The sequence below is a fragment of the Oenanthe melanoleuca genome, chromosome 4, assembly GCF_029582105.1.
Source record: "Oenanthe melanoleuca isolate GR-GAL-2019-014 chromosome 4, OMel1.0, whole genome shotgun sequence".
Classification (NCBI taxonomy): Eukaryota; Metazoa; Chordata; class Aves; order Passeriformes; family Muscicapidae; genus Oenanthe; species Oenanthe melanoleuca.
In genome coordinates, this window is record NC_079337.1 from 3,458,715 (window position 1) to 3,747,072 (window position 288,358).

Sequence of the window (288,358 nt, forward strand, 5' to 3'; positions counted from 1 at the left end):
AGTTCAGGCACGCTGCTGTTCCATGTCTTCTCATAAATGGGTGACAATTCCATCCTTGTAGCAGACTCCAGCCTGCAATCTACACTTGGTGTCAAGATTAGACACAAATCTGAAATCACAATGTTCACAAAACATTCCACCTTTCAAAGTAAGTTCAGGCATTCTGGGAAAACCAGAAGTCTCTCTGCTATGGCAGAAACACAACTGAAGGCAGCACCTGACTCAAAAAGGGAATTAATGAAATTGTTTTTAATAAAACTTATAAAGTGTGTATATATAAACAAAATTTGTTTCATAATCTCTTCATCATGGCTGTTACCCCTGTTGCTGCCATTAGTAGCACATAACGTAATTTCTGTTCCATTATTACACATTTCCTAGTTTCCATTTCTAAACTGTAGTGATCTCACCGCCTCGGCTCGGTCCTGTTTCTGGTCCCCCACCCGACCCCGCTGCTGGGCGGAGCTGCGGGCTCGGGTCCGGCCCCCTCTGGGTCACTGTGGGGCTCACGGAGACCCAGCGCTGCGTGTGGGGGCTCGGAACTGAGACCGAGTCCCGCAGCTTCGGGCTCAGCGACCCTCGGCTGTGCTTTGGGCGCTCAGAGCCCGACTCCCGTGATGAGTTTTTGGCTTCACCAAGAGAGGCGGAGCGCAGCGTTCGGGGGGCTTGAGTAAAGCCCAGATCGCGGCCTCGCTGCTCGAACCGGGCTCAGTGGGCCCAGCGTCAGCCGCAGCCGCTCAGCTCCAGGGCCTTTGGCACAGCCCGGTCCCGGGCTCGCTCGGAACCGGCGACTCGGAGCTGCGTTTGGGGCGGGCGGCGGAGCCCCGGTGCCGTCGGTGTTTGGGGGCTCCGAGCAGAGCCCGAACCCGCGTTTGGGGCCACGGGCAGAGCCCGGCCCGGTCCGGCTCAGCGCGGGACCCCGGCAGCGGCAGAGCCCCGGGACCGCGGCCGGAGCGGGAGAGGCGGCTCCGCTCGGGACCGGCCGGTACCGGGAGAGGCGGCTCCGCTCGGGACCGCGGCCGGTACCGGGAGAGGCGGCTCCGCTCGGGACCGCGGCCGGTACCGGGAGAGGCGGCTCCGCTCGGGACCGGGGCCGGTACCGGGAGAGGCGGCACCGCTCGGGACCGGCCGGTACCGGGAGAGGCGGCTCCGCTCGGGACCGGCAGGACCCGGCGCGAATCCCCGACCCAACCCCGCCGAGAGCGCCCCCCTCGGGCCGGGGCCCGACAGCGCAGAGCGAGGGTCCGGGACAGCGGGACGGGAACGGGCGGGATGGGACAGGGGCGGGACAGGGGCGGCAAAAGAGCCGGACAGGGGCAGGGCCGGCCCGGCCCAGGTGCTGGGGATGGGACAAAGGCGGGACAGGAGCGGGACAGAGGCGGGACAAGGGCAGGACAGAGGCGGGACAAGGGCGGGACAAAGGCGGGACAAGGGCGGGACAAAGGCGGGACAGGAGCGGGACAGGATCGGGACAGAGGTGGGACAAGGGCGGGACAAAGGCGGGACAGGAGCGGGACAGAGGCGGGACAAGGGCGGGCCCGGCCCAGGTGCTCGGGACGGGCCAGGGGCGGTTCCAGCGCGGGGCGGGCCCGGCCCAGGTGCGCGCCATGGGCGGGGCCGGGCAGGTGCGCGGGGCCCCAGGGCGGCTGCGCGGGGCGGGGCCGAGGCCATTTAAGCCCCGGAAGTGGCGCCCGCCGCCATTTGCTCCCCGGCGCTCGGTGCGGGCGGCAGCGGCCGCTCCGGGCTCCCCGGCGGGGCCCAGGTGAGCTCTGCCCCTCTGTCCCTCCTTCTGCTGCCTCCTGCCCCGCACCCCGCTCGCCCTGCGCTCCTCAACACCCCGTCCTGTCCTCTCCTCGCCCCCTGCACACCTGCCCCCCACTCTGCCCCTCCTTGTTCCCGCTCCTGCCCCTCACCCGCTCCCTCTGCCCTCCTGACTCTCTCCTTCCCTCCCTTCACTGCTCCCTTCTGTTTTCTCCCTGCACACTCTCCACTCTTTCCTTCTTCCTCCTCCTTACCCATCTTCTGCCCCATCCTACGCCCCAGCCCTCCTTCCCTCTCCTTCCTTCTCTCTCCTTCCCCCGGGCACCCAGCCCGGCCCCCCCCAATTCCCTCTCTGCTTTTCCCACCTACACACCCCGACCCCGCTTCTGTTCCTCTTTATCCTTCTCCAGCCTCTCTCCCCTCCTGGCCCGGCCTTCTGACCTCCCTCTGCCTCCCTCTATTACTCCCTGTTCCCCCCTTCCCTCTGTCCTCTCCTGACCTCCCCTCTATTCTCTCCCCATTCCCCCCATTCTCTCTCTGTCTCTCTCTGTCCCCACCTGACCTCCCATCTCGCTTCCCTCCCCTCTCCCTATTCTCTCATTCCCTCTGTCCCTCTCTTCGCACCCCTCTCACTCCCCTCTACTCTCTCTGTTTCCCCCATTCCCTCTCTCCCCTCCTGACCTCCCTCTTGCTCCCCTCTGGTCTCTCTATTCCTCCGTTCCCTCTGTCCCTCTCTCTCCTCTTGATCTCCCTCTGCCTCCCTCTCCTCTCCCTGTTCCCTCATTCCCTCTCTGTCCCTCTTTCCCCTCTCACTCCCCTCTATTCTCTCTCTGTCCCCCGTTCCCTCTGTGTCCCTGTCTCCCCTCATTCCCGCCCCGCGGGTTCGGGGTGCCGGATAATAAAGCCCATCGGGCCGGAGCCGGCGCCCCTCCCTTGAGTCCCCCAAAGGGGCCGGAGCCGCTCTGCGGCTCCCCCCAGCAGATTCCAACACTGCCCCACACTGCCGGGGTTCCGGCTCTCCCTGCATCACACCGGGCCGGGGGAGGGAGGGAGGGAGGGATGGAGGGAGGGAGGGATGGAGGGGGGTCGGGGGGCCCCCTCGTGAGGAGGGGTCCGGACGGGCTCCCTCCTCGGGACGGGGCCCGGGGGGAGGGAGGGAGGGAGGGAGGGAGGGAGGGGCCCCCTCCGGAGGGGGGGGTCCCTGGGAGGGGCGGGGGCCCCTCCGGAGGGGGGGTCCGGGGTGGGAGGGGCTGGGGGGGGGGTCAATCCCCCCTTGGCTCCTCCCATCCCGGCCCCTCCCCCGGACGGGTCACCCCGGCCCCTCCCGGGGACCCCCCCGCTCCGGACAGGGGCCCGTGGGGGGGGGGGGGGGGTGGGTGGGGGAACAGCGGAGGGGTCACGTCGCTCTGAGCCGCGATTACACACTTATCGCACTCGAACGCGCTCCCCCCTCTTCCCGACCCCCCCCCCCCCCCCCCACGGGCCCCTGTCCGGAGCGGGGGGTCCCCGGGAGGGGCCGGGGTGACCCGTCCGGGGGAGGGGCCGGGATGGGAGGAGCCAAGGGGGGATTGACCCCCCCCCAGCCCCTCCCACCCCGGACCCCCCCTCCGGAGGGGCCCCCGCCCCTCCCAGGGACCCCCCCCTCCGGAGGGGGCCCCTCCCTCCCTCCCTCCCTCCCTCCCCCCGGGCCCCGTCCCGAGGAGGGAGCCCGTCCGGACCCCTCCTCACGAGGGGGCCCCCCCGACCCCCCTCCATCCCTCCCTCCCTCCCTCCCTCCATCCCCCTTCCCTCCCCCGGCCCGGTGTGATGCAGGGAGAGCCGGAACCCCGGCAGTGTGGGGCAGTGTTGGAATCTGCTGGGGGGAGCCGCAGAGCGGCTCCGGCCCCTTTGGGGGACTCAAGGGAGGGGCGCCGGCTCCGGCCCGATGGGCTTTATTATCCGGCACCCCGAACCCGCGGGGCGGGAATGAGGGGAGACAGGGACACGGAGGGAACGGGGGACAGAGAGAGAGTAGAGGGGAGCGAGAGATGGTTGGGAGAACAGAGAGAGTAGAGGGGAGTGAGAGGGGAAAGAGGGACAGAGAGGGAATGGGGAGAGAATAGAGGGGAGCGAGACGGGAGGTCGAGAGGGGAGAGAGGGGAGAGAGGGAATGGAGAAACAGAGAGACTAGAGGGAGGCAGAGGGAGGTCAGAAGGCCGGGCCAGGAGGGGAGAGAGGCTGGAGAAGGATAAAGAGGAACAGAAGCGGGGTCGGGGTGTGCACAGAGAGAGTAGAGGGGAGGTCAGGAGGGGAGAAAAGGACACAGAGGGAATGGGGGAACAGAAAGAGCAGAGGGGAGCAACAGGGGAGGTCAGGACATTAGAGACACTGGAGGGAAAAGGATAAAGAGGAACAGAAGCGGGGTCGGGGTGTGTAGGTGGGAAAAGCAGAGAGGGAATTGGGGGGGGCCGGGCTGGGTGCCCGGGGGAAGGAGAGGGAAGGAAGGATAGGGAAGGAGGGCTGGGGCGTAGGATGGGGCAGAAGATGGGTAAGGAGGAGGAAGAAGGAAAGAGTGGAGAGTGTGCAGGGAGAAAACAGAAGGGAGCAGTGAAGGGAGGGAAGGAGAGAGTCAGGAGGGCAGAGGGAGCGGGTGAGGGGCAGGAGCGGGAACAAGGAGGGGCAGAGTGGGGGGCAGGTGTGCAGGGGGCGAGGAGAGGACAGGACGGGGTGTTGAGGAGCGCAGGGCGAGCGGGGTGCGGGGCAGGAGGCAGCAGAAGGAGGGACAGAGGGGCAGAGCTCACCTGGGCCCCGCCGGGGAGCCCGGAGCGGCCGCTGCCGCCCGCACCGAGCGCCGGGGAGCAAATGGCGGCGGGCGCCACTTCCGGGGCTTAAATGGCCTCGGCCCCGCCCCGCGCAGCCGCCCTGGGGCCCCGCGCACCTGCCCGGCCCCGCCCATGGCGCGCACCTGGGCCGGGCCCGCCCCGCGCTGGAACCGCCCCTGGCCCGTCCCGAGCACCTGGGCCGGGCCCGCCCTTGTCCCGCCTCTGTCCCGCTCCTGTCCCGCCTTTGTCCCGCCCTTGTCCCACCTCTGTCCCGCTCCTGTCCCGCCTCTGTCCCGCCTTTGTCCCGCCCTTGTCCCGCCTCTGTCCCATCCCCAGCACCTGAGCGGGTCCCGCTCCTGCCCCGAGCGGGGCCGCTCCTGGTTGCGGCGGGTCCCGGGGCTCTCTCGTGTCCCGTCCCGGTGTCACTCTCCTATCCCGGTGTCACTCTCCTATCCCGGTGTCCCCCTCCCTATCCCCGTGCCGCGGGCAGGAGGAGCGGGCGGGCAGCGGGAACCAGCGGCCCCGGTCCCGCGTTCCCGTCCCGCTGCGGCTCGGCCCCAGCACTGCATCGGCACCGGTCCCAGCCCCGGGTGTCCCGGCCCAGCCCCGGTCCCAGCCCCGGGTGTCCCGGCCCAGCCCCGGGATCAGCCCCGGCCGCAGCTCGGCTCCCTGCTCAGCCCCCGGGGCGGCGCTTTGGCCGCCGCTCTCAGCGCGGGGCCGAGCCCGGACAGCGCTGGGCCGGAGCTCCGCGTTCCCAGCACTCGCACGCGGCATTCGGGGTCTGCCCCTGGGCCCCAAAATGCGGGATTTGGGCTCTGTGCTCGAGGCCTGGGCGAGCCTCGTTCTGCACTCCCAAAACGCAGCACTGAAGTCTCTGTTTCACAGCCCTAGCCCAGTGGGACTGGGTCCCAGTGCCAAAAATGCAGGAATTTGATCTCTCCACACCTTCATTCCCACCAAAAAAACCCCACAGAACTTAAGACTCCGATTCTGAGACCAGAAAAATGCCCAATTTATTAGTCTCAGTTCACAGGATCGTGGAATTGGCTGTGGACATCCCCAGAGACGGTGACAGGGAATGGACCTATCACACATTTGAGTCTGTTGTGAGAACTGCTTCAGACTAGCAAAAAAATCACACGTGGGATAATAAGGTAGGAAGTGTCCCCTGAACTGAAGCCATAAAATGTAGCTTAAATGCATTATCTTATTATCCTAACAATGTAACATAGTATTATCAAAATATTTAAAGATTGGTGGAACAATTTAGACAGCTCATCCAGACAATGCTTCGCCGTGTGCAAGGTAAGAACTGTAAGATTTCCTTAGAAAGATGCTGAGCTGAGCAGAGGTGGAAGGAGAGGAGGAACAGCCTGGTTTCCATGCTGATTTCCAGGCAGGGATAAGGCCAGGCCTGCAGCCATGGAGCCTGTTGGAATCCCTGGCAGCGGCACAGCTGCTCCCACTGCACAGCGCCATCCCCTGACTGATACACTGGCACTGGAAGCCTTGGGATCACAGCCTGGATACTCAGCTGGAGCCTTGCTGTGGCTCAGCTGTGCCAGGCTTTGACTGTCCAGCAGCTCTGGGAGCTACTTCCAGGCTGGACCCTTCCCTCAGTCCATAATAAAATCCAGCTGAGCGCCTGCCCTGAGCCCTGTAGATTTTTCAGGATCTCCAGAGAGTACATGGCAGGGGGGAGTGAGGGTAGAGCCTTGTGAATGGAAATATAAAGTGAAATTGGAATTGAGGCATTTTGGGAACATTGCTGAGCTGAATGGCAGCTCAAAGAACCCTCACTAAGTGACTGATAAAAGCTCCAAAACAGCTTCATTTTAGGCTTGGCTGCACAGAGAAGTGTGTGCTAATAAACTGAATCATCAGAAATAAATGGTTTCCATGCTCATTTCTTCAGAATTAATACCTGTGACCACGGTTCCATTACATTCACCAAAGCTTGTGCTCTGATGTTGCACAGGACAAGGTTTGAGGAGCTCTATTCTCTTTGTAGAATTGGGCTATTTGCTTTTCTACAGGGAAAGTTTTTCTCTCCCAGAACAGCAGTTATCCACAGCGATGGGTTTTAATTAGGGACAACTTCATGTACAGTGCTCAGTATTGAAGCTGCAGGCGAAAAATTCTGAGAGGACACTGAGGAATCCAGGCACATAATGCCATCAGCTGAAATACTGAAGGACATTGCTGAACTCCCTTATAATTAACTAAAATTTATTGACCTTGACCTTTGTTGACCAAGGACAGTTATGAGCACCTTTTTGTCAGAATTTCATAGAATATTAAACAAGAGATATATTTTAAATTATTTTTTGTAAAACTAGAACAAACAAAAATAAATATACTAAGGTTTTACAATAATTCTATCAGAAAGGAAAAATGTGAATTCCTTTCCTCTCTCCTGTTATGGAATTAAAATACTTAAGTATTATCTTCAGATTAAAACTTGCTATTTCTGTTTCAGACTGGAAATATATTAGTGATCCAAATAGGATTGTGCTTTTCCCAGCTATGTATTTCACTCTAATAAAAATTTTCTTTCTTTACAAACCCTTATCTCCTTCTCACTTCCACATGCTGTGGAAAAGGACATTCACTGAGCACATGCCAAGGTCTAACTCCAAGGCTTCTCTTCGGGAGAAGCAGGTAACACAAAGTTTACTGTGCCACCTTCAGAGGCACGCAATGCCCTGCTACATCCTCACTTAAATACTGATTTTTAAATGTCAGAAGCAGCCTCTTTTTCTTGGAGTTCTGCTCCCTTTTATTTTCTGTTACAAAACTATTTTCCTGTTGGAAAAAACTGGGATGATCCTTTACAAGAGAATGTACCTTTTTTTTTTTTTTTTTTTTTTTTTTTAATCTGCTACTTTACCTAACTAGAGTATTTGAGAGGGGATTTCTTTCAGTAATTTATTCCCTTGAGAGAAATTTACAGCAACTAAACTAATTAGGCATGAATCTGTATGAATTAACAAGTCAACATGAAAATGCTGATAAGCTTCCAAGTGCCTGCACCTACTTAACTAGGTTTTGTTTTATATTTATCTCTCAGCCTGTATGAAAGTCTCCCATGTGACAGGAGCACTTCATTTCCTTGCCAGCTCGATGCCACCTCACCTTGCACAGCTCCTGTCTCTCTTAGGAGGGGAGAGGTTGCCCCAGTCTGTGCCCCAACAAACCAAGACAAAAAGGATGTGGACTGAGAACTGTCAAATAATGGCTGTGTGACTGCTTCCAATCCAGCTCTGCCTAAAACATTCCAACACCTGGAACACTCCTGATGATGGGGTTTATGTAACACAGCTCAGCTCAGCACAGCCTGTGGAGGGCTCCAAACACAGCTACACTGACAGAGCTGAGGCTGTGATTGCAGGGAAGGGGAGGGAACAGCTCAGGGTGAGGTGTGGAGCAGCAGGAAACCTTTATCATGAGGCACAGAATCCCAAATGGAATGCAGCCTGGAGCAGCGGGGCTGTGCTCTCCCAGCCTCACACCCCAGAGAGGGGCACAATGAACACGGGGTGTGGTGAGCTCCAGACCCGGCAGCCGGTTCTCCCTCACCTCATTCCCTCTCCATCTGCAGGACACAGTTCTCTGTATCAACAAGTAAAACTGGAACTCTAACTCAGAAATCTCAACTCTGCTACTTCACTTATTTAGAGTTTTACAGACAAACAGAAGCATCACTTTGCTGAGTACCTCTAAATATCTCTTTCATAAAGATATGTAAAACAAAATCAGGAAATGCAGCAGCAAAATAAAATAAAAATGAATGGTTTTGCTAGTTATTTTCCTTTCAACTGCAATAAAAAGCTCACAAAGGTGTTCCTGAGGATATCAAAACTGTGGATTTCTTACCTAAAAGATGTGCAGAGTCATGAATTAGGTGCCTTCCTCCTTTTCAAAGTCCTTCTTGATACTTGGATTCTTGGACAGGTTTCCAGTTAACTTTAAATATAACTCCTTACCTGTGTTCACCTCTTTTTGCCAGCTATTAGCTGGTCCCACTGTATACAACCTTAAATCCCAAAGGGTAAGATTTTACTCTGTGAGTATAATTTCTTTAGGGAAAAATTTTATCTCCTTTTTTGTACCTTCTTGTCATGTTCTCAGAACAACACCTAAATACCAATCATTCTGATAAGTGAATGACCTGTTTTTCCAGCCTGTGATTCTCAGCCTTGCCAGGAGAGATGGTGGCTCACAACCACTGGCTCTCACCAGGGACCATTGCTTGCAAAACAGTGACATACTAAGGGCTGAGCAAAAATTTACACAATAAAGCTTAATTTAACATCTTCCCTTCTTAAAATCTATGTTATCTGGAAACAGCTGGTTTAAAGATTAATATCAGTTCTAGAGGAAAAAGAGATCTCTTGATATTTTTGAAAGAGGAATCTTATTATTATTCTTATTATTTCTTAGCCAGGCTCTTTTAAATTGTAGTTTACACTGGCTGTTTGCTAGAGATTTAGGGTTCAGAGACAATTTGGCAATTAAAGCCTGACACATTTTCTACCTATCCAAAGTTCAGACTTCATGAATTAGAAAAAACCTTTGCACTTAGAAAAATAGTTGTTGAGAGGGCCTGATGGCTGCAAGTTACCACCAGCTTCAGCCCCCCTCAAACCCTCCCATACTAAAAGGGAAATATTTATAATAATGGAATGCTTCCATAAAAGCTTTTTTTCCCTACTGCAAAATAGCCATCCTATAGATCATACAAAAATATCAGAATTATTACAGATCAGAAAAATCCCCTTTTGAAGCTTTTGAAGTTTGTGCATTTTCACAATTGCTTCCTTTCCCAGTTGTTGCCCATCTATAGTTCACAGCTATAAAAATAAAGTATCTTGTAAAAACGGGGCACATACCCGGTGATGCTGCCTCGGGCACAGCTCCAGGAGAAGAGGAGGCGGTGGATGAGGAATGCTGGTGTGGGACACATCCCGAGGGAGTCTGTGCGGGCTATTATTTATTGGTCCTTGGCACCTTCACCCCTTGTGTCTATCCAGAGCATTTCATCAGTTTTCCAGTCACGTTTCAGGGGCAAACACAAATAAACAAGATAAGAAAACTGCCAGGTCGGTGGGATTTCGGGATCAGTCCTCGGCCGGGGCTCCCGCCTTCCCCTCACGCACATTGGGTGTGTTCAACTGCTGGTGATTCGTGCGGACACCATGGAGCCGATTCACATTTAATGACTTCTTCCAGGGCAGTTTTACCACTTTTCGAGCTATAAACTCAATTATCCATGTTTTTTCTCCACACTTCTGAGGAAATGTCCGCTCTGGAGCCGGGACCGTGACACTGACCGCAGCAGACGAGGCCGAGCTAAAGCGGCGATGCTGAGGCGGGGCCGGACGGGCTCACTTGCGATTTAAACTTCAGCCAGGGATTTCACACAATCCTGGGATTTCACACAATCCTGGGATTCCCCAGACCCACAGCAGTGAGGGTTTCAGGGGGGCAGAGCTGCAGGGACGGCAGATCCTGCCGGCGGATCCCATTCCCACACGGACACCGGGAGGCGCTTCGGGCCTCGAGGCTGAGGGGCTCCGACCCGGCTGAGGGTTCGGCTCTGACCCGGCTGAGGGTTCGGCTCCGACCCGGCTGAGGGTTTGGCTCCGACCCGGCTGAGGGTTCGGCTCTGATTGGCTCTTTCCAGCCACACCAGCTCCCACTCAGAATCCAAGCTTTCCGCAACCAGCACTGAAATATAATGATTGTTTGGAAAATCCCTCCAAGTTTTAGGTGGCAAATACGGGATTATGAGCAGTGTCACAGATCCACCTCCACACACACCGTCCTCAGTGCCACCCATCAGGCCTCAGAGCTGCCCAAGCCCTCAAACAGCAGAACCAGCTCTTTTTGTGTCCCTGAAAGGAGTTTAAGTCAGATCAGAGCTGTCTGTATGGGCAATCTTAGCCAGTAAAGTCTGACGTCTGTGTTGTCAATGAGCAACTGACCACGTGCCCTGTTACAGAGTAAAACATCACGTCATTTTCTTAGTCCCTGGGATTTGGACCATACAGAAATGGTGACCACAGGTGAAAAGCTTCTAATTGCAGTCAGTTAATTTCTCACTTGTAACACTTCCAGAGGAAGGGGAGGATAAGGCTCAGAATCATCGAGCTGATGATGAGTATTTCACTTAGTAAAAGTAAATGAAGCTTTAATTTGAGCATGCTCTCCTGGAAGATAAAAAGCCAGATGAGTTTCTTCCTTTCCAGTTTTTTAAATGTATGCCTTCAGTCTGATTTGGGGTGCCTGTCTCGATCTTGTCATGTCTTGCCATTCTGGAAGAGGCTTAGAGTCCTTGGATTATCTCACACCCTGTGAATTCAGTGAAGGATTCACCACCTGAACTCAGACAAGGCACTCCAGCTGTCTCAGCATTTGGCTCCAGAGGGAATTCAGGAATGGTCAGTGTAGATCATGGTGTGTAAATCAGCCATCAGAGAAGCCTGTGCACTGACAGTGCTGGTTACAGGGGCTGGCTGCAGTGCTGGGTGTGCTGTGCAGGCTGGCAGTCAATGCTCTCAGGGGGTTGAGCTTCTTCCCCAGCACACTTTTGTTGTGTGTGCTCTTAGGTGCTGAACACTTTGTTCAGAGGAGTGGAATTCAGGCTCCAAACCAATCAGCAGTTTTCAGATGATCATGGAAGTTAAGTGGCATTAAGTAATGGAATTAATTTTAGAATATTCAGCTGGTTTTCTACACCCTGCTAAAGTTCTAATATCCAGAAGCTCTCAAAAAGGATACATGAACATTTCAAGTCTATTACATTGAAAATAGCTCCTAAATCCTGTGGCTTTATAAAGGTACATTGTATCTGAAAGTGACTGAAAGATACAAATAATCTCAAAGTGACAGATAAATCAACCTACTCTTTCTGTATATAGGAGAAAAGGTGTTTTCTCCTTGCAAAATGACTGCTTTAACAGAAATGGCAAGTGTACCGGGCTTAACCTCAACTTAATGTGGAAGAGAGCTGTACTAATCCTCTTCATAACAGGGTCATTCTCACGAGCTGAGAAGGAAGCAGTGGGCAAGTTCTGTGAAATCGAAAGTAATTTTGAATATAATTACTGCAGCAATGAAAAAGGAGAAAAAGAAAGGCCTAATTACCATACATTTGAGTTAAATACAATAGTCCTGCAGTTTATGGTGAAGTTTATGGCATTGTACTTGCAGTATGTCTGTGATGCTTGTCACTGTCATGACTGCTGTCAGGGGCTGCTTTCCCCACCGTGATGCCTTACTGCAGCTAACATGCCCAGTCAGACCAGAGCTCTGCCAGTACCAACAGCTTTGGCTTACCTAAGCTTGGTTCTGAACAGCCCCTCTTTGGGACACTTTGCTTCACTTGGATTCTGTCTTCTCACCACAGCCATGGGTGATGACAACAGCAGAAACACGGAAAATGCTGAGGCCATGTAAGGTTGCTTGAGAGTCACAGTAGGAGCAGGTGACCTACAGTGTACTCACTGCTGGATGCCATGGCCATAAAACCTTGGAAAACTTGGGATATATGAAAGAATAAACACACACACACATTATATTTAATAATTGCTTATTTCTTTACACAAATGTTGCTGGTGTCATTTTACAAATGAAATGGCAACAAATACTTTTTACAGGGTAATGTCTACAGCTAAAAAGTGCTTGTCTTGGCAGCTGAACTCAGGCTGAGGACCCTTCTGTAATATAGCCACTTATTTCAAGAGCTCTTGGTCAATGACAAGAATAGGACTGTATAGATAAGCTGTCAAACCAAAAAATTATGCATTTTGACTCCTAAATAATTAACGTAAGTAGCAACACTAACATGTTTAAAGGCACTTTTTTCTTTACTGAGGCTTAACCTTACTTTCGAGTGTTTTCTGCTTTCTTTGAAATACTAATTTTTTAATAACAGCTTTTCAAGTTTGGCAAATTCAAACCTCACATTCAGAGGCATTGGTCCTAAAGAGACAAAGAGATAGATGAAGTATCTGAGGTAAACAGCTGTTCCAAAGGCTCTGGCTTTCCAAATTCTACCTTCAATATTGGTATTAGGAAAGGCTTATTTTTCAAAGCAGTGACCACTGATTAAATCGGTCACTGATTTAACAGAGAACTGGTATTAAACAAGAGGCTTTATAGCACCACAAATAACCTTTGGTTAATGTGTCAACTGTCTCACAGTTGATCTGCCACATAAATTTTGAGGGACAGGTTTTTCTGAGTTGTGTTGGGAATATTCCAGTTCGCAAATGCATTAAATACAGCCTAACCTGTGCAATTTTGAAAATGTAATTAAATAGTATGCTAAGCTAATTGCTGCCCCCAAGTGGACAAAATCGTACCATAATAGTGTGACACCATCTGCCAAAGGGGGCAAAAGGATTGTTTGATTCCTGTACTTCCTGCGATCCTGTGAGTTGTTGTTACACTTACTCAAGTCCAGTTACAAAACTGAGGCATTTCTGTCTCCTGGATAACCCTGGCTGTGGAAGGCTCCACAGAGCTCTGCTTCTGTAGATAGTAATATTTGCCCCTTCCAGGATAAAGGGATTTAGTGAATAGAGATTTGCTTCACAGGAAGGACTTTGAAATCCTTCAAACTGAACTACATGTTTGCTGCCAATCTGATTCAATTCCATGTCCTCACTTAGAAAAAGAAGTGTTTTGTCTTTTTTCCTCCTCTGTACAGATTCTGATCATCTTTCCCAGCTCTGGTACAACTTGTGACTAGCAAAAGGAATAATTGAGAGTTTTCTAAATTGTCTTTTAAGAAATGTATATCATATATGCTCTTAAGCATTGGCAATTCTGAAATCTGGCAATTCAGGTAGAGAAAGATTCAGGACTCCCAGAAGATTAATACCTGAGTGCAAAACTTCCTATTCTACAGCTTAAGAAGTAAGCAAAATACTCAGGGAGAGGTGGGATCAAATGAAACTGTACAAAAGAGCACAGAAAAGGGTCAGTAAAGCACAGCAGAAGGCCTGGGTCTGGTGGAGCTGTGAGCCAGCCTTCAGGCACCTAAAACTGTCCCTCCTGCAAAGGCAAAAAGGAACTGAGCATTTTACTTGAGTTGCCTTAACTGAGCAGCTGGCTGATCTCTTTGTGAATGCATATGAGGAAATCCACGTACGAGGCTCCTCCATAAATACTCTTGTCTTCTACTAAGAACTGGCGGAAAAGCATCTCTGGCTGCTCCCGTTGCTTCACTACCATCAGCTGGAAAAATAAGAGATACAGACAGTTTTAGGATGCTGTCAGAATAGATGGCAGCACAATTTTCCTATGTCTCTTAGTGGATGCTCTTGAGGTGGGGGAAGACACCAAAACTAATAAATCTCCACATTGCACAAGCTGGAGAGATGAATGTGAATTGAGAAGAGCAGAATAAAATGGTTATCTTTTAAACTTGACTACCTTTGAAAATCAGTTTTGATTGTGAATTAAACACATTTGAGATGCCTGTGCCTACAAATCATGCTGGAACTCACCCATGTGCAGGTAGACTCCTGATACCTAAAAAACCTGTTACAGCCACTGGAAAGTTTTGGCAAAGCCTGGAGTGTTTCTTTGAACAAGTAAGAGGAATTAGTTGAGACAGAAAGCAGTTACCTTCATAGTGTGGGGCTTTTGGCTCTGGATTTGCTCCAGGATATGCTTTAGCTTCTTAGAAAATGGATTGTCCAGGTCAGGCAGGGATGTCTATCAGAAGGAAAGCAGATTGTTAATAGTCCAGTCACACCTCTAACCAAGACTAGCTACTCATAGTAACATTATAAGTTACTGTAGATCTCATACTAAACAAGGAAAATCCATCTCTTTTACTACAGGGTCTCATCTCAAGGACTTATTTTTCAGTTTAAAATAACCATTATATGAAAATGCATCATGAAGAAAATTTAACCACTGCAAAGTGTCTTGTTGTATTTTTAGTAATACACAGTTGAAAGGACTTAAATATCTGCAATGAAGGTTAAGAAGATTTAAAAAGTTGTGAAAGCTTCTGTCCTCTTAGTGCTCAGTGCCAAAGTGTTATGTAACTTAAAGCAATTCTAGTGTCTAAATACCTTCTGCTGGTCACCTGTTTTTGCTTCTTAAAAGACCTCATTTGTTTCTCTGCTTAGCATCTGGTCTTACTAAACCCTCAGTTGCTAGTCTGCATCTACTCACGGTCTCAGTGCTGATGTGTGCAAAGGATGGCACATTGAACAGCCCCTGGATGAGCTCTGGGGACACACTGGCTCCCAGCCACAGGAACATGCTCAGCCCGTTGGCCAGCAGGAAGGCCCCTCCCTCGGAGAGGCGCTCCTCGGAGCAGCGGACAGCAGCTGGGACAGCATCACTCTTCAGATCCAGGCTATGCTGTGGGGCAAAAGACACAAGAGCTGCGGAATTGAAAAGTAACTACTGAAAGGCTTGGTGTATCTTAGTGGTTCCTTTCCAGGTAAGAGAGGTTAGAAATCCAAGTGAAAAATGCACTGCTGACTCACAATTGGCAGCAGCAGGGGGTAGAAGAAGAGCTGTGTGTCGGCCACCCCCATGGCCATGACCAGCTGGCGGTGGAAAGCTCTCTCATCAGTCGGGATTTCGGGCCTGCCCACCAGCACGCAGCTCTTCAACAGGCAGTTCATGTACACAGGCAGCACCTTCATCGTGTCTGGCAGTATCAGCTGAAAGAACAACGTATTTTGTAAGAATCCAACACAAATTACTTGCTCTGTAAGCTGTAGTCTCTGTCTTGGCTGCTGTCATCTCCCTGTAACCCTGTTAATTTTTATGGTACTTGCTGGAGAATTAAGGAGAGAAATAACAGTCCACAGTAAGTGGTTCTGGTTTTGTTTGACATATTTGGTCCTTAGCAACAATGAACAATTCACTGCCCAGGCTTGTGGTTACTGGCAGCACCTCTGGGCTGGAGAAGCCTGAGTCTTTCTTTGAGTTGAATCACTAAAATGTGACTGAATAAATTAAATGGAAACAAATCAGTCACTCTGCTTAGTCAAAAACTAGAATACTACAACCATCTATAACAACAAAACAATTAAAAATGAAAGCTTTGTGAGTTAGTGTGTAATTCCAGCAGGAAGAAAAGGGCTGGCTGAGCTCCTCTGTGTGAGTATAGGTGCCAGTTTCCTCAATGGCATTGCCTTTTGCTCCCAAACAACAGTTTCTGTGTGCTCTAAGTGCCACCACTCGATCCCACCTGTCACTAATTGTATTTGAAAGAAAAGGACAAGTCTGTCCTGAAATTTTGCTTTTTGGCTCTGCTGATGTTGCAGGGTGGTTGTGCACTTGTGGCAAAGCCCGGGTGGGTAGGAGTGGGTGTGGGTTTTACCTGACTGACAGCTGCTGGACTGGCACAGTTCTTCTTATAGCAGGCCAGCATGTGAGCAGTCTGATTCATCAGGATGTCCCTGACTGTCTTCAGGGGCTGGCTCAGAATGGCTTTAAAAGCTGCAAGCACAGAATAGAAGTGTGTGTTAAAAAGACACCCTCTCAAAGTATCTTTGTCTACTGCTAGTTTCTGATTTTACAGACCTGAGGGCTGAGGCTGCTTTTCAGTCTCTTCTACAGACATCCAAAAACCCCACCAAACCCCCAGCACTGTGGTAGGATGTCCACTGCCACTTACTGTGCCTGTCCAGTTCTGTGCATTACCGACACACAAGTATTACTTTGACGGCAATTTGTCTAAAATAGGTAATTTTATGTCTTTTCAATTTTGTAATACTTCAGGAATTGCTCAGGTGTGGAGTAGCAAGTTAGAAAAAATTATTTCCCACTAGGTAATCACTTCAGCCCCCTTTCCTTCCCTTACATCCATGCCAAAGTAAAAAAGGAAACAGAAGTGATCTGTTGCAACTGTACCTGACTTAGCAAAGAAGTTGATAAGTGCATCAGTCTCACAAGTCCTGTAGACATCAGCTAACTGGGAGCTGCAGTTCAAACCTATGTTGTGGATGCGGATTCGCCTCTGCCCGCTCATCGATGTGTACAGGACAGCACACTGCAACAGAGGCACCATTTCATTTACAGTGAAATGGAAATAAACAAACAGCTGATGAGGTCTCAGTGTTTAGAAAGGATTTGGGTACCCCTGAATAGAACATGCAGCGCAGATCTAGGGGAACACACTTTTTACTAGTGGTGTTACAGCACAAGAGTCTGTGCAAGTTGTGCCTTGTTCCTATCTTTTCTACACCATCACCTCTCTGCTCTGGCTGTAGAAGGTCTTGCTCACCATTTTATGGTATACATGAATTAGGGTTTTTTACCTGAATTAAGGCCCCAGTGTCTTCATTCAGTTTGTCATCATGTTTGAACTCCACTGTCACTGCTTTGTCACAGTCAACTGCTGCCATCTCCACATCTGTGGTGTTGTTCATGTAAATGGCTCCAAAGAAGTCTGTAGCCCTGAAGCCTGCAGCCAGATTAAAATAGATTTTTTCATTTAAAAATGGCAAATTAAGTTGACATCACCTACTGAAGCAGGAGCCATTTTCCCTCAAGGCTTTACAGCCTCAGGGGTCCCAACAACTGTCCTTGCCAATGGCTTTTGTGAGAGCTGGAGAAAGGGAAAAGCTGTGACTTGGACACCCTGAGTTTCTGCACTGCTGGCTTGGCCTCTTTGGGTGTGTCCCTTTCTCTAATACTTGCATTTGAGCTAAGAATGAATGAAAGCTGGATAGACACAGGAATGTCAGAGTATGAAAATGAAGACACGGGTCAGTGTCCAGCAGCAACATGCTTTTATACAACTTCCTTGCAGTCCATGTGCAGAGTGAGCAGAAGCCTTTCCCAGACTTGAAAATCAATTATTAAGGAGGCATATACAGGAAATATGTGTGTGTATATATACACATATATATATGTAACAACACGTACACACAAAGCCATGGATTTTATCAGTCTACTCAACTAGTTTTCAAGAGGTACATAATGAAATTAAGCCAACCTGACCTTACAAGTGATTTGCATGGCACTACATTATTTAAAATTCATTCCTGTTGGTCCTATTACCTGTACTTGTCCGAACCCTCATTGTTGCATCAAATCCCATCTTTTTTTGGATATCCTTCCTGAGGTCACTTAAGAACTGGGGGCTGTCAGTATTGGGCTGCAAACACAAAGCACAAGGTTCAGAAGTTCAGCATCCAAAGGCAGCAGAACTGCAGTGACCCAACTTCCCCACCCAGGATCCCCACTGCCCCCCAGCACATCTGCTCACATCTCTTGAGTCCTTTAAAAAGGATTTCAAATAGATTGCTATTATCAGAATCAGGTATATGCAAGTGTTCACCACTCATCACCAGGTCTGGACATTACCTGGAATGCACTTAACATTTCAGGTAAATTTTAAAGATGCCAACCAGTTTATTACTACTTCAAGATCCAACTTTGAGTCATTGTTAAGTTTGAAATTTATGCCCTAGAATTAAGAACCAGGTTTTCCAGACTTGCTCTGCTTTTAAGTTAAATGTCCAAGCACACACTGAAATTAGATGAAAAATAACAGCAATCGCCCTATTACTATCTGAAAAGCAGGAAACTGGCAGCACTTACTTGGAAATTGTTGTACTTGTATAGTGTTCCACCAGTGTACATTGTGACAAGGCCCATGGAGGCTACATCCATGTACTGATTTGGGAAGAGGAACAAATTCACACAGCAGCCATTGGACACACAATCCTTGGCTAAGGCCTCATAATTTCCCTGTGGCTGGAAGAGGGTCTGCACAGGAAAAAAAATACAAGTACCATCATATTAGATATTAATCACAACTCAAAGGGTCAGATAAAGACAAGAGGATGAAGTGGAAGTTTGAGGTGAGGTATGGCTATCACCAAAAACATGCTTCCCCTGTCCATGGATACAGTGAACATGGAAAGTCTTAGCTCAGAGCAGCAAATACCTTTTCCTTATCTGTGTTGAGCAGTTTTTTGTCATCTCTGTTTTTCAGCTTCCCTGGTGCTTCTGCAGTTGGCAGAGAAGAGTGGAAGATGAACAACTTCCCAGCACACTCTGCAGCCTGTTCCAAAGACACACATTGGTACAGTTACCACTGCTGGGTTAACGAGCCCATACTCACACTCTGGGGGTTCAGACAACAGTGGGCACTTTGTGCAAGCTCCTCAGAGCCAGGAATTCATTCCCAGGCTCAGCACCTGATGGAATAAGCCCCCAGACAAACTCTCCTCTCAGGGAGCAGCAATCCAGCACACAGGTTTGCTGGCCAAGGCATTTTGACTGCACTTTCTCCTGAGGCAAAAGGAGGAGTTCCTCTCTTGGAGACTTCCCAATTGGACACAGGCATTATGCAGCAGGCATCAAAATACAAATACTTAAATTGGATCAGATTAAAAGGAAATGCAGTTGAACAGAAAAATTCAGTTCAGGCACGCTGCTGTTCCATGTCTTCTCATAAATGGGTGACAATTCCATCCCTGTAGCAGACTCCAGCCTGCAATCTACACTTGGTGTCAAGATTAGACACAAATCTGAAATCACAATGTTCACAAAACATTCCACCTTTCAAAGTAAGTTCAGGCATTCTGGGAAAACCAGAAGTCTCTCTGCTATGGCAGAAACACAACTGAAGGCAGCACCTGACTCAAAAAGGCTGAAATTTCACCCCTGATATTTCAAGAACAGTTATTTCAATCACCAATGCCAGTTTCTTCAATTCCTTTGAAGAAGCCTTCTGCTAAAGAACAAAAAACTTCCCAAATACTTGTTTGTCCTGATATGCATCAGGGATTAGATACTGGCTTGACAAAATTTCTAAAATTTCTAAAATATATGTATATGCAATCCATTTATTCTTTTTAGACAAGAACTAATTTGTTGAGTGAAGTTATTTGCAGATTAATAATCCAGAGTGAAAACCTTACAAATTATAACTTAAAAATAGTGAACTAAGTAAGTTTAATTAAGAGCTGCTTTCTTTTATAGCCATCATCAAAGGAAATTTACAATTATGGCCCTTAAATTTGTTTTGCTGAAGTCAAGTATTATGAAAAAGCATTCAGATGAGCTTCGCACTCATACCTGCTGGTAGTATGAATAAATAACAAGAAAGCAGGTATTAAATCAATATATAAAGAACAGATTTGAGAAATGTTCATTTTTGTTTTGAGAAATTCATGTACTCAAAGTTCATGATTTATTCACACAATGCTCACAGATAAATCAACCTTTTTTAAAGCCCCACTGGCTGTGCATTTAACTGGCAATGCTCCATGGGAATGTCAGCACTTCAGGGGATGTCCTGGACATACAGGAAGCAACTGGGCAGCACCTTGGCCTGTGGATTCCCTGCCAGCTGTATCCAAACCAGGAGAATTTGTCAGTTAAACAGAAACTCTCCAGCCATGGCCTGATTCGGTTACAGTTACAAATATTCTGTTTTGTACAACAAGTTTTGCAGAAGCAAGAGAATAACCAGAGCAAAGTCTGATGTTATCATTATTATTATCATTATGCTGACTTTTCTACCCTTCACATATGCACAGGCTGGCTATGTGTGAAAACACAAGAGTATCAATTTGTTTTGCTGTGGTAACTAACCATTTCTTTATTTCTCTTAAATGCTGAAAAGAAACTGACTCCTGCTCCTCATCTTCTCCTAAACATCCCTCCTACATGGAATAGACTCTGGGGACTGGTTTCCCTCAATAAAAGCATCTGGGAACAGATGTTATTCTTGTCAGTTCTTATTCTGACTACAGCAATTGGAAGGTACTGTTAGAATAACAGAACATTAGGGCTGGAAACAATCAACGATCTTTTTCCTCCTAATTCCCCATTGTGATGGGACTGGCTTTTAGCAAACCCAATTTCAAGCTGCTTCTCTGACAGAGAGGAATGTTCTAACCTTTAGTGCCTCCATGCCAGCCTGGATAACAGGAGCGAAGATGGTCTCACTCTCATTAGTGTCTGCAAACAACTCTGGAATCTGGTCCAACAAGCTACGAAAGAGAAAGGATCAGTCTCTCACCTGGTCAGTGTAAGGTAATCCCAAACACACCTTGTAACATACCAAGTCTTCACAAAGGAAGATGTTTAGCATGAAAATTTATAGTGCAAAAAAAAAAAAAAAAAAACAAATTACGCTTGCTCAATTTCTTTGGATCTCATACCACAATAAAAGAAAAGATGCATTTTTTAATTCTAAGAGGTGCATTGCTTCAAAGCTTGTACCCTAAAGGAATATGTAATAAATAAAAAATAGCTAACCATTAAGTAGTTCTGATGCTGTAAAGGACTTCAGAGTCCTAAGATCATATCCAGGTGCACATGATGTGCATTGCAAGAGGGAAAACACAATGTAGCTCAGAGCCTGACCCCCCTCCCAGTTGTGAGGCAGCACAGCTGAAAGGTGGTTTACACCTGGCCTACAGAATCTTCCCAGGTTGGCACTGGAAGGCTGCGGCTATTGCTTTTTCTTTGCCTCAGAGGAGGAAACACAGGGCTTGAAGCATCTGCTGGCTTCTGAAGTATTTCAATAGATACCCGTACTGCCCAAAACCTAACTGACTAAAAGGCAGAATGCACATCATAAGCATTCACATCTTACTCTCATGAAGTATAATTGTACTTTACTTGGTAACAACTGATCTGGATTCCTGAAAGTCAACAAGGAAACCATCCAGCAAAGGAACAAAAACTTCTGCCACATCCGTGACCACCATCATCTGAGGCTGAGCTAAGCTGCTTTTTACATTGAAGAAGTGAAGGACCTTGTTATAAGTGACAAAACCAACTCGAATTGCTGAGGATTCTTCTTGCTCTTCCCTGTAAGAAAAACAAAACCCAACTGGTTATAATAAACCTTGCAATGAAAGCATTCCTTTGACATGCAAGGCTGGTCTCTGATCATTATCTGTACTGGGAACAACAAAGCAAACAACAACCAAGCAGATGTAATGGCCTCAATCTCTGCCTTAGGTCAAATTCAAACACCCTGATAAAAATCAACTGCTCTATTGTTTACTTAAAAAAAAATAAAATTATCAAGTTACATCAACCCTATCAATGGTGCATCACATTCAAACAGTCAAAAATCCCAAAGATAAAGAATAAGCCACGTTGACATCATAACATGGGAAAGAGAGAATAGCACAATTAGTTATGGAGCTTGATGAGGACAAAGTTCCATTCAATTTTTATACATACAGCACTTTGTTACTTCAAAGAGAGGCATCCACAGTCCCAAAAAGATGTTACAGACCAGGTGGTTTAGACTTTTATTGCAGATATTGCTCTTACCAGTGTCAGTCTGCACTGCCCCACTTCAACCAGGTTCTATCATTGTTTTAAAGACTACCTTTAAGCAGACAATTGTTTCTGTAGTTTACACTCTACTTAGTTATTTTTGAAGACTCACAATGAGAAACCTGACACATAAGCACAGAAATACATTCAAACACTTTTTGGTTTTTATTTTTAATTATGTACCTAAAATCATAATTGCACAACTCATTACTCTGATTTTCTGAACTCTTAAGCACATTTCTACAAAAACATTTCTCAGTATTTCTCAAAACACAGACAGGGTTCTTGTTTAGAAAACACATTTGAAAACATCTGCTCTGAAACTTCAGCGATTCTTATTCTGTATCCCAAGTCCTTCTTCTCAACGATACAGGCTCAGGGTAAATTCCCTGCAGAGGGTTTTTCCCTCTTGTGGGAACAGCAGAATATTTCTGCAGGTGTCTTTGTCCAGCAACAAAAAATGAATACACAGTGACTTCTGTATCTAAGCAAAATTTTCACCACAGGTTTTGGTGGAATGCCTTACATTTGTCTTCTTTTAAATTAGTATTGTTTAAGCCAACAGACAAATTGAGGAAACCGAAGGGCCTGACTTTCTTCATTTTTTTAATTGCTTCTTTCAGTGGACATGAAAACTTTGGCCCAATTATTTCACAATAGATCGCTCAGACTGCTGGTGAGAAGGAGGAATAAGTCTCTTTTGTGATATAGATACACTTGCTTTCATTCCTCCTCTGCTTACCCTATTCAAGCTTCCAAACTGCCAAATGCTTTTTCTTACTCCACTCATGCCTCTTATTTTCTTCAGAGTCATCACAAATCCTGATGGAAAACTCAGATATGTTCAGGATAATATCAAACACTTGTGTCTCTGGTGCAATCTTAAGGGAAAAGCTACTAGAGAGATGGCCTTACATGGGCATCTGATAAACTAAACCCCCACCCCTGGACTGGAATTTCCTTCTGGCACAGGCCACAAGAAAAAAGATTTTTAACATATCCCAGATTGTCCCAAGGATGTCATCTCCCACCCTTCCTCATACTGCTCTCCATTTCTCAAGTTTGTTCTCCCTCTGCAAGCATTGTTATTTAGAAAGCATTTTCTTTTTGGATGTTCTTTTTTTAATGTATCTTTATATGTGGACAAAAAGCATCAGTCTTTCACTGCTCTCATTTCCCTACATGCCTGTGTTATTTAAAGACTGGTGAAAACTACACTACTACATTAAAACCTACACTAAAATAATACACTATCAATAATATTTACCACAGTAGCAGTATCACCACTGCTGTGAGTTTCATGCTGACAAAGCACACATGCTGTATTTCATAAAATGGTTGTTGCCTACAAGATCTGTTCTCTCACATACAAACCAGGACAGAGAAGTCTCACAGTGCAGCAAGAAAATTATAAAGTTTTGCTAATTAACACTAACAGCTAAAGATACAAGCCACCAGCACCATGGCTTTAGAGAGAGTGGCTACTCCTGGTTTGGGTATTTCCCTGTTTAACTCAATGAGAAAAGCAGGACTGCAGAGAACACAACTGCAGCAAGAGAAGTGGAAGCTACAAGCTGTGACTGAGCCAATAGCACCACTAGAGTTCACTGCAAGAAAGGAAAACAATGCAAGCTCCATGTGCAGTAGCAATGGAAGATTCTTTCTGTTCATACATTAAGCCCAGACATCTAAGTGTAAGAATTGCCAGCAGTGCTAAAAATTAACATTTGGTCACTATCACTCAAAAAACTCCTGTACTGGAAATTCTGACATTTTCCATAGCCTGGTTTTGCCTTTCAACATGCAAAGCAGCATGAGAAATGCAGTGTAGTGAGTTAAGCCAAGCATACTAGTGCCTCTTTACCTTGGAAGTTTATCTAGCAGAGTCTTCAGTTCATCACATATGAGTTTCACTAGGCCACTCTTTATGTTTCTGTATGATACATCAATCATGAAGATGAAAGCTGGTGGATTAGGAGGCTTCTTGTCCTACACAGAAAAAAAACCAAAACAAAACAATCACTGACAGGGAAAATTAGCATCCTATTATGAGGAAAAAAATTAGAGGTGGTAAGATAAAGCAATGCAAATACAGTGTTCAGTTATTTGAAAAATGCTGTGAATCATAAATAGTAACTATTGCAGAGGGCTGGCACCTATTGGGTAAAGTCCAGCCCTGGAATAGCACATTATCACTGGAAAACAGCATCCTAATGGAATAAAATATCTAAAGGGTAACAGTTCATTAGATAAGATGAAGCACAAGCTCTTCTGCTTCTGTTTAAACAAATTCGCATTTTGGCATTTTTCTATACCCCTGCTTTCCTTTGGGAGTTCCTCTCATTCACAGGGTTAAGTGGCACACAAATCGTGCATACACTACTGATAAAGGTTTCTGTAAGTAAGAAAGAGGAAAACTTGTTTAAAAAAAAAAAGTAGTAATGCCAAGAGATGTATCTAGGAAATTAAAACAAAATGAACAAAGCGAGAGTAAACATCACACTCCCTGAAATTAGTTTTCTTAATTCCCATTAAATGATTAGTAGTCATTATTTGGTGTCAAATTCAGGACAGCTTTTTCATTACAGTTTCACTTCCCTCATATTGAGTTCTGACCTCTTAAACAAATTATACTTGTTAAACTAAACCATAGAAAAATTCCAGTTAAGAAAAATTCATCCAATCCTTGAATTATGACTTATCCTTAGTCCCTGGCAAACTTTTAAGCAAACTGAACATTATACCCTTGATCTCACTCATTTGACTCAGGCAAAACCAGGCAGTGTTTTTCAAAGCTGTTCTGTTTACTGTACTTGGATGCCTGTTTCAGAAACTGCACCAAAAACTGCTTCTGAACTCTTGTATCAGATCAGCATTTAGAAAGAATCTCTGCTCAAGTTCTGACAAATATATGGCAGAAACGAGGACTTCTGCTCTCACCACATCCGCTTAGCAGGAGTGCAATAATGCAAACCAGCTGGGATTTGTTAACATTCTTTGTAGCTGTTCATCCTTGTCATTTGATAAGCACAAAAGGAAATGACTTCTCAGTTCTGGTCTTGAGCTGGATTTATAAAAGAAGAGAACCTCTGCAACTTAGAGTTAAATGAAAAGTGAATTACAAAATAATGCCACGTTTAATGACTTAGCATATCCAGTGCAGAGTGCTATTTTGTAAGAGATTTATTTTTTGTAACATTGCAGTAAGTCTGAGGATGCATCTTTATAGCAAGCAGACAGACCAGACTGGATGACTAGTCAAGGAAACTCCCTGATTTAAGTTAAATGGCAGAAGTTGAGGCTTCAGAATTTGATGGAGCTTCACTGGATGTACACCGAGTGTCCCACACTCTATTTCTGCAACATCTCACCACAGTTTTGTCCTGCTTTGGGGTTTAACCCAGATTTCAATCAAATCTTATAGCATTTCTCAGAGATCTCACTGGATTTTGGAGCAGTGCTCTAGTGAGCAAGTAGAAATGAACCTTTTCATTTTCCTCATACCAGCAATAATTTGATGGTCTGAAGGAGATGTTGCTAGCTACCTGAGCATTTTGTAGTACCCAGTTGCCTTTTCTAACCTTATCATGGCCTCAGCTCCACCCACAGGAAGAAAATTCTGCCTGATTCCAGCAAGAACAGAAAAATATGTCTTTGCTGCGGTCAGATGAAGTCACACTTGCAGTTTTGTAAAATGAGCTGAAGTTTGAAAAGATTAAGTCATTTAAGACATTCTGCAGCACAAAAGAACAACACACCTATCTCTATTTCCTAGAATGGTCCTGGAAACTGATTTGCAGCTTACAAGTGCATTTACCCTGAGGAGCTTGTTTGTTTTGCCATAACACAGTACATGGGCTGGCACATGGCAGTACTCACTCGGCAATAATCCAAAGTAGCCATGTATTCATAGGATCCCAGGGACAGCTCAGGCCTCTCATAGTGGTCTATCCGTCGGCCCATGTGGTCCAGGTGTTGAAAGAAGAACGGGGGGACTACAAGCCAACACAAGAACAGGAAAAAACATTTATAACTGGACAAAGAGAGGAACAACACTATAGATCCACTCAACAGATGTGATATACTCTAAAGCACTGAGAAATCAGGTGGGTTTGCACCAACAATTTACACAGAGCCAGCCTTATGGTTCCTCAATGAACAAATATTCAGAATGCTTATTTTTCACATTTTTGCCTGTAAAAGTGTACGTGTAAGTGAGGGGAATATCAACCTATCAACCTAGGAATATCAACCTAGTTTCTCAGCCATATCAAAGGCCTTATCAAAGATCTTGTATTTGTAAGTGCTTTCTGACTAAGTCACTGTAGTAATACCAGCATGTTTTAAAATGATACTGCAACTTAAATGTCTTTCTTAAAGTGCTCCTGGTGCATCTAAATTTCCCTTTATGAGAGTTCAAATTGTTAACAAACCATGAAATTTATTATCTGCTATGCCTGCACAAACATTAGAGCTGCAGGCAGCAAAGCAGTTGCACTGAGTCTGACAAGGTTCATGTTTCAGAGTTGAAAAGATGACTGTATTAGGGAAAGCACCATACCCCTGTGATCCAGCTGAGGAAATCCAGCTTGATACAAATGTCTAGAAAGGCTAGTTCTGGCAAAGATTTGGGATTTCGCCAAGAGCACAAGAACAGTTATGAGTCACATGCAGCACACTTGAACAAATATGGCATGGTATCTTCTGTGAAAACCAGCACTTGTCACAGTAAGATTAATAGCTTTTTGAACCATTGCACCCACAGTCAAAGCACAGGATGAAGCTAACATGGGTCTAAATATCTGCTCCTTTGTATATTTGCATTTCTTAAAGAAATGTTTTCTTTCAGCACAAAAACTGCTTTCAATTAACAACATAAGCAGTTCTGTATCCTATGCTGTCACAAAAATTTTAAAATTAAGTTTTAATTTAAGATCACACCAAACTGGACTTCATGAGTCAGCATTACTTTTTGTATATTTTTTTAACTGTACTGAACAAATGTTTTCCTTTACTATTCTTAGCAATTATTATTTTTTTTAAATTTGTGAAATAAACCTAGTTACTGCATCTCCCTGAACTATTTTTATTGAATCGGCAAGTGAAGAAAAATAACTTTAGGGATACAGTTTCTTCTTAGTCTTACAGATTTGATACAAATATCACTTACCATCATTTATACAGTTACAAAATGCACACTGGTACCTCCTGCCACCTTCAATGAACTGCATGAAAGGACACATGTAAGCTTTGCAGCGGTTGCAGCGGATGGGGCCGGTCTCGCCATGGTTTACGAGATAAAGAGGTGTCTGCAGAGGAAGGGGTACAGAGAGAGAGCAATATAAGCATGAAACAAGGAGAGCTGCAAAGAGTTAATGCAGACTAAACTTGTTAGAGACCACCTGATTAATAAGAGATTGTTTATTGTTCAGCACTCACACAAAAAGAGATTCCCAGAGATCCCCTCAGAGGCTAAATTCACAAGTTCAGGGTTGTATTCTGATGTTTATCAGAAAAAAGAATAAGGATTAAGACCAAAAATCCCACAACGTTTTGCAAGCATTGGAAGTTTAGGGCTCCAGGCTGATTTTCTCCAGCAAAGGGTAATTTTTACAGCTCACTATGAAAAATCTGCTGGAGTCAGGACTTTTGGCTTCTCTGTCAGATGGAGCTTTTCCTGAAGGAATCTACTGCTGCTTGTCAGTTGCAAAAGGCTATTTGCTGAGAAAACCCTTAATATTTTGTCCTAAATGCTGCCTCCCATGCTGCCTTGTTACATGCCACGCTCCAGTTTGAATGATGTCAGGGTCACCAGCTAGAGGGGGAGATTTAGGAGAAATACTAATATTTATTGAAGGAAAGTACATACAGCAAACAAGTACAGTACCTCAAGCACTTGTCCGTTTAATTACACTGACCACGCTTGCTTACAGCCCCTGCCAAAACCCATGGCTAAGGGAAGACATTTTCCAGATGCCTCTTTCCATAAAAAATGCAGCTATTCAAAGATTCCTGTTATTATTCTTAGAGTTAGAAAAGTCATACTTGAAACCACTATAGAAATGGAAGTTTGCTCAACTATTTGTGAAACACTAATTTTAAATTATTTTTTTCTTACTCCATCCCCAGCTAAAAATCTCAAAAGGTGGGAATAAGCATTGTCCAGAGTTTGGACACAGCAGATCCCTACAAGAAGAAAAATGCTGACAAAGCCTTTCAATGCTAACACATCACACTAACATTTTTAAAAATAATTATTCTGTCTCTTCTTAAGGAATGGGTGTATTTCATCTATTATACACTATTTTTTACTGCTGCATAAGGATGCATTTTGCCAAGGATTTTCTACATACAAGTAGATTTTTACTACGTGGGTTTTAAGTGCTCCCTCCTGCTCCACTGAGATTTTCTTTTACTTTGTGTTCTTTCCTCTACACAAATTGAGTTTAACCCAAATTAACCAATAATGCCAGCTGGCAAATATCAAGGTCATTTTTCAGACATGAAAGTCTTGGCCATGAAACTTGCTCATCAGCCACAATGGCTTAATAAGGTTTAAAAGTTCCGGGCTTTGTTCATTACTTGGCAATTTTCTGATTATCATTCTGCTGTATTATTTTAATGAGACCTGGATCTGGTTTGCAGTTAATATTATCATAACATCTGACCTGGTAGGGGAAAAAACTAAGACTAAACCAATTCCTGATGTGCTTATACACATTAATTCAGTAACTTTCAACCTTGCCTGGAAACATTTAATATTTAATACCCAAGAAAAATTAGTCCCCAAAATGGTCACATTTTGATATATCAAAATTAAGATTTTTACATAAAAGGCATAAACAAGAACAATTAAAAAACAAATGCCATGAAGTTCAGAGCCTAAGTATTTACATTCTTAAATACATGTAATAAATCACCTTCTTGAAGGCAAAAAATTAAGTGCAAAAATATATATAAAGCAAGAAATAAGCTAACTAAAAATGTACATGACAGAATTAAGAAGCTTGTCTAACAGAGCTGCTTTAAAAATTTTTCATTATTTGTCCCCTTACCAATTTATTATTTGGAATTTTTGGAAAATAAATGGAATTACAACTCAGAACATTAGTTTAATAATTAAAATATTTAATGAAAAAGCTATCTGAGTGATAAATGCAGAAGAACTCCAACCAAAAACATCCAAAATCCACTTCTTGATGACAACAACACATCTTTTCTAGTGAAAGGTTCTTGTAAAAGAAATTTCACCTCCAAAAAGCTGCAATCTTTCAATGTATTGCACTGTAGAACCAGATATCCCACCACCCCATCAAGAGAAAGGAATTTCTATTTCTGTATGTAAACTACTATTGCATTTCCAAACATAAAAATAATTTCTGTCAGGGTAAGAAAAAGTAGATCTCTTTCGGAATGTACAAAGGTACGCATCTGTGCATGCAAAAAGTCCTGAGTTTAATTTAAACACAAAAGCAAAACAAAGAAAAGAAAAAAAAAAAAAAAAAAAAAAAAAAAAAGGAAAGTCTTTGGTGTGCTCCACTCTCTGTAGATGTCACTGTACACCACAAGAAAAAGCAGAGATCTCTTCATGTTCCTATCGAAATCAGTGGCAAACTCTCATAGCAGCAGGGGAATGGGGTAAAATTTAAAAAGAGTTTTTAATTTTAGAGGGTTTTGCATTGTTTTTAAGTAAATGCAATACTCCTGTTTCTTTTGCCTTTCCACTGACCAAGTATAAGCCTTCTTTCTCTCTTGTCTCAGAAAGACTCAGTTTTACTGGGAGGCACATCATTGTAATTTTAGGTTAAAGCAAAGGAGGATTGGGCAGGAGATGGAAAATACTGCAAGGGACCTGCACAAACTTTAATTTCTCTGGAACCTTGAGGCCCCACTCAAGTGCAAGCCCTGAGAGTTGATCTGATAAACCACAACTTAACCCCAAATACAGCTGCAATAAGAGGAGTTTTATTTTGGAAATATTTCAGCAAGACCATCTCTCAGGAGTCAGAAAAATATCACAAAGCAACAGACAGACATTGGTGGCACAGCTCCAAGAGAAAACACATCCATAAAAATTTCTAGAGGGATTGTAACCTGCACTTTAAAGTTTGAGAAAGCTGAATTTCTATTGCTTGCTATAAAAATGAAGTTCTGACATGCTCCTGAGGGTGATGCCTGCAAACTATCACCATATTCATATTGCAGAATCTGGACCACAGCTGTAAACTGCAAGTGCAGGAGTAAGGACTGTGCTAAAGCTCCAGATCATCATGGCACATCTCTGGGAAAGCACTGGAAAGAGAAGAATCCTAAGTGAGAGATCCTCTGGAGAACAAGAGAGGCACATACAGATACTGAAGAAAATGAGCCATTTCTCAGACAAAATAAACAGATCAGCACCTCTATCACACCCTTAGAGTGTATGCAGTGCTTCTAGAGTTGTTACTGACAGCTACATTGATGCAAATCTAGTCATGAAAATATTCCTATGAAAATTTCAAGATATGCTATAAAACATAATTTTCTAATGAAGGCTTCATCCAAGCTGGCACCACTGCCCCAGGAAAATGTTGTGTTTAATTAGTACAGTAAAAAGATGACAAAAAGCTCCACTGGATAATCAAAGAGAATTCTGAAATACAACACTGATGTTTTTGGAAAAAACTAGGTCATGAACCAAAGTGTCTCTGTTTCCTAGCACTGTTGAAGGAGTTTGTTTTCTTTTTTTCTATCATCATAGATTGCTCTTGAGAAAGATTAACCAGTCTACAAATAATCCCTTGGTTTTCAGTTGCTTTACTGAGTCACATTAAAACGTCAAGAAAGCATTTCCCTTTGTGATGTTCCCACTGCCTTTTATCAGAAGCCATTCCCTCTGAAGGCAGGAGTTACTTTGCCTATTCTTGGTTTTCAGATGTTGGATGTGCTCAGCCTCCTCAGTTGATGACTCAGGCCAATTTGGACTATCTCCTCTGCAAGGTTCACAGCAGGTTCAACTATTTTCCACACCGTGCTTCATTCCCATTGATTTCCTTGTTTGCTTGCAAGGCTGCAGCAAGACTAAAGCATCAGCCATGTGATGCAGGGCCTCCTGGCTCTAGCCTGGTTTTCACAGATCACATAAAAATGCCAAAAGCATGTTCAAACCTCCTGGTTCAAAGCCCCTCCAGGCCCAGGCTGCACATTCCCCTGCATACACAGCACTGCCAAACACACCATGGCATGGTAGCTGAATTTCAAGTGGACATTGCATGTGGGATATGATCCAGTGTGTAGGAAAAAAAACCCAGAAAACTATTTATCAGCTTCTGCGTATCATACCTCAGCCTACCCCTGAAATCCTTACTCAGTATTCCCTTTTTAAGAGGAATATTGAAATTAACTGAACAGAGTTTGGCAGCATGAAGAGTGTAAATACAGACTACATTCTGTTCAACATGAGAAAAAGGATTTGTAAAAGTTTGAGGATGGGGGAGAAAATACATGCAATAATATGAAAATGTTGATATAGAAAAATACCAAAATTAGTTAGCTTACTTCTTTAGAGCTTCTGTATCATGCAGGTGAGAGAAGAGGGAAAAAAGGAAAGAAGTTCATTATCCATGCTCGAGAGATGTACCCTGAGTTGTGCTGGCCATGATCCCAAGCAAGTCCCGAGCATTAGCAGAGCAGAGCTCTGCAGGGCTGACACCTTTGGATGCAGGGACAGGCTGGATCTGGAGGCAAGGCCAGCAGCCTGGATTAAGTGATGATAGAAGCAGGAGTGTGAAATTGGCTAATCAAGAAATGGTGCTGCACAACACACTCGCACAATGTTAGCACTTGAAACCCATCAGGTCTCAGCACAGTGCCCCCTCTACCCAGCAGGAGTGGGAGCTGCTGCAGAGGCACAAACCCAAGGGAAGAACAAGGGCCAGACAAACTGCCCTAGGACAGCACTGTTACTGCTGTTAGCACCCCCGAGGGTGACAAGCACTGTTAAATCACAAGCCAGGGCTGAGGGTCAGGGCTGGACCAATCCACAGCTCCACTTTCCGCTTATCAGTACTACAGGTGGTCCAGCACTGCAGTCCTGGTCTCAGACTCTTAGGCAAGACTGCTACACTAGCTGTAAAACCACTGAAAAGTAAGACAGACAAGGTTGAAAAAGCTTCTCTACAGAAATGGGAAGTAGTAATTACAAGGCATCAACTTTACTGGTCATAAGATTTTCACATTAAAATTAAAGTTTGATTTTCAGTGATATGATTGTTGGCTTATTTTACAAAATCAAACAGAACTCTTAAAGACACTTCAGTCAGGTATGATTTCTGTTTTTCTGCAAATCACTGATTTGCGTTCTAAAGGATCTTCAAAAGCACAGACTGAATTTGGGCATGAAATACTGATTTCTGGCCCAGTCTCTTACTGTATGGTGCTGTAGGTTTATCCTCTCATAATTTTTTAAAGATTTGTAAATAAATTATAAACCAAACACCACAGTTTAAAACACAGGCACAGCCTGTAAAATACAAAGATAATGGGTTACTTGGCACATCAATTCTGTTTTAAAAAGTCCAAGACCATTTAATGCAAACAAAGCTGTGACCATTTCTATATCCTTAGGACAGGCAATAAAGGAACACTTCAAACAGTGATCATGGAACATGCAGCTCTAGGTTTAGAGAACAATTATTTCAGTTTATACAGGAATCTAAGCATGCTATAGTGACCTCTGAAGCAACACTCTCCTAAATGAAATTCTGTACCAGAACATCATCAGTGTTATTCACATCTCAGCAACAACAAAACCAAAACCCCACATTGGATTTCAGATCCATTTTGACCTGCTGGGCTATCAGCAACTTTAGGGACCAACTAGATGTTGGGAATTTTTCTCTTTTATACAAACACATATATAGGTAGATAGACAGATGTGTGTCCATATACATAATGTATTTTATCAGCATATGAGAGAAAAGCAATAAAGCAATTGCTGACCTGAGATCATACATGAAAATCTAATGAGTGGAAGGTTTCCTTCCTTCTCAAAACTAGAGCTGTTTCTCTTTCATTAGAAGACATTACTTTTTAAACTGACTACTCATATTTGCATTCCTGAGAACTATCACAACAGGAACTGTCTGGTTCCTGCTTTTGCACAGCCAAATATACTAAAGAAAAAAACTTTAATTAGAGGAAAAAAAGCATAGAGATGTTTAGGAGTATTTTAATTAGAGATGGAAAGAATAGTTCTGCTTATTTTTCTTTCCTGGACAATATTTATTTATTTATTATGAACATATGTCTAAGGCTACTTAATTTATTTCCACTGGAATCAGTAAGAACTGGGCATAGTTAAAGCATTATGCTGCATTCCCAAGCCAACTAGAGCTAGCCAATTGCCACAGGAGAACTTAGAAAGCTCAGGGAGAATTTTTGCCATGTGAACAAAAAGCAGCACTGAACGGCTTCACCTCTGTAGCAAGGACATTTGGGAATGAGTTTAATACCCTTTGTAGAAAAGTCCAGTCCTTTCTAGGATGGTAGTTTTGAAGGTCAATAGTAAAACTAACTGTTACTTCACAAATACCACATCAGGTCAGAATGTTCCCACTCTGAGCATCTCTTCCATGAACACTTTTGCTACTATAATAGCTGGGATGCTTCAAGCACACTCCAGAACCTTCAAACATTAATATTTGTATGTGACTTACAACCACCTTCCTCTCTTTTATCAGCACAGCTGAGTGTCACAACTGTGTGGACCTGAGATATGGCAGTGTGCTGCTTTGGGCTGGGGTACAGCTAGTTTTCCTCACAGTGCTTGAAATGGAGCGTGCTTTGGACATGTGCTGAACACAAGGATGTAACAGAGAGATGTTTCTGTTCTTGCTGAGCAGGGCTCACCCAGGGCCAAGGCCTTTCCTGCTCTCCGCATTGCCATGCTGTGAGGAGCCTGAGAGGAGACACAGCCAGGAGAGCTGACCCCAGCTGACCAAAGGGGTATTCCAGACCTATGGCCTCAGGGTCAGTATATACAATGGGGGTAAGAGCAGGGAACGGGGACACCTGGAATGATGTTTGTCTTCCCAAGGCACCATTACTGTGATGGGGCCCTGCTCTCCTGGGGATGGCTGAACACCTGGCTGCCCATGGGAGGTGTGATCTAATTCCTTGTTTTGCTTTGCTGGTGTGTGTGGCTTTTGCTTTCCCTATTAATCTTTGTCTCAAGCCATGAGTTTTCCAGCTTTCACCCTTCCCACTCTCCCCAGTCCCACTGGTGGGGGAGTGGGAGAGCAGCTGGCTGGGTTAAACCATGACACGAGGAAAGCAATCCTGTGAAGGACACAGACCTGCTCTACTGAGACGATCTGTGCCTCTACTAAGCAAGCACACAATTTCTATGCAGTAACACACTTTACCTGGTGGCATCCAAAATACAACATTGCATACTATGCATAGATAAATAAGATATGTGTAAACTCAAAATGCAACAAAAACTTCAGTTTAAAAAGCAAAATACAAACCCTTCTTCTGAAACTTGCTCAACACCAGTATGTTCTGACTCTGAAATTGTCAAGTGACAGATCAATAGCCCAAGTAATTTTTAACTTGAGTGTCATTTTGGTGGCAAAACAAATTATCAGTATTATTGGCCAGCTAATTAAATGGATATAACTATTACTTTTTATTTCTCTTTTATATGTACTGCTGCTTAGTTAAATTTTTCTTCTGCCATTACAATTCTGAAGGACAGTCACAGTCTATGACTTATAAGAAACTAATTGCAACTTCCTTATAAAGACTTCTTCAATGCCTTAATTTCAAATTTGTATAAGATCTTATGTGCTTACAATATAAGATTATATACATGTCACATTTCCAAGTGACTGTCCTCAACTCTATCAGAATTGCATCCTTACCATAACAACAGTGGTGGAGGGACCAAATACTGAAGTATTTTAAAGGATATAATTTAGGACTATTTTTCAACGTACACTAAGCACCAAAAGACAGAAGAAAGTAAATGAGAAAATTTGCTTCAATTAGAAGAAGCTCTGCTGCAAAAGCCATTACTAAACCTGCCTCTGAATGCTCATTCTAGTTACAAAGCGCAGTTACAGGCTGACAAAAAACGTTCTCCTTGATGATGAAGTCTTGGGAAGCAATCCAATTCCAAATGATTTACTACCAAGTGCAGACTAGCACAGGGCACACTCCATCAATAAAGCCTCATCTAATGCAGGATTAATTCACCTCTAAATTAGGCATTGTGAAACCAAGCTTATAGGCACTGACCTACAGAGTGATATAATACTTTCTGGGTGAAGCACCTGCAGATGCTTCAGAGTTCTGGGCTCTCCACACCACAAATGGACAAGTCTGGCACCTCAGAGGAGCTTAGCAATTCCCCCAGGCATTAACCTGCCAATAGTTAGCTGAAAAAAATTAAAATAAAACAACTTTGACAGAGCAACAATGATTGCCCTGCTCCAAGCTGACTCATAACTATGAGCCCAAAGTCTCAGTTCTCTCCCAAATGAGAGCACTAACAAGGATGTATTGGAAATGGTTTAATTTTAAAACCTGGAAAATGTGTGTTTAGGCTCACACCAGCATGATATACAGCAACATGTATTAAGGTACATCACACATGCTAGGCTTCTACTCCCATCACGTTTTAGAACAAACACAACAACCCAGTAACATCGACAAAATCATTCCCTGCTGGATCTCGGACAATCCAGACACTAGAACACCAAAATAATCCATACAGACAGCAGGACAGATGTGTCAACAGCAGCTCTTTCAGAATCCTTTCTTCAAACAATTCCCTTAAAACTATTATCTTACTAGTATTATGGACAATTTCACTGTCTAACTCTGCTCTTGTGGAGGGATATCATGACAGAGAGATGTCCTGATTTCTGTCAAGTCAGCCACTATGCAGATAAGCATGACCTAGTTGATATAATGTAACCCTTTTGAAGGAAGAAGTTTCAACAGAATCCCTCATTAAAAGCTCTTAAAGTAGCCAAGCTCCCGTGCGCTATGCAGTAACAGCCTCCTGTGAATAAGTAACCAAATAAAAACCAGAAATCAAAGGGTAAACTCCAAATGATGGCTTTTACAGTGGGTAGGTGTTATCAGCAAGCACTTCTGTTCTTCAGAGCCAGCTTATTAATACATTCCTAACACAAAGGAGCCCTCAGCAGGATGTTCATTTGGAATAATTTCATCTTGCAGACTAAGCATTCCTCGCTCTCCTCAAACCAAAGTTCTGCACAAGCACATAACTGCTAATGAATGTGTGTGTCCATCCAAACATGTGCTTCAAACTACAGCCACAGCCTGCCCTGCTCACAAGCTGTAAAATCAAGAACACGATGTGGGGCCCATGGAGTCCAAAGTAGATGTGAGGAGCATGAGGACTTCCCTAAAACAAAAAACATCACTGATAACATTGAATTAGTTATTCACGTCCCTCGATTTTTAGCTGCTGCCAGCCTTACAACTCCATCTAGGAATTCATACTATCATCCCTATAAAAATCATGGCTTTCCAAACAGCTCAGCCTCATCAAATTTCACTATTCTGCAAAAGCAAAATGGCTTTTAGCTCATGAACCAGCACTTCTGAGATGCAATCCCATTCTCTTAACTAGTTAATTAACTGAGGAGAAAATCAAAGCGAAGTATTAGATTCTCACCAATAAATATTTCTAAGTGCCAATAAATTTAAGTAAATGGGAAAGAATATGGCAGAGAACAATGATACAAAATGACTAAGGAGCAAAGAAGGCAGCAATTTAGTTATTTAAATATCTACAGCTAGAGATAATTATTTTGAATTGTTTATATTGGATTTTACAACATGAAATACTCTTTTAACTAACTTTTGATAGCAAGTAATATTAATGCTAAATCAGGATCACATGATTTATTCAGGCTCTGGAAACATTCATCCATCTCCAAAACAAATTCATATAGGGCCTGGTCTAGGATGATAACTGTGAGAGCTGGTTTATTTTTATAGACTGTTGCTAAAGCACTGGTGGACTAAAAATAAGTTCTGTCAAACAATGATACTGTACTCTCAATCTACAACAAACAAATACTTTCCATAGATCATCCAAATCAGGAGAGTGAAAATGAACTGTTATTTTTGAGAAATAATAAATATGGACTTGGAAAGATAAGACTGTGAATTTTTAGTGCTTTTAAGACACTGACAGAGGAGGGAAGGCATGAATGTTTTAACAGTCTTTGTTCCCAATGATAAATAGTGCACAGGCAATGTTCACTAGTTTATGATTTTCTAGATTAGCTGCAGGTTTTTTGTAGCCACCTCTAAAAGACTGAGTGCCCTCCATGGATTTTCCCCCACTAACTTTCAGCTTGAGGGCTTTTCTGAATAAATCCCTTTCACTTGCCCTTCTAAGTCCCAGTGCCAAGTGCTGCTACCTCACCTGTTCTTGGGGTATCAAAAACAACCATCTTTACCCAGTGGTCTCCACTTATGCCTTAAATTCACTCTCATGTGTTATTTAGCATTTCTGAAGTAAAGCCTCATTTGTGACCCTTTCCTCAGTGTGACTAGTTACTACCTCAATTTTAATTATGGCTTCTCTACAACGCTTTCATTGTGCAGCTCTCCCAGGTTACATTTTTCATTTTTATTCTCTCACTGCAGGGGCAAACCCTGTTTGTTTGGGGGTTCTTGAAACACATTACACTTATTCGAAGACATGCATGAGACCCTTTCATTTACCATCCTTACATCTACCAACATCATGACTTCATTTTTTGTTCTTATTTTCTCCTACAGAGATAATTTGTATCCTATTATTTAATAGAAATGGAGATATCTGGCATATACCTCTTCAAAAGACATCCCTGTTCAATTTTTTGAAATTTTTTTGTTCCTGACTATTTTTTCTCAGATCTGAGCTAAAATATTAAAAAAAAAAAAAAAAAAAAATCACTTTGCATGTTAATATTCCCACTTCACTTTTGGAGGCAGGACACCAATCTCTCTGTGTAGACATTTGACTTGGCCAAAAAGAACTCATAGTGACTAATGAACTGAAATCTGACTTTCCTACTTTCTGAAATCCCAAATTTTCTTTTCCCCTTTGAAAAACTTTCCAACTGGAAGCGTGAGAATACTGTCAAGTCACCAGATCTAAACCTTTTAGTTCAAAGCTCCCAGAATCTTTTATCTCCATCTCCTCTTGTATCCTTAGTCCAAGGAAGCAAAACCCCAAAAACTCAATTGCCAGCTGAGTTACTGTCTCCATGAAGGCAATTGACAGTTTATTTTCTAAAAAAAAATTAAAAAAAAAAATATTCTATTATATTTACAAGTCATCCACCCAAAGGGTGACAGTGTTCAATTAAGAAAGAGAGTAAGGTCTGTACAATTGGGCTCTCCCTTTCATACACACCCCTAATTCTGCCACTGCCAGAAGACTTAGCTATTTCTCTTGTTTCTTAACTAAATTTTTGCTGCAGTTACTGTGTACAACATGCTGTTTATCAAGAAACAAATCAATTAAGACAGATTTTGACTTTGTAACCCAATAGCACGTGATGAACGTCACCTTTAGACACTGTTAAAAGGTACTCTCTCCAAAATAGGTGGATATTCTGAAACAAAGAACTTTGTGTGCCTTGCAGTCACCAGTTTCAGGCAGAACATACCATACTAGGAAGTTCAGAAACACGAATAAGCCCCTGACTATATTTTACCCCTACAAAAAGCCTAGTGCTTTCAAATTAAGTGGCTTTTCAAAATTAAAGTAGTTATAAATCCCATATGGAAGACCATTTTTATTAGGCTATCTTAAGAATAAGATCTTATTTTGGCAGCAGCAGTGAAGACAAAGGGCACAGGCAAGCCACGGAAAAACTGCCTCAGCAAAACTGTCCAGCTCTTCCCACTCTAACACTATCTCCTTAGTCCTTACAATTTTACCAAGCTGTAATTGTTCTGACTAAAATTTTCCACACTGGGCTTTTGCCAACTTTGAGAGACATTTTTCAGGCTCCTCCAAAATAGAGGTTAGGGAAAAACACACTGCTCTTTACAGATTAATGAGCCCCACTGACCTTTCCAACAGCTCAAGAGCACTAACACTTCACAATGGGTGGGTCACCGAGCACATCTTCTTGCCAACCCCAGGAAAACCCCCCTGAACTTGGCCAAGCACAAATGTTTGGACATACTGCAAATTTATGTATGCAGAAGAGATTTGGATTTTAGCAACTCATTGATCAACCTGTCCAAACACCATACAGAAGACAAGGAAGCCACGTGTGGGAAACATAATGGACTAGAGGCAGACTCTGGGTGCAAGATGAACAAATGAAGAGCCAGCATGAAACTGGATTTTATAAGTGCCACCTGGGCACTGGGATCAAGGGTGGTAAAGAGCAGAGGTTGGCTGATAAACTGAAGCGGGGGAAAAGCAACAGCAGGAGTTTCATCAAGGAGAAAATGCAGGAGGGGCAACAAGCCAAGTGTTAACATTTCCCTCAAGAACTGGAATGAAACCTGAAGTTGCTGTCTAGCAGACAAATGGTGAGACCTCGTATCTGCAGAGCCATCAGTAATACATCCTATTTCCCTTTGGACCACAGAGAAGATAACTACAATCTACCCTGCTAAAATAATACTCTCAATTCAAACTACAGAGGTCTGCTGGATTGGAAGTTATCCATCCTGATAAAGAGTAACATCTGCTTTTTTCCAACATACATTAAAAAAAAAAAAAAACTACTAAAAATTTATAAGCAATAAAACAAAGTTAAAGAAAAATCAGACTGCAAAGCCAAGCACTGAATGTCTTGGCAATTTTAATTAGGCTTTCCTGTGTAGGCAGTTTATGAGGAGTTTTTGAAGACACAATCACATAGTACAACTTTGATGAAATCCCTGTTTTTTTCCTGTGACACAGCACTCTGGAGTAAATCAATGTAGGACATGAAAAGGAAATGCATTTTGTAGATCTCTCAGGATTTAGAAGCTGAAGAATTGAGTAGCAATGGAGGACACAGCAGATGAAGACCAAGCAAGATAATCCCACAGATGATATAGCTCAATGCTGCACTTGAAAAATGGATTTATCCCTACCACTGACAGAATCCTCTGGGAGTGCCAGGAAACCTGGGTAATTGTTTTAAGACCAGAGAATACTGCAGAAAAAATTTGCAGAACTAGGGATAGGTTGTGAATATGGAGGGTCATTAGAGATGGTTATGTGAGAAAAGGTTAGTGCCTTCAAATGACTGCTAAAAATGGTTGGTTACATTTGTCTTCTTTCTATGGCTCAGCTCATCCAAATAGAAAACCCAGTTATCTTCTTGTTCAGTTGTGAAATTAAATTATTAAATTACTTTGTAAAGATCTCAATTGAAAAATGTCCTTCTTCAAATCTAACTCTCCACATCTTAAAATTAACTTAATACTTTTTTGTGGTCATACCTTTGCCTAAAACTATGGAGTTCCAGCAGAGAGAGTAACTGACAAAGCTGGCATCTGGGGAAACAGCAGGAATCCTGGGGAATCACTCCTGCACCCTTTCCAAACCAAAACTTCTGTCCTAAGTTAGACCATGACCCAAGCCCACCTCAGTCTTCTGCCACTTCTTTAGTGGTACCAACTGACAGTGAGACAAACCCCCTCCCCAGAAGAACAGCCGTGCAGCAATGTGGAGGCAGAGCAGGCAGGTGTGCCCTACCTCGTTGGGCGGCACAGCAGCGAAGGGCTGGATGACAGCTGCCAGGGGGATGCGCGCCTGCCTGGCCATGTCCGAGCTCACCGGGAAGCAGTAGGTCGTGCAGCGGATGTACCGCGGGCTGGCGTGGCCTGCAGGGCACAGCAGAGCAGTGAAAGGCTGCCAGGAGGAACCTGCCCACCCCACACAGCAGCTCAGTAGAGATTACTTTAAAACATCCCATGTCTAGGATCTTAGAAGAAAATATGGATGATATCCCAGTGGACATGTCAACACTGTACAAAAAGCTTTAGAGGCAGACTGATCTACTTTAAGACCCATCTAATGAGCTACCTCTGATTCTGAAAACCTATACTGCAAAATACAGGGTGGAAAGTCACCGCCACACTTCCAAGAGGACACTCAGCTCTGGTGCCTCAAAGAGAAATTACTGTGCTGCAGACAAGAGCACTAAAAGGAATTCAGAAACCAGCTTCCTGATGCTCCCATTGTAACCAGCTAACTGCAGTTTCCTGAAAGGAATTTCTTGGATCATCAGAACAGATCTATCCCATTCTTAGATAATGCGAAAAAAATCTTGGTGTGTACACTTTATACAGTTTATCTTAGCATTGATAAATTACTGTTGGGCTGAATAACACTATCAGTTTAACCTGTATTAAAATACTGAGCCTGCTGTCAAGAGCAGCATCTGGAAGACTGTACTTCCAGGCTCCAGGCAGAAGCAAAGGCAGATAAATTTTTCCTTTGGCCAGTGTACATCAACTAGATAGCTTGTACGCTACCCCAAAAACTTGAATAGAAATTCCTATCTTGTTCCTAAGGCAACAAAGAGTGCTAGTCTAGTTTTACTGTTTCTTCTAGTGTCCACCTTTTAAATTTCCAGAATAATCCAAAAAGCATTTTCAACTTGAAATATAACACCCTTAAAAAATTTAAACTAAAAAGGAAAGTTGTCTCAACTACCCATATTCTTTGAAAGGTCAGGAAGAGTAGAGAAGGTGTTAAGCCAAGGTGTAAGAATTCAACTCCCACGTCCCTCCTCCTCGCTTTTTTCCCCAATCAAAGAAGTTTGCAATTTCATGTCCAATTTAGAGCAAATACCATCATTTTCAGATGAGAAATTTGAGCATTTAGTCTTTGTTTTATTTAATTATCTTAGATTTCCCCTAGAAATACTCCCAAAGCAGTAACAAGGGTGGTTACCTTGGTCCTGGATCACACAGTTGGTGGTGACGAGGGGAGGAACCTGTCCTCTTGTGTTTGTGGCATAGACCTGCCCTCCCCTGGCAGCCTTATCATTTTCAATTACTTGAATCTGAGAATAAGAAACAAGAACAGTATGAGGAAGGTAAGTCATGCATTCAGCTACAATCATGAACAGCCTAAGATCTACACTAAATAAGATTGTGGTTGAAGTCTAATTTATAAGAATTTACAATATAATGCCATGATATATTCATGCAGCTGACTTTGCTATCCAAATTCCTTTCCCATACGCTGCTCCCTGTTACTTCTGCATGATCCCTCACTCAGGTTTAAGTCTGACACTTTTCAGGATAAAACTTAAGTTATATAAAGCTGTATTTTGTTCCACACCAGAAACTGAATCACTGATACCATCATTCCTCCTCTTTCCTCAGCAACCTGGTTTAGAGTGCAGCCAAACAGCTGTGGCAGGCAAGAGGAACGAGACAGGGATTTCTGAAACTGGCTTTGCCACTGCTGCTGGTACCTCATGGAATTGTGTCTTTACACTGCACATGAACTTCTAATAATAGCTAGGGAACTTCAGAAGCCTCTGTCAGAAAGCAAACAGAGAAGAAAAACTAAATTAGTTGCATGGAGTCCACTGATCAATGTCCAAGAGGTATTTCCTAACACACTGAAAACAGTCTGGAGCCTATAACTTTTTGTACTGCAATTTAAATATACAAGACATTCCTCAGAGAGCTTGTTAGATCTTCTGCTTGATGATTTTTCCCTGCCTCCTTGGCTTGTATACTTATAGCTTATAACTCTTGCATTAGAAGGAAAAAGGTTTTGCTCTTAAAAGGTCCACTGGCTGAAGAAAGCAAACCACTCTGAGACTTAGCTCTGCAAAGGATCAATGTGCCACAGGATTCTGCAACTAACTGACTTAAATATATCATTGTTCTTGAACATAATTTTTGACAAAGTCCAGATGCGAGTTTTCATAGATGTTGTCAGGGTACATATCAACATCTAACATATGTAAGAGAAACATAAATCAGCAAAATTATTACAGATAAGAAGTAAATTTATCTGGCAACACTACTATAATTTTATAAAGTAAATATAACAACAGAAATAAACATGGTCATACTTATTCCTCATTCTGAATTAGCTTTTTGTCCTTTACAGACGTTGACCCAGATCACATTTCATTTAAACACTCGTTCTGATCCTCTCTGTAAGGCTTAGACAAAACTTTTAACCTATTTTAACATGGCTGTTGTAGTCAAGGCTGTTTATGCTGTGTGCATAATTGAAACAAGACATCAGCCCATGTTTCCATGCCAGACCTCCTTCTCGCCCTGCCTTTTTTTTTTTAAATTAGACAAGATCATTTTATCCCGCTAATGTAAAAAGCATTGCACTGAAACACTAGGAATGATTGACTTAAGGGCATTTGTTATTTATACAGACACTTGATTCACTTTTCAGTTAAAAATTGCCTTTAACGAGGCAACTGCAGTTGGTACATTAACCCCTAAGGGATTATCAACAAGTGTTTTTCCAAAGTTATGCATCAAATTAGTCACTGGGTAAAAAAAAAAAAAAAATTTCTAGAAGGACAAAAGAATATCCCAATTTAAAGAAGCAAGACAGTGTCATACTAGACAGTGTGAGGCTTTTGCAAAAATGTTTTTCCTGTACAGCAAACCTGCCTCAGCAAGAAGTGTAAGATTCCTTCACCCAGACTAGCCTGCTGTGTGGTGGTGAAAATATTTTTTTAAAGTAGAAAGTTCTAGGTTGAAGCTGCTTCAAGAATTCTGGCTCTCTGAGGAGCTTTTGACCTGTCCAGATGATTGCCAGAACCACTCTAAGTGTGGGCACCAGAACAATTTCTCCATGAGTTTGGCACACTATTGCTTTTTATTCCATCAGCTGTTTCCAGTAAAGAAGTTAAATGCTGTGTGTGCCTGACCAGCCCTTTCTTTGCATACCAATTAGACTACACTATTTCAGAAAGATAGATGCAACCATAACATTGTTTTCTCTAGCACCATCCTAGGAAGAGACCCTGTCCCATCTGTGCATATTCAACAGCTGAGCCTCCTCAGCCTGCATGAAGCTTAAGCATCAGGCATATTCCAGGATACTGAAATCTTTACAAAGCTGCAGCAACTGGAAGGATGGCTCAGACAAATAATTCTGGTTGCCTGGGAACTCTTGAAATCAAAAGGTGAAGTAGCTTCTGAGCGTGTGACTTCTCAGTGTTGCCAGGACTGCACTTCAGAGTTCATGTACCTGTATTATGTACAAATCCTACTTCTGGTATCTGTTACTAAGTTCAAGCCTTCAAACTTGTCAGGTGAAAAGGAAAGGTGATAAGCTGCAGTGAACACAAGTTCTTCTGTACTGGTCACTGTCTCATTAAGAATCCTGTTGAGAATTCCTAGTGAACTATTCCTATAAAGTACTTGGGACATACTCATGTATGAGTGTCCCATGTTAGATAAAGTTATAAAACATCTTCAGTACTCAAACTAATTTCATGCACTAACTGATCCAAAACTGACAGCACAGAGTACAAAATTGCATTAATTAGAAACTGCAAGAACTAGAACATATGTTGAAAACCAAACCATGTAAGTGCCCACATATGTTATGAAAAACCTCACCAGCTAAAACAAACACAATGTTAGCATTGTCATTCCTTTATCTCAAATGCAGCAGAAAGTTCCATTTATAAAAAGTTAGAGCCACATTACTTACTGGGCTTGGAATAGAGTCAGGATCAAGCTTCTTCTGTGGTGGGCCTGAGAGCTGTGCTGGGCCACCAGGAAAAGCACCAGGATAGGACAGTTGAGATGCTGCCATCTGAGGACCATAGTTTGCTGCAGAGTTACAAATGACAGCTCATTTAAAGTATCTAAGTTCCATTATCAATGCAATGCAACTTCTGCCACGCCATTAATTCTTACTCAGCTAAGCGCAACTCCTCCTTCCCCTCTGTTTTCAGCAACTAAAAGAAATGGATTTCCATGGCTCAGTTTGGCTTTAGTTTGTGTTTTTAAAAAGTAAGAACACCAGATGTGACAACTTTGGCTCCAAAGTTTTCAGGTTTATGTCAAATAGGACTGTTAGTAGAGATTACCACAGCTGCTCACACCAGGCCATTACCTCAGTGAGAATCTCTTCACTAACATCAGTCAATGCAAACTGATATCATTAGCTGGCCTTTTGTATTCTGTTACAATCCATTATTGCTATAGAAAAGCATTTTTAAAGCTGCTTACGACAGTAGTCCAAGACAGAATGCAGCCTATACCTTCACAGAGTGTAAGAAAAACTCTTCCCCATAATATGTTGTGCCTTCATCAATTACTAACCACTAATTCTGTTTCTGATCCAAATTAATCTCCTTTTTCTTGTTGCAGTCTCAACAGATTGCTACACTTGTGAGCAAAAGCAGAGCCTGTCTCAAATATACTGACTGACAGTACACATCCTTCCCCACTACAGAAAGAGAATTCATATTTCATTTTTCCCAGCCAGCTGAAGATTCAGCCATGAATGGACACAGTTCCAGCAGTGATTGTGCCTGCACACTTTGTTTTCCACCACAGAACACCCTTCCCTACCTTGCTGTGGATGATATCCTGGCCCTGGAGGCTGTCCTGGAAGGTGCTGCAAGTTAGGATTTGGAGGGGCAGGTCCAGGCATTCCACCCTGCCTGGCCATAGGAGGCAGTGCAGGCTGAGCACCAAGGCCATTAACACTATTTGCTGGTGGAGGAGGCAGCTGTGGTGCAGGAGGCAAACCTATCTGCTGCTGGGCTGGGGGCAGCAGTCGTGGGCCCTGGAAAGCCGCCGGGTGCCCGGGAGACACGCAGGAGCTCGGAGCAGCGCCAGGACCTGAGCGAGAAATGATGTCAGGTGAGTGAGAAACGATAACCTACCAAACCTGTGTCAAAGGTGCTCTGCCTCTGCCCAAACATTCCATAGCATACAGGCAATACTGGATCCCACACTGACAGCGCTGCCTTATGGGACTCTGTGTCTGTTCACATGACAAGTCATGGTTTAAGTCTCAGCTGATTCAGTCACTTTATTTCTTCTGGCTCTATCTGCAGTAAAACCCTGCAGCTGGGGTAGATGAGCAAAGACAGAGAGAAGCCATAGTTTGACAATTCTTCACCAGAACACACATAGATCACTTTGCTTACAAAATACTACTTCATTTCAGAATGTGAAACAACATGCTTTTGCTCAATAATCCATTTCTCTTATGTGGCATGTTTCTGTTGGTCTGCTGTTTGTATTCCACCGTGACAGGTTTGATGGAAAATAAATCCACTTGATACTAAAAGATGAAACATGTGGGAATTACTCTACACACTGGCAAGGAATTGTTTGTTGTTTATATAATCCAGATTCCAATTAGAATTAAGAGGACCCTGGAAATAGAGGTTTTTTGAGACTTAAAATCTGTAAACACTTATTACTTTACAAAACTTATATTTGTTTGTCGGATTTTCCCCCAAAGAAAAGGTAATTTTAAAGAGAGTTACAAGAATAACCAATATTAGGTTTGAAGCTAAAGAAGCCATGTGTTCATATAGAAGCACTGAAAGACATCCTCTGTCACGTATGTTAACCGAAAAAAGTCTTTACATGCAAAATACAAGCCTCCCAGCACATGAGAACATTGCATTTTACCTGTTTTAAAACTGTTTCTATAATATAGGTTGCATAGTTTGAATACATATCAGCTTTTGTGGCTAGAAGTAATTTACATGGAAGCATCACACAACCATATCTTTATGGCCTACATTTGAGACGGTATAACATCAAAATAAATGCAGATAAATGTAGATTAAAACCCAAAAATGTTTAGACATAAAAAGAAAATAGTCTTGTAACAAGAGAAACTGTAAAAAGCTGAGAAAAATTAAACCCTGTGTCCATCTTATTGCTCATGCCTTGGCTATTACTGACATGTTCATCAAGTAATTTGAGAAATGACTGATGGTATAACCGAATTTCATGGAAGCTTTGTCAAACATCAATTCAGATTAAACTCAATACTACTGATTTAAGGAACTGTATGAGATAAAAAAATTTTAAGGACTTAAACCAATGATGGTGGTCAAAAGTCTCATTTTCTGTTTATACAGAAGTTCAATAAGTTTCTAATTATCATAGTTCTAATGCTTTAACTGAGGAAAAAGTCAATCAGATAAAGCCCATTACCATAGCTATTTATCTGCATGCTGTTGAGCTGGTCAGCAAGTTGTGCTGTAGAGGAAGCAGGTGCAGTATTTGGGAAAGCTGCTTGGGACTGAGGACTGTAGGGAGGATAGGAAGGTCCTGTGTTACTTGGAGGTGGAGGGCCTTGAAACCTGAAGGAAAAAATCAGTGCAGTTATGCAAAACAAACTACATCAAACAATCATAACTCTCAAAGATGTCATACCTCCTCAAGGTGAAACAATTAATTAGGACAAAATCCTAATGGAGTATGCCCACATTCTGCTCAGGAAATGTACACTTGTGTTAAAACACACAAAAGACAGAGAGATTGCACACTTGTTTAATAACAGGCAGTCCATGTTCATTTGCACAAATGTTAGAAACAAAGCAGAGTGAGTATGCCATGGCAAAGTGAGAGCAGTAATAACTGTAAGCCTGAAGACTAAGAAAGAAAAGCTTCTTAACATATCACAGCACTCCATCCTCTTTCCAAGCTTATAAAGGAAGATTCCCTACCAGGGATGGGTGAAGAAGATTAGGACAAAAATCTGTGAAGAGAAGAAAACGAAGTGAGAATCTGCTGAGTTCTCTGTAGTAGAGGAAAAAAGATGATGTGGGTAGAGAAAACCTTCATGATTATCTGATATGGAAAGCATGAACGCAAGAAAAATAGCTAAAGGAAAGAAAGCAGTAACACACACGGCTTACAAAGGTATTTTCTACCAGACTATCTCACTCTAGTAAAACAAGATCTCCAAGCTATGTCCCAGAGACAATCAATATGAATTTTCCTATGACATCTTGTAAAACTGAGGATGGTCTCAGCTATTTGAGGAGAAGTAGCATTCACTTTACTTGAAATTTTCATCTGTTTTCCTCCTGGCCTAGAACAGCAGCTCTGAGCAATTTTGGGAAAAAAAAAAAAACAAGATCAGGTAAAGAATGGGAGATCTGCAGCTGTCAGGGCAATGACTGGAAGCTACAGAAGAGAATCAGTATTTTGCTACGTCATGTCAACCTGATTCTATTCACCTTGTTTTTTCATCTTCAGGCCACTCCTACCTACCCATGAGTACATCATCGTGAACAACTGATGACCACCTCTTTTTGAGTTCTCCTTCCCACAGTAAAGGCTTCCCTATTTTGACATTAAATAACTACACAAAAACTAAGAAGCATGGAAGCAGATTAAGATTTCAACCAACTTCAAGAAGAATGTTGCTAGATGGTGTCAATTTTACTAAAACTGAAGGAGCTATGGATACACAAACTAATTTTCCACTTTTGGGGAGATGTGGAAAATAACTAATTGGCAGAATTAAATAAAAGAGCTGCATATTGACTCACTTTACCTGCAACACAAATACTGTGTAGTAAAAGCTTGGCTATCCCCTCACACAATCTTTTTTCAAAGATTTCTTTCTACAGCTTTCACCTGTCCCTGTTTTCTCCCCTTCCCATTCCTGTGTCCTTCACAGAGAGATCAAACAGCTCAGATGTCAGGTATTGATCCATTCCAGTCACCTGTGTGGTTGCTGTCCTGGTGTACCAGACCCATTCTGGAAACTGGTCTGGCTGAATTGCTGTGCACCAGGTGGTGGAGGCCCAACAGGAGCCGGAGATCCAAAAGGCACAGTTGATTTTGACACACCTGCAAAAGATTAAACACTTTAATGTAAAACCCTGTAAGAAAGAAGGAGGACAAGAAATGCAGTTGTGCAGCTCTGCTCTAACATTAAGAGTAACATTAAGCTTTGGATCACCCTCCTTAAGCAGAGGGATTGGATCACAGGTCCCTTCCAATCTCAGTGATTCTGTTGAAAAGCACAGATTTCTGGTCAGTTATAAGAGCAGATATGAAAAACTAAAAGAAAATAAAAAGGAAACAAATAGCAGTTCATAACTTTCCAGCAAAGAACCCAAGAGGAACAGTAAGAAAAAGCAATGAACAAACAGACACTTCAATTGCCAGTTTGGGGCAGTGATAATCCTCGGTCACCCAGTTACATTTCAAGGTAGAAACAAGAGGTCCCTTGGATTTCAGAGACCAAGGTAAGAATGAAAACTTAAAACAACCTTTCAAAATAAAAGCAAAAAGAGCTTCCACATGTACAACCTGCTCTCCTGTGCTGAAAATGGTTCTTAACTCAGATCTAGTATAGTGACCATGAAGAAACTGTGATTTATGTAAACAGCAGTATTGAATGAACAGCATTTCAAACTGTACTTCTTGAACTACTTTCTCTTTACAATACTCTAACATAAAAAAATGATCTGGTATGGAAACCAGTGTTTTCCCCAAGTGTTCCAGTAAGTCAATTACCAGAAGCATTTCTATCAGAATTCTGACTACATTCAGCATTTGATTAGAGTAACACAGCTCCTGCTGCCTTCAATAAGAGGTTTTAGAGAAACTGGGTAAAACTTTTTTGCTGTTTTCTGCTGCAGCATAAAACTCACACAAGAGATGCAAAATACCATAACAGAAAAGCACACTCTGAAAATAAATTTTAAGACAAAATAATACCTGGTTGAGGTGATGAATATGAGGAATTAGGATCCCCATAATGCCCATAATGAACTGAAGAACTGGGTGGCCCAAAACCTCCTATTCCTGGCTGTGGCTGGGAATATGGAGGAGCTGCAACATAACCTTGTTGACTCATGATGGCAATTTTCTCATTCCAAGTATTGTGTCCTCTTCAGGAATCTGCAAAAAGGAAAATGACACCTGCTACTATTCATCACTCTTTGTGCATTTTAAAAGGGTGTGAATTGTATTCCCCCAAAAAAATATAAAAGACACATTTGAAGGCAAAAGATGACCTGAAATCAGGGGCAAATATTGGTTTTTCTTGACAGCTTAGTTTCTTCAGCATTACCACATGCTGCATTTAAATGGGATTCACCACTCCCAAGCCCACGGACAGAACTGTAGCAATGGATGTGTAGATGGAAAAAACTCTCAAAGCAGTCCCAAACTATTCTTTTTACTGGGGAGAGCCTTGACTTCAACTACGTGTGGAAAGTACACTGTGAATCTTGCTCCCCAAACACCAGCCATCCCAAAGAACACAGAACACACAGAAAAAGCAGCAAAGGCACAGTGACCAGAGCAGAAAACTCCTCCTGGCAAATCCTTCTCCTATTCTAGCATACCTTATTTTAGAGGAAGTGTGGAATATGACACCAGTTTTCCACCAAACTTTTCACAAACCTTCTGCATCAACCCCACTCCAAGCAAGTGATGGAAGTACAGGATAGAGAGAGCTCCTAATTCTGATTGTCTCCAGCATTACTGGCACAGGCCTGAGCAGACTTTTTTACTCCAGATCTCCACAGCCTGCCAAAACTGAGCACAAGATATTTCACAAGGGAGAATTGAGGCAGTATGGCCTCAACAGCACTGTATGCTGTCCTTGCTGTTATCAGGCATCTTCCCTAAGTTTCACATCTTGATCCTGTTGTTGTTAAATAAATTAAACAGCAAACCCCAGAATCTGATAGAAAGCAATTCTGAATTTTTTCTAATGATGAGAGCATTCACAAGATATGTAATTTCTTCCTTTCAGATTTTGTTCAACAGGACAGAGTAACATTTTAGAAAACTTTCAGGAAAGAGTATCCTGATAACTGCTATCATTTTTAGAAGCAGAAAATCTGAAGAATCCTGCATTGCCGAACCATATGATTGTATTTCACCAGACTAGTTTTCAGATATAGTGCCCTTGCCACCAAGGGATCTCAAAAGTTATTGAAGTCCATAAATTAGCATTTCAGGTGTTAAATGTTCCTTTGAAATAGCTTTCCAACCACCTGTACTTCAAATTCTTTAGCTCAAGCCATGGAGTCATCTTTATACATGGAAACTGGATGAAAAATAAAACACAAATTATGCTCCAGAAACACACACAAAGGCACCTTGAAATCACAGCCCCAAGAACACACAGATAGATTTATGCTGCACTGGCTCACGTCAGTAGAGAAAAGTTCTCTCTATCAGAAAGCCCATTCCTAGGCTTCCCAAATTAAACAGGTATTTCTGAAGAAAAAACCGCAACATGACCTTACTGATCACCCACATCAGACAAGAAATCACTCTGACCTGTGTACCGGGCCTGGCCCTCCCCACACAACACAGCACAAGATTTCTGAGTTGCAGCAGTTAACTGCTTCCGGGAGTAAATCCTATGGAGTTTTCTCCTATTTATTAGTTAACAAGGTAAACACAGGGAGAAGAAAGAAGAATGTTTAATCAGAGGCTTGGTGCTGCCAGCTGTACCTTCTTCCCTCCCCCACCTCCATCAGAAAAGACGTGGCAATGAGAGCTTTAGTTGTTCCAAAAGACACTAAATTAGCATTAAGTTACCTACACAAGCACAGACATAGATATATATATTATATCTATAGAAAAGAAGATATTTTCACTTAAGAGGCAGCTGCAACAACAAACACCTTAAGCTGCAAGAGCATTCAGAGGAAATTACTTCCTCCACAGCTTACTCACACACACACACACAAAAAAAAATCTTGCCACGTCAAACTTCCCACAGGCAGTATAAACACACAGAGGTTGTGCTGAAGTGAGAGAGGAGCTCTAACCACAATCAGAATAATACAAGTTTTTCAAACACAGTTCCAGATTCTATTTAGCACCAAGGATATTTAATCTCTTCTTAGAATAGATATATATACATATATACCAACTATCACAAATTAGTGTTTTAAGGCTGTGCGAACAAACATGAGCATTTCAGAAATTATACCGCGAGGAAAGGTGTGAACGCACCACCACACCATGAAAAGAGTTTATACAGAAGGTCACGAAAACTTTTTTCTCTCTGTCTCAGCACCAGTTCACCTGATAGCCCACAACCTGAGGAACAACACCAGGGAGAGCTGGAGGACTTAATTGACCTCTATCAGGGAATAAGCTGTCACCTTCTTCAGAGCATCGCTGCACCTATGCAACGCTCCGGCGTCTCCGTGAAGGTGTAAAAGTTAACCATGCGCAAGCAGAATTAGGACAACAGAAACAAAAGCAGGCTGGAGTCCTTGGCTCCCTGAAGGAGGAGTATTAACTTTGCATTTGTTCGGAGACGCCGCGCTCCCCCGCACGTCACCCGGGCAGAGGTGCTGTCCCTCCCCGTGGCTCGCTGCGGTGACAATCTGGCCACCAGTCCCGGGGTGTGCGACACCTTTATCTCCACTCGCGGAACGCGATACATCACATATTTCATGCTGCTTTTTCGCCAACACATTGCGAACCTTTAAGCCACGAAAGCAAAACCTACATTTTTCCCCGTTGGCTGCCAAACCTGCAGAGCTTTCCTACGTTTTTTTAATGCATCTCTAACTTCCATCCCCATCGCCTGCGAGTCTTAAGCCGCCGCAACGCAACAGGTCGGGCCCCGCGCCCGGAGCCCCCGCCCGCCCCGCGGCGGTACCTGAGGCTGTGAGGGCCGGGCGCTGTGAGGGCGGCCGGAGCCGCGCCGTCCCCGCGCCGTCCCCGCGCCGTCCACGCGCCGTCCCCGCGCCGTCCACGCGCCGTCCCCGCGCCGTCCCTCAGCCGCGGCCGCCCGTTGGGACCGTTACCTGGGGCCGCGCGCCCGCCGCCTCACGCGCCCGAGTGCCACGTCTGAGGCGGCCCCGCGCGGGCCGCGCCTGCGCAGTGCGGGCGGCGGGGCCGCGCCCGCGGCCGGGCCGTGCCCTGCCGGGCGGGGGCGAAGGGCGGCCCGGGGCGCTCGGCCCGAGACAGCGCTGCCCGCTCCGAACGCCGAGCAGTCGTGCAAGAGGGATGCTCTTTATATTCCTCGTTATGTGCTTGAAAAACAGAATCACGGAATGAATTCGGGTGGAAGAGACCTGTGAGGTCATGGAGTCCAACCTATGACCGAGCACCACCACGTCAACTAAACCATGGCCCTCAGTGCCACGTCCAGGCTTTCCTGAAACGCCTCCCGCGACCGAGACTCCACCGCCTTCCCGGACGGCCCATTCCAATGTCTAATTATGCATTCCGTGAGAAATCCTTCCTGGTGTCCAACCTAAACCTCCCCTGGAGCAGCTTAAAGCTCTGTCCTCTCATCCTGTCGCCAGCTGCCCGGTAGAAGATGTGTATATGTATATTTACAACTAAACATATATTTATCTTACACATATATCTCTTACATATCTGTATGCAAAATTATGCCACCCGAATATCGACAGTGAAATATGATGCTGGTACTTTACCTGTTTGCACACTCCGGTTTTAATTACTGTTCAAGTGCATTTAAAAATGCTGCCTTGGTTACAGGATAGGTAATGTTTTTCTAATTAACAAAGTAGAAACATGGGAGTAACATGAGAGAGATTGGAAGTAACATGAGGAAGATGTATTTGTAAAGTTGCTTTCCTTTGCGATCACAAATAAACATTAATTGTGTTAAAGTAAAAAGAAAGGAAACTGGCAGATGAAAAAAAGTAATCAAAGAATCACAGAATATCCTGAACTGGAAGGGACCCACAAGGATCATCAGAATCCAACTCCTGGCCCTGCACAGGACAGCCCCACAAATCACACCACAACAAGCTGTGTAAGCCACATGCATCTGGAATTCAGGCCCCAGAGGCTTTCTTATCCTAGTTCTACAACCTTCATAAGCCTTCTGAATATACTAAACTGTATTACCTAGAGCTATACCTCAGTAATGGCTGTGACCTCAAAACAAACTGTCCAAAGCATTCATTACGGTACAAAAGAATTCTGAAAAAAACCTCCAGTGCCTTTGAAACAGATGTCAAATAGAAGATACACAGTGGCATCCTTTACATGAAAGACTGACTAGAAACCGCAACAAGCAAAGCAGGCAAGAACAAGGCTTGACCTGTTTTATTCTTGCTAACCAGAGCTGGATTCGCCACTAAATAATATCAGCTGGTTTTCTACCAGTGTTATCAGAGCCAATACTCTTGGATATGTCAGAGAAAGTCTAAAACCTTTCAAATCTCTCCCAGCTGTGTAATCAGAATGGAAAATTTCGTCCCTGAGGTGACAAGCATCAGTTAAACTGGATGTGGTTTTGGCTGCAGGGTATCAGTGACTCTTTCATAAGCAGGATGCAAACCAATGCCTTTCATCATTGCTGAGCTGCAGTTCCACCACTCACCCCTATCTCTTTTCCTGGTTATACAGACACACTAAAGTTATGCAAAACTCTTCTGAAATATCACGCTGCTGAGGAAAATAACATGTTTAAGTTTGGACATTCCCTATTTTGCCAGGGAGTCAGGCAGCCACTGTCCCACCAGTCCTGCTGTGTCTCGCTCCGAGCTATTAACAGCAAGCAGCTGTGGATAACTCAGCACTGAGGAACCATGCACTCACTCAGCCACTGAATACTCACTATCAGATTTCTCCTCCCCGAAATCAGCTCCAGTGGAACCGAAACATGAGATCAGCAGAAGATAACAAGGAGAAGCCATGGCAATGGCAGTTCTTCCCTTAATTGTGGCCCACTCTGGAAATGGATCAAGATGTCTCTATTTTTCGAGGATGCTCATGTTGTCCTTTAGCCTGGAACACTGAGACAAAAGGCATGCACCATGTCACAGTCTGGATGTTTGGAAGCTACAAGTAGGATTTATCTACTGTTTTCACCTATAACATTAAAAGTAAGTTAAGGTTTTCAATTTCAGAAACGTGGAAACATCATTAAAGATTTAAGTGTGTTATTGGTCTGGAATGTAATTTCACGAAAATGAGAATGCAGGATTACTAAACTATTGTAAGTAATTTTATTAAATCATTTTAATTAAACCATAAAATCTGAGAATCAGACTGGTTTGTTCTCCATTATTATCAGCAATGATGACCTTGCAGATTAAATTACCTTTCTTAACAGAATCAATTAGGTTGGAAAAATTTATCCTGTAGTGGTACCTATGCAATGCTGCTGAAAATGTATGTGATTTCATACATTTCAGACCTAATTTGGAGTAGCATACAGGCTCTATAGAAGGCTAGCTCAAATCTTTCAGAGACCATTATTAAATTTGTTTTTTAGTTATTAACATTTTTGAAATAATTTGAGATTGGACTGGTTCCAGAAATTACTACTGTAGGTCTATAAAAGCCCCTGCTGAACAAACCATGTAGATCTCCTGTCTCCATCTCATAGAACATCCCATTAAGACAATGTTTGTGTGATTCCAGGAAACCTAAATCCTATCCTAATCTTTTCAGTTACTGGATGTCCTTAAAATACAGCCTTGCTATGAGATGCCAGGAAGAACCAGAACAAACCTTTCTGTAGGGGAAGATGTGGGCAATATTTGGCATGTTTTTTAAAGAAAAGACTGTTTCATCCAAGGAATAGTTCATAAAACTCCAAGGATTATACATTTTAAAAGGTGCTTCTTTTTGTTGAAACTCTTTTTCTTTTATTTCATTTGTATGTCCTTCAGACAAAGCTACAGGTTTGCTTTTGCACATCAGGAGGGTCCCAAGAGCTAAAAAAGATTACTTTGTTTTCTTGTTTTGCTTACATATATTCAACTAAAATTTTCTTTAATGTTTTCCCCACTTTATATTTAAGGTCTATGAAAAACAGCTTGCAGCTTAGTGCAAGTGCTTTACAATAAAAATGGAAATTATGTTTAAGAATACTTTTTGATTAAAATGAAAGCAAGGACTTTGCTTTTTTTTCTTTATAAAAGAAATCAATCTTTGAAGGAATTATGTTCTCAAAAACTCGTGTGTCAAATTAGAAAATGCTATATGAAGAAAAGGAAAAAATGTAATATCTCAGGAATCAGAAGTGTTGTGACTCAGCTACATTTCTAATATAAAAAGCTAAGTACAGTAGAAACTTGAAAGAGGCTACATCAGAAGTGAATACTGATATTTTCATTAAACAGTCTCAAAGGCAATTAGAAAATATTGTTGGAGTGCACCCTTTAAGCAGTGCCCTATAGGGAATGAAAATGAGAACAGCCAAGGGTTTTCAGAATACCAGATTGATGTAGGTGTTGTTATTCAGGGAAAACAATACAGGAATGTTAAAATCCTGGGCATACAGTCATTGCTGTATATTTTAAGTAGCCCATGTTAATAGATAATGTAAATTCCTATTGCGACTGTCCACTATCACCCATTTTAACTCAAGCATGGGACCACAAGAAAGGAAGAATTCATTCCTTACTGGTTTGTTGGGGTTTTTTTCACTAAGGTAACTCAGGCTGTGGATCAGAGCACCCAGAACCACAGTGGGTCCTGGCCAGTGGAGGAAGCCATTAGGGATTGCTGAGCACAGATCATGCCAGTGAATCTCCCTTTTTCCTTCTGCTGAGTGCTCCAGAGAGATGGTACAGCTGTGCTACCCCTCAGGCTGCTTCCAGCATAAAGACATCCTGGCACCTCATGCTCATTAAAGTTTCCAAAGTATTTTTAGATGAGAAGAAATGTAAATCCAATTCCAATTCATAAACTTGAACTGTTTATCTGAATTCATCTGCAAATTCATTTAGACTGATTATACATTCTATTCCCTGCTGTGAACTGGGATGTTTTGTTGGTTGCTGGTAAGCTTTAGAACAGCTGCACTGTTTCACCCTGGAAATGGCTGAATTTTGGATGGGAGGACTGGGAATGCTTCACTTCTTCCCTGCCCCAACCCTTTAAAGCATAACTGGCAACTGGTAAGTCCACACTGACAGCCCTTGTTGTCTCCATGCTCCCTAACTCCCTCGGAGGACAAAAATCAACCACCACAGAGGGCATTCACTGCCTACCTCAGAGACTGATGGTAGAGTTTGCTGGCATATCTGCAAAGAAAAAATCCTATTCAGGCACGAAAAACAATATGCAAGTGACAGAGTACTTAATGGTATTACTTGCTTAGGAGAGACTCTGGGTCTTGAGAACGGGGCACTTGCCTTGATCCTGATCTCCTGTTAAGTTGGTCCCTCTTAGCTAAAACTACTTTCTTTCCCTGAAACTCAGAAAACAGAAATTTTTATAAAACACTTTATGGTCCACATGTGGTAAGTTCTATACAAGCCACACATTACAAAAACAAATGTGCTTTATAAAAATGACTGTGGCTGTTTTCTTTCAAAAAATACTCCCTGGCTAGGTCAAGCCTCTGGATTTCCCAATATCTGCAAACTGTGAGACTCCTCTGCTTACTCTCACTGACTGTTGCTATTTTGGTTTTCTAATGAAATCAACATTCTGGCAACTCGATCTGGAACATTCACAGGAGATAGATGTGGTGTTCTGAGAAAACTGCTGTGATGTTTCAGTTGGGGAATTCCAATTATTTTTTTAATTCATTTACTACTGTCTAAGATGCATGAGAGTGAGAGATTGCACTACCTGTTCTTAACAAAAAAAAAAATAAAAAAACCAGACTTGATTATCCTGCTGTAATTGCTACATAATGAACTGTAACATAAAAACAAAGATGAGGTCTTAGTATAACCTGATTAATAATGTATCACTTAAAAAGCACTGTGAATAAACATTAGGCCACCAGTCTGAAAGAACAGCCTGAAAGAAAGTTAAACCATCCTTTCTGTGTTTGCTTGCTGAATGTATGGAATTTTTCAAACATTGATAATTTCACTTTTACATTCAAAAGCATCTTAAGCAGCTTTTTTTACATTGGCTTTGTTTCCTGCTTGTGTTTAAAATGTCTGATATGTTAGTGGAATCTTGCTACAGAACAGTACTCAAACTTTTTAGCAATAAAATAGAATAGCTAAGCGAGTTCTTCATAACAAACTCGTGATTTAATTGAGTTACTTAAGATGCAAAAACTTCTATGTGTGTTCTTACTTTGACTGTGCTTCTGCTTTACTCCATTAATGTCAAAGTAAAAAATTACCTGAGCACAGAAAAATTTACATAACAGGTAAGAATTTCTATTTTTTGTAAAAATATCAGTCAATTACAAAGTATTTTTCAAAATACAGTGTTCATGCTATTGGATACTTTAAGTATAAAACAATTGATGCCTTCCCTATAATCAACAAAAATAAACATCAGAATTAAGTTTTTTAAAAAATCCATCATGTTATTTTTACACCACAGAAGCAACAGAGGGATGAGAGATGCAGCTGGCATTAAAATTAAGGGTAGGAGCAAAATTCAGCACAGCACTTGGTGTCACAGCATGCATGGTAAATATGCACTGTGGAGGCACATAAACCACTTGTTCAGCATTTGCAGACATGGGCAGTTGTCTGACAGATCCATGTCAAGGCCAGCTCCAGAGTACGTGAGCACCAAAAGCAGAGGCCTGTGCCAGAGGCAGAAGGAGCTGAGAAGTCTGGAAACTGGTTCCTGGCAAGAAGATGCAGCACAGCAGGCAAGGCTGCAGGATCAGCAGGGGTTAAACATCAAGGTGTTTTTGGAGGGCAGATTTTTCCAATAGAATCTGCTCCACTTGGAAAGGAATTAGTTATCAAGGAGTTGGAATTCTTGTTCCTATTGCCAGGAATGAAGATAGCTGGATTGCTTTTTAATCTATTGCAGTTATTTGGATGGGGGTAAGATTTCATGAGGGAAGGTCCTGGTAGTGTCACCTCTACTCCTCTGGTAAAGCCTAAGCAGAACCATTCAGAGGCAGAGGGAGCAGTGCTGGCTGCCTCCTGCAGGCTGCACTTGATGCCAAGGCAGATTTTTATGCCCTGTCCTTATGCCAGATGCTGTAGTTGGAACCACCAACATCAGACCCACAGGGCAGACACTGGGCAAAACACTTCACTGCAGTTGTGAGTGTTAGAAACTGCTTCACAAACCTTACATCTTATTTTGTAATCCAGAGGAAAGAGGGAAGGAAAGGATACTCCAGGAGGACTCAAACTATCAAACTACAAGCAGACAATTTGAAAAGCTTTCATATTTCTCAAGGATTCACTGTATATCTAGCAGCTATTTCTCCCATTTTCCTGGCCTAGACCAAAAAATGAGAATTTACAAGTGTAAAAACAGAACCCAAACTTCCCAAGACTCATACTGCATATATATTCTCCTTTTCTTGTTTTCACTATGGAAAAATTCATTCTTAGGAACCTTCCAACTAACAAACAATACCTGCTTTAAACTGCAATGCAAAAATAGTTTATTTTTATACTGGACTGCAGCCATGCATGTAATGGAACTCTTTCAAAGCAACCAGCCAAGGGGAGCTAATCACCTCTGCACTTGCTAACAGGAAACAAAATTTAAAAGATGAAATCTGATGCAGGTGAGTATTCATCAGACTAATTTTAAATCTTTGTGTTCAATCCTAAATTCCACATTAAACCATAATTTCAAAATTTAGTAAATTAATTGGGCCTAATCCATAACCCAGCTATGATTAAAATATATTTTCCAAGTGAATATGATGTGGTTACTCTTGATTAATTCCACTGTTGTACATCCGAGGAGAGTTTTGCATGGTGCATTTCTTTAGCCCAACAAGCTGGCATGAAATGTTCTTCCAATAGGAAGAGGGGAGATCATAAAATCCAACTGTTTTAGATGAACAGATGGATAAAAGGTGCTGTGTTACTTAACTGCCACCTTTCAAAGACAATTCAAAGAGCAGGATGAAGCACTAGGGCAGAGGTGAGCAAAGTGGAACACCTGCTTGCATTACTTACATGTGTGTTCCATTCAAGGCTCTTCCAAGCTTTGGCAAAGAAGATCAATTTTGATTCCCACAGGCTTTGTTAGGAAGAATGTGATGCAGCATCTCCCTGCCAAAACCAGAAAGAAAATGACACATAAATAGTTTTCTTTTTAGTTTAGAGGCTTTTATCAGAATTTTTCCAACTACTGAAGCCAAAACTGTAGTCATCCCATCTCCTGAGAGTAAAAATGAAAAGGAAATAAACACCTTAGAGTCTTTCCAAGTCCCAAGAGTAAATTAGTTCTTGCTTGCTAAAACACAGGGATAAGTAAAACCAGCAGTGGAATGACACCTGGATACATGAATTCTAGTCCAAAACCCTACTTCTAGATTAATAAGAAGCAGTAATTCCAGTGTCACAATTTTTTTTCCATTTTCACAAACCTTGCAGTGAACGTTTTCTCACAACAAAATCTCGTAGCTATTTTGTGTATTCATTTTTGGACACAATCTGAAATCCTCGTCTTTTCAAAAAAGAAAACTTCCTCAAAAGATTTTTGTCCAAGGAGTCCAGGGAAAAAAAAAAATTACTTCTCTTTAGGAAAGTATTTCCTGATTATGTGAGACTGGCTATGGTAGGAACAGGAAGGACAAACACCAAAGAAACATGAGAGGTCTCTTCCCCAAATTCTTGCCTCTTTGAGTTATCCATACGTTTTTATGTCTTGTATTTAATGGTGCAGGTCTTTAGCTGCAGAGGGCCTGTGATATGTACATGTTTGAGAGCTGCTCATTAATCTGTCTTCTAACATGTTGGATTGTAGTTACATTCCATACACAAATTTCTATTTATTCTTGTATAATTCAGCGATGCTCAATGCTAAAAACATCATTTCTATGTTTTGGAGGAAAGTGGCTTCTTTTGCCAATTTATTTGGGCTTTTTTCCTCATAATAGATACAAACTCCCGATCTAGGATGACACCCAGTAACCTAAAAGCTGAGAAATACCCTCCTGTACATTTCTTTGCTTCTTCAACCATGCTTCATTCGCCAGTCTTCAAGCTGCAGAAAAAAATAAGAAAGCAGGACTAGTTCTAAAATTCCAACCCATCATACAGTACCTTGCCTCATAATTCACATAAGGTATTAAAATTAAGATCTTTTACCTTTAATGGTGAGGAACTGCTCATACCTCCTGTGTGTGAGCAGAGTTTTCCTGTCTAGCTTTATAGGTAGCTAAGAATTATTATGACCTGTATATTTAATTTTTTTTCACTAAGAACTTGGTATTACTGGTTTTGGTACCTTTGCCACTCAATGTCTGTACTTCCAGTGAGCAAACCCTCAAACTTATCTGGCAGTGCACTGCAAGGTTCCTCATGCAATCAAAACATCTGGATTTTGTTAATTTGTCTTGTAGGACAAGAGAATTTTGCTGGGAAAAGATGAAGAGAATCAGCTTTAATGGATGTTAGCTGGAGCCATGAATTTGAACCTTCCATCAATATATTTAATTCACATTGTCATTTTATACCTCTTTTGAAAATTAAATCCTTTCCATGTGTCTCTGTTCCTTGTGGCTTCTTAAGTCAGGAGAAAAAAAACTTAAGGGTAGCAATTAAGCAGAAATATATTTTTCTACTTCTGTAAGGTTTGTGGAAAATTATGTTTAGAACAGCCTTCAAAATTTGTTTTTGCCTTATGTAACTACTGAATTGGAGGACTAAGAAATAAGGCATATTATTAGGCAAGGATTTGGGAAAATAACATGTGCTGAGATGCTTGACATTGCCCAGTTTGCAGAAACTACTTTTAAAAAATCATTTGAAGGCATATATTGGAGAGCTCACCTTCCCTTCATTTGGAAGAGACTGTGTACCATGATTTCTTTAGTGGCATGGCTGTGATTTTATAGTTTTTTCATTAAACTAGCTATATATTCACAAGTGAGAGATTTTCTCCATGTAACTAACAAAAGAAAACAAAAATAAGCAGCCCAAACCAAAACCAAATTAACAAACAAAACCCCAAAACAAACAAACAAACAAACCAACCAAAGACCAAGAACCCACCAAACAAAAAGCACTGGCTTGTTTTTTTTCCTTCCCCCCACCCCACTGATTCTCCCACTTGGCTGAAATCACATTCTACAATAAATTGAGTAGTTTATTAAATTATTTACAGATGATACAGTTAAATCTAGAAAGCTGTTAAAGTAGGTATTATTGGGGAACTAGCTTGTGTTGATTTTAATGTGGAAAAAAATCAGATATGAAAAGAAAATGAAATGCAGAAAAAGGAGGAAGTTAGACCATCTGGGTACTTACAGCAGTAAAATGTGCCCATAAATTAGAGATCATGATATCCCCTTTCCCTCTGTCTCTTCCTCATTACTAAGGAATGGGTGGAAATATTTGCATTTTTAAAGAATCCACAGACCTAGGACACTGCTGTAGGAAACTGTAGGTGAAATGAAAGCTTTGCTTTTATTGCTGGATGAAAAGACAAACATATGTCTTATTTATTCTTCCATTTGAAGAATGTCTTCTGAACTCAGCTGCAGAAATACTTCATTATTAGATTTTAGATAAATCCACTTGTAGTAAAACTGTTCAAAACTGTAGTAAAAATGTATCATACATTATTGCAAAGAGAAAATATATGGCCAAGTGGCAGCAGATGAGGCAAAGAAAACTAAGAAGTGGTCACCAAGACCACACAGAGCTTTAAAGGAATTCAAAGCTGAAATTGCTGCCCATTACTGAGATTAGAGAGTGCCATTTTTTAACTGAAGTGTTCCAAGAGAGACTCAGAAAACAAGAAGCCTGTCAGCCTGATATCTATCCAAAACAGAGGTGGAAGCTGTAATATGGAACAGTGGACATCTGGATAAATATGACTTATCTGGGAAGAGTTAAAAAGTTTTTCATAAAAGGAAGTCCTGTCTCACAAACATAAGGCAGTTCTTTGAGGGGATCAAAAAACACGTGGATAAGGGTGATCTGATTGATCTTGGATTTACAAAAGGCTTTCAACAAATTCCTTCACCAAAGGCTTTTAAGAAAACTAAGCAGCCATACCATAACATGGCTTAGAAGTATAAGGTGATACACATTGGGGAAAAAAACATTAATTCACATATAAAACTATGTGCTTTGAACTAAGCAGCATCAGACAAGTTTTTAAGACTTTGAAAGAAAATTCCAGGAACACATTAACTCTGCAGTGTCTGCAAAAGCAAATCAGGTGTTAGCAGTGTTGGGGTTAGCAACTAGAGAACAAAATGGATATCATCATGTTGTTGCATAAATCCCAACTTTGCTTCCTCAAGGCTGTGTGGTGTTGCAGACACTCATTTCAAATAGGACTTAGAACTGTAGAGGACGTCGAGAATGAAAATGAGGAGAATGAAAGGTGTGAGATGGCTTCTCTGTAAAGGAAGATTAATTATTCTGCTCTCTGTTTAAGAAACAGTGGACATGCAAAAGGTCTGTAAAATAACTGCCTGGGAAGTGTGCCTGGGGATTGCATTGTCAAGTTTCCCTTGATCCATGAGCCAGGGGACAACAAATCAAATCAATCTGTAGGATCCAGATTCAAGGCAGAGAAAGTGACTCTTTATGTCACTATTTAGTTAGGGATGACTTCCTGCACTAAGCTAAAGATAATAAAAGTCATGTGGGCTCAAGAGGGAACAACCTGCAAAAGTTCATGGAAGAGAAATTCCTGTTACAAAGTACAGAGCTGCCACATCCAGCTGAGGAAGTCTTTGGGTGGAGGCTGCCTGGGGAAAGAAATGCACCATTTTCCATGTTCCATTTTCTATCCATTATTAGAAACAACATTTCAAGATAGATGGTCTCACTTTGGCTGTTCTGCAAGTATTCCTACCTTATCACAGCTCAGCCAGGCTATTGTGCTGGGTTTTTTGACTGGCAGGTCTTGAAGGGAGATGAGCAAGGGAAGGATTGACCTGGAAATCTTTTAATACAGACTTCATCATACAAGATCAGATTGAAGCCAAAGCTTTCCCCCTATTTGGGCACAGATAGGTGTTGAGTGAGTTCCACCATTTGTCATTTTTCCAGCTTATAGGATTGTTTGTTACCTAAAGGTTTTATCATTTGATGCCTAAAACTGGATCTTTAGGTTTTAGTGAAAAATGGAGATGGTGGCAGTGGTTAAATGGCTGTAGTTGCCATTAGCTTGAAATTCTTTGGTGTATTTTGAAAATAATTTCAGAATTGATGCAATTTATTTAAGATCTAGAAATTACAGAGACCAAAAAGTCATAAACTCGATTACGGACTCCACTTTTATTTTGATGTCCAGTATCTGACCAGCATTTAGAAATCCCAAAGGATGCAAGAGTGTGCAAAAGGATAAGAGTTATATTAAAAAGCAAAACATGATGCAGCATAAGCATTTAAGAAATTCATATAAAGCAACTGGGAATTGTTAGGGCCTATGGAATGTTCTTTGTGAGATTAAGACATAGGAAGCTTTGGGTCCCCCCATCATGGGAATAATTTAGTTACAGACTTCAAATTATTTCCTTACTGCAGAGCAAACAAGAAATTATACCTTAGAGGAAAGCAGCAATTTGTTTGAAATTGTTGTTATAGAAGTCCCTCAACATGCTGACAAGACAAAAGTTATTTCTCCTATTTTTTTTTCCTGTCAGGAGCACAGCTCTTGTCAGTTCAAGCAAAGTATCACTTTAAATGTGAATATGGTTAAAATATGTCCAAAGCTTTGTAATACACCAAAATCAAACAGATCCTGATGTTCTGACTGGTCATTTTTTCAGCTGAGCTATCACTAATCAAGGTTGTTCTGTTCTAATATATTACAATTTATAGTTGCATGGTCAGAAGTGGCAGAAACATCTGTATCTAGTACAAATTCCTATCACATAGGCGACCATCCAAATGCAGGGATGATTCTCTCTACTTTGATTTCTCCAATAAGTATGTGAAGAAGTTCAGAAAGAGAGATCAGATTTGATTATTGCTTTTCACCAAATGGTAAGAGACTAATACAAGCTCAAAATACACTAACAGTAATTAAGCATTTCATCACAAATTTGTAACATTTGAAGGACTAATAATTATGTGATAAATTTTGCAAAAACAGATGTCTAATTTTTGTATTTAACAGTGTCATAGAGCATTTGTTGCAGCTATATGCTGAAGAACTGTATTGCCATAAAATCTATAAAAACTTGCACCATTAGGTAAAAAGGAGATAATTTTGTCTAAAGCAAGATTCTGTCTAGGGAAAGACTAAAAATCTGTCTGCTGCAGCAACGTATGAAAACAGCAGAAGATAATAAGAAGTTAGCCACCTTGAACTATTTCAAAATATGTGTCTGCACTCAAAGGTTGTCTAGCAAAGTCCCTTTAAAGGCCATCCACTTTCCTATGGCTTCTCTGGTGGTGTTTACCTTAAGAATTTAATTATATGGCAACCTGTGCTTGTTTTGCTTCTCCAGAGCTGTTAACTTGTAGTCAATAAAGCAAGCACTCTTCCTCCTCCTAAATCCTGTTATTGAGTGACATTTTCCTCTGTTTGATTAGGGATCTTCTCTCCGCCCAGGCTTTGTGTTACCTTAGTGTCCCAGAGGACTAATGAAGGACTCAAGCTCCTAAAAGTCTGTCTACTTCTTCCAGCCAGAATATTTCAGTTTAACAGAAGATCCTGTCTCTATCATGATATTTTGCCTTTGAAGCATCACTCCAGGGGTCCTAAATTGACAGATGGACTGGATAGGTTTAAATCCTCAGTGGTTACCTTCTACTTAGATGCAAAGTCACGTGATTTAAATGATGAGTGTTTCCTGTAGCCCCAAATCTCTGACAGCTTAGAACCAACCAAGTGGAAATTCTTCAGAGAGGGATGTCAGTGAATTTATACTGTGAGAATCTGATGTCCCAGTACCCTGGGTCTCAAAGCAAAAAGTGTTTCTTTCAGAAACTTGTCCAGACATTATAGATTGCTCACCTGCTGAACACTCTCCTTTAAAACCAGCTTAGTTCAAAATGCAAGGTGATTTAAACCAGGTTACCAGACTTTGGGCTGAGGTGAGGAGATAATGCTGTCATTTGCTAACACCCAGCCAGAGGAATATTCATCCTGTGCTGAAGAACAGTCACCTCTTAAACCACCCCAATGAATTTATGAATTTATTTTAATGGCACAATGCTAACCATCCATTCATAGCATCTGTAGAGAGATCTAATACTTCATTTCACTAACCCTCTTCCCCACTCTGGTAGGAAAGGCAGCAGTCTGCATAAGAACAGGAATTATTAGGATCCAATGGTAATTCAGGTCAAAATCATAGCATACTTTAAACTATACTGAGGTCAGAGAGAACTAGAAAAAGAAGCAATTCCATGACAGGGAAATTATAAGGCTTTTCTCTCTCTCTCTGTTTTTTTTTTTTCTTACATGCCTGCAGTGCTGCAGAAAGTGCATGCAGAGTAGAGATGAAAATCCTAAAGCCAGCTCAGTCTAAGCGAATCAGTTATTCAGAAGATGCATGTGGTGTTTCACTTGAGATTCTGCTTGGAGTAAAAAATGCAAGAAATGAGTAAATTAGAGTTTAAAATGTCTGGTACCATTTACTAAAGTAAACTTATTTCCCAAATTGTCACAGGGAAATGTACACTTCTTTTTGCTGCTGTTTTGATTTAGCTGGCAGGAGAGTCATGTTTAAAGGCAGCTTTCTCTGCCTCACGGCTGAGCCTCTCTGTGTGCACTCCTTCAAGTTCCAAGTTCACTTACTTGGCTTTGAAGGTGGGCCGAGCATCGGAATCTGACGAAAGAGTGGGCTGTGCCCTCGGTGCGAGGGAGCTCTTCCATTCCCCTCAATGACCACATTTGCTCGTGCAGTACACAGCAGCAGCAACAGTGTGGTGCTCTGGGTCTCCAGCTCTGCCCGGCAGACGAATCTCCAGCTCTCTGCACATCTGCAAGCCAAGTCTTTCATGTTCTGCCGTGTGTGAATGCTGCCCAACTGCACCAGGAAAATGGGCACAGGGGATTATCTCTGCATTGCAATGAGCGGAGGGGCGCCGTGGGGCTTCAGGCTGCAAGGGGGCAAGGAGCAGAAGCAGCCTTTGCAAATCGCCAAGGTAGGAGCATGACAGAAAGATGCTGGAATTTTGTGGACAAGGATGACAGGACCACTTTGTTTAAATCCATCCTGCTTCCAGGAAAATGGTTGGTGTGGATCTTGTTGTGATGCTTGTTTGAATTTGCTAACGTGTTTGCAGAGATTCTACAGGTGCTGATTCTGTCCATTTCAATAGAAAGGGATTATTACTTTTTGGTAACTTGCAAGTGTTGCAAAAGTTTTGGTAGACGCTGAATGTTTTCACTTGTGACATGATGCGTGCCTTTCAGCTCCTGTTTGCTTTGCTCTCTGGCTTTGAGTGCACCCGGCACATCGCAAAACTCAATCTCATATTAGGAAATGCTGCTTCAGTCATCTATTTATGATAGTTTTTCTACTCTGGTCATAGAATAAATACAGCTTTATTATGAGAAAATGTTCTTACTATTTTGGGAATCCTGGAAAGCATTACACTGACTTATCTCTAGTTTTGGAAAGTTATCCAGTCTTAGAAGCAGCTTTAATAGAGGCCAAACGTTCCCTCTTGTATTTCATGACCAATGCTGAAAATTACTGGACACTGTGTAAATTATCTGCATGTATAGAAGGAGGGCAAGACAGACAGTGGAAATTGATAATAAATTAAAAATAGGAACTAGTAGTCCCAACTTGCAGAAATTTCAAAAGTAGTTACTTTCAAAAGTAGTTTTGTTAAAAATCAGTGCTCACTCCAGTGTAGCAATGAAGATTTGTCACGGTTATTAAGGCTTATGTAACTGTATGCAGCTGCATTCTGTTCCCTTAGACAAGAGGGACAAGTTTTGTCCAGAGCTCTGACCTCAGCAAAATACCCCTGGCTGAAACAGTATGGGGACTGATCATCATCCCATGAGCTCTGCCTAGTTAAACTGAGCGAGAGAGTTTAAAAAGTATCTTGTCTCCTTCCAGTATCTTGGTAATGCAGTACACTGAGTATGTTGGTTTTATTTTGATATAGTATTTTAGATCAGTAGTTTAGTATTTAAATTTTAACTTTCTCAGGCTGTCAATACATTTGTTTATCAGTTAACTTTAATTTACTGTATCATTTAACTTTTTCACAAACAGCAGAAACAATAAATCTACCTCATTTTTTAGAAGAATATCCTTTTAGCTCCTCTGTTAAGAAAAGAACATCTTTCATTATTCTTTTCAGTTATTTCCAGCCTATCATATTAACCATATCCAGTAACAGAACTGTGATTTATTGAGGTCTGAATAATTTTTGTCATTCTTGTCAAGTTTTTTGTTCATTTTTCATTTTGCAAAACTTGAACATGTTCACTTTTTTTCCTACTGATGGGCAACTATTGCTGTGCAAGTAAAGCCCCTGATAACAGATGGCAGTGGACTCCTGCCATCTAGTGAAAACTTGTAGCTAGAACTTAAAAAATGGTGGGCAACGGTAAAAGGCAAGTGGCCTTGATTACATAAAATCAAAAGTAAAAACACAAGATTCTGAATAAAATTTAAAGGGTGGGTTGTTGGTTTGTTTTTGTTTTTTTTCATGTTCACATCCTAGGCTGGAGCACTTAAGTCTGGGTTCTCTAAAGGTTGGGACTTGAGATAGTTGTACCTTACTTCTAATGTATTTTTCAGTAATACACAGTATTACTGTGTATTCATTAATACACAGTATTTTCTAATGGGAAAATCCCTAGGAAAACATACTCACATTTAGAAAAATAATAATATGTATTTTTAGGAAAAAACTCACAGGTACAAGTTTATTTCTTGTAAAAGAAAGGAAAGGCTCCAGAGGGGTTGCTTACCTTTGTTAGAGCAGAGGGAGGGGCACTCAGGTTCTGGTCATGAGTGGAGAAGTGATTGTGATATAGATCTAAAGGGGATATGAAATGGAGGGAAATGAGATAATCCTATAAAACATATTAAGACACAAACTTCCCAAATTCACATTTACCTACTCTTTGATAAAGGAAACATACTGTTTTTAAAGCTGATGGAATAAGTCACTGCAGCTCACTGCCAGTAGCAGCTTTTACCAGTTTGTTTTATGCCTTTTAAAATAGCTTTATTACATTTATAAAGAATATGTAAACCATTCCCCCTCTGCCTAGCTCCTAAAGCATATATTCAAGCAGAATTTCCACTGAAATCCATGAGAGTTTTGCCTGGAGTATAAATTATTGTCTTCCATTACCATGCAAAGTGCTAATGGAGATATAAAGACAAACTTTTTACCAACAAATATCTCGGTACTTTTTCATAAGTACTTTTGCAGATGAAATAGGCAATTTTCATCAGCAAATAATTTTACAACCACTAAATTAGATTCAAGGCCATTTAGTGATTTGTTAGTGTAAGATTGCAACAAATGGATTTTTCTAAAGTCTGAGAAAGTACCATTCTTCTTGTCTATTTTAAACCCGTATTCAAAACATAAATTTGACTCATAATCTGTGGAGGCATAAGAAGTATATAACAATTCTCCTCTAAACCCTGGCTGTGTATACCATCTTACTTTGTGAAGTCAAATAATGTTGCAAATACTTCATAAAAACTTATTTTCAGATAAAGAGAATTTGCGTATTTTAGATGCTATGTCCAAAGACACACTGTGCTAAGAAGGTTATCTAATAAATGGATGTTATTATAAAAAAATAGTTTCATCATGAGTCCAAAGCTAAGGAAAATAGTGGTTGTGTGTACCCCTTCACTAAACCATGTCAGTGCTGTTTTCCCAATGGAGGAGATGGGAAATCTCAGTGTAGCAGTGACCCTAGAAGGATAAGTATTCAAGATATATAAAAGCTAAGCAGTACATGATGTCCTTTCTGTTTTACCATGAGATATATGAAAGAATATTTTTTAAAATTAATATCATTGTGGGCTTTTTTCTTGAAAATTTCTTTGCCGTTTTTAATTTAAAATATATACAAAATAATAGCTAATTTTCTGAACTAGCATTTGAAAGAAAGTCCTGTGAGTTTTTCTATTTATACTAAACAATATTTAACCGTAAAGTTATATCCTTTAAGAAGCATCTCTTTTGCACATGGTAATTTAAAGGAGTTCTCCTATAGATTATTTAGATATATATTCAACTGCAATGTGACTCTATTAAATTACCTTTGCAAGAGAGGTACGTTATTCTCAATGTATTTGTTACCTGCACCAAACAGTAATTTGATGAACTTATTGTTTGTATCTGTCAAAGTCTTGGTAATTCAAGTTTGGGAACTTACCCAAATAGTTCCAATATTTAAGGAGGCAAGTTGCATGACTCAGACCTATAAGTGTTTCAAAGGAAATCCAGATCAGTGTCCCAAAAGTAAAAATGAACAGATGCTTACAAGGAAACTTCTGCTACTGCTTCCCAAATTGTAGCTTTACCTTTGGCTCAGTAATGGCATGTGGCAGATGGCTGCCTGGTCATTTTAGACTTGTGCCCTTGTCCATCAACACTCAGATTTCAAGTCTCAGTTTCATCATTTTGGATTCATTGGAACCTGAAACAGAAAGTGAAACTCAAACAACCTGACCCAACAGTGAAAAGTAATGTCTGAATCTGATTACTTTATACTGGATGTAAACAGAGGTGGGCTGTGTAGTGGTAGTTTGGCTTTTTCTCTGCATTTATCCAAAATACTTGACACATATACAACAACCCCAAGAGGTTTTCATCAAGTTGACCTTTACACTTTGTCTAGCAGAAAAAAAATAAGGGGTGAGACATGTTAGCACAGTCCACAGAAGACATCACAGCTGCTGGATTGAAGGAAACCTTTTAAAGTTGTTGACATGTTCTTACATTGTCTTCTCTGGCAAATGCTCACAAATGCTCACTTACCTGCTCATTGGGGCAGGTAAATGAGGTTAGTGAAAGCAGGATCCTCCTCTCCACCAGTGTTTGGAACTGCAGTTCTCAGAGAGCTGGGTGAAGGCTCAGCACTGGGCTAACACGACCCTGCTGATACTGCCTCGTTTGTATCACTTGACATTTCAAGTAGGATTTGAACACAACTTTATGCAATAGCAGTCAGCAGGACAAGCCATGTTTAAAACATGCTAGTTGAACTTTGGCAGCAAAGGAGGGGAGTTTAGAGTCAACCTACATGATTTTAAACACAACTTGCCTTACTTGGCCTGTATTTAAAACTGTTTATTTAAATTTGCTGGCTAATACATTTCCAAACATAGTTTGTTTTTGCAGCCTGGACAGACTCTTATTCTCAAATTCACCCTTCGGACCATCTGACACAGCTGGTATTTGCTGATATTCGGAAAACCCTGTAAGGCTTATTTACATGTTCTTTCACACAGGGAGTTATGTGGAAGACTGTGGGTTTATCTACCTTTTCTGGAGATGATTTTGACTGTGTTACAAGCCTTGACCCAATTTTATAACCAATACATTTTTTGCATGTGTTTAGATGACATAGTTGAGCCTTTATTTAAGTGAATTATGAAACTTCCATTGACAGACTGGAAGAAGCTGGGTTTTATGGAGCTTAAGTCAATTTATTTTGCAAAACACAGTAACAAAGTAAGGTTCCCCAAATCTAGCTAAAATAGACCACTGCTAAATAACTGTTCTGAAAAATCTGCCTGTGCTAGTTGGAAAAATAATGAAGAAAAAAATTCATATACCTTAACCACCAAAGGTTTACATGTTCTTCTAAAGGTTAGGGCTCTGTGTTCCCTTTCAAGCTTTGGCATTCCAGCCATTGTGCCAGTGGAAATGTTTAGCACTGGAGTCCCATCTAGCTGTTTAAAAGCTGCAGGCTGAACTGGCACATGAGTGTATACCCCATTTTGGATATACAGGACTACATACCAAGCTGTTTTTGGCATGATTCCCACAGTATTTAGGCAAACACAAGCATGTTTTGGATACATGGTATTATTCATTTTGCTTGCTTCCAACTGATGCTTTTCCAACTCTCACGCTAGGCGAGTTTTCAATGGAATAGAATGAACACCATAATTCACACTGATTTAAGCTAAACAAACTAAAAAAACCAAACAGTGTATTCCTACTAAATTAGATTAGCTGTTTTGTTTAGAGCTTTGCTTCATTTTGTAGTTTCTTTGCTGGAAGCATTTAAAATACACTGCAAGACATTATTACTTGTCATTGTTCTGTATTTTCTGCCATTGCATTCTTATTGTGAATGTGAATGTAACAGTAAGACTTCTGGCCGAGTTCACATTAAAATATCACAACAGGAAATGTTATTTACAGAGTCCTCTAGGATTGTGTCAGATTGTTTAAAAGGACACAGCTAACAATTTATGCATATCATGGAAGGCTTTTCTTTCAAATGCAGAACTCGGTGTTCTTCCTATTTGCAGCAGAAATATTTAGAGCAGAAATTACTTTAAGGGACCACATTTCATAAGTTAAGTGCTTAGCACTCTATAAAGAGAGAAGGATTAGCAGAGATAGCTTCAGGTTTGAGAGAAATAATTCTGTGCATGGAATTAGCTACGGACAGAAATTATAACATTTAGATTGCAACCAGTACTCACGAGCACTGTTCATTGGCTGGAACAAAACTGGCAGTAAAAAAACTCCTGGATATCAGCTTGAAGGTTTTAAGTTTCAAACCTAATGTACACAAGTTACACAGTGAATTTTTTCCCCCCTTTTCTGTAATTTATCCCATCTGCACCATTTCATTAGAATCTGTAGGCCATAGTCAGTGGGAATTTTATTATCAGACTAACATACATTTAGACTGGAACACTTCAGTGTGCACCAAAATCAAAGTGCTGTGTTTAGGTTACTTGCCAATACAACCTGGTGTAGAGCATGAAGGCCAAAAATCTTCAAAGCACCTCAGGACCTTGCTCTCAGTGCAGAGCTAAGAACAGTGAAAAGTGGCTGCCTTATTTCTGGCTATGTGGAAGGTAAATTCTAACAAAAATCTGGTTCTAAGCGCACCAGAGAAAAAAGGCTTAAACCCTGAGCCCTCTGTGATGTTCTGCAGTCCTGGACACAGCACGGACCGTCCCTCCCTTAATTAGCAGGGAAGCTGTCTGCAAGTTGTTGTTCTACTTTACAGAAATATATTTTTGAATCCTTTAAGTCTCTTTCTTTGTTGCACATCTCCTTCCTACATCTGGGACTGGGCACTGAATGCATGGGTAACCTTTTGCTTCAGAAGAGTTATGTCATCCTGGACTGAGTAGCTGTGGAGTCATTATTTTATGAACTTGCCCTTTTATAAGTATATTTTAGAAATATGGTCCTATTTAAGAAACTGGATGCTTTGGGTTTTGAAGGCATGTTTTATATTACAATTCATTAGCAGATGAACTGGTGATGGGTCAAAACTATGAAGAAAGTAGATAAACTGTGGCGTTCTATACTGCTGGTTTCATTTGATATCTTCTCCATAGCATAAACATGCCACGTACGGCATAAATTGCTGCAATATTGGATTTCTGGAAGGTTTCTAAAATAAAAACAATGTAAGACACTATTTGCCCATTGTGGCTTTTTACAGTAACAGAAAGAAAAGCAAACAGAATGAGAGGAGAGCATAATTTAATAAGACTAAATTTGCCCTTCCTAGTACTCTCTGCCTAATACAGGAATTTCAGGAGCTGCTTGTTGCGTGAAGGCAAAGGTGGCAAAGCTGAAGCTCTGTTTTAAAAACCTAACATCTGAAATTGCAATAAAGGAAGACTTAACAGAGGAGTTACTCTTTTTCCCCATGAACTCATTGGAAGTTTTGCCATTGACTTCAAAGGGCAAAAGATTTAGCCTTAGTATGTATTATATAGTGCAGATATTTAATTAGAAGCAGATATGAATAAAAATGCTCATTGGGAAGATCTATTTAGTACAGATTTCTGTGTCTAGCAGAAGTCATTCCCTTCTAAGGAATAAAAAACCACCTTAGACTTTGGGGGATTGTGATAACACGGTTATATAATGTTACTTTTATTCAAGTTATTTGGTAATTATTTGGTATATTTCTTTTCCAACCTGTCTTGGAAGTCTGTGTGAGGACAAAGATACTCACTTGAGCTGAAGGCATTTCAATCTGCTTATTTGTAAGAGAAAGACTGACATTACCAGAAACTAGAAGCCATTTATTAAAGGATTGATAACGTATCAGGGTAAGCTAAGGAAAAAAAATTGTACAGTGGACATATCCCTCTGTTGCAAATGTTTACTGGTTGAAGGCACTCCTTGTAACTGTCCTCTCACTTCCTTTAGCTCTGCAAACAGACTGACCTGTGTTGGCTGAATGGTATTCCCTAAACAATTTAGACTTCAGGGCTTTGCTAACTCACCTCATTTTGCCTGACAGCTCAGGCAACAGTCCTAGGAGCAGTTTATCTGTCAGATTTGAAGTGCAGAAACCCCCAGGTTAGGAGAGGAAGGAGGAAAGGGAGAGAAGTGCCAGGCAGCTGGGGGTGACACTCTTCCAGCAGTTTAACTGGCATCCCATTGGAAAGGCTCTAGGGGTCCTGCTAGGAATCTGTAAGAAAAGCATCTCCAAGGAGAACAGTGATTGCAATTGTCTATACCTGTGTAAGAGAAGGTGAGGGGCATTGTGTCATGAGTTCTAACAGCTTTACTCATCTAACAGCTCTATTACCACCATGGAAACAGTCATCTCTCTATTTACCTCTCTAAATCCTCTCTTCTCTGCCAGGAATTCTTGCTCTCCTTTCTCTTGTCATTCTCACTGTAGTACTTCTATTTAAATACACAAGTACAGTACTTACTTACACAGTAAGTAGTTTCAGTGAATTCACTGCAAATTGTGGGCAAAAATGCCTCCTTCAAACCTTGTTATTTGGTTAGAATAGTGCCCATCACTTCCACTGAACTTGCTTTGGACTGAAAGAAATACAGGAAACTTTCTACTTTCTTGAACTCTCTCAGGATAGAATTCTCTGAACTAATAGAGCTTAACAGATGTGTCTGGAATAGAGTGATCAGCATTTTGTTCCACAAATTACATTTTCTATTTTGCAGAGATCACTTCAAAGGCCAGCTGCCATAAGCCACTGATTTAATTACAGAGGATGCATATGGAAGTAATCTGAAAGGGATAAATAGCTTTCTGTATTATCATATATTCATAATGATCTTTCTGCATGCTGAAATAATACTTGCAGGATGGATAGTGTAAGACTCGCTTGCAAAATCCTTCAAATTAGGAAAAGTTATCATTAGGCATGGGTGTTTTCAGCAAATTCCAACATGTGATACTATTTAATGCCTAAGATCCTCATGATGGAGCAGCTGTTAGACATCTTTCATAGAAAAAGAGACCAAAGTTTCAGAATTGTTGGCTTTGGGAAAAAAAAAAAAAGGATACCTAGGAAATTGGAAGTGGCTCACCTAAATTGTCAGTCAGTGGAATAAGTATATTAGCATTATCAATATAAAATAAGCCATGCAAAAAAGTGGAGAGTTTCATTATAGAATACATAGTAAGATACATAATTAGCTCTTGAAACAAAATTTTAGTATTAAAATTACCATATGGTATTCATACTATTAGTCTAAGTCAGTCTTCAGATGCATTATACATTTTTGGGGTATCTGAGGGAAGGTACCTGACATTTGAAAACCACAACTAGGGCACTGTTTCCTTTGGAGCCCCCCACTCCCTTTGGTAAGTGAATTAGCAGTGTGACTTTATGCCCACTTCAAATAATCACCTTTTCATGATACTGACATTATTGATTATCACTAGATGGTGCTCTTCACAATCCCCAAAATCATAGGTAAGTGAATGTAAAGACAGTTCTACCTTGGAGAAGTTTTGGTTGAAAGGTTTAATGTGTTCTTACTGAAGCTGAAAGTATCGTTCAGCTCAGTTCCTCTCAGACCCCATAATTTTGAAGTGCAATATTAATGCCCTCAGGAAAACTTGTATGTAAACCAAGTCAAGAATCACAGAATATCAAATTAATCAAAATCATAACATCAAATCAGTAATTCCAAATCTTCTTTTCCTTTCTGCTTGCTATTCCATGCACACAAATAAAATTTAATCCCCTTAAGGAGGGCTCCATAAATTTGTGCTAGGGTTTGACTTCTGGTTTCACAATACTATAGTTAGGACAAATTTTGATCTTAGAAAAAAATCTGACTAAAAAATATTTCAGTAGTATTTCAGAAGAAAGAAGCAATTGTAATCCTTTAAAGAGAAAACAGAAGTATTTCTGCACCTGACACCATATTATGAACATTAAATATTAACATTACACACAATTATTGATTACATGCAGTGAAATAATAATTAAAAAGAGTATTGAAAATATTATCTCAAACCTCAGTTTCTTGCAGCCCAATATGACGACAGCCTGAGCAGACAGGGCTGGGAGCCCTGGAGGTGTAAGAACTCTCCCACGTCTTGTATCCAATTTAAATCAAATTTTGAGCTATATTAAAATGGTGTTTTTAATAAATTCCTCATTATCCTTTCTCTGCCCTCACTTTTAGTCATGACTTCAGTCTGTAACTCTAGTTTTTCATTTTAATAATTTGATGAAGAATAGACTAACATGAAGTACACCAAATCCAAGACTACATCATTGACCAGCCATGGTGTTGGAAATCTACCTGAGTTTTGCAGCTTAAGCCCATTTTTACTCAACTAGTTTAAAATTAACAGATCAGTAGTACAGGTGTGATGTAACTAAACTTTTCATGGTCGAATCTTTATTTCAAGGACCCTGATGCAGCTCCTAAATGTGGTACATTTTTAAGTAATTTACCAGATCCCCAGGACAATTTTACCAAAGCATTTCTGAGTTAATGGCATAATTTGTGACTATAGAAGGGGTTTGACTTTACAAACTCTTGTTATGCTGTTTCAGTTTTCTTCCTCTATATTTATGGGAACACTGAGAAGCAATCTAATGAATCTTAATGTAGTGGGAGGCCCTGAATGCCTCTTTTTCTACACTGGCAACAACAGTACAAAGGCTACAATAATTAAGCCTGAGGAGGTAGTTATGGTTGTGGCCTGTCATTTTTTTAGAGTTACACTGTGAACAAACAGAGCACTGAAATGCATGGCCTGAGAACAATAGTGCCCAGCCCCGTACCAGCCTTCTGGGTCACTCACTGCTTGTTTGCTTCCAGGCCTGATTTGCATAAGAGGACTGGAAAAGTTGCAGAGGCTGGGAATTAGCACAAATTGATAGGGGATGCTAATTGACTCAGGCAAAAACTAAAGATGCACTGACCTGTTCAAATCAGACTTGCATCCAGGCCTCTGGATTCCTGCATCATCCAGTGCTGGAGAATTAAACCCTGGCACGGTTCATCAGCTGCTGGGCCCTGGGATAAAAATAGGCAGGCAGAAAGGGGATCATGTTTTAGCATAATCAGCTGAAACTGAAAAGGGTGGGGAGGAACCCTTCCTCTTATGGAAAATGCTTTCTCTTTGGATGTTTCAGGTGTTGCTGTAGGGAACAGCATGGCAATCGAGCTCACCTAACACGAGAACCAAACCAAATCTTTCCCCAAAACCTTTTGCTGCTCTAGACCCAAATACTTTTCTAAAGGTTGAAAAATACTCATTGTTCCGTGTCTGTGGGCAGGTGTGTTCCATCAAGAGCAAGAAACATGATTTATTTCAGTGACTGGATCAAATGTGCTGGATGCAGACCCAGTGATTCACAGCTGGAGGAGGTACCTATTGCCTCAGCCCTATGCAGTGCCTCTCTTCTCTGATAATAACCAAAAAGCTTCTTCCAATACCTTTCCATTAGATCATTATGAGAAGAAAGGATATGCTATGAAATCCACTCTGCTTTAAGAGGTCTGTAGTACTACAGAAAGCAGTGTTCACCCATGGGGATTCACATAATCTCATGCTAGACCTGTATGTCCCTTAAAGCAGAAATTATTCTTATGCCCAAGTGAGTTTAGTTTCATTTAAAAGTTTTCATGAACTTTTGTGGATTTCTTCAGTTCTACATTTGCAAGATACTCTCAGGCCAGATGATATTTTCATGTGATTTGGTTTCTTTTGGCCCTTTAACTTGGCTCACACAGGTCTTGTGTACCTCTAGTTTCTCCATTATTTTAACACACTTAGTCACACCCTAAAGCAGTATCTCAAATACAGACCCTGACACAACTGCACTTGGCTGGTTTTGACTCTTTCTCCCATGCTGAGAGAATGTACAATCCTCTCTGACACAGTGACATCAGGCTGCTTTCACTGTGTTTTTTCCAATTAATTGTATAAGTTAATAAGAAAAAGGTAAGTTTCAGGGCAAAATAATAAAGAGCAAAGGAAACTGGACACTGATTCTGGCACTGAATTTAATTTATGGAGGTGCTGGCCTGTGACATCTTTTTAAAGACTACGTAATCCTTAAAAAGTGTGCTTCCCAGAGAAACTTGAGGAGATACTAGCAGTTCATACAATAGGAGTTTTCCCTCAAAATTACATTAGTAAGAGGTGTCAGCAAAGTCTTCTGAGGCAATCTGAGTCAGTTGACAATCTTTCAGGTGAAAAAGAGCACTCTACATATTCACATTCCTATTCAGTTGTTTAAAAGGTCACTCCTGATCTTCAGTCAGTTTTTAAATGACTCCTTACATCACCAGCATGCTGAAAACTGTGTCTGACTGAAAGGGTTTCTTAAAAAGCTAAAATCAGTGCTTTGAGATAAGGAGCTACACAACCTATCAATTCTTAATGCACGTAATTGGAATTGTTGGGAAGCACTTGCTCAGGAAACAAACACAAAATTGTGGAACCAATTCACATGAATGTCTTTTCAATTTATAACTGTGCCTTCACAAGTCCCTCCTGGCTTCTACTCCTTTTGTTCGGTGCTTGGCATTTGGAAAAATGCCACATATCAGGGCTGACTTTGACATCACCAGGGGCTTCCTTACACCCTTTGGAAAAATCACCCGTGAATACCATGCTGTCATAGTGCCAGATGTTCCTTCAGACTGCTTTTTTTTTTTTTTTTTTTTTTTTTTTTTTTTTTTTTTTTTTTCACAAATAAGCTCAGAAAGCATCACAGTGCATATGTGAGGAGAAGGTAGCAATGTCCATTGCCTCTTCTTCTTTAAAGTTCATATTTGACCTTTGCTGGGAGTTGATGCTCTTTCCATAGTGAACAGTCACATGGAGGATTTTGGATCTGTAGCTGCCAGAGTCTTCATTTCAGAAGTACTTGAAAAAGATGCCTCTTAATTTAATACAAAGTGCAGTTATTTGTTGATTTCCTATGCAGCTTCCAGTCTAAAAATCAAGTGATGAGGATCTGGCACAGTTTAGGATTTGAACATACCAAGGTTACAACAATGCAACCAAGTCAGATGCATCATTTAATAGCTGAGAAACATGCAGGACATCTTGGAAAAAAGTTGTAGCAACATAACCACACAAAATGAAAAGGGATGCTGCTATCCTACAGAAATACAAGTAGGGCTATCTGAAATCTTTATATGGCCATGTTGGGGTGAAATCCGATGGCAAGCAGGTATTTTATGGCCATGTGTTAATCTTCTTGAGCAGGATGGGTTACTAAATTAAATCCTCAAAATGAGCAGCTCTTTCATGTGCATTTATATTTTCCAGATGTTTGATACAATCAAGATTATCCTGTTCATTTGCATGTGCTTGTTTCTTTTGTTGTTATTTTTAGAAAATTCTTTTAAATTATTAACATCTGAGTAAGATTTGAAGATATTATTTATTTTAGTCTCATAGCATTTTCACGTTATCTTTCTTAATCCTTACTTCTCTTATTTAAAGTTTTGGAAGAGACCAGGATTTAATTTAAACTAATTAAGCGAGTAGGAATTTTGTCCTATGTTTCACTCATTTGAGGGATTCAGCAATATCAGTGATACTTATCTGTCATATTTAGCAGTATGGTTTTATAAAAATTAAATATTCGCTAAAAATAAAAGCTGTGCCTCAACACAAACAGTACCACTTCAAATGGTGATGTTTTTCAAGGTCCTTGCTCCTTGACAGACCCAGTGTTGCAGAAAGTCAGCACTGTGTGTTCAGCACGTGGCCATTCCCCGCTGAGTGATCTTGGCAAGAAATGTGCACCTGGAGGTTCTGACCCTCTGCAGGAATTTCACTTCTAAGAAGAGTTTTAAACTAAACTTCTATCTCATGTCTATGATCTCATGGCATCAGTTACCCTGCAGCCCTTTCCCCTGTGCAGGGTTTGTTAGGAAAACATTACTTCAGCTCCCAGAAGGAGCACATGGGGCTGCTCTTGCTGTAGGATCGATGAATTTTGTGAATGTGTGGGCTGCAGCCTCCTGTCTATGGAACTGCATCCTTGACTTAGCAAATGTCTTAAAGCTGGCACACATCTTGGACAAAGATCATCAAAGTACTTCAGGATCTATCTGGGATTTGAGAGATCCCATATTACGTTTGTGTTAATACATAAAAATAATTCAAAGGAAGAAAATTAAATAAAATCATAAAAAAGGCATGCCAAAGGTCTGCTTGAAACAATACTCCAGCTTCTTAAATTAAGAATTGTCAAAAATGGCAGCATTGAAAACAACCCCAACTGGCTCCTTCCCAAGCTCCATGCCTTTTGGATTTCCTTGAAAATTCAATCTTTACAGTTTCTGAATAATGCAACTATTGTAATTCAAGGACGCTCCCCTGCTGGTTTTGATTAATTTATTTTAACAACACAGAAAAAGTCTGCTGTAGCTCCTCTGGTAATATAAATCCCTGTTACAAAGGATTCTGTTGTCTCCACCTCTCTAATAAATGACAGTGTCAGGGGTTCAGAGCTAAATGGATGGCAATACAACTTTAACAATTCATCTCCGCTCGTGTGTCTGAATTAATATCAGGTTTTTTTCCCCTTCAACCTTTAACTAATTTATAACTCCATTCTTACCTTCCTATATAAGCGACAGATCCAGTGAAATAAAAACAACTGTGGCTATCTGCCCAACTTTTTAAAACTTACTGTGAGTCTCATGACAAATGCAACTTTCCTTGCAGTACCAGCTGCCAGAATCTGGTTCTTACCTGAGTTCCAGCTTTCATTAAAATTAGAATACATTTCTGGATGTCCTGGATTGCAAAGCGATCCCATCCCCAAGGGAGAAAAAACCCCAAGTAATCCCAAGTTTGTGATATTTTAATCTTTTCTCATGTGGTAGTAGAGAAACTGGTATTTGCTGGTTGCAGGTCTACTGGAATAAGCTTGGCAGGCCCACAGTCTGAGAACAAAATATCTGCTACAGTTTCTTTTTTATGGACAAAAATTGAGTAGCACAACAAAGCTGCTATTAAAATAACAGTGGCTTTCAGAGGCTGCAGAGACTGTCACAGCAAATAATGTCATGCAGATATTTTCCCAAATTCTAAGAGCATGTGAGTTCTCTAGCGTTCAAGCAGTATGATTCTTTTTGGGTATCATACAGCTCTTTAAAAGAAATTGCTGTTAGCTTACTTATACAATTACATACTCTTGAACTGTTTTCATGTCACATAAATATTAAATACTCCTTTGTTTAAACTAATTGATTTAAAAATATTAAATAAAAGGAAATCAAACAATTTTCAAGCTGTTCCTTATAGATTTCTTGTAAACTTGCTGCTCATTTGACATGTTGCATGTGTCATTTCGACAATGCCCCTATGTGTGAGAGTATATCCAGATGCTTTAAGCTAACATTAAACAATGTTCTATAGCTAGGACTGTTTTTGTAGTCCAAATAAAGTAGGTAGTGTTTTTATAACTATCAATTCTTGGGTTATGGAGAATGTCTTCAAATAGAAATAGAAAGAGGTTTATCTTTACAAACAGGTCTCATTCCCTTAAAAGGAAGTTGTTTCTTTTTTCTTCTGCTTCTTTGGAGAACTGACTACAAACTGGGAATGGTTATTGTATGACTCATTTGGGAAGAATAGCTACAGTGTAAAAAGTTCATAAGGGATTTTAATAAAACCAAACCAAATTATCTTCTGTTTTGGGCATGATAAGGATACTTTTAAAGAGCAAAATATGAAGTTTTTCAGAATGCTGTAAGTCATACTAATACTGTAGTGTTTTGAAGGGAAGGGGGAAAATGTCAGGAAAAACTAAAACATTTTCCCCTAGTTTCAGTTCTATAGATAAGACAGAAATTCCCTTTCTTAAGGAAATTTTAATTTACTTTATTCTGATCTGGTCTAGTCTGGCAGTGAGCTTCTGCATGCACCAGGCAAATCACTGACTGCCAAAACCAGACATTGAGCTTGGGAACAACCCCTTAGTGAGATACACACAGATAATTGGATTTTCCTACTGCAGCCCATGTACTTCGGGTACTTGGAAATTCCCCCAGACCCCAATGCTATCAGTTAAACTGTTAAAAATTGTAACATTATTCCAATAAAACCACATTAATGCTATGCACAGTAGAGACTGCAAATGCTACAAGTAAGTATTATTGTATTACTCCCTGCAATGCCATAAATGCCTTCCCTGCAATGCCATAAAGGATACAATAGTAAATTTAGGATAGAAAAATTTCTATTGTTTACAATTCAGCACCCTTTCCTTACAGCCCCATCTTAGTTTCTACAGTTTTAAAATGAAATCATGTCTTCACCATGCCACTTACAGTTCTGCTTCTCTTTGTGTTGCAACACTTGAGTATCCTGCCTTTCAGGGGGAGGAACTGGGGTTATGTCTCATAAAGCAAAGTTTTAACAGGGTTTGTGATCTGTTCATCTTAGAAACATGCACTGAAAAAGTGCAGCTAGCTCATGCAGTAGATGGGTGAGGGATACTGACTGTTGAGCAAGTGTTCCATGCAAAACATAGAAAAATGCAAATTTTTTTCAAGTTCAGCACTAGCTGCTTGCATAAGGCTTATCTAGCAAGAGAATTTTATAAAATTTTTACTTTCTTCCTCCTTAGTGTATATGCAATGTAAAGGAATTTGCTGCATTTGTCCTTTGTAGTCAAGGCACATTCCTTTAAATTTCAGACTATTATGTGGTTTTCTGTTTGAAAGCTCATGTCCAATGTTGTCCATTTACATGAAGTTTCCCAAAGTGCTAGTAGGACTTTTTTTTATTATTTTCTCGTGCTTGAAGCACTATGAAACTTTTCCCTGAGTGTTTCTCCTAAGATTTGTCCAACTGAGGCTGAAGTTAATAGAAAGTGACCACATGATTTCAATGGGAGTTTCACATTTGGAAAGCAAAATCATGGCTTTATTTTGGCAAGAGTGTTGATGTATCTGAACTCCCATTCCTAAGAATTTTACAGGAAAATGCTGAACATTTCAAATTGCCATGAGGTTAACTGCATTTGAATCTTCTGAATATATCTAGAATGTCCTGTACCCTTCAAGCTAAGTTTTAAAAGAAAATGCTTCAAAACCCTCTTCACCCCACTTCCAGCTTGCTCATGTTGGACCATTTGGGAATGTCTTGGCCAAACAAGGTTCATGGATGTGTCACAAGCACTCAGCTCTTTCTGCAAACCCAGAAATAATGACTCTATGCTTTGCAGTCTAGCCCAGGTTTTACAGCAGAGCTCAGACATGCACTGCTGTTGCTTTATGAGGTACCTTTGGTGATGGGAGATCTACAGGCACAGCCATAATTTATTACTGCAGTAGATTGTGGATAGACAAATTATAGAATTCGGATATTTTAATAGATTTTATATATATATATATATATATATATATATATATATATATATATATATATATATATATATATATATATATATATATATATATATATATATATATATATATATATAGTAGATATCACATTTTAAAAAAAGGTGTGAGTGAAACTATTGCTGCTGCTGCTACTGTCCCAAAGTGCTGTTCATTGTGGGGACCTAGAATGTTGCTGTTTGGGAAGAGTCCTGCTGCTGGGAATGGGAGGCTCCTCCTTGACAATAGGCTGGATAGTGCTCTGCCTGGTAATGAGGGGAGTGATATTTCAGCAGACTGCAAAAGAGAGCCTGTGCCTCTTTTAAAGGCCTGCCCTGGACCTGGTTGCCAGGGAGCTGCGGGAGGGTGAAGGCTGGCAGCAGACAGGGAAATAATTCAGCTGAACTCAATTAGAGTGCATCAGTAGAACTAAGTGAACTATTAAAATAAACAGTTTCCCTAAATCAGAAAGGGTTATGGAGCCTTTGCAGATTTCTTTGTACCATATTGAGCTCCAATTACAGAAAATGGAACCTTTACAGATTTCTTTACTCCATATTGAGCTATTAATGCTTTCTAACTGCATTGCACAATTGCCAGTGTGCTGAGGACATGATTGTGTCTAGGACCCACCTGGGGCCCTCTGACATGGGTCATTTTTCAGGATCCACAGCAGGCAGAGATTCTGCAAGGCACTGCTTTCCCCACAGAGACTGAGAAGCTGCTGGCTTGATCTGTGGGTCAAAGGGAGCCATAAGTAACAGCATGAGAGAACAGGACTGTGAGCAAACCCTTCCTTCCCCCTTCTGCTGAGGATTTCTGCTGAACACCTGCAGAGAGGGCAATGGTTCCTCTGCTAGAATGACTCCAGATTTTCCAAATGTCCTGATCAAACCACTGGCCAGAATATAACCCTAATCAAGCAGAAACAACCCAACACTTTACTAATGCCTTCGGATATCCTGGATCAATTTTCCTCTAAGTGCTACCTAATTGATTTAATGAGAGAGATTTTCTTGATTTAAAAGGAAGCATCCTGAGTATTTCCTGGACTGTAGATTTAATTTGTTTGGCACTGGTATAGGTATTCATCAGCAAGCAAACACCTAGTTTAATTTATAACAGCCATTGCACTTCATACTAAAGCCAGAGTGAGTGTGAGAAAGTGCTGCTTGCAGTTGAGACTATAGACTAACAGTGGGCTCTTTTGAGAAATACAGGAGTGCATTTCCCTACTGCTTGGACATCCTTGATGGTAGATTTTGCAGATACTTGTGTCTTAGTGAAAAATCAAAGAGAAAAAACATAGTAATACAGAGCAATAGCTATAAGAAGAGCATATACTGCAAGAGATTGCTAGGTCATATATTCAGGGGAATAATACAATGTCCAGTAGAGACAACAGAAATACTTACAAGAGTTGAATATCTCAAATTATGATTTTCTGCCTAAAAGGAAAAAAAGGATAATGAAGATAAACACAAGTTAATGATGAGAAATAAAGGAAACAATCTTATAAAAAATAATACAGCAGGAAGCAGCACATACGTTGTATATGGAAAAAAAAGGACTCCAAAGAAAGTGTAGTGATAGTCCATAAAAATGTTACCTCAAACTGCTGTGGAATTTGAAGTTGAGCTCCCATTTCCTTCAAAGGTTGAAAATCAAAAGTTTCTGCAAAGCAGCCTTCTCAAAGTTTGCAAAGGCCAATGGTTTAGTTTATATTTTTCTTACTGCAAAGCAAATGACTGACAGAGGTCAAGCATACAGTTTGAAAGTTAAGTCCTTTCCCCAAGTCCCTTTCCTGTTTCTGCCTCCCCTTATTGTTCCACTCTCTTGGTTTCCGAGTTCTCCTATGCATTAGTTGGCAGCCTCAGCTCATAGCCACACAAATTTACACACAGCACCACCAGAATTCCAACCTGGTGTATTTTGAAAGCTTAAATTTAAACCAAATCTTATGGAAGAAAACTTATCAGATACTTTTGCTGGAGGAAAATCTTCATGCTCACAATATAAAATATCTTTTGCCTGCTTTTTTGCACTCAGAAGCAAAAACCTAAATTGTTTGAAAGATTTTTTTTTTCTCCATGTAATACCTTTTTTGGTTATGGACTAGTGGTGCTGACAAATATCCAGCTCTTGCCAGGAGATAAAATACTAAATGTCAATCTTGTCCATTTTTGACAGCACACATGGATGATATGGCCACAGCTGTGAAACAACATTTTTAGCATGCTCCTTAGAATATCTAAAACCAAAACTGCAAAAGAAAGTACAGCCAGTTTCAAACCCTGTTGTATAACTGCAATAATTACTTCTGAAAGAAAATAGCCTGATGCACAGAACAAGGGTGACAACAGGTTCTATTAATCAAAATGCACTCCAAAGGAGCCAAAGATGGAGTCCAAACCAAAAAGTCATAAATATTATTCAAACTTCCTATCTTGACCCATTTGAAACTCCTGCAATGTGAGTGAGAAGTCTGTTATATTTTATGCTTATATATTTTAAGGCAGTTGGATACCAGGACCTAATTCTTACTGGGCCCAAAACTGCTCCAGCAAACTCATTTTAGAAACGTAAAGTTTAGTTTTCACATTGATGTGATCAGCAGAACTGATTAATGGCAATGCAGCATGCTGAAGGGCTCCATTGGAAGAGCTGGTTCCAGCAATTATTGAGGGGCAGGGATGAGTTATGAATTCACACAGAACAATCCCACATTACAGGCCAGGGCCTAAACTCACAAGTCAGCTTTTTCTGGAGGTATTTAGGACTTGGGTTTCCAGCTACTGCTCTTACCTGCAAATCTGCCTTTATCACATCTGAGTTGTTAAGTTTTTGAGTTCTGAGCACATTTTGCAGTCAGAGCCTCATCTAATGTCTCGCTGTCCCTCATCCCCCTGCAGGCTCTGACACCCATAGTGTGCTCCTCTGATTTCCTTTTGCACACAACTTCCACCCTTAAATTATCCACTCCTAAATTACCTTGGTTTAAAAAACTGTCTTCAAATATCTTGCATTGCTTAATCTAACCTAACTCCTAAACTGGGCCCCATTGTCTTCCACTCTCTCCTTGGTTTTCTGGTCCTTTTCCTCTATATCCTTCCATACAGATCAACTACATCAATTCTAACATCAGCTGGGGTGTTAGGATTGTCTTTTTGGTCATTTCTACCAGGAGAAACAGCTCCACTTTGCTTCCCCCTGTTTCATGGCATATACATGTCCTTCCTGACATTTCTCAATCCTTCATCTTCAGCTGTTTTAAGGAAGGGAGCTCAACAGGCATGTTTGAAATAAATCATTCCAGGTAAAGGTACTGGGAAGCCAGTGATGAACACAACAGTTCAGTCTGGGGTTTTGAGAGCTATCAAACAGGGAAGAACAGTAACTCAAATGTGTTAACTGCTTCACTACAAACACTGTGTGCACAAGAAGATGTAAATGATGATGACAGTAGATTAAACTTGGTTCACAAGCATTCAAACATACTCAGTATGACATTCTTTTTCATTTATGCAGCTGAGCAAATTTACTTCAGCCAGTAGGTGGGGGGGTCTAAGAAAACTGTTTAGACTATAGAACAAGACATCTGTACAGCTGAGAGAGCTTTGAAGATGCCAAATTTATTAGGGGATTTTTATCTTTCAATAAGGTTAAGACTCTTCTAGAAAAATCCTAATATTACTTCTACTCCTCACACCAGAAATAAACCCCAAATTAAAACACCAGCAGTCATGTAAGAATTTTTATGGCCCTCTAGATAGGGTGTTGCAAAACAGAACAGTATACAAATGAAATAGTTTACATGTTATGCATTCAAACAACCATCAGCCAAACACATCTCTTAAAGTGTTGATATGAAATACAGAAGTTGCCAATTCCCAGCAAAAATCACCTGTAGATCTTTGCAAATAGCAACATCCTATTACAGGGTGCTATTACTATTATGCTTCAGTATTTAACTAGGCTTGGCAGGCAGAAGGAAAAACAAAAATATACTCACATTCTGGCAACCTACTGCATGCTGAATTTTAGAGCATTAGGCCATGTAACCATCTTGTCCTATTTAGGAAATTTTTTTGTCTAGATTTCTTTCTTTGGGTTCGATAATGTAACTGCAAGCTGATCCAAAATGACAGTTCATTCCAAGTGCAGTAGGAGAATACAGACACAGATGCTTGTCCATAAGGAGCATTGCAAAGGATCTCTTAGGCTCCTAAAGGAAGAAGTCTGCTGCTAGCCCCTTTCAGGCAGAATTTGCTAGTATTGCTGATTTGCTACATTTGTACACAAAGTAGTAAGGTACAGCATATCAAATTTTCATACAACACAAATGATCTAAGCATGAAACTTGGGAAGACTGGATTGTATTGAAAGTTTGAGTGAAAAAAGTAACAGTTCCTCTTGTGCAGCTAAATTTGGAAAACAAGAGACCCCAGGTGTGTTCTGCAGTGGTTTATGGGCTTCTTTAGGAACATTATGCTACTCAGTACAAGTTAGGCCACACTATCCCATTCCTCAACAGTGGGCATTATAGCTCATTTGCTAAGTAAGTGGAAACTGGGAAACTGCTATTTTCCCTTTATTTTCTTTGTCCCCTGCATTACATAAATCTAAATTTTCAATTTAAAATGACTAGAGATTCAAATTCAAATGGACCTAGATGTGCAACTATCTTTTGGCCACATCTAGACAATTGCTTTGCCCTCTCCTTTTATGCTAGTCCTTCATCATTAAGTCTTTTGTGTCAAGAGAGATAACTGGAAATTTCAGGCTTCCAGTTCTCTGTTCAAACTTGCTTTTGAATCTCTGAAGATGCAAGGGGTAAGGCACGTTGGAATTTCTTTATAAAGCCCTACTGGTAGCTGTGCTGTTAGATCTCCCGTGGCCACTGTGGGGGAGATGGCTCCAGTCCCCGTGGAGACATCCAACAATCCTCCTTCCTAAGTAACTGGACACAGTAGACATTGGTGCAGCCTCACACAGAGGGTTGTCATATGTTATTGCAGTTTTATCTTTGAGCTTTTTCTCCTCGGATAAGTTCATTTTTTCAATCTTAACATGAATTTGACATGATTTTTGGCAGAAAAACAAGGCTAGTTCTCTGCCAGAAAAGCCCAGGATAAATGTGTCAGGACCTATTTCCATCTCCTTATTTAAGTCTTCCAGAACAACGTTTAAACCCTTCTCCTCACCCAGAACTATGCCTACCTTGAAGGCTTTGTTTATTTCTACTCAGGATAGCTAGGCAACAAGGGAACAAGTACCCATGACCTGGTAAAACTGCATTGTATTAAGCTGTGTCCAAATCTTTTTTAATGTCAAGAGATTAAATCAAATGCAAAACCTAGATCAAAACCACGGAGCTGTGGGTTTCTAATGTTATCTTCATCTCTTTTTTTTTCAAAAAATTAATACTGCTACCACCCAGCATCACTGACAGAAACAACTGTGGCTTTAACTTCTGATCCAAATCCTGCAGACCCTTGGTGCACTGAAGATGCAGTTTTGATGAATCTTTGTCTCCTCCCTATTAGAGTGCAATGCATCACGACCTCTGAAATACCCAAAATGAGCTCTTGCCAGAGGAAGGTGTGGTACCTGATGAGCTGTGGCCCTGCAAAGGGCTCTGGCATATGACAGAGCCAGGCACAGTGTGAAGTCTGTCAGGCTGAGCGTGAGGCAGGTTTGTCTGCCCCTCTATCCCAGTCTGGGAACTAGGAGTACTGGGGAGCACTTGGAGCTGCTTGGACGTGTTCATTCAGGTGGAGCCAGATTTATGAGCCCAAGCTCAGGGTTGGGGCTGCAGCCAGCAGAGGCAAGGAGGATGCTGCAGCCAGTTGTGGGAGCACGGTGAAATGGATAAAATAGAGAACAAATCTGGCCAACTTTTTTCAAGTGTGGCTTGGCCTCAGAACTGCTCAGAATCATTACTGTGTAATATATTAGATGTGCCTGAACAAGTTAAATTTCTCATTTTCTTGGACAATGAAACAATATTCCTTCTTTTCTATACTATAAATTACTGTAAAATACAAATTGAGATATCCTGTTGATATGTGGGTTTTCTTTCTGGTTTTGTTTGGTTTGGTTGTTATGCCTGGTTTCTAACAAAGCATAACTTTCAGTGCACGTTCATGTCAGCAATGGCCTTATTTGAAACAGCAGTTCTTCTCAAGGTGCCTCGCAGGGTGATGACCCTTAATTCCAGGCATCCCAGCTTTGATTAAAACCACATGAAACAAGTTCATCTTTGTAACCCTGCACTAGTGGATCGCCTGCTTTCCTCAAACACACAAAAAGCCTGTATTAAAACTACCCTAACTCATCTTTATGTTGGTCACATTTTCTTAAACCTTGTCTGTCTCCCACAGTTTGAGCTCTGAACAATTATTACAACCACAGGCATTCCTCCTGAATGAGGAGCAGAGTCATTTTCATTTTAAATCCAAGAACAAACCCATCTTTTCCTATAAGACAAGATTTCCTGTTCTGTCCTTCTACAGAAGTAAACTTGTATAGGATTATAAGAAGATGAAATCATGTACTTCAAGTCAGTGGCTATTCCTGTCCCTCCCAAAAGTAGCTGGCTGGAATGGTGAGGAAAAGGAAAAGAAAGGAACATAGAATGCAAGAGCAAACCCACAAAGCTCTTTGGGGAATTGAAAACTTTTAAAAAGGGGAAAATAGTAGGCAACACACAACTACCACCACCAGTAACTGCAAAATCCTTAAAGAGGAGCTTTGAGGAACTGCTACGGTTTTATTTCCTATTTTAAGACAAGAACAACAAATATGATACTGGGCTTTTCAACACAAGCCAAACTATGTTCACATTCACATTTTCACAGTGACACAGGGCACCTAAATCCAACAAAGACCACCCTTTCTGAAGTCTCTTTCCCTCTGAGCAATCACTACCCTCATTACTGCTGTTTTCATTTTGGGGTCAAAAATCCTGTTGGTTTGGTCCCTGTCTTTCTCTCTAGGCTTTCACAGAGGGTTTGTGAAAAGCTGGTATGATCTTTCATAATCATAGTTTTGTGATTTTCATTTGAATACCCACACCCTTTTCTTCCCTTCTAAAGCAGCTGCTCTGATCATACAAGCCTTGTACCAATTCAAGTTTTTACAACTGCACTGGAGATGCTTCAATCCAATCAGACACTTATGGAAGTTGATTAATAATGACAGTTTTACTGCTCCTATCCACATAAACGTCTTTTTATCCACCTTTTCTCTTCCTGGGGCAAAAAAAGGTCCCACCTGGCATTTTAACAGACAAATAAATGTAGCATTTCCAAAGTGTCAGCAGATCCCCAACTCCATCACCACTGTTCAACACTTTCAATAGGAATCCAAAGTGATTATAAAAGATACTAAATACTGTGTGAATGATCCTCTAATATGATATCATCTAATTTCTAAAATCTAGTTGTTGTTTCTGGCTTCTGATTAACAAACTAATGCTGATTGCTTTTTTTTTTTAGAGCACCATACAATGTTATGTGCTTTTCTGACTTTCACAGTATATCCATTGCAATAATAAGCCATTTCTAAACCAGTGTAGATTAATTACAGCAAAGTAAAATCTCATGCTCTGAATATATTAAGCACGGCTACAGAAATTATCTTAAGCACTTGCTCACAAAAGTTGTAAAACTTCTCCTTAAATAAGGAAATGCAGACAGAAGATTTAATTGATGAAACACCAGAAACTTTCTGATTTACCTTCTGTCCATAGGTGTGTTGATGTTTTCTCAAGGTTGTGAAGTACTAATTATTTCCAAGGCGAAAAGCAAATTTCTCATATAGTAAATCCTAAGCATAAAGCAGCCACTAGAGATAAAATACTTTGTGAAAAATCAGTTTATGCTCTAACAGCTCAGATTTTGGCTGCAGAAATACTTCTGTTCATTGAATTATGAGACAGGAACCCTTTATGAACCCCAGAAAGTAATTCAGCCTTACTAATTTCCCATCAGAGCTTGCAATCTTGCCTAAATATTAAATCTCAGATTTTAAAAAAAGTTTAAAAGAACTTTAAAAACAGAAGAGTAATTGAATACTGCTTTTTAAATTGTGGTTTCACTTTCTGTAGGAAGCAAATGTTCCTGTGGGGATGACCTGAAGAAATGCCAAATATCCATAACAGACTTTCAGCACAGCATTTCATAGAGTAGTGCAAACCTTTTCATAAATAAGCAAGCTTGGAGGAGCTTAGCTCAGTTTCAAATAAGCATGAAATTGCTTTGTTGTTTCTTCAGTTTTCATGTGGAACTAAGTGAAACAGAACAATTTTAACAGAATTTTGCAAGGAGACTTGCATTAGTTCATTTTAATTCAATTACCAACCATATAAGCTGTTTACATGGACATACCCAGAGAAAGCAAAATTTAAGTTTTCACAGCCGTGCTTGGGACTCTGAAACGTGAAGCTATAAAAACCACATACTTCAGAGTTTATAATTAAATTAAGGACAAGTGTCATCCCTACCTCCCTCTTTTAAACATCTGTAAAAAATAAAGCTAATTTATCACAGGATTTGATCTCTTAAACCTTAGGGTCAGTTATGCTTATAGAACAAGCATCTTTGCACCAGCTATATGCAGAGCAATTGTAAAATGTACAGACAGCAATATGTGCTTGTAATCTGTAGATACAAATAAGCAACCAACAAAACATGGAGCATTATGCTGTGCTAATGTAATGAGGGGCAAGGTTTCTCCAAAAATCTTGGAAGCTGTGTTTTTCAGATCTTTTGGGACTGAACCTATAACTCATAAACACTGATTCCTATCTATTCTCTCAGCCAGAAGTGGCACATGATGTGCACTAACAATAGTCATAACCCACCAGAGTGCTCAAGCACATAATTTGTATAAATATGCATCATTAATTTATACAAGAGCTATCTGCTTAGGCTCAGAATAAAGCTGATACAGCTGGCTGAGCCACAGCACTCAGAACTGTTACACAGTTACAGTCCTGCAATGAAACATAAAATAGAGCCAACAGAAGTAAAAGTGTCTTTATAAGGATTCTATTGCCACAAAACTGGTGGTTTTTCTAAGCCCATATGAAACTCTACAAATAAATGTTAGATTTGCTATAGTATTTGCTATACTGGTCCAGAGAGAAAATCCTTTCAGCATCTAAAACACACAGATCTTTTATTTTCCTTTTGAGAATCATAATTTGAGTTCTATCTTTAACCTACTAAAGTGATTTCAAGTGTCAAACCTCTGTCTGTATACTAAAGAATAGGCCAGAATAGAAAGCACACAGCAGCCTCACACAGGCCATTGGGGAAATGCTAACAACAATGCAAAAGGTAAGTTTCTGCAGCTAAAACCTGGAGCCAGACAGGTGCAAATGTTTTGTTTCCACTGCTGTGAGTTTAGGTATCCACTCATAGGATTTATAAATGGATATGTGGAAAAATAATTATGCCAGCAAAATTTTTTGTGTAGACATAGTCCAAACTGAATAAATCAACTGCCTGGAGACACTGCTCAGAGAACACTCTTCTCCCATCTTCTAGAACACACGTAGACATGATTGTTTTCTTTTTTTCTTTTTTTTTTTTTTTGGTTTCTAGGAGATCTAAGTTGAATAATTAAAAAAAAAAAGGTATCACGTTGAATATGCAAAGAGATTACGAGATATCTTGGGAAGGAATGTATCCACATGAAAAATAAACATAGAAAAAGAGGAGAACAGAGCTGAGTGAAGCAATTTTTAGAAGCAGGAGTCCATAGTGTGTTGGTAAAAATATACAATGATAAAATTGTAAGAGTTAATAATCTTAGTCTTGAACAGAGAAAAAAAAAAAAAGAGATAAAAAGCCTGAGTCTTGTTAAACATTAGAAGTGTAATACAGATGTAAAGCACAAAAAATTATTGCTCTCATCTCACACACGTATCGCTTTCTACAGAGTTCAGGCAGTGCCTTTACATCAAAGAGAGCTGGAATGAAGCCTGGTTTGGCAGCCTGGTGCCTGGCTGAGCCTGAGCTCCCTGTGGATTTGTACAAGTGCTACAGCCCAGAGCTGGGCTGGCATGGTCTGCCTGCCAATCCTCAGTTTATCTCTTAGGGTAGCAAGGATGGAAACTGAAGGGCTGGGCTTGAGCAGAAGCTCAGCAGTGCCTTGCACACACAGGCTGTAAAGCACTGCTGAGGATATAAATCCAGACAATCCTTCCAGAGGACCTTGCACCACTGATGTTTCCAAAGCTGAGCAGCAGAAGGGCAGAGTTACAGAGGAAAATACACACAGCAAGTAACTGCAGTTGGTTTAGCATAGAAAATTGTCAGGGTGGAAGCTGAAACAAAAGTTTGGAAAGAAGAGTTTATAGTCTATAAATGGAATGTGAAACTGCTGTACAAGGGGTGGATTCTGTTCCAACTGTAGCCATTGCAAGCTCTCCCCTGTACTGTATGTCTATTCATACCTGATTTGTCTAAAGAGAAAAAAATATTAAGGAGAAAAAAATCCCCCAAAACCACTAGTGTACAAAATTACTTTAAAGTTTTCCAACTTGCATCTGTCTTTAACACGATTTATTGATTCCCCTGCTATTTAGCTTCAGTACTCCACAAGGAACCAGGCTTCCAAACTAACTGGGTCCCATTTATTTGTGACATATCTAGACACCAGCTTCTTGAGGATCTTGTCTCCTTGCTCAGTTTCCCTGGTACACATACTACTGAGATGCATTCAGTGCAGTTTTCTTACTGAAAGAACACATTTCTTTTAACAGTTCTCATAGCTACTTTCATCTTTTTGTGGAGAATATTAAGGATAGTAAACAGCACTCTCTCACACCAGAATATGAGCAGTTTTGATTGGAATTAGTATATAATTTTCTGGCCAGCTTTGGAAGAATCAGCACTGAGTCAGGTCCAACTACAAGCAGATTTGCTGGAAGCATTTTCTTTTCAGCAACAGCATTAGTCATCTGAAAATGTGTGTGGGTGTCCATGCACTTATATTTTTCTATACTTAATAAAGGAGCTCTCCCTGATAGCTTTAAGCTGCAATATTCAGGCAAAAATGCCAATAAATATCTTTATCATCAGTGTGTTGCCTGACAAGGGAATTATGTAGGATGGGCAGCACTGTTAAGACCATCCACCATAATTATAGGACATTAAACTATGTGTTCAATATTTATATCTGTTTACCTTAAGAGCACATCACAAAAAAAGCTATTTGAGGACAAGATATGGTCTGGGGAAAAAAATAACTTACTTTGCCATTAAACAAAAACAACAATCTAACCTGTTTAAAACAGTTGATTCAAGTACACATAAAATGTGATAGCCACAGTCTGTGGAAAAAGGGATAACTCTAAAAATAATCTCTTAAATCTGCTTTATTTTGAGAGTTCAGGATATGAAGAAATTCATATTAATAACATCCTTTGAAAAAAAAAGAAAATATAGAGACCATGAGGCACATGGGATTGCCGTGACTCTAAGTTTATATTTTAGGATAATGCTCTCCAAAGACTCTTTGAACATTTCCTTGCTTGGCTTTTTTACAGTAAGTATGCAGTGAGATTTCAGGCTGACCTTTAGCTTTTGGAAATCCCTGAGTCTGTGCTTGCAGAGCAAGCCTGCACATTTCAGCTCAACAGAAGAAGGAAAAACAGCAAGGAATGTTTTGTTATGGGATAGACTAATTTCTTTTAAACAAAGGAAACACTGCTGATTCAACAAAATACAGCTAGAGATGTGTTAAGTGGAAAGTAGGAGAAATGTTTGATCTGGCAAGCAAAGTTTAAGTATGGGGACATTTTTCTACAGCTGGTTGACAATGGTTGCCAGTACACAGAGGGCAAGGGGAAAGATATTTCTTTTGCCTTGCCTTTTCTTGGGTCTGCATTGCAAAGAGCCTTGTAGAACCAATACCTGTCAAAACCAGCATATTATCCCTATGAGGAAATGGAATAAGCCATCTAATTTACCTGTTGGGTGCAACCTACTGTGGAGGAGCACATAACATGGAAGGAAACTGTAGGATCATCACCATGATCATGGCTGCCAGCTCCCTGCTGGAACTACCCATGAGAGACTCGTGTCTCTCAGGCTGTGCTGTGAGATAGAAAGGGGTAACACAAAGGCAATGCCCTTTGATCATCTCCCTATCTGCAGGGAGGTGTGTACCAATGCCCCAATCAATATTCATATCATCTAAGCTGCTTCTTAGGGAAAAAAAATCAAACCGCAGCTAAAAGTTGTTTTATTAAGAGTGAGCAATCTCAATCATCTTTTGAGTTCTCACAAGCCTACTTGAAACACCACTAAAATTAGAATTTTGTCCTTTTTAATTCCTTACAACATAAATAGCTTAGGCTGAGACAATGCCAGTGGTTGCCAGATTCACTTTTCCCAGTAGACTGCTTTAAGGGACTTTTATACTGGGAAATAAAACTAATTTCTTGTTTGTTCTCATATCTGACTGGGGACAGCAGAGTTCCAAAAGAAATACAAGAGCTACTTGTTTATGTTAAGATAAAGCCCTGATGTAAGATGTCATCTCATTTATGATTTCTCCCATAAATTTTGTACACATAGAACCAGATGCTTCTTATTCAGAGTGATTAATTGTAAGAGAATTTCTTAATATCTGGGTTTAAGGTTTTTCACTTAATTTCATTTGAGTGTGAAATCAGACAAGAATGAAGTGTGGAGAACAAATATTGTTGCAGAAAAAAATGGAATAATTTTTCACTTCACAACCTGCAGTACTCTCAGCTCTTCTAAGTACAATACTTCAGTGTAGTCAAAACTGGTTTGAACTTCTCATATTTCCTTTTGACATTACTGAAATAATTTATAATTGAAAATTATTAGTGCTTTGAATGGAAAAGTTGAGTTACAGAAAAATGAGGAGCAGAGAAGGAATTGCTGAGAAAGGAAATAAAAAAGTAAAAACCAAACCACTGTCAGAATTGGATAGGAAACAGAATTTCCATTCCAGTGCTTTTTTAAGGTGTATCTTCAAGTGTAAGAAGCTTCAGTTTTTATGAATCATGTTTGGAACTGCTGCAGTCTTTGCAATGAAAAAAAAAATGACAACTGACATAATAGGCCAATTTCCTCTAAGTAAGCTAGTCGTCAAAAAAAAAAAAAAACAAAAAACAAACAAAAAAAAAAAAAAAAAACAACAAAAAAAAAACAAACCAACTTGATTTCTGCTTTATTACAAGAGATTTTGAGAAAACATGTTAGTAACAAATATCCAGCTGGACTACAAGTTTAATACAAGTATTAAAAGAAGTGACTGGTGCCTTATAAGAATGTATCTTGCACATTGTTATATGTTATGCTTCTAAATACACAGGCACTTTCCCTTCAGGAAAACCTGGAGAGCAGATCTGGATGAAGCATAAATATATACATTAGTTATAATCAACTGTAAGGAAAGATTTTATCATTTCATGGCCCACACATACCTGTATATTCTTAAGGGAAAATATGTAACTTTCCCATATTTATTGCTCAGAGCTGAAGCTATAGTTTATACATATCCAATGACTCTCTACAACTGATTAGTCTCTGAGAAAATCTCCTGCCATTTTGGTACTTGACAGTCTGACAGCACAGCTGTTGTGACACAGTGCTTAAAGCAAGTTTAGATGTAGCAATTGATTGAGAGGACAGACAGCAGTGCTAAATCAAATAGTTGATTTCCTTACATCACTCATGCCAGGAATTGCCTGGGTTTCCTACATCTCACTGCATACACACAGTAACAAGAAGAGAATTCCCAGAAGTTTTTTTGTGTGTGTGCCTGTTCTCTCCTCAATGTTTCAGTCTTGAGCTGCTCTTTCAGTGTGTAGGGCTCTTCAATACAGATGACTCATTATGGAGTATTCTCCAAATGCAAGGTGAACAAGCATCTGCAGTGGATTACAGTGACATCAAAGCCATTCCAGATTCTCTGTATTAGATATGAACTTGGGTCAGGGAAGAAATGAAGCATTTATTCATTGAGTCATCTGAGCACTTAACTCATCTCAGCCATACTTTGGGAGGTAGTTACACTCTCAACAGCAAGAGTGATCTGAAATCTGTTCTGCCAGATGAGCCCAGATGAAAGGCCTGATAAAGCACTGGGAGCTATAGGAGTGTTATTTTCCATAGCCAGACCCTGTTAGAATCACCAACAAGTGGAGTAACCTTTTCAAGGTGACTGCAGAATCCTCTCTAGCACAGACTGTAGCTTCCATCACTGACCCCAGGAGAATGGGAGAGATCATGTAACACACTCTCTTCTGTGGCTGCTGCTCACTGGTGTGAAGTCAGCCTGGGCCTTACAGACTCTCTATTCTGTGCTAAGTTATTCCAGAAAGAAATGAATTCTCTTACACTATTTGTTCTCAGATACAGAGGCAAAGTGTCTCTGTGTTTTCAAGTATTCATGTTGCAGGCACTCTTTCTCTTAAAAATATGGCTGAGATGAACCAAGGCTGTTTGGGGCACTATTCAAGACCTGTTTGTGTGGGTTTTTTCAGTTACTCTGGCAACTACACATCCAGTCAGGTCCTGCAGACTGGTCTCCAGGCTGGTTTTCCCCCTTTCCCATAAGGTTATTTAGGTGGTTGCTAGCATTGGGCAGAGATGTGTGCCTCAAAAATATAATTGTCCTCAAAAATATAATAAATAAACTGAATATATAAGCTCAATTTTTCTTCACTGCAAAGTTGATTTCTTGCTGTTTTAAGCCAACAAACAAGAACCAAAAATTTTTGTGCCTTCTTTATAATAGTTTCCTGCTGTGAAGAGGTTAAGTCCTCCCTCCCATCTCTGTACTTGGTTTTTTTGCGGGTTTTTTTCCCCAAAAGAGAAAGACTGAATACTGTAAATTCTTCCCCAGCCTCCTCATAGGTCATGCTTTCTCTTTGAGCATAGTTACTGATCTACTTTGGACCCTTTCCAATTTGCCTACATCTTTCTGAACTCGACAGGGCACTCACAGCACCAAGTAAAGATAGATAATTACATCCCATGTTCTGCAGATTGAGCTATCCTATTAATATGGCCCAAGATCATGTTTCCCTCCTTTCCAAAGGAAAAACTCAACAGGCAACATAAGACCCCACCACCTACCTCCTGCCCCAGGCTTCCCTTATTAATTTTGGATCCACATTAAGCATCCCCCAAAACCTCCATAGCTGAACTGCTGTCCACAAGACACTTCTTGATTTATAAATTCCATTTTCCAAGTGAAACAGTTTGTGTTACTCTAACAGATTGTAGAAATCCACTTTATGTCTTGCCAGATCATTTTGAATGTGGCTCTTTTACAAAGCCAACAATCATACCTTGTGGGCTTTCATTAGTCAATTATATGTGTATAATCTTGCTTCAGTGAGGGATTAATGAAAAGAAGTAATAAAAAGACACCTTTTAGATAAGTACATAACACTGCTTGGATATAGAATGTTACTCTTATAAAAAAAAAAAAAATTCAAAAGCTCTAACCCTGCAAAGTCAGAAAATAATGATAAATGCCTTCAAAGGCTTGTAAGGAAATTCCTTCCCTGGTATCTCTGAGTACAACATTAGCAGTTTTCCAATCAAAGATAGAATCTTCTGGCAATAAAGTGTGGTATGCTTTGTGTAAAAAATACAGAAACTCACGGGAGATCTGCCATTAATGATAACAGCCAATTTTCAATGCCATGGGGATACTTTTCTGCCTAGAGAGATTTGGTGAAAATCCTCATGTTCTCACATCAAATAACACGTGAAAAGGCAGAGAAGCACAAGAAATGCTCTATCAGAATGGTCCTAGAGAGGACAAAAATAAAGGATAAGTTATCCCTATCTCAGCTAGATCAAACTTGTGATTCTTACTGTTAATCTGAAGAGATTGTAAAAATAGATTAAGAAATGTGAAAATGGTGCTGAAGAATTTGCAGTGCTGTTAATGTGTAATATGAATATGCTTACGTCCATCAGAAATTAAGTCTTTTAACAAAACTGCTCGCATATTTCACATCAAATTACTCCTCTTAGAAAAATTAAATGTTAAAGTCAATAGCTTTGGGGAGCAAAGAATTTTAATGAGGGAAAGTCCCAAGCTTTCTGGGTTTTTTAATTGTTTGGGTTTTGGTGGTTTGTGGTTCTTTTAACATCCTCAGTCTAATGAATACATCTTACTGTTCATCTTTTGCTTCTGTCAAAAAAATTCAGACATAAAAAATCACAAAAAACCACCCACTTCTGTAGCTGCAGCTAATCCTTCCCCTGAGTCTTAATTTTGACTTTATCTCCTTTTCTTTTCTGCTTGTCCTTGTTTCTCTGCTCCCTTTAGCAATATATCAAGACAACAACATATGCAGAGTAGCAAACAGTACACTGACCCTACAAAATTTTCTTAGTTTACTGAATTGTGCCTGTATTAGATCTATTAAGTTAAAAAAAAAAAATCATTATACTTATACATGTAATTTAATGTAATTGACTTTGGGTGTGTCTGACAGTGGCCATTTCTGAGAGGGAGTAACTAGGAAGTGGGATTGTATGGAAAAGGATTAATAATTTTTCTAAGAGCAGACATTTTAATTTTTTTCTTGCACGGTGATTTGCTGCCCTCTGCTGTTTGAGACAAGCACAGAGCAGTAAGGGAACAGATTCACTTCAGCTGTAACACCAGCTGACTTGGGAAACCTCTAATCAGAAAATAGCAGTCTCACCTGACAAGCAGAATTAAACTTTGCACTGGTAGCAAAGCTTTCCACTGAAATAACACTCAGCTACAGTGAAGGTCTTTGTTATTATCTCATTAAAGTAAAGGTATATTATATTGCATTGTACAAAGGGCACAGAATGTGTGCGTGCACCTAAGCAACAGAAGCAAAAAAAATCAGTAATTATCCAAACAGATCAAATTCCACCACCCTACTTTTAATACATAATCTGGACTGTTCAGAGAGAGATTTGGGCCTCATGCTAGCAATCAATATCCATATAAATCCAGAACTTCATAAAGCTAGAGATAGCAATTAAATTCATCAAAGTATGATTTTAACAGTGTCAGTTATGTTTTTATATGCATGCTTTATGATAACTCCATAAAATTTTTTGTCTTATTTTTTCTGTATCACAAGAAACCAAGGATAGTGAGATAAAAAGCAAAAAAACACACCTCACATTTGCCTGGTGTTCTTTATATGTGCTGTTTAAATATTCAGTTCTATTGAGAAGCACCTATGGTCACGTACAATCAGAAAATACTTAAAAGTAATCAACAGAAAAGTAACTAATTAGCATTTCAACCTCATTTCTTTTACCCAGTTTGTTTACTTCTTTCTTGGCCACTCATACGAAAATATGTTTCAAAACAGCAACACAAAAGGACTCCAGGAGTAGTAAGATGTTTACAAATATTTTGGAGACTGGTGGCTTTTCAAATAAATCTTTATCCTTAACTAAATTCAGGCTCATACTAAAACATGCACAGTGCAGCTGGTTCCTGGTTCTTGTAATATTGTGCATTTTGTGCTGCTGAGTTAACCTTCAGCTAATAAGAGGAGGCCTGAGGAAATCATTGTACAATCATGACTTACAGACTGATGATGTTTATTTACAGCACAATGGTGTTGCTTAATCCTATTTGTCTCCTAGAGCAGCATTTCAGTAAGAAGATGCTGCTTCTTTTGTTAAGGAAGTGCTTGGGCTCACTATATCATTCAGAGAGTTTTTAACTTGCAGAATATGTTACTGTCTGACATGACTGGGGACTGCTGAGCCCAGAAAACAGAATTGTGCTTATCTAGAGGGGCATGAGACAGACATTGGAACAAAGCTTACAAAAAAATTGCAGATTGAGTTCATACTGGCACCAAAATTTTGAAGGTAATATGAAAAAAGGTAGTTTGCAAATGAAATATAAATATAAATATAAACCCATTTAAATGATCAAATAACTATCCTTGTACTGACCATTTCAGATGATCAATTGATGATGATTAAAATTTCAGGTGTGATGGTGTGTTTCCCTGGTTTTCAGGACTTTCAAGCTTTTTCTTCAACATAGCCAGCCAAAGTAGAGGGAAAAGCTCAGGTGATGCAGGATTATATACCTTGCTGTAATCAAACAAAAAAAGAGATCTTGCCTCAGTTAATACTTCTTTTTCTCAGGTCCAAAAGTGCCTTGGAGCTTATAGCCCTGTATTATCACCTTGGAATAGGCATTTGTGTATTAACATATTTCCATTTTACAAATGGAAACTCTCTGTAATACGTTTATGTTATTATTAAAAATATTAAAAAGGTAGTGTTGATCAAATGGAAGATTTTAGTTATTTAGCAATTATCAGTTCTGACCTCCCTATGGAGGGCAGCTAACAAAATAAAAACAAATTCAGGTGTAGAACAATATCTTAGAAGTGGAGCATGAAAATTTCAGTGGAAATCACACTGAAGAAATTAATTGAGAATACATTAAGACAAATGAGTGACCAGTTGTACAGTTTAAGAAATGGTTTGCCAGTATCAGAAAATTGCTGCATTTATTATTAAAAGCAAGAAGGAAAGGGTTCATTGCCATCAAGCAGAAGTCAGAATTAACTACTAAACCTTCAGCCGGTTGCTTGTTGGGGGAACAGTGAGGAGATTTGTTTAATCCCAGAAGGAAACTGTCCAGGAACTGCGGCAGGACAGCCCGGGTTTCCTGCCTGGACACGGCTGTGAAGGATGAAGGACGGCCATGAAGACAATTCCTGAGGGCTCCCTCAGGGAAAGGGCGGAGAGAGAACAGGGAAAAGACACTTGCCATGCCTGAGGGGCTGCTCTGCGTGGAGCCCCTCCAGGACAAAGCACAAGGCCTTCAGCAGAGCGGCGCAGCGGAGTTCCTCAGGCGCTCCTCAGGCGTTTTTCAGGAATAACCCCGCAATTCCCGCAGGTCCCAGGCGGCGGTCGGCCCTCAGCGCTGGCCGCCAGGGGGCGCTGCGAGACCGCGGGAAGCGGCGCCGCTCCACATTCCCAACTCCCTCTGCTCTTCCCTAAATTCATTCCCCCGGGTGCAGCCCCTGGGCTCCCGCACAGCAAGGGACAGCCGGGACAGCCAACTGACCCGGCCCTGCCCCAGGCTCACGCCGCTGTCAGCAATCCAAGCTGATTGCACCAATAACCCTGCCAAGGCCCCCGTGTGCCGCACACACCTGAAATGCTGCTCGTGAAAATAAGCCAGCACCAGTATGTCGTGTGTTCCTAAACGCCAGTAATTTTATTTCTTTTGAATAACAAATGTCAAAGTAGAGGTGTTGTTTCTCCCGCTATTCCTGGCTCAGTGTGCTGAGTGGATGGAAGGGTTTCCCTCGTTCCAGCTGCTCAGCCATTGCTGCCCGTGCTCAGCTTTGCCACCAGCTCTGTGCCCTGTCTTCCCCCTACAGACCCCAAGACCACTGCCTTTCCTCACCTCACTGGAACACACATTACTTCCAGCTGCTGTGCTTTTTCACCCCTCATTCAGTGTAGCTGCTCCCCACTGTATTCACCCAAAGCCAAAGAGGTTATGTCACAGCTACCCAGACAATATAAAAACAGAAATAGAAACCCTGGACAAATTAAGACCAGAATCATTTCAGTCCCATCCCTGATGCAGAATTCATCACAGGAGCTGTGTTGGACTATGGAAGAAGCAGATCCAGGGTCCTTAATTTAGTTCTGTTACCTGATTTAGTCCTTACTCAAGCAAAACCAAGCACACCAAGCCTCTGTGTTAACATTGGCAATAGCTGCTAAAACCAGTTTTACCTGGGCTGCCTCTGAAAGTCCAACCAGACCCGAAACCCAGCAGCTCCCCTCCAAATGCGGGAGAAATCACACTGAGAACATTAATTGAGAACACAAGGTTTTCCAAATCTGTACAGACCTTTTTCCCATCTATTAACACAAAACCAGAGGTGAAGGGTAATGGCATTAAGTGTTTCCTGGATGACTCTGTGACCAAAAATCAGGCTTCAGAAGGCAGCTCCCCAGCAAAGCCAGAAGTCCACATACTCTTCCATTTTCCTGCCATTAACTGTGACTACTATTCTGAGCCCACCTGACCACTGTCTCTGGTGGCTTTGCTGCAGCACCCATTCAGTTTATGTGCACTTTGTACTCAGGATAACTAATAAATTTGTACCTGTAAATTCTGAATCTGTAACATAAAGCTTTACTTAGTTTCCCCATAAAGGCAACAATGATTATTTGCGAGGTTTTCCCTTGTTTTGTCACATGTTAGCATAGCAAGTTGTTTTCTGGCATCAAACTCTGCTTGGAACCCTCTCTTCCCTCTTGCATCATCACTCCAGATTAAGAGCCTTGCCTGACATTTTTAATGGCTAAAGCACTTGTTTCAAGAAGTTGAGAGAAATTAGAATATTGAAAAACAAATATTGAGTATATAAATATATATTTTACGCAGAATTTTTCTTCCCAATTGAGTAACAAATACTCTCATCTGTAATAAAGAAGTAATGGTCTCCCCAGGAGAGCCTTATATAGTTCTTTGAGTAGAATCTCTCTCTAAAAATAGAAATCGCTTTGACATTGAAGCTCCAGGCAGCAAGGAAACTGTTGCATTTCCAGCTGAAGCTTTTGGAAAGCGCGCTCTGTATTCCCTTTACGAGCTCCCACAAATGTCCAAACTGCACGACCTGTCCCGTCGTGAACTTTGAGCAAACAAGATTTTGTTTGCAGCCAGTGCTGTTGCAGCAATGCCTTCTTAGAAACAAGAATAAAAAAAGATGCAACACTGGCAAAAGGTGCTGGATTTACAGTTCTGCAGAAATAACACTGTCTCTTTTCATCCCCCACCCCCAGACACAAGTGCCAGCTTTTCCCAGACTGCCTGGCTGGGCACGATATCCTGAGTTAAGCCCAACACTTGCACTGAGGACAACCGGAGAGACAAAAACAAACAAACAGAAATCTCACACATCGGGGTAGCAGTTTTTTCCAGTTCTCAGGCAGGCATTCCTCTTGGGAATGCACAGAAAGGAAAGGGCAGGGGCAAAACAAATCCTCCCCATCCAGCCTTTGAAGATGCTGACAATTTGCTCTTACTAAAGTCAGGGACTAAACAAGCCAACTCTGCCAGCATGCTGGAATTGGAGACTGTAAGAATAGGAGGTCTAATTCCTGGGAGCACTAAGTCCAGGAGCATTAAACAGAGCTCAGCACCTCTGTGTCAGACTGGCATCGGACACAAATGTGCAAGGACAACAGCCACAGCTGAACTATTGATGTGGGATCCAGAAGTCTGGCTCAGCTTCCAGTTACCATTGGAGTAAAACAGCATTTCCTCAGTGTACTGACTACTACTGTCCATTCACCATGCCAAAATAGTTCTTCCAGCACTGGAATATTCCCCTGGCAGCATATTTAACATGAATTTGCTGATATTTCCAAATTACGAAATGTGGATACTGATCTTAAAATCTGAATGAGGACATGGGGATATGAGTCTAGCCTGCCCTGGGAGAGGTTCATTCTTCATTCACCCTTTAGCTCCAGGATGAGTCTCATGCTTCTCTTTTAAGATACTTTGTTTTTAGTCTGGTTGGTCCCACGTGTGACTTACAAAGTATTTTATTTAAGATGTGAAAGGCAGATCATGAATACTAATCTATGTCAATTTCATGAAACCTGCACAATTGTAACGTGTTCAAGCGTTGTCTCCACAAGAAAGAATTAAGGGGGTGACAAAGTGATCTTTCCAGTAGGGATGCTTATTTCTGTTTATAATTATCTTTGGTTAAAGCCATTCAGATTAAGCCACTGGAAAAGAAAGATGAATTCTTGTGATGTTTGCATCAATCAGTCTATGGCCATTCTAGAGCTTGATAAAACTGATAAAATTAAAACTAGGCAAATTCTGGATATATTCTTTAAGAACTGAGGCTGAGATAAGGAAATCTTCATGGTAGATTATAGGCTTTAATTTTTTTGTTAAAAGCACAGGTTAAAAAACTTGCCTGTTTTGTTGCCCAGGCAGGTGAGAAAGCCCACAGAGGGAATACTTTTGTCTCTTAATTCCCTGGAGGGTTTGAAAACACCTCTCAGGAGTCTCCAGCCTCCATTTCCCCCATCATTAGGGCTTCCAGCACAAGCACATGTCCTCTTCTGGGAGGAGAAGTAGGTCACTGACCTTCCCAGCAGACTTGGATATCCCTGGTGTACATCCATTCTTTGGAGCCATCATTGCTCCTTTCCTGGCCAGCTTTATTTGAGTCACCAGGGAGAGGTGAGGCTGATGAACATCCAAATTTCCTGATGAGTCACAAAACAGGAGCTGTCCAGGACAGCAGCCAGGCAACACTGGAAGGCCTTCACGTGAACCTACGTGTTGGTGCTCTCAGAATGTTCACCAGCTTTGGCAGAGCTTTGCCTCCTAAACACCAAGGTGGGTCGGCCTGAGCCTGCCTCAGTTTTAAAAGGTTGTTTCAAAACGTTACACCCTAAGCATGAGGCATGCTAGGGAAATTAAAAGATTGATAATTGATTCTGCATGCTTTCTATGGCTGTTTCGTTTAAATTGCATCTTGGGAGACTTGTCTGAAACTCTATTTCCAGCTTAAGCTGCCAGTCAATATCAATTTGTACACTACCTGTCTGAGATATGAAGAATTGAGCAAATAGAGAAATGTCAAGGAAGAGTGAAAATTCAGTGAAACAGGCAGTTTTGAAATTTGTCAGGAAGAACTTTCCTGGGAAGTAGGGAAGCTTGAATCTAGCTTATTTTGAGAAGTGAAAGGAATAGATAGAGTTTAAGAGTGAGCAACATGGTGGAGTTTCATGTGAAACCCTGGTAAATAAATCTAGCAGCTTTCACAGAGGACCATTTTCTTCAGATTAATCCTAAATTTTATTTAGTTGAACAGTCCAGGTAAAGATGACCACAAGCACTGGGAGCTGGAACACAGTCCCTGTATGGAGCACTCTGCTGAGTTTGGGCCACTGTTTGATTCATACTTCTCAAATGACTTGGAACACTGTGCTCTCCAGTGTAGATTGTTTGGCATAGGGCACTTTGCTTGTGCATAACACAATAACTGTTTAATGCATATTATCTAGATGCTGCCTTTATCAGATGCTCATGTTATTTGGTTTCTTTGCACAATGTCTCTCATGTGCTAATACAGCCAGCAAAGCCCCCCTACCCCATAATCTGAAATCTGGCCCAATTGTGCTGAGCTTTATACACACAGAAAGCTCCCACAATAAACACAGGGCCACTGCTTTCTCCACTGGGAGTGAGGCAAAGCTTCCAGTTACCTCTGCATGATCCTGCTGGTGTTGACTGAATTGCTGCCTCAGCAGTGAGGCAAGTAGCAAGAAATACATCACTGGGCACACATTTCAGGATAACCTTGACATCATTTGACAGTGATAGCTCCAGCCCTGGCTGAAACAGAAACCTGTAAGACGGCATTGGTTCCTTCTTGCTGCCTTTGCTATTCCTTTCGAGAGGATGATCATATGCCATGTTCGTGTATTTGCAAGCTCATGACATAATGGTAAGGGATTGTAATAAACAATACCATTTCGGGGAATAGAGTGGGGAGACTGAACATTTTAGCTGTCACCGGACTAGTTTTGCTTTAAGGATTAAATGTGTCGTCTCAAATCAGATTTGTAATGAGAACCCTCCTGTCTTTCCTTGTCTGCCTGTTCCTCGTCCCCAGTGCATCAAGAGAATTTGGTCAGGTGACCAGTGGGGTGAAAATGAGACAGAGGAGCCACACAGAACAGAGTAATTGATACAGGATATGAAGCTAGGAATGAACAGATTTGACAAAGTGCACACCAGTAAACTGAGTGTCTCATTTGCCTACCAGCAGGATGGATTTACAGGCTGTGTGTCACTAAGAAGCCAGTCATCCTCCCTACTCCTACCCCCCAAAAAACCCTCCCACCTCCTGTGTCCCCTTGCAAGCGTTTCTTAATCTGAAGGCAGGTCACAAGTCAAAGCATCAAATTACACAAACACGCTTTGGACTGAACTGGGAAAAGTACAAAGACCTCCAGCAAACTAATTACTTATTTTTTTCTTTTTTTAAGAAACTGAAGGGTTCAGTTACTTCTCACATACCTTTGCTGTTTTCTCCCAGCAGCCACTAGTCTAGGCTAGAAATGTTCTCTTAGTAACAGTGTGAATACATTGTATACCATCATTTTCTTAGCATCACCAGCCAGTAAGTATTTTCAGGTGGCAGGTTTTGCTTTCTACCTTCCATTTATCTGTGCTTTGACTGCAATTTTGGTATAAGAAAGATGTCCCTTTTCCTACTGGAAACACCCAGTGCATGGTCCGGGGACTGTACAAATACTGCAGGCATATTGCAGTTCCTCTACTCATCAGTGACAAGAGCTCAGCCCCAGATTAGCCAGTGGATATACTTATCACAAGAACTGTCTATTGTAGCACTTGTTGCCTCCAACTCTTCAGTAGCAGATAATATAGGCATTTTAGATCCCTATTCCCCCTTAACTTTTCATTATAGAAATTCTAATCTCCAGGTCATAAGGTATACTCCAGTTAAAGACTTTTGATTCTACCTTTATACCAAAGCACTCAGTAAAGGTGCATTATTTTCTCAATCCCAAAGAAGCATTGACAATTCAATTATCTCTCTGCACAGGGAGCAGTGAGAAGGAAGAAATGAAAACATAGCTACAGTGTTCATGGAGAGCTTCAAGTTGGTTAGGACTTAAAAATAAGGCAGGAAGTATACAGCCAGTCACTACTCAAGCGGTGCCAGAAGAAAAGGGGAATGGAAAAAGAGCAGACAATGCACAGCTACCCAACTGAATAGCAAAGGTGCCATTCCTCTCCTTGTCACATGTTCCCCCTGGCAAAAATTCACTGTAAAAAGGTAAATCACCACAACATTTTAATTTTGGCACATCAGCTACAAATATGTAATAGTACACTCCAAGAAAGGCTGTGCATTGAATCTGTTGTGCAAAATGAATAGCAGACTTTACGTTCTGTACACCCAAGATCACTGTTGGGAAATCTGCTGTGTAGCCAGCATACCAGATCAATATTTCAGAGGTCATTATCTCATCCCTTCTTCAGCTGCTAACTTTGGATTTCTGCCAGAAAAAGGCAACCACCAGTAAGATGATACACCAGTACATTAGGCAAGGCTTTTGGGAATTTGAGCAGGCTTTTCTTTTCACTGAGATCAGTCTGCTCTCTGGGTCCAAATGGCACAAGTGCTCTGTCAATACATAAATGGCCAAACAGGTTCTGCACCCTCCCGCGACAGAATGTGCAAGAAGTTCTGCTAAACTGCATTTGTCAAAGAGACACTGTGGAGGACTTTATGTGAATACTTTATGAACCTTTATATGAGTACTTCTGACCCTGTGGGAAGGAGGAGACAACAGTCACCAAACTGCTCCAGAATCAAGAAGTGTGATTACACATGTACAGTGCAGCAGAAGAACTGGAGACAGAGTTAATCAATAAGTATCTTAAAGTAAAGTATCTTAATCTTAAAGTAAACCTGGTACCATCTCCCCTCTGCAAGCATATCCTGTGAACTTTTACATGAGCAAACCACAACTAAAGTCTGCTTTAGCTGTGAGTGGCTAAGTAAAGCCAGAACATTTGTAATGGGATCCATGGACTTTAAAGTTTAAAAGTACCTTTTTATGTGGCTTGGCATCCTAGATCTCCTGTGTTTCCATAAGCTGCTATAATATTACACCATTGTTCAATTTTTCCAATGATGATCTTAGTGATAATCAATGGCAGCATTCCTGTACATTCAAAGAGTTACATCCTACCTGCCCTTCTGGAAAGACTTTTTGAACATTTAGTAATAAAATTCTGTCTGGACATTTAACTATTTTCTCCTTTGATGTCTTTAATGTTACTTTGTCTCATAACCTATTTAGAAAGATAATTACCTTTACAGACAACATGAAAGTGAATGTCTTCAGGAGGTTTCCCTTAAGAACAGAAGGAGAAAAGGGTGTACTGAACTGCCCAATTCCCAGTATCATTATCTTGCTACTGGGAAGAATTTGGTGAGAGGAAATATTCTGTGCCTACCTTACAAGCTAAAGATAGGTCATTCAAAGCTTTCTCTCAGGAAAACCATTTGGGAGACAACTTAGAAGCATCTTTTGTTAACCCAGTTAATTAATAGGCATTTGTTCTTAGTCTTACTGTGTAAATATTGCATACAATCCCCAAAGGAGGGTACACAGAGCCTTCAAGATAAAATATAGAAAAGTATTTTATACTCATACTATCTCTATTCATATTATCTATATTTAGAGTAGCTAAAGTCACGGCACTTGAGCTGTAGCTCAGGGTCAGGGCTCCTCATTGCATTCCCATACATTCAGAGGAGCTAGGGAGGGGTTGGATCCCACAATCCCCATGAATTTGCCCTGCCTGAAGCTTTTACATTGTGGCTTTTACCCTGACTGAGTCTGAAAGAAAGTAGCTTATCTGGTAGAGAAATTCAGTCCAGAGAGGATGAGGACTGGAATCAGCTTGACGCAAAGTCACCTCCAGGCAGCACAGATGCAAATAGCTCGAGCCACATCACCCAGCAGACTCCTGCTCAAGTCCAGGCATGGCTAATGAAAGCAGACTAAAATTCGGTATACTAGCTCTAAAGAGGCCCTTTATAAGAGTAAAATGTATGCAGCCATCATGGAGTCTGAATACAGAGTACATTCACCCAGGTAAATCATCCCACTCCAGCTCCAGTCAATGACACTGTTACCTCAGTAGCATTTTGCCCGTTTTGCTCAAAATGCAATCCATAAGCTTGATCCCTGTCCTGGCAAAAATGCCTTCAGTTTAGACCAAAACCTAGTATTTCCAATTAATTTATGTGGATACAAAGCCCAAACAGGAGTTCTAGGCAAGAATATTCCCTAATTATAATGGCTTTTAAAACCTCTCACGGAACTCCTCAGCTCTGCTACCTTTACTCAGTTAAATCTGTAAGTGGCTTAAATTCTCTTCCTGAAGATCTGATTCTTTCCTCTCTGCTCATCGCTGTCTACTGACAACTACTTTCTCTTTACATACACATTAAAAGAGAAAATTATGAACACAAAAGTCTTCCAGTTTTCCTCTTTTACGGACACTTTTTTCCTTAAGACTCTTTATTTATACTGCCCACACTATAACTTGTGATGGCAGTGCTTGGGGATGGGGAAGAAAATGTTAAGGTTCTCTGACTTAACTCCCCCCAGAAACCATGGAGAAAACAAGGAGATGTGAGCTTGTCCCTTCATCACCTCCTCTGATTTAGCAATAGCAGTGTTTACCAGCCTGGAGTCTCTGAGCTATTTAAAGGATCTACGGAGATCCCTAAAAAACCCAAGCACATTAGGAGGTAGGCTTAACTTACTGTACAGTCCGTCATATCTAACCCCCCAAAAGCTGACTGAAGGCTACTTTTCTGTCTAAAGGACTCCTGCATGCATAACCATTGCCAAACAAGGCCTTAGAGGCTTATTTACAAAGTATGGCTGAATTAATTTGATTTGTAACTTCATTTTTAATTCCCTAACTTCATACAAGTCAGACTACTAATACACTAACAATTGTACTTCCAAGTGCTTCTGCTTCCTGCTCAGAGCAAAACACTGTACACTGTTCATTTTATTAGAGTGATAGGTAACTTTAAAATATATTTAAATACATTTACCAGCCACTGCCTTTGCTGTAGGGTTTACAATAGAAGAGATGAAGTGCCTTTTTTGGTGGGTTTTGAGATTTTTCAAATAATACTGTCTACAGGAGTCTTTGATCCCTGATCCTGAACTTCATGACTAACACTTAGATAATCAATTAATGAGAAAAAATAACTTTTGGAAAGTATGAGCTAATGTCTGACAAAATTAAACTAAGTGGTGAATACTATAATTTATTAATGCTGGTCTTAAACATATTTAAGAAAAACATGTTAGCCAGATAAATTTATTGCAGCAATTGACAGGCAGGCCTTTAATTGTTGTAATACTAATTTGTACTTAGTTAAGTGGCAAAAGCTGAGTTCCACTATACTTTGTGTATTTTCACAGGTAGTACTATCTGTCACTTTGTCAGCAAGCAGTATACTACTTTCTTAAATTACTCAGATTTTTGATCACTTCTCCTGTCTTTTCAATTTATTTATTGTATCATTTTAGAGAAAATATTACTTGTGAAAGGAGTGCATCAACTACTTACTGTTTTAATATTAGTATGAACATCAAAAGAAGAAGCAGTGTCTCTCCAGCCCCACTTTCCTGCGTACTGACACCTTTTTTCTCTGCTTCTTTACCACTTCATATCTCTGGCAATACAACAGAACAATTGAAAAAAACCTCAACACAAGGGCACATTTAAACAATGTCACTCTATAAATTAATAGTTAATTAGCTAGTTCTACAGAGTAAGGGTACTAATCCCACAATTTCGGTTAATGATTACTTTAAAAAGGCTATTTAATAGAAATTTCTTAAACACCTTCCTGGATTAGTGATAACAACAAGACATCAAAGGGCAAGTAACACTAATATGGGGAATCATTTTTCAGTAAGGGCAAAGCAGTAGTCAAAGGATATGTTCTTTGTTATTGATGTTTAATGACCAGTTTAAAAGAATACACAAAGTCACTGCTGGTAAAGTTTGCAATTTTCATAACTAAAGTGGTAAACAATAATGAGGATGGACAAGAAGTTCCTTGCCTGGTGAGCTTTGCTATTTTGGGCAACATATTTCATCAGAGCAGAGCACAAGGCCAAAGACCCAAACCTACCACTGAGGACACACATGTAAATAAGGTTCCAGGAACCAGCTTCAAACCTTGAGGGGCAGCAGCAGCAGCTCAAAGGAGACTTCAGGAATCAGACAGGGGATTCAACTGAAGAGGTTCTTCCAGAGGCAACCCCTCAATGGAAGAAACTGCTCTGTGTGAGCAAGGAGCCTGAAATGGCAGGGAAGGATGTTTCCTCTACATCCAGCGGCAATATTTCCTGTTCTGCTGTTCAAAAGCTGCTGGCAAACTGAAAAAAGGATGAGTAAATAGTTCTGAAAATAGCTCATGGTTTTGGAAAGCTTGCTTTAAATTCAGAATTTTGCTGTGCAAATATATGTGTATTTTAAAGTCACATAAGTCTTATTTTATTTTTATTTTATTTTAGACTAAATGGACTGTGCTTATGGTCATATTGCTCATTTCCTCAGATTGGTTGCTCAGTCAGGTTGTACCTGATGCACAGCACTTAGACACAAGTTCCAGATAAAAGTTTGTATGCTAGCTCCACAATTAAACTAAACTCCAGGGCAAGATTAAGATACACATCATCCTTACCAAAAATCAGTGGTAAAACAAAGATCATGAAACAACCTAAAGGCTCTTCATTGTGCCACTAGAGAACCTGGACTGCAGAGTGTCCTCAAGTCCATCTGCCTCACTTTAAACTACAACTCACTGACCTTGTTACCAGGTTCAACATAACTCAACTCTGATCTGCTTATTATAGGGCTCAGACATGCACCCAAAATCATCAGCTGGTCAGCTGAGGCCAGTTGTTGTCTGTGCATCCACTTGCAGCCACAACAAGTAACAGGTGCATCTGCTCCAGCTTTTTAGCTTCATCGGGATAACATTTTTTGAAGCTAATTTCTCTGTTATTCCTGGTTTACCATACATTGTTTCATAGCATGGAACAGTTCTGGGTTGTAACTGGAGTGCTTTCAGATTAAATCAAAGGAGATCTTGTTACATGGGAAGGAGCCTCCAGTTGGCAGAAGGAGACTTGATCTAGTTTAAATTAAAAGCACTATAATGTAGAGAGGATGAGGGCTGGACCCTCCCATTTGCTTTCTTTAAAAATACTCCTTTTCCCCACACTCAATGAGCACAGCCATTGTGTATCCATCCATTTATTATTTTTTACTGGGTAAGAAACTGACCGGAACTGCCCTATGCTGTGGGTGCGTGGCAACTCCAGCCCCAGCAGCATCCCAAAGCCATTATCAAAATTCCTGTCCCACACTTTCCCCACATACCTGTGTCTTTGGGAGATGATCTCTCACAGGCCAGCACAGCACCCAGACATTGCTTGCTCACAGCTTCCACCTGAAGTCTCCACAGACCCTCCTGAGCAGCCTCTGGACAGCCCTCAGTTCCTGCAGCCTCTGAACTGGTGCCAGGGGGTCCTGGATCCCCTGGGGTGCTCAGATAACACTGAACACCCAGGCTAAATTCTTCACACAGCATGGAAGAGTTCTCTCCTAAGTTTAACATTTCTGTGGATATGAGGAATGGCTGAGCACTTGAGATTTTAATCAGCAAAGGATGCTCCTCATAGCTGGAAATTCTGGATACAGGAGAAATCTGGTAATAAAAATCAATTACACACTGCAGGTATATTGAGTAATAAAGAGTCATGACTGAGGGGGAGCAGGAAAGCAATAGAGGCAGCATCAGCTGAAAATTGGGTGGAGGTCTTCAAGGTGCTCAGTAGCAGCTGGAACCTTGACAGGTTCAGCACTAACAGCACCAGCCCAGTTTTGCTGTGTTACACAGATATTGCAGGTATTGGAAAACAAAGAAAATATTTCCAAACTTATTTTTTCATGTGGTGAGATCCCATTGATAAAAATTTATGGGAAAACACACTTTTTCCTCCTAAGAAAAACCTCAACTCCAAGTGCATAGGAGAAACAAGTACCTGAGAAAGCCAGGGCTGCTCTAAGAGGAAAAAGCAAACACGGGTTTTCTAAGATCTCTCCTGCTTTACAAGCAAATATGCCTTGCTTTAAGTTCCCAAGAACTGGATAAAAGTTTTTTACTGTTCCCTGTGTGACCAAGTCACATTTCTGCTAACAAAAGTAGCTTTCTTTTCCCAGTGGGCTCCTCAAAGGCTTTCTGCCAAAACTTTCAGAGAAAACTGTCCACTGAACACATATTTTACCAGGGACATCTTTCTTTCCACAAATTTACTTGGAATTTTGTTGTTGTTATTGTTCTGGGTGTGTCTTTTTTCTTTATTATTTATTTATTTATTTATATTATTTTTCCCAGAAATCTGAAAAGTTTCAGTTTACATGAGTAAATTATTTGTTCATTTTTGTGGGTTTCCAGTGAAAACAAATAAACAAAGCCAGAAACAATTACAGCCTGCCTGGAAATGCTGGCTACATATTGTTGAGTAAGTGGGTGTTATGCTGAGGCTGAAATAACACAAATGATGATGGGATATTCTATTCCAGCAGCAACCTGCTATAATTTACCACACAATCTGCCCTTGTCTATTTTCTTCTGTGTGCTCTCTCTTCCCTTTATTACCCCAACAGATACACCAAAAAAGATTAATATTTAGGTAATTTTATATAGATATTGTTCAAACTTGGGAGGGTGTTTGTGCATGAAGTTTCAAATATTTCAAGATTGTGATGTCTCAACAATTCACAAGGCAGAAAAATTGACTGGGAGAACCTTTCAAGAATTTTGAAAGGAAAAACAATCCCCTTGTCTGTTTCTGTTTTTTTGTTTTTTTTTCTTTTAATGCTACCAAGGAGTCCCTCAAACACTAAAAGAAAGAAATAAGTTTCCTTCTCACAATCTAGGCATCACATTATGCTGTTTCAGAGTTCACAGGTTTCTATAGTGGATGTTAACAGATATTCTGAAAGAGGGTCACTCAAAATTCTTCATGGCATCTACATTAAATATTTACATTCAGGCTAAGGATGTCTTGTATAATTTTAATAGCATACCATCCTATTTAAAAAAAGACAGTAACTAAACCTCTAATGCTAGCTCTTACATGAAGCAAAACCTTCTAAACACTGTCTAAAGTGTCACTTCTTCCCAAGGCACAAGGATGTTTATGCTCTTGTTCAAGGGGAGATAAACAGAGCAGCATACCACTCCATATTTGTAAATGTTAACTCTGCAAGGTAGAAACTGGCTTCTGTATGCAGCAGGCTTCTGTTCCTTCACTGCTCCAAGAGCCATAATGTGACATATGGGAATGTGTAAATTGAAACAGCAGAGATAGATATGGTGACCTTGCCACAGAAAAATGTGCAGTCTTATTGTTGTGCCCCACATCATCCTGACTCCAAGGATTTCCTTTCTGAAAAACATCTTAGGTATGAGCCCAGTGGCCTAATAGAAAATCTGGGACAATTCCATGAACTGCTCTGCAGTTCCACCCTCAGATCCAGAATATATCAGAAGCAGCTTCCCCGAAGTCAGTAGGGACTGACTCTGCTACTGAGAGTGTGGTAGAAATGCTACTTCTCTAAAACTTTTCAAGAAAGCACTATGAGAATTAACAAGGGTAGCATGCTGAATCAACAGCTGGATATGGTATAAGGCCAAAGCACTTAGACCAACAGGTAGAAATTGAGATCAAAGAACTCAAGGCCAGCCCTTTAATGTGCATATATATTTCTAAAATAGACTCGTGCAAAAATCCTGCTTAATATAACACACTCTTTGCCAAATATGTACTTCAAAAATAGCCATCAACTGTAGGCATACCTTGAGTGGTGTTAGAGCTGTCTGGGGTTTGTTATGCAAAGACTGTGATAAGTTACACACACTGCCAGTGGAAAAAGGAATGAAACTGCAAAAACCAAGCTGCACAGGATTCTTGAATGTGAACTTAGCAGGGGAGTTTAGACCATAACAGGCGTACTTTAATAAACCAGGGCACTCACTCAAATGATAAACACCAATTTAGGATCTCCAGGGATGTGGATGTCTGTAGTTTGGAGACTAAAACTACATCTGGGCATCTAAGGAAAAAGTGACCAGCAAGTAGATATTGATTCTCTGCCCAGAAGGGCCTGAATTTACACACTTTTCTTTTACAATCTCAGTGCAACCTTCAGCTCTTAGTAGTCTTCATTCTCAGAGAAACTAATGAGGGTTTTTTTGCAGTTCTGCTAAACTGTGATCAATTGATTGTTGTCTGTCCCAAACTTTCACGTCTCCCAGTTTTAAAAGAATTAATCCAGCCTGTGTGACACCTCACTCACAAGTTCAGTAAAGCAAAAGGTTTTGTATTATTACTGGCCAGAATAGTATTAACCTCAATTGAGACAAGTTATTAATTTGTGTTACTGTAAATTTGCTTATGCTCAATATTATTGATCCTTCTGCATACAGAGTATGCTGAGGACATGGTTGCTGCTGTTTTCAAATGGACACTAATTGTGCAATTTGGAATTTGTTTTTGACTCGTTGTAGGTTCGCAGCAAAAGCAAAGCAGCCAAGGCTGGACTGTGTGAGGGGGATGAGGTGGTGTCTATCAATGGCAAGCCTTGTGGAGACCTGACCTATGCTGAAGTCATTGTCCTGATGGAAAGCCTGACTGATGTCCTGCAGATGCTTATCAAGAGGTACAGGAATGCTCAGGATGCTTTGGTGCAATTCAGTGAATCATCTGGAAAGTGCTGGCTTTGAACACACTGGTTTTGCAGACTTATACTGAGAGGTTCTGGTAGTCCTGTTGTTAATGTCTGTAACTCTGCTTGGATGGAAAAGGAAGACAGAGAATTTGAAGGAATTAATGTACATAATTTGAGCAGCAGCAGTCAGGCACAGAAATTATAGCACAGCCTCTGAATGTAAGTATTAACACTTGCAAGGTGTCCACTACCGTATATGCATACTGCAGAGCCTTGAGTTCAGTTATTCTCTGCACTCTTTTGAAGCAGTGAAGTGTTGTTATTCCCCACAGATAGGGAAGTGAGGCTTACAAAGAACAAAGGCTGTAGAGATGGAGAAACTGTGTTACCCAGATATGCCTTGATGATGACATTGCAAATGGTCTTCTTGGGTGGCAAAATGTGTTAGTGGTCAGGAGGAGGAGAGGGTCTGGAAGCCATGAATTCTATTTTTGTAGCTGTTATCACCTCACTAGATGAGGTAGGGGAAGTCACAGCTCTCTGGGTCTCAGTTTCTGCCTTAGTAAAATAGTGAGAGGGAATTTCAGTTTTCTTTGAAAATGCTTTGGCTTTCTTAGAGCAGAGAAGCTTCATGCAAACTTGCAAGCAGGCAAGCATTACTGCTCACTGAACATCAGCCTGTTCCAATGCCTGCTCTGCAATTGCCATCAGTGTAATAAATGCAGCCTGAGTTCAGAGCCACCTACAGTAGCACATTCTCCCCAGACTGTGAATTCAGACAGGATGAACTCTGAATTGCCTTCAGTGGGGGTAAGAAGAGGAAGAAAAGTCTTGAAACTCCCACACTCCTTCTAAGGACTTAAGGCTCCCCCCAGAGCTACTGCAGCTCCCTCTCCCAGGCAGAACCAGGACAGGATCAGGACTCATCATGACAGCTACCAGAGCAGTGTCCCTGGAAAGGCTGAAAACAGGCACTTGTTTCTGGCTACCAGGGATGCCTACACAGCATGTGAAATTCCTCATGGTTCCTGCAATCTGCACAAAAGAGCTTTCCTCAAGTGCCTAGCAGTTCAAAGTGACAGTGTGCCTTCAAAACTAGATGCTCTCAAGGAGTGCTCATTTTATTTATAACAGACATTTTGCATGGCCTGCCGGTACATGTTGTCTGGGGCTGAGTAATGGATCAATGTGACAGGATCAGGGGGACAGTGGTAGCTGAGGATTAGAGCTTACCTCCCCCAGAGTGCACAGCTCCTGCTCCTGGTTCAGCAGGGGACCAGCTGAATGTTCCTCATGTGATAGCTGCATTCTTCTGTTTTTAATTCATAATGTGGCTATTGGAACTGCACTTGTAAGAATGATATTTGTGGCTGACCAGCTGTCTTCTCTTCAGCCATAGAAATAGCTTCACATACTTTGACTTCTGCCTGTTGCTGCTCCATAACTGGTATTTAAGTTGTCTGAAGGCCACAGGATGCTGCAGTTGAAAGGGACTCTCCATTGCCCCTGCTCAAATGCATGGTGAACAGCAAGGCATGTCCTGAAAATCAGAACCAAGAGTTTATACCACATAATTCAGTGTTTCATGGAATGAAACCATGTCAGAAATTTTAGGAAAATTGTGGTCGCTCAACACTCTGAAAGTGACTAAAATGTTCTAAAGAAATTCACTGTGAGAATCTTTAAATTTCTTCTCATCATCTCATTTCTCCCAAATCCCAGCCCCTGCTGTCTGTATCTTTCCAACTTCTCTTCCCCTCCCACCTTGTTTGTGGGTACTATCCCTCTCAGCACTACCCCCAGAAGGATTTTTCAGGAAGTGTCCTAGCATCCTTTGAGAGCAATAAGAAAAAAATCCTTCCTTTCCTGAGCAGCCTCTTGTTAGCAGCCACCTCAAGAAAATGCTGGAAAGCATGAGGAAAGTATAGTTTAAGTGGTATTCCACTGGTGATCTTTACATCTAAGTATCTTTTGTTAGCAGGGAAGATTATTTTCCATTGGAAAGCTCCTGGCTGTCCCTGAACTTTTTGCATGAAGGATACAATTTTCACGGGCATTAATTATTGACCTAATTCTGCTCTTACAAATCTTACTGGGAGGAAAATTGGGCTTTTAAAGTAGTTTTTAAAATCCTACTTGGCCTTTGATGTCTAGCAAAAGTTTTCCCAATGCCGTGTAAGCCACAGTGAGTTACTGACCAGCAGCAGTGCCCAGAAAATGCTCGGTTTACAGGAGGAGAGGAAAGAGACACCCTGCAGGGTGGGCACTCCCAGATGCCATGTGGGGGAGCATCTCTCTGACCTTCCCGGCAAATGCTGAGCAGATGGATCCGGGAAACATGGAGAGAGGGGACAGACAGTGAAATGCCAGCCTGCCCTTCTCACATCAGTGTTAGCAGCTCCTGGGCTCCTGCTGAGTCTGAGAGAACATCTCTAGGGGGAAGAAGGGAGTGCTCAGTGCATGCCGACATAAAATACACCATGTAGGGAGTAAAACATGAGCCTGCGACAGACCCTGCCGTGCTGACTCCAGGAGTTCTGCTTCCTTCCTGGAATTACACCAGGGCTGCTGCTCCTGCAGTGAGCTGGAAAGGCCTGAAACACAAGCAAGAATTTGACAAAACAGCATCTGAAATGACAAAAAAGAAATCATACCCGGTATTCTGCATTTTGACAGAGGATACCCAATTATGTCTATATAGAGTAGAAGTATATCCATACGTAGCAAGGGCCTTTTAAGGTGGAAATCTTTCTATCCCACACATACACACAATAATTCAACTACCAATAAAGGCTAGCATTTATCTGGCCCAGCCCCCAGTCCATATCTTACAAGGCAATGTTTACAGATTTCTGTAATTTATCTGTGCTTGAGAGCAGTACAATTGATCATCCAAACAGCATCATCCGATGGGATCCAGCAGCACTCACAAGGAGCTCCCTAAATTAAAATCTGTCTGACCTTTACCAAGCCCCATATGTGGTGAAATGGATGTTACACATTTCGTGCTTTGAGGCAGACCCAGACTGCCACAAGCAGTAAGCTGCATTCCTAAAAAGCAAGCGGTATTGAAGTTTCTTCAGCACACTGACAGATTTATTCCTTCTGCTGCTCCTTCCAACCTTTATTTCTAGGGGATTCCAAAGTTTCAGAGCAGCCAGGGCTGCTTTTGATTTCAAACATCTCCATAGTACTTGATATTAGTACTTTACTGGGGACACCTATTGCTTTCCTCATTTGAAAATTCTAGCAGATGGAAACTCTCAATAACAATCTGCAGCTTTGCTGCACAGAGAAGATTTCTCCTCAAATTAATAGTCAGTACAGTCCAGAGTACTGAAAGAAGCTTAATTGGGCCAGAGAAATTAATAGTTTAGAAAAAGGAGCTACACTGACATATATTGTAGGTTTCACAAGTGAGAATAACATTTTCCAGTTAGAAATATAATCTTTTTAAACAAGTAGGAAATACTGTATAGGTTCACTATCCTTTTATGCTGGATCACTGGAATAGGCCCAGAATATTTCAATTAATCCATCATATATAAGGATGATGATCCTCACAGGAATTCTTTGAATGCGTATTTCAAATATTAATTTCCTTCCCTCTGATCCTTATCCAGTACTTCTCTATTCCTTAGAGAGTGAATGATTTGGGACAGGAACCACATGTAAGGATGGTGCCTAAAACAGTTTCAGTAGTGACTGCAGAGCCAAAAATTAACCACTCCTCTGGTGTCATGCAAAGTTAATTTTCTCACGGACATGTGAAATATGAAGCAGTATTGTCTCAAAAGTCTCAGTAGCATTTCTCTGGAAATCCTATAACAGAAATGTGTCTGTGACAGCACACTGATGTTAAGAATGATACAATTCTACATTTCAGGTTAGTAGTGGGGTCATAGTTCTACCAGTGTCATGTAATTTCCTTCTTACTGGACTGCTAAGTTGAAGAATTTTGAAAGATACAAAGATGCTTCTATTTAAGACCTCTACATTCTGGGAAAATACTTCTATGTAAGTGGACCTGCTAGAAGGTGCCACAATTAATTAGGCTGGTGAAATACTATGCAGAAATTGCTTTTGTAACTCTATCTACTATGGTTGTGCTTACAGAGGCTTAATTTCTTGAATTGTTTATGTATGTGCAGATCCTCCAGTGGAATAAATGAAACCTTGAACTCTGAAAGAGAAAATGGGAAGCACGAGAACATAAAAATTGAGGACTATAGGGAGAGCACCACACTGCAAATGAACACAACGCAAGAGATACCCCGTGGAGATTTATGCATCACAGAGATTTACAGTGGGACTCACCACGGAGCAGCAGAAAGCAACACACACTTTTCTGAAACAAAACAAGAGACCACACAAAGCCACAGAATTCCTCCTAAAGTGATAGGCACGCCCAAAGTGATCGTGACAGACGAGGAAGAAAGGCCAGGTGCTGTGGTTGAGCTGCAGCTGTCCCTCTCCAATGACGCACACAAGGCCACCAGTGCTCCTGCCGTGACTCTCTTGGGGACAGAAAAGTGCCCCCCTTCAGGCAGAGGAGCCAGTGCACACCAGGACGGGAGCAGCCCCCTCATCGCAGTCCCCCTGGCTGTCAAGGAGGGCAACATCCAGTGGTCAAACAAAATAGTCCACTTTTCTAGCAGCAAGGAGGTCAAGAGGATCCAAGGTGCAGCCCCATCCATCCCCAGGGTGGAGGTGATCCTCGACTGCTCAGACAGGGAGAAGGAAGCGGCCAGGTCTCCCTCTGAAAGGGGGTGTGTTGATTCTCAAGTAGAAGGAGGGCAGTCAGAAGCACCTCCTTCCCTCCTCTCCTTTGCAATCCCACCAGAAGCCACAGCGCAGGGAGAAGACAGCAAGCACTCGGAAAAGGAACACAGACCTCTCAAGCACAGGGCAAGGCACGCAAGTGAGTATGTCCCATTTAATCTTTTGCACTGCCTGGGGGCATCATTTGTGGCTTTAGATATAATTTCGGGATTTAGAATGCATCAGAAAAAAAATGTTTAGAGGTTTTTTCTGCAGTTTTCTAACTTTCCCTCTCTTTTTTTCTTTTAAACGATGTTTCTGTTCTTGCTTTATATATTTTTTCAGGGTAATACAGTGCTCCTGGTGATGAGCCAAGACTGTACCCAAGCCTTAACTGCACTGAATAACTTTGCTTGGTAGAATTCCAGTTTGAAATTAACTCATGACTTTGTCCAATTAAAAATTCTTACATCTCCAGAAGGGGCTGAACTCTGCTGGTCTTCTAACTCATATTCTGTGGCAATCTGTAAAATATTAACAAAAAGAGCAAGTTGCTTGCACATGTCTAAGTGAATCCTGTGGTGGGTTTCTCCTTTTATAGCAAAAGCTTTGTGTTGTCATTTGCATCATCTAAAACCAAAGCCATGCCACTGCTTTGAAAAGTTAATAAAAAAGTCTAGCAGCAAAGCTTGATGTTGTCTGCAGAAGAGATTTTGACAGACACCAGCATGTGTCTAACTGTTACATGATCCTTTTGGTTTTGTCAGCCTTCTCTAGACTGTAAAGTGAACATGTTATTTCTCCTGACTCCCAGACTCCGAGGTCAGCTTCAAAATGTGCCCAAGAAGTTACATGGAAGCAAACTTGCCACTGGAGCCAATATTGATTAACTGGGTGCAGACATGTATTATTTATTAATTAATCTATTTATTTCTTTGTTATTTTATTCATCTGGGGCCTTTCTATCGATTGCTTTCTCCTTCCCAACAATGTGAAGAATCCTGTCTGGGGATTTAGTAGCAGTATGTCAAAGGTGCTTGAATGTGTGCAGTGAGATACTGTAGCAACAAACTATTTCATATGCAGTGTTGGAACTCCTTTGCTAACCCACTGCTAATTCCTCTGGAAGCATATTTTTAGCATGATAACCATTTGTGTCTCATTGGCAAGTGGATTAGGCAGTTACTTATGCCTAAGTGTCTGTATGCAAGCCACATATTTTGGACATATTAAATGAAGTATAAAAGAAAAGTGCACATGCTTCACATTTTGGCTGCCAAGTCAGAACCAACTGTGGGACTGTGCCTGCATTTCCTAGGGAATTACTTGCAGCGCCTGTCTTAAAAGGCAAAAGTACAAAGAATGAACTACTTTTTACATGATAAACTCTTCTTTCAAGAAGAGCAGAAGTTCTGTCCTTTCCCTACATCAACTATGACAATCTCAGTCTCTTCTAAATTAGTGGCAGGTCATTATCCTTAGGAGCCACTGATATAATAAATTTCTTTTGCATTATTATTATTATTATTATTATTATTATTATTATTATTATTAACCTATCCACACATTAGAAAAAAAACCAAACTGCCAAGCTGAGTGAACGCTCTGTGTGCAGAGCTTTCTCTATGCAAGCTTTCTGCAAAAATAGAAGTTATAATGCAGCATTTAAGTCTGAACTAGAGAAGAACTTTTATTGTGGGTGTTTGATCTCTTTAGCAGAAATTTTCTCCATAAATATTATTCAGATTATATTTACCTGAATAGGGAGCTTTCTCACACTAAAACCCATACTTTTGGAAAATACCTTCAGTGACTATTGTAAGCAATTGGATTGTCACTGGACTGAGCCAAGGATTTTGTGATTTGGCTCACCAACAATAAAATATTACAAATTGCCAGTTTGGGTGCCATGCACTTTTCTCTTTTATAGATTCTTGTGAGGACCACTGGTCCAGTTGTGCAACCATCTGGCATAATGGCAAAACTCCAATTGTCTTTAATAGGAGAAGTATCAGACTCCATCTACTGAGATGGCTAAAAGGATCATGGCTAGAAAACACATGGCATGGCTTTCTTTAATAAGTTTATTTATGCCAGTAAAATATACTAAATAATTTACTGTTCTATTTCCTTCTATCAGAGGCATGTTTTTTCCTTGTGACTATTGATTTAGTCAGGAATAGCTTTGGATTCCAGGTTTTTTGAAGGGAGGAGCTATTGAGGCTGTCATTGATGAGATTCAGTGGTAGGGTACGAGGAAGGGAAGCAGCAGGGACACCCTCCATGTCCCTCTACAAGGAAACAGTCACACTGATATCCTGTGCATCCATCAGATTTACAGCTGCATTTGTTCCTCTTTCACATGACCAGTAGTTTATGCTGTCAGAAATATTGTCATTGATACTCCAGTGAATACACTTGAGATGTTAGTTGAGTCTCCATGGTTCTGTTCTTAGATGTGCATTCACTCTTGCCACATTTCCAAAATAAATATTCTGTATATGTTACATCTTACAGAACGTATATTTCAGGCAAGTAGTGCTTGTTAAAAGACTGAAACCTGCTTTCATTGAGTACCTTGGACAAACTCCCACATCTACCAATGGGCTGAAAGTTAATGCTAATATTTTCTGTGTATGCCCTTCTGGATGTATAGGTGCTTTTAAACAGCTAACACACAGCAGCATACTGGCTTTTAGCAAGCTTGCAATTTATAGAGCACCTACATGTCTAAAATAAGCACCTAGATGGCAGAAGCTGCTGCCACTGTTGGACACAATCTGCTCAGTTTCGTTTGGTCTCAGAGATTAAGCATTCATGGGCATGCCTGGCTGGGAATGGCCACTGTAAGCCTAGGAACTTGTAGTCAAATACTTGGAAAATACCAGACCAGAAACAGGATAAATGAGAAAATATCATCTGCCTCTTGCTGCTGGGAATAAAAATTAAGAATGCTAGAATCTAGGACACATGTAATGTTCCTGTTGAACTAAGAGAGTCCTAAAGAAGGTGATGTAGCCTTTGAACTTGCATGGGTGTGTTTCCAAGGAATGCTAAGTATGGAATTTATAACACAGCTGATACTGTGAGAAAAACTCGAGTATAATGAACTTCCCATACAAAAGAAATGTTTTCATATTTAATAAATTTCAGTGCAGAAAAATGCACTTGTTAGTCTCCTTGTAATTTCATGGGCAGCATGAATTTAATGTGCACTCTGATTCTTTCCACAGGGCTCCGACGAAGCGAGAGCCTGTCGGAGAAGCAGGTCAAAGAAGCCAAATCTAAATGTAAAAGTATTGCACTGCTGCTGACAGCAGCTCCCAACCCCAATTCCAAGGGGGTGTTGATGTTCAAGAAGCGCCGCCAAAGGGCGAGGAAATATACTTTAGTCAGCTACGGGACTGGGGAGCTAGAACGTGACGAGGACGAGGAGGAGGAGGGTGAAGGTGAAGAGGGGGACAAGGAAAACACTTTTAAGGTGAGTTTGCTTGCAACGAGTGAGTCGGAAATAGATGAAGATTTTTTCTCTGACATTGACAAGGACGGTAAGATCGTGACGTTTGACTGGGACAGTGGTCTGCTTGAGGTGGAAAAGAAGACAAAAAGTGGAGAGGAGATGCAGACGCTTGCAGACAGCACGGGGAAAGGGGCCCTCATGTTTGCCAAGAGGAGGCAGAGGATGGATCAGATTACAGCAGAGCAAGAGGAGATGAAGGCAAGCACAGTACAGACAGAGGAGCACAGGGAAACCACCGTGACAGAGAACTTCCAGAAAGTGAGCTCTTCCGTATATCAGTCAAAAGAGGAGGAGATGTCAAGACAGCAGACCTGTGTGAGCAAAAGCTACACAGACGTGAGCCAGAATCACAGCAAAGTGGTACAACAAAATGGCTTTGGCTTAGCACCTGGCACAAACCTCCCTTTTCAGTCCTCTGGAACTCAAAAGACAGCATCTTTGAATAAAACAGCAAAGCCCTTTGCTTCTGGAGTTCAAAACCGAGCAGCTGCGCCATTTTCACCCGTAAGAAATGTCACCAGTCCCCTTTCAGATGCAGCAGCACCACCCCCTTACTGCTCTGTCAGCCCACCAGCTGAGGCTTTCTACAGACCTGTCTCAGCTCCTGTGGCCAGCAAGGCTGCCCCGCCCGCGTGGGCAGTCCCCGAGCCCACGGAACACATCGCGTCCAGGGATGAAAGGATTGCCGTGCCAGCCAAAAGAACCGGCATACTGCAGGAGGCAAAGAGAAGAAGCACTTCCAAACCTATGTTCAATTTCAAAGATGCACCCAAAGTAAGTCCTAACCCTGCCCTGCTGTCCCTTGTACACAACTCAGAGGGCAAAAAAGGGACCGGAGCTGGTTTTGAGTCAGGACCTGAAGAAGACTACCTCAGTTTGGGAGCAGAAGCTTGCAACTTCATGCAGACACAAGCATCTAAACAAAAGGCCCCTCCTCCTGTTGCTCCAAAGCCTTCACTCAAGCTGTCTCCTTCTGCTGGTACTCCAGTTTCACCAGTTTGGTCACCTTCAGCTGCAGCTCCCAACAAGCCTCCTTCTTTCCCAGCACCAGCCTCACCGCAGGCAGCGTATCCCGCACCACCGAAATCTCCACAGTATCCTCATTCTCCTGTCCATCCCCCAAGCACTCTCGACCTTGCTGGTCCTTTCAAAGGGCCTCAGGCCAGCCTGGCAAGTCCAAACCTTGCCCCCAAGGCAACACCAGTCACTCCAAGTGCTGGAGAAACAAAGCCTCCCTTCGAGATGCCACCAGCTATGAGTGGGAAAGGAGCACAGCTGTTTGCCAGGAGGCATTCCCGAATGGAGAAGTATGTGGTGGATTCAGAGACTGTGCAGGCAAACATGGCACGAGCCTCATCTCCAACTCCATCTTTACCAGCTTCTTGGAAATACTCATCTAATGTCCGAGCACCTCCACCTGTTGCTTATAATCCCATCCATTGCCCGTCTTACCCTCCTGCTGCTACCAAGGCTTCCTCCAAGGCCGCTGCTGCTACCAAGAACACAAAAAGAAAACCTAAGAAAGGTCTCAATGCTTTGGATATTATGAAACACCAACCTTACCAACTCGATCCATCTTTATTTACTTTCCAGCCTCCTAAGGAAAGCCTTGCCATGAAGCAGACCTCAAAGCTGTCCCCTTCAAAGCAAACACTGCCTTTACCTTCCTACCTTCCACCTGGTGTTGGCTCTCCCACAAGGGCCCGGCCTTCTTCGGTCTACTCTGTGCCAGCTTACGGCTCCCAGCCTTCCTTCCCGTCCAACGCCTCTCTCCCAGGGAATGAATCCTATTCACCCACAGGCTACTCTGCCTTCTCTAAGCCAGAAACCACCACATCCTCTTTGTTTACTGCTCCGAGGCCAAAATTTTCAGCCAAGAAAGCTGGCGTCACTGCACAGGTGTGGAAGCCATCGGTTATTCCAGAGTAAACCTGGTAGCAGAAACTTAGTGTCCATTTTGCTTGCAGTCACTGGTTTGCAGTGGTCACCTGGCACACAGACTGTGCCAGTGGTATTCCTCAGCTTACTTAAGAATGTCAGATGTATCACCTCAAATTTGGGTCCAAAATATTTGAACTTTTAAAAGGAATCAAAGCAGATCTAAAATTTTAGCACATTTATGCATTTTATCAGGTGCTTTATAGACATGACACCCTGAGATGGAGAGGTGCCATTGCATGAAGTGAGCAGGACACTAGGTTTTTGCTTTAGGACTACAACAATAGAAATAGAGAGAGATATTCCTGTTATGTCAAACTAACAGAGAACAGTTTTCTTCCTGTCCCTTTCTCCAACTATGTTCTAATTACCTAGGGATTTGAGGACTTTGGTGGTTGTTTTTTTTTTTTAAACAAGTGCCTTATTAACTAATAGTAATATGTATTATTAACACAGCATAAAATAGATACAGTGTTAGACTCTGACTGATCACTAGCAGAACACAATTGGATAGACTTTTGGCCTGCACAGAGCCTCATGGAATTCACTCAGAATCTGTCCTGGCTTGAAGGTCCTTCCACAGGAATCTGATTGATCAGCCAGGGGCTTAGCTTGTAAGCTATGTGGATCAGCTGTGATCCAAAATCATGAATTGCCTCTGTGATTTCACAGAGAAAGTGCTATAAGAGATGCTGGAGTGTTATGAAGACTAAAAAGAGGTGGAAAGACAGTTGGACAAATTGTTTAAATTTTCCCATTTTGGGGAAATTTCATATCCCACATCTAGGCATATTTTTAGCCAGAGTTTGCCTTGAACCCTGCAAGTATGAGAGAAGCCTGTAAATTAGAATTATTGAGCAGTCAGAGAGGTGAGCTGGGTTTTGCAGCTGCAATAATAATAATGCACTAGTTTCTTGTAAAAGCACACTGATCGAGAACTGGAGGGCTACCTATAGTGCAGAGTGCTGATTCTTGCTCCCAGAGTACTCTGTGCCACAGAAATTACCAGTAAATCATGATTATGACTATGCCTTCCTACTGGCCTCTTGTACACATTTCATTATTTTCTCTTGGGCCTCTACAGTGCTTCTTCCCACTTTAAATCTTTTTACTCTGGTCTTTTATCTTTTACTTGTCATACTGGGGACTAAGGATTGAAATACTGCTACTGGAGAAAACTTTTAAGAGCCTGTGATCTTAAAATGTACTGTATAATCCTGCAGTGAATATAGAGTGAATACCTGAGTAGTTTAGTATGGCTTTCATCAGCATCAGTGGTGCTAGGGCTAAAACAAGGTGCTGTTTCTCACAACTAAGGGAATCAAAATCCATCCCAGGTGTGAAGCTAAAGATTAAAGCATAACTATGTGAATAAAGTTGGTAGAATCTGTTGGCATATTTGTTAAAACTATCATTCAGCTAGTTACAGACCAGATTATGGACCTTGTATATCATAGCAGGGTTTGTAGAACTATCTGTCTTGATGAAAAAAACATTCCTAAGTATGAATGAAATCTCTGGAGTTTGGTCCCATGATGGTAACTCAAACTGCAGTCAAAGATGAGAAGAATGCATTTGGTTGCAGATACAGAGAGCAGGCTGAATTCAAACTCAAATCAAACCAATAAAAATACACTCCTATGAATTTTGGACCTCCAAAATTCTACTCTCCTCTTGAAATTTTAGATTGGGATACTGACTGCATTAGAAGAAAATTACCAAGGGGTCCATCTCCCCCTTAAAATTCAGAAAAATAATAGGAAATTAAGAGGGAAAAAATTGGAAAACTCAAGAAATATTTATACTGCATTTACCTAGAAATAGAAAGTAGCAATATTTTAGTCCTTTGGAGATCTCCCTTCTACCTGTTTTCCACTGTCAATATCTGTACTTTTCTTCTATCATTAAACTTGTCCCTTTCCTCTCTGCCTGTTTGTGGCTTTTTTCTTTCATTTGGCTGCTGTTTTTTTGTTTCACCTTCATGTACAGACTGCCAGTGTATTTTTGGGGAAAGTCTATTCCCTGTGCTAGCCTGTTAATATGAAATCTCCTTTCTCCCCTTCCTCACCCCTTTGCTCTTCCCTTTCCTCCCTCCTTTCTTCCCCTCTTTCCAAGTTCAGTTTGGAGTTGCACACACTGTTTTAGGTAGACTTTAAGACACCAGTATGTACTTGGAAAAAAGATTCCCCACCAAAGGTAAGTAGTGCTGAAGAGACACAAAAATCCAACCAGCGTCATATTGCTTCCCATGGTTTTGCTTACTCTCCTCCTGTAAAGCATATCTGTAAATTATAATCATACTTCTGTACTTGTTCACCCCACACCAAAAGAATATTTCCCTAATGAGATTTACAGCAGCTTTTTCCTTCCTCCACAAGTGTTGATATTGATGCCTGTGGCTACGATACACAGGAGTTTAGAAAGTGCATTGCTGCAGAAAAGTTGAGTTTTGATCACACTTGTATTGAAATACAAGTATTTTATATGGCCTAAAACAATGACAGAAGAATTTTTAAAGCACCAGTAAAAGTTAAAAACAAAAGTCTCAATGACATTTGTGGTCTTAACTCAGTTCAAATCTTCCAAAAATCTCATTCAATGCTCAACTCTGAATTCAATTTCTTATATGCACTTCATTCTGCACGTATGGGACTTGGATCTAACTTGGCTTCAAGGCTCTTTTTACTACTCAGGTAAGTCTTTAATTTTTATTAATGTTTCAAAAGACTAGTCTACCTACAGTAACAGGTTTATCCAAGAAAAAATCTCTTGTGAAGCAGATATTTAGAGGAAAGCTGAGCTGCTCATTGTATGGATCCAGATGAAAAGCTAAAGATAATGTCAAAAGTAGTTGAAATGCCATGGAAATGAACTGTTTGTGTAGAGGAGCCGTTTGAAGTTTCACTTGGAAAGGGCAGTGAGCTTTTATAAATGGTTTTCTGAAAAAGCTATTAGAATTATTTTGTATAATATGGCAAGGCTACCAAGATGCAATTGTCATCTTTGCAATGGAAGCATATTTAGCAGTGAATTTTAAGCCACCACTAATAACAATACTTCCAGTGTGTTCACATTAAAAGAGGAATTTAATTGTTTTATGACTATTTTAACACATTTAATTACAGCACAGATTGGAAATATTATAATGCACCAGTTTTGATCTCATATTCTAGACAACCTTTTCATAAAAACAACTACCTCAGTCAAGGGTAAATATATCTTCAATTTATGATTCAGTTGCAAACATCTTGCTATAAAACTAAATCGAAAAGTTTTGTTTTGGAGATGAGTGGCTTTCAGACAAAAAGTTAAAATTTCTGCTGCAAAAATAAAAGACAAAATTTAGTTCTTTAGCAAAGAATTGCTTAACTCCTCCTCCCTTCTCTAGAAGAACCACTCTTACCATGTTCCTGCTTGCCAAAAAATAAAACATTATGAAACAACCAGAAAGATATTTACATTAATTTTTCTTGCAGGAACATTTATAATGTAAACATTATCATCTCTTACAAGTAAGCCTCATTCTTTTGCTTTCTGCTCTCCTAAGGAAGAAACAAAAAACAAGAGGTTGAAGTACCAGCAGGCTCAAAAAGGAATAGGAAGTGTGCATCTTGTGTGTGGTTCAGATATAAAAATTAGTGCTAAGTGGCAGAGCAGCAATTTTGAGAGAAAATACTACTGGGATTAGAGGGAGTCAAGCTGGGGGAACAAAACTCCACAAAAAAAGAGTGGCTACACAGGATAAAATACTTGTCAGAGGATTTTGAAATACTGAAGGTAGAAGAACAATCAGCAAGAGGGGGCTCACCTATTCTGCATATAGAGACAGCTGACTGTTTCCAGATTTTTGTTGAATTATTTTTGTTGTTGTTGAACTCTGATAAAAGATTGCAAGCAGTTATAAAAAGAACTTCACACCAGATGATGTGATCTGGGAGGAGCATTGCTTATCAAGTATCCAGGATGAGAGCTCAACAAAGGACCAGCCTGACCATCACATGCTGCTGCTCCAGCTGTTCTGGAGGAGGGAATGCTCAGTAAACTGGCAGGGGAATAGCAGGGAAATGACAACAACTAACACTATGCAAAATCTTTCTCCTCTCTTTTTTCCAGGATCCTTTTCCAGATTTGCTAGCTTTAAAATTCCAAACCCTTTGGTTCTAAAAAGATTCCCTCTTCCAGTCTTGCCTTTTTACATGATGCAACTGTCTTTACCTGAAGTCAAACACCCGGGATTCCACTGATTGCTTTGGTGGTTTGGCATGGCAAGTGCAAATCTTAATTACACAGCTTGGCATAATGGCATTTATAATGACTCTGCTCAACTTGGAATTGAAACACTATACAAAGAAGAAACTTGACAAGATCTTCAAAACCCTGTGGATTCAGAAGCTCTGAATAATTCACTGCTCTTGGTAGATCTCTTGGGAAAATATGTGAGCCTGGTAATTTCACAGCAGTCTTGGTGCCCCCATCAAAACCTCACAGTACCCAAGACAACAATTGATCTAATTTTACAGTAGACATTACTTTACATGCCATTACATAAAGGAGAAGTCAGAATCACTCAAGACTTATGTTTGATAAGTGGTTTTCAGGCTGGTTGCTTACTAAAGGAAGCACTTCAGGTTTTTATAAAATGATTTAAAAAGTAGGAAAAATCCTGAAGATCTATGTTGAAATTATACCTATAGATGCAGACTTGAACTCTTCCTTTACAAGTTAAGACAAACCTTATGACATTAATCTCATGGGTTTAATATTTGCTTTTGCTTCCTTAAGTAAGGCAGGCAAAGACTTTTTCTTTTTGTGCTCATCAAGTCTCCAGTTACCCTCTACAGCATTTAAAGGAAAAATCTATTCCTGATTGTACTGATCTTGACAAACTTTTTAAATGCAGTGCATGTGAAAAGGATGTGCAGGTTTCTCCCTTAGGCTGAGAAACCTCAGCTATGAGAAAATAACTTCCTGAACTTACAGATTGACTATCTGGATGAAGGCTTCCTGTGTGGGGAATTAATATAAAACCAGCATTTTAAACAAGAATCCTGATTCTTTTGTATGTTTTAAAGACAGAAATCTTAAACCAAAGACTACCCTCAAAATTACAGGCAATTAAAAGAGAAGATGCTATAAAATAACCTGAAAATAACTAGGTCATTTCTAAATAGGTGTCAAGGCTGATCTGTAGAACAGATGGAGTGTTTCTCTTGATATTTCTATCTAGATCTGAAACAGCAGATTGTAATGGTTTTAAGAAACATACAACAAACAGAAGAAAAGGAAGAACATTACAGAACAAATCACGGGAGCATGTTGGATTACAAAGGATCACATGGAGCACAACTGATTGAGAAGCAAAGAATTCAGTACATTTATATTAGGAGCAAAAATTTCCATATAGTATATTTTCAGATTTTTTTAAAAAAGATCCTTTTTTCCTCAAGCCCATAAATAGCTACTAGTGATTTTTGTCTTTGATTTGTGAGAATGCTACTCCTCAGAGGCTCACTATGCAGGTTGATGTTGGTACATAGCTCTATACTGCAAACAGAAGCAAAATATCTGGCATCTGGGTACTCTTGGTTTTCTTCCTAGATTACTGAAGTAGTACTGATGCAAGCACCTGACACTGTGTAAGCAGAATTATGAGAAAAACATTATTAAACACTACTGTTTGGATTGCAAAGTGAGACACTTGGAATTATTGTTGCCTTGCAAGCTTAATCCAACATCCTTGGTTTGTGTGGCCAGAAATCTGCAATCATGTCATATCTGGGGTTTTTTGCTGTAGGACTCCAATCAGGGATGCCCATCTGACAAACAGCTCTTTGCTACTTTGTTTTGACATCATTCCATGCTCAGCACCATTCCTTACTCAATGCACACTCGTCAGAAGGTGCCCTTCATACAGAATTATTTTCTTATGGATTTTTGCTGTTAGGACCCAAATAATTCAGAAGCCAGAGTTCATCCTTGCACTGCTGCATTCTACAAATGAGTGAACAGTGCATGGATTGAGCAGCACTGACACCAGGACACTCTGTGGCCCTGGGTGTCCAGTTCAAGGCACTTCAAGGCATCTCCAGAGCCTAGCAGCACATGCTTCAGTTACTCTGTCAGTGTGATCCTTAACATCCCTCTGTGAGTGTTAACAGCTGCCAGACTCCAGGTGGAATTCCAGAAAGGGAATCCTCAGTCACCAGCTATGAATTTCAAACAGAAAAAGCACCATTTTTTACAATATATTCTTGTGTTAGAGAACCCTCATATTTCCTAAATTAATTCCTAAAATGGCACTGGTGGGGCAGAAATCCTGAAATTTAAGCCATGGTGCTTTCATTTCAGAGCTTTGGACGAGCTGACCTTCCAACTTCGAGGCAGCTTTTTAAGACCCAAAACAAACCCTGGAAGACTATCTTGAAGCCCACTATAACAGGGGGGTTGAACCACCAGATACTTGCAGGAATGAATAAACTCCCCCTGCCTCACAGGAAATGGGGCTGTAAAATCACAGTGCTGCTATTGAACCTGCATAAAGCTCTCAGTGCCAATGTTCACACACGGGGACATTTACACTGACATATGGGACACTTTAGACACAAAGATTTGTGTCAAACCAGTTCCAAAGCAGGCAGTGGTGCCACATCTCTAGGTAGAAAGGTCAGAAAATAAGGCCAACTTTGTACTGGTAGCTGTGCAATATAAAATCCAGAAGGTGGCAGCAAATATTCTTCCATACAAGAAATAAATAGTTTATTCCAAGGAACCCTAAGATGCCTGTGGCCAGAAGTTTCAGACATTTGCTTTCTATAGGCATAAATGTACTGTATTTTGAGAACTGCATGTGGATGAAGATTAAATGGTAATGAAAAGCTGATTTTTTTTCATTTGCACAGGTGCAAAGTGAGCTAACTAAATTATTTATGACAAATTAGTCTTGGTTTTTAACCACACAGGCATTGTGCAGTAGTGAAGGCCTAATTCTAATAATTTACTTCCCTCTTCTACCATTACTTGACAACTAAAAAGGACTATTTTCAAAAGCAAAATTTGTCACAAATTTTGTCACAAAGCTTATGTGAGCTGGCTGACAGTAACTGCTTCATTGGTTTGGATACAAATCATGGAAACAAGATTGTTCTCACTTGAAATAACACCACATTTAGAAACAATCTGAATTTAGAATAAATTAGATTCCAGTCCTAAAATTCCCTATAAGTTTTCAGAATCAAGCCCTGACAAGACAGCTTTGAGGAAGTCAGGATCAGGCCTGAACTATGTGATTCTAATCTCTTCCTGGTCTCAGTACAGCCACTGACAAGGTTTTAGTTGTTAGACAGGTGAGATTCCCTCCCTGCCCAGCCATTAGCCAAATGTCTTCTTTTTCATTTTAGTCTACTGTAAAATATTTCAAGAGTTTTGAATAAAAATTATTTCCCCATTTTATTTCAAAACTTTTGGTAATTGTATCGTAAAATAGCTGTAGCACTTACTGCAGAGCTGGCAGCATTTCAGAAAGAAATTATTTTTTCATTACATAAAGTTTAAATAATAAATGGTTTGGGACAAAAAAAAAATCTGCAATAATACTAACAATATGTTTCCCTTTCCACACTCTGCTCAGTTAAAAAAGCTGAGTGCTTCTTTTATGTTAAAAAAATGGAAAGGAGGAAAGAATTGAAAGGCATAAAAATTCAGTATAGTTTATTTTGTCCTACAATTTTCTCAGTGGTTTGGTCTCTAACTGCAGTGGCCATTACAAGCCCATAGAAAGCCAAAGGGGAAATGCATCACTCTGGGCTTTTTATAAAGACAGAGTCACTTTTTGAGATAAAACAATTGTTTTATCTGCTTCCTCCTCCTTTGTCCCCTTTCTGTGTAAATAGCATCTAGGCGCTATTGTCAACTCAGATTTTAATGTGCTTTGATATGGGATTAAGGACCAGGCCCATAATGAACAGATAAAAATAAAACTGCTTTAATGGCTTAGAGAACAAGGTCCGATTTTTTCAAGTGACTTCATTAGGGAGGAGTTTTTGTGGAGAGAGTTTCACTGGACTATTCAGAGTCCAACCCACGTTTTGTCTCCTTGACTAGTAAAAAGGCAGTTGTGGCACGTAAATACACACATACACAGAGTTTTCTATTTCTACATTTTCTATTTTCTATTTCTATTTCTGAGACAGAAAAACAGCTGCTGGGAAATCATTTCACTAAGTAGTATTATGCATTCTTATTTAGTCTATTTCGTCTTATTTAGTCTAGTCTTTAAAATTTGCACTATTTTATGAACCTAAGTATTGTTCTTTTTGTCTTTCAGCTTTTCATAATTAACAAGAAAATTGAAATAGCTTTAAGTTCCAAATAACCCATAGCTAAGAGGTGAAAGGATAGTCCTGTCATAAAGCATCAGTTGTGAAACATGCCAAAACTCCCATGACAAAACCTCTGAGTGTCAATACACTTTTTAAAAGAGATTCAGGCTAAGTATGACCGAACTGACTGAAAATTATGAAATCTGAAGCCTCTTCCTCAGTTTCCATCTCTCATACAGAAGGCGGATATTACAACATGACCTAAAACCTGAAGCAGTGGTTTCAAGTTGTTTAAATGCACAAGATCCTGTGGCAGAAAAGATGTGACATTTCTATGTGAATCTTTGCTAGATCAGCTATACCTTGAATGGTTACACACCTGGTTGTCTGCTCTCTGGTTCATGCTCTCAGGAAGCTCATTAGGAAAAGTAACAACATTAGGGCAGTGTTGTTCAGATTAAATTCTAGCAAAGCCTCTGGCCAAAAGAGCCAGGAATTTCACAGCAGATTTCAGAATTAAAGGCATTTAAGCCTGAGGACATGAACCAGTGAGTGTAAATTGGTGAGTTTAGGAATCACATTTATAGAGATTCATAAGAACAAGGTAATTTGTGTGACACAGAGAGCAGGTCTGGGGACAGGCTGTACCTGCTTCGTGCGCTGCCAAATGGCTGCTGCAGCAGAACCTTCTCACCAACACAGTTTCTGTTTCAAAGTGCTGCATTACTAAGAAGATTAGGATTTGTCAAAAATGAATGGATTGCTCCTATAAGTGGGTCGGAATGTACTGAAATTCCGAGGGCATTGCCTTTTAAAGAAGCCAAAAGTAGCGTCATATTAAGGGTGTTAAGTGAATGATTTGATTAACACCTTTAATTGCTTGTGTTCACTTTTGTGCCCCAAAAAGTGAAAACTAGGATAAGTCTAATAATTTTTGAGTAAGAAAAGCCTTTCTTAGAAGGAAATTGCCAAAGATATGCTCCTGGACAGATGTCCTAAACAGAGTCTGTTATCAAATAAATTAGGCTGTGCCCAATGCTAGAAAGAATCTTGTAAACACACACAAAACTGCCACAACATGACTCCCTTCTGCATTAAGAACAGTCTTTTCAGAGCAAGGGACACCAGCTAAGTAGTGGAAAAGCTGAACAGTTGCTAATGCCACTGCACTTTTTCAGTAAAAGCCTGTCTTTGGTCTGCTTACTTTCCTCAAAAATTCAATTTGCTGTGTCTTTGTTCCTGTTTTCTTTCTCTGCCTCCTGCCTTTCCAGTAAATTAAAGTTCCGAAAATATCCATAGACATAAAAAGGACTGCCAGGATGTCATGTGCCTTCAGGGTCTTTTGTTCTAGTTTGGAAGTGAAAGGGCTTCCTTTCTTGCTGTTTAATAACTGTATTTGGTATTTTGTCTTCCTAGGGAAGAATCAGTGGCCGCTCATTATCTCTTCCTGGGAGACCTTCCTCATTCATTCCTCGAGCCATGTCTCCTACTTCTCCTCTTGTATTTCAGCCTGCCCCTGACTACTTCAGCAAGCCAGACACAGCAGCTGACAAGCCTGGCAAGAGACTGACTCCCTGGGAAGCAGCAGCCAGATCTCCCCTTGGCCTGGTGGATGAAGCTTTTGCCCCCCAAAGCATGCAGGAATCCATTGCTGCTAACGTGGTGTCGGCTGCTCGCAGGAAAACGCTTCCTGAGCCACCAGATGAATGGAAACACAAAGTTTCTTACGAGCCTCCAGCTCCAAGTGGTAGCTTAGCCTTACTGGGAGGGAAACAATCAGGGCTTCTATCACCCCAAAAAAGCTCCCTGTCTGCCCCAAGTGCCCCCAGCCAGGCTGGCCCTAAGCTGCAGTATCCCTACTGCACTCAGCGCTCCACAACGGATCCTGATATAATGTCCATGGATTCCAGGTCTGACTATTGCCTGTCAACAGCTGATTCAAACTACAATCCACAGCCAAGGGGATGGAGGCGTCCAACATGAGCAGCTGAAGGGCCTGGGGCATTTTCCCTTCCTCCAGCTCTGCAAGCCCTAAGATTTGAGTTGGAGAAGGAAAGTTTCTTGCTGGCCTGGTGATCTCTGAAGTAAAAAAATGAGGAGACAAAATTGAATGGAGCACAGTTTTCACGACTGCAGTGCTAGCAGCCTCTAGAATAGACTCAGTTTTATACCCAAGATTGTTCTGTTTGTCAAAAGGCAAAAATATACATTTCTTGGGGTGAGGGGGAAGATGAAAGTGGGGCAATCCATGTACTCGATGCAAAAATCTAGCAAGGATGTAGAAAGTGACAGCAAAAATGCTTGCAGTTATACTAATGTGAAGGAAAAAAAAAAAAAAAAAAAAAAAGAGAGTAAAATAAGGGCATTTTAAAACCAAGAAGTATTTTACAGGATCTTGTAGGTTTTCTGAGTATGTTTGACACGAGTTCCAAGTTACTAAATATAGTCAGATTTGCAAAGGTTCTAATAGAAGTGGAAGACTTTGAAGCACTGGCTTGTTTGCCATATGTTTTTTTACTGCATTTCTATAACAAGCTAAATCCATGGATATTTTTCCTATGGCAACAGTTAAAGTACATCTGTGGCAATGGTACCTGAATCACCACAATATATAGATACAGGAAATCATACACAGTCACTCATTTCAGATGGATTTCAAGATGGTTTCGATGGAGTTTTACATCTTGTAATTAATCTGAAAACACCAGGAAGAAAGGTACTGTTAATAGAGATCAATGCCATGATACTTGAACAAAAAGGAGATGAGGAGTGTATTTGAACTGGATTGTGAGTTATTTTTGTAATAAACTGTCAAACAAGTCAGGGGCTGAACAGCCTTTATTTCTCTGTGAAATGCACTATTTGCTGAGCATTTATTGCTCCAGTGCCTGGTAATCCAACTGGCTGGGTAGTTATTTGTGCTTCTAAGGTAGCTCAATGTTTAGAAAGCTTTTGAGTCAGCTTTTGAGTTGTATCCTCAGTTAGGAAGACATAGATAAGTTGTTTAGCAAGGACAGTTCCTGCTCTATATAGAAATTGGCATGTGACAGAGGGTTTCTGATATGTGGTGCAGGGTGAGAGTCTAGAAGCAAATATTTGGGTGGTTGGTTATACCTAAGTGGTGTTGATGGATCTGAATAATTTTTGCTGGTGAGGCATGCCTTGCATTTGCAGCTTATTTAAACAATAGAAATATGTGGCTAAAAATGTATGTATTCCAAGCTTCCTGGGTAGTTTAGTTGTTGTTAAAGCATTAAATGAACACCCCGAGTTTTACCAAGTGCTGTCAATCCTCCTTATTTTGTGGGGAATTCTTGAAGGATCTGTCAAGCACAGTCAGCTGAAATTACTGCAGAAGCACTATTAACTATCCTTAGTTTCAGTAAGGCTGTCACTCTGAAGGGATCTGATTAGAAAAAACTAAAACATATATGTGGCAAGAAAAAATATAGTACAAAACAATCCCATCTGTAAAGAATTTTCACAGCAATTATAAAATGTAATTGGTATGAAAAAGAAAGGAAAATGAAATCAAGTTAAAGAGCTGGAACTTCCCTTAAAAGCAAATAATTACAGGAAAAATATAGCCCTAATGAGTTTAAGTTGGCAGAAATTCTGTAGCCAAACAGAAATCTCCCTAAAATTCAACTGATCCTTCTGACCAGTCAGGAAATGAAGATGTGAGAGTGGTAAACCTTTAGAATAGGACTATATTGCTATAGCACTTTAGAGATTTATTTCACAATATGAATTTGCAGGGGAAAAAAAGTGATTTAGAAAAATTACATGAACAAGGCTGCCATGATACGCCTGAAAATGAGCTTTGCACCTCAGAGTTATATATGCACATAATCAGAGTAAATTTTCCTGCCACAGAGGCAAAAATAGATGTTTCTCCTCAGAGTCCTTTCATGCCCCTTTTATCACAATTGGGAATATTCCACCAGTGGGACTGTGGAAGTGCCCTTAGCCTTGAGGGCTTTTCCTCAGATCTAAAACGATTGCCTGGAAGTACATGCCAAATCTTCACTTAATTTCTGTTAAATTATAAATCAAATAGAAATTAATTGAAATGTATAGTCCAACGTCATCAAGGCCTTAACTATTCAATAAATACCAGTGCATATGCATTTCACAGAGGGCCTGCATTCTGAAAAGTGCATGCTTCTTACATATTTTGCTGACCTGTGGTCCGTATTACAACTACAAAACAAGTGTGTTTTCAGGTCAATTTCAAGTTTCTGTTTTTAACTGTTTTCTTTACATCATTAAACAGAAAACCAGATTAATGAGTTTGCATTAAGGCATACTTTTACCCAACATCATTATATTAATTCTAAGAATTGGACACCTAACTTTTACATTCCCATTGAAACTAGTGCTGTGAATTCTGAGGTCATGCATCTACCAGAAGCAGATGTGTGCTTAATTTTAAGGTACATGCAATCAAAAATTGATGAAAATGTTTTTAAATTTTGATAATGCAAAAATGGTTATGAGAAAAAGTGATCTTGGAAAGGCTTTAATGCTGTGATCACATGGCATTACAGGAAAACATTCTATTGGATGAAGCCCTAATTCCCCACCCCAAATATACAAAAGCATGGAAGTGAAGAGTTTTAGGACTTTCTGTCAACCTCCCTTGACCAAAAAATGTGCAGCCTTATAATTTAATTCTGTTCACAAGTAGGAATTACTCTCTGAGTACTTCCGTGAACATGAAAATTCCTCACGCTGAGTTTCATGTGGCTTTGTATCTTATCACAGACTAATTTGGGTGTTTAGCATGTCCTACTCCAGATTTTTTTTCCCTCCTGCTGAGGATTTCCTAGCTCTCTTTCCCATGTGGATTCTCCCATATCTAATATGGAATGAGTTCTCAGTGCAGCATTTCCCTCAATAGCAACACTGGTTAGTGGATCTGGCCTCCCTGATGCTGTCTATTTTTACAAAGTCTGTGGGCAATGGATTGTCTCTGAGATCTCTCCCTCTGCCACAGAGAAATGGAACTAATAAACATTTTTGAAGTTATTAATGGGAGGGTAGACATGAGGGCAGGCATGCAGACAGATCACATAGCCTTGTTTAGAAAAATATCAGGCTAAATCCAGATTGAGACCATGTAGTGATTTTGAAGAAAGCAGCAGGCCCAGACCAGTAAATGAAATATTAATGCATCAGAGCTTTAGAAAGACCCTGTGGCATTTTCCACTTTCTGTCCTTCACCCCGTTCCTCCACTAGCAAATCTTTCTATCCAATAGTTGTGACTTGTGAATGAGTTCTGAATATATTAATGCAAGTATTTCATACATTTGCTTTTGAATGCACAGATCTGCTCAGTAAATGTGAGGGAAAACTTCTCTTGATATTTTAAATCATTGGTTTTGTCTCACCCTCAGAGGGGTCTCTGTTAACGTGCAGAGCATTTGAATACACAGTATAACTGAAAATTTAGTTTCTTTAGTTATGTTAGATGATGATGTTCACAACTCTTGTTCATAGTTTGTTTTCATTTTGGTGTGCTTTAACACAACCAAATATCTATTCACACTGCATTTCTGCCTAGTAGCAAGAGACTGTGTTATCTTTATAAAAGACTTTTCACTTCTAAAGATTTTTGCTCATTGCAAAGGACACTTTATTTGACAGTGCATGCCAGCGATGTAAATTGTATCACATAATAAAGTGATTTGACCAATCAGATGAGAAACACAATTTTGTTTTCCCTAAATTCTTGTCTGTTTGTTTAAATAATCTGAACCCAAGTAAAGCCTAATCTCTTTTTTTTCTGCACCATTTTTAGACTCACTGACTTTGCCTGTCTGTGACCTCATGCTGGTATGAGCTTCTAGAAGCTTAAATCAGCATCAGGTCAAAAGGCAACTTATCAAATTTAGAGGAATTTCATTTCCATACTGACTAAGCAGCGGAAGGAAACACAGTGAAGCACAATCTACCCAGGTTAAATAATACCACTGCTTGAATATTTTCACCCCAACAACAAAAAAACTGCAACTAAAATCTACTTACTATACTTACTTGTTTATTTTACTTGCACCTAACCCTCTGTTTAGTTCCTTGTTCATTGCTGTATTCTCATTGTTTATTCTCAATTGAAACGTGCTGTTCAAACATGAAATAAAAATTGTGAACCCAGTCTGTACACTATGCAGGCATTTGGATAAATAGCTCTTCAGGAAATAAGGCCAGCATATACACTCTAGCTGTGGAAAGTCAGATCAGATTTTCACTATAGATAAGAAATGAATCTCAAAGCAGTTTTTGCATTTGTAAAGCAAGCAGGATTTTGTCCCCAGTACAAGAAAAATTATTAATGCATGTAAAACTCAGGGAGCTGAAAAGGCTCCACAATAGCATTTTAAGAGCTTTGCTACAAAAGATGTACAAGGTTATAAGAGACCCAGTACTATCCCTGTCCATGGCTCCATTTCCATTCTTCTTTGGAAGGTTCTTAAACACATCATAAAGAAAACAAGCATAAGCCAGATTCACAGTTTAACATAACTCCCTTGACTTCAGTAATTGGCAACAGATTAAAAATCTCTCTGCCAGGCAAACAGTCATAGGTTTTGTAGGATGTTTCAGCCTCCAGAGAATGTACACTGGGTTTCTTGGAATGCCCTGGATTTTCTGGTGCATTCATCAACATTTAAGACCATTTACAATTACTCCAGTGTGGCAGACAGCTCCCTTACTGAAGATGAGGCTGGTGGAATGAAGAATTTGAAGTCCAGAAAGGTGGATGTTTCCAGGCCAGTGTCTGGTTTTCCTCAAACTGAACATTTGTGCTTTTAAATTTTTCCCTGGATATATTATTGGACCTCAAAAAGGAGCCTTGTGCTGCTGCTGAGTCAGAAACAGCACTCAAGATGCTGGAAAATGTCTGGTGTTTGTTCACATATTTTCAGTCCTAAAAAAAGACTCAAGTATTTCACACCAAAACCAAAATTACCTTGGGAGCATGCACACAAAGTTGTGGGTTTTTTTGTGGAGAAAGAAAGGTAATGGTCAATTAACAGATGTTAATGGAGTGCTGCACTAGAGTTCAAAGAGCTGCAAGGTTACAATACACTGACATGTATATAAAAAAGAAGGTGTTGATAAACATCTAGATCTAATTTTATCTTTAAAGTAAATCAAAACCCAAGGGTAATTTTGTCTAAATACTGCAGAGGTTTGTGACTAATCTTTTTCCCTATAAATAAGTAAACCAGAGGAAAGATATGCTAATTGCTGAACAAACAATGTTGTATGTTGTAAATAATTTAAACCAGGCTGTAGACAAGCAGAATTTGCCCAAGGAAAAAATGAAAAATAAGAAGTTTTAGAGAATTCTAAATCAGAGTAATAGATGTATTGGTATAGTTTCCCAGCATGAACAACCTCACAGAACTGTGGCAGCTATAAAACAATTGCCACTCTTTATATTATTAACAATTACTAAATCATCTTCATTTTAATCAGTCACTTCCTAATATCAATGTATGCACTTGAGTTAAGTCTCAAAAAGTCAGTAATATTTAAAAAACAGGAATCAACATGAAGTTAGCATATTCTTAACTCTGCTGTAATTCTAATATTTTGGGGATTTTTCTAACAGAAAAGCTTATAAGCATAAACACTGCAGTTTTGATCAGGTGCTCATCAGCTACTCTGATTTTTTAGGTCTGCTCAAGACAGTTTATATTTAAGTGCAGATATTTTGCATATAAAATAGTTTGTATACAAACACAGGACTTGAAGCTCCCTAGTAAATTACTTGTATGCAAAACAGAATATTTTTCAGATGATCAATATTGGTAACCTTTGTAGTTTCCAAGAAAATCGCCACCACAGATTCACATCACATACTTCCATGATTTTGTGGAAGTTCAAGATTATTTTCTCCACTATGTTTGTGGAGTTCACCATTCTTTACTTCCTTTGGCATTTTAAAACCCCGAGAGAATTTCCATGTGTCAGTAAAATAAAAAGATTAGTGCAGAAATTAATAAATCTTCCTATGAATCAGTATGCCCTGAGAAAACCTGCATTTCAGAGAAACACCAAGAACAAAACAAGGCAAACTCCTTATACCACGTGGAGCAAAATCCTGATTCCAGCTAAGTCAATGGGAGCTTGACTAATTTGCCACTTATGCCAGCAGGGCAAGGACTTCATCTCACACAGAAATATGCAGCACCACAAAACGCAACAAATTTATAAGCACTGAACTGGTGTCAGCAGTTCTGGAGACTTTTGTAGCCTTTAGAATTAAAAAACATGATTGACAAAACAATAAGGCATTAATCAGGTTTTGTAATGGTATCTTCTGTTAGGAGCTTGCTCACTGATGTGCAGAATTATGGAGAGTTGTTTCAGCTGGGACTCTGCTGAGGCTCAAGTTGCTTACTTGGCCTCCTGTATTATCAGTGTGGAGGGACATTCTTAATAGGAAATTACCTCCATACCCAAATTAATGCCTAAAATAGGTGGACTGGATCCCAGGACCCCAGGAATAGCCTTACACCACTCCAAAGTCATCTAGGCTTGCACAGGTCTGTTTGGATAATTCTGTACTTGAGAAATGGATCATCAGCAGACCAGAAAAAAACAATACAAAACAAAACACTCAAGGACAGTGACGAGATGGTTGTTGTTATTTTTGGAGCCATAAAGTTCTGGAAGTTTAGGCAGATGTTTTTTCAAAATTAACTTGGAGGTTTCTCAAAGGAACAGATCACCACTCATCTCTCCCTACATTTTAATAAGCTGCTGTTTACCCTGCAGAATTAGATCCAGATCACTGTGTTTTGGATTTATTACTGGAGTTAGATGTGACTGCTCTGCATGTAACCTCAAATGAACAGCAGTATGAATACAGGTTTGGAGAGCAGCAGTCCAAACAGATAACATTCAGACAGTAGCAACAGTAGCTTTATTTTGCCTTGTGACCTTTATGATAATTTCTACTGCTCTGAATGCTGTGCCATAAACTGTGTACTGGAGGGCAGAGAACACAAAAGTAGTTAGGACTAAGTTCACGACTACTATGAGGATTATGGGCACTGCCAAGAAATACTGTAAATTTTTTCCTGTTTAGATAATAATTTGATTGCTTGTACCTTCTATATTTTTAGTTTCCTATTTTAAATTCTTGCCATTATTCACAATCTCACTTTCAGATACTATAGTGTGTATGAAATGCATCATAGTTTTTGCCAAAGCTTATGAACCTCCCAGAAAACCATAGCTAAATTAAATACAGGAAATACATTATATTGAACACTCACCTACTACACAGGAAGCTCACAGGCCAAAGATGTGAGGTAGGCAGAGAGCAAGAGAGAAAAATAAATCATATTTTACCAGTAAAGCAGAAATATTTTACTATATCAGACTGTAGGACAAGATAGGTGTTTCCAAACTTCTATTTCCCTCTCCATTTTAGGGACTGGTGCAATCTCTGGAACAAGGACGGTCAGTTTGTCACTAAACACTTCAAGCTTACTTATACAATATTATCAGATTTATTGTTCTGCAGTTTTGCAAGCCCAAAAGAAGACAAGCACTTGGACTAAGCCTAGTGCTGTCCAACAGAGGGCAATGGTACACAATCCATACAATCCATCATATTTGCTCTCCCTGACAAAGCCTCTGTTTCAACAGAGAAGCTGTGGCACTGTTAAGAGATCTGTGGAGACAGCAGACACCAAGCAGTGCCATTAGCAGCACATCCACTGGACCTCAAGGGACATAAAACTTTAAAGTTTGAGCTAAAGCAGATGGTATAGGAAACATTCATACAGCACTGTTTAATGAGTCCCACATATATGGTAGTTAATTATTGCTGACCTCAGGAGCACAGGGTGGACAGATGTCATTTTCACCAATGGAAGAGAGTCGGAATGGAAAGAATACGTGCACTGCCCAGGGCTGTTGGGATAATGGCAATGCTGTACTTGGATGGGGACATTCCTGGCTCTTACCTTCACCTACAGTCCACTGGCTATTTATAACAGTTATGCATGCCTCACAACCAGCACCATGACATTCTTACAGCTCAGCAAAGGAAGAGGAAGGAAGTTCCTTTGAAGAAACAATCTAGTAATTCAAGAGACAGATCAAGTTATGGCCCAGACTGCCAGACAAAATTCACCAAATCCCATGAGAGAGAATGCAAGGCTTTGGATTTGTTTACTCACAGTAACCATAGCTGAGTGAACAAAGATTAACCTCAAAGGGGAGTAGAAGGATTAGTGTAAAATATCAGAATTTAAGGGGAGTCCACATTTGCTTACCATAATGGAAGCCCCTCTTCTCCCATGTCACCATGCTAGTCTCACCTAAAGTCTGTAACAAAGCAAACAAAACCCATCCAAAAGAGCCAAAGCTTAAGTTCCTGTTAAGTCATAAGCCTTCCCTTGAGCCATTGCCAAATCATCACTGGCAATGTCTTCAGTCTGATGTCTGTTTCTAAGGAGCACATATTGTTTCTTCATCTGTCCCAACAGTAATGTAAAACATACACTCAGCCGCTACCAAGGGAATCAACCCAGCCACTGAAGGGAAAAAAATGGCACAGCCACACTCAAAGGTACCAAATGAAGGCATGTTTATATCAGGAGTCACTTCCATTAACCTGGGAAAAGGTTACACGCATGACAAATTATGAAAGATGGTGCAAGAGTTTCTCTCGTGCCTCCTTGAAAACTGCTTTAATAAGAAGCTGTGATTAATTTAAAAATGAGTGAGCGAAACTTGACCAACTTGCCACTTCTTTCTCAACAAAGTGGAGTTAACAATTAACTCCTTCTTAGCAGGTGGCATAACAATAAATGTAGATAAAATCAGTTTGCTGACAAAGTATTTTGATGAACAAAAACTCAAAGAAAAAAAAAAATCTGTGCAAATGGATTAGCAATACTAATTCCTGGAAACAGAAACCTCCTGGAAAAGAGAGACAGCAGGTATATAAACAGAAAGCAGCACAAGCACTACTAAAGAATCTTGCTTGAGTCACAGTGGCAAGGAGCAGCCTTAAGATAACGAACAAATGTACAGTCAGGCCATGTGATTACGTGTCCACCAGCTCCAGCCATTTCCATGCAAGATCCTGAGGCACAGTCTCTGGGGGGAAGAGAAGGAAGTTGGCATAATTAAAAAGCATTATGTGCACAGTCAAAAGTCACGCAGGCTTCAGTGTTTCCAGCTTCCTTACCACACAGGCCCAAGTCATCATCCACTTGAATGACAATACTAAATAGCTGTTTCATTTAAGTTCTATCAGTAAATATAATTCAGGGGGAAAAGCAAAAACATTGGATCTGTCATCCCTAATCACCCATCCATGTCTCTTCTTTCCTATTGCTCCAGAGCATGGCTATTTGTTCTAAATCAAACATCATAGCACAAAGATAAATATTTCCCCAGGAAAAAAAACCTTCAGCCTTTGTATTTAGTGTGTACATCCTATATTATACGTATCTTTTTTTCCTAGTTCAATAACACTGAATAATAACTTCTGTCAGAGTTTGGATGAAAGGGAGTCCACATTTCTGGGAAGTTTTACTCTTCAAAAAGACCAAAGTCCTGCACCAATGAGTTTTACTCTTGCAGTGTGTTTTTTGAGGGGGATGGAACTACAAAGACAACTCCAGACCTTTGCCAACAATAGTTTCTTGTTTCTTTTAGTTCTGTTCACTGTTCTAAGCAAAAGAGGAATTTGGAAAAACAATTAGGCTGCAAATGCTGGCAGCTTCTGTTTGATTTGACAGATAAGTCTTATCAGAATAAAGGCATATAAAAGTGTTGGTACAGCAAGTGTTACTCCACTGGGCACAATGCCCACATTCAGGGCAGCTCAAGTAATGGAGAAATTACTCAGGAGAGTAAAACATACATGTACAATCCCACAATGCATTCCCACACAGTGTAGGGAGTTTTAATTCCACATCTGTAGAACATCAAGAGTAAGAATGGAAAATATCTATGGCATGGCTAGACTCTTGTAAAGTGGAAAATATGAGATGGTAGGAGTTTTGTTTTCTGCTAATCATCTAGCAAGCCCATTAGTCATGGAATAGCTCTAAACACAGTGAATCTGTGAAGAAAGAAAAAACAGCAGCAACATTAAAAGAAAATACAGCACATTTCAGGAGTAAAATATTCCTTGTCCCATTTTAAAATAATTCTTCTGCAAAGATGGAAGTATGATCAAAATTTGGCCTTGGATTCTTCATATGTAAGAGTTTTGTGAATTCACAATTATTTGGATGCAGCAAATTACTTTTTATTTTAAAAAATTAAATGGGCAGACTGATGGTAGTGTAACCCAGCAAGTATTACTTCCAACATGATTGCTCACACTTGGTAAAGAGTAGTATCCAACCTATTGTACATTGATTGTGTATTCCAAATATCCTGCAAAACACATCCTTTCTGTGGCAACCTGCTCACTGATCTTTTCTGCATGACTCCAGTAACAGCTAACAGAAGGAAAAAAAACGGGAAAAATGCTGAGAATTAATCACAAACTCAGATATTATCCCTAAATGCACAGTAGTACAGTAGGTATACTCCACACAATGAAATCTGCTGCATTATTTTGCACTTAAAAGGGTCAAATTAATAGGTATATTTATATTTGGGGGTATAATGCAATTGTGACATGTGACAGTTTTAAAATTTAATCTTGCTTAAGTTAATGATACTATATTCAGTTTTACTGACTAGCAGAGTTTTTTAAGTGAGTTTGGAAACAGTGCTCAAATTTTTGAAAGGTAAGGTCGTGACATGTCTTGATAACACAGCAACAAAGAAATGGTACTTTTAATTCACCACTTTTGTGCTAACTAATAAAAAGAACATCTGCTGAACTACAGGCTTTCTACATTTCAGCCGTTAAATATTCTAATTAACTTCAAAGTTAATGGGATCACAAGAAAATACCCCAAAACTGGAAATGTCATAAAGAAGAACAGCAACATCATCCATACCATTTAGGGAAAATTCACTCAGGTGGTTGCTAACAACTTGCACTGCTGAGTGCAGAAATTAGATCCCAACATGTGAGACAGGGGCAAAAATGCCCCAAAATCAAATTGATAGCTTGTGTTGTTTCAATGGTGACAAGGGTGTTGAATTTTTTCCAAGTTGGATTTTTTCCACAAGGAGACCACTTTGATGATGGGCAAATCAATCTTTTTCCTCAGCAAAATTAACAGTGACAAGAGAGAAACTCTGAATTTTCATTGATAATGAAAACACCAAACAGAAAACAAGTTCAGCCAGACTGTAATCTTAGAAATGAGGTCTACATCACATTTCTGATTATTGGGAAAAAAGCACAACATCAATACATCCTACGTCTTCTCTGCTAATACTGAGTCTGCCTGTGAAAAACACCTAGAGAAGAACCTTCATAAATGCCAGAGGCAGACTTAGAGCTTTAGAACTATCCCCTTACTAACAAATAATAATTTTGTGACTTTATTAAACAAATAACAACTGAAAGCTTCTAACACATCCAGGTATCCCTGCCTCACAAGCCTGATTGTTACCTGACACCCAATGTCTATAAGGTCAGCAAATGTTGCATGGTTGCAAGGGGAACATCCTTTGCTTTGGTCACATGATTGTCAGCTGCAGATGACCAGAGTTTATTTGGATGACTTCTTTACCTCTGCTACCTTCACCATGTAAAGATTTAATTTCTCAGCCAAAATTGAACAAGTCATCAGAAAAGCGTGATTCTTAAGTACTCAATTGTCTGAATGAAACTGGTTCATTTAGCACTAAAATTTCTGTCTTTTTGGTACTGTATATTCATTTTCCAAAATACAGCATGTGCTCTTCCAAGAGACCAAAGTGAATTTCTTTCTCCTCAGAGGATAAACAAGGAACTAATTTTCCTTGTACAACAAATGCAGAATTAACATCTTACATATACTGTAAAAGAAAACTTGGTCTGTTCTAAGGGTGGATTTTCCTCAGATCTCTTGTGGAGAAAACTGCCCTCCCAATAGAGGAGCTGTTCCCTGAGAATCATCTACACCCGACCTTTACCTTTTTCTCTATGCCTTCACATGTCCTGAACAAAGAGAAACAGACAGTTACTGAAAAATGTTGGTCCAGGTTTGTGGTTTGGTAACCAGCAATTTCTTCTTCAAAAGTCCTTTTGCCCAGTATCACATTGTGAAGTCTAAAGATAGCCTAGCCTCTATATTTACACTGTTGGATAAGGTGAGTTCCTAAATTCACGTTCAAAGCTCATAAACAAAAATTACTATGCAGAAGCCCTGAGATCTGAAAACAGTAAATGCCTAAATGCCCTTCATGTCTTAAAATCAGCCCCCTCTCTGTAGCCTGAATATGGTGCTGCATATGCAATTTTAGACATCTAGATTTAAATGCTTTCCAAAAACAGTCTCTATAAAGCTGGTGACAATCTAAATGAGGAATTTAGAGGCCTGCTGGTTTCTCCCAGTGGTATAGGTACTTTCTAGCTTTTCCAGCCCAAATGTTTTCAGATGTCGGCAGAACAAAAGAAGCAGCAGGTTCAATGTTACCCTCAGGACTCAGCTGCAGGTCCCTCTGCACCCACTGAGTGCACGCAGTTTCCACTGACATTCAAGCGAGCTCTGCATGTGCTAAAGGGGAAATCTTATTTGGCAAGCAACACTACCACACAGCATTGCAATCCACTGAGTACAGAGACAAATCCTGCTTTCATCCTTCTGCAGCAGCAAAGCCACATTAGCTGACACTCCCTTCCCTGAACCAATCGTGGACATATCCTTGTTTTGATTTAAATATGTTCCTGTACAGGAAGGGCAGAGGACGGTGATTTATTTTCACAGAAAAATATGAGTGGTTATAATGATTAATGGGAACATGATTTTTCATAGCACTGGATACTAAAAAGAGAAAGAAATGTGGGACAAGTTATGTAATGCATACTAACTGAAATATGCTTCATGTCTCTGAAAGGAGACATGATTTGCCATCTCTGGAGTGAACACAAGATTTGCCACTGAGGGAAACTTCAGCTGCTTTAAATCACAAATCAATTCCCCCCTAATTTATTCTAATTTATGGTAAAATGTCCATCAAAAACTACTACACCCAACACCAGCATACCCACTGCATGACATATTCAAATACTGTTCTCAAAAAGAACAGTATCATCCCTGTGACACGCAGGCCTAAAGCTCAGTGACAGCAATGAGTACAAGAGCAGCCTTGCCCCAAAGCCCCGAGGATAAAGCAAGGTTAGCACAGCTGCCCTGTGTCAGGACTGAAGGTTCCTGCAGACTATGAGACATTAGTCTGAATCACTTACAAATAGCAACTGTACCCAAAGGAACAAGTGTCTTGGAAAGAAACCACTGTTACCTAGGATGACACTACTCTTGGAACTGTGCTGAAGTTTCCAGGACAGACTCCCTTCAGTTCAAGGGATTAGAAGGCATGTTCACAAAATTTTTCCTCAGGGCAGCACAGAAGTATCACATAATTTCTCTGTTTTTCTTGTGAAACAGGATCAGGCACCCATTCAAATGTCTGCATCACGGAAGGGGATTTTTAGCTGTGGTCTGTGGGGCACTGGCATCAGCCTTCAAACTTGTATTATGGCCTATACAATGACTTAAGAAAAGAACACAAAATTATCCATGTCCCTTCTACTGCAGACTGCTGCTCTTCAAAGTGAGATGTCTCTTCATCCTTTCTCCATCATGGAAGCATGGACAGAGGCTTCCAGGCTGTGAGTCCAATGAGGGGCTGTGCGAACTATGCTCCTCAACAGCAAACAAAAAAGTGTATTTCAGCTAATGGTTATAATAAAGTGAATGCTGATACAGCCTTGCAAGATAAGTAATTAGAAGTTATTTTAGATTGTATTCTTTATTTAGACACAAGAATCTGTCTGGAATATGAATAAACCAAAAGCAAAAAAAAATCTACTTCGGAAGATGGTGATCTCTGGATACAATTACTCTTTACATAAAGTTTGTTATTTTACAGGAAGGCAGGTTGTCCTTTCTGGAGAACAAAAAATACACACGGAGAAGTTCACACCCCAGTAAGTTTATCAGCTGGGAGAAAGAATTAGAGCAAGTGATAAATGAAACCTGAGATTCTAAAGGAATCTTGACTTTGGTTATCAAACCAGAAGTCTACTAAAGTTCCCTGCAGAGTCCTGGGAAGATTATGAACTGTACAGAGGATGAAACAATGGAGGAAGAAACTGAAATAGTACTGGAAAATGCTTCTTTAATAGAGCTGCTTCATAACTGAAACAAGTCAGCAATAAAACAAGTACTCTGTTACCCCACTGCAGAGCATTCCTTGCTGAAGGCAGTGCTTACTGTAAAGTATTGTATCAGCCACAGAAAAGTTTTCACAACATGGCTACCTTTGGCTGGCAGCCAGAATGCCTGTTTTTGAACCAAAGGTTGATAATTGTTCTCTTTCCAAAGTGTGGGGAAAAAAGGGAAACACCAAAGTAAGCTTTTCCACCTTATTTGTACTAGTTTTGACTTTTCGTTTTTAATATAAGGGCATTTTCCTGTCAGTTTTTTCCTATGAAAACATTTGGCCAGCTGATTCCTTCTTGGGCTATTTTATTGACCATTTCCTGCCAGAACAGCTCCTGTGTGTACATGAGTGTTCCTGCTTAGCCATAACTCCATCCCAGCCTTTGTGCCTTTACACTCACATGGTGCTCTCAGCTTGGCAGGCCTATGTTTAATTTAAAATTATTTCAGCATGAAAAATTATATAAACCATACTTAACAAACACAAAGCTTGATGGTACTCTTGCTTGGATGTTAAAAAAATAGTCCAAATACCCTTCTTTCTCTTCAAATTAGTTTCTAGCTCTACAACCTTTGATTTTTTTTCTTTCAGACCACCTTTCTGTTGAAGCTTTTGTGAACTCATGCTTCAATCAGTCCAGTCTTGCTTTGGAGCTGTAACTCCCAGTGAGCAGTAGATCAAACACACATGAAATTGAATAGGTGTTTACTGGTAGGATCAGGAGCTTATTTTTCTTTTAACCAAAAATTATTTCCTCTCACCCCCACTATTCTCAGCTTTATTTACCACTGTTTACCATTTTAAAGCTGATTTTAAGTGGCAGCATTTTGCTCTCTTCTTTGTTCATTTTGCAGAGTTCACACTGTTCTGACTTAAAAACAAACATATAAACTACAAACCACATATAAAGGAACTCATCCTACTCATAACAAAACAAAAGTCTCTTGACTTCTCTGAGTTACTTTCAAACCACCTAGTTTTCAGAAGGTAAAACAAGTTACTTGCATCATGAGTACTGCCAGCATCACAAGCCAAGCTTGTAGCTGCCTTAACAGAGAGAAGAATTCAATGCATATGAAGACAGCAAGTTGTTTTTTTTTGTTTTTTTTTTCTGAGTCAGGAACAGCAAAGCTGTTAAAATGTCAGAATTCAATCTCACGTTTTAAAGCTTTTTTTTTTAAAAAATTTCCAGCTCTGCATTCATAAGAACTTGAGTCTTCCAATAGCTTCTTTTCAGAAAATTAAAAAGATGTCTAAAGCACGTGTCAGAAGAAAGTTATTTTGTACTTTCCCCACAATGCAGTTAAAACCACACTTTCTCTATAAACCATGGTCCAGAAGATGGCTATTCATCCTGAATGGCTGGATTTGCCAATACAAAGTTAGGAAAATAAGTATGAAACTAATCCACTGATCTGATAGTATCAGTGGAGCTCATAAAGTCAGATATACAGTGACGTTTGCCCTGGATCTGCATCTTCAAATACTTTAAAAACATTCTACATACTTCAATCATTACAAAATGCATTTTGGACTAAAATTTCCTCCTTCACCTTCAAACACAAAACCCCCAGGATATTCTGCCAATCTGATGTCTGGCACTCCCCAGCAAACAGAAGAAGTTCAACAACTTGGCAGAATACTCAGTCTTTTCTTTGAACTCCTATTTCATTTGGAACGCTTCCTTTTAAAATCACAGCACCACATCAAAAATAAAATAAAATTCTCAGGTATCCAAATCCTGTGGTGAAGGCATCTAAATTGATCCTCTAGTTATGTAAAAGGAATTTGGAGTTGAATGCAGTATGAAAAGGGTTTATCTCCAAACAAACATCAATCTGCCAGAAAGATTTGCATTCCCTGCAATATTCAAGAAAGGATCTCCTCTTTAAGAGCCCCTTAGTCAGGCACTCTCCATGCCAGTGACACAATGTCAGACTGCAATGTCTGACAGATGCAAGCAGGGAGAAGGCTTGTACCCTTTTGATGGAGAAAAAAAACATCTAAGAATATGTCAGGCTCACAGTGCTGTGGACCACCCACAGAAATGAAGGAGTTTTCAACCAGTGACCATCAGAACATGCACGTACTGAAATAAACCTCCCTGGCCAGCTGCTGGCTCTGATTAAGTCTTTGACAGCACAGGCTGGTGCTTGTGGCCTTAGTCCTGGGGATTAAATCAGGCTGTCAGCTTTGTGTTTTCTTAAAATGCCCATTTCAACTGGAAATGAAGCATGAAAGTGTCAGACAACTGGAAGAAATAAACCTTGAGGAGTCACCCCATATCTGTTGTCCCTGTAGGCTGAGTTACAGCCATTCCCCACACCATCACCCCATTCCCAGGCTGCTGGGGAAGTTTTCCCTCTCTCAGGGACACTAGGGGCAATACTGTGCCTCCAAAAATTAAGCTTCATCCTCACCTCTGCACAGAAAATGTATTTTCAGTATGTCTGTACTAAATGCAAAAAGATCCCAAAGCATGGAAAAAAGCCACTGAAGAAATGCTCCTATTTTTTACAGATTATTTAACTTTAGTCAAACACAGACCAGAGTCTCCAATGAATTGTACCTATTGAACCATGAATTTCAGTGAGAAGTATTATTTAACAACTTGGATAATTAAACCAGCCTGCTAGCCTGTGAGCAAGGGCAATATTAATCTGTCATCCTCCTTCAGGTCTTCTTCTGTTACAGACAATGCAGGTAAAACAAGGGGGTTTCTTTTCTCAGGCTTTTATGTGAATTGTTACTGGGTCTGATGTGGCAAATGTAAATCCTACTAAATAAACCATCCCACTTGTTTTAAAAAAACTTGAGGATAATAAGATTACTAAATCATATACTAAATCTTAGAATCTCTTTCTGTGGATCCCAGATAAAAAATTATATTCTTTGGATTAGGAACAGAAAGACAACAATTTCTTAATTTTTTAACAATTTTTTAAAAAGCCTATCAAATTATTAATTGTACACTTTTGAATACATCAATACCTCAAATGCAATGGTCTTTTGCCAGTCTTCTCAATGTAGCTACAGAAAAAGCACCAATAAAGCATATAACTGAAATGAAAATACTTAATTTTTCATCTGAAAAAGAAAATAAATTCCCTAAGCAAAAATTCATACTGGATGTATTTTTAAAAAAAGGCTTTTCCCACAATTTTCATAGCCAGAGAAGGATATTCCAGATAACTCTATAGTGGTTTTTTTTTTCACTCAAACATATTTGAGTATAGAAGTGGAAATAGGGAACCGTGTACTGCCTCAGTCAGACTGCAAGACATATTTCATGAAAATTAATGACAGCAAAATCACTTGGTCTCATTTGCAACACGTGAAGGATGCCTAGCTTCAGAATTTAAGTAAAAACAAGATTATATGTACTATGGGGGCCAGTTTCATCTGAAAAAAGCAACTGTTGGCAGTTTATCTCCAAAAAAAGGACCAGTTTAATTTTTAAAAGCAACTGTTAGCACTTATGTCAACCTAACTTATTATCTGGCTGCAGCCAGGTGTCTTACAGTAAATTATACCTGTAAATTGCTGTCTGAAGCACAGATGGACACAGAATACAGAAACATCAGCTTCATCATTAATAGAACAGCAACTTTGCCATTGCCTAGTAATTATGGCCCCCTTTTTACAAAAAGATATTGCTCTTATTGTAAATTATACACTGCACATACATTAACAACCTGAATAGTTCATTGATTCAAATTCATGGCATGAAGTTAGGCAGACATGGCAGTCACAGTCTCAGGTTGAATTTAAGCACCTGTTAAGAACTGAGGCTTTATTCAGCACTTAAATTGCCTCTGTGGAGCAGAGAGGATGGAAAAGGAGAGAAAATGAGGGAGAAATAGTTCAGGCTTTTTCCACTTGCCAGCCTGGGTGTCCTTTCTGGTCAATTATGCAATTCAGAGGAAGCAATTTGGTGGGAAAGAACCCACAAGGTGCTGGAAAAGATCAGTCCCAAAAGAAAAGTCTTACTTGGTTAAATAAAAATGCCCTAAATGAAGAAGACAGGAAATATTGTCCTTGTTACCAGGCTGACTAAACATCCTAGTTTGCCACTAATAAAGTAGTTCTTCTCATTGACATGTAGGGTTTGATTTTTGTGATGATGTCACATAGTACTGTAATTCTTTCACCTTCCTCAGCTTTTACTAAAAATTATGGACATTCTACTTGTCACATGTATATATGAATGATGTTTCAGCAACTTGGTGTATTTTATAGTGCCCTGAACTTCTTTGAGCATTATAAAAGAAAGCAGCATTGAACAGGATCAGTTCTAGTTTTGCAGTCATGACAGATACACATTCTTTATTTCAGCTGCAGTGACATGCTTATTTCTACTTCAGCTAATGGCAAAATCTTCACCCACTGGTAATCAATAAATTAAATTCTAGGATAGTCACTCTACGAAGTTTTTTAACACTCAACTTCAAAACAATCTGTGTACTTTTTATTGTATCAAATAATTAGTTAATGGGAACTGCAATAGACTAAACATGAGTCTATGACATTTGGGATGCCTCTTGATAGTTCCTCCTGGATTAAGCATTTAAGTCAGTGTCAATCAGATGAATGCCCACTTTATAACTGCTTTTGGATATGTCTTTACTGTATTGCATTTGATCTCCCCACAGCCCCCCTCCCCAGTTCATCATATTTAAATTCTTCCCTTCAGTCCCATTTGACAGGCTGGTGGTGAATCACTGAGACTATTCAGAGTTGTTAGTTGAAGAGATAACATTCAACCAAGACTGAGACCATGCTTGTTAGTACTGTTAAAAGTGTCTGATCCAGGCACAAGAAGTATAAAAAAATCACCAATCAGCAATAGCAGCAGGTCAGTTATGATGGTGAGGATTAAAATGAACATTTCTTTGGGGCAGAGATGGCTAGGGTCTCAGAAAAATGTTTTGCAAAGCTAAGCAAAGGAAATAGAAAGCTTGAGGGAAAAATAATACAATTTTTCAGTTGGACAGGCAGACTTTCAGGACATTGGATCAGGCACATACATTTTATCTGTCTCAAAGTGCTTCTTTCTGGAAAAGAACTGCACCTTGTGTTGGTTTATTTTATGTCTCTCCAGATTCCCTTTACAGTCAGAATTCCTTTCTCATGTCATATCAAGATACACGCAATTTTCTGATCGATCCTCCAAGTCAAATAAGATCATCACTTTCCATAACAAAAAGGAACTTCCTAGAGCAAACTCAAATCCAAATCAGAAATACAAGAACTTCACCTTGCTTTTACTGCTCCAAAATTCATCTAGCTGCATTCAGCCAGGAGGGAAAGGGTGGGGGGCAATGTTTGTTTTATTCTGTCCAAAGTTGGTCGCTGTCTTGAAGTATCTGTGCGCTACAAATCACACATTTCTTTGATAAACTGGCACAACACTATCCTGGGATGCTGGATATTAGTGAGCTTCAGATTGCTGAAGGTTTTTCGTCCCTCATGCTCAAAAAAAGTGGAGGGATTTTGAGTAACAGTTTGCAAGGCGTGTGCTTGTTGAGCAATTAATCCCTAGCACGTACAATGCTGAAGAAAATCTCATTTCTCTCCCAGAGCAGCCTCTGTATATCAGCCATCTGCCACTGACTTTAGCCATCAGCCCCTACAGAAGCACGGTTTCATCTTTCACTGAAGGATTAGCCCATGCCATTCTCATCCACTATAGTCTTGCCTATCTATACACTTAGTGCCTTATTTTTAAATGTCTCCCTCCCGATTATAACACACGGGTTATAATTCTCAGGGCTGATGAGAAGATGAGGAGATGATCTGTACAAGTACTAAGGGGGCATTCCATCAAATTTTCAATAAACTCTGGAAGGGACATAACCTCTCTTTGTTGTGGGTGCAGTTGAATCTTTTCTGTTCTCTTCTTTTGCCAGGAAGATATGAGTGGCTGGAGTGTTTGATTCTATATATAACTGGTTGATGTCAGCTGGATGCCAACCCCTTTGGAGAGGATCAGCCCCCCAGTTTGTCTCAGTACTAGGTACCATGCAGATCCCAGCACAAGGGTACAAACCATCCAGGACCAGGCAGGTCATCCCCATGCATAACTAACTTCTGAAGCCTCAGCTAAAGGGTTGACATCGCTTTTTATCTGCACAGGAAAACAGTAGGGTAAGTGTATTGTTTCCTGAAATGTTTTGACATTGTCTGTCCTACAAACTGTCATATGCAAGACATTTATGTAACCTCTTGACTCTGCAACTTAAAAGATGTTGATGTTTTTACTTAGTCAGAAACACACCTTCTTTAAAGATGCCAGAGGAACCAGTTTCATTCCTCAGATTCTTTACTAGATTAAGAAATTTTGAAATGTAGCATTCCTGAAAATATAAACCAAGATGTAAATTGAAATTAGTTAGGAATTTACTTCTTGTAGTATAGTGAGTAGATGTGAGAAGAGCTATACCAATGACACTGATTTTTGCTGAAGAATTTATGTAACCAACTCAAAGTCCATTCCTTTGAATCTCCTGTCCATCAAAACATGTCCTAACATCTGTCTGCAAGCAAGAGCTGCCAGTGCATTTTGCAGTGCAGTATTTCTCAGCCAGAACCCCCTGACTTCACTGTTCAGCCACTCTAAACAGGCTGTTGGCAATGAAAGTTGGCCGAACCGTGCACGCTGGCCTAACAATATAAAAATGTGTTGTTTTTTTGCAGCAAGGAAAAATCGTACCAGAAAATCACAATGTTATCAGATTCTGCCCTGGCCAAAGAGAGGAAAGAGCAAGCATCAGCCATTATGGATGAAATACACAGAAATGGTATAGCACTGAACCCAGCTTACTGTATATGCAATGTCCTCTAGCCCTCCCTAATACATTTTTTTAATCATAGAGTTTAACTCTCTTCCAGCTTTGTCTCTGGGTGTTTTGCCATAAATAATCTTGTGGGAGTATCATGCTGCCTATGGTAACTAATCCTTTTGTAGTTGCCTCTTTTCATTTGAAAGCTATTTTCAGAGGAACAACTGCTGTGGAGGAATGAAGTAATCTAACAGCTGATGTACATTCTGCTAGGATAGCCTTTCAGAACATTATTTGGGGTTAATAGCATGACTTCATTCCACTTTAAAAGGATATCATATAAGAAACATAATGATCGGTATCCTCTTTTTAATTTGTTTTGCTGTTTCACTGTTTTTTTGTATAAATGATAAAAAATTTTGAAACAAATGCTTACATCTCTGTTCCTCTCAAATCTTATCTTTGTAACTAACACATTTTACTAGCATTTGGCATTCTTTCTAATCCACAGCCACCAATTAATCTTATTTGACAGAAATTTTACTTCTCTGTAGTTGCACTGATGAAAATGAAGGCACGTATTGAAAGGTTGGTTGATTTTCTAAAACAGGTTCTTGAATTATGCTTCTAGCATGACACCTTAAGAAGCAATTAACTCAGCTGGGAATACAAATCTGCTTGGCTTTCATTAGGCATGTGCTGGAAGCTTTTGGAAAGCCTTCCAATCCTGCCCATACAGCCTTTTTTACCATCTACATAAAAGATCAAGTTTCTAAAAGTGATAAGCACCCCACAAGCCTCACTGCAACCACAGGGAGCTGCATCAATATTTAGAATTTATCAAAGTTATACCACTTTAATGGAATGAAATATTGAACATTGAATTCCAGTTTTGAAAATCTTTCCAGTGGGATTTTGTTTTGTTTCTGCACTTGCTTGATGACCATTGCAATTGCATGAAGAGTAGGGTGAGAAACTAAAGAAATTCTAGAACAAGAAGCTATGAGTTTGCCTGGTCCTATTCCTTCTGATATTTCCAGAGGTTTTTTTTCTGAAGTTTCTGTTCCTAAGCAAATGCCTCTTTCCTATTTCCATTCTCCACTGAACATGCACTCAAATCTGAAAGCCAGTCTGTCCTTCCAGATTTCATTACAACCCTTTTTTTTTTGTTTGTTTTTTGGTATTGTAAACCCAAGCACTACATGTGCCTGAAATAGCCTGTAAGCTCTTCAGGGCAAAAGGGGAAAAAAAAACTCTTTCATATGTTTGTTTGGAACCAGGCATTTCACATGGTAAATGTTGCTACTATTCATAGCAGTACTAATAAACGTAGCATACAGTCCTTGAAATCATTGGCGTATTTGGATAATCTGTGCTGATGCTTAACATTTGCCTCACATAATCTTCCCTTTTATTATTTATGTATTATCAGATTTGCTGTCAAGATTCATACTCATAGTTATGGCAGCTTATCCTGCAAGATATGCTGTGATATGTGGCCACTGAAGGCAATTCTAAATCTGAGAAAAATTCTATTTTTGCCTCTTCTTTGGTTGCTTAAGATATTTATATGTTAAAATAAAATGAAAGTCCATGAAATGGGTGTGATAAGAGACTGAAATTTATAACTGTATAATCTCAGTGAAGCCAGATAGAAAATGGAAGGATAACCAAAGCTCTGGTGACACAAAATATAAGTCAGCTCTTTGGGACCAAATCTGCACAAGCCTTGGAAAAGCCAAGGAGAAATCTGGCATTTAATTGGCTAGATTCAGCTCAACTAATTTTTGACACTTTGTTTTGCCCTGAATTATTAATTCAGTGAGCTTGATTTGAGATCTAGAAGGTGAACTGCTGTATTTCTGGGCTTGGAATCACTATTCCTAATGACAGTCCTGCACTGGTAAGCACATCAAAATTAAATGAACAGTTCCAGCCAGTCTCACAAGCCCTGTGAAACTCTACTGCTAACACAGGTACACCAAAACAGAAGGCTCTGAAACATAAATCCCAGCACCCTGGGGTGGTGCAAGTGTTCCTACTCCATTTTGATTTCAGTCCCTTTTTATTATAATGCTTTCAGGAAAACAGTAACTCTCCACTTCTTTGTTAAAAGACATTGATAGCAGAAACAGTTGTTGGTAAACTCCAAAACCAGCCACATTTTGTGCCAGTGTCTGAGGTCACCAATCTGTGGGCAAGACTGGACTGAAAGTCCACCTTTGCTGTTGGCATGGGGGACACAACTTTGTCTCATTTTTAGAGCAAGTGGACACATCATAAAATGCTGCAGGAATAGACAACTGTAAACCTTCTCACAGTCTCAAAGAGAAACTTCATTTATAAATCAGTGGGTGCATACAGTGACCTCCTCAAGCCCTTGGTCACTGCAGGCTTGGACTAATCAGAACATTTTAAGACTACTTGGTAAAGGTAAACTTGGATGTAAATACATGTATTTAAGGAACCCCTTGGAGTTCACTTAAATCCCACCTCCAGTTCTGTATTACTTCTTAAATGCATTCTTCGGTATCTTTCCTGGTACAGTTAAAAAATCTTATTTCTGATGTTACAACAAACACACTTTCTAATATTTATTATTATTGAAGTTTATAGTTCAGATTAAGGTATTTAGAAGATTGTAAACTGAAGGATTAAAGGGATATTAGGTAGTGAATGCAGATGGAACTATATAAATCATATTTAAATACAATCTGCTGTGATTTTAAACAGAGGACAAAAACAGAACAAATGGCAGGAACAAATTAAAGAAATTGAGATAAAGGTTAAGATTAAGATTAAATTATGATTTAAACTTTTAATATTATTTTACAATATCCATTTATTACATTAATGTTCTCTTTCTATCATGCCCTAAATGTCCTCCTTCTCTCATTCTCCATCACTTTATCTGCACTGACACTGAAACTATCCTTAGACACATCATAAAGCTAGACAGATGATTAGATTTAGTTGGCAAGGAATTCAAATGAACTTCACACTTATGATTTTGGGATGCTGCCTGGATACACAATGGTACACAACTGTGGCTTACAAAGTAGCTTGGAGCCTTCAGTTAACATTAACAAGAACAGTGTGTATGTAAGGGAACAGCAAGGCCCAAAATAACACCCAGAGTGTCCCAGAAGAATCCCAAGTGCTTTGGACAGAGCTCTGTAATTGCCTTGGCTCCCTGGTCTCTGAGGATGTGCATGCTCCCCATTCTGTGTACAAACAACAGAAGCTTTTCTATGTGAAAATGTTGCTGATTTGTGGAGTGAAATTCTTACTTCTTACTAGCACAAAGCCATCCACCAGTCTCTACCCCTGCAGTCATTTTGAGAAACAATAAAATCTAAGTATGACTTGAGGTCTAAATTTCAGGCCATGGGCCAATACCCAGTACAGTTATCTCCATGTCAGAGCCAAAATCCCACCACTATCAGCCTCTGATAGGGCTACACTGGGCAAGCTGAGTCATTTTCTTCCATGTTAAGAACTCTGTTTTGTAACTAGCTCTTAAATAACAGGAGGTTGTTAGGATTCTTTGCACACACTATTTTTAAAGCAGAAGTGCACGATCCAGCTCATGATCCAGCTAACTTGCTCCTGTTCCACTGAAATCCACTGCAAGCCTTCAATTGAAACTGGGTATGGACAGAACTGGATCAACAGTGATGCACTCCAGGGCCCATCAACTTGTTTGATTTACTACATATGGAAAACTCTTGTCCGTCCAGCTTCAGCTAAATATTTAATATACCTGTCTCCATTAAGTTTTCCAAAATGTCAGCACATCACAGTGTTTTCCCAACATAAAGTTACTAGGAGACACATGCCAGGCTGAACATGCCATTTACTCAAAACGAAACCCTTCATATGCAATATTGACTTTGGCATTAGCTACTTTCTGAAGTTAATTAATTTGTAATGTTAATTTTAAACTGGGCCTCCTGTCTGCTTACTGTGATAGCAGGACACTTATTTTGACCTAATTTCATTTTAATGTATTGAAATATATGTCAAAGTTCAGAATTTTAAATCCTGGAGACCATAAGAATATGTGAAGCATAGAATGTCCTGTTACTGTTATATTTCTTAAATTCTGCAGTGTTCCAAGCAAAAACAAATAAATAAAAAATAAAGTCTTTGGTGTTTAGGTTTCTGTATTCTAAGGTTTATCTCTAGGTTGAGGACATTCAGTGAGAGTTCAGTCACTAAGCAATAGCAAAGCTCAGTGCCACCAGCATCCCAACTTCCAGAACATCACCATGAAGATGACCATAGGAATTCTGATATCCAGAATTCTTTGTTCACAATCCTGATTGATCTCCCCTTCCCTTGCTCATCCATTCTCCTTTTCAAATTCCACAGGACGTGAATAAAGACATAGGAGAAACTTTTCCCAAGTAGTGAATAAAGAAATACATATCCAGTACTTCAGTTTCCTCTTGGAGAGAATAAAACTAAAACCCAAAATGTCCTAAATGAATCAATTCCTAGAAGCGTGTTGCAGTTCTTCGTTAAGACTCTCATTTTCCATACCTTGAGCTTTACTTTGAAAGTTAGTTTAAAAATAGTATTTAATAGAGACTGATAGGTGTGTTCAAAAGGGGTTATCTCTTATCTGTCCAATGCAGGACACAGAAAGTTAACTGAGGTTTAATGTGGGAACCTGGATCAGAAGGAATTTTGTTCCCAGTTTCAGCAGAAGCCAGTTTTTACTAACCTGCTATTAATATAGTGTGTAGGACACTACAGATCAGATCTTGATAATTTGGAGCTTGAGGTGCTTATCATTTTGAAAATACAGGTTTGTGGTACTCAATAATCTCCTCCAAAATTTTGGAAGAAGGCTTTATTTCACTAACACCATTGTACACCGTGCTATGTGTTAGCTAAATATGCACGGACATGTTGTTGGATCTCAGGTGCAGAGCAGGGAGTATCAGACATTTAGGACAAACAGAGGTTTGTACTCACCCATTGCCTTGCAGTCTCACCCAGCCTGAACCTTGGAAAAAAGGTCAGCACGCCCAGAGATATCATGGTGGAGGAATTGTCAACGCTCAGCAACAGAGGGGCCAGGCTCTTCAAGCGGCGCCAGCGGAGATCTGACAAGTACACATATGAAAATTACCATTACGTGGCAAACAAGCCAAGAAATGTGAGTATTTTGTGATTACTTCTTAGTGATTCTACATTGGGTTTCTTTGATGATCATGATACTCATTGTGTATGATTTACTTGTTTCAGGAAAAATCAAACCAAAATCCTAAGAAGCTAAGAAGAAGTGAACCAATTGTATTTTATTAATTGAGATCCTATGGACAAGTTAAAAAAATAAATTTACCTTTCTTTTTATATGGTATAGATATTTCCATCATCTTTGATCACTTGCTTAACAGAAGTTAAATTACACTGGGATAAAATGGGATTGAGTTTGAACTTCGATAAATCTGCCTTTTTAAAATAAATCTGCACAAAAGAAATCGCGTATAAAAAATCTGAATAACTCTACCAAGCACCCAAGGCTACTATTAAACACTATTATTTAACAGCCAATCTATGAATACCACCTCTCATTTCTCCCTCTATTGAGTATTAGAAGCTACACAGATAAATTCTGAACACACCATCAATCTTGTCAGAATTCTGTACACAATTCCATGATTTTGCTGCAGTCTGACAGATCCATTTCCCTCTAGTCCACTTTTCCCTCCAAAACCACAGAATACACATGGTTTACAGTCAATATGACATTCCAACACATGAAAAAAAGATGCCTCTGGCTCCTGTTCCCTCCCCTAAGTGTCTATTTAGCACTGCTGGTGGTGCCTGCATCATCTTTAGGATTCTGCCTGCCAAAGTTAATCTTTCTAACATGCTTCAGGATGACTGGAAAACATTCTGGCTTGTTTTTTTTTTTTTGTTGCTGTTTCAAGTTTAAATAAGTATTGTTTGTTTGCTTTCCTACTTCAAGAAACTCTTACTCTAAACCAGTCTATATTTAAATTGCTTTTAGCCTATGTGTCATAGCTAAAATAAGATGCTGACTTCTTATGAGATTCTAATTCTATATTTATGCAACAATGATTAAGCCTTCAGATGTTTCCTTAGAACCGATATCCCAATAGGAGGGTGGAAAATAACAGCGTATCATGAATCTCCAGAAAGTGACTTGCACTGAAGTTGTTATTTCTACTACAAATAAAGGAAAAGACAATCCCAAACAAAAGCAGTTCAACAAATGCAGTGAGTTTTCAACTGATAGAGAAAGAGGTGCTTTGAAGACTCAATGCTTTGAAACTCACAGGGCTCAAACTTGCCAGATTTCTCGGCCCTTTGGGTAGCATGGGTGCTCAGTCTGGCACAGAACAGCTCCTAGCATCTAGTGACTAAAAAAATGCTCATTTTTGGTTACTTAGACAATGTAAGTGTGAAGGGAATACTCTACCAAACAGCAGGACAGTGTGCTGTAGGATTGTACTCGCTGGGAGTCAGATCTGGGCTGTAAATTGGAGCATTGCTGCTGCCTCCCCAGAGAATCCCACGCCTGAAGTGCTGTTCCTCTTTGTTTGAATGCAGCGTGGAGAGCCCATCCAGAGTGTCAGAATGGACGGCCTCAGTGTGGAAGGAATGCCCCAGCACGCCCCAATGACACCTCCCAACACACCTGACCCCCGGAGCCCTCCACACCCTGACAACATTGCCCCAGGTAATATGAGACTCTACAGACAGTAAATACATCCAGTCTCATTTCACAGCAAAGAAAGGACCATTTTTAAGGCAGTATCTTCAAAAAGAATTTGTTAATGGACTAATGTTAGAAATAGACATATCTGAGTCAGGTAACTAATCAGAACCTCTTCCAGAAATGTAAAGTGATGCTCTTAGTTGCTTATGTTGATTTTCAAAAGATCTGATATAACTTTTGTAGTACTTCTCTCTAAACTTAAAACATATCTTAATATCAAGAGAGACTGCTCCTCTATATATAGGTCTTAAAAACCCTGAAAAAGAGATCCTCTGGTTTAAAACCACATTAATATACTGATTTTTTTTTGCCAAACCATTGTTTCCAATATGCAACACCCTGCTCAACAGTCAGCAAGCTATTCATTGTAGTTTAATTATCCATAAACATAAATCTGAAGCCACTAAGTTTTGCTAGAACCTTTTAGAGAGCAGTAACTTTAAAAGGAATTTGCCTCTGGCTGCATAAACTGTTCTTTTTTAAATCCTTAACTGTGGGGGTACTGTTGGCTTTATTTAAAGGAGTGAGTTACAAGAAGGCCTTATTTTGTATTCTTTAAAGACTAGAGAAGGCTAATTTGTTTTAATTAATTTATTCAGTGATATAGCCCTTCTTCCTGTTTATGAATTATCCATGAGCAGACCGTGGTTTTTACAAATTCATTCTTTGTTCAGAATTACTCAATGCATGTTTTGTGCAGACCTTTTCCAGTCCATGTAAACTAGGTCAGTCCTGCTCTGCTGGTGACTGCTGAGGCTCTGTGCATCCTTTGGCCAAACACAATGCAAACAGAGGTAATTTCCTTTGCTAAGACAAAGATGCAAATCTTCAAGCCTTTCTTTAGGCAAAAAAGGTCTTGTCAGACTAGATATTAAACCACAGGGAGGTTTAAGCTTATAGAATGAAATAGCATTCATTTAAAGACCTAGATGTAGATGTACATGTGGAAAATTTCACTCAAAGAGATAGAATTATCTTACTTTTAATCAACAGTTTGTCTTTAAAATATTTGTGCTAGTTTAGCCCATGGACTACGTAGGTACTCTCTGGTTCCAAACAAATGCTTACAACAGAAACAAATTTGTAGAAAACCAAAACAAACTTAGCTTTAAAAGAAGTTGGAATACTTTGGAGCAGTTATCTATCCAAAAGACTACAAATTTCCCCTGCCAGATCTCTGTTTCTGTGTAGCTGTGGCCTGGTGACTTGACCCCTCTCTTTATTTTAACCCACTGAGAAATTCTGCTGTATTAATCCCTGCTTACATAGGATGGTGGCAAGGAAGCAGAAAATACAAAGAATTATTATAATTATTTTACCTTGACCACATTGCAGGATATTCTGGACCACTGAAAGAAATTCCTCCTGAAAAGTTCAACACTACTGCTGTGCCAAAGTATTACCAGTCTCCCTGGATAGAAGCCATCAGGGATGATCCAGAATTGCTGGAAGCTTTATATCCTAAACTTTTTACACCTGAAGCAAAGCCAGAACTGCCTGACTACAGGAGCTTTAACAGGTAATCCTGAATGAACACTGAATTTTACTGACCAGAGGAAAATGACTCTGAAATAAAATGTTTCCACCAGCTTTAAAAACCCTACCACCTGTGTTTGCAAGTGTATGCATACACATGAATACACATAGAGATTACAAGCGGTAAACATGAGCATTAAGGAGGAAATTAGTCTATCTGTAAAGAATGGGCCCAATTTCAAACTGTAGAACTAGGAAAATAAGATAAATTGCTAATAATATTGAAAGAAAAAAAGTATCAGAATCCATTGCCCAGAGAAGTTGTGGATGCCCATTGCTGGAGGTTTTCAAGGCCAGGCTGGGTGGAGCTTTGAGCAACCTGACCTAGAGAAAGGTCTCCCGGCCCATGGCAGACGGGCTGAAACTAAATAATCTTTAAGGGCTCTTCCAAGTCAAACCACTCTATGATTTTATGATTCTGTGACTCAGTGTACTCAATAAATGGGAAATAGGAGCTCCAAAATCCTTTCAAGACGCCTGTTTTTGACTTCAGCAAGCATGATATCATCAGATTTCTCAGTCAGAACTTTGTTTCTAAGTTGTACAAAGTTTCTAAGTTGTGCAAAGTACTGCTTCTATTTCTTTTTTAATATAGCTCACATGGCTTTGTTTTAGGCAATGACGGTATAATGAACTTTGTCCCACAACCAATCCCTTACACTAAATAGCTGGAAGATTTACTGTTTTATTGCAGTGTAACATTTTGTATATATTTGACAACCTCCAGCAACAAATTAACAGATGAAACATTGTTTTACTTACATAGTAACTAGAGTATAATGTCTTTCCATAGAACTTCTAGCTGTAAAACAACCGTGGGTTTTTAAAGCTTCGAAGCAAATTCTTACTCATGTATTTTGCTTTCTTTCATTCCTTTTACACTATTTTTATTTATTGAAGTAATGGACAACCCTGCTGAGTTCTAGACAGCTGAGCCAAACCAAAACCCTTCCTCAAAAGGCCAGACTGCAATCTATTGAAAAACAAAACTGTTCATGGCTATACAAACTTAGAGAAAAATACCACAAACATCACTTGTGCTTGTGATGTTGATGTGGGCCTCAGCTATGCAAGGACTACAACATTAGACAATTCAACATCAAAATTGGCACTGTGGACACTGCATTAGTTCTGATCTGCTAGCAGCAAAGTACACTGCCATGTCAATAACTGAGTCTGTGTGGCACACTCTCCTCAGCAGACAAAATTGCAAATGCAAGTCAGAGATGTGCCACAGCTGCCAACATCAGAACAGTAACAGCACAGTTTATGTACTGTGCTTATTGTAGCCTAAAAGAAAAATAAATTTTAAAAAATAAAGAGCCCAAGAAAAAAATGCTAAAGATACAAATACATGGAGACAGAATCAGTTCTCTGTCTCACAAGAGGTGCTAGTCATTATTGGGAAGGACAGCATCAGACAGGGCATAGAGACTCCATTAACAGGGATATGTGTCTTGAGACAGTGTCTGGTGGCTTCTTTGTGGATGTTAAGGCTGTCTCTGTAGCCCCGTGTTTTATCAGCTGCCCTCTTTACAACTATTTGGATTTCTTTCTATGTGGAGTTTCTCTGTGTATGACATGACAGAACTGTGGTTCACCACTGTCTGAATTTCTTGAACATATGTTCACTCTTATAAGGGAGAAGTCAATATTCTCCCTTGTAACTGCCATAAAAACCTAAAATTTGGCATATAAATTCAGATCCAGACTGTGAAAATGGAAAACTCAAACCAAAAATATATATAAACATAGTCCACCACAACTCTCCTTCTCATGGAAAAAACCTGACATCCAGTAGAAAAGGATGCCTGGCGGCCCTAGAAAAGCTGTTGCATGTTACAGTCAGACTTATGTTTCCTAAGCAAATTCAAAAGGAAATTCTGAAATTTAATTTGAAAAATAAAATTCAAGACACTCATCTTTTGGAGAGGATTTTACAGCCATAGATATCTATGCTCCTAAAAATGCACAGGAGAGTGTTTGATGATGGGATTTAAAACAGCACACTGCCATGCCAAGCTCTCCAACAGAAGAAGACTAACTGGATTTCTGTGTCTAGATCCTAAGTCATTCTGTGCATCTAGGTCACAGCACCCTTGGCTTGCTTAATTGCAGTCTTGGGGAGAAAGCAAATGATCCTGTATTAAACAATTAAAATGTGATATAATGGCACCATTTTGTTATCAGTGAGGATATCTATCTAGGCTTTCCATCCTGCTTCATCATCCAGTAAAGTGCCATTGTGTTTGTTCTCCTGCAAAGCACTGCAACAGTCACCATTAGTCAGAAGGGGGTGTGGTTAACTGCAAGTGTGAGCCATAGGATTCCCAAGGGAAATTGGCCTAAGATCCTTCCCGGTTCATTCACTGGCGTCTGTTGAAGTGGCATTCAGACTTTACAAACCATTTCAGGCTCCTTTCAGCTTTCCTTGTTACACAACAAACTGGAAAAGCAGCACAGCCTGGGCTGGGTAGTGAGGCCTGGTGTGTTGGAACCGAGGCCCACATCCACAGCTCAAAAGTATCTTCAGCACTAAACAGCATCCAGATTTTTTTCCCCGCTGTCCAGCAGTGAAGAGGTGACTCTGGACCCTCCAGCAATGCAATTTTTATAACACTAAGGAATTTTTAAAAACAAATAAGGAATTCATAGAAGCATTTTTTGAAGTTTAATATTAATTTTAAGCTGCAGGGACCCTGCAGTGCTGGCAGGTCACTGGAGGAAGAGCCGTGGCAGCGAATGTCAGGAGGGTTTGGGCTGTGAGGCAGGGCTGCCCGTGAGACAGGCAGTGGTGCTCTGGCACACAGCACTGGGCAGAGGGGATGGGGCTCAGAGAGGCTCTGCACACACGCTGCACACCAGGCTATTCTTTCTCTTCCTCAGAGATAAAACAAATCTGTGCTAGCAGAGAAAAGCAGCAGAACAGACCATGCCATCTGGCTTTTCTTGGAGATTCATTCCTATTAGGATTGAAGAAGCATTTACTGGTGAAAAAATTTCTGGTATCTTTTACCAGTGTGGAAACACCAAGTAATGAATCTGTGGGAAAGCAGCATGAATCTGCATTTGCTAAGGAGTTTATAATATTACTTAAATTAGTAGCTTTATTCCATCTGCTTTCTTGGAGCTGGATAAAACGTCAAAGGTAGGATTATGAGTAACATACAAAGCACCACATCTTACTCACATAGGACAAGCAAGTCAGACTAGTTCTGCCTCTCCTACCAGATAAATTCTTGCTCAGCTTTCTCAATTTCCAAAGACTACTCTTTCAAAAGCCCGACAGGAATTCAGTCCATCTGGACTGGGCTCTGTTTTCGTTGATTCTGAAGTCTATTATAAAATGCTAAGATCCAGAGTCTCACAGGAATTTGGTGTGCTAGCTTGAAGTGATGTGAGATTAGGGAGAGCTGGGTGCTTAGCCAGTTCCTTAGCATCCAAATAAATACCTTTGTGAAATTAGCATTAGCTTTTGCACTAAGCTCCCGTGAAGCTCTGAGCATTTTGGAGGGTCAAATTCTTTGCTCCTGTGTCTCGTTTTTTTTTCACAGAACTAACGATAAGCAAAATGAATGATGCAATGAATGATGGTCCCGTTTTAAAATGTGAAACACATTTTTTGTGATTATGTAACCGAAGGTGCTAATCTAATGCAGTTAAAACATTTCTTCAGACTTTCCTCAATCATTAGCTACAAGCAGTCTCTCCCATGCTGAGAAAATACAATGTTCAATAAGAAAGACTAAGGGTAAAAAATTAAAAATAAATCCTGTTAAAATGACAGGTAAAAATAAACATGATTGTGCCTGCTATTGTTAAATCAAGCACCTACTTTTTAGGAATATGCAAAGTGAATATTAAACAATCTGTTACACTTCCTGGTGCTATTTCCTATGGCTCTGAACCAGCATTTCCACCTTTATTGTGAGCAATGACTGCTGGAATTTTTTAGGCATGAGATTTAGGCTTCTATAGAATGAATCAGAGCTCAAGTAGCACAGCTGATGTGCACACAACAGAGGTCATTACAACACCATGTTGTCAGACAAGTTATTGCTCACAAGAATATATTTACTGCTGCTGTAAAGAAAAATCAACATCTCTTAGCCAATTACTGTACTCTCTGTCAATCATTATGCGCCCCTGCCTATAAGGCAGGAATGCAGAGTTCTCAGCGGCCAGGCTTTGTATAGCAACTACAGGGGGGCATTTTGCTACAAAAGATACTTGAATTTCCAAAAAAGCCCTCCTGCTTCTGTCACATGCAGGAATACGCTCTATTTAAAACCCATAAATACTACAAAGGTGATGTTTTAGACAACAGAATTGTTTTGCAATTTATACAACTCTTCTAATTCTGTTTATTTTGATTATCACTTTAATATACATATCAGTGATAATGAAACATCACAACAATGTGAGAATGGGTACGGTAATTAGGGCAGCAATTAAAGCAATATTTATTATCCGGTGAGATGTAGATCACTACATTCACTCTGTGCCAATTACCAAGCAATTATTTTTAATCAGTATCATACATTACCCATGTTGACATTGTGACCTAGAAGACAGCTCCACAAGAAAAGCTTGATACCACAGGCTCGATACCAACTTTGGATAAACAATTTCCTTTGACCTCAACAGAGTTTAATGCCTAGACTAGTTGCTGCTGCTGCAACATCTTATAGTCATTTGAGACACATTTTCAGAGCTTAATCCAAAGCAGAGTTCTTCTCACAGTGAGGGTGCATGCCCAGAGCTTGCATGATTTTTTATATCTCCCAGGATTGATGCTTTGGAGTTAACACCATCCCCTTCAACAAATGCTGCTCATACCAAAATGCAGTGAATCATCCATATACTGATAGAGCAGCACCATTTCTTTTATGTCACAGATTCATTTTTCTGAACTAATCTCTTCTTTTTGTGTATGTGTACTTAATTCTTAATACAAAACTTAGAGTTTTTATCCTGCTGGAATTCCTAGACCTTCAAACAATCTCTTTTACCTTCTCTTGGTATTAATTTCTCTGGGCTTCTGCTATAATATCTGGAGCCATTGGAAACATATTCCATCAGATCTGTTGTTCCGTAGCACACACAAAATATACCAAGGCTGGTGAAATTCCATTTTAACAAAAAATTCATTTTCCCATGCCATTACATGTCTGGTTTTACAGAAACCAGGTGCTCTTGTGCAGTGTAAAAATCTGACACTTTTCACTGGTTAGAATATATCCCAGCAAAGTTATGCAGCTGATCAAAATGCAGAGCACATACCACAGTCTGTTTGTTTGTACAAGGGAGGCTGGAAGAAGTGACAGGAAAACTCAAGGGGTTTTTTTTCAATCTGAAACCTGTATATACAGAAGAGCAGGGGAGGTATTTTGAATTACTGTTGTTTTAAAGTATTTGCAAATGCATGTAACAGTCAGCTCCAGCTCAGTACTCCTTATCTCTCAGGCTTACTGCCTGAGGGAAATTTACATTTAAATAACATGAAAAATGCTGGCTGAACAGTGTTTCAAGGTTTAGTTACATAAACATTTTCTTCAGAAACAAAGCTGGTGTATCAAGTCCTCACCCATTCCCTCCTTCCCAGAGCCTGCTCTCTTTGGCTGTTCCTTTCTGCTTCCCTCATTAAGCTCCACTCCTCTTCACTTGTATTGCTACAATTGTTCAAGAATAGTGATATAAACCAGATTGTTGAAATAATTTGGATTTTGTAGTGCTCCTTTGTTTTGAAGGGTCTTTGTTTAACCCAGATGACAGAAGTGACCCAAGTTTATAGCACAACCCACATACATTCTAACTGGTACAACAATACGGTGCTGAAACACAGCGTAGTGGGAGGAACAAGCAGCTGAGGAGAGGAGAAAATGGGGTGAGAAGTTTCGGAACTAATTACTTGCTAGAGAGAATGTGTTGAGCTACAGTTTCAGACTTATCAACTTATCACCAACAAAATAAGTTTAGTAACTGTGACTCACCAATTACAGAGTTTTCTTGCAACATATTTTTCTCTTGGCTTTTCCATCTATTTGAATTTTAAAAGAGGCTGTGAGCTTTATCTAAGGGGAAATTAGTCAGATCTTAAAGAGAATTTCCCAGAAAAACAGAGTGCTTTTCTCCAAAGCTTGAAAATGTTAACAAGAAATTAGAACAAAAATCTGTTCTTTTCAGCTTCTGAGAGGAAAAGAAAACTAGCATTTTTAAAATCACATTTGACTGTTTTTTCTCTGATATCTGCAGAGTTGCCACTCCCTTTGGTGGTTTTGAGAGAGCATCAAAGCTGGTTAAATTCAAGGTACCAGATTATAATATGCTGATGCTAAATGATCCCAGATTCATGATCCTTGCAAACCCTCTTGCTGCCAGAAGATCCTTCAACAGGACTCCCAAAGGATGGACGTCTGAGAACATCCCTGTAGTGTTCATTCAGCCTGCAGAATCCAACACTGTTCCAGAAACAGAGGACCTGTGAGAGGCTGCATTCTGTATGGTACAAAACGCTGAAAGCTGCACATCTGTGTATTTTTGGTCCAAATATTACTAAAGGCTACCAACAATTTTTTTCCTTGGAAGCTGGATTATAATCAATAATGTGAGATGCAGTGTCTCTTTTCTGGCACCCAGTTTCATCTGTAAACACGAGCTAAATAAAGTAATTTGGGAAATACGACAGTGATATTTTCTATTTGTGTTTACATGTTCTTCTTTTACTTTCTGAAATCTTTGCATGCCATTTAAGAACAGATGTACCAAGAAAAAAGAAGTGACATTACTCTCAAGGGATTTGATAGGTATGGTAATTTAGGGGAAACAGCCAAACAGACTCTGCACTCAATGCACCCCATGTCCTGCCTGCTCAGGATAAGCTCTGACAAATCAACCTTCTTCCCAAACCCTGCCTTTGGTCCAAGGGAAGAATTGTGTCATACTTCAGTGACAGCAAGCTCAGGCCATTTTCCTCCTTTCTGACTCTTCCTCAGCTGTTATGATGCACATCAGTGCCTGTGTCACCTGGATTTGTTTACAGAAAACTCAGTAAATTTGGCAATGACAAGGATTACGTACTGGGATGAAAAAGTACAGAGGTATTTCCTGGATGTCTAGAATGTTTGTATTATTCACAGCTAAAAAGCCCAGCAATGACCGGTTATGTCAAACAAAAATAGTATCACCAAGCTCTGTTACCACAAATGCTTTTCTTACTAGAAAGAAATTTCATAGACCTTTTCTCCTAGATCTATATTGGGACTTAAAAGCATGAGAGAGTCCTTGCTCTTGATATTCTGACAAGCTCTGATATTTTATAAGTATCAGTAGACTTGTTTTTCAAATGTCAAATCAAGGAAGGTAGCTGGCAAAGGAAATTTTGCCATCCATTTCCTTTAATTTACTTTGTCATACAATTTTCACAAATAAATGTACAAGTCCTGAACAAATTTAGGAAATAAAGAAATAAATAATTTTTAAAAATCCATCTCATTAACTGAGAACACTTTCCTAGCAAGGGTTTAGTGTGGGGGAATCTTAACTGTGCATGTTGTACAACCATTAAATGGACAATGACAAAAATACAAATTCTTCAAAGTAAAGACGCAAGACTAAAGAAAAAAACCAAGGTGAGGTGTAATGCAAGCAAGTTCTGGATGAATTAGTATTTTATGAGCATTCATAAGGTTGTTTGAAGAGAAATATGAGAAAACTGGTGCATAGCACAGACACAGTGAGGACTGTGAAGGAGGGATACATCATTTTACTGTATTCTCTATAAAAACAATCTATACACATACAGAGCATGCCACCTTGCTTCTCACACAGCACACATAAAGGCAACTTTAGTTCCCTTTTTTTCCGTGGATCCAGTGGAGCAGAAGGGGCTCAGGAGGCTCCAGATGTTTGAGAGGCACTGAGCCTGCTATGGACGTGTTCAGCTGATGAACCACAGAAATCACCAACAGTCCTCAGGTTCTGTATGAGACCTCTCAAAGGAGCAGTGTTATCGGGAGCTCTGATTCCCCTCTCAGCTCAGCCAGGAGCTGCAGAACAGGAGCCCTGTGCCTCCTGACCTAGCCCTGCCACCACAGAGCTGAGGCACACCAGCCCACGGCACAGGCTGGAGCCCGTGGAAGCCCAGCTGGCAGGGAAGAGTCCGCAGCCACACTGCTCAACCTTCCCTGAGGGGCTTGTGCCAAACCACCCGCTGGGAAGAGCTAAACTCCCGAACCGTGCCCGGGAAGGGTTTGGGAGAGTGCTAATAGGAAGAGGGAGGGCTGTGCAATGTGCTAAGCATTCAACAGCACGCAGGAGCCGGTGCCAGTGTCCAGGAATGTTCCCTGGCTGCATCAGCCTGCATGGAGCCTCATTGTGCAAGTCCTACTGCAATAAACAAATCCTGCTGCCAAAAGCCAACTCGTTTGCTACAAAGGAACATCTCTCTTTTTTGCCTCATTTTTATTTACATTAAGGTAACCATTGCAGCAATATAAAGGGAACTCAAAAATTAATTTAACTGTTTTCACAAAAAATGTGTTGAATTGAGAAAATAGATTTGCTGTTTCCCAGTCTATACAAAATACTCTATGACCACAGTACATAAAAAATAAATGAGAGATGTATGCTTCTAAATAGCTCTATGAGTATAAGGGATTTCTAAAACATATGAACCTTAAATGTTTTTTGACATGAAAAGTCAGGGTTCATGGCCTGTACTGTTTGCTCTGGAGAAAAAAAAATTAACTGCATGCTCCCTTCTCAGAAGTCTGAAACATGTCAGAATATCTTGGCTGCTTTCTCTCCTGCATGATCCACACAACTGACAATTGTGGAAATAAATAATTATTCTATTGTCTTAGAGCATCCCTGTGTTTAAATTAATTTAATACACATTGTCTCAATCAGAAGCAGGAAAAACACACTGGAGACACAGTGAAATCAAACAAAGGTTTTGGCACTGCCCTCTGTGCAGACAGCACTCCTACATGGTATTTATTTCACCTCAAACATGTATTTGTAATCACAATTTATACTATGTGTTCAGCACCAGAATGGATATTTTGAATTACAGAGCTGGGCCTAACCATGTCGGTAGTTTGTTTTGCATTTTACATATGGTGAAGTGCTAACAACCCCAATCATGCCTTAGAAATACTCCAGGAAACTGCATGGAAATGCAGGGGAAAACGAGCCCATATCTAGTTAGATATTTTTAAAATTATTTTCGGACCAGGCATGAATAATCTGCACTATACCTCAACTCTTAGATGGACTTACTAACTAGCACAAAATATTCTGGGCAGCACCTAAATCAAGAGGATAAAACAGACTTCCTGAAATATATTAAGACTGTGGAGCACAAACCCCCATATATGTTAGATTAGAAATTGTCATCGTGAGGCCCATAAATTATAAGCAGACTAGACAGAAACACCAGAAGATCCCTATAAGGCTGACAAGTCACGTAACACTGGCTCCTTCATCATTCCCAGAGGCTACAGACTGTTCAAAACCAAATAAAAAGTGATCTAAATGATTTATAAATAGTGTGCTTGCCACACAGCTGTTATGTAACTGGGTGTTAGAATATAGATTATAAAAAACAGTTACAAAATACAGTCAGTACACTGGTACAGTTTAAGAGACAAAAAATTGCATATTAAATACTCTTACTAAAAGGTAACTTAAAAGCCACTGAAAGAGTGAAATCCTTTCAAGGAAATAATGCATTATTTTAAACAGGCTTCAGACTAAGTGCTCAGAGCAAGGAAAAACTGCTACAGAGTTCTCTCGAACCCTTCTCTCCAAAAACAAAAAAAAAGTTACCATGGTTTAAGAGTACAATAGAGGAGACTCAGAAGACAAAAAGACAAAACTTTACTGCAAGGACACAGTAATTAAACTATCTCAACACAAATAAAGGAAGTTATGACAGAGGTCTCCACAAATGGTATGGAAAAGATGATGAGGGAACAATAACACAGGAACAAACTGACTCTTAATAAAATGGTAAGGAACCAACTTTAAAATTAACGGAATAAATATTTTTTCAAGAAATGCCTCGTTGTGGAACCTGGTGCTATAAGATGGTATGGGTAATAAACTATAAATAACTTCAAAACAGGATTAAGAACTTTATAGTGGTAACTATGCCTATTATGGGTAATGGCTACTATGTGATCTGCACCTGGAAAATAAGAAGTGTGTGAGAAATATCACCCCAAATTTACCCCATTTCTTTCTATAAATATTTTCTGCTGGTCACTGACAAAGATCTGGGAAAGAAGGGTTTGTCAGTCCTATGAAATTCTTTCTGTCTCCCCAAAGCCAGGCATTAAAGTACCGTGTCAATTCTAGCACACGCAGTTAGTACTGACCTTCATTTATTTACATCAAAATAACCATTAGGGGAGCAGTGAGAGCAAAGTCAATTCCCACATGGAAATGGGGACATTTAAATGTAAACTGGGACCAGAGAGGGCCAGGGTTAACTTAAACCTCCCACACAGCATATGGGCACTGCAGGGAACACAAAATCCTAACCTCAGCTACGCCTTTGGCAAGACTCCTGATCCTATACAGAGAAAGGTTAGGACACAACCTATAAAACTTGCTCCTCATTTTCCCCTTTAATAAACAGAAATACTACTGCAGGCTGCATAAACCTTTCTTTTTATTATGTATGTTTGGGGGTAGGGGTTTTGTTTTTTTGGTTTGGTGTTTTTTTTTTGGTTTTTCTTTTCATGTTAAAGAATTAATTTCATGGTAAAAATACAGAAAGTGAAAAAAACACCTTACACGAGTAAATACATAATATTCCTGGCCATGGTGCATAATGAATGCAAGAAGCATTGCAGGTAGAATAAGATTCTACTTTCATTTTATTTGAAATACTGGATTTCATTCTACAATGGGCAGGCTCTAACCAATAAAAGTATCAACAAATTAGTATTTGATATTTTTAAAATAAAGATGTAACTTTAGCTATTAAAAAGTCCAAATAACTTCTCTGACTGTTATTTTTGGACAAAACTATAAACCATATTCAGGATGAATTCACAACCCTTTTGTTTTCATATGGAAATTGGATTTCCTGAGAACAGACTATTCATCCAAAATACCTGGCCCAGAATTTGTAATCGTTCCCTACTGCACAAAGACACTGTGAGACAAAGTAAAATAACACTTGCAAGAGGCAGAGGATTTATAAATCACTGTAAGAGAGAAAATAAGCCTGGTATTGTGAGCCAACTATTCTTTCAAAAGCAAATGGAGATTAAAATATTCGATGGTGTTTGTATAAAGTACAGCTTGAACTTTGCCAGTTCAGAGCTGGCTGTACTCATTAGCACAGGAATGCCCTCAGGCTGCTTTGCATGGAAGGTATAACTTGGAACTGGATTTCTCCAGAGTTCTGAAGGACATATGGAGAGTCATCTTCCAAAAAAGAGAAAAAAAAAAAAAAAAAGAAAAAAAAAGTTAAAAGTTTCAAATGTTGAGGGGATCCTGGGTGCCAGGAGACTGACCATACCCAGTCCCCATAGTGGGAAGGCTGGCAGCCATGCAGAAGTCCAGAGTGCATCATTCCACTTCCTTTTCCTTTGAGAGGATTCTCTGCAGAGCCAAGTTAATCTAGGCAAATACTAACTTGAAACAGTAGTTACTGTGGTCATTACCCTCCAGATTACTGAAAGATGACTATGCAAGATAACTACAATGATTATAAACAAACATTTGAGGCATGACAGGCTCTTCCTAGGCTGGCCTACTGTACGTCAAGGAGCCAAGTAAGGCTTAATTCCGGCAGTGAATTCCAGCACTATGTCATTCCTCAAGTTCTTAATGAGAACATTTTGACTATTTGCTGGCAAGGGTGAAAATAAGAACATGCTGTACAAAAAGGAAGGAAAAGAGCAAGCTGAACCAAAATGGAAGTGTCTATTTCCTATCCAGGTTTTGCAGTGATGCAAATCCATTTCATGAATGTCTTGTTGCGGAAAAGGAAGCGGTACTACACACAGCTCAAAATGAAAAGTTTCCTTATATTTAATGATGTCACTTTATTATTTGTTCAGATGTGGCTTATAAAACAGGCAGAAAGAAAGGAAAATGTGGAAATGGGAAGCATCAGTGGGAAGGAAGCAGTAAAGCAGACCTGCAGTTCTAGGATTCCATGAGATGCTATTCTAGAATGTGTTCCTTGCAGAAGACATTTTCTCTTAGCAATGTTTACACACCTCAACATTAAAAAACTTCCTCTAATTTTCATTCTAAATTTGGTCATACCCATCTTAACTTCTTATTACAATTTTTTTTTTTTTTTTTAAATTAATGCATGCTTCATTTCCTGTCACATTTGCTTCAACTGGTATATTCAAAGACTGTAAGGTCTTTTTATGTTTCAGTTGTCCAGACTAAAAAATTCAAGTCCTTTTAGTCTCCCGTTCACTCCTCTCATTTAGTAGGGATTTAAAATATATTTTTGCAACTCCTCTAGGTTCAATTTATTGCGTGTGGATTTCCAGACCTTTTCTGTTTTAAGGTCTCACTGACCACATGTATGACATATGGCATTAAAACTGTTTTATCTGTACAAGAAGTACAGGGCTGAAATTATTTGTTACCGGATTCACATTTTCCACAGTAGCATCAAACCAGTGACTCACAGCCACTCTGACTTTGGCTTGCACACCCACTTCTTAAAAATTCTCTCATCTTCCATCCGACAAGCTCTGAGCTTTTATCAGGAAATCTTTCCCATTAGGCTCTAACACATGACCTTGTACTTTATACTGTATTCCATTTTATTTCCCTTCTCCTAAAGCTCATCCAATTAGTTCAGTATGACATCACCCTACAGGGACTGTTTCCCAATTTTGTGATGTCAACAGAGCTCATTAGCAGGTTCTAGTTTTTGTGCCAGGATCACTAATGAAATAATTAAACAATATGAGTTTCAATAGCAATTTTTGGACAGAGCTCCAACAACTTCCCCCTGCCATTAACACATTGCCACCTTTTCCTCTGGGCTACTTCTTTGCCCATCTGACGCTTACCTTAAAAATTCCCTTTTTCTTCAGTATAAACAAATTTGTTTATCTAGAAAAGCAGTTACTGTATCACAGAAAGAAAGCAGGCAAGTCTGGCATAGCTTGTTTATGGAAAAAAAAAATTAACCTGTTTACTTCCACATTTTTTCCTCTAAGAAGTCACCATAATCTTTAGATATTGTGTTTTAACTCTGTTACATTTTACTTGGGTATAGATTGAGTTGCATGAGGAAGGGACTCAAGTGATGTACTTTAAATCAAATAATGTTCAGTTTCTCAGAACAAAATACAAAACATTTTTTGCATTCTATTATCTGAAGTATTTAATGTATTTTTTTATTTATAATGAGACAGAATATATATTATGTAATGTCAGCCACTATATTAGTTCTAATTTTATACTCACTAAATTCTTCTCTTTTCTTTTCATTCTACTTCATGTTGGGTTTCACCCTGAAAGTTCAATTCAACCACAGGAGTTGTCTGTATGAATCAGACGTCTCTTTCTTTTCTTTTTCTGTTGCAGACATCCATTCTTTTTGGTTTACATGCTAGGAGGAAGCAATAAATGAGACCTGGAAACTTGAAAGGATTGTTGAAGACTGATGCAATAAAAAGAAAGATCATCATAAAAACTTTATTTTTCCAAAAGCATCGAGATGAGGACACAGTTTTAAACAGTTGTCAGATATATACAGGATGCATAGAATTTTCTTATACTTTGACTGTTTCAGCAATTAACTTTAAAAACAGAATAGCCTAAAATAGGAAAGGATTTCAATTGTGTTGTTGTTCCACAGAAGTAGATTATTGGACTGGAAATTGGATTATCCAAGAGGAAAAATATTCAGTTGCAAGACTTACGCAACCCCCACCCTTTTCCTTGTTCCTAAAGATGAAAAAAAATCAAGAACATAGAGACCTTGTTACAGGGGCATTATCATCAAAAAGTCTGGAGAAGAATGCAAACCAATGTTTCTTTTACTCAGGGTGAAATTCTAGATGACTTCAAGGAAATTGCTTTTGCCACCCCACTGAACATTGTATCCCTTGAAAGCTACCAGGAAAAATTGTAGTCAGGCTAATGTACAATGAATAAGAGCAAAATATCTTGTGTTTATTCCTGCATCTACAGGAAGAAAAGTTTAAAAAAGATGGCTGTTCTCTTTGAAAGTGCCCACAGCTAAGCAAGAGGAGGAGGAAAAAGATCAAACTTGACAAGAAATACTAGGCAGGTTTTCTTTTAACCTACCTAAAATAAACCACCACTTAACACTCTCATTGCCCTTGAAGCTTCACTTGGAGCTTTTAAGATGAAAAAGCCCAGTGATTTTTTTTTTCAGACAGGATCCATTTTCTCCTTCTTTCATTCATGCCTTCTAATGTCCTCAATTTACATGTATAAATTTTAGGCTCTATGCAGGATGTGGGAATGAGATCAATCGGATGAGTAAGCTTCATGTGACTGCTTGCTATAGACTACATGAGGAAAACACTGCAAGAGTGTGTTTAAAAGAAAGGTTGTGGGAATAAGGTGCTCATGGTAGGGCAGATTTGAGCACTGGAATGCATAAGAAAACACACCCTCATAGCTTACTGCAAACTGAAAATATATTTTTCATTTATTCTGCTCTTGTTTTGAATCTTTTTGTGGCAATGTAGCTGAGCATACAGCCTAGAGAACTTGGGCTAAAGTGTTGTTGGGGCTTCCCTTCAGAATCCATGGCAAATGCATATGATTGCTATTTGATGTCACAAATAACAAAAATACTATTTACCTTTTCTCTGGCTCTCCTCCACCTTTATGGCACTCCATCCTACCAAGGCTGTTTTTCTTAACTCTTGCAGAATTATGGAGAGCACTGAGCGAGTCACAGAATGAAAAAGCACTGCTCCTGAAGACAAGCAACTGCAAGAACATCTTAGAATTTAAAAGATTTTTTTTCTCCTCTGCAGGCAGAACTGTTTAAACATATGATCTGACAATATCAGAGAACATTAGAGAATGTAGAAAAATCCCATATTCTGAAGTAACCCTTCCCTTACTTAATGAAACTTTATCCTGCTACAGCCTATGCAGAATATGGTCCAGTGTACCTGGAATTTTTCAAATTACATTTTCTTCTAGAAGAATGATTCTCTTTATCCTTTTTTCTTCTAAGAGTAGCACAGCCTCAAATACTCTTCAGAGCCCAGTAATTACTTCACAGCAACACCACAGCAGTTCCACTGGAATTAAATATGTTTTTCAATTAAAACAGCATTATCTCATAAATGTCTTAAACTCAATGCTAAATAGTACTTGATTACATAAAAATTGTTTAGGATAGGCCAGTAAAACAGACTGGATCAGTACAGTGTAATGCTGAATTAAATGCAGTGAAAACACTTAAAAAGAGAGATGTAACTAATAAAGCACACCTTAAATCCTGCATTGGCTTGTGGAATTTTCTGCCTCAGACCTTACAGATAATTTTCTAATTTGCTTTTTGCAAAATACTCCAGTAAGTACAGACACAGTTCCTGTTAAGTACACAAAGTTGATTTCACATGATTAACAGCCCATGAAGAAAGAGAAAGATCTATACAGAAGACAAGAGCAATAATGACAAAATCAATGACTCAATAAAACATTGTTCAATTATTTTTCAAAAAAACCCAAATACTTTTGTATTCTACCCCTCCAAGAAGAATTAGAGCAGACATAATTATTTTATGAAACATTTGAACATGAAGAGGATAGCAGTTGATTGAAAAGGTTGTTGGAAACATGTTCCCAAGCATTAGGAAGAAACATGAAAGAAATTAGAGAACAGGTGTCCCAGTACAGCTACAGGTATGAAAATCTTCATTAAAAAATGCATATTAAAAAAAAAAAAAAAAAAAAAAAAAAAAAAAAAGGACACAATATCATTATTTCAGAGGAAGAAGTCAGAATTTATTTGCAGAACTGCCATTGGCAACAAGGTTAGAGATGACCCTGGAACAGGAAAATTGTAACACCAAGATAAACCCTTGTGTGCATCTGTAAAACACAGATCTAGCTCAGCAATTGATGAAAACGATGTGTGACGCCTGTAACATTGAACAAAAATACTTAATGCAATGACCTTTGAACATTTTGATGTCTCCTAACTACGTTAAGACTTTTCTTTTGGCATGTAGCTATCCATAAATGTGTTTTACCCTGGAATGGACACATGCAAACATCCAATGCCCTGGATGTGCCTATGGATCTGGGTAAGTTCTGCCTCCTTTCCCTCCCAGCTTGGTGTTTTGTGTCACATTCTGTACACCCCTCCTTCAAGCCCTCTCCTCCAAGTTTAGCACCTCTCCAGCTTTCCATCAGCTCTCCAGTGTAACAATTACTAAGAATACCAAAGTGTACTCATCAAGCCACAGAAACATTCTTCTGCACCATGCCTAGCACATATCCTGCACTGCCACAAAAGGCAGCAGGAAATCATTTGCCCTGGTAGCATTGTTTTGTATGTGTACCATTTATTCTAATTTTAAAATTCTTCTGCTGCCTCATTTAGGGCTTCCTGTGCTGCACCTGTGTCACTCTCTGCCTGAACTGTGTGTGGAAGGCTCTGTTAAGATTCACTGCTAGAGAATCTTAAAATATACTATAATTAAAGCTCACAGACCACACTTACTCTGAGAGGAAAAAAAAAAAGGAACAAAAGAAACCAATATAAATCCTAAGGGACCTCTAAAGATTAGTGGTGAAAAATAAATCCGTGCTGAAGAAAGGGCAGAGGCAAACACGAAAAGCAGAGTTCAGGGAAAGCAAAAATATCAAAATGAGGTCATAATCAGAGTGAGGTCATAATCCCACTCGGGGACACACAGATGCCTTTGCTTGACTGGCTTTGCAAAGAAGAAGTGCAGGGATCAAGCACTGGACTGACACTACCCAAAACAATAAGCAGAGTGCTTTTCATAAGTGTACAATAACAAGATGCACAAACACAAAATTAGATTTTTAATTGCCATGTTAACGCACTGACTTTCAGTATGTTTTTACCCCTAAATTTCTAGTGAGAACCTCTCAATAAACAGCTAAGAAAGAACTACACAAAGAAGTAGTGCCAGAATACTATATGAATCTTAGACTAACGGATCAGATATTCAATTCCCTTTAAAAAAATCACAAATTCTGGGAAAATTTTGAGAAAACAAGAGACAAGCAAATATGGTATAGGTTAAAAAATTAAAAAGCATCTGGTTAAAACATCTTAATGCCTCAAGAAAAAACCTTTTTTACAACTCCTGTAATAATTCCAGTTTGTGAACATGACTCCACAAATAATTGAAAAATGTGGCTATCTATCTACTGATCTATCTATCTGGTTATCTCTGTACATGTAAGATAAAAGTGTGGAAAATGTAATGAAAATCTTGCTGAAGAATCACCAAATGTAAAAGCTGTTGGGAAACATTGGAGAGTGAGCCTGCTAAGATCGCTCTGCTAGTGGGGTTTTTACACTAGCAATGTGATGGAAGAAACAGTAGCAAAAAGTAATCTGAGGAAAATGTACCTATTTTTAAAAATGGATACATGAACAACAAAAACATCGCATTTAAGGCCGTGAGGTAATTTGATGCAGTGCCTTGTACTCCATACAGTCATTTCGCAATCTGGATGACCTAAAGTGGATGCAGAAAGAGAACTTTACAGAGAAATGATTTTATTTACTGTTGCACAAGATGCTGTTGGAAAACTGAACATGCTCTTAGGCATAGAAGCACTTTTCCATTCCTAGAAGGCTATGAGAAAGGCAATTGGAAGAGAAAAAACACAAGTTGTATCCATCAGCATGCGCCAAGGATTGATGTTGGGTGTGGCAGCACCTAAAATACCATTGCTAATCTAGAAATGAAATGTGTTAGTGAAACTTACATGTTTATCCAGGAAAAAGATCATTATAGTGGAATATAAAAGGTACTTGAGCAACTAGAAATGTGAGCATTTGTGGATACGGAACTCGTATCTCAAATAACAAAAGGAAACACCACTCCCTGGCCAGCATAATAGACCAGATAAAAATCGGAGGGAACACGACTTTGGGACAGTGATTTTGGGGCAGGTGATAGATAAAATAACAATCACATTGGATCTTTCTGGGCCGCATGGAAGTCAAACGCAGCTCTGAGGGGGACGTGCACTTGTGTGGGGTTCGTCTCACAAGCCACTCTGTGCCAGTGCTATTCCACGGGCACCTCAAGGAAAGCCAACGCGCACAGCCAGATATCCTGGAATGAGAACTGGGAAACAATTGCTGGAAAAAACAAGCGCCGCGCTCGCTTTAATGGGTTTGAACTCCAAACCTGAGCACCTGAGGGGCACCCGCTGCGCCCTTCAAACCGAGGGGTCGGCTGCGCCCTCGAACCGCGCCAGGCGGGGCCGAGCGGGGACTGTGAGGGGCCCTCACCTCGCCGCGGCTGCCCCTGCACGATCCCTGGGCGGGACGCGGGATCCGAGCCCCGAGGGATCCGAGCCACAATCCCTAGGCATGACGCGGGGATCCGAGCCCCGCTCCCCGGACGGGACCCGGGGGTCCGAGCTCCGCTCCCGCTCCCGCTCCCTCCCCTCAGGCGCCACCGCGGCCCCTCAGGCGCCCCCCGGCCTCGCGCACCTTCCCGCGCGCGCACCGCGCACGCGCACAGCCCGAGGGCGCGGCCAGCGCCTCCAATCGCTTCTCCCCCCTCCCTCTCTCCCTCCCTCCTTTTCCCGGCTCGGGAATATCCGGGATACCGCTGTGGAAAGCGTCCCGGCTGCCGCCGCACTGCGCAGGCGCGGCGGCGCCGGGCTTGGGGAGGGGAGCGCGAAGGAGGAGCGGGAAGCGGGGGAAGCAAAAGTTGCCGTGAGGGCGGGGCCGCGCCCGGAGTCGCCGCCGGGAGGGGGCGGGAGAGGAGCTGCGTGAGGAGCCGGCGGTGAGCCGGGGGCCGGCGGGCACGGGCGGCGCTGGGAGAGGGGCTGAGCCGCGGGTCGGGCGCGGGGTGAGCTGCGGCGGGCAGGGGTCGGGCGCGGTTGTGGCCGCGGCGGGGGCGCAGCGCGGAGTGCCGGGGACGGGAGCGTCGCCTCCTCTGCCGGCGGGCGGAGCGGCGGCCGGGGTTAATTCCCTGCCGGGGTGCGTGGGTGTGGGTCAGCGGCGGCTCCGGGGCCGCGGCCGGCGCTGTCCCCGCGCGTTGTGTAAGCGGAGGGGCCGCGGAGCCGAGCGGAGCCGAGCGGGCTCGGAGCGAGCGCGGTGCGCGGTTAATGTTCAACGCGGCCGTCACATGCCCGCGGCGAGCGCTCCAGCAGCGCTTCCAGAGCCCGGCTGCCTGGAGCAGGAAATGCCAGCACAGGTAGCGGTGGGGCTGCTTGAGATTTGTTCGGTCTAGCAGCGTTTTGGAGGCAGAGTTGTTTGCTGTGTGTCGTCGTGCAGATGGAGTTTCGGAGGCATGTGGGTAGATGTATGCAAATGCATGCAAATCACCTGCTTAGCATCTGGGCTAAGTGTACCTGTATCCCTTACTTTGATTTTCAATGCAAATATTTTAAAATCAGCTTTTCAGAGGAACCACGGCTTGTTCTCTCAACGTGGATTTTTCTCTTCCCAGAATAAGTGTGAGTTTTACATATCTCTACTTAGTGCTTTATTTTGCTCATGCAACCCACTACCAAAAACACCAAACCACTTAGGCTTTCTTAACTTTGAAGCTACTAGGAATATTTTAAGAACAGCAACTTAAGCAAACAGCATTGTGCCTGATTGATGATGCACCTTCCTTCCACCCCTAGGCAATGGAAAATCCCTTGACTGATTTTATGATTATCTTCTCTTTTCTTATAGAATGAAAGGGTGTTTTTTGGTGTCAAAATAGTGAGATCTCATGTTATAACCTGACTACAAATTAGTCTTGTCAAAGCGTAAATAATCCTTTCTTCCCCTAACAAATTGTTGCAAAGTAAGAGGTACTTACTGGTTATTTTTAAAGTATTGAATTACTTGTTTAAAAAGTTATTATTCTGGAAGAGTGGTAGGTTGTTGACAGTAAAAACACAAAAAATATGCGCTTGACTTTCATATCAAGCCTTGATAGTGCAGAATCTTTTTTGGCCATACAGTATGCATGATGTGCTACTGGCAAAATTATTTGGCTGTGCTACCCAGAGGGTGTCAGGGTGTTGGCACTATCCTTGCTTATTCCTTGGTTTATGCCTCTTGATAGAGTAAAACAGTTTGGTCACTGAGGGATGTAGTGATGGGAGCAAAACCCATGCACAGAATTCTTCACAACTTCATGGTTTGAACAGAAACAAGTTGGAGTTTGCTGGGGCCAGTTTAAATGATGATGGGATGAGGCTGGATCAGGATTTTTAGATGTGTAGACTGAGTGAAATGTTTGTAGGAAGGTCTGTACAGGATATGTTAATGAAGAAATAAATGAGGTATAGTGATTCAGACATTCAAACTCTTTTTTTGTCAAGCCTATAAAATGTGTGGGTATAAAGATGATGCTCACATTGCCACTCCTTCTAACTCATTTTTATCTTTTTTTTTCCTGGTGACTTAAGAAATCAACAAGCTATTTGAGGAAGAGCAGAGCTTGGTGTTTAGCACCTCTGTTAATGATCTAACATCTGCACTGCTCAAACAGCTGAAAGGCAAGGGCAATTAATCTGAGATAAAAAGGCGAGTGTGAGTATCGCTGCAAAGATACATTCTGTCTTTCTGAGGCTCGGGAAAGAGAACGCTGCAGCCTTTGAATAACCGCACGTAAAGCAGTAGGAAGAGGGAGAAACAAAAATCTTCTCCGTGGTGTCTGTGCGATGATTCACTGTAAATGCTGGCCCGTGTCATGGGCTGGGAATTTGTGTTCTCAAAGATCTTTACTCAGAGTTCCCATTGTAGCTATTTCTAAAGTCGGTCTCTCCTTGTAATAGATGAGGGAGGCTGAGCTGTGAACCTGTTGTTTTGGTTTTGATGCAAACAGGAAAGTTTTTATTGGAACAGCTTAAAGCAAAAAATGGTACACTTATACAAAAGCCATCTGGGATAGCATCTACACTTCTGGTTCTCCATCCTGGAAGGATGCAGGGAGCTGTGACGTGCAGGAGCTGTGGTTTGGCATAGGAGGGACAGCTAAGTGGGCAAGGGCTCAAGAAGAGACAATAGACATCTTGAAAAAAGAAAAAGTGGGTTGAAAATCTACAGGGATTGTTTGGAAGGTTTTCTGATACTCCTTTGTTGTCTTGGGGACTTGTTGAGTCCATGACCAAAGGAGAAAGAATGTGTCAGACCAATACCAGCCAGTGGTAATATATTGGTATTGGCCTTTTCCTGTAGCATTGTTCTTGTTTCTTCTTACATGTGCTGCAAGTAAGTGCTATTAATGAAGTTTTTCTCCCTCTCTGATGTTTACAGCATTGCTGTAAACAAATTTCTGTGATCACTTTTGAAGTGAATAGTATGATTTCCAGAGACTGTCTGGTGGCTACTAGAAGCATTACATCTATCTTCTGGTGCATGAGATTTGTTGACAGATATATTTAGCTGGGGGGGTAAAGGTGGAAGGGGACAGGATCTCTGTGCAGGGGCCAAAAAAATTATGATTCAGCCTCACTGAGGTGGGTATAAGAGATTATTCCTTTGAAATTTTGGTCTTTTCGATATTTTTAAAGCAGCTTCACTGTTTGTTTATTTCTTTCTTCATATGTAGGGAAAAATCATTGCAACCTCCAGCATTATCACAATACAAATCAGATTTTCATTCTGTTGACAAAATCTGGCAACGTTAAATGACAACCTTTTGAACTGAGGAAAACACTCGAATTCTTGCAGCTGCAAGTTGTTGAATTTCAGATGAATTTCATTCTGTTAAGGGGGAGACAGTAATCCCAGTCCTAATAATATTGGCTCACCGCAGAGAATTTTAGTGGTTTCCCATCATAGCTTTAGTCCTTCATAATATATTTCATCACTCTTCCTTCACAATTTTAGTTGTCTTGTGTCTGAATTCCTGTTATATCAGTTTAGGAATTGATTTCCCAGAGTTGTCAGACTGTTGGGTGGGGTTGCCAGGCTCAGCACAGAGGCGTGAACTGCAAGGAGAAGCAAAATGCTGTGTGGCTTAAGAGTAACCCCAGCACTGGGCATGAGAGGTTTGCCATTAGTAATTTGTGCAACACACTGAGGATAGTTGCAAAGTGAAGCTGAGAAGATGTAAATAACTATTCTTCATCCAAATTTCAGGGATAGAAGCAGTCAACAACTTTTGAACTTGTTGGCAGGTTTCCACTCAATTTGACAGAAGGGATAGAAGCCTCAAAGATGATTATGTACTTAGAAAGTGCATGAAAAGAGGCAGCTGGCTGGAAGAGAGAGACCTTGTAAGATGATGTGAGTGAGAAGCAGAGTTGGCTTATGCCCCAGCTGGGGACAAAACTGCAAGAACTCTGCCATGAAGCAGAAAATTATCAGGAGCCCAGGCATTGGTAGTTCCAGTGTTCTCAGAGCCAACTGTTTATCTCATCAGTTTTATCTTGATGGATATCAGAGATACTTAAACCCAAGTGTGCTTGTAGAAAGTGATTGTTTAGGCAAAATATCAGCTGTGCTGATTTCTAAGCTGCTTTAGTTACAGTGCTTCTTAAACTGGAGAGTCTGTGCCAGCCACAGCTACGTGCTGGGGTGTACCAACCAAGCAGGTGATAACGTGCAGTTCTGCTGACAAGTGGATTTGTTGTTCTGGAAGCTGTAAAAGCAAGTGCCAGAAATTTTTGAAAGGCATGTGTTTTGTCCTGTAAGGCTGCACAGCTAAGGGTAGCCAGGTGCTTGATGAGATCACCTGTGGCTGAAAAACAGTGACTGAAATTGGGCAAGGTAGAAGGAGTTAGGCTGGTAAATAGACATTGGTTTGAGAGCTTATAGCCCTTGTTTAGTGTCTTTGGTTGAGAACAGTTGTCCACAATCAATTCCTGTAGTCTGAAGGGCAAGAGTATTCCTTTAATTCTCAGCTGCTAAAAATCTTCTGTAGCATGTCAGTAATGCTGTGTAAAATAACTCTTTCCTGAAATATTGCACTTACTGAAGACTCAGTATGGTTCAATCACAGAATGTTTGGGTGGGAAGGGACCTTAAGGATCATTGTGTTCCAAACCCCCTGCCATGGGCAGGAACAACTTTCACCAGACCAGGCTGCTCCATCCAACATCTCTTCTCTGGTTTGTGGAGCCATCTGTGATGGGAGTAGGCTTGTCAGCAGAGAAATAGTATTCTTGTTGGTCTTTGTTTTTTTTTAAATCAAAACTGAGGTATTAGTCCAATGTAAATTTCAAAACGAGGTGCTACTATAGACTTTTTTGCCTTATGGAGAGATGTGATGACAAATTAATCCCATTGCTTCTGGCACCATTGGAAGGCTCATCTACAGTGCCTCTCTTGAATGAGAAGCCATACACCTTAGCATTTGATGCAGTGGAGAAAAAAATTTGCAGTGGAACTTCTACACATGAAAACTCCAATTAATGTGTTCTGCAATTTATTAGAATAAGAATGTGTGATAGAAGGAATTATTTGTATTCACAGTTTAGTGGATGTGAAATTCAGCAGGAAGCATTTTAATGCAGTGGGACAGTAACACAGAGCTAATCCAGAAACAATTTTTCATTAAATTCTTGCAGTGAATCATTGTAACTTTTCCTGAGAGCCAGCCCAACAGCAAAATGCTTGGTGCATGGAGTGTTAGTTGTAGGGCATCCCTAAAATGCAATAGAAAATGACTTCCTGTAAATTCTTAGCAAATGAATGCTCTTGTCATTATCCTAAATTGTTCCAGAAGAGCTCTTGTTTCCAAAGCAGAGTGTGTATTTCTAATAAGATCTGAAGCTGATACCCATTTCCAGCTACGTTTTCTTTTCCTATCCTCCTTCTGGGTTAACTGAAGTGAACATAAAGAAAACAAAATTGCTACATGATGTTCTGTCAAGGTCAATTTCCAGCTGGATTTCAGACTCCTTGCTCAGCGCTGCCACAAATCACACTTACTATCTCCAGTATTATTAAATCAAATTACTTATGGGTGAGATACAGTAACATCAGTAAACAAACACAACTCATCTGATTATTTATAGGGCAAAAGAGACTTTTGGTTAGGTTCCAGTTATTGATTTGAATTTTAAATACAAGCAAGAACCAGTGTTTCCCTTAAATAAAGGGGAATGGTTTTAGGAGTGCAAGACTTCCTGTGGGTAGTTTTGAAAGCCACATATCTCAGCTGTACAGTATTAGAGATGTGTAGAGTAGTTTTATGTGAATGTGGTGTTGCTTTTTCTGAGCTGAGCAAAATTCTCTTCCAGTTTATACTGTATTCCAACTACACAATTCATTTGTGTTTTCTAATGCTCCTCATTAATCTTGGTAAATTTACACAGGGGAAAAAACTGCAGTTAGAAGCTGCAGGTTTTGAAGTATACTGATATGTCTTTAGTATCCCACATACTTGTGAAATCAAAAGTATCTCCACTGAAATGTGAGGCCCTATTTTTTTCCTTTCTTTCCCACATATGCAACCCCAATTGTGTTGGTTTATTTAAATTTATTCTGTTCTGTGCTGTTCCGTCAAATGTTTGTGTGGGTGATGTAGTAATGCCAAACTGACAGAATAATCCATTGTTGTGAGAGAATCACGGCTTGGGCTTTACATGTGGTTGCGGGGATGTTCTGGAAATGGACTCATTTAACCTTAATTCAAGAATTGGAGAGACAACCCTTATTGTTGGGATTTGAAAATCTTGGAATTGGTTATTGTGGCAGTGACCAGAATATTCTTGCATTGCTGCTAGCACTGTTTTTCTGGTTGCTTTGAGAATGCAGCCAGGTTAGTGACACATTTATGTAGTGTTAGTAGGCAGTACAAACTTCTGAAAGCTGAGTACTAGCTGACAATCCATCCACAAAATTGAAATTAAAACCAGCTTAGCTTTTTGAGTGTTGAATAAAAAGATTTATTTATTGGTAATGTTTTTATTAACTTGGAGATTCAAAGATTGAAAAACTCATGTACTATATGGTCGTTTTATAAGCTGTTGTTGGTTATTTGGAGAACCTTTACAGCAATTTTATTTTGGTCTTTGGAGATGTGTAAGAAATTAGGAGATAATAATTTCTGATAGATAAAATAGTTATTATCCCTTAAAAACAATTTTCAGGTGGTGATTTTTTTTCTTTTCTTTTCTGGCTGTTTCATCTTGCCTTTAGATTTAGAGGTTGTTCTCATAGCCGTGATTTCTTTTTTAATTTAGAAGCTCTTTAACATTTTGGAATTTTAAAAATAATTTTTTGTTTTTTTCTTATTTCAGGTTCACAGGAAAGAGAATGAATGAACATGGAGTCTTCTAAACTGGAATATATTTCATGGGTTACAGTTAGAAGTAAAAAGAAGATGGAACAAAATGAGAGAACAGGAGTATAACAGCTGACAAGAACTGTGCAGTTCTGTGATGTAGATACATACATATAAACTTTCAGTATAATACAGCTAATGATTTATAGTAATACTTTATTGATATCCCTGGAAGAAGTCAGTTACTGTGCAACTTGCTTAATAAGAACTTTTATTCTAATTATTTTTAACATGTTTTAACCTTAACTGGACACTTTTGTTTATTTATTTTTTAAAGACTGAGGGTTAAAAACTTTGTTCAGCTGTATTTTTACTGGGAGACTGATCCTAAGGGATGGCTCACGGCTGCTCATGGAAAATGGACTTTAGCCCATGGATGGATACTACTGCACAGAGTTGAATGGAATGCCATGACTTTAGAAATATTCTTGTAGAACCACCTTCTTTGCCTTGCACCCATCATATCCTTAAATATTTAAGTGTGAACATTGTGATTATAAACTCTAAAAAACAATGGCATGGGTGAAATTCCTAAGAAAACCTGGGGGTAACCTTGGAAAAGTTTATCAGCCTGGAAGCATTCTGTCATTGGCCCCTACAAAAGGCTTGCTAAATGAACCTGGACAAAACAGCTGCTTTCTTAATAGTGCTGTTCAGGTGAGAGAACTTCATCAACATTATTAAATATTTCTTGCATAGATTTTGCAAAGTGTGTGTGGGAAACATAAATGGCAATTGTAGGAACAAGACACTGCAGAAGGTCATTTATTCAGCATTTAACTGTAAAGAATTGAGAGTATTAATACTTTTTGTACAAAATTTTATTTGCATGCATCAAGAATATCTGAAAAACTTAGCTTTATTTGAAAATGTAGGAGTTTAAAACTTTCTGCTTGAATTTTAAAAGTAATGTTTCTGTCAAACATAGTAAAATTACTTCTAAAATTTACATGACACTTCTTTTATGTGGGTCAACCATTACTACTTGACTAGGACACCATTAAAATCCCATTTTCTCAGAATTAGCACATGAGCCTGTGATACTGGGGAATATCAGAATATACACATATAGTGAGAGCTTTGATTCTAATATTAGGAAAGATTTGTGGAATTAAAGTAGGAGATATACTTGGTACCAAAACAACGTATTCTCCTTATGGCAAAGTACTTCTTGTAATGCTCAGATTTTGGATCTGAATGTTTTAAAATTGTACAGAATTATTTCTCAAACTGGAGGAGGGCTTAATAGAGGCATAGACTTCCTAAAAATTGGAAGACTTAAAATTGGCTTGGATCTAAACCTAGGAGATAGGAGAGGTAGAGCTATGTGGTATGTATGGTACCTATATGTATTTAAAATTGTAATGTAGTTTTAGTAGTAGAGTGTTTACTGTTTTGCATCCAGTGGGAGCAGCACGACCTATATTCTCCTACAGTTCTGCTATTTTCACTTAGGTGCCCTAAAATGAAGCCCTAAGTATTTTTTAGTTCTAGTTTCAGACAGTCCTACAACTTCACATCCCAGTGCTGTTTATCAGACGGTTGGTGACTGCCCTTTTACAAGGAGGAATGCGTTCCTTTCCTTTCTTTTCTTTTAACCTCTGCTCAACCTTCACAACTGAGCTTTGGACTTTGATTTTCCAATGCATCCTATTTCATTTTAGCTTTCATATTTATAGATAGGATATCTTTCCCCCCCGGGTTTGCAGCTGTTGTCTTACTGTGCCTCCTGACATCTCATTTTTAGGGGTTTTATTTTTATGTTTTTAATGGGCAGCTCTCTGAACTGCTTCACTTCATGTGTACCCAAGGCATTAGATACTGAAAGCAGTGTGGTGTAGCCAAGCTGTTACTACCTTTTTCCAGGGTATTTACACAAATAAGAGGTGGAAACCTGTGTAAGCACCAGGATTATTTTGATCTGTGGAAAAACAAATGTATTGTAGCAATCATTTTGATAAAGGACCATAAGAATATAACAGAATTAATTCTTATGTAGAGCTTTAAGAAAACTGCTACAGTCCCTGTATAGTGTTTAGATTGCTGCTTGTTTCCTTGACAGTACTTCAGCTTTTTCTCCAAAATACATTGTTTCAAAAAGATTCAAAGACAGAGCTAAATTTTAAGTGCAGAATGTGAAACTCTCATTTTCACCTCCATAATTTACCAAATTAATGGAAAAGCCCCACGTTTCCTGCAGCAGTATTGGTATTAGAATTGCATGTTATGTGAAATTAAAAAATAAATAGAATCTACTGTGTGTTGTGTTAAACAAAGACCCTTCAGAACTGATTACATATTTTCCTCTTATTTTTATAGGTGTTATGGCAACTTGACATATTTCGACGAAGTTTAAGAGGTTTAACTGGACATGTGTGTCAAGGAGATGCCTGCATATTTTGTGCTTTAAAGGTAAATAAAAATTCTGAAAGAACTGTATTTCAAAATGAGGGAACAATAATTTAATTTTTTTTTAATTTGTATCATACCTCTCCTTGGGTCACCGAATCATTCTTGTGTAGAGAAGCAATTTAGTTTTAAGGATGTTTTTTAACAGATTATTGTAAGAAAAATATTTTCTTGTATTTGAAGAAGAAATTTTGCATGGTTCTGGGGGTGGTTAGAAGTGAGGTATTTTTTTAACAGTGTAGTTGTGATATTTTACTCCATGGCCTATGTACTGACCTCAAAAAAGAGTAGTTAATTCATTTGGAACTCTCTGTCCCCAGCTGTTCTGTACACTACTGGTTTTGCTTTCTTGGCTCCTTAAGATACTGGTTGAGTAATTCTGTTTGTTCTGTGTTCAGAATCTTGGACATGTTAATTTCCATGCAATATATACACTGGATGAGGATAAACAGTGACTTATTTGTGACTTGAGTGGATTTTTTAATTGAGTTGGGGTTTTTTTTTGTGGTCTTGGGCTATTTTAACCCTTCCTACCTGTTTAACAATGGAGGATCTGTCAGCCTCTCCTATAAACTAAAAGCATAGCCACTAAATTCTGGGACTTGGACTATGCAGGCAACTAAACTGAGCATACCTATTTGTACACCTGCTTATCTGTACTGGTTGTTTGTTTGGTTTTTTTTTTTTTTTTTTTTTTAAGCTGGACATCTAAAGCTATGTTGCATAACAAAAAATGATCTAGCAGCCAAAATGAGAAGTGATAAATGTTTTCAAAGCAGATCTGTCAAGAGCTTCATTTTAAATGTTTACATGGGGACAGTGGCTGTAATTTTTGTCAGTAGTCCATGCTTTTTGTTTTGAGAGAGAAGATGAAATACTTGAGACACCCTGGAATGCATCGTGATTGAATCACTACTTTTTGTTAGCAGTGAAACTTCGCTTCTCTGTTTTATCTTTGCTTTCTATCAGACAGATTTTAACCATAGGAAGCCTATGTGAAGAACGCGTATCCTTATTTATATTTTACATGGCTTTTCCTGACTTGCCTTGCCTTTAGTCTCTTCAATTCTCCTTAAAGTTTGACTTAGAATTCTTTACTGGGGAATATACCTTTAAATATCTGCAAATCTGTAATTAATTTAATAGCTTTTAACATTCAGTTCTTTCAGAATCAGCCTCCTTTACTTGCTAAATGATGAGCTCACTTGGATGAGTATCTCTGCCAAAAAGGAAAAATAGCAGCCAATTCTCTCTTCTGGGAAATGAATTAAAAACCAAGTGCAATTTATTATCATGTTCCAGAACTGCAGATATTGACCTTTTCTCTTGAGTTGTGTGCACTGGTTCAGCAGTGAGCTAATTTCATAGCAAGGATTATTGGCATCCTATCTAATTTATGGGAGGTTTTGCATATCCATAATTTTAATAAAGATATATTCCCCTCCTAAGCAATAAATATTACATTTAGTCAATCATGAGTGGTATTACATTATGCCCTAAGAAATACACACTATCTGTAGACATGAGATGCATATGAATCAACTGCTCTTCCAGGGGCCAGATTAAAAAAGCTGTATGATTACAGACCAGGGCTTGTGTTGCCTCTGGGAGCTCAAGTCAGTCACTTCTAGTTTTGTGTTTTGTATGCTGTTGTTCTGTGTTCAGTGTTTAGTTTGGTTCCATAACTTCTCATAGAGGAATCAGTAGCAGAATACAAATGTAGTAAATTGAAGAGAAAACAGTAATTTTGAAAGTTACATGGTCTATAACCATAATAAACATAAATATTTCACATATTTATGCAAGAAATGATGTGTTTGTGTAGAACCAGATTGTCTGGCTAGGTGGTTAATGAAGCTAAGTTAACACTGCAATTCTTCCTAGGCAATCTTCTCACAATTCCAACACAGCCGAGAAAAAGCGCTCCCGTCGGATAACATGAGACACGCGCTGGCAGAAAGCTTCAAGGATGAGCAGCGCTTCCAGCTGGGGTTCATGGATGATGCAGCAGAATGCTTTGTAAGTGTCTTTGTAAGAGCTGAGTAGAGTTGTGTTAGTTTAGGGGCTTTGGTAAGCTCATGGTAGGATTCAAAAAGCCTGCTGAGTTTGTTTCTGCCAGCTCAGGGCAATAGACATGTGGAGTAAATGTCAGGTAAGGGGGGGTGGTGTGCTCCTGCAATTGTTCCATACTTTCCTCCCTTAACTCTGTAGCTCAGGCAGAGCAGGAGGTTGGTGAGGATGATGAACTCTGAGTCACTCCTAGAAATATTTTGATGGAGAGAGAGGTTATCTTCTCAGGAGATCATCTATGGATTTGAATATATTGTCTGTTCCTTGAAGTATTGAGTCACCAGCTATTGAAATGCAGTTTGGTACAATGGGCCAGCTCCTTGCTGAATTCCGCTGCAGAAGAGATTTCTATTTTCTTACCCAAGAAGATCTTGCTGAAGTTACTTTCTGCTTCAGTGAAGTGTCGTAGTGAAAAACACGAGCCACTGCTGCAGCCTTTTAAGGTGACTCCAGATGACACAGAACTCTGGTAAAGAGACCTTCCTAAGAGGTCCTGTGTTAGACAATGAAAATGTTCACCATAAAACACCTGCAGTATTCACCTTTAGATGTGGATTTGAGGGCCAGGAAATATAGTTGCTGCTTCAGTTACTTTCAGCTTTGGACATCCTTTGGGAATATGCACAAATGAATTCCTACCTGCTAGCTGTTTCTTCACATGTGTAAGAAAATCCAGTGCAGAACTCCTGAGAGAGGCTGTTTGAGATCCTGCATGAAAGAGAGCCTCTTATTACTGCTTCATCTATTCAAAATGCATTTCAACTCCTGAACTAATCATCTGTCTGATCTACCTGAAGAGATTCACTTCTTCCCATTATCTCTGGTATTTTTGGCTAAAGGAAAAAATGGTCTTGCTGATTCAGGGGACAAACTCATTGCAGTCATAGTATTTTGGAGCCAAGGGGCATAGTTGGAGTACTAAATTGTAATGGTCTTCATGTGTTCTGACTTCATCAGTTCAGTTGACATTTATATTATTATTTCTTTTCAGGAAAATATCCTTGAGAGGATTCATTTCCACTTAGTGCCAAACAGTGAAACAGATATGTGCACTTCAAAATCGTGTATTTCTCACCAGAAGTTTGCTATGACACTGTATGAGCAGGTCAGACCTTCATTTGATTGGTTTAACAAATAGCCTGTTTTCTCTTTCCTGAGTCAATAAAAATAAAAGTATTTTTATTTTTGTAGTGTGTGTGTCGCAGTTGTGGAGCATCATCAGATCCGTTGCCTTTTACGGAATTTGTGCGTTACATTTCCACCACAGCCCTGTGGTAAGAGCTGTTATTCTTGTTACCCATTTTTCTATATACACCCTTCTAATAATATGCAAAGCATGCCAGAGAAAGACTTTTAAGTGCTAAAAATTAATGTGTAATTTTTTAGTTGCAGCATGTGTTTGAGATACTGTTCAGAAATAGCATCTAGATTTCTAAAGGAAGATGTAGAGAGGGCTTGACAGAAAAAATTTGTATTGCTACTGTTTTACCACAGTGTTTTCTCATTAGTTATACAATGCAGTTAATTGAAATCTGCTAGTCTTTAGAAGGGAGATTGATAGTGATGTAATTTATTTTTTGCAGTAATGAAGTCGAGAAAATGATGGAGAGGCATGAACGTCTCAAGCCAGAAATGTTTGCAGAATTGCTGCAGGCAGCAAACACTGCTGATGACTACAGAAAGTGTCCTGTAAGTAAACCCAAATGTTGCATTACTTTGGGATACAAGGGAGAAGTTTTTAGGATATTAAATCAGGTTAGAAATACTCCCCCAAAAGCAGGGTTATGTGTCGTGTTGTTGCTTTAGAGCAAACAAAGCTCTTACACTTAAGTTTTGTTGTTCCAGTTATAGAGATTTCTGTTTTAAGGTGGTGGTTGGATATAGAAGGTAAGCTGTAGTCTTCCACAAAATAATTTTTTATGATGAAGAATGTTATCCTTCAATTGTTAGAACAAGCATCGTAACTGAATTCTGGCATTAAAGACATTTCAGAGTTGTTTTTTTGAACTAATTCTCGTGTAGTGACTCACCTTTGAGTGAGTCAATTTTTAAACACTTTCATTTTCCTTCCTATCATGGTTTTGTTTCCTTTTTTCTAGAGTAATTGTGGTCAAAAAATAAAAATCCGTCGTGTTCTTATGAATTGTCCTGAGATTGTCACCATTGGTTTAGTCTGGGATTCAGAACACTCTGATCTGACAGAAGAGGTTATGCGGAATCTGGCAACACAACTTTATCTTCCCGGGGTATCTGACCTAAAACTTACTCTTTGCTTTTTCTAGAATTTAGTTTTACTTTCTATTTTATGTATAGGTGAATATATAAAAAATACAAATGTGTTTTTATAAGCACGACTTAACTTTACATAAAATTTGCATATTTATATAAAGTTTGTCTAGTTTTATGATTCTTTATAATGCACTCCTCAATGTATTTTCTGTGAGAGGAAAAAGTCCTGTTGGAAGTATTTTGTACTTAAGTACAATGATTAATCTAGGAGACTTCCTATTTGAAAATCTAGAAATATCATTTGCAGTTTGAAATTTATGGAATTATTCCAGAGCATTAATACTTTACTCTCTCAAATATAAAAGAGTCAAAAAAAGTTCAAGTCAATTAGTAAGTACAAAAATCAGTGTTTATACTCAGGAAAATTTGTATAATACAACAGGACATTAAATACCAGTTACCTTGGTGAAATGCCAGCAGTAGGTCAGGAAATTGAGGCTGTGTTTTACACATGTTTTAAAATATGTAATCATTTTTACAGCTGTTTTATAGGGTTACAGATGAAAATGCCAAAAACAGTGAGCTTTTTCTTGTGGGAATGATTTGCTACACGAGCCGACATTACTGTGCCTTTGCCTTTCACACCAAGAGCTGCAAATGGGTGCTGTTTGATGATGCTAATGTAAAAGAGGTAAGTATTGGCTTTACTCCTGCCAAATTTTGGGATCTTTTCCTCTCTGGAGAGCGTTCTTCTGACTGCAGTGTTGAAGAAAGTCTAACAACTTTTTTATTTTACCAAACATTCAATGTTGTAAGTAATTTTTTTTAAATGACCTTTAAAATTTATTTCACTGTTTATGGTTGTGCCTTACAAATACTGAATGTTTCAGAATATTCATGCACTTGTCTATTGTTGAATTTGTACTTCTTTTAATGAAAAAGAATATATTGGTAGCTGTAACCATAGGGATGATGTTCTTATTTTTAGCCCATACAAGACTAGTTCTTTTAGTTGCAATTTATGTAAACTGCAGTGCTAAAATATTCTATCTTCACGTGCATTTGGAATTACGCATTTGGTGTCTCTTGAATAATGAATTGCTCTTTCCATATTTGACTTCAGCACTGTAGGTAAAGTTTTGTTCTGCTGTTTTTTCTTCTTAGATTGGAACAAAATGGAAAGATGTGGTGTCCAGGTGCATTCGATGTCACTTCCAACCATTGCTGCTGTTTTATGCCAACCCAGATGGCACAGCTGTGTCTCCAGAAGATGCACCAAAGCAGATTATTCACTGGTCTCAATGCAAGGCAGCAGGAGGAAATGGGGAAGACCAGGGTAATTAGATGTATCTTTTTTTTTTGTTTAATAACACAGTTAGCTGTATTTCTGAAATGGGGATTATAAAGGAGAAAAAAATGGATTGGCTGCTTTGTTCTGAAACACTTTTATCATTCATTATCTAAAGAGTCTCAAAAGAAGAGATTAGTGTGTATATTCAGTATTAGACCTGTTAATAAGGGATACAAATTGAGACTAATGGGTAACAGGAAAAAGAATCCAATCTTTTGGTTCTGTAATTTGTACTGTTGTCTCAGGCTGGCCTTTTAAATTTAATGCTAAGCATAACTTGCAAGGAACTTAAATAAAAGGCAAATTGAATTTGACATACTATTCTTCACATCATGTGTAGCAAAAGAATTTAGATTACTTCAGGGAGCAAAAAATTGAGGACCCTGTTTCACTGCAGGCTACCACTATAAATATGGCAGTATATAAAATATTACAGAATCTTATTGCCTTGTATATTGAAATGTAGTGTGGTTTTTGGTCATGTTCTCTTCTGGCTTTTAAATCCACAATTAAAAGCTTTCTTTTTTTTTTTTTTAATTTAGATATTGGAAATTTAAATTAGGAGGCCTTTTATTTCTAAAGATAAATGTTGTTTGGCAGGATTTGAAAAGCATTCTGCTGCAAAAGCAGACCACGTGAAAGAGAATGGAATTGGAGATTCCACTAATCAAAGGAGTAGTAAAAAACTTCAGCCAGATAATCCTGCATTCAGTAGAAGCCATATTCAAGCAAGTGGTGGTAGAGGCCCAGGTATGTATTCCCTGCTTCCATCCCCCAAAAAACCAAAAAGATATGTCTTGCTATCAACTTTAAAATTTCATAATATTTCAGGTGGGTTCTAACCTCGAGACTAGAACGATTTCTAAGGGAAGAATTCTATCATTGACTTAGTTGTTATTCAAAGATTCATTTGATATTTAAGTAAAATCTGAATATCTGCCATGGAATGTTAACTTTTCCAGAGAGAGCCATAAATGCACAATGTTTATTACCCTTGTTATTCTTTAACTAAAGTGGCTCTTGAGGCTTTGTTCCATTTCTCAAACATGTTGCTGATTAAAAGGCACATTAGTGACTTGAGGCTGAGGTGTGGCTCTGTGGGTCACTGGCTGCTTGAGCAACACTTTTCCCCAGCAGTACTGTAATACCAGCATTATTTGTTGTCCTGTATGTTAATTGACTTGATCTTATGGTTGGAGAGAAATCCCACATTTTTAATCTGTGTTAAATAATTCATTAGTCAGTTTAAGTAGTCCTAACACTAAAAACTGAATCTTACTGTCCATAAATGTTTGTGTTTTGGTGATGAATGACTTTGAAATAATGATGTTTGACAAGATGTGTTTTTTGCAGCCAAATTAGGATACAGTGAACAAAAGGACAGGCTAAAGGATTTATCCAGAGAGTGTGCCCAGAAAGCTGCTGACATGAAAAACTTCACATCTGTACGGAAAGATGCAGACAGAGGACCAAGGAAAGAGTCTGGGAGACAAAGAGGTACATTTTAAAAGTATAACCAGAGAATCAATGGATTAAGTAACTTGTAGCATCAATGCTGCTTTTGCAGATTTTTTCCTCCTTCTAAGAGACCACACTATAAGATTAGGCTTTCCAGTTTTCAGTATTCTGAAATACATACTGGATTTGTAGAGATACTGTAAGAAATGTTAAACAGTATCACTAAAATGACTGCTTCCACCCTGGAAGTGTCCAAGGCCAGGTTAGATGGAGCTCTGGTGGAAGGCGTCCCTGCCTATGGCAGGGCAGCTGGAACTTTGATGATCATTGAAGTCCATTCCAACACAAATCATGCTATGAAATATTAATGAGAGCTGTAATGGAACTGTTTTTCCTTCTTGTTCTTGTAAGACTTGATTGGAGAAGAGCGTTCCGGTGCCAAGTCAGGGTCTCCTCCGGTTGGAAACGGACTGCGGCACTGCGTGGATCAGCGGATCTACGGCAGCCAGGGAAGGGGCCCCTACAGGCACGACAACCAAGCACCTCACCAGGCAAAGCTTTCTGCACATGTGCTTGGGTCAAACAAAACAGAGCCTTTTCCTGCTGGGGAGAAACCAGTGACAAGGACACGGAGCGATGGCGTCACTGGCTACGACACGGATACCAGTCAAGACTCCAGGGACAAAGGAAGTATCAGCAGCAGGAGCAGGAGTAAAGGTTGGAAACCAATGCGGGAGACACTGAATGTAGACAGCATTTTCAGTGAGACTGAGAAAAAACAGCACAGCCCAAAGCACAAAGCAGCCCTGAGCAGTAAATCCAAGCACGAGAAGGAGCGGAGCTTTAACCACTGGCCAAAGGAGAACCAAATGCAGAAGGGTTTAATGACTATATATGAAGATGAGGCAAAACAGGATACAGGAAGTCGAAGTTCACTGGATTCTGAGGGAAAAGGGAATGCTGAGAAAAGCAAAGGATTTACAGAGAGAAAAATCCATGGTGATAACTGGCAAATTCAGAGGACAGAATCTGGGTATGAAAGCAGTGACCATATCAGCAATGGCTCTGCAAATCCAGACTCCCCTGTTATTGAAGGAATCAGTACGGCAGATGCCAAGAATGTGAAGGAAAGTGCTTCCTGCAGGTAATGCTAGTGCTCTTAGAGCTTGCATAAGTTGTATTTATGGAAAAATAACCTGTTCTAACGTTTACCTGTTCTTCAAAACCACCCAGGAAAACATGCTTTGAAACTTGCTTGAAGTCAGGTATGTGGAAAGCTCAAGTGTATCTAGAAATAAGGGTGTGGGCAATTAAGTGCTCAATGTACCTTCACTCTGGTTTTCTTTGGGAGGCACTGAGCCAGTTATGGAGGCACTGAGCCAGAAGTGCTGAGCCCTGCTGAGGGGCAGGGTGTGTTCATTTGTAGTAATTGCTACACTTCTTTACTTACGAGATTTTTAGACTGTGTGTAACTTTCCATCTGTAATGGAAAAATGCAGTGTCCATGTTAATCACACCTGAAACATTGGTGCAGGCCCTGACAAGGAGGTGGGAACGGCAGTAGGTGAGTCTTGGGTGCTATTACCAGTCATAGTGCAGAAATTCAGTTTCCTAGATAACCTCAGATACACATTGATCACTTGGTAATTGGCTGACCTGTCTGAAATAATTCCTTGCTTAAAAGTGTAAAATTACTAAAAGTGGTTGGACTGGATCTGAAGAGGTCCGTTCCAACTTAAATTTATGTGATGCTTGAAATATCAAGTTATAATCCTTCCTGGAGTTTTCAGTGTTGTGTATCTCAAACTGTGAGTGGAATGTAGATCCTTCTAAAACCCATTAATTCTTCCTTCAGCTCTTGTTTGTATCCATAAAATGGAAGAGCACAGTTGGGAACCCAAGCCTAGTCTCTCTGATAGATCTAATTTGCTAGATCCAAGCAAGTTTTCAGACATATATTTTCATGGCAACTTATTTCACAGAAAAAGAGAATGACAAGTACCAGGATATGAAAGGATATGACCTTTCTCCCCTTTGTCCCACTCTTTCCCTCCCACCAAACTGTACAAAATCCCACTATGCAAAAACCTGATGGGCTTTTATTGGTTGATGACATAATTATGTATAAAGCTACTCCAACTCATGGTTGCATTTTCAGTGTTTGATGGTTGCCTCAAACAGTGATTTTGCACAGTTGAAAATGTCTCATTTTTAAGCATGCCCAAGAGGCAATGGGGCACCCAAATGTGTCATTTTGTGAGACAGAATATGATGAATTTCAAACAGTGTAGTTCATTAAGAAGCTTCTTACACTGTTGTTTAAACTTTTGTCAAATAAAGGAACTTTATCAAAATACAACTGACTTCAAGGGACTTTCAGAAGTGCTTTCTATGACTGGTAATTTCAGTTGGCTGGCAATACCTAATAGTTCCCTGCTAACCTTTCAGACTGTCTCATAAACCCCAAAAAATATAAATTATTTATTTGAAAGTTCTTTTAAGAAGTGGAAAAAATTACTGTTTTGTTTTTAATTCCATTCTTCATGTTCCTTTCAGTATTTTTCTTGTTGCCCTGTCCTTTCAATAACAGGGTTTTTTTTCAATTGAACTTTTGCCCCTGTGTATCTTCTTCCCTGCCTTACTCTTGTAGAAGGTAGAAGTTGGCAGGGTATTTTTCAGCACCCTATCTGGATTAGTAATGTATGTTTTCTGCCTATCTAAACCAGCAAGATTAAGAAAATCCTCTAATTTTTTTTTTCCTCTCCATTTGGGTTTGTAGCTGTGATCTTCCAGTTTTATTCCAGTTTGAGGGAAAAAAAAGTTACGTCAAAATCCCTCTGAATGAGATACCAAGTGACAATCACAACTTAGAATAATATTTGTTACCAAAACAAGGAATTAATGAATAGCAAATTATCAGATTAGGGAAATGGACAAGATGGAATGTTTGTTAACAGGTTACACTTAATTAAGATGTCGATGCCTACAAATAAATTGGATTAGATGACCAGTGGTGTCTGTTCAAGATTTTCAGTGCTGTCATCACATATATGCTTCTTTTACAGTGAACAGAACTTGCCAACCAAAAAAGCTGACAGTGTGGTACATTCAGTTCCCCAGCAGAACAGAAGCTTCCATGGTAAGAACCCATATAAAAATTAAGTTTTCAAAAACTATTGTAGATGTACCAGGATTTCTCTTCCCCCCAGCCCCAAAACCCAAAAAACGATGACATGGTATTTTGGTTCTCTCCCTGTGGTTTCCCCAAAAGATTTTCTTGGAGATTTCTTGGTGGTTACTAAGCAAGACTTTTTTTTTTTCTTCTTTTTTTTTTAAATGTCTGGGTGGCTGTGGCACCATTTCTTTTCCTCCTAGATATGAAGCAGTATCAGGAAGAAACACTTGTAATAAGGAAGTCTACTTCCTTTTACATACTAATATGTCTGCTGGGGTTTTATAAAGTTGATAAATGCCTGGGCATATAAATATTATGGGTCAACCTGAGGCCAGCCAAAATCATTATCTGCTGTTGCTGAAACAATGGGAGGGTGCTTGTACAAAGAGGGGCAATAAATATTAGGCCACTTCCTCAGGAAACATTTGATTTTTATAGATACCATACTTCTTTTCAAATAATGTATAGTATAGTTTCTGCTAGGACTTAAAGTGGGGGTGTTGCCATACCACTTCTACCTTTTCTGTCTTATTCTAATTTCATTTTGGTGCAGAAAGACAATTAATTTGGTGTTTGCTTATTTTAACAACCCAAAACAAATAAACAAAAACCCAACTAAAATGAGTAGCATGGAATGCAAAGATCTGGTTTTGCAAGAGATTTATCCTGCTTTCGTTCTGTATTATACCATTCTTATCAAATACAGTTGGATAGGAAAATGGGAAAAAAACACCAGTGAAAGATATTTTAAATACTCTTTAGGCATGAAAAATGAGTGAGCTAAAGCAATGGACTATTCTCAGGAGAGAGTGCTTAAGAATACTTAAAGCTTTCAACATGCACCCTATGTTTTCTTTAAGAAAGTGTAGTAATTCCACATGATCCTCCAAGATATCATAAAGAAATTGATTATAGCATCTCACCTACTCAGTTATTCTAATTCAGTAACTAATTATTAAATAACTTCTTATAAAAAATGCATGAATTTAACTCCATTTTGGAAAATAATACTTCTAATGTAAGTGATCAATGGATGAAAAAGAGATCTGAAGAATTAGATAAATTTTACATGCATGTGGGGTTAAAGATTTATTTGAATTCAGTTTTTAGGTTGTCAAAAAGTGTGTCAGCACACCTTTAACAGGGACAACAGCAGTCATTTACAGGTTCAGTTGTATTACCATGTGTTTCATCTGAGTGTCATGAACACGACATGGATTGGTAGGTAAACACCAGACAGACTCTCAAAAAATAAGCTTTTCAGAAAGGACTGTGCATTTGTTTTTTAGAGAGGAATGGAATGTAAGAAATCTTTGTTAGGCCTTCATGGCAACTCCAAAAAAAATGTCTGAGTGTTTTTTTTTGGTGTGGAAAACTTCTTATGGAAATAATGTTGAACTAATAATAATGCCCACCGTTTGTATAACTGCTTTACCAGCTCCTTGTTTTTTCCTGGAGCTGAATGAGGCTACTGTTCAGCACTTGAGGAATTCTGTCCCTGACTCACAAAAATAAACTTATTGTCAGAACATTATAAAGATAGAAACACTGGATCACACAGTGATTGGGAGAGCAAAGGCTGCTCCTTACACGGGCAGTAAGCAGCAAGTAACCATGGTACTGAAGCAAAGGTCCCATCAAGGCCAATCCCTAAACTGTGTGGTCAGATTTTGGCAAGAAAATGTAAATATTGAGTGAGCTGATGTTGATTCCATGATTTATATTAATCTCTTGGTGTTTATGAAGTTTGAACTTGGCGAGCTGAGGAGGCAAAATTTTTTTTGAGTATAAAGAACTTGAGATGTGAGCAGTGTGAGGGCAAAATTTCCAACTTCCTATTCTGTAAGTTAAAGAAAAATGACTAATTTTGATGGTTTTCCCATTGTTCAGCTCAATAGCATGAGACAAACTGAAATCTAGAATCATTCTAAAGATCTGGTTAGTGTGTTAGAATCTAGTTAGTGTGGTTAAAATCCAAATTGCCTTTGCTTATGTGTCACTTCAGAAAACTCCACAAACCAACCATAACTCTGAAAAGACAGCTCATATGCTTAGGAAATCTGTATATTTGTAGTAATAATTTAAAACATGTAACTGCTGTTAAGGAAATCCAGTTCTTACCCTTATGGTGCAGTCAATGTAAATTAATGTCAAGTTTAAATAAATGAGTAAAGAATTGTAATTACTTAGTTTGCTTACCATGAAAGAGAAACAAATGCTTTACTGGAGAAACAAATAAATGCTTTACTGGAATGTCTTTTAAGGATAAAATAGAGATACCTAGGAAAGGTTTTGCAACTGAATGTTGCTCCCAAAGTAAAGTTCCTAGAATATAAGGATTTTTTTTTTTTAAAGAAAATTGGTCACTGTATTTCAGAAATACTGCTTAATTTTGGACAAGCTATAACATGCTTACTTCTGTGACTGAGAGGTTGTTATTGCACATTTCTAAAACTTCCAATAAGTTGCCTGTAATTTCAATTTAATGCAGAAAACGTCTGGGCTAAGAGAGAGGAATTTGCCACAATATTTTTTACACTAAATATTATACTTTGTTGTTGGGTTTTTTATTGACAACTTAGGAAATAGTAAAAAAAAAAAAAAAAAAAAAAAAATCCAGCTAAGACCTGTAAAGAGGAAGTTGAATTCAATGTGGAGCTGAGGATTTTTTGGGGATTGTATTTATTTTCATTGGGGATTTTTTCCCCACAGAAGCTGGACTTGGCAGGTTTTTGCATGTGTTCTGTCTGTGTAAATGGAGATATTAGACAAAACTGTGTCAGTCCTACCTGTAGCATGGATATTAATATCTTGAAAATCTGGATTGACTGCCCAGATGTGAACATAGATGTCTGTAGCTCTTAAAAGCAGGATGGTTTATGTGTCAGAAGACAATTACCTTTTATTTCTTGCTCAGCCCTTAATGACCCATTGATAAGGGTGCCGGGTTCCAGCTGAGCGGGGCTGGTGTGTCCCATATTTAGGTTTGCAGTGAACATAGAGCCAAAATTCCCAATCCAGCCGGTGTCTGGTTTTAACCGTGCATGGCTGTCCTGTCAGCAGAAGGGAAAATAACACGTCTATTTTTAAGCTGGCTGGAATTGGGCGGGCACAGAGCACCTGGCACTGCTGGATGTGCCCGAGGGGAGCCGCTCCCTGGGCTCTGCTGCCGTCTCCTGGCCGCCTGCAGCACTGCCCTGGGCTTGGGGGGAAAATCATCAGCCTGCAGCAGAATGGAATATCTGTGTCAAATATCACCTCTTTCAGTGCTGCTTATCCCACTGTTAGGCAGCTCCGTGGCACACTAGCCATTTTGAACTCTCAGGTTAATTCCTTGTTTCTTGCATGGGACCTTGTACTTGTATTGTGACTTTCCTTTTTTTCATCTCAAGACTTGAGGAAAACCATGTGGGAGCTTTGTCTTTTGTGCTGTGTGCTGCTTTAGCCTCTACTACCTGGTCAGAGATTTCATGTCTTTAGTCTCAGACCACCTAAAAATAGGGCAGATATTGACCCTCAAAATGATTATCACCAAACAGCAACACCCAAACTTTTCAGTTTAGTTCTGCTCTGTTGTTGGGGTTTTGGCCCATACGGTCATGAGTAAAGTTCCAAGACTTTAACTATTTGAACTTAGAGAAATAGCAAGTGAAATAGGTGTAATAGTTATGAGTCTGGTCTGTACATAGACAAAATAAGCCATTGTATTAAAAATAATAATGGTAATAAGCCATTCCTTTGAGTGGCTTCAGAGCAGGTGACTGATATTAATGGACTAATCATGGCATTAGGAAGAGTTGGAGTCTCTAAACAAATAGAGTGCTGCTTGTCACTTGCCAATTGAGTGTTTTATTCTGTCTGGTGTTGATACAAATACTTCAATGCTTCCTTTATTTCCTGCTCACTAGAAGCTGCCTTGTTCAGAACTTGTGTGTTTTCAGGGAATGATTTTTTGCCTGGGAATAAAAGGAACTTCTGGAGTTGAGAGTGCAGTAGTGCTGGCCCAGGTACTCAGTGCTGTGTGTTTTAGGCACGTGGGTTACAGTGCTCTTTGTCTGCCCAGTGTCCCTGTGAGCCTTACAGTCTGCTCTAGGGTTTGAGCTGGAAAAACCCACAAACAACAGAACAACATAAACCACCCCTAATCTCTGCAGCATTCATTCCATTTAATTATTGTAACACAAAATTAGTTTTCAGAAGTCATAGTTCTTATTTTGTCATTTAAATTACTTTGGATGTTTGAATAAATAGCCTTTTAAGAAAAGCTTCCATTGAAAATGCACTTTTAATCAGATTAAATATTAACATGATCTTGAAAATGTGTCTACAGGACTTCAAAATTGTGATAATTATCTATTTTCTGATAACAAAAAACCACAGAAAATTGAAAACACGGAAAATTTCCTCCAGATTCTAAGATCTGACCTTCTGTGACAGATTATCTTTGAAATGATTATTTGATAATCTCAAATCTTTAAAAACATTGTCCTATTGTATTTTGTTTCTGTAATCTCTGAAAATTACAAAGAAAGGAATTGGATTGTATATCTGTTAATTTTGAAATATTTTCTTTTCTAGCCCCAGATTTGAGGAAAGACCAGATCAGTTCTGAAGTTAACTACAGACCTCATCCTCATGTTGGTTTCCCAACAGAATTACATTTGCAGGTGCCCAGTCCTCCAGTAAAGAGGTAACCAGTACTGGCATATTCTTCTGTAATAGTTTAAGAAATACTGATTTCTGTTATGTTACAGTAATTGATATTAAGTGCTGATGAGTTAAGGCACTCTATTTTTGACAGACAATTCCTTTTGAATTTTTCAAAATTAATGGGTCTAAATTCTCTCTGTCTGTAATTTTGATGTTGACAATTTCACCAAATAGCTTAGATGCTTTGAAACCATCTTACAAGAAACAGAAGGATGTAACATTTTTCTGTTTGGAATTATATGCAACATGTAATGACTACCCGATTTATGGTTAGTGGAGCCACCCCATAAAGCTTTGAGAAGTTTGTCTGGAAGGGGGAGAAAAGTTATTTTATGTTTAGAAGCTACTGCTCTATCTTGTTGTTTCTAATATGAACTCTTAAGTGCTCAGTATTTCCTAAAAATCAAGAATCTAAATACAAATTTATCAACTTAAAGTACCATCCAGTATTTAAAAAATAGATGTATCAGAGTCACAAGGATGTTTAGAAGAGAGCAAAGGTCATATTTGACAGTCCTGAATGTTGAAGGAATTTATCTTACTTTCTTGGGGCACATTTACATTTCAAATGAAAGAAACTCTGGAGTAATTTAATATAACTCAAACTCCAACTATTGAACAGATCCTAATTCTCTTGTCACTTGGAATATTTCAGCAGTCTTACCAGGGCTGTATTTGAAAAAATCCCTGTTATCTGAGCCTTTTCATGTGTTTTTACGGATACTCACATCCTGCATGGTTTTGTCTTTCAGAGCTGAAATGCCTGAGACCAACAGGAAATTTTTCCCCTCGTCAGCTCTCCAGCCAGTTGTCAGAGAGATTGTGAAGTCAGACAGCAGGAACAAGGCCAACGAGCCGAACTCTTGCGAGTGGCTCCAGGCAGAGAGGTTTGAGAAGCTGAGCGTGCCGGTGTACTGTGCGGACAGCGTGTCCCAGCCCTTCCCAGACAATGCCTGTGGCAGGAAGCCCATCCACAGCGACCTTCCCCCCCCCGCCCAGCCGCAGTCTCATCACACAAGGAGTGTGTCCCACCACACTCTGGGTCCCAAGGTGGGGCTGGTGCCCTGTGCCCCTCAGAGCCTGCCCGAAAGGCCGGCGGTGCCGCCCGCCCCTCCTGGCGAGCACGGTGGGCACCTGCTCCGGAGGGCAGATCCCCTCTGGGTGCCTGAAGCTGTGTACCAGAACATTCCTCCCCCCTTACCTCCCAAGAAATACGCTCTGAGCACTTTGGCAGGATCAGAGAATAACTCGCTAGCGGATGGAAAATCAACGGAAGCGTTGCAGAACAGTCCATTAAGGCAAACAGGTGCACCTTCAAAGTCTGCATCAGAAGCAAGTGCAGTCCCAGCTGAGCAAAGGCTTAAAGAGCCCTTTCCAGGGAACGAAGTGTTTGTTCACAAACCGGATTCTCCACCTCGCTTATCAGTTAATGAGTTCTGGACCGTGTCTGAGAACATGCTGAAGAAAGGATCTCGTCACACGGGACCCAGCCCTGGCTATGGGAACGCCGATGGGAACGACAGCGTGTCCCTGACCACTTACTTCTCAGTAGACAGCTGCATGACTGACACCTACAGGCTGAAGTACCACCAGAGGCCCAAGCTGTATTTCACAGAGAGTGGAAGCTTCCACAAGGAGAAGCATCCTGCAGCAGCTGGAGTGGATCTGAATGCCACATACCCTGCCACTCTGGAGCCCAGGCATCCCACCTCCGAACAGAGGTACAAGGCAAATGCAGAGGGAATACACTGCAGTCGATAGGCTCTTCAAGAAGCCCACACCTGGATCTCACTTTGGCATTTCATGTGGTCTGTAAAGGGGCACAACTTCTGTGTGTGTGTGATAATCAGGTACCCAGCTGACTGTACTTTCCTTGGGATCTGTGACTGTTCAAACGAGTATGCAAAGAGGCGAACAGAGGAGAAGAGGTGCTAAACTTGTGGTTCTTTGCTTTGTTACTCTAGTTGCCTTAATGCTTACCTCTGTTACTCAGCTTGTCTTCTTCAGTTTGTATTCCATGTGGTCCTTGGGGCGTGCACGCTTTGCAGCAGCGGGATCAGCTGGATGTTACAGATTCTGCAAGAAGATCTGGTTAGCTGCAGTGTAAGAAGTGTTCCTTCAGACTGTGGTCACTACATTCTTAGACTAACAAAAGGGAAAAGCATGCTACCACAACTAATGCAGTCCATTTAGGCATAACAGAGCAGTATTTGTTCTCAGAGGTAGCAGGTGGTGGCACGGTTTTTTCAACTGATGTCTCTCAGAGCCTGTGCTTTCACAAACCTTCAAGTGTCTTTTAATGCAAGTTTATGAGAGGATTTATTTTTTATTTGAAAAGCCTTAATAATAATAATAATATTTCTTTAAAAACCATTTTTGGTTTGCAAGTGTTAAATGAGACTTCCAAAGGGAATTGAAGTAAACTGCAGTAATACTTTCCTATTAATACCTCGGCTCTGTTAGTGTACGTTTTTAAACACATTTATCAGATTTGTTCACCCTTTAAGCTGTATACTTTAACTTATTCAATTTAACTTCCTAAGTTAGAAACCAGTATAACAGAATAGGACGCTAATTATAAATACAGAGTTATGCAACAATGAAATATTAATTTTGTAATATTTTAGAAGTAATTCCTACTTACATTCAGTTCTGACTTATTCTGCAATTGCATGCAAAGTCAATGCTGCTATTTATTAAACTCCCCTTTTTTATCCAGCTTGACATTTTGGTTCATGGGGATCATACACTTGATTTTTTTTTATTTTTTTTTTTTAACTAACATATTTTCCTGTTTGAAACAGTCCTACACATGAATATGGTCTGCATTAGCAGGTCAGGCTGAATGTGCAGCCAGACTGGTGGCTAAGGGGGCATGGAAAGAAGAGGTTCCTCTTTCTCTGCTCTGTCATTCTGTCTCCAGTTTTGGCAGCTCTGGAATTTACCTTGTCTTTTGTTAACCTGAATTGTCTTGGTAACAAGGAGGAAGATTTAGTTGGCTTTTATTTGGTTAGTTAAATCAGTGCACAAAACCATCTAGTGAGTGCTGAGGCAGTGGCAGCAAAGCCTGGCACAACCCAAAACCACAAAATTTTTCCATTACACATTAGAGTGTTAACTTGGGGTGCTGCTGATTACATCTAAACATAATGCCTTTTATTATGAAAATAATGCAAGAAGGTTAAATATGCATAATAAACACTCTTACTTGCACTGTTGGTCAGAAAGGCTTTTTTTCATGTTTATAATCTTATGTACATGTGTTTTAGTGCTTCAACCAAATGATGGCAACTGTTTAGCACAATTATCCAACGTAAACATTTAAACAGTAGTTTTGCTTATTTTGTGGCAAGATCAGGTTTTTTTTCTCTTTAAATAACATGTACCTTACAGTAGAACTGGAACATTATATATATGCAACAAACCAGGTATCTCAGATTAACCTTCTTTCTACCTTGATCAAAATTCATTGTAGCACTTGAGGAAAAAAAATGAATTCTAGAATTTACAGTGAAAATACTATGCATGTTTCTTAATGGCTGCTAGTAAACAGCAACTTAAACAATGATCCTTTTATAAGAAAATCAATTGAATACAGAAGAACACTAAAAATGTAAGAACTTGGGTGATTCCTATTGTAATATTTTTAAGAGAGATTTCAGAACCTGTAAATTAAACTTTTCTAGTTCATCTAGCCATGTTACATAATATATATAGCCAGTTAAGTACAACTGTCCTCTAATACCTGTGTAAAAAACAAGATTATTGGAATTTGTAAATAATGTATAATTTGTAAAATGTTTTGCAAAAAACAAAAAAAAACCCTTGTATTTGAAATGACGACAGTATTTTTATGTATGGATAGCACAGCAACGACTGTGAATGGTGTTAGAACACTTATTTTTAAACATGCATAGCAATGTTGATACTTCTGTACCATGAGCAATATGAATGCCTCTTACTGATACCAATGAGCTCTGCTCCCAGTAAGCACAACTGGTAAACTCCTCTCTAAAGTAGCTGCAGTGACTTAGGTGTACTTCAGTCTCCTTGCTTAGCTTGGAACAATCTTACCAGCCAGCTTCTTCTGTGACCCATGTTTACCAGGTATTTCATGATTACATAGACAGCTAATCAAGGCACCTTTGTTTTTATATTTGACTCTGCACTCCATGTATGTATGTATGTAATATTTGCTAACTAATATGTGATAACTTGTTTTAACTTACCTAGGGTGCCTATTTATTTTTTTATAAATGTCCCCCTCAGCTATAGATTTGTATAAGAGCCTAGACCATTTTGTAACAGTAAAGATATTAACAAGTCTTGTAATTAATATATTTTTCAGTCTTTAGAATTATTTACTTGCAAAGTTCTACTTGTTCAAAATATCAAGATAAAAATTTAAAACTTTTGTTGTCTGTTCTTTTTGTGTTCTACATTTTAAAAAAACAAGCAAACAAGTTGGCTTTCCAGAACTACATTTTTAACATGACAGATAATGCTGCTACTGATGGTTGAAAGTTTTTGTGGAGATGGTGGTTTGGTTACCTTTTCTGAGCAGTAAAATTCATCTTCTGAAGAATTTGTTCATAAAGCTATTAAATAGATTAAACTTTTTAAATAGCTATGAAATGCACAAAGCCATTTTTATACCATAGTCTCACAGACTTGGTGACAAGTGACTGACAGATACATGAGCTACCTTACTATCTTTACTAGGGGTAAGCAAAATTTGCCTGGATTTGTGTACTTAGGAGCTCCATCTGCCTATGGAATAGCAGGGCCCCAGTGCAGACCAAGTCTTTGTTAGCTTTCAAGTTTTCTGAGGTTAGTAAAACCTTTAATGTCAGATCTGCCTGAAAGAGAAAACTAAATTAGTGGAGGATACCTTGAAATTCAACTTTCTAAGCCTTAACAGCCTTCAAATCTCACCTGTTTTCCTTATCCAAAAAGAAATGGAGTATCATTTCAGTCCTCTCTGGATAGGTTGTTCCCTGGTGGCTTTCACTTGTCATGTCAGAGGGAGTGGGTAAAAAAAGGTAGGGAATGTAGTGAACTCTTGAATGGCCTCATTTGAAAAAAGGAAACCCCCATTCTGGTGTTTGTGAGAATGCAGTCACTGTTCAGGGCTCCTGTGCACCTTGAGTCAAGATCTCTGAAACCACTGATCTCACAGGTACCAGCAGCCAAGATGATAAATGCCACCAGGGCACAGCATTTCTGTTCTTACAGCACAGGTCTGACACAAGAAACAAACCACTGCCAAGAGCAAAACTGTCTTAACAATCAAAAATAAATAAAAGGAAAGAGCATCTATTTTTGCATTCCAAATCTTATTTCTCCTTATTCATTTATTGTGTGGGAAGACACTGAACCACTCTGCACTTCCAAGTCTCTGCACTCCAGCATTTTGTTGTATGTACTCCTGGGGAAAAAAACCTCAACCAAGCATGGATTGTACTTCTCAGAATTAGAAATTAGTATTTCCAAGAGAAAAATGCTAAAGGAAACAAAACCCCCTTCATCCATAGCTTGCACGTTGTCTTCCCCCAAGCCTGTCCTGGAAAAAAGCTCAGTCTCTGCTCAGCTGTGTGCTCAGCTTCTGTTTCTTTCTCCAAAGACTGCAAGAGACTCCTGCCTTTAACACAGGTTTGAAAGTCTCCCTCTAGTGAGACACAGGAAATTGATGTTGAAACATTTTAATTACCTGTCACTGTCTGCTTCTAGCCATCCATGGGAGGTGAGAAGGAGGGATCTTATGTGTCATCTGCCAGTGACTCAAGGCTGCTCTTGTAAGCTCCTCCTTCACAGTTTCTAGCATGAGAATCAGAACCTGATTTATCTTAATCACTAAGTGAGGACAGGACACTGCTGTTGGGTTAAGATACTGACATGTTTATACACATGTATATTCACATCTGTAAATACTGAGCCTGAAAGGGCTCAGTAACTGCTGAAGGTAAAGAAAGAATAAAACAGAGAAAGGTATAATAGAAAAGCAACCAGCATCAACCCATCAGGATTAACTTTTTGGAAGTAGAACAGCTGGCTAAGCTTCACCTTGAGGGAACAGGTCTGAGTTACACCTTCGGCGTACACAAGAGTGTTTTATTCTCAGCAACTCTGCAGGGTGTCCTTTCAGTGGATTTTATTCAAACACTGCACACTTCCACTTCTGCACAAGAAACCTTTAGGTACTAATCACACAAGCACGGTCTGTCTGTCGTACGTGACCCCTAAGGCACAGCTCGGGACACACGAACGGGACACAGGTAAAACCTGAACAGTAACACCTGCGACACGCAGAGATCTAGCACGGTACAGTACAAGAATGTGCCTCCTCCATCGAGACTCAAGTGGAGCCGTGTTCCCAGCTGCTTATCCCGCACAAATGGTCCTCCTCTTCCACCGCCTGCGTTCATAAGGTGCGAAATAGGCGAGAATTCCCTTGGTGGCAATGGCCCTACAGGGAACAGAAAAGCTCTGGTTATGTTCTAGTGCTGCACAGCCCTTCGGTAGATACTGACATGGAAGGAGCATCAGTCACACATCCTGAACAAGGAGCGGGTGATAAATCTCGCAAACGAATAAACAGAGCTGGGGGTGGTTTGGAATTATTTGCCAGTTTCCTGAGAGGATTTGTGCTCCCGAGTCCTTCTGAGGCGGGGCTGTGGGAATGCCAAGGCTGCTCCCAGGGGCCTGCTCCTGAAGCGGGCCCTTACTTCCACGGGACACAGCCCGCCGGGGCTCACCGACCGACGGACCGACCGACAGACAGACAGACAGACAGACAGACCGCCCCCGAACGCCGCTCCTCACCTGGGCCGCGCCCTCAGGGCAGCAGGTAGATAAGCAAGAAAAGCGCCAGGTCGAAGAGGATGAAGAGCCACAGGTCCAGCCAGTAGGACTGTCCCGACAGGGATGGTGACAGCACCTGCCCACCATCGTCCTGCCCCTGCTCCCTCTCCTGCCGCTCCCGCGGTCGCCGCGCCGCCGCCTCCATCTCGGGGAAGGGGCAGCGCGCCGGCCCCACCGCGCAGGCGCCAGCGGCTCTTCCGGGTGCGGCGCCAATGAGAACCGAGCGCACGTACCGCGGCCACGCCCCGGAGCACGCGCGGCGGCCCCGCCCCTCCCGCCTCAGGCACCGCCCGCCATTCCCGCCTCAGGCACCGCCCCGACAGTCCCGCCTCCGGCAAAGCCCCGCCCCTCCCGCCTCAGGCACCGCCCCGACAGTCCCGCCTCCGGCAAAGCCCCTCATTCCTCCCGCCTCAGGCCCCGCCCCTCCCGCCTCAGGCACCGCCCCGACATTCCCGCCTCAGCCACCGCCCCGACAGTCCCGCCTCCGGCAAAGCCCCTCATTCCTCGCCTCAGCCAAAGCCCCTCCCGCCTCAGGCACCGCCCCGACATTCCCGCCTCAGGCACCGCCCCGACAGTCCCGCCTCAGGCAAAGCCCCTCATTCCTCGCCTCAGGCACGGCCCGCCATTCCCGCCTCAGGCAAAGCCCCTCATTCCTCGCCTCAGGCACCGCCCCGCATTTGCCGCTTCAGTCAAAGCTCCGCAGTCCCTACTATAGGCAGAGCTCCATCATTCCCGCCTCAGGAACCGCCTTGTAGGGCGGGCTCTTGCGGTAAAGACTCTGGACGCGGACAATATTTCTACTTGTCCCTCTGTTTTTGGGATAAGTGAAGCTTGTGGTGGCTTCCCCAGTGCTGGTGGCTGACATTCCTTGCTGGACGCGGCTGCTCCCTGCCAGGTGAGATGCGGACCTTGGGGAGGAGCAGGCGGTCAGTCCTGTCCGACCGCGCTGGTCTCGTCCTGCCACCTGCGCTGGGGCTTGTGTGGAAATAAACATCGGCGAATTCGTCCCCATGTGGTTTCTTGGAGAGCAGATGATGCCCTGAGAAAAACTGGAAGACCTTTGGGGAAATCCCGTTGTGAAGAAGTTTAGGAAAGTTAAATTTGTTTTGAGATACACTCCTCTCCTTGAAGGTTAAGTTGGCGCTTGTGCCTAGACCAAACGTGAGGCAGTTCATGTAGGTAGTGAATTCTGTTGTGCTTTATTCGCACAACACACAGCTGCAGGAGTAAATAAAAATAAATGAAGTGGCACAGCCCGATGCCACACTCACGGTGCCACCCTCAGTCCTTCCAGTTCACTCCATGTTGGAATCAGGGCTGTTATTTTCATCGTGTCCAGAAGAATGATCAGAAACCCAGGAGTGTGTGAAACAAAACCTTTCTCTTGGTAGCTATTATCCCTTTTTAGCCTCAGTATTAGTATGTATTAAGATTTTTTATTAAGAAATAAGGCAGATTGCAAGCAGGGGCTTCTGAACAGAGCTTACTTTTAAACAAGCACTTAAGGGTAGAAGTTTTCCTTTATGTTCTGTCAATAGAAATAAGCATGGATTTGTCTTTACATAGCAAGTATTGGTTAAGCTTGTGTAGTAGATGAACTATGTTAGAGATGTGGGGCAAAACAATGACAGTGCTTCCCTTTTAAGCCTTGTCCCCATCTGTATTCTCTTGTTTATTTTTGGTTTTCCCCTAATTTTGCACAATATTAAATGCACAAACTTATTTCTCAGTATAAATACCTTTGTAAGGAAACTGAGTTTCCATTTGAGAGCTTGAGCAAAAAACACTGAAGTTCTGTTTCTGCACAATAGATTCTGCAGCCTTTTGTGTTGTGACACTTTGATAGGACTTGGTACAAAAGACATTTTAGCATTTGGCAATAGGAGTCTGTTCATTCAAGGCAAAACAGTGACATAAAGAACTAGCCCATGTTTCCAGCAGGGTTAGGTAGATGCAGCTAGGGAGGTGTTGTGAGGGGATGGAAAGGGAAAAAAACCAACACAGAGGATGTGTAGAAAATGGTATTTTATTGTTTCTTCATTCTGGTGCATTTCTGTGTGAAGTGCTTAGGCCCTTTTGAAGAATCTCTTGCACTCAACTCCTTCATACACGTAGGTCTGTTAAAAAAATAAGAAGGAAAATCAGTGGCCAGAATTGCAAAGTTACATTTCCCACATATGGTTCAGGGAGTTTTAATTTTTTTATAGATGACTGAGAAATTTAACTAAAGATAAATGAAATTATTTGGCTTGAAGAAAATATTTTCTACTTGTAGAAAAGCTCTTAAAACCTTTTCTGTTCATTCTATTGCAAACTTTTGTGTAAATGACTTCTTAACTCACCTGAACAAGTTCATCACCCACAATTTCTCTGGTTGCTTTAAGTACTTTTCCATTGTCTTTTCTGGTGAATGCCCCCACAAGTTTATTTCCTTCCAGGGTCCAAACACCCTATGATGGGAAAAAAAACCCAAATATTTTGCAACAGTTACGACACAGATTCGGTTTAAAGGCTGTAGAATGCTTAGAAGTGAAAAAATAATAAAACAGTGTAATAATGCGTTTTAGAAAGGCTGTAAAAATGAAATTTTAGTAAAACCATTGGCTTATTTGAATGCAAAATAGCCAAGCTAAGTGTTTGTTACTGGTCAATCCACCTTATTTTAAATGATTGTATCAACAGAGATTTGTAATTCCTTACAAATACCCACTCTGCACTCTAGGTGGTGGACTTGAGCATTAGAAGAAGTAAAATTGCAAATCACCTCAACTTCACCTTGTGAAAATTGCTACTTGCTCTGCTTTTTGGGCTCTCTGGAACCCTGAGATGCATGGTAGAGTGTTGAACCTTTAACTGTAAAGACTCCCTTCTGCTTTGCTCTATAAGCTACAAGCATTCCTGAACAGTCAGGTTCAGGAAAAATTAATGTATTTCAGAAGTAAAATTTAAATTAAAAACTAGAAAGACAAATTATTCATCTTGAAACTGCACATCACAAAGTCAGTATTGTATAGTAAATATTGAACTATGTAGGAAGACTCTTACAGAAGTTTCAGTCCCGTCAGCCAGGCTGTAATCAAAGCTGACTCCCAGAGTAAATTCAATGTCTATGTTTCGGAAGTTGCTGGCTTCTTTGACACTAAATTTGTCCCCATTTTGTTGGATGGTGATCTTCAGATTATCATGGGCTCCCAGCTTTCTTTTCATCATGCCAACACCTAAAAGAATCAGTTAGCATCAATCAGAAAAAAACCTCCAAACCTCTGCAATGTCATATTTGACCCTTTTTAGTGAATTCTGTGTGCCCAAGTGAGTCTATTTCAGCGTCCTGACCCAAATTTTTGTCATTTGTCCTTTCATCAAGGCCATGTTCACTAGTACACATATAATACAAATCACTGTCTTAACTGAAGTGGTTAGATTTATATCCATATAATGCACAATTTGTACAAACCTAAAGTAAACATCAAGGTGTTAGAATTATTTGAATCAAGAGTTTCTCTGAAATTGAAGAATGATTTCCTCCCTGTGTGATTTTTACACTGGTTTGATGTTGTCAAAATAATATTCCAGCTATAGAATTCTGTTTAAAGTTTATCCATTCAAGTTGTCTGAGCCTTTTCCTCAAATCTAGACTTAGAGATTACTTTTTCTGCTGAAATAAATTTGGAATCACTTAAAATGCTTAAGATTAACATAGTGTAATTAGAATCAGAACATTTCTCAGCATCTTCCCCCCACACCTCAGAATGTTTTGAAAATGAATGCAGGGGCAGGGTGAAAGGCCAGGATGGCCCAAGGGTAGCTCTGAGACAGCTGGAGTTTGTATTCAGCTGGAGTGGCATTTCTCCTGTGGAAGGGATTGGAAAGGTGAGCCTTACCCAGTGCCTCCATGAACTTCTCATAGTTCTCACTTCTCTCGACTTTCCAAGTGCCGTTGAATGCCATGGCTGTGCCTGCAGGAGGGCTGCTCTGCAGGGACGAGGCTCTGCACAGGGAATTTATGTCCTGCCTTATCTAGAGAGCAATTTACAGGATGATGCAGCAGAGTAAAGCTCACCTGATGCACTGACCTCTCCAACGACACGTTTTCTGTACTTTAATCAAATTCTTAGTCCTGACTGCATTGCTTGCTGAATCTCTCTTATTGCCCCCAGATCATGGCAGAATCTTTATTGCTCATCTCAAATAATAATTGCTAACCCGTTCATTCTATCCACCATATGGAGTAAAAATCAGGTGTCTAGTGAAAATAATGGTTGAACTAATAGCACTGCTGTTAGTTTAACATTTTCTGTCTCAGTTACATCTTCAAGCTTGTGGGAGAGTCTTTATCAACTGCAGGTGATATTATTTACCCAACAAAACAAACACAAGTCTCTACTTTGTCCATTATAATTTGTTTGGGGTCTGTTCTGCTCAGCATAACAAGCATGGGGCAGAGGACTTACTGCATGTCTGCAGGTTTTTTCAGAGAACTCTCCTCTAGCTACCTAACACTGAGCTGTGAAAATTGGGATGGTAGTCTCTATTCATGTGATCACTTTTAAATATGTATAGTTTAAATTCTCAGGAGCATCTACAAATTTTCTTCATTGTAACACATTCAGTGAAGAAACCAGCCTGGAGGTGTTCAGGCTGTTTACTCCTGAGGATGATGAGGGAAGTACCTCACAACATGCATTTCACAACAACAATTAGCTCTTTGTGTGTTGTTTTCACATGTAGGTTTTTTCTCCACAATTTCATGCAGTTTTTGGACACCTGAATAACTTTTAGCCCATGCCCTGTGCTGTGCCAGTCATGCCTGCCCATCTTGCCCTTCAGCCAGCTCACAGAATGGGCAGACTTTATTCTAAGAGTCAGATTATCTGCTTTTATTGCACTGGTGTGTATCTTGACCTCTGTAGTTATTGCTATCAGTCTAAAGTGATCTGTGCAGTATATATACATAAACAAAGGCACCCAGTGTCGAGATACAGTTCATCCAAGCTGTTGTTACATAACAAAACTGATAACTCTCTTTACAGTCTTTGCAGAAAGGTTCTTCCTGGCAGTGGTTGTGGAGCACCTTCTGCTGCATTTAGTAGAAAACTGAGGCCTAAAATAACGTGAATTGCTCAATAGGACAAAATATGACTCTGGTTTTTCACATGTACTAGAATCATACAATCTACACTTCATTTAGAGTTCTTTTGTCTTCCTATAGTAGCTGGTTTTCCTTCTAAAATCACAATTAAAATCAGTTTTATAGATTTTCTTAGTTGGAATATTCCACAACCTTTTTCCTTCTTCTGTCTCCCTTGTGTGGTTTTCAGAACTACACCTTTTTCTTTGATGGTGCAATGAAATCTTGTTTTCTAATATTGCTGTTTTCATGACAGTTTTGAAAGCTAAGGGTGTGTTCTTGGCTTTGTGGCTTTCTTCAACGTGCCAGCTTCAGAACATTGAAAGTGGAAAAGCTTACTAACCAAATTTGAAGTTTGATCTTTAGATAAGGTGGATGGCAATAAATTATTAACTTATATGGTTATGCCAACCCTGTCCTGCCAATCTGTGATCATCCTATCAAGGTGTATTGTGATGGCAATTGCCAGAGAAGTTCCAAAGATCAGGGTGACAAAAAGGCTTTTGCAGTGGGTTGTGTTCATCTCTCCTGTTTATTGTTTTGTGGCTTGTATTTTAGTTATCCTGACTAAAATTAGCTAGGACAGTGGAACTGTTGGGTTGGTTAAGGCTTGGTGCCAGCAAAAAGGTAATATACTCATGAAAATACTGATTTAGGTAATAAGAGATTAATTCCTGATAAAATCATCCAGATAGATTGTGCAGTATTTATGAGTGTTTTGTACTGAATGATTCTTTATTATGTCTTGGCATGGGTTGCAAAGATGGATTCCTTATTGGGAAGTTTCACTAAGCATTTGAATCACAATACTAATTTTTGTATCAATGTGGCAAATAGTTTTCTATGCCAGTAAATCCAACTTAAGCATAACAATGGGTGACCTAGCAACCAGGAGCTTGATGGAGCCTAACTAATGCCACATCTTGGATAAATCATTTCAAAGTACATATTGCAGTTAGGTGTTGCATTGCAGTAGGATTTGGTCTGCTTGAGCTAAGTGTTGTCCTACCCCAGCTGCCTGTTTGCTGAATTTCTGCTTTTATTTTGGTTCGAGGAGAATCTCCTGGAAGCTGCTGATGTGAAATCTGTTCAGCAAGAGAATTCAGCATTTGAGGATTACCTAGAAGTTTCCAGTGAGTATAGATCCATTTGTGTGATTAATTAGCAATGGGCTGCGGGTTTTAAAACTTGCTCTTGACTGTGTATTGGCTCTGATCCATAAAGTGCTGTATTTTTGAGAGTTTTTTATTGGAGAGAACTGAAGTGTAGGAGTTAATAAGATCCTGGTTGAAAAAATCTGGAAGCAAAATTTAGGATTAAAAAAGTAACAACACTGGTGTATATTTTATCAGCTGCTACCTGCTAAAGTGAATCCTAGAATTACCTAGAGTAATAGAATCTGGCCTTGTTTCAAGGAAAAAAGGGTGACAGGAAAGAATTGCCAATAAAAACAAGTGTGCTTTTCCAGAAAAGGCTAGAAGAACCTCTGGGTATTAGTGCCACACAGAGACTGAGGTGCCAGTTGCCCCATGGGGCTTTGTGTAAGGCTTGTCTAGGGTGTTTCAATTTATATCTGGAGATTCCTGTATTCCCTAATACCTGTTTGTTTAGTATTGAAATGTGATCATGGGGTGGGGTCAAGTTGTAGTCCAGTGAAATAAGAATGTACCATATTAAGTCTGCATCAGTCATTTCAGTTTCTCCAAAATTTGAACTGCACTTTCAGCTCATTTCAACATAACTTTTTTAATTATTGTGAACTTTTTCTCTTGGTTAAAATATAGCTCCAAACCCCACAAAAGGTTATTGTGATTGTCTGGATTGGTGCCTTGAATCTAATTTAATCTATAAAATAGTGAGTTTTTCTGAGTGCAGCATTATAGCAAGAGAGCACCCTGTATGGCTAAGATATTTAAATATTTGTATTTGCAGAAGGAAAAGATGGTTTCAGATTAAAATTCTTTTTTCTTAGTTTGGGCATCATGTGTCTCGTGTAAAAGCAGAACAGACGCCCAAGTTCTAGTGCTCTTTCCAGCTCAGATATGGACTTTGCATGTGACCTTGATCAAATTAACCCCTCTACTTATCTGTGAAATGGACTTTCCTTTCATTAAGAAGGTCTATATATCATAAAATTAATTGCCAGTGACTTCATTAACTACTGCAATAAAAGGATTCTGGATGCTTATGTGCAAATGTTGCACGTGTAAACTAATGCTGTGATTTAACTGTGGATTTTACTCCTAGAATTTGATGGTGTTACATGAGAGAAATCTGTGTAAACTGTAGATTTTTTTCAGCCATTTTGCAGCCATCATGAACTTGGGGTATTTTTCAGCTGAAGTGGTTTATGAAGGTGTGCTAAGAAATGCCACTGTTCTAAAACTCAGTGACAGTCAGATTCCATAGGTCTGTCCCTAATGCTTACTCTTGGGAACAAACTCACTCATGTGAGTTTTTTCCTAAAAGTCTTAAAGGGTGAAGTTTCATGGGAATGTGAAATGCAATAGCTGTCACCACTGCTGCTAAAAATGTGGCTGGAGGAGAGCTTTTGTCTTCTCCATTTGTTAATGAGGCATCAGAGCTGTACAAGAAGAGAAAGAGCTCGTGTAGTGTTCATTCACATCTTCAATAAAAATGCCCTTGCTCAAGGTCGTGTTCTTTCCAGGGCTGGGTGAGAGATGGATCCCAGAGCTTCTGCCACTTCTCAGGAGGGAATTCAAGCCTCCAGCAGGCCAGAAGGGCTGAGCAGGAGCTGGTGAGGGGTTTGTAGTCCCAGCAGCAAAGGGTGACCCGATGTTTGCAGATATGCACGGGCAGCTGTGCAGTTGCACTCATAAATTGCAGTTGGTTTGAGCAAACAGTGCTTGTGTTTTGTGCTGAGCTAAATCTGGCCCTTCATAACTTCTTGAATGAGCCTGCTGTTTGTCAGGGGTGTACATAGTTTTTGGTTTTGCCTAGAGCTAAAAAAAGTCCAGCCAGAAGTGTTGCTGTGAAGGACCTAATAGGTAAAGAACAGAAATTGCCAAGAAGCCCACTTGTCCAGAATTACTTCTAGGATCAGCAGTTTAAGCAAGATGAGACTTCAGTTGTCAAAAATAATTTTTTTCCACAGTTTTGGTTGAAGTCACTGGGCTGAATATTTCTGTGTCTTTTGCAATTGATATCCCCTCAGGAACTGATATGTGGGGGCAGAGAATGAGGATACATTTGTGTAACTCTTGTATTTGCTGGTTCTGCTTTCTGTCAGAAATAAACTGGTAGCTCTTCTGACAGCTCTCAGGAGGTGCAGCTCCAGTGCTCTCTAGTGGTCAGTGGCATTGAATTATTTTGTGTGGTTTTGAAACAAGAACTCCTTTACTGCTGGCTAAACTCAGTAGTATTCAGAAGTATCTTGATATTAAGAGATGTTTTTCTCTTCAGGATTTCTAGGACCTAGCGAAGTTACTATGAAATAAAAATTTACAGAAGAATAGTTTGAAACAGGCATTGAAAATTACACCTCAATAATATTAATTATAACAAACAGTAAAGTTTGACATCATCCTTTTTATTTTAAAAAGCATGAGAACAGTACAAAGAGAAGAATGAGGAACTAAGTAATAAGCAGAAGACTGACTAGAGAAAATAAGCTGACCTTTATGTTCTCTAGCAACTTTACAATAAGTTGGGCTGATGATTCTCTTTAGTAATGCAACTAGCTTTATTCTAAGAATTCACAGGACAGAAGCAAGACAGAACACGTAACATTCAGAAGATTTTAATACTGCTTAAAGGCAAAACATAATATACAGAGAAACCCCTTAACCTAGTACAAAAATACTGTGCCCAGAAACTATATATTTGTTCAGGAATTTTTAAAAGATAGAAGAATACAAATGGACAAACTCAGTGACTAGTGACTGTGATTAAAGTCTTTATTTAACTATAAGAGGAAGGTATGTTAAAACTATATTTACAGTGCATTTCAAGCTACATTCTTTAAGAGACACATGCAGGTGTCTGCCATGTGAATACAAAGAGGACTCAAATTCTAACTTCAGTTACATCTGTAAGGTACCTTGGGCATCAGTGGGAATAGCTGAACCAGCAAAGAGCAAATGAGGCAACTGTCACCAAGGGTAAGGGTTTGGTCCCTCTTTGCACGTAAAAAAAGGTGGATTTGACCCATTCTTTCACTTTCTCTACAGCTCAACCCAGCTCCCCCTGAGGGAAATGGGAATCACAACATTGACTTCAGGTGAGGCCCTGGCACGCCAAGCTCATGGTGGGAGTTAGTGGGAACCAGGAATTACAGAGCATTGTCACATAAATACACATTTACAGACACTGGTACTCAGGCACGAGTTCCTTTGTGGAAACAACCTTCCTCGTGTGGAAAAGATACTTTGCTGTGCAATTTCCATTCACCTCACAATGACCAAGATAAAATATCCTGCTGTCACAATTTGCTGCATTTAGCAAGTGTTGCTAATTGCCAGACAGATTCTGTGGTGTTTCTTCTTCCTATCAAAGTCCAAACCAAAAAACTCAGCCCTCATTATTTATCATACTCTAGCCAGACTCATTCTGTTATTCAAGCATGTGCTTTAAATTAATGCAAACCCCTGAAAAAGTGCAGCAGGGAACTGGGAAATAAAGCTGAAACCTTGTGGAATGTAAACTGCATGTAATCTGACATGAAGAAAAAAACCTGCAGCATCACAGAGATAAGACTGTGTACAAATAATATTATATAAATTTTCTTGAAATATGAGGTCTTTATAAAACCTTTAAAAACACGTGAATTTATTATAAGTGAGACAATTTCTTTCCATAAAAAGCCTTCTCTATGTTCTTATGCATAACTGGAAGGGACAGCAGCTGGATCACTCCTCTAATTTTAAGGGCCTAGATCTGATTCTTCATAATCTTTCTGTATAATGGGTTGGAAAATCAGTTACCTGGTAATTTTTACAAACCTTAATATGAATCAGGTAAGTGTCCTGAATTTGTCAGTTCATGCCACTGCCAGGTAAAATGTATTGCATTGGAATTCAAAAGATGCATGCAATTGTCAGGGGGTGGTGCACATAAGCAGGCTTTGCTTCTTCTGAGGAGAAATCAGCTGATCATCAGTGAAATTAATTGTTTCCTTTTATCAGTGGCTCACTCGTACATGTGCTCTGTGAAGATATGAGTAATCTACACTTAATTATAAACTGCTTCTAATTAAAAATTAAAACCATCTCCAAAATCAGCATTACATTATTTCCCCCCACTTTCTTTAGCTGTGTGAGATAACAGAAAACCTAGGCCTTCTACAGCTAATATTGCATGTGTGGCTAATTTCTTGGAAAACAAATGATAGCCATAACCCAAGAGCCTCATTGTTCTTTGGAATTAGAAGAGGTAGGATTAATCAGTAATTTCGTGTATGTTAACATAAGTAATTTTTTTTTTTCAGAACAAACCAAGAAATAGAAGTTTACTTTAAGCATTAAACTGTGCTGTGGAGCGAGTTTGAAAGAAAACATGTTTGTATCTGAGAGCAAGTAGGATACTAACTTAGTTGTATTCACTGAGAGGAGTATTAAGAATAAGTGGGACAAATTCTTGTACCCAGAGTATTTAAATCTCACATGTGACAATGGTTTCAATGGATTTAAGGCTGAACTGACAAAGTGATGAACTCCATTTCAGCTGGTTTCTTTTGTAAGCCACACTGGTTGTTACAATAGTGACAATACAAAATGAGGAGATTGTGTTTGAGAGCTGACTGAAATAATGAGATACACAGCTCACGATGAAATTAATAAAAGCTGCGTGGCTGTAATCCACCAGCTGGCTTTGAAAGCCTTGAATTCTGAAGACAGTGAACTTTAAGCAGCAAACCTGTAGCCAGGCTGGGTTTGGGGACTTTTTCCCCCATACTGTCCCCTATCTACATTCTGAAAGGAAGGAGCAGTGTCTGCAAGTGATTCAAACAAAGCCATGACAGAGAACCAGCACAGTCTGATTTTGCCTTCAGGCAGAGTAAAACACTATGTAAAGGCTTTGAATTGCATGAAATACAATGCAATGCTTTTAAGGTTCTTAAACCAGTAGTTTAAAGGCTTTGGTTTTGTAGAAATATATACAGATACAGGTAAGTTGTGATATTTAAATGTTTATTTACTAGGAACTGTATTTATATGTATGTTCCAACATTTATGGTGGAAGAGATTCTGTGGGATAAATGTGTACAGATATATAATTAAATATATGCACATACTGTATAATTTTCATGTTCATTTAAAGTCAGACTTTAAAAAATGTAACATCATGCCCTTTTTTTCAAGTCAAAGATATGAACCCAGCACTCCTCTGTAGCATTTATAAATTTAGTTATAATAAAGCTTTGCTGAACATACAATATAGCAAAGAAATATGGAATATTAATGTCAAAGTTTCATCACTATACTGTGATATCATCATAATTATCTGCTGTGTTGTCACCATGAGTTACTACTCTCAACCATAATAGCAAGAACACACCTTTATATACATATATTTTATTCCTATTTATATTAAATATGCATCTCATCAGTTAGCACAATAATTAGATTTCAGTATCTCAAGCACTCAAGGAAAAGACTATACAAGGACTATGCAAATTCTTAAGCAAACTTTTCTATTTATCAAAAAAGTACCTAAAGTCTTTTTTGGGGGGGTTTTGTTGAGGGGTCAGGCTGCTGTCACCTGCATACTGTCCATGCATAGAAATACACATATGGAGTACTGCAAAACAGCAGTCCTGGAATTCTTAGTGAGTGTTGAAATCCATCCTTTTTTTTTTTTTTTTTTTTTTAATTTGTTGGGACAGAATAAGGAGAAGTACTTCTGTAGAAAAATGTTTTTAAATTCACAGCTGCAATAATTTATTGGTGCTCACTAGAGAAGCTTGAGATAGGACTTAGTGACAAATAATTTAGGGTGGCAGAAATGCTGCTGACTTTCAGAATACCTTGTTCTACATTTAAAAAAATATCAACTCTCTAACTCAGTGTCATCAAACATTTTGAAACATTTGCTTCATCCTTTCTTAGCTTCTGGCATCATTTATCTAAATGTAGAAATTGATACAGAGGGGGAGTTTTCCCTGTCTTTTTGACCAGCTCTTATGAGTTGGGTTGACAGTGTCCTGGGAAGAAGAATTTATTGCAGTTTCCAACTAGAATTTCCTGGGTTATTGTGATAGAACTAAATTCCCACACTTCAAAGTGCAATGCCAAATGTGCTACTTTTGCCAAGTACAATTGCTGATTTTAACTAAAAAATCCTTATCATAGATTAAAACGCTAGAACATTTTGTGTGTCTCTGTGCAGCCAAAGTTACATGTGCTGCTAATAATGCATTTTAGACTGCTGACATTCATCTCCTTATCCTGTCTACCTAAAGAATAGTACTTTCCTTGTATTCCTCTTTGAGATTTGTCCAATGTGTATATTTTCTTTAATTGGTTCCCAATTCAAAACCATTTTTATTAATAATTTCATTTAAATAATACACTAATATTTTTTACTATTGCAAATTAATTGATTTCTTACTTTTCAGAATGTTAATGCCTCACATACAAATGGCAGATCCCTGTAGCACTCTTGGCTATTTTTGCTTTTGGCATTGTTTTTCTATTTCTTCAAGACACTATGATTAATAATTTTTAACTAATGTTGAAAATGATTTTTAAGAGATGTTAACATGAAACTTCCTTCTAAGTGGTCATAGCCATTTCATAGTAACACTGGCCTGAGGAATCAGTCACTGATGGTCACCAGGAGCACGCTCTTCCTGCATCATTCTGATTCAGCTTTCCACCTCTTGCTCTTGCAGTCATTCTTTTCTGCCTGTGATCCAGTCTGTTGGTTAGATGATGTTAAAATCAACTTCCAAATGAAGTTAAAACCCACATACAAAACCAATCTTGTTTTTTTTCCATTTCTCTGTGTGCTTCTTGCAGCTTTCTATGGGAGCCATTCTTCCGTGGCAGCCTGTCAGTTCTGTTGGGAAGTTTCATCTGTCTTCAAGCAGTTTCCATTGGCCATGGGTAACTCAGACACCTCTACCACACAACTCCTGAGACTCCCATTGCCTAGTAACTCACAGGGGTCATAGAAGTTTCTTCAGCTGGAATAACGTATTTGCTAAGACATCCATCTAATATGGAAAAAACCCAAACCCTACCGGGTGAACAGTTTGGGGGTTTTCACCTCAGAGCCCAGTTCTGCTTTCTGAGAGAGGTTAGAAATAATTTATGCTGGAATAGGCTCCCCAGAGTGAGTCCCAGTCTTTCCTCTAAACCTCTGGAAGGAGAACAGGCAAGACTGCTCAATACTTTTATAACATAACAGAGCAAGATGGGAAGAGGGAGAGAAAAGGTGCAAAATGCAGTAGTTTTTCAGATACTGGCCACAACACAATCACTAAACAACTATGTACATCTGTAAAGCAACAGGCTCTCAGGCACAGTCAGTGCCTGCACCACCCACCTGGTGGGGTGGGGCAGCAAAAACCACCCCTGCAGGACTTTTTCCATCTCAGTCAGATGTAATAAAAGAAACATATTGTCTTCAGGTAATCTTGGCACCTACACGGTCATGCTATATCTTGAAATGTGGAAAAAATAATACAGCAGTGGCAAAACAGAAGCCAAATTCATACAGTGTTTAGCAAAATGCAGAACTCCCCTATTACTGTGTCTGCTATGTGAACTTGAGCTTGTGGTGGTGAAATCAGCATCTCAGTTCCGTTTGCCTTGGTTGCTTTCTCCATTGATCAGGTTCTCTTGCTGCTCAGCCAAGGCTTGCCATTTCTGCCTGTTTTTTCTGCAGCCATCCAGCAAAGGGGAGCAGGCCTCTGACACATGTGTTAGGGCCTGAAATAAATGGAGAACATGGAAAACAGATGGCATTCCATTTTTAATTTAAAAATGGAGACTCAAACACATCTCTTGTATTTTTTTTTAGATGTCTGAACTTAGATGTCTGACTTGTTGATCATTCATTGCCCTGGTTACCTAACACAAGAGCTAGGTACAATTTGGACTAGGATCACTTGGTAACTGTAGATATAAGCAGCAGTGCATATTTCAGAGTAAATAATTCCAGTTTTCCTGGTCTTTTCATAAATGGAAAAATAAAGCTCTCCTCTAAAAGGAAGAATTATAGATGTTCAGGCTCTAGAACTGTGGGCATTCAAGCCTTCTCAGGTGTTCTGTTAAAGAGTTCTCTGTTTGTCCAATCTGTACCCTTGCAGAGACACTCAGTCTTCTACCTCCTGCTGGAGACAATTTTCTGAGGCTTCAAAGCAGTTCCTGACAGTTTCTACAGCACAGAAACACTTGATTTTCAGGGACAGCAATTAGTAGCTCCCTTTCTCTATCCCTGCTTCATTTGAACTGGTGAATGTGCATTCTTTTTAGAAAAGTTTGTGTCAGAGGGAAAAATTCAAGTAATCATCCTGTTCCTTGCATTGGAAGGTTCTTAAGAATTTGGTTATCTGTTCATCTCCCTCCTTTTTCTCACCTAGGTTTCTGTAAAATACTTGCTGCAGTTCAAATAAACAAGACTTTCACTCTGAAGCTGTACTGGTTTAAAAAACCCCCAGAAATCATTATGTTGTGTTTCACACTATATTTGACCAAGCAGCTTCTCATACAGTTTGTGACCAGGACAAAAAAGTGAATTATCTCATGCAATGCTTTGGTGTGTGATGAAAGAGAAGAAGAATGGGATAGGAAGTATTAAAATTGGGTCAATTTCCTATACATAGCATATCACATCACCTTTTCTATGACAAATTCTGAATTCTTTAAAAATTTTAAGCGTTTTCTGTCAATGCAAACCTTTCCCTAGAGGTCAAAGTATTAGTTTTGTGACTTTCCCTGATAATCCAGGATATAACCCAGGAAAATAACACCAATTGCAGAGAGCACAGCATTTTAACTAGGTTTTAAAAATTGTGAAAAAATACATTGATCAGACAAATACACAACTAATTATAAATACTAAAATAACAATTTCTTCAACAGAATAACGAAGAATATGTAATATGAAATAAATATTTTCTAACTGAGGGTCTAGTTTCTAATTTGATTTATATTCTAATTATAAATCTCTGTCTACCAGTGAGCAGCTCTGGTTTCAGATATTTGCTGTTCTTCCTTAGGGACCATACCTCATACAGCTGCAAACAAACAGCATCTATGAATCCAACCTGCATGCTGGGAATTTTGTTTTTCTTCTCTCTGTTCATTAGATCCTGCAGATAATAAGTAAACAAGCTCTGTGTTTAAATGCATTAAATAAAAACACAACCAAAAGGGAGAGTCTGAAATTAAAAAGCAGCACAGCAAGCTCAGCACAGCAGGGCATCGTTACAGGTGTTCCAATGAAGGGAATTGGACTGCATGACTTCCCTCAGGAGACTGGCTTTGGAACCCAAATTACCAGGCAAACGTACTGGGTTCGAATAGCTGCTAATGGGTACCAATTTAGGAATGTATTTCCTAGCCCATTTAGTAACACTGACCTAAAGGAAATAATACTGTCTGTTCTTCTGGATCAGAAATAGTGACACATTATTGGTGTTTTGGAACCACTAGGAAGACAGGGAAGGAGCTGGTCCTGTATTGTGGCCAGTGGGGGAAATTTTAGGTGCTGTTTGCAAGACATTTTGCAAGAGATGATTCTGCCACTTACCGTGGGCTCTATGTTGAGTTCCTTCCGCTCTTTATCTCCTTGATCAAAGAACTCTGTAGCCACAAGCTCAGCAATCTGTAAGAGATTTCACTCATTTGAGAGCTCTACAAGTTTGCTTGCTACCTACAAACAAGAGTGGTCCCTATCTCTCCCTAGTATATATCATATTAGACCTCCCACACATTGTGAGACTCCAGCTCAGCATTCCACCACTGCCTTTGCAATAAGGACTGTGTGGAGGAAATAAACTTTAATGCAGTTTGCATTTAAGGAAATCTTAAAAATTCAACACATACCCGTTGCTGAACTGGCCATGGTTTGGTTATGGCTGATAAGTCACAAGCAGTCATCAGCATTGCTCTGCAGAACAAACAGAAAAGAGGGATGAATTACTCCATGTGAAATGTATGTAGCCACCAAGTCGAGTGACTAGTGTTTAAATAGAACAGTGAATTTCAAGGAATGCCCAAGTCAGAAAAACAAGTGAAATTAAAGCAAAGTTATAAATGTAACTGCCTCTGTGTAACAAAGTTTCTTATACAGGTTGCACATTTAGTAGTTCACACCCAGGGAGTTCAGTGACCTCTGTGACAATGCCAGCTTGTACTGGCCAGAGCACAGAGAGCTGCTGAGTTTAATGAAGTTCACAGCAACACAGTGTAGGAAACTGGGTACCCAGTAATACTAACTGACTTCTTGATTATTCTGCTTTTACTTACAAAAATAGCTCCTTTTGTGAGGGGTCTTCCCAATTAAACTGCTTCTTCCTTAGAAGTTCGAAAAATTCTCCTCTCCTCCTTTAAAAGAAGTTAAAACAAAAGATTTTGCAGGATGCTGAGATGATGCTAATATCCAGCAGTGATTATCCAGCCAAAGTTTCCTCTGACTTACTTGATGTATAGTGCCAGGTCCGTGGCAAGAATGGCTTGTTTTATCATTTTCAGTGTAGCCTTGTATTCTTCAATGGAAAGGTTGCTGAGAATCTGATTTCCCTTTACAAAAAAAAGCAAAAAACAGTACTATCAGTAAAATGGGCAACAGCACACCAGTTTGCTAAAGTGTCTGTAAAATACCAAGTTGCTTGCTGATATCTGAGGTCTTTCTTTTACCCTCCGTCCTCTCGCAGATTCCCTAGTTTAAAAATAAAAATTCCAGTCCTCTTGAGTAATGGCAGACAGCTGAACAGCAGCAACATCATCACTGACTATTACAAAATGAAACTGCAAGCAAAGCAACATCAAAGCCTTCAAATCCATTTCATTCATTAAAATTACATCTGTCACTGGCTGTATCACAGCTTCTCTTTCCTCTTCCTTCCCCTCCCCAAAGCAGAGGAATTAAAACAGATTCCCATACCTACCCATAAACCTCTAGTAAATGAATATATTTTCCTTTTATGAAGCAGCATAAAAAGTTATTAAATAGAAATATAAGCTCAGCAGCCCCCTGTTAAACCAAAGCACTACAAAGCTGATGAAATGGAACTCTCCTCAATTGTTTTTCCATATTTGCCTATCTGAATAGGAAAGGATCACTACAATACAAAGGGTGCCAGAAGTACCACAACCTGTGGCACAAAAGGAGCAGTCCTTTGAAAGGATTGTGAATGCTAAATAATTGGCCTTGAGAATTAGTTAATAGCTTCAAACAAGAAGAATGTAATTTTATTTGCATATTTACTAAACTTAGGTTTGGCTTCACTTTGGAATGTCAACATGAGCAGTGTTTGGTTTGGTCTCATCAGGGCTGCTTTGTGTGTGTGTAGGCTGGAATGAGAGGAAGGACTGGGGTTTGTTTGGTGGTTCTTAGAGGTCATGAAAATGGCAGCAAAGCTTTTTGTTTCCTTTGGTCCAAGGAAGCAGGTACTCAGAAGCATGTTAGCAAGGCTTCCCTTATCAGGCAGCACTTGGAAGGCTTTGGTGGCACTCAGCAACAGAACTGTGATTTCCATGTTGCTGCATTTGCTTTCTTTACCCAAAAAGGAAAAAGGAGCACTTAAGAATATATAAGGGTGGGATTGTATCCAGAAGCTAAAAATAGCAAATAGAATAGTTTCCTTCAGCATACACAACATGGAACATGGCACTCACTGGACTATTCAGGATCATAAGGCATTGGTCAAAATGATGATGCTCCATGATTGAGTGGCAATACAGCTGAGCCAGTGGATGTTCGCTTCTGAGGAGGAAAAGGAGGGAGAAATCAAATTAGACAAACATATTAGTGATCCAGAAATAACTTCCCTTTTAACATCCTCTTGCAGGAATACAGATAAAAAGATAATGCTGTTCCTTTGTCAGAGAACTTTACAGCTCTGGTTTTCTGCCTTCTCTACCTGTAGAGACCAGTTGCATGCACGGAATGAGAATGTAATACAAGGTTTCATAAGCTGTGAAAGTTCCTGTCTAGAAAGCAAAGGTAACACGGAGAGCTCATTCACAAGCACAGTTTAGGAGACAGTTTTGGTTTCTGCCTGGCATATTTAGGCAGCTCAGCTGCTGAGCTTAGAAGTAATAATGCAAACCTAATAGGAAACCCACTGAAACCAATGGAAAAATTCCTGCTGACCTCAGTGCAATATGGTGCTGGGCCCAAAAATGTTGATAAGCAATTTCTTAGTTTTAGTAACCGTACTGGTGTTTCATCACCACTATTGTCACGACCAAACTACTACAACATTGTTACCTACCCTTTGCCCAGGGTAAAATCCAAAAGGGAAACTGCTTAGAGGCCAACAGTGACACTGATTGTACCACAGGCAGTGGAAAACAGCAGGAAACAAATTGTGTAGGTACAGAACTTGAAAATACCTTAATGCAAAACCTGAAAGTCTAGAAAATAGAATTTGCTCTTAGTGTAGCTTTAGTCAAAATACAACTGAAGTCCTCTTCCTTCCTTGAGGATTTCCAGTTTCTCCCCATTCCTTGTTGAATAATCCAATTCTTGGCTTTTGCTGCTCTTATTTTTAACCCCTGGTCCCACCCTGCATATGTAATCTCTTCAACTAAATCTGGATTCTTTTGGAAGTCTATTTTACTGATGATCCTGGACCTATTACTCTAATTATAATCTGACCTTTAATCATGTCAGTAGCTCTTTTTTAGCATATAATTCGTTGAGGTTTTCTGTATGGTTAAGGACCATTCACAAGACTTAATGGCTGTAGGATTGGGTCCCTGTGTGAGTGCACAGAGGCTCAAATAAAAGTCATAAGAGGAGACTCTGGGGATTTAAGAAGCACAAAAATGTGGAGAGAAAGATGGAAAGACAAACAACAAACCCAGAAAGGGAGATTAAAGGATGCAAGGCCCTGAGGAATATGGGCTGGCTGCCCAGCAGCTCCTCCGAGACCACCACAAAAGGGGCATAGAGCAGATGTACTCATGTGTTTCTGTAAGGAAACAAACCACAGGATGGTGCCAACACATGCTGGGTGAAATTCCCACTGAATTAAGTGGGATGCATATTGTGTTCCTTAGAATTCATCCTGACTGGAGAAAGAAATATGTGAGAAATCTCTTTGGTTATCTTCCCAAATACTGCTCCAAACTACAGCTTGCTTGATACTCACAGACCCTGGCTAGGGCTGGAAATAAATTCAGGTCCAACTTCTGTAGTGGCACTTCTGTGAAACCCCCACTCCAGGCCAAAGGGCACCCGGCTTTCTGAGCAAAGGGGTTTGGTTATGCAGCTTTCTATGCTTACTGCTTTGCATGTGGGATTGGAGCAAAAAGAAAATTACCCCCCCTGAATAACTAGCAAAAGGCCTTCAAGCAGTTCCCTTTCTGTAACTTCTATGGGCAGAACAATTTCAATTTTTGAAAGCCTGCTGCTTAAGAAAAGAAGCGTACACTGAATATCCACTCTCCCTGCTTCAAAGGAAAAAACAAATGGGATCTGTTCCTAGAAATAAAAACTTTTGTATTTATTTTTAAAAAAAGAAATTCATGGAACTTTCTACTGAGAAAGGAATTAAGCTGTAGCCATCTCAGCTTTACAGCATGTGTAAACGTTAGATTTTGCTGTCTATGACACTTTCCCAGGACATTTTTGAGAGGAGATGACGCATCTCCAGATGTCTTCCAGGAAATTTATTTTTAAATAAATAAAGCAAAAAATAGCTAACTAGTTCCAATCACTGCAAGGCTACAGTTACTGCTGGAATCCTCTATTACCAAGGTCACTCTTCTAATGTTGTGGAGTTTGTTTGTTTTTTTTTCTTTACACATCAGTCACTCTTACTCCAAACATATAAAACTGAAATGCAGGAGCTGTGCTTCAGCTTACTTATTTTCTGCCTCTCAGTATCCTGTACCTTGAACACACTTTTCCTCCCCTACTATCTTACTTTACCCATAGTAAGAACAGCAGACAACTTCTTCACGGGTCACTTCAAAACCATTCTTCAGCTCTGTCAGAAGAAGATACAAGCACACATTTCTGGGTATCTTCTGCCCATCTCTAGTCAGACCTGTACACACTGCCCTATCACAGGAATCACATTAAGCCATGCTTTAAATCAACTGAAGACTTATATGTTGTTATTTGAAGTGATACCAAATTCACTGGATTGGAAACTATTAATACATTTTAAAAAACCCAGTATCTTTAGTTAAAAATTTAAATACGGGGGAAATTTTAGACTTGTTCAAATATTTCATTTTGATAACTTCAAACCATAATATTTTGTTTAGTAAAATTATTTTTTCAATGTTTTAAATATATTTTGCCTTTTTGTATTGTAAAGGCCTTTCTGTAATTCCAGATTGGATGAAAGTTAAAGAGTGCAGATAACCCACAATCAGTGCAAAACAGCCATACATTTTAAATGTGATTTTAACTATGTAACATTGTAAATAACTTATAATTCTGCAAAAGTGTGGCTAAAGTAAGAGTAAAACAACCTGAGTTCAAAACAGTGGGCAGACATGTCTGTATCAGAGTGCTGCAGATCTCAGTGCTGTGTTGGCCCAGATGAGAAGGGGGTAGCTGGGTTGAGCAGGGAGTGACCTGAAGAGCTGCACGTTTCCTACACACTCTCCCTTGGAAGCTGCAGCCTTTTGCTGTCACTTTATGGGAAATGGAGGAGGAGACTTTGGGAATTGAAGCAGGAAAATGTTGTCCCTGCACAGCAAAGGGTTCATCAGCAACTGAGGCTGTGCATCTTTGGCCTCGTGAATGGTTCTGCCTGTTCTTGCATTTTCTGCTTTGTGCAAACCTGCTCCTTGGCATAGCCCCACATCACCAAAGCAGTCAAGTTGTACCTAATGTAGCTCTGTGCTTGTGTTTGTTCACTCACTTGTTTTTGTTTAACTTCTCTAAGACCCACTTACCTTTGTATGTAAGAGTTGTTCACTCCTCTGTGATCCAAATCATGGCTCAGAGTTGCTATCAGCAAAGCCAGAGTTTCTAAGTCAGTCAGTTTGCTCTGTATGCAAAAAGTAATGCCAGAAGTGAGTTGTGGATCTATTTAGTACAACGTGTTTTATATCTGCTTTCTAAACAATGAGATCTACTCTTACTACAGTCAAAAGACAGCTCAGTTTGGAAATGATTGATTTTATGTTTCTGCTGGGAAGACGCATGTCCCAATGCTTGCCTTTCCCCTCAAACTAGAAAAAAATTGAGTTATGTTCAATGCTGTTCAGCCTCCAGAATCTAGGACATGAGAATCAGCAGGGAGTGAATCCAGCATAGTTAAGAATAAACAATTTATGGAAATTGCAGTGGAGACTGTCAGGATTCCAAAAATAGCAGGCAAACTATCAGGATCATCAGAGATTGCTCGACCGCACACAGAACAAAACTATCATGTCCATTCCAGCAGGGAAGGAAGATGGATGTCCTTGCCTTGGTCTCTTTCAGCACCTTTTTTCATTTTCATTAGTGAGATAAAGTTTCTAGAGGAAAGAAATGCCTCTTCCTCACTGGTATTGGGTTTTGGCCTACAAATGGGATTTATTTATGCTCTCAGAAGTGCTTACTCTAAAGCAGTATAAACCAACTAGTAACAACTGTCTGTAATCAAACTGAACAAACATATTTATTCAGAACAAACAGAAACATTCTGTTTCCTACACAAATATAAAACCAAAACCTAAAAACATGTTTTGGAAGAATCTAGAATCAGTATCTTATTTAGAGGATCATCTAGCCCTAATCACAATGATTAGGTTGTTTCTTAAATTATTAAGTGTCTTTTTATGTGAAAGGTTGAAAATTTGTTCAAAAGCATTAGAACAAACATTTAAATATTTATTTCTATGCTTTTATGATCTGTTGCTTATCTAAAGCTGTATTCAGCTCTGCACTTGAAGTTAAAAAATTCCCGTTGAAAAATTTAAGGAAACATCCTGAAAATGGGTCAGCCTTTTCTTCTTCACTTCTTTTGATTTGCTTGTGGCGTAAGCGTTAACTTTAGTAAAGGACATAACCATGTATGTGCCTTATTTGAGATATTTCCTTTGGGAACATCCTGGTAACCACTTCCAAAGGATTTAACTGAAATGGAGAACAAAAAACCACAGCAGCAGTTTCACAAAGCAGGCTCTCATAGCCAGAAGTCTTCAGCAGAAGATTCCACTGGCAATACCATGCAATGGTGAATATCTTATTGACATGAAAAGCAGAGCTGTGCATCATTAGAGAATGTGTCTTAATGGAGGAAGTGGAAATGTACCTGAATTTTCCCAGATTTCAGAGCAGCAAACATGCACTGTGCTGTGTTAAAGGCGTGTCTCCAATTGTGATAAGCAACGTTCTTCCGATAGTTTTTCTTCACACTTAAAATCCATCTGCAGAGAACCTTTAAGAAACAGCATCACAGAGATGTGTTTTCATGAGAACAGATTTCTAATACATCCAAGCTTCCTTAATCCCATTTGGAAACTCTCTTACTGAAAAAAGAATCCATTCAACTCAATTTTAAGTTCAAACATAACACACTTGTAAATGTGAACATAGATGAGAGCATGGCTTACTAGTACAGCTCCCAATTGAGTGTGTAGTACTTGTGAGTTTGGGATTTTATTGCTAATGGCTAAATGTTAGTGGCATTGCTGTTAATTCAGAAACTGAGGCATGTTGAGATACCTGAGAGAAAAAAATCCTTTTTGATAACGACATATTTGATAGCGAAAATTTGTTTATTATTTAATCCTCTTAAAAGTTGTTTTGAAAATGAACAGGCAGCTTTTTCCTCCTATCAGCTTGTCAAAACCCAAGCAGAACTGGACTTTGGAAAGCAAACAAATGTGACACAAAGATTACTATGTCGCAGGGTAGTTTCTTTTTTTATGCAGGAGGAAAGCATGTCCTGGATGTTTTACTCAACAGTATTAGAAATTATGGGTTATAATTTTATATACATAGATATCTACATATATACATATACCCATTCTATTATCTTTTTTTTTTTGGTAAGGAAGTGACAGGTCTGAAGGTCAGGTAGTAATTTGATGTTGGGCCATATTCCCTAAGGTTGTTGACCTTACTGCAGATGTGAAGCTAAGTCTAGGATATCCAAGAGATCAGATTAGGTAATACAGCACTCTTGGCCCTTGAACTCTTCTAATCTAAATTGGTCTATAAATTGCTGATCCAGAAAATAATTACATGTTTTCTTTAACTAATGTGTTTGCCTATGAAGCCCTATAAATTAATCTTTCATTTTGATACCAATTTTGATGGTTTTGTTGAAAACATTATAAATCAATAGTAATGTACTTAAAAATGGAGGTTTCTGCAAATAGATATTGTGTGCACTGAGCAGAGAGGCTGATTTTCTATTTTACCTGTCTTGATCCCTCTCACAGATGTACTGGTAAAAACCTTCAGGGAAATTCCCACAGCCCATCTAAGTTTTCATCTGCTTCAGTCTTTACTATCTCCATAACCATGAAGTTCCCCCAGTCTCTAATCTATTCCTTTGTAGAGAAAGACTAAGATAATTACTGCCACACATGGACATAGTGAACAATGTTATTGTCCTCTTTGTAAGTTTTTCACTTCCTGGGGAGTTGCTATCCTCTCCCTCCTCAGTATTCTGTTTTCCAATCCATTAATCATAGACTGTAAAATTATTAATCCTTCAGTAGAACAAAACTGAGGATAGATCCCAATTCTTTATATACTTTCCTAGTTTGCTAATTACTCTTGAATACAGATGTCCAATTCTATTTACTGTGGGATCTGTTTCACTGCTCTGAATTGCTAATAATTAAGCTGTCTCTTTCTGTGGGGCAGTATTTGGGAGCAACCATACCTCATGTTTCATTTGGAAATTTTGCACCAGGTTGAGATCTGTGAACATTCGAATTGTGCACAGTGTTGTTTCAAAGTCTGACAGCTCAAAGTCACTGAAGTAGAAGTCAGTCAGGTTGAGAGTTTGTGCAGATGGCACTACAGCAGCCTGGAGAAGAATGAGAGAACACAGCTTAGCACTAGGGCAGAGAAAGCAGAACAAATACCCACTTTTTCAACAGACTAATTGAAAGAGAGACTAAATTTTACCTACATGTGATACTGAAAACTGATGATTGCTTCTCATTTACTTCCCCATGCCTCTCTTGTTTGACACTTCCTTATTACCTTAGATTTAACAAGTACTTGTCCATAGATCAAGAGAATAAAGATTGAATTACCTGGTCAGTCTGGTTATCTAAATCACCCAAGGCAAATTGCAACCAAAAGTATTGATGAAATTGGGAGAATGAGAAAATAAGGCAGTGGAGTTACATGTTTGTTTTTATGGATGTGCAGACAGCAAAATCTGTAACTGTTGTCATTTTTCTAAAAGTGGCAAGGAAAGAGATGTCAGTAAAACACATTTGCTAACAGAATCCACATTCAGCACGGTGGGAGTTAGAACATGTCCACAGGCAGAGCTTTCTCAGGGCTAGGAACCTGAAAAATTAGAGTTCATCTGTGATCAGTAATCTTTAAAACCCCTGGTCAGTGGTTTTGGTGCAGTTTGCATACAACCATAAACCTTCAGTGTGAAGTTCGAAATTACAAGGTGCACAATACACCTCCCCTCCTGTATGTTTTCAAATCTGAGTTTTTAACTGTCAGTAATATCTCCATGTATTTCACCCCTTTTCTAGTTACAAAATATATTTATATCTGTTGCCCTTCAAAATACCAGTACTGAGGTTATGCTAAGTTTCATATTAACTCTTATATTAACAAAATAAATGCTAAGTCTTATACTATAGAACAAAATTTAGTGTCATTTTCTGCAGTAGAATAAAAGGTGAGGTTTTCAGTGCTTCTGCTTTAGAGTTGTTTCACCTCAATATGACTGTGGTCCAAAGAAAATCAGATAAATCTGAAATGGTGAAGGAAATAAACCCTTGTGTTTATCTTCATCTCTGTAGTTCTAGGGGAAAACATTTCTCCAGTGTGGGCAGCTGTGTTCCAGAAGGCTGAGGAACTGAAAAGTAAGCATTTGTCATGATCTACAATATCAGTACATGTAACATGCAAATCCATAGCATTATGGCTGGCAGCCTCTGTTCCATATCAGTTCGCTGTCCTCTCCCTTGTGTATCAGAATCAGGAAGCCATGAAAGATTACAAAAAAGAACATTGACCCAGGGAAAAAATGCACCATTCTTACACATTTCTTGTGCCAGTAATTTTGTGTCCCTGTTTGGATACATGTGGGATTTCAGCTGTGAGCACATGAAAGGCCTGCATGTTCAGTGGTAAATAATGCAACTCTTCAGCAAAGCTACTGACATAATTCTGAAAAACTGCAACTGCAGGCTGGGATTTCACAAGGAAAGGGGCTGGAAGGACACAGAATGAGCTCAAAAGAACACCTCACTTCATTTATAATTTATCTTCCCCTTCCTTGATCTCCTGCCTTTTACAGCCACAACAGTAAGTTTCATTTCCGCTGAAACATAAAAACCCTGCACTCTATAGCAGTTTATAGTGTTGTTTAACCAGATTAGCTATTTCCTTTTTCACTTACTGAAGGCACTAGGACCTTTTGCCTCCTGTTTTACAGCACAAAAGTTCATCAGCTATTTCAATTTCAATTTATTGAGCTATGGTTTCTGTAAATACACTGGTAGCATAAAGAAGGCTGTGAAAAACATGGGACCACTGTGTGGCAACTATAAAGAGTTTTGCTTGTTTCATCTGCTTTGGATGATAAAACACAGATTGTAGACAGTACCGAGGCTCAAAAGAGATGACTGATGCCATAGGGCAATTCTGTAGTATGTGGAAATGATTAAAGTAAAAAATTTGACTGCAGCATATTCCAGAAGGCAGATAATCAATAGAATATAATAGTGCCAGTTGGAAGAGCTCTACAACCATCTTCTAGTCCAACTACCTGATAAGTATCTATTTTCAGAGTATTTAGAAGCAAAAGGTATATCCAGAAAAAAAAAAAAATTAAACTATTTCCACCATCTTTATACAACGAGTGCAAAAAAACCCCCTAAAGTAAAAATGTTATGAGTGCAAATAAAATGGTCTGTGCTTGTGCTCTGGTATCACCTTAGAGAGCAGTGGCTAACACAGGCCTGTGCTAGGAAGCTGTGGGCAGTTCAGCCATGCAGATGGACACTGGCCTAATTCTGGGTTTGCTGTGGTTCTGTGTCATTGAGCAGTACTGGTGGAACCACAAAGATTCCATCACAAGCCCTGAAGAGAAACCTTAGGAGAAGAGTTGCACTCTGGTCTTGTCATGGCTCTTTATTGATGAGCAGCGGCGTGGTAGGACTGAGGTTCAAAAATCTGAGTGACACCATTCTAGAATTATCCTTAGTCTCACACCTTGTTGTGTTGCTTGGCCAGACCAGTCCATGCTACCCAGCTCAGGGTCCCCTATGCTCCCCTTCCTCTCCATCCCTCCCATTTGTTTTTGTGCAGTAGGGGTGATGCTGTTTCCCTGGAACAGCTAGCTGCTGAAGGCTTGGAGAAACTAAGCACATGCTGAGCTTTGAAATGCACTTGAAATCCTAGCTGTAGTTATTCCATAGGCACTGGCTTCTAAACACAGAATTAAACATGATCAGAACAGGACACTGCACAGAAAAGCAACCATAAAAAAATTTAAATCATTGCATTAAAAATTCAATACAGGATTTATGTGTAAGGCCATAAAGCTGCACCCATACTTGAGATGTTTGAAAGGTACCAAAACTGTAAGATATACAGTATTCACACTCAGCTGCAGAATGGAGAGTTCTTAACATTTTGCTTCTGGAATACTTAATCATTATGAGTTTGATACTGACATTGCATCAGTGACTGTTTCAAACTCCTAAAAAAAAAAAAATCAGTCAGCAGAAGTCTGGTTCTCACAGTGCTCTGGCCAGCTTTTACCTCTCACTGTAGACGTTGTAATATTTCCCTTTTATGTGATTCAGCTCAGGAACCCATCACTATAAGCTTCACTGTCATTTTTATTTCTGGAACATATGCTTCTGCCCCTTTAGGGATCACATCTGTGTACAGGACTGCTCTTGGTTTTTCTACTAAAGCAATATTTCTAAAGTAATAGTAAAAAATTCAATTACCACTGTTACCTGCAGCTCCCTCGTTTCCTCCTCAGCAGCAGAAGCATGGTATGAGAGAACCTATGGAAGAAAAAAGCAGGCCTTAGTACAAACAAAAGAGCGATGTGATAACAAGATACTTTTCTTAGAGCAGGTTTTTCAGCATTCCACTGCATTTTCTTATGAAATCTTCTGTCCATGCACATGAGCCAGTTTTAGGGGAGCTCTCTGAATGCATATGGGGAAATATCTGCATCTTTTGCAAATCTCCCACAGCACAGAATCTTCTTGAGATTATTAGGCTAAGAAAACATAAATAGCTTCCATAAAAGAGCAAAGAAGTCTGATTTTCATGGCCCACTTTCAAAGACAAATAATACATGAAACAGCTCTTATTATGAGCCTGACGTTATTGTCATAGTAATTATTTCAAGAGTTTATTTAGACATGAAAGTTCTACCCTAACTGAAGCTTGGTACAAAAGTCCGAAAGACAATGTATTAATTTTAAATTAAAAAAAAAAAAAAAAAAAAAAAAAAAGCGCTCAGATTTTTAACTATTGAGAACATATGACATGAAAATATTACAGAGTTTTATTTTTTTTGTAAAGAATCCATTTTATATGCTAACCTATAATCTGGTTGGAACTTCCTGTATTATCTATAAAGTGTTATAGTAGGAGACAGAATTGCCAATTTGCCATATAAGTAAATGATTTTGACAATAGTTTTACCAGCTTTTTTATTTGACATGACCTAATACAGGTTTATTTGAGAACTGTAAAGAAGCCACAGGGCACATAATCCCATTTTAGGAGTTCTGCAAACACTCCTGTTTACATAATGAATGTTAGGAGATCCAAAGTCTACACATTTTCACTTTCAGCTTCAAGTTATCACCCCTGAGTAATTCAGCTTCTCAAAACTAAAGACCACTTCAGCTGTGAAGCTTAAAAGGAACCAATTCACAGGCTGGGACCGAATGATGTTCATCTTGATATGGTTTGTGGAGTCTGAGCAAATTGCTGAGAACCTACAATAATGCTGCTGTTTCTCCTTACACTGGTTTGCCTGAAGGACTGAGCCAAAATTATCACAAAAACCCTCAGACAAGAAGAGGAAGCCCCTTAATCTGCCAAAGCATTTCCCTCTTCCTACGCAACAGAATGCACCCACTGTGCTGCCAGTGTGCAGCCTCGTGGAGAGGAAAAGATGCCTCCAGCTCCAGCTCCCCCTAAATCTCAGGAGTGAACTTAGGACACAATACCAAATTCAAGAGTCTGCTGGCAGAGTCAGAAACAAGCAGAAAATTCCTGAGCAGCTCAGCAGCCCAAATGCTGCTCTCCTGAGGGATAACAATCCCTGTTCAGTGTCCCTGTGAGTAGCTGCACTTACGTGCAGAACAGAGAGGCTCTGGGAACATGAGGCTCTCTTTGGGGCTAATTAAGGACCACCTAGATTTGGGCTCACCTCTAATGTCACCATCTGCTTGGCCATGGCTCTTTCTACAGCCTCGTACATCTGTGTGTTCTGGATCCCCAGGCCACAAAAGATGACGAATGCTTCCAGGAACTCCTCATCATTTCTGTTGAAAGCCTTGATTTTTCCTGATTTTTCTTCCATCTTATTCACAAGCTGGCAAACTCCTGTGTCAGGACATAGAAATGAAAGGAAGTAATACAGAGAACATATCACTATTGGGAATTAAGTTTAGGACACATTAGCCTACAGTATAAACCACCAACATACAGAAATGACACACAGGAATGCTGTAGGATTTTCCTTTTTTTTTTTTTTTTTTTTTGAAGGGTAATTTCAATGTGTTATAAAATAAATGCTAAAATATATATATGTAGTAAATTCAAAAGTATTTATTAGGATTTGTAAACCAAAAATGTAGGGCTTCAGAGACTTGATTATTCTGTGAAATTCTAGGGCTGTTTTCATCCTAACTTTTATTATTAATAGTATTCTAGATTGATTAAATCCCTGAAGACAATTTGTCCTTTGGAGGCTAATTAAATTTTTGCAACCATGCCAAAAGAACATTTATGAAAGTCAGAACAGTGGTACACAGAGTTTTTGCTTCCTTATTTGAGACAGTACTAGGATTTTTTCAAGTAAATGAACTAAACAGGGAATACCCAAGCTGAGGTTCAAAGCTGAAGTACACTTGCCCATTTTTTGAGGATGTGGTTGAATTACAGCCTCTTCCAAACACTACTGAACTCCTTGAGAAGCATCCGACTGAATTCAGCTTATTAGGTTCAAACTTGCTGATATTTACATTTGTTAATTTCCTGTTAAGAATTTCTGGGCTTTTCTGTTCACATGTCATTGAAGAAGTCTGACGGTAACTTCTACCACACCTTGCTGCAGTTTAAATCCCTGACACCATTGTGGGCAATTCAGAAATACACCTCCCCTTAGTTTTACCTGCTAAGAAACCAGAATATTAAAGCAGCTGAATTATAGGAATATGTTGTCTTTGGCCAAAACTGCTTTGGGGGTCAGTACGGTCTTAAGGGAGTCCAAATGTTTTCTCACTCCCATGAGCATAAAAGCTGCATTTTCCTGTCTAAGTGCCAAGATAGCCCAGCTGCAAATTTAAAATTCTCAAAAAAAGTACCATATGTGCATCTTCCCTATTATAGTAGATAATAAAACTGAGAAAAAAATGCAGCACACACATGCCAATTGTGGTTTTAGAAGAATGTTGGCCTCACAAGTTTTAAAGTCTGGTGACAATGTAACATTGTCCTATTTTTAAATTGGATTCTGATTGGGGAACTTAGTATCAGAATCTCCTCTAGAGAGACCAAGACCATCATAGCTGCAGATGTTAAGTGTAGTCGCAGGGACTGGGGTATCTGAATATTGCAAACAGAATGCTGAACCTTTATGGAATGAGATGGAAAGGAATGGATTATTGAATCACAGTAAAAAAATATAATCCCATCAGAAAAGGATTCATTCAAATAAGTAACAAGATTAACTTTCCCTGGGAAAAAAGAAGTTGACTTAGAAAACTCTTTAGGAAAATCCCATGAAACGGACTTTCAGATTTCTGTTTAGTATAGTTTATGACATTATAATTATTTCCATAGCAACTGCAATGTAATGAACACAAGATTAAGACCCAACAGTGAATATGCCACAATGAATTCTTAAAAGACACAGCATTTGCACATAAATATCTCTTTTTAAAAATAGAGAGCTGCAGTAAATATACAGTGTATTACTTATGACTCTTTAACTTCTTTCAAAAACTTGCCCAAAGCACTGAGAGGTCCATTGGTTACAAATAAAGGAACTCCAAAATCTTTCTTTGGGACAAAGTTATAAAATCACATCAAGATTCTGTAAAGCTTTTACCACATACCTGAGAAAGGCACAAGTCAGGAGAATAAAGTTATTTTCATCTTTCTTGCTAGTAAGATTTGCTTGGGTTTGATGTGGACAGTTTTTCCCACCCCCATCCCACTTCCCAAATTCTGGTTTGGGGTATCGTAATCTTAAAAATAACTTTAAAAAGAAACCAGACTCATAATAATAGTCACAATGCTATGTAGTATTGTAAAGGAACTTGTGGGTACTGTCCCAGAGACAACTTCTTGACCTTGCCCTATTAAATAATTGAACATGAGGCAGCTGTGAAACCATAAAATACTTCAAAGAACATTTCCCAATAAGAATGACTCAGATTTGAAAAGCCCACCTAAATGGGTGGCCTGACTGAAACTTTCAGTTTGAACTTCAATAGGAAATCTCAATAGAAAAAAAAAAAAGAAAAGGCAGATGCAACTGTTTTATTAATAGCTCACAGTATGCTGAAATATCTCTAATTAAAGCTCCACAGTTTAGTCTTCATCTTGGTCATCTAGGGTTTGTTGGAATACTTAAATAAAGTAATAAAAGAACTCACGAAAGAAGCTAATAGCAGAAGAAATTTCAGAGAAGTCCATTAAATAAAGATGAGGTTGCTCTTTCTGTCTCAGATGTTGAAAACCTAAATCTGTCTTCTCAAAAAAGGAATATCATACTAACTATATAAATTGGGCCATGAAGTTTTGCCATCATTCTCAAAGAAAATTATTTTAAGACCATTAAAAATGCATTCTTGGAACTCTTTAATATTTACTTGCCAAATTTTTTAAAGCTGATGAAATTGGATTCATGCTCCTATCTAAGAATCAGTATCTTTTATTTTCTGTTTGCTTGTGGGACTTACTGATGCCAGGAACAAAGGCTGACACTCATTCTCTACTATTTGGCAGCTTATTAGGTGAGCAATTTATATTCAAGGTTGCAATAGACTTATTAGTTGAGAACATGATAATTAAGGATCTTCTCTCCAAGCCTGACATTGCATGGTGCTGTGATTTTACTGTGGAGCACATAGATTTCTCTGTGAAATGGACAACATTATTTTTGTGAAGATACCTACCTATCACTTTATTCTTTTTTCCATTTTTTATTGGTGTGCACAGCAAACTCTTTACACTCCGACTTACATTTTCTGCACTGTCATTCTGTTAAACAAACAGAAAAACACAGTTACCATTTTAAAGGTGGTTTTTCAGGTGGCTGAAGTGAAAAAGCTTTTTTTAGAGCTGGGTTCCACAACTATTCTTGGCTTACATCTTCCTTCAAAAAGCAACCAGGTGATCTATGATTTTGCACACAAACAACAGGCAGGAACACTACTACAGCTAGGTCAGCATTCCACGCTCTTCCCAGGACTTTGCAGCATGTCCCATGCTCCAACAGAAGGAGATCAATTTATGTGGGGAGTGGAAGGATAGAATAAAGATGCCTCCTTTTCAAACACCTGGGGAGAAAAGGCCACAGCTCTGCAGTTGTTGAGAAGTGCTTTTTGTCTGATCTCTAATAAAGAAATGGGCACATGCTAATGTTTCTGATCAAAAGGTTATATATTTTTTTTAATATTGTTGCTTTGTGCTCTGGTGCTATGCAAGGACTGTAGAGAGTGTCTTGGCAGGATTTTCATGAGGTGAGAGTGCTGTCCTCCAAAGAAAGAGGCAAGCCAAGGTTTCTAGGGCACTGGCAACACCTGGGATTTCCCTCATGTCAGGGTGCATCAGCTTTCAAAACATTTATCCTACTACTGCAGTAGAGCAAGTGCAGTCTATTTTGCTGAAAAACACTATCCAGATTCCTTCTAAAAGCAATATTGCTTGCTTTCTATGGGTCTTTTACATACATAAAGTGAATTCCAGAAAAAAAAAAAATCTAAATAACTCTAAACCTACTGAACAGCCTGTTTCCAACAAACAGTTGTTTGGATGATTCTCAAATGTATTCAGAATTATCTATGCAGTATATCCATTGGATTCTGTCTGTACTTCCAGTCTTGCAGTTAAGGCAGGGTTAGTCTGAGAACTCAGTTCCTGTGTTGTTCAATCCATCACAGAAACCCACTCCAGAACATCCAAGAAACCTTGCACAGGAAAAGAAAGGGAAACAACCCAGCTTGAGGCTACCCCTTCTTTCCACTCACTGGAACAATCACACTGAGCACTGTCTTTTCTGATCATTTTGTTTTCTATCTCAGAACAAATTTTGGTTAAAAGCTATCTGCTGACCACAGTAGCTCCTCTCCCTCTATGTTTTAGGCTTAAACATAATAGTAAGAGCAGACATCTAATTTCTGCATTGAAAATACAGGAAAATACATAATTAAAACTTTGCTTTTTATTGATGATGGTCATGAAGGAAACTGTTTGGAACCTGAGCCTTGCCAAGTGACCTTCCCTCCTCACTCTCCAGCATCCCTGTGTTCAGTCATTCACCACATCACCAGCACACACTTGTGGAAGTGTTAGGCAAAAGCTCCCAAAGAAAAGTGAAGCTGATCCATCTCCACTGCAGCAAAGAACTTATATCTATATATAAATATATTTATATATATATATAAAACATTAATCTTTGCCAAACCAAAAGGGAAAGGAAAAGATAAAAGGGAAGGAGCTTCTGAGAGCCTCCCAACCCTCACTGTGTGTCTGCACCATTTTAACTGGGGCTACCTTGACAGAAATAATAAGGGGAAAGCAAAAAGGTTTAAAAGTCGAACAGAAAACATCTTTCATTTCTGTATTTCAGACCTAAGCTTATTATACTTACTGTCCATGGAAATCTTCTGTCTTTGCAGACATCTGGGATGTTGAGTGGCTCCATCGTATTCTTGACATACTGAGCATACATGTAATTGATTTTGTTTGTGTCATAGTCCCTGAAGGATACAACATTATGATTATGTGCTTTGCATAAAAGTGAGTCATTTAATTATGCCAGGCAGGTCATAGGAATATCTTTCCCATATGAGAGAAGGATATATAGATAAAACCAATAGATGTATAATGGAGTTTAGTTCAAATCCTGTATCCTAATCCTGCTGTCATCACAAAACTGCAGCATAGATAGGTGCATGCTTTCCACCATTTCTTTCATGTTCAACAACATTAACACTGAAGACCAAACTGAAGAAATAAACAATCCCCTACAGTTTACACAGATGAAGGCTAAAGATTGAACAGCTGGATTTATATAGGAATAAAGAGAACTATTTGAAAATAAACTGCATTCACGAATCTGGTACTCCTGAAAAACTAATACTGGGTGAAATTCACGTATCAGTTCAAGAAAGTGCAGCAGGTATCACTTGTAAATTTTCTGCTTCTAAGTTCATTTCAAATCTGTCCTAAAAGTAAAGGGACAATCAGTCACGTGGAGTTTCCGTTACTGAAATAGAACTGTCTATTCCAAATCAGGACATAAAGTTTCTTTACAGAATCAATCATATCCACTTTTTTAGCCACAATTTATTTAAGGTATTTTAATTCTCTTAGACCCTTTGCCTGCCTTGGAGGAGGACATATGTCCTACTTATAAAACTATTCCCATCAAGCTCCTGAAGTTTCCCTCCAACATTTGACTTAACTTTCGTTATCCTCCTGGTGTAAAGATGTTGTAGGGCTGGAGGAGAGGAATTATTCTTTCATTATTTCACATATACAAGGCAATGCCCCACAGTTCTGAAAAACGGTCTGATTTGGGGCTTGATTCAGTGTCCTTGATTGCATAACAAGCCTGAAATTTTATATTATGTGAAGTAATACTTCCCATCTAATCCATGTCATTATATTTCTGCTCTTGCCTGAAATTGTGCCCTTCAAGCATAGCAGAAGTGGTAACTGCAATGGTTGACTCACAGTGCAGTCCTTGGCATATAATTGTGTTGTCTCATGAACAAGAGTCTGATCAGCAACTAAGCCTCCAAGACTCCTCTTCCCTATCAGGTGTGAGAAATAAGTTCCTGGTGGCCCATGCAAGCTGTATATGGAATTAAACTTAATATAGTAAATATTTACTGCAAAACAACATTAAGGTGGCTCAGAAAATATTTCCTCCCTGCACAAAATATCTGTTGAAGGTTTTATATACAGCTGTGTCTCTTTCTGGCAGTATTTGAAACAACTGCTCTTGATGACAGACAGTAATTTTCCAACTTCAATACAGAGGGTTCAGGCTAACTTTGGGAACTATTTTATCTGGGTATTTTAATTCAGCTCTTTATCTCTTTTTTTTCCTCCCAATTGAACTCCTTAGTAGTTTTCCAAAGATGAGTGAGAGTTAGAACTTTAGGACTTTATTCATGATTTAGTCAGACATGTTCTTTGAGTCATCTTCCTTATCTATGAGATGAGGATAATGATTTAAATGATTGATTAAAAGCATTATTTTGGTTATTATCTACTACTTTGCATATGTCTCCTCCACAACATAGTCATCCACAGAGATTTCTTTGAAACCAGTTTTAGAACAGCTCCTCTGTACATTTCCATAGCTTAGCCTTAAAATATAAATATGTTCTTAGACTGGCAAAGTGAAGAGATCAAGCCCTTCTCCTGCTCTGTTCAGTGGGACCTTTTTAAGGCATGAGAGTTGGTCTATGCCCACTTCAAGGGAAAAGCTGCTCTATAAAAATAGCAGGAATACATGGGATCCCATAGAAATAAGTCTGTAATTATGACAAGAATATTAAAAACATAGTTTCTTCAGCATTCTCCTAGGATTAACAAAAGTTGGAATGAATTGGTTTACCTCTTCAGATTTTCAGCTGAATCCTCTAATTGCTCAGATTCCATGTGAAAGACACTAGAAAATGTATCCTGGAATATCAAGAGGGTATTTGAATACATAGGTGTATAAAGTTGTCATTATTTAGAACAGTATTACTCATTAAAACCTTGTTGCAGCTATCAAGACCTATTCTGTACTCAAGACAAATGTAAAATTATTTAGCTTCATTCCACATCTGTCATCCAGCATGCTGGACCCTACCATAAAGGTATTTTTTAATACAATTTTAATTATCACTTAAGTGTCTTGAATCTCTACTCATGACCCAGAGAAGAAATGCTGGTATTTACAAGCTGTACCAAATTTATATGTCAATACAGAAATTCTTTAATTACACAGAGGCTAAAACCTCTCATGTGAACACCCAACCTGAGCATATGCCACAAAAGAAAAGAGAGAATGAAAAGACAACAGAACATAGGGGAATGAAGGGAAGCTCACCCCATTCCCAGGGAATAACTATTTCTGCCTTCAGACAAAATAAACACACTCACGGGACAATCTTCATCCACTATGAAGATGGTACACCTCTGCACCTGCATGAAGGATATTATAGTGGCTGCTATCTTCTTCAGGATCACTTCCAAAGATTGCTGCTCTTCAAAAATCAGGCTGGCAAGGTCAAGAAGCACCTGAAGAAAAGGTCATTTGTGAGGGTTTGACTAATCGTGATTGATGCAATAATTATCGTTACTGTATCTTTGAGTCTTCTCCTCTCCCCTGAATCAGGGAAGCCAATGTTTATGTCTGTGACCAGAAGTAAGTTTTGGCTCTCACATATTGCAAGGTAACAGTCAGTATTAGCCAAGCTGACATTTTTATGGCAGAATTAAATAGCACAATAAGCTGTCTGTTATTTTCAGTCAGAGAAGGAGAATAGATTTAGGCATTAGTAGGTCAAATGAAACCTGTAAAAACCAGACAACACAGTTGCATGTCCTTAGGAAAGCTATTTTCCTGTGGATCATGTGTGCCTTCTCAAATCAATGATACTTACATTTTTAAGACTTCTGAGCACAGTTATTCTTTGTGTAATTCTAACAGATCCTAATTAACTCATTTGCTGAAAGCATCATTTAGATACAGTCTGCTTTATTTCAAAGCTGCTGTTGAAGGACTTAGCTGCTCAGATATGCTCTTTTTTCCCTCACAAGAAACATGAAGGCAATTTAATAAACTATCCAAATTTGTACCAATTTTGAAACACTGATAGTCAGTTGGAAACTCAGATCTACCAGGAAAATTTTAAAACAACTGGTGTCTAGTCTTTTCTCTGAAACATTATCACATCATACAGGGCAGGCACATTCACCCATAAAGGCCATGGCATTAACAACCCATCAGTTACAAAGCTGGCAGCAAAGTAGAGCTATAGCAATCAGAACAAAATTCAGTTTTCCATTTGATCATTACTGAGAATATGGTTAGTGGCTGTTATAGTGGTAATAATCTAAAGGAACAGTCTGTATGCCCTCTGCTATTCCACAGGGATATTCCTTCCTGCCTGTAATTTCTGAAGTCTGACACCTCTGGTGGTTTAATGCATATGGTGAACCACAGGATACCTGCAGGCAATATCAAGTACATTAACATGGAATGAATTTTGTGACATCTGGCTCTACCTGCCTCCCCTAGACAGGCCATTCCTCCGTGCCCAGGCTGGAAAGCACCCAGCCTCCTCCCAGTGCAGCGCCTGAGAGCTGTATCAGAGAGACAGCATTCAGTCACAGGGATTAAAGGCAGCCAAGGAATAACTATCACATCAGAAAGAGGAAGAGGAGGCACTGATTACTTGCAAACCCTCCTAATTTCTGTACCCCTGGACAAACCTGTTGGCCGTACCTGATTGCGCCTGTTCTCGAGCAGAGACGTCTCGTACAGCTGAGCGTTGTGAAGTACAATTCCACAAAATGCCAAATATGCTGCAAAATCCTGCAGACAAATAAACGTCAACATCTCACAGAGCTCATGTCCCACAGCATCTGAACTCTACTCAAAGATAAGCTACTGCAACGTTTTGTTTTCACTCTGAAGTATTAATTGATATTTTTGTTATTTTTGGCAACCGCACGTTCAGGGTCTGGATTGTTTTCAGCTACTCATAATTTCTTATTTCCTCAAAAATCCCTTCTTTTTTAAGTTGAAATCTGAAGATCATTATCTTGGTACAAGTAGGGTTCATCTAAAAAGCATCTTCAAGGAAAAAAAAATAATTGTGCAGCAATGCATATTTTATCTAGAAACTGACCACAGGCAGTTTTCCCTCTCTGAGGGAATTCAGTCCATGGGGAAGTGAAAAAAAAATTTGCCAACATAGCAGACCCTAAATTTTTTTTCCTCATTCAGGATGGGATTAATTCTGATAGCCTGCAGATACACAGTGTGCATTTTATTTTAAAGGGGAAGTTTTTAAAGAGAAAGGGTGAACTCTGATTATTTTCTTGCTGATTGTTAATCAGATTGTTAACCAGAGCATGGTTTTTGCCCCACCTATCTGAATGTGAAATCTGGAAAGTTTTGAAAAGCAGCTTCACTGGGGGAATTAGGAATCACTTCTACTGGCCGCTCTCCTGATTCCCTATATTGTTCATAATTTATCTAAAACTTTTTCTTTTCCTGTAAATGGTATGCTGAAGTGACATGGTGTTTAAAAGAGAATCACTCCACAAATTTTAATATTCAAATTGTGCTTGTTGGGCTTACCAGGAGAGTTAGAACCAATTAATTAAAATTATGTCCATTGAAAGTTACGAAAGTGTTTTACAATGCATTTCAGTAAAGTAAGCCTGTGTTTCAGAGATAAATGACATGGTGATCCAGAAATGAAATTATTTCACATCCACATTTCTCATGGCCTCAATAAAAAAAATTTGCAGTATTGCTAGGAATGTTTACATTCTCAGAGATGTTTAATTTTTAATAACTTAAAAATTTCTGAGCAGCAGGAAGGTTAAAAACATATCCAACCCCCTCTCCAACCCCCTCCCCCTATGAAAACAGAAGAGATGTAAACATCTAGCTTTTATACCTTTTCATCTTGTTCAGTGAAAGTGCCACCAATGCCAGATTTCTTGTTGATTGCTTGAGCCACACCAACAACCTAGTGTATTCAAAATAGAGAAATCAGCTAATTTTTACCAGTCTGTCACTGGATTCCATTTCTAGGCATATTTGTATAAGATAATAAATGATCATTACAGATATTCACTTGGTTGACTATTAAATCAGATTGTTAGGATAATAAACATTTCCTAGATTACAGGATTTGAAGACTTAGCCTTTCACTAATATAATTCTGCATTTCCATTCCTTTTGAGACAAAGTATTGTTAATCTGACAAAGTATGATGCAAAGCTATTAAATCTTTTCAGATTTTTTAGCATGATGACAACAACTGATAGAAAAAGCTGCAAAGGTCTTCCTTTGTTTGAAGTGTAATTAGCACTTTGCATTGGTTTTACACTAATGATGGTTTTTTTTAATCTTGCTTTTTTAGAATGAACACTATCAGAGGAAAACTGTGTGGTAAGCATGTTTAAAAAGTTGTTTTTAATCATTAATGGTAAAGTTGTAACTGCTAAACTGATGGAAGACATGTGCTTTTATTTTTGTAATGGAAAAGAAGACATTTTACTATGTCTCAACCCAGCATTCCCAAAATACTGATGCTGTCAGTAAGGCCATTGTTTTTTAACATGAATCACTGCCAACTGTGGGCTCAAAAATGTCTGTCTGAAATAAAGCTTAACTGTCAGCTCCATTCCATACAACCCCATTTTTCCCACAGTCAGCCTCTTCCTTGCTTCAGTGAGGAATATTTCTCATCCAGTGGACTTCCTTTCTGTAATAGCAATGCACACCAGCCTGTATAATTCTCTGGCAGACTTTGAATGAAAGCAAATCCCTTAACCAGTTATTATGCTTTTATGTTGACCTACATGTGCAGAGGTTAATGCTTAGGCCCCTTCTCATGCCACTGTCTTTCCTTGGTGCTGCTGATTTAATTTTTTTTTTCTAGTTTTGATCCAGCATGAGCTAAGAAAACTTTAACAAGGCCAGAGGCTTTTCACCCAAAAGGTGAGTACTTTCACATTGGCTGTTTAAATACATTCCCTTCATGAAAGGAAAGTCTGCAGTGCTTAAAAAAACCAAAACCTATAAGAAAACAGTAAAAGGACCATATTAATACAGGAAAAAAAGGACTATTTAGGCTCCTTTCATCACTCCAAGTTTCAGATACTCCAACAAAAGCAGGTGTTGCAAGAGCAATGGTCAGTTTTAGATCTTTGATGAGGCCTTTCAATAAAGGATTTTAACTGAAGGGGGAGCAAGTAATAAGGAGAATAAACCTGCTAAAAATTCATGTTGACTTGATGAGGATAAAAATTTTGTGCATATGCAATCCTTTCTCAGTTGCTGTTTCAGTGGCATTCTGAGCTTCCAGACAACTTTGTATTGTGCCCATTTCTTTTTCATACAAAATGAAGAGTTTTAAAAATTAAAGTGGTCCAAATTCTGGCTTCATTTATCTCAGTTAAAGTTTCAGTGCACTTCTCAGAATTCCATAGAATATGGTGCAGAGACAGTAATGAGAAAAAACTTCAGACAGGCGTTTTCTAGCCATTGGAGTCTTGCCTGCAACCAGGTAATTAGGAGAAGATGTAGGAAACTCAAGAGGATCTGCTCCTGTTACTAAAGTAATTATGTAATTAGGACAAAAGTCAATCGTGGTAGCATTTGGGGCCATGGAGAACATATGCCTGCATTTTAGAGAATGCTAAGCACAGTATGAAACCTAAATCCTAATTTTTAAAACTTATTCTAAACAAATCACAAACAACAATAGGTCAAATCTGTTATGTTCAGCTGGGAGTTATCTTAGCACCAGCAGAAAAACTGAATCAAAGGTGACCAACTGCTCTGGGCTCAGCTACACAGGGAACTAAAAAAGGTCAAGATATTACTCTGGACTGAAGAAAACCAAAGCTAAGGGAAAGACTGAAATAATTAGGTTCTGCCTATGCTCTGACACCTCTGAGTATATAGCCTAATCACTGAAGTAAGCAGTGCACTGTGGAATGCTACAAGCTCCTTTTCCTGAGCTTTCACTCCAATTTGTACTAGGCAGGTGGGGTGATAAAACACAGAATATCTAGAGGAGTCCTGCAGTTCCTAACAAGAGCCTTCTTCCAGGTTTGCTTGATTGAAAGAGCGTAAGGGGTGAGCAGAAGGGAATTCCCTTTGAATCAGAAACCAAGTACTTTGCTATTTTCCATTCAGATCACATAATACAGACATAGATCATAAAGACAAAAAGCAATTTTATTAAGGAATTATTCCCTTACTTTCAGTCCCAAAGAAGAACAACCCTTCCATCAATTATTGATTCCATACTCACACATGCTTTACCCCACCTGAACACAGCTTTTCTGACTGTATTCTTGCTGGTAACACTGGTGATCTGCCAATGCTCTACTTGTTCTCTAACCTTTCTTTTCTAGCTGTGCTACTTTTCCAATTTAATAAATCCTGATCCACATTACAAGGAGAGATTTCTTCTAATTATCAGAGAACTTCATTTTTACTCTTTTCTTGCAGTAGCTGAGTCCTGCCTCTAAAAGTAGCAGGCTACTTACCTTGACTACCCAGTGGGTGACAACTGATGACTTCAATGCTGATGACTGTGCTCTAGATTTTATATGGATGGCTTCATGCTGCAGTTTTTTGCACATTAAAATTACAGGCCTAATTCTGTGAAAGCTGTTCCAACTCTACAGGCAGCTGGTGCCTTTTTCAGTAGTTTCTTTCTCAAGCTGACTTCTGATGTAATTTTGCTTCTCAAGAAGATGTATTTTTTATTTACTTTGCTGGCACCTAAGGGAAAATTACCCTAAAGCTAAAGAATGGTAACATAAAATGGGAACTTGACATTTTTGGTAAGAACATACCCACTTCAGAAGACAAAGTAGTGTTGACCTTATAAAATTATCCTGCAGTGACAGAACTGTATTTACAGACTTTCATTTTATAACAACAGAAATTTCACATCCCTTTCAATTGTTCATGCCAGCAGTAGCCTCCACTCTTTGCAGCAGTCTAGCTACTATAAAGTGTGTCTCAGCATAAGCTGAAAATCCATCCAAGAAGCAAATTACTTATCTCCATAATCTTGCAGCAAGACTGCTGCTGGAATTGAGTTTGTTTCAAGTCATCTGGCTAGACCTGCTCTCTCCTGCAACAATTGGATGTGTGGTGTCTGAAGGGTTCACTAGGGGAAAAAATAACTTAGCTTGCTAAAGGTGACATGCCCAGTCCCATTTTATGCAATAAAATTCAACACGGGATTCTCAAAGGCTGTTATAGTAAGTAGCATCCCTGATTTGTTGGGAAGAGCTTCCCAGTGACAGGAGATAGGGCCCAGTGAACAACAAACCAACAAGTGAGTGAGCATTTTGCCAGGAAAAAAACCCAACTTTTCCCCAGCCAATTACTGGGAAATTCAATCATCTTGCATGCTCACAGCCTGAGAGAGACATCTCAGTTAATTCAGCTAAAAATTTCATATGAGAAAATCCTAGAGATTTTAGTAGAAATTAAACTGAGATTGACTTTTATGAAAATTACTATGCCCAGCTCAAAGAAAAAAAAAAAAAAAAAAAAAAAAAAGTAGCAATAACAGAAAATTGTGTCACTCCTGGAGATCTTGTGTGGTAGTTGTGGTGGCTCTGTGCTTCAGAGACCATCCATTCTCCATGTATTCCAAACCTGCTGGAGAGCTGTACTGAGTCTTCCATCAGCTCTGGAGAACTCCACAGGTTGGTTTAAGCTGAGGAATGTCTATTCCCTATCCAGTCCTGTCCAAATGACTGTTTGTTTACAAATGTCTACAAAGCCATATGAAAGGTAAAGAAGTTCTCTTACTGCACTGCAGTGTGTCTCGTTGCTAATTCCTGGGCCCTTTCCATGAGCTCTTCTGTGAATCAAATTGCTTTCATTTATGGATTTCCTTACTAGCTGTTATTTTTAAATGAGACTTTGGTTTCTCACATGCCTTGTGGAAATATAGGCAAATGTGAAAAACATCTACTGGAAAAATCTCCGTACTTCAGCAGGCCCAGAGGACTTAGTAATCAGCATGAGATTTTCCTCCTCTCAATTACTGACTCTTTTGTTTTAAAAAAAATAGCACTAATACTAAACAAACAAACAGAAAGCCCCAGTTGCTCCTCTTTCTCAGTGTTTATTTTTGGATGTCTTCCATAATCATCTTTTGACTGTGATTGTTGACATCCTGAGCTAAGAAAGCATTTACAAGCCTCAATATTTCTAGAGGGGCTTTGGGGATTTTTACATTTTATCTATTTATTATTTTAACAGGGAGGAGCCAGTATTCTGGTTTTGTTGTTTGGGGGATTTTTAAACAGAAAAAGCAGCAGAATGCGAATGGAAAATTAAGGACTGTTTCACTGACTCCAATGTCTCTCCAAAAACATGTCAGTCATTTCTACAGTGAGAATGAGAAAAACCTTCTGGTAGAGTCTGTAAAACTCTGAAAAAAAATTAGGAACTGCCATCCTTTACTGTAAGAAATCTTACAGTTTAACACCTTCAAATTATTGCCTATGAGTGTAACGCTCCTCAAACTTCACGTTGGCTGAACTTGTCAAAATAAACAAATTCCTGCTTCATTTCTGCTTGCTGATGCACTCAGCAGGAGGAAGCTGGCCCAAGACACGGCCCATTGCAGGTTTATTCAGCCCTTAAGTCACAGTGGGCTGGACAAACAGACTGCAGCTCTTTTTCCTTCCCCACCCACCACCAGCACCTGGTGGGAAGTGAGCACTTCCATACTCCCCAGCCAGCAGGGCTCTGTAGCTCCTTTCTGTGCCCAGTTGACAAAAAGCAACTGGCATGGCTTGGATGAAATTGGAAGCCTTGCATCAGCCTGACATGGACCACTGATCCCTGACAGTTCTTCAAATGACACCTGCTCTGCTCATCTGCTGGCCCAGGGCCAGCAGTGGCTGCTGCCATGTAGAAAGGGGAAGACTTTTAAGCAGCAGTGGGAATAAGAAAGGATCAAGTGCTGTCCTTGGAAGAATGGAAGAAAATAATTTAAGCTGAAATTTGCAGTACATGAAGAAAGGAAATATTGTTCATCTGGGTCAGCTAGAATAAGACTCAATAAACAAGTTAATGCAGGAGTTTAATCAATTCATTTTTTAGAAAAAGGTTCAATGCAGTAGAAGTCAAGGTGACACTACAAAGGAGTGAAAGATAGAAGAGCAGAAAAAAGAAGGTATGATGTCTTCAGTCTTGGCAACATTTTTTTTGGAAGCTTGAGCTTTCTGGAAGCAAACTATAAATACTCTGAAAAATACATGAATTCCAGGAGAGCAAAATCTCCATTTCAAAGCTTTGACACACTGTGTGGAGAGCCTTACATTTCATGAGTATTCTAGAACTGGTGATGTGGCTGAAGGCCACTACAGTCAGGATCAAAGAAAGCCCAACCACACTTGTCTTACTCCCTAAGTCAAAGGCTGCATCTCATATTTTCCTGTTCATTGCCTTTCATGCACTTTACTGAATTCACTCTTCAAATACTCAGGGCAAGAACTGTTAGCCCATAAAAAGAATTCTCCCTACTGCAATAGCATGAGACAGGATGAGAGAGCTCCCATGAGAAGCAGTATGGACAGGAAATATGGACAAGAGTTCAGTGAGGAGATTCACATTGTTTCAAATTAGGAGTAATTTAAGTTATAACTTGAGGATGACTTTTCTGAATCACATTGATACCGTCTGTTTTTCAGTGCCTGATGTCAGGCACTTAGCTCATAAGTAATAAATTAGGAACCATGTTGAGTTAAGAGAGTGTAAAAATAATCAAGTTTTTAGACAACGATAAAACCCAGTTTGTGCTCTCTGAATTGAGCAATATAGATACCAACTAAGCTGAAGTACAGTAATGTAATCACAATTTGAGATAGACCAGTAAGTGTGCAGAGAACTTTAATGCTGACAGACACTGAGTACAGGAAGCAGGAACAGCACTTCTGGAGTTAAATACATATATTGTACTGCTGCATTTGGGATTAAACCCTTCCTGACAGTTCCCTTTGGCTTACATTACTCAACTAGATAAGATAAAATTACAGTCTAAACAAACATAAGCAGACTTGCTTTAAAAAAAATGGTTGGAAGATGATGACTGCCAGCTAATGAAAGTTTAAAGCATCAGCTTGACTGGAAATAGTATTATGTGAAGTGATCCCAAGATTGCCACTTACCTCTTCTCTGTGATTCTTTATTGGCATACAGAGAATGCTCTGAGTCTTATACCCTGTGATCTGGTCAACTTCTGCATTGAATCTTGGATCCTGACACAAGAGAAAATGCCATTATTAGACCACTAGCCTAAATATCAGGGTTTTTTTTTTCCTTGGATAGCTTAAGAAAAGTTTAATATTTTATTGGACTGTTACCCAGGATAACAAGGTTCCATTACCAGCCAATAAGTATATAAAGTTGTTACTATCAAAGTGTTAACAACAGAAAAGCCTTTGTGCGGAACATGAGTGTCAATAGGTTAAGACCACTGCTATAAAAAACTAAAAACCCAAACCCTAGGAGCATTTTTTTTTGAGCCTAGACTATCATTGTAACACATATGCTCATGGATTAACCATCCCTAACTTACCTTTTATCATCAAGAAAAAAAATTACAGAACTGAAAGATCTGTGCCCATTGAGGAACACAGTTTCACAAATGTGGTTTGTGGTTTTGCTTTTAACAAGGGATTGCTAATTTCATTTATTCATCTCAGTATTGAATTCTGAATAACTACCTCAATAGAGCTCTGATTTTCTTGTTCTAGCTTCACGTTTCTGTATGCACATATCTATAATACAGATATTATAACCAAATCCATGGTGTCGGGTTTGCATCTTGACCACTTCAAGTCATATAGTACCAAATACAGGCATTACAATGGCAATATTCCAGCAGGTGATAATGTGGCAGCTTCTTTTTCAAGAATAGCTGAAGATAAATTTCCTTGGCTTACCTCATAGGCATTCTTGATGTTGAGAGGCTGCCCTATGGCTGCCACATGGCCCACAATGCCCTTGTTCCACTCCAGGCGAATGCAGTTGTTGGAAGCTTCTTCCAGGGTGGATCCTTCTGCCACATCAAACAGCCTGCTCACAAGAAACTTCTCGTTGGAGCTGTCCTCACACACCAGGAACAGGGAATAGCGGTCGGCAGCGATCAGCTCGTGGATGTGTAGGAAGATCTTATGGCAAAGTGCTGTGACATCTAAGTGACTAGAAATGTCTTTCACAAGTTCTAATAGTCTCGAGCACTGATCCCCTGCACTGGTCTCAATCCTTGGAGATTGAAGAGGCATCTGTTCTTTCTTGTCAGAGCCAGAGAGGAAGCTCACTGCTCCCACCGAGTCCTTGACAAAAATAGGCCTTAAGGGTCTGTCAAATTCAGAAGCGGAGATTTTCCTCACTGGTGTCCCAGAGCTGGTGGTCTCGGCACAGGCAGGCTGGTGACAGGCACAAGCTTCACTCTGGGACTTGGTTCCCTCCTTGCAGACTGGGATGGTGTGAACTCTCTCAGCAAACCATGCATTAACCATTTCTCTGTAAAGCAAAACCAAAAATACAGCGAATGATGTGAACTGATAATCCTCTAGCGTGTATCGGAAGCTGACGCTGTGAGAGGGGGACTAAACTTTTCACACAGAGGACACTGATGCACCTTTAGACTCCTCTGTATCAATATTCTCCAATTTTATGCAGCACTTAGCCCAGATTAAGCAGTAACATTTTCTGCCCCATAAAGAAGCTATTTTTGCCTAGAGGAAATATCTGAATAGGGTAGAGGACCACTTATGGTGTGGCTTTCAGAGTACAGAAATCAGAAGTTTACACCATTATTTTGTAACAGAAAAGTTCCAGTCATTTCCATTCCTAAGATTTGGATTTCTGTATGAGAAATATATAAATTAATCTGAAGACAAAACTTTCTGTTTCTAACCTCTAAAAAGAATTTTGAACTTTAATTCTGTCAATCACCTGATGCCATTCCTATTTTTCTGTTGCCAATGTACTATTTTTAAGTTAACTTCCCCTGCCCTACAATTTCATAAAAAATGCTCGTTGGACTCAAGGCATCAAAGTTTTGCTTAAAAACCATCAAAGAAACATGAATATTACCAATTCAACCCCCTTAAAAATAAGGAAAGAGCAGACTGTTTTCATGCATCTCTTGTATTTCCTTTCTGTGCAGATGATACTCATTGTCTAACTCAACATCAAATACTGAATAACCCTCAAATTACATTTTAAGAGCTCATCACCAATCAAAAAATGCCATGCATCTCTAGTATTTACTGTGCTTCTCAAATTAATTTAGCACTACAAGGCCAACCCTAATAATGTCCTCAGTAAACACAGCATATCATCATAACATGTGTATACTTTTTTATCACTATAATATTTTCTTGTTCAAAATCGGAGGGTTTTTTCTTTCTGTTTCTTTTTGTCTTTTGTTTGGTTGGGCTTTTTTAAATACAGGGCTTTTTATTTCATTTGCTCAGTGTCAATGATTCCTCACAGTACATGCCCTACTCTCAGAAAAAAAATGGGTTTTTGCTGTATTACATAACATCCAAGCCTAGGAACAGCAAAAATCCTATTAACAAGTCTGATCTTTTGGAAACCTTTCATGGTGGTCATGTTTTAAATTTGGGATATTTCTTATTTGCTCAGCAGACCACAGGAATTCAGAGAGTGAAGCTGAATGAAGCCATGGAACTGAGTCAGGTTAGTCAGCCACTGATCAGTTACACAAGTTGGTGTACGTTACAAATGAAAAGCACTGTACAATGGTCTTATATTCCTTACAGCACATCTTGATCTTTGCTGGAGGATCCAATCCTGCAAGCACAATTAACCCTTAACTCAAAGCAAACTGATCGATTAAATTCTAAACTCCAACAATATTATTTTTAATAGCAAGCCATCCACAAAAGGAAACTCATTTGACTTCTGTTAAGAAGGTTTGAAAGTGTTTTTTCAATCACATATCATTTAGAAACCTCAACCGTAGGCAAACATGCTATAAAGACTTGAATTATTAAAAACCAATGAGCCTACTTTATTAAAGCAGCAATACCTGTTTTTTTGTGCAGCAACCTCATCCAAGTGTTTCTTGCAGTGAAGCAAAGAACAACTAATATATTATTAGAAATTTGACTTTAAGAATATTACTTTCCAGTACTTAAACAGGATAAACATTAAATGTGGGAGCTGTGACCGTTTATTACTGCAGTGCATAATATGATTTGCATAGGACAGTGTCACATTTGCAAAAGCTGTTTCACTGAGAGTCAAAATAAGAAGCTAGCATTTGGTAACACTTGGAACTTCCACTTAATAGACTAAATGAGAAAGAATAAAAATCTTCAATGAAAATGACCAAAAATATTCTTAAGAAAATGAAAAAGCTAAAGATACAAAAATCTGTATGTAAATACAATACAATCTCTAAAATCTCAACCTCTAATTTTTGTTAGCAGATGTGTTATATGTTTCACTCTGATCTCCTCAAAATAAAAAATGATCTGGCAATTTTAGCTTCTCCAAAACAAAAGATCATTTAGCACTAAAGCTTCAGAAAAGAACCTGCAAATTCCAGCTGGAAACCTCAGACATAAGAAGGTAGGTGTAGAAGAATTGATAGTTTTAAAGAAGATTGGTGACTTGACCCAGATTCACGTGTGTGCTGACTTTGTTTCTGAGCACTGAGGACTGGCATTAATGGAAGGTAAGATTGAAAAATAGCAGTAATAACTGATGGAGGGTGTTCTCCAACAATTGATGAGGCTCAGAAGCCATGTAATTGAAAAGGCACGTGTGTGAAGGCATGTTTGGAAACCAACCTGTGCTGTTGTGGGCAACAGCAATTTGCAGAGCAATCTGATTCGCTGCTTACATAATTCTGAGGAAAGGAGAATATAAAAAGCTATCATTTTCCCTACTCCTTATTTACACTAAACTTATATATGTGGATGTGTTGACAGAAGATGCAAGGCAGAGAAAGAATCCAGTACCTTTCATGCATAAAGAAAAAGCTACAGCAGAAATTTGATTTATCAGTAGAAACCTGTCATTTTATTTATTCTGCAGTATCATGTTATGACTTCCCCAGGCCTTAATGGTGTAGCAATAGCAATCAGTAAGAACAATGTACTCTGAATGCTAATACCTGTTCTCAAATTGTGGCCGTGAGATTATTAATTTTTTACCCTCTTGCCTTTTTACTGTGTAAAATAAGCATACATTTCTTATGGAGGTTATTGAGGGATGTGGAATACAGCTGTAAAACCTTTCATGTGAAAGGAATTATGTTTAACAAGAACTGACTACTTGTTGGGTATCAGCCCTGTTTATGAAACACTTGAACACTGAACAGAACTATATGTGGAGCTGCATAATTATAAGTAACATAGTCCTGTCCTTTAATTTCTCGAGTGGTGGCTCAATAATTTGCCAACACAGTACGTGACTCTCAGCAAGATCTTTAGATTAACAACTACAACAAATCCTTAACTGGTTAAAGCATGGTATTGAACTCCCAGCCTTTTAAGCATTTTACTTTGGGCAACAGGAAAGCCATTCAAATTCAACTGGAAAAAGAACAGTGTTCAGTGACCTTTACCAAATGCCTCTTCTAACAAGGAAACTATTTAGCTCCTTTTACTCACCCAGTTACACACAGGGGTGGAAGAACCAGCATTTTGCATGAGCTGACGTATGCTAACACTATTTAAAATCTCTCAGTGTCTTGACATGCGTTCGCTTGTTGACACTCAGGCCTATTTAACAATGCATGACAAGAAGGGTATTATGACTAACACAAGTACTCTCACAGCACAGAATTAGCTCAGCAGATATCTGACACCAGACACGTCCTGAGCCACAAGTGGGGCTCCTGGAAATTAACAACGAGTGCCATGTACAATTAAGTCATCATTTTGAAAGGACTGCAGGACTAAGCCAACACTTGTGACTATTCATATGAACAGTCTTCAGTAGGCATTGTCAAGAGCTTAGCTGATGCTAAGGACAAGACCCTGTAGTTTAGAAGTTGCAGGAGCAGATACTGTACCATAGTGACCCACGCAGACAATTAAACTCAATGCAGTGTCTCTATCCCACCACGGCAATCACTGTGAGCTGAGGAGTTACAGCACCTGTATTCCTCATGGCCAGGATGCATCCTTTACTGCACTATGATCCTTTAAGATGAACCTTCACTCAAGAAAGATGTCATTTATTCCAGAGCTCATGAACAGGAATAGTAGTATATGAAGTTACCATTTTTTACTCACTCCTATCAGCCAAATCAAATCCCTTGTCTATAAAACATGACAGTAGTGACTGCTGAATTTGGCTGGTGACTTGATCAGCAGATGACAAAACTGGAGAGGAATTTGAAGCGATAGTACTAAGAAGGGGATAAAAATGCAATGGCAGGCAAAACATTGAAGGAAAAGAAGAAAAGGATATGATTCTCCTCTCTATCACTTCTGATATACAAGCACACGTAATCTGCAGTGCATGAGACCTTGTGAGCTTCAGAGGAATTAAGACTTTTTGGCCCTGATCTTGCTGCACACAAAGTAGACCTGTCCCTAAAGCAAGAAGTTTTTGGTATTAATAGGCAATAAAAATAGAAGATCAATGGTTGAGAAAACACAGGCACAAGGAAGCAACATGTCTTGAGCCAGGTCATGCAGGAGTGCACGTGTAGAGCTGAAGAGAACCTTGCTGTATTTCCTGTGCCACATGCATCAAACCATATTGACATAACACTAATCACTATGCTACTCATACACTGGGAATATTAAATAATTTATTGTACTCTTTGCTTCATTGTGATCATCTTCAAAGTACACAGCAGACTTCCCAAAAGAAAACAAACAACCCAACCCAGTGAAGATGTTTAAGTATTAACAGCCATACATACAATATGCAATGTTTTATTAGTCATGTGGACTGTTCTGCTGATTTTTCATTCAAACCAGCAGTTATTGTTAACACACTTCAGGAGAGGGATTACAAACTTCCCTACTAGAAAATGCCAGCTTTCAAGTGTCTGAATTCCTGTAACCTAATTCTGGCAAGGTTGAAATCAATATTTCAAGCTGAACTTCATAGCTGTTTTCTCAATTGCCTTCCATAAAATAACCACTAGATGTCTTCAAATTTCTCTCCAGCATCTTGACATAATTTAGACACAAATCATTTAAAGCATTAGCAAAAACTCCAAAACTATTCAGTTTTAGCAAAGGAGTTTGAAATGCAAAGACACTTGAATATTATACTTGTCTTCCTGTTTTCTTTCTAGTACTTCCTATTTCACAATCACATTCTAAGTGGTTTTATCTCATTTCTACCAATGGAAAGATTTAAATAAATTGTATAAACCCTCATTAGATGGAAATAGTAAACTAAAGGTAAAAGAAGTGTTCTCAAACTGACTAAAAGAGCAGATTGACAAAATCAATAGATGTTTTTCCTTAAGCCCTTCCCAGTTATAGTTAGTGGAGGTGCTCTTTCTCACAGTGGTAGGCAAGCAGTTCTGGAATATGAAGTATGAGAATGCCAGATTTTTAACACAACTCGGTCAAATATATTAGCATACATTTAGCTTTAAACATTTCAATTGGCACAAATGACTTCTGTTTGAATACAGTTCTTAATTTAGAACATTAATTCTTGATTCAAACCATCTCATGAGAGACTGAAATAACTTTTTAGAATGATGAAACTTTAATCTTGTCTGAATGCTCTTTTTGTTTTTTTTAAATAGGCAGAGATCACTTTATTATTTGTAGCGAAAGTATTCAGATTGGAAAACTAACACTGACAGGCTATTCTTGGCTATTTTCAAGTTTTCTTTAATAACTAAACTTCAAGCTTCACTTTTTACAAGGAAGCTTCCTTCCACAGAAGAGACTTTCTACTTGCACTATAAGGAAAGGCAGAATAAATCCTCAGGGATTAAAGTTCAAATTCTAAAACCTGACCTTTATTTCTCCTCCCTATGTTTGCTTCTTGCTCCAAGCTCAAAAAAATTAAAGATTAAAAATAACTAGGTACTGAATGGTTTTGCTGGGAAAGCAGTAGGACAATACCAGTAATTTCAGTGAAAAATGGATTAAGAGTTAAATTCACACCTTCTTGGAGACCTCATGTAAATCTTCAGCACTACTTAATTTCCACCGGAATTCCTAAACCAGGGGTTAGGTCTGACTGAAGTGGAGCAGATGCTCTGGGATGGCTCTCTCTGCTGGGGCGAGTTATCCATAATGCACAAATAAATGGGAGAATATATCTATCTTTTACTAAGCAAATATTTTGTGGCAATATTTTCAGTGCCAGATCCAATGTGAAATTTCAACCATTGTGTTATCCACAAGGGCTATTTCAGTAGGGCTTCTTTTCTGGCACTTTGCAAATAGCTCCTTTTGTATTTAATGCCCTTTTTAAAATATTGTTTTCTTCAAGTCAATCATATAAATGAGAAAGCATTCCATGTAAATTTATGCATGTTTCTTTTCCAGTAAGGAAAAGAAATACTTCTATATTGTGCTTTTATTAAGTATATTTTTTGCACAACAAAACCGAAACACTTTAATAGAAATTAAAATAGGTTCCAGTCAAGAATGTACTGCCTAAATCCTCCTCACATGAGGATTCTTCAGCAGATACCCAATACAGAACCTCCAAGACCCTCTATAAGTTTGAAATCAAAGAAAGGTGTCAAATTTAGTTGAGTCTCCTGCAGAGGCAATGTATGCCTCAGCTCCACTTTTCTCCCCAGGAACTTGACCCTGTTCTCTAAAGTCTCCCCAGTTACAGCCAAAAAACCACCCAGCAATGGAAATGAGATTTCAACAGAAGGAGGCAAAAAGGGATGTTAACTGTCAGAGTGGTTCACCCCATCTTATTTTCCACCCATTATCTAAGGTTTACCAGTATATTTTAATTAATGTTTTCTGCACACCAATTTGTTTCTTTATCGCATAGGGCAAGCAGAACTGAGTGAAAGCACTTTCTCCTTGTAGCTACTCACAGTTTCTGATGACTAGTTCATCACCATACCAAAGATTCTGTGTAGGAGTTCAGTTTAGAGCTTTGGGGGTATTTAAGATGTAAATTGCTAGTAAGTGGTTTCTTATTTCTCATATGATAATTTCTTCAGTCTACCGTAATTGCTGTTTTAGAAATTGTTTCCAAAATACTCCAGCACTCACCTCATTTTGTTTCCAATAACAAATGCCAGAAGTAGTCAATCATATTTGCAACTTGATGAATATAGGTAACATTCCTCACCTTCCTGAATACTTTTTGAATCAGTAGTTAAAAATATTTTGGGGTCACATAAGCTTTGCTGTTATCATGAAAGGCATAAGGAAGGATATGGATACATTATTTATAAGTGGGATAACTATGAACATCATTATACCAACAAGAAAATTTTCCAAGACTTTACAGAAATTGATTTTTTTCCCCCTGTACTTAGTTCTCAGAAAAGCTCGGTAAACATCCAATAAATCCAAATAAATGGGAGAAAATATTTTGATGCTCCGCATTAACACCACTGCTTCCTGTGGCTTTCAAGCCATAGTCCCAAAAATCAGTGGGTATGCAGCCCTGTTGTAAATGCTTTACACTGGGAACTTAGAAAAGCCAGTCTTCTTTTAGCATATCCCAAATATCTGCACAGGATTCTGTGTCTCCACTGGAAAGCTACTGAGATCCTTCAGAAGTTGAAAACCCACTGTCTGCTTACCAAGTTCTCATTAGGAGTGCATACAGTTCATACCTGTGCATTATTATATTATTAATTTTTTTTCTGTTTTCAACATCTTTTTAGGAAAAACACAGGCCGCAGAATATTTCAGTGCAGAAAACTTCCAATAGCTCTATCTTGGAAAATCAGAATTTTCATTCAATTACAAAAAATTAAGCACACATGCATTACCAATGCACAGAATGCATATGACACGATATTGAGGAGATTGAACTTCAGATAGCTGGCTCAAACTGAAAGACATTTTTAAAAGCCCTTTAGACAGAGGCTAGAAGGCAAATGTCCTGACTAATGTAGTACCGCAGGCAGCACATGAAAAATTGATTGTCCACCAGCCATCAAGAAGAAAAAAAAAGCCCGAACAACTGTGCTTGAATTTTCTCAAAGTAATAAATGTAATTGATATATTCAAGTAATGCAATATCTGAAGTTTTGCACAGTTTCCTAGTAAACAGCAGTTTTGGAATTCTCAGTGAAGCACTGTGAAGTACCATACTGTTAAGAACATTTACTTTTCCAAATACAACCCCACCTTAATTAATTTGTAAATATTACTCAAACCTGCTAATAATCCAAGATATTTTTATAACAAAATAATCTTATTTCACCTGAAGGGCATATAAGATTTGGGTCAATCATTTGTCTCCATCACACCATACATTTAGGGAACCAGATAAAAGCTGCCTGTAACAATAGAGTTACCTCTAATTGAGAGGAGAAATTTTAGTTTGGCTGTTTTGGCAGGTTGCTGCTTCTGAGTGCAAAGAGCACTAAGAGGGAATCACTCCCATATTTTTAAAACAGGGACAAACAGGAAGTCAGAAGTACAGAAATATTCCATTGTGGGTTGAAATAAGTGTGATGTTTGAGCATGGCAATGCATGGGTTGTTTTTTTTAAGGAATGTAAAAAGATAAAACTTCAGGGAAACAAAAAGGATAATGAATTTAGCAATAAACGTGACCAACTCCCCCCCACCCATCCCCTACAGATTATGCCTTTATAGCATCTAGTTAGAACAACCTAATTGTAGCAACAAAGCAGAATCATCTTATTTGAAAATGTTTCTGCTTCTGGGAAGCCAGAGTACGATATGCAGTTCTAAAACTTTGCGAAGAGAAAAATAACAAGAGCTGGGAAAAAAAAAAAAAAAAAAAAAAAAAAAGAGCATAAACTTCATAGGAGTGAGGCATTTAGAAACCCTCAACCCTTAGGTGTGCAGTACCAAACTCTCCAGGCAGAAGTTTTGTTGGCCAGCACCAAATTCATCTCGTCCCTGAGTGTGCCAGTGACACACTTCCCCTTTGTTGTACTGCACTTTGATCATCCTGAAGCAACACCTCAAGGATAACAACTATTTATATTGCCTCCACATGCCACTCACCTACCTGTGAAATAAAGTAATAAGCAACTGATTCCATACCTTCCTACTCATGAGATCCCAGTTTATTCACCTGCTCAAAGGAGGGAGGACTCAAAGCCATTCACCTGGATTACACGCCTGTAGGATTGTAGCTTTGCACTGCTCACTGGAATTCAATCAATGCAGTTTTATCAGAGAATATCCATAAAGCCAGCCCAGCCTGGAAGGAGGCTGGATGTGGCCTTCCTGCAGACAGAGGACACTGCCAGCCTTGAGGCATTGCAGATCACAACACAAGGTGTAAGCCCTTGGGATGTGCTCATATTCTGCAACATATCGGAGCGGAGAGAGGAACACAGGCGCACACTTGTTGAGCTGAAACCTGCAGCCCTTCCCTCCAAGAATCCAGAACACGGGCTGGGGAGCACAGCGACTCCAACAGCTGTCACTTTATGAACAAATTGCGAATAGAAAGAAACCTCTTTTAAAGCATCGCCTTGCCAGAAAAGACAACTTTTATTTCAAACCACAACAACAGATACTAATACCAAACTGTCCTATGCAAACTGGATCGGGAGGCAACTATTCAATTATAGGAAATAACCCTAACCCATACTTTAAAAAAATCACAAAGCATACATCTTCTAAGTATTATTTAGACACCTAATTAAAACTTCTTTGTTTCTGGAAATTGCCAGCAGAACTACTGTATAAAATACTGTGGGAATTAATTAATTACAGAAAAATATATTAACTATTCAACACTCATTATAAAATTGCTAAATTAGATTCTAATTCAAAGCTCATTAGAAGGAGTGGAAATTGCTTGTATTATGCGGTCATAAATGATGGAGCTGGTGATCTTTTCCTATTCCTTTGTAGAAATATTTGAGAAACAGATACAGAAACTATCCATTAGCAATTGTGCCTCACAACTGGCAGCTGAATATCTGTCCGTGCTCCACAAGATCCCAGATAAACTAACTTCTTGGTCTATTGCTTTCAGGACCTGTGAGAACTTTGGCATATTATGAAACAAAACAAAACAAAACAAAAAAGAGAAGCAGTAAATTATTATTAGAATAGAGTTGAAAGTAGCTGACAGAACACTGCTGTACTTGAGAGAGTAAATATAATGCTAAGTAGCAAAACATTAACAGCATAGTCTTTGTTCAATGTTTGCTGCTCTGCAAAGATTCAGCTAAAACAAAGCATGGTATTAGATGCTAGGATTTTCTCTTTTCAAGCCCTAAATAACACTACCAAGTGAAACACTAAACCTCTTTACAAAGTGCAGCTGGTCTTTCAAACCACTCAGCTCTACATGTTATCATCTTTGAACCAACATACAAAGTAATTTGTCATTTGTCTTTTCAAATACAAACTTAAATATAACAGAGGTGTTCCTTATTATATATAGTTTTCTATTTATACAATAAGGACAAAAAAAATCATTCCACGGAGGACAGCAAAGTGTTTTGAGGCAATTGCAATGTTTCCATCATTTCAAAAACATCACAGAATTGTTGCCAAGCAAGCACCCAAAAGTCCACAATCCTTCTGCAAACCCCTTTCTGTCTGCAGAGCCATTGCCATCACAGAGACTCGACTGAATTGTATTTTCTGAAGTACTGCCTCTTTCAGAACGGCACAAATGCTAAATTGTGCTTCAGAGTGAATAAAAAAAAAGAAGGGACTAACCAAATCTGCCCATGGGGAAAACAATCTGACACAGCAGTTACTATTAATTAGCATTCCTACTTGTTCAATATTTCCGAAGGAAGTGTGACAGGCTGAACTAGGAAAATGCTACTTCTCAAAGCACCCTATTTCCTGGGCAAACAAGCTGCCCTTCAGTGCCACACCATGTTCTGGAGAGCATCAAGGTTAACGACTTCCATCTATGCATCCTGCACCTATGCACAGCCTTAAAAATATAAACCAAACATTTAAAAAACATTTTAAAGGCTTTTTCTTCTGTTAAATGAACCTAAGGAAGCAGCAGCAGAAGAAAGGGGACTGCCTGACAGATGGTCACAAGCAAGCAGGTGACCCCTGAAGCTTTCTAGCTCTCTGCGAGTCAATTATTAATGGGGATGTCTCTTCTTACCGCCCCATCCCATGCAGAGAGGAGCAGCAGCAGCAAAACCTCATTCAGAATGCATCCATCCCCGCCGAGTGACTCGGGGAAGAAGCAAATCGGCAGCGGTGAGCAGATGGTGCGAGCGGGAGCGCAGCCGAGAGGAGACGGCGAGTCCGAGGAGCCGACCGCAGGACTTACTGACCCGAGCTCCCGCCAAGATATACCGTGGGAGCTGCAGATCGCCCGGGCTCTGCATCCCCACGGCTTTGTTTATCGGAAAATATTCAAAATGGAAACCTGACTCCACTTCTAAAAATAGCCGAATTTACTCCAATTCAACTTGAGGTCCCGCTGTTGAAGTGTGTGACAACAGTGAGCAAATACCTCGTCTTATCTCCAAAAGGCAGCATGTCAAGCCAAGTGGGGGAAATGCCCAGGAGAGCTCTTCAGGTCCTCAATATTGGGTTCTCCGCAAGAACCGGCTCCGAGAAGGGGCGAGCGCGGAGCGGCCGCCCCCGAGCCCGCCGGCCCCGCGCCGCCCCCTGCCGGCAGCGCGCCCGCTCCCCGCTCCCCCAGCAGCGATCCCGGGCTGCTCCCCGCTCCCCCAGCAGCGATCCCTGCCTGCCCGGCTGCTCCCCGCTTCACCGGGCAGCGAGCCCTCCCTGCCGGGCTGCACCCGCGCCTCCCTCCCCGGGGAAGGCGCAGCGCCCCAGAGGCGCTCTCCCCACTGGACGGGCTCCCGAGCCCCCCTCGTCGGGCGGAGCTCCGGTCTCGAATGCACCGCGCACAGCTCATCAGCTCCCTCGGCGCTTAACCCGTGGCCCTCGCAGCTCGGGGGGCCACCCTCGTGTCAAAAAAAGGTGACGGAGCTCTTGAAGAGCAGCGCTTTGTTTTGAGATGACAAAGTACTGATATAACCCGCCCTCCCCAGGACATCAGATGCTCTTTGAGGCTTCTACCTACTTAGCAGGGCGGGGAAATACATAGTAGCTCGCTACTCACGAGAAGTTGACCATGTCCGTTTTGAACCGAGGAGAACACAAAATAAATAACTAAAAGCCCGGGGCGGGGAGCTGCGGGGCTGGGCCAGCTTCCCTGGGCGCCGGGGGCTGAAGGCGAGAGCCCGCGGGGAAGCGCCGCATGTGCCCTTCGGTGGCAGCCGGACGGAGCTGCTGCGTGGTGGTTTCAGTTCTTGCTCTTTCGAGAGTGGGGCCGGCGGGGGGGGGGGGGGGGGGGGGTGGGAGTAGCTTCTCTTTATTTTCTTTGGGGGCAGCGAAGTGAAATGGAAAAGAGCGAGGGTTTTCCTGTAAAGAAAGGAACTGCCTCTATCCGCCGCTGCCGCTCCGGTCTTACCTCGTAGCTTTCCTAACAAAGTAAGAGCGGGTGAAGTCGCCGTGATCGTCCAGCCACGCTTCCACCGCTTCCTGCTCCGGCGGGGGGGGAGAGCAGCGCTCCATGCTCCCGCCGCCGCTCCGCCGCCTCCCGCCGCCGCTGCCGGCGCTGCTCCGCCCGGCCCGGCCCGGCCCGCTTTGCAGCGGCGGTGCCCCGAATTCCCAGCCCTGCCTACGCCCCGCTCCCAGGTGTGCGGGCAGCAGGAAGCCCAGCCCGCGGCACCTCCGCGCATCTCCGGCCCGGCCGCCGGTCCCGCAGCGGGCACAGCCGGCTCCACCTCCACCGCGGCCCCGCCTGCTTCTAAAAAGTGGTAAAATCGAGTGTCACTTTGGAGGGCTCCGCTGTCGGGTGCCAATGTGCTGCGACAGACCTCAGCCTAGATACGAGTACTAAACCCCTGGCTTTACAGTCGTTCATGCCTACAGTGCGGCTGTTAGATCCGTTTGAGACTCTGAATAAGCACAGCCTGTCTTTAAGGATGCTCAACACTCAGCTCCTACTTTCTCAAAATTAGCTGGGACTGCAATTTTGGTCAACACTGAGCACCACTTTCATGTATTGTAGTTCCGTTCTATGATGTGCACTTGCACACATTTATAATAATTTATACTCTGCATTCACAATACACCTTTCACAAAGTCTGATGCATATCCATGGCTTCCTGTGTTGCCACACGTACAGTCTTTGAAGGTAAGGTAACAAATAGCAGAATGTTTCAGAGGAAGGGAACATACAGTCTTGCCAATTAGTCTCCTGTGTAGTCAATTGAGAGCTATTGAATGAAATGTTTTCTGCTGCTCTTAACCCCCTTTCAGGTGCATATATACTCCTGATACAGAGCTATCTGTACCATACATACAGATGTGTGTAGAGGGGTGGGGTTCTGCAGCTTGAGAAGGGGCTGAAGCAGGAACTTCACAGCAAAGGGATTCAGAGCCTGTCCATGATCTCGAGGGGAAATTTTATCTTCCGTGTCTTTGTGTCATATCTGTGTGTAGCACTCGCTTGGACACATGTGTCTTGTGGCTGTGAGAATTTGTGTGTAATATGAGGCACACAGAAAGGGAGTCTTTACATGAACATTACTCTGTAGTAAAGGGAATCTCAGGGGAAATGTTGTGCATGGTGACCAGGGAGCAAATGTGAAGATAAAGCATGAGCCAGCTACACACAGCACGAGTCAAGCTGCTATTCAAGGCAAAGACAAATCTTTCAGCAGGGAAACACAGAATTACCAAGCAAACTGCATAAACAGACAACGTGGAAATAAATGAAGCAGATGTTTAGTGCCAAAACCTGGAAAGAGTGGTATGTTAGGAAAAAAAATAAAATAAACCCATTGTGCAGATTTCTCCATTAACCATTTCATTTTCAGAAAGAGTTCTGAGGCTACAGTAGACATGGCAGTTAAAGCTCCTAAGCTAGGCAGAGATTTTGGAAAATGACACTATGTTAAAATGTTTAAGTATAATAGCAATGTAAAACATGCAATTATAGAATGGAGATTTTATGAGTAAAGGCCATTCCCTGAATGGACTCATATGGAATATTGATCATGTTACTGCTCATCCAGTCTCGAACAGCAATTGCAGAATCATCAGAGGTGATCTAGACAGGAAAAACAAGAAGGACTAAACACATGGAAATATCTTTTTTATAAAGAGGCAGAAGGAGTTTGTTTACAAAAGGAGAAATACAAATATATAATTTAATTACTGGTATTTAAAAAGTAAGTTAGTATTTTCTCTCTGTCTCATAGGAGAATAACAAGGTAATGGTCAATGCAATTATGTCAGCTGCAATAGATAGCGTCTCATTTCATGTAATTAGGAGTAGCACTAATAGAAATAAGCATTTATCCTGTGCTAACATCCAGTATGCCCCAGTCCGGAACAGAGGTTGCACCAAGGAGCACTGTAAACATGTAACATTAAATACCAGGTCAGCTGAGGTGCATCCAGCATCCCTGCACTCCATGTCACAAGGAACTGGGACCAGGGGCTGCAGCTGCTGCTGCTGGGGCCCTTATTTAGCCTGCAGATAAGAATCAGTGAAGCCAATGCAAATTATTATCTTCCTATGAATTCAGTAGCAAAGCAACAGTTCAAAGGATTGCTACCCAAGCAAAGAATAGCATAGTCTTTCCCAAAAGAAATAAAAATGAAACAGTTGGGGGGGGAAAGGGGTGCCTTCTCTGTATCCGATGAATTTCCATGAATAATAATGAACATGTTGTTTTCCTTTTTAAGGTGACAGGAGGGGGTGAAGGCCAAGCATAACAAAGAATGAATGGTCAAAGTGGAAAAAGTCTTCCATAACTTTGGCTTCCAAAGTGCTTTGAAAAAGCTCCATGTATCTTAGCTCTCACCCAGCTTGTTTCCAGAGCTCAGAGGATAGAATTGATGTGGAGTAACTCTAAACCTGAGAAGGGCTTGTAGAAATGACACACAAATAAAAATGTCCAGTTCAAGTTTAGAAGCTGCTTGAGAGCTCAGTGTTGAAGCCAGGTAGCTTTTCCATCAGTAGGCTATACTAGTGGATGGAAAAATTATTTAGCTGAAGTCTTTCATCACATGTTTTGCAAATATTGTCATGTCAGGAGATAAAAAAGTGGGGTCGTCTTCTGTATGCTCAAGGCACATAAACTAGAAATTCTGCCAACTCAGGATAATTAGTAAGAATAAATAAGGAAGTATGTAACCAGAAGAAAAGTATTTATGTGATAATTTATGCTCAAAGAACTCAATGTTTATTTAAAGTTATTTGAAAGTAATATAATTCTATTTCATTTACCTTTAAAAGAGAAAAGAATCAGATGTCAACATAGTTAACTTGTCTGACTTATTCATTAGATGAATTGAAGTAGCATTTAGCTTTGCTATGAAGTGGGAACTGGCTGTGTTTCTACCGTCTCTTAAATCTGGAAAACAGTTGGTCCATTTTGGCACCTAAATCCAGTTTAGGACTGTACTACATGACCAGTGAGGCTAGAGTATGATAAGGCAGAGGAAACTATTCCACTTCTTTATTAGCCATCACTTTCACACACATGCAGTGGAAGAATCATAATAGTAGTGAGGAAAGTTTCCATTTCCCTTCCGTTCCATTGCATAAGGAAAGTGAAATAGTAACGAAAATCCAATTCATTTAAAATCTAATCATTATTTAGTGATGAAGATACTAAATGATGAGAATGTCCTATAAGTTTATTCTCTCAGTCCTTTCCAAATAATTGCTGGAAATGTTTCCCCAGAGCTGCTCAGCAATTGCATAACCTGCCCTCTCCTCTGGGATAACAGTGCATATGTCCTACAGGAAGCCATGGAAAATAGTAGCTTCCTCCTATTTTGATTTAAATGTGACTGAGCACTTGCGTCAATCAAAGTACCAGGCAAAATTATTGTTCACGTCAGGAAAGCAGCAGCTTCTCAAAGCTGCTTGTAATGCATGGATATTTGTCTGGAAAACTCTGTAAAACTTTATCTCCTGAAAAATGTAAGTTAGGATTTGAGTTTAACATATTAGTATTTGATATGTAAATCTACCAGTATGCTCAAATTTTAACTTTTTCTGATTTCTATTGGAAATCTCAGGATAAATTAGAAAGCTGTTGGCATGTCTCTCTCTGTTTCTCAGCTTTCTCTCCTTCAAGCTAAGTAGTGCCACATCTTTCAGTTCTTCCTTGTACATCATATTTTCCAGCCCTCCGGTCATTCATTTTCACTTAGGGCATTCCCTAGATTGTCTCTCCCATTCCTGCAGTGCCTCACCAAGCTAGGATTAAGTAATCCATCTGAACAGAGATGAAATCTCAATGAAGTGGAAGGAATATTTTGGATTCCTTGCAAACTCTGTTCCTGCTAGTACAGTCACCCTTGCTCATGCCTTCTTGGCAACTGCCTGATATTGTTGACTTCTGTACTCTCTGTTCCCTTTTTTTATACACTTGCCATGTACTCAGGTGCTGCCTGTATGTTTACCTCTGCCTAAGTGCATTTTCTTGCTCCTGAACATTTTTAATTTCATCCTGTGCTTGCAATTTGTCTCCAATTTATCAGGCTGAGTTCTCTGCCTTTCCTGCAATGTGTACTTGGCCAAGCTTAGTGCAGGTTTGCTGAAGGCCACCAGTCTGGGCAGTGATGGGGTTTGATGCGGGTAAGTGAGACTATAGGTGGATAATACATGCATAGAGTTTGGTGGATTTTGCTTGGGAGGTGGTGGGTAGGTAGGAAATGGGTAGGGCAGATTCATTCCAGGCCCTTGTCAATGGCATATCAAACCCTTTCTTCATTTTATTTTATTTTTAAAGAGCTTCTTAGCAATTACTTTTTAATTTTCAATTAGCACTTAAGTTGCACTTACTAGTACTTTTACTAGAAATTGTGATTTTGAATTGAAGTATTTGGTTTATACCTAGTCTTAATAGTCTAATATTGAGTCAAATTATAAGGGGCTTGTTTTCCTAGTTGTGGTTGTTTGGAGATGGAGACTCAGTGGCAAATGATAACAATGAAAAATTAGATTTTTTTCAAGTACATGCCACTGCAATTTGGGCATTCACTCTCCTGTTTCTGCGCTCCTATACCACAATTCTCTGTTGAACTTCTCACACGATACCCTAACGAGTGGAGTTTCTGAGGGTCCCCTATTATCACAAATCAGTATAATTTGTAAAACCCTCAGTAAAAAAAAAAACTCAGTAAAGCCCTTGGTTTTCTGGAGCTGTTTTTTCAGGACATTCTCCCAGTAATGATCTTTTTGAAACCACAGAGAGGTGTAGTAGCACCAAATCCAGTGTCATGGTTTAACCCACCTTGGGAAATAAGAATAATTTTGCCTACACTCTGGGAATGTGTCTGCTTGGGCCTATTGTACTGTTTCTTTCTTGTCACAGTAACTCCTTTTCCAAAATCTTGTAAATTAGATTTTCTTTATCCCTTTAATGAAAAACTTATATTTCTCTGTGTAAAAATATAGGCCAGACCTCACTAAGTATTCTTAGTTGGTCTATATTAAGAGCTTGCCCTTCATGTAATTTATATCTCTGTAACTTTTTTGTGACTTGCAGCTTTTTCCATCAATAATTTTTCATTTTTGTTCAGATCATTCAGTATGATTTGGGTCCATTTAGTATGGACCAGACTAACAGTATACATTGCTGGGGCTTTTATCAAAAACCTTGTAGACTTGTGAGCCAAAGCCCTAATGAAATCTCACAGGAGTTATCAAACTAATTCATGGTCTCATGGGAAAATAGGAAGGTTTTTTTATTCCTGACAAAACTAATTTTCTGTGTTGACTGGCGTTAATTGTACTATCATCCTTTCATTGTACACTGATTTCTTCCTGTACCAGCCTTTCCATCAGTTTCCCCTGACGTTGATGTCAGGCAAAATGGTCTGCAATTTCCTTATTAAATAATAGAACAATGCTTGCTTCTTCTCTGTCTTGGGGATCTTAGGTGGAATTTCAAGACATATTTTGCTTAGTTTGGTTCTTTCAATTTTAGGGTTTAGGTTTCATACCTGTTAAACTGGTATTATTTTAGTTCTTGATGTTTTGGCATCTTAGTAGTGAACATAAAAATTTTTTCTTTAATAGATCACATGAAGAATGTTTTAGTGGCAGAGAGCTGGTGAAGTATTATGCAGTGGACATAAAAATTGTTTTCAGGGCATTTCAGGAATGCACAGACATATTCTGGTATTGAAGGAAAATGTTAATCTCTGATTGTCAAAAAGCAACAAAAAATTAAACAGTAAATACAGTGAATAAAGAGATTATTTATGCATAACATTGATATTGTAATCTAAAGGTATAACCACAAAATTTTCACTGTTCTGAGCAATCTGAAAGGAAAATGTAAGAGATTAGTTTGTAACTAAGGTTCACTGCAGCACTGCTAGATGAATATAAAGGGTTTGCATAGCATTTTAATTATGCTGGAGCAGAAAATGTATGAGAACAGTCAAGACTGAAAAAAATTGTTAAAAGGAGTGTGTGTCCATTTCTGACTATCCCATTTGATATCCCATTTGATTGTTTTTTTTTTTATTTTTTGGAGAAGTATTGTGTACTCAGGATTCTTCTATGTTCTCCTTCCCTTTTCATACCTATCCCTGAAGACATCTGTGGTGTAGATGTTTGTTTGGCCAAGGGAATCTGAACGAGATTATTCACAATGTACCATTGCTGATCCCAAATAATCAGCAGTCTCATGGAGAGATTTTCCCCACAGTGCCTATTCATTCCTCCTCATCTCTTTTCTTTTTAGAGCTTTGGCTGCTGTGAGCACCTGGAGCTTTCAAAACCTTTTGATACTTGGTAACTGGTTTCTCTCTGGTAAATAAAAGAAAACTATTAGAGCAAATCAGTGAAACGGATTTTTAGATTCTCCCATCAAATAGCTTGGGGTCAGCATCACCCTGCCTTCCTGAAAAAGTGAGGCTGTATTTCTCAGGAAATTAGTGAGTATTACAAGAGCTGTTGGGTCCAAATTGTGATGAGTACCTAGCTTTTCACATTTGGTACCACTATTCTGAAATTGCTACTTACATTTCATCACAGGCAGGTTGCACACCATTAGGTTTCTGAGGCAGGGGCTTTCCATGGCCATGTGTTTCTGCAGCCCTTAGCATAGTTGGTACTTCATGTGCAGCTGTAAAACCAATGCAAGGGACAAATTAAATAATTTTTGTTGAAATCTGAATATCATTTGCATTGCTTATGAGCTTTTTTATTAATCATTGTCCCTCCATTAGATCAGTGAGGACAGCAATAGTTGTCACTTGTACTGTGCTATAGGTAGCTATAGCAAAATAGAAAGTTTATGGGATTTGACTTAGGTTATAAAAAATGTTTCTGTCACAGCTAAAGTTACATAAATTTGGCACCTGTGCTCCCAAATGGATAATGTGAGCATCTGGAAACAGCATGTACCTCACTGGTGGCTGCCTGATCTGCTGGCCTCATGGTGAAGGAGAACCTTGGCCACTCAGCCCCAAAAACAAGTAGCTGGTTCAGCCCTGCCTGTTCACCGCTGGTGCACCACACTTTTGAGACCTTCACTGTAAGTTTTAGAGCAGGAGAGAATCAAACTGTGTGAGAAGAAAGCTGGCAGAAAGAGTGAGTAATGTGGGGACAGCAGGATGGAAATAAGCACATAATTTTGCAGAACTGCTCCAATATGGAACAATATTAGGGAGGCTCTTGATGAGCCTAAAACTCCTTCCAGCTGCTTGCGAGGTACCAGCTGTGCCTGATGTTCCTAATTTCTGGCTTCTAACTCTGGTCTCTTTTTAGAACCTTGAAAAAACCCCAGGTTTTCCTTGAGCTTATTGAATTTTATTTAATTTTATGTATTTCCAGAGTAAAAAGTTTATGTGGATACAAGTTTGTGTGGTGTTCTCATGGCTCAGGTAGTAATACGAGCACCCCTGAGGAAATGAAAAGTGATGCAGCATGGGCCAGCCTGAGAGGACAGCTGGGTGCTTGCAGGCTGCAGCCTGGCTCCTCACTTCTTCCTGCACTGAGCACATACATACTCCCTGCTGTTTTCTTCCTTTCAATGTGAGATTGGGTGGCAGAGGTGCAAAATGGACTGAAAAGCAGGATTTTGTGTGTTGTATCTCTGCCATTTTGCTTTCCCTTGTTAGTGATGCAGAAGAATTTCTGTGTTTCATATGAATTTTATGCTACCTACACACTGCCAGTACAGTGACATTACCAGGTAAAAGCATGGACAGAGAAGTATTGCAGTTCTGGACTTCAGTACATTTATAGAGACTTCAGATTCATTTTTACTGTGTTATCTGAATTTGCAATGTGTGCCTTTTGATTAGAGCTGCCAACATTTATTTTTTCTGGGACAGCTGAATTACAGGTTTTGTGAGGAAGACCTCTCAGCTGATTAAATTTGTATTGACAGGATTGAATTCTGTATTGACTGGAAAACAGCTGCTTCAGGCCCCCTAAATCACATCTTTTCTCCTGCTCTTACTTTAAGGCCCTGAAAACCCCAGGTAAATCAGGAAACATTTGCCAGCACAGATTCTTTGAGTGTAAAGAAAACCAAAAATGCCATTGTGAATTGACCAGAGTAGCTCTTTTGATAAATTTATGTCTTCTTTTAATCTTCTCTTTGTCTTTCAGATGTGGATTGATTTATCCTTCCAGCATTCCTGTCTTAGGCAAAATATTTTTGTTAGTTTATAGGAGATAAATCACAGCTCTTCCCTCTAAATACTTAGTGTCTGACTCTTAATTTCTTGATCTCTGTGTGTGAATAAAAGTTTGACCTTGTTTTGCTACTTAAAAGTACTCATGGGAGTTAAGAGAATATGGAATTGTACATAATGAAAACCACCAAATGTAAAAATCCAGCACAAAAACAAATAAATCTTCTCGGTGGTTTTAAATTTTAGTGAGGTTGAAAGATGTTGATTTTCTATGGATTAATATTCATTTTAACAGACACATGGAGTTTAATATTACAACCAGGTAAAACAAATTTTGGCATTTCTGTAATATTGTAATTCCATTGTTTGCTAGAGGTTGAATTATTAGAATGGAAAGTATAACAAAGAAAGGATATAAATATATCTATGGAAACAAAAGGGGCAGGAACTGGAATTTTATAATGTTTATAGTTACTAATATGGAAACAAAATAAATATAAATTGTTCTTAAACAATCTGTTAAAATTGAAAGTGAATGCTGCAAGTTCTCCCAAGTGCTTTCCAGCCTAAAATCTTGCAGAAAGTAGATTTTACCACAGATACAACCCAGCTGAGCATCAAGTTGAAACATGCACACTTACTATTGTTTCCATTTGCTAACAGGCCTTACTTGCTTCAGGGGTCCCTGCATGTTCTGGCTGTTTTTCATTCCAAGTGGCTCAAAGCTTTAGGACACTTTGGTCCCTTCACATCTCAGTAGGAAAGCTTTGGATTGAAATAGGCTCCCTCGTTCAACACAGAGCTTTTCTTTCTTTCTATCTTTCTTCCATTTTTTTTTAATTTTAAATTTAATTCCCCCAGGAATTCTAATTCTTACTGTTTCTGAAGAGTTATGCTCATTAATATTAATATAAAATAATTTCTGAGGTCTTACTACAAGGTAATTTAAAAAAAAAGGGATGAAATATCTGAAATATCTTTCAGTTTGTGTATTTATAAGTGTCTTTGAATTTCTATCAGTTCCTGTAACTCCAGGACCCTTCAAATTAACTAGCCAGCATCAAGTACATCAAGTGGAAAGATAAATATAACAAAATACTGTAAACACCTCAAAAAAAAAGTGTCCTGTTGAAAAGAGACATTGTTTTCATGCCTTCATCAAGAGTCAGGGTGTCAGTGACCATCTCAAGGAGGGGACAGCACCCAGGCAGCAGAGAACCAGTAGCCTGCTGGTGCTGGAACTTAACTGGAGCTCTGCACAGTCCAAGGAAGGTGTTAATATAATTCACTTAAAAACCTGGCAGCCACAAAATATAGATAGAAAAAAAATGCAGCTCTGATTTATTGTGATGCTCTCTGAGAAAACAGCTCTCTTGCTTCAGGCTGGACTCTGCTCTCTTGCTCCTTTTCCTCTGCTGGCATGGAGCTTACACATCTTACCCACTACTTGCAAGCAGAGTGTGGAGACAGCATAACTTTCCTACCTTGCCTAACTTTGCCCTCCTAGTTTTAGTTTCTTTTGGACAGAATTGGAGAAATGTCCCTCTGCACATTGACCTTCCAGCTTCCAGCTCAAGAGTAAAGTTCTTTTCTGGTGTGTCTGGTGTCCTCACCACATTTCACCATATTCAGTTTTGTTCTTGCTCTTGTCATCACCAGTGCTAGAAAATACCTTACACTCTAGTGCAAGAGCAAAATACCTTCTCTTCACGTCTTTCTCAGGAAACTCTTCTTTGGCAGCACTCAGAGACATGGGTCAATAGCTACAGAGAGCCATCATTATCTGCTGCTGCTTCTGGTTTGTTGCTCCCCTTTTGATCTTGCTGTGTTCTGCTCACCGACCTGTGCTGCTTAGCAAAGGCCCTTGGAACATAGACCAGGCCTTTGTGTTTCGTACAGGGTGTTTCTGTTCTCTGGCTGAATGTCTTGACCTTTAAAAGGCATCTCTAAGACTGTCAAAATGTGGTTTATTTAATCAAGAATCTAATTGGAGATAGCAACTCTCTGTTACAGGCCTGAGATTCTCTCTGTGTACTGTTCATGCCAACACAGCTTTGCCCACACAAATGTTCATGGAGCTCAAATAAAAAGAGCTGTAAATGGAGAAGAAAAGGCCTTCAAAATGATGAGGAATGCTTTCCTAATATTTATGTTCTTACTTGTTTGCAAAATGAGTAATTTGAATTCAACTTTATCTGTTTTTATTTCAAAAATGAGGAAAATACAACCGATATATCTTTCCTCAGCAGAGCAGATTAGTGACCTCCAGTGAGCTAAGCACAACACAATGAAATGAAGCAATTTAAAGAAAACCATTAAAGGTAAAAACATTTGAGTAATCAACAACAATGTTCCCTTCAGAAGAGGGCATTACAACAAAGCTGGTTGTGTTGCCTGTCTTGTTGATTTTCACTGAATACAAAGCAGAATAGAAACTTTCTCCATAAATCCCTGGATGCTAGTGCAGGAAGGTGGCTGTGTAATTTGAGCTGTCTGACCCTGGCAAAGTAGAAGACTTTAAGCTCACTGCCTAAAGAAATTATTTAAAAATTCAGTGCTGGGAGGAGAACTTGCTGCTTTATTAATGTTTATTAGATTAAATAAGTTAAATAGCTGAAGCAATATGAGCAGTGCATAAAAGCAGGGGAGTGAAAGGGAAAAAAAAAACGGTTTTGGAGTGTGCCATGGCCTCTCTCACAGAGCCTCTCTGACATGGCCTGGGGTCCACAGGCAGTGGAGCAGCACCATTCATACACCCTGCTATCCTGAGCACAGATGCTTTCCCTGATGCCTGGTAGTTCCTAGCCATCTTCCAGAGCTTTGGCAGAATTGTTCACAGATGTCTGACACACAGAGATGGCACAGAAATTCATACAAAAGTGATATGAAGCTAATGCATAGTTAATACTGTTTTCTTTATCTCTGTAAAGTGTATCTCTGTGAATCTGGTAGGAGATGATATGTGCACATTGCATTAAAATTCCTTCTTAGAAGGTATATATTACAGAAGTTAAGGAAAGAGGCTTTTTATTTGCATGTGAGAGTTTTAATGTGCTTTGAAAGGGATTGATCTGTCAGTGCTAGGGCCAAGATTCTTATCCATAGAGTGCGGTGATCCTCATCCCCAGAGCACGGTGCACAGCTTGCTCTTCAAGAGCCTTTTAATGTGCCATTCCACGCAGCTCTGCAGCCCAGCAGAAAGGGGAGGCTGGAATGGCATCCTCCTCTCAACACCACACTTGGGCTGTGGCTGACTAAACCAATAAAACCAATAAAAGCTGTCACCCTCTGGCCAGTCCCACAGCACAGTGCCATGCTGAACAAGGCTGTTCCCCCTCAGCGTTGCTGTCAGGGTGGTAGGAAAGCTTGGGATTAGTGCCAGCTCATGAGAGCACAGAATTTAGACCAAAGATGTTTCTCAAAGCCTCTACAAGAGTCAGCAGAAACTGAAGTGGCCATAAGTATACATTTATAGGAAAAGCGAAAAGCAGAGTTGTGACAGACAATGAGCATTTTAACAGGAGAATCTAATTTTCCCCTTTTCACCACATGTTATGCAAAGGACGACGGTGAGTGCTGTGTTTGCTGGCAGTGGAGGGAGGTCTGGGGAATCTATTCATTTTCATCCTCATTTAAACAAACACTCTCAGAGCCATGACCAAGAAAGGAAGCAAAAGTACTTAGCAAACTTATATTAAGTGTTCTAACTCAATGTTTGTATTTTGCTCCTGAAAAATATACTGACTGTATTGATAGCACAGTAGTGTCCAGCTCCTGCAATCTGATGTGGGAGAGGGCTCAGGGAATATTTTTAACCTTGTATGGAAACCTAGTTTTATTTTCAAAATACCTGCAGCTCAGAACAGTCTGAGCTATTCTGAAGCAAAAATTGTGTCCTTCAAAGAAAGTTCATGCAAACTCCCACAGGGTAATCCTGCCTCGAAGAAAAAGCTACTGGTGCCCAGAGAGTTCAGGAATCCCTCCGAGGAAATCTGTGTCTACCCCTAACTTTCTAGAGCTTTGGGAATGTAAGACAGAGGTCTTGTGAACACCAAGAATATTCCTGTAGAAAGGTGAATTTCTTTCCACCAGATAGCTGCCTCAGATAATATTAACCTGCTACATAATGCCACCTCTAGCTAAGATATTACAGATTTTCATTTGATGGATAAACCTGTGACTTTGCTTACTAATCTGGAAGCTTTTGCGGATAAACAACAATATTTATGAAATTATACTCCATTCCCATAAGTCTGTACTTTTGGCTATCAAGATAGAAGTTCTCATTTGGGGAATGTAAAGCAGATTTTAAATGTGATTGAATGGATAATTTGGTTTTGAGAAGCCAAAATATTCAAATTTTGTTTACTTTTTATTCTCATCATTTTGAATGTTTCATGCTACAATTCCCTTGTGTCTGTGTAAACTTTTATTAGTTGAGAGCTGAAACTCACAAACACAATCTCTAAAGAAAAACGAAAATCAATGAAGAACTGATGGGTTTTTTTTAAGGATACATCTGAAAGGTTTTGATAAAAGATTTTAATTTCTTTCCATAATTTATCATCCCCACTATCAAAATAACGTCCCTCCTGCCACAGAAGGGATAAGTCAAAAACTGCATTGGATAGTAGGTGCTGTGTTTTTAATCAGTGTTGTCATTGCATGGCTTGGTTTTCCTCAGGAAAATCCCACATCTTTTGCAGAGTTGAGACAAAATGTTTTGTACTTCTTAGCTGCCTTGAAATAAATTGATCATAATGAGGAAAAAGAGGCGGAATTGCGAAAAGCAGGTATTTTATGGCAAGGAGTGGCTCATTATTTCACCTTTCTGAGATAAGGACAGGATATGATGCACAGATTCATGCCGGTCAGTGACCTCACTCACTGCAGAATGTGGTAGAAACGTCACAGGCTCAGGAGCAGAAATGGCTGCAGAGGTACCTGGACAAATTTTTGCTGTCCCTTTCACCATCATATTCTCTTCACGACTGCAAAAGTAATTAAATCTGAGAAGCAGATTTGTGGGTCAAATTCTCCTCTCTATCCTGTATCGTATGTTAAGAGTGACTTATTTCAGCAGGATTTATCTGTATTTATGCAAATATAGTAGAAAGGAGAAGCTAGTTGATGGTGACATTTTGCCCTCATTGGGAGATTTACACCTGAAGCGGTATTTCTTTCAAAACTATGAGGAAGCACCAAATCTGAATGATGCTAATGTGTTATTTCACTTTGGAAGCTTTAAAAGCTGTTACTGTTTTTCCTGAACAACTAGATTCAGCTTTTTCTAAAATAACATGTTTATTACTTCTGTCCCACAATAGTTTACAGAAATGGTCTTGTCTCTGTCTCCAGTCTTGAGAATACTTAGAAGTGTCCATCAGTCTGAATATCTCTGGGTGACTAATACAGTGTATGAGCCTGAAGAAGA

At 39.9% G+C, this 288,358-nt stretch overlaps 6 protein-coding genes and 3 long non-coding RNA genes across 21 annotated transcripts in view; 4 read left to right on the forward strand and 5 right to left on the reverse strand.

Moving 5' to 3' along the window:
* Positions 1 to 12,139: 12,139 nt before the first annotated feature.
* Positions 12,140 to 52,729, reverse strand: SEC24D (SEC24 homolog D, COPII coat complex component). Of its 2 annotated transcripts, none has more exons than XM_056489960.1 (23): positions 52,622 to 52,729; positions 49,554 to 49,736; positions 48,551 to 48,677; positions 47,028 to 47,176; positions 45,417 to 45,689; positions 44,548 to 44,669; positions 41,791 to 41,902; positions 40,588 to 40,715; positions 27,034 to 27,172; positions 25,743 to 25,858; positions 23,728 to 23,852; positions 21,192 to 21,383; positions 20,464 to 20,557; positions 18,502 to 18,618; positions 18,153 to 18,320; positions 17,610 to 17,706; positions 16,865 to 17,010; positions 16,458 to 16,596; positions 15,925 to 16,043; positions 15,080 to 15,259; positions 14,760 to 14,951; positions 14,202 to 14,291; positions 12,140 to 13,808 (listed from the first exon to the last, which is right to left on the reverse strand). In XM_056489960.1, the coding sequence occupies exons 2-23, from the start codon at positions 49,690 to 49,692 to the stop codon at positions 13,668 to 13,670; spliced, it is 3,105 nt and encodes a 1,034-aa protein (XP_056345935.1). In that variant the 5' UTR covers positions 49,693 to 49,736; positions 52,622 to 52,729; the 3' UTR covers positions 12,140 to 13,667. The 2 variants fall into 2 exon arrangements, with proteins under 2 accessions (XP_056345935.1, XP_056345934.1); XM_056489959.1 differs by lacking the exon at positions 52,622 to 52,729 and adding an exon at positions 52,474 to 52,592.
* Positions 52,730 to 66,449: 13,720 nt separating this feature from the next.
* On the forward strand, positions 66,450 to 141,075 carry SYNPO2 (synaptopodin 2). 3 transcript variants are annotated; one of them, XM_056489962.1, is made up of 5 exons: positions 66,450 to 66,772; positions 116,676 to 116,827; positions 120,988 to 121,757; positions 124,831 to 127,016; positions 136,790 to 141,075. In XM_056489962.1, the coding sequence occupies exons 1-5, from the start codon at positions 66,644 to 66,646 to the stop codon at positions 137,354 to 137,356; spliced, it is 3,804 nt and encodes a 1,267-aa protein (XP_056345937.1). In that variant the 5' UTR covers positions 66,450 to 66,643; the 3' UTR covers positions 137,357 to 141,075. The 3 variants fall into 3 exon arrangements, with proteins under 3 accessions (XP_056345937.1, XP_056345938.1, XP_056345939.1); XM_056489963.1 differs by having other exon boundaries at positions 136,883 to 141,075; XM_056489964.1 differs by lacking the exon at positions 136,790 to 141,075 and adding an exon at positions 131,169 to 136,781 and having other exon boundaries at positions 66,451 to 66,772.
* Positions 68,583 to 77,049, reverse strand: LOC130252427 (uncharacterized). Its single transcript, XR_008840354.1, has 3 exons — positions 76,981 to 77,049; positions 70,147 to 70,262; positions 68,583 to 68,632 (listed from the first exon to the last, which is right to left on the reverse strand). It is a non-coding gene; the product is annotated as an uncharacterized LOC130252427 (long non-coding RNA).
* Positions 141,076 to 157,670: 16,595 nt separating the features above from the next.
* Positions 157,671 to 173,452, forward strand: MYOZ2 (myozenin 2). Of its 2 annotated transcripts, none has more exons than XM_056489965.1 (6): positions 157,671 to 157,841; positions 158,391 to 158,494; positions 163,474 to 163,643; positions 165,065 to 165,194; positions 166,569 to 166,752; positions 173,025 to 173,452. In XM_056489965.1, exons 2-6 carry the CDS (start codon positions 158,419 to 158,421, stop codon positions 173,254 to 173,256), a joined length of 792 nt encoding a protein of 263 aa, XP_056345940.1. In that variant the 5' UTR covers positions 157,671 to 157,841; positions 158,391 to 158,418; the 3' UTR covers positions 173,257 to 173,452. The 2 variants fall into 2 exon arrangements, with proteins under 2 accessions (XP_056345940.1, XP_056345941.1); XM_056489966.1 differs by lacking the exon at positions 157,671 to 157,841 and adding an exon at positions 159,031 to 159,064 and having other exon boundaries at positions 158,418 to 158,494.
* Positions 173,453 to 185,638: 12,186 nt separating this feature from the next.
* Positions 185,639 to 214,036, forward strand: USP53 (ubiquitin specific peptidase 53). 3 transcript variants are annotated; one of them, XM_056489969.1, is made up of 17 exons: positions 185,706 to 185,764; positions 186,381 to 186,440; positions 192,177 to 192,877; positions 194,540 to 194,632; positions 196,514 to 196,648; positions 197,691 to 197,804; positions 197,891 to 197,973; positions 198,283 to 198,388; positions 198,799 to 198,945; positions 199,470 to 199,619; positions 200,093 to 200,264; positions 200,880 to 201,029; positions 201,633 to 201,776; positions 202,149 to 202,881; positions 204,803 to 204,876; positions 209,491 to 209,602; positions 210,375 to 214,036. In XM_056489969.1, exons 3-17 carry the CDS (start codon positions 192,734 to 192,736, stop codon positions 211,381 to 211,383), a joined length of 3,366 nt encoding a protein of 1,121 aa, XP_056345944.1. In that variant the 5' UTR covers positions 185,706 to 185,764; positions 186,381 to 186,440; positions 192,177 to 192,733; the 3' UTR covers positions 211,384 to 214,036. The 3 variants fall into 3 exon arrangements, with proteins under 3 accessions (XP_056345943.1, XP_056345944.1, XP_056345942.1); XM_056489968.1 differs by lacking the exon at positions 186,381 to 186,440 and having other exon boundaries at positions 185,639 to 185,764; XM_056489967.1 differs by lacking the exon at positions 186,381 to 186,440 and having other exon boundaries at positions 185,751 to 185,830.
* A 1,463-nt stretch (positions 214,037 to 215,499) lies between these two features.
* LOC130252430 (uncharacterized) lies at positions 215,500 to 216,738 on the reverse strand. Its single transcript, XR_008840355.1, has 2 exons — positions 216,445 to 216,738; positions 215,500 to 216,088 (listed from the first exon to the last, which is right to left on the reverse strand). It is a non-coding gene; the product is annotated as an uncharacterized LOC130252430 (long non-coding RNA).
* Positions 216,739 to 218,491: 1,753 nt separating this feature from the next.
* On the reverse strand, positions 218,492 to 220,623 carry FABP2 (fatty acid binding protein 2). Its single transcript, XM_056489982.1, has 4 exons — positions 220,365 to 220,623; positions 219,529 to 219,701; positions 218,826 to 218,933; positions 218,492 to 218,600 (listed from the first exon to the last, which is right to left on the reverse strand). Exons 1-4 carry the CDS (start codon positions 220,429 to 220,431, stop codon positions 218,550 to 218,552), a joined length of 399 nt encoding a protein of 132 aa, XP_056345957.1. The 5' UTR covers positions 220,432 to 220,623; the 3' UTR covers positions 218,492 to 218,549.
* A 5,178-nt stretch (positions 220,624 to 225,801) lies between these two features.
* On the forward strand, positions 225,802 to 262,244 carry LOC130252435 (uncharacterized). Its single transcript, XR_008840356.1, has 5 exons — positions 225,802 to 225,851; positions 241,714 to 241,770; positions 255,508 to 255,536; positions 256,030 to 256,088; positions 262,157 to 262,244. It is a non-coding gene; the product is annotated as an uncharacterized LOC130252435 (long non-coding RNA).
* PDE5A (phosphodiesterase 5A) overlaps positions 228,419 to 288,358 on the reverse strand; it is a 100,711-nt gene continuing 40,771 nt past the window's right edge. For 2 of the 7 annotated variants that reach the window (XM_056489974.1, XM_056489973.1), the window contains 21 exons: positions 281,303 to 281,405; positions 262,082 to 262,664; positions 261,305 to 261,394; positions 255,040 to 255,111; positions 253,854 to 253,943; positions 252,506 to 252,643; positions 251,973 to 252,040; positions 249,993 to 250,101; positions 248,296 to 248,380; positions 245,319 to 245,494; positions 243,871 to 243,930; positions 240,594 to 240,740; positions 239,010 to 239,135; positions 237,664 to 237,758; positions 234,421 to 234,508; positions 233,222 to 233,322; positions 233,050 to 233,127; positions 232,627 to 232,690; positions 232,331 to 232,405; positions 231,807 to 231,890; positions 228,419 to 230,505 (listed from right to left, as the gene is read on the reverse strand). In XM_056489974.1, coding sequence (XP_056345949.1) covers positions 230,371 to 230,505; positions 231,807 to 231,890; positions 232,331 to 232,405; positions 232,627 to 232,690; positions 233,050 to 233,127; positions 233,222 to 233,322; positions 234,421 to 234,508; positions 237,664 to 237,758; positions 239,010 to 239,135; positions 240,594 to 240,740; positions 243,871 to 243,930; positions 245,319 to 245,494; positions 248,296 to 248,380; positions 249,993 to 250,101; positions 251,973 to 252,040; positions 252,506 to 252,643; positions 253,854 to 253,943; positions 255,040 to 255,111; positions 261,305 to 261,394; positions 262,082 to 262,664; positions 281,303 to 281,385 — 2,547 coding nt within the window. In that variant the 5' untranslated portion in view covers positions 281,386 to 281,405 and the 3' untranslated portion in view covers positions 228,419 to 230,370. Of the gene's footprint in view, positions 230,506 to 231,806; positions 231,891 to 232,330; positions 232,406 to 232,626; positions 232,691 to 233,049; positions 233,128 to 233,221; positions 233,323 to 234,420; positions 234,509 to 237,663; positions 237,759 to 239,009; positions 239,136 to 240,593; positions 240,741 to 243,870; positions 243,931 to 245,318; positions 245,495 to 248,295; positions 248,381 to 249,992; positions 250,102 to 251,972; positions 252,041 to 252,505; positions 252,644 to 253,853; positions 253,944 to 255,039; positions 255,112 to 261,304; positions 261,395 to 262,081; positions 262,665 to 273,382; positions 273,907 to 274,708; positions 275,012 to 281,302; positions 281,406 to 288,358 lie in introns of those variants that run through there. The other 5 variants (XM_056489972.1, XM_056489971.1, XM_056489976.1 and 2 more) reach the window with 5 other exon arrangements.

Coding starts and splice junctions, on each gene's coding strand:
- USP53 (XM_056489968.1), top strand. CDS start 192,734: ATGGCATGGGTGAAATTCCTAAGAAAACCTGGGGGTAACCTTGGAAAA. Junction 192,878..194,539: donor TTCTTAATAGTGCTGTTCAG/GTGAGAGAACTT, acceptor TTATTTTTATAG/GTGTTATGGCAACTTGACAT. Junction 198,389..198,798: donor ATGACTACAGAAAGTGTCCT/GTAAGTAAACCC, acceptor CCTTTTTTCTAG/AGTAATTGTGGTCAAAAAAT.
- SEC24D (XM_056489960.1), bottom strand. CDS start 49,692: ATGAGTCAACAAGGTTATGTTGCAGCTCCTCCATATTCCCAGCCACAG. Junction 17,707..18,152: donor ACAAGTACAACAATTTCCAA/GTAAGTGCTGCC, acceptor TTGTGTTTGCAG/CCCAATACTGACAGCCCCCA. Junction 14,292..14,759: donor CACACATCAGCACTGAGACC/GTGAGTAGATGC, acceptor TCCTTCTGATAG/ACATCCCTGCCTGACCTGGA.
- SYNPO2 (XM_056489962.1), top strand. CDS start 66,644: ATGCTGCCCAACTGCACCAGGAAAATGGGCACAGGGGATTATCTCTGC. Junction 66,773..116,675: donor AGCCTTTGCAAATCGCCAAG/GTAGGAGCATGA, acceptor GACTCGTTGTAG/GTTCGCAGCAAAAGCAAAGC. Junction 121,758..124,830: donor GCACAGGGCAAGGCACGCAA/GTGAGTATGTCC, acceptor TTCTTTCCACAG/GGCTCCGACGAAGCGAGAGC.
- FABP2 (XM_056489982.1), bottom strand. CDS start 220,431: ATGGCATTCAACGGCACTTGGAAAGTCGAGAGAAGTGAGAACTATGAG. Junction 219,702..220,364: donor GAAGTTCATGGAGGCACTGG/GTAAGGCTCACC, acceptor TGATTCTTTTAG/GTGTTGGCATGATGAAAAGA. Junction 218,934..219,528: donor CTGACGGGACTGAAACTTCT/GTAAGAGTCTTC, acceptor TTCCCATCATAG/GGTGTTTGGACCCTGGAAGG.
- MYOZ2 (XM_056489965.1), top strand. CDS start 158,419: ATGTTATCAGATTCTGCCCTGGCCAAAGAGAGGAAAGAGCAAGCATCA. Junction 158,495..163,473: donor GGATGAAATACACAGAAATG/GTATAGCACTGA, acceptor ATTGCCTTGCAG/TCTCACCCAGCCTGAACCTT. Junction 166,753..173,024: donor GACTACAGGAGCTTTAACAG/GTAATCCTGAAT, acceptor TGATATCTGCAG/AGTTGCCACTCCCTTTGGTG.